Source organism: Dendrobates tinctorius, unplaced genomic scaffold (assembly GCF_039654945.1).
Source record: "Dendrobates tinctorius isolate UK_male_01 unplaced genomic scaffold, ASM3965494v1 ptg000083l, whole genome shotgun sequence".
Lineage (NCBI taxonomy): Eukaryota > Metazoa > Chordata > Amphibia > Anura > Dendrobatidae > Dendrobates > Dendrobates tinctorius.
Window position 1 is genome coordinate 11,847,193 of NW_027361751.1, and position 288,358 is coordinate 12,135,550.

The window sequence follows — 288,358 nt, forward strand, 5'->3', positions numbered from 1 at the left end:
CTGGAATGATAGTGCCTTGGCTGCTCTCTTTCGGAAGGGTTTGTCAGAAGCCGTAAAAGATACTATGGTGGGATTTCCCGTTCCCTCTGGTCTGGACGATTCTATGTCTTTAGCCATTCAGGTTGATCGGCGTTTACGTGAACGCAGGATTACACGAGAGGTGTTGCCACTGAACAGACGTCTGAACCTATGCAATGTGATAGAGTTTTGTCTAAGGCGCAATGTCAGGAAGGCGTAATAAGCTGTGTTTTTTCTGTGGAGATGCCTCACATGTTATTTCTCTTTGTCCTAAACGTGAGAAACGCTTTGCACACACGTTTTCTGTTGGTGGGGTTCAGCCTAAGTTTCTTTTGGCGATTACTCTGATCTGTTCCCTGTCCACATTTTCCGCCAAGGCTTTTGTGGATTCGGGAGCAGCGCTAAACCTAATGGACTTGGATTTTGCTAAACGTTGTGGATTTCCGTTGACACCTCTGCAGACGCCTATCCCTTTGAGGGGGATTGATGCTACCCCTCTGGCTAAAAATAGACCTCAGTTTTGGCCCAGTTGGTCATGCGGGTTGCCCCAGACCACCAAGAAAATTGCAGATTTTTGGTGTTGCATGGTCTGCATGATGCCGTTGTTCTGGGGTTTCCCTGGTTGTAGATTCATAATCCAGTTTTGGATTGGAAGTTTGTGTCTGTGGTGAGTTGGGGTTGCCGGTGTACCTTTAGTGAGGCTCCGTTTTTTTCCACCTCTCCTCAGTCGCATGAGGTTCCTGACTATTTGGCGGACTACTATGATGTATTTAGTGAGAATGAGTCTGCGTCCTTGCCTCCTCATAGGAGTTATGACTGTGCAATTGAACTAAACCCGGGGTGTAAATTTCCTAAGGGTCGGCTCTTCAATTTATCTGTACCCGAGCACGAGGCTATGCGGTCCTATATTAAGGAGGCGTTGGAGAAGGGTCATATTAGACCATCCTCGTCACCCTTAGGTGCCGGGTTTTTTTTGTGGCCAAGAAGGATGATTCTTTAAGACCTTGTATTGATTATCGTGCCCTCAATAAAATTACTATTAAATATCAGTATCCTTTACCCCTGATTTCGGATCTATTATCTAGAGTCAGAGGTGCTTGCTGGTTTACCAAGCTTGACCTCAGGGGGGCGTATAATCTTATCCGCATTAAGCAGGGGGATGAATGGAAGACGGCGTTTAATACTCCGGAGGGACATTTTGAGTACCTGGTGATGCCTTTTGGGCTCACTAATGCCCCTTCTGTCTTCCAGTGCTTCATGAACAATATTTTCCGAGACTTTGTCGATAAATTTTTGATTATCTATCTGGATGATATTTTGATCTTCTCCAAGGATTGGGATTCTCATGTGGAACATATTCGGACTGTGTTCCGGATCTTGAGAGAGAATTCTCTGTATGTTAAAGGATCAAAATGCCTTTTTGGAGTACAGAGAATTTCTTTTTTGGGATTTATTTTGTCTCCGTCAACTATTGAAATGGACCCGGCCAAGGTACAGGCCATTTATGATTGGGTTCAGCCCACTTCTTTGAAGGCCCTCCAGAAGTTTTTGGGTTTTGCTAATTTTTATCGGAAATTTATAGCAAAATTTTCTAGTATTGCCAAACCATTGACTGACCTGACCAGGAAGGGTGCGGATGTGTTGAATTGGTCTCCGGAGGCGGTTGCTTCCTTTCAGGAGCTGAAGCGTAGATTTACCTCCGCCCCGGTTCTGCGGCAACCTGATGTCTCACTCCCGTTCCAGGTAGAGGTGGATGCTTCTGAGATTGGTGCAGGAGCGGTGTTGTCCCAAAAGGATCCGGTAACATCTAAAATGAATCCCTGTGCTTTCTTTTCCCGTAAGTTCTCTTCATCTGAACGTAACTATGATGTGGGGAATCGGGAACTGTTAGCCATGAAATGGGCATTTGAGGAGTGGAGACATTGGTTGGAGGGAGCCAAACATCAAGTTGTGGTCCTCACTGACCACAAAAATTTGATTTACCTAGAGTCGGCTAAACGCTTGAACCCTAGACAGGCTAGGTGGGCCTTGTTTTTTACACGTTTTGATTTTGTGGTCTCTTTCCTTCCTGGAACTAAGAATGTCAAGGCTGACGCCCTCTCTAGGAGTTTCTTTGCTGATTCTCCTGTGGTGACCAAGCCTGCTACCATCTTAGGCGAAGGGGTAGTTCTTTCTGCCATCTCGCCCGATTTGAGACGTGTTCTGGAAGAGTTCCAGGAGGACAAACCTGAGCGTTGTCCCAGTGGGAAGTTGTATGTTCCTGACCAGTGGAAGAAGAGAGTGATGTCTGAAGTTCATTGCTCTGCTTTGGCTGGTCATCCAGGTATTTTTGGTACTAGAGATCTGGTGAGTCGGTCTTTTTGGTGGCTGTTGTGAGTTCATTTTCCCCTCCGTCACTGAGGCCTGGTGAACTCCCTATTCTAGTGAAGGAAGGTAGTGAGCCTGATTATCAGGCACCTGGGACTAATGAAGACGATTGGCTGAGTGGAGTCACTGACTGGATTTAAGGCAGCCTACGCCCTTTCTGCCCTGCGGGTGATTTCTCTGTGGACTCTTGGACAACAGTCTGATTCCTGCTCTCCTAAAGCTAAGTTTTCTGTTTTGCCTTTTTGCATCTAAGATTTGTTTTTGTTTTTCTTGCTTTTTGGATTCTGCCACTCCCTGCTGGAGTGTGCAGTGTTCCTAGAGCTCTGTCTTCTGAAAGTACCTGAGTGCTGATTTAGTTTTTGAAGCTTAGTTGCTTCAGGGCCATTTTTATATCAGCTTGTTGGCTTTTGTCTCTGATAGGGTTTTGGCAGATTGCAGACAGCAGCCTTCCTATCCGTTCCTATCTAGGTAGTTTTTGGGCCCCGTCTTTGCTCAGCCTGTCTTTCTGTCTGTGTAAGTGTTTTCATCTTGCTTCACCGTCATTATATGTGGGGGTTGCCTATTGCTTTGGGGTCTGCTCTGGGGCAGTTAGATTTCCCCTTTCCTTCTTTAGGCCTATGTATCTCTCCGGCTGTGATTGAGGGGTCTAGGTCATCGTAGGAACCCCCCACGGCTACTGCTAGTTGTGTTGATAGGTTCAGGGGTCTGCAATCTGATAGTTGCCAACTTCTCTGGTTTTCAGGACTAGCTAGCATTTCTGTTTTTGCCTCCTACGGTGACTCAATCATAACAGAATCACCCGCCAAACCGCAGATCCTGGGGTACTCAATAGCAGGAAAGAATTGTGTTTAAAAAAAAAAAAAAAGGTGTGTGTATATTCTTTCCTTTATATCTCTGAGGCCGTAGGGGGAATTTTTTTTTTCTCTCAATGGAAATAAAGCAAGTGTCTGATGGTGTGGAGCAGCTCGCTGCTGAAGTGCGAGGAATTTCTGCCTATCTTGCTCGTTCACATGCTGTTGAACCAAAGATCCCCACACCTGATGTATTTTTTGGGGATCGATCTAAATTTTTGAGTCTCAAAATTAATTGTAAATTATTTTTTGCTTTGAAGCCTAACTCGTCAGGGAGCCCCGCGCAGCAGCTTAAAATTGTCATCTCTTTGCTGCGCGGCGATCCCCAGGATTGCGCGTTTTCTTTGAATCCAGATGACCCTATTCTGACTAATGTGAACGCATTTTTTCAAGCCTTGGGGTTGCTGTACGACGAACCTAATGCTATTGATCAGGCTGAAAAGACCCTGTTAGCATTGAACCAGGGTCGAGAATCTGCAGAGTTGAACTGTCAAAAGTTCCGAAAGTGGGCGGTCCTTACTACCTGGAATGATAGTGCCTTGGCTGCTCTCTTTCGGAAGGGTTTGTCAGAAGCCGTAAAAGATACTATGGTGGGATTTCCCGTTCCCTCTGGTCTGGACGATTCTATGTCTTTAGCCATTCAGGTTGATCGGCGTTTACGTGAACGCAGGATTACACGAGAGGTGTTGCCACTGAACAGACGTCTGAACCTATGCAATGTGATAGAGTTTTGTCTAAGGCGCAATGTCAGGAAGGCGTAATAAGCTGTGTTTTTTCTGTGGAGATGCCTCACATGTTATTTCTCTTTGTCCTAAACGTGAGAAACGCTTTGCACACACGTTTTCTGTTGGTGGGGTTCAGCCTAAGTTTCTTTTGGCGATTACTCTGATCTGTTCCCTGTCCACATTTTCCGCCAAGGCTTTTGTGGATTCGGGAGCAGCGCTAAACCTAATGGACTTGGATTTTGCTAAACGTTGTGGATTTCCGTTGACACCTCTGCAGACGCCTATCCCTTTGAGGGGGATTGATGCTACCCCTCTGGCTAAAAATAGACCTCAGTTTTGGCCCAGTTGGTCATGCGGGTTGCCCCAGACCACCAAGAAAATTGCAGATTTTTGGTGTTGCATGGTCTGCATGATGCCGTTGTTCTGGGGTTTCCCTGGTTGTAGATTCATAATCCAGTTTTGGATTGGAAGTTTGTGTCTGTGGTGAGTTGGGGTTGCCGGTGTACCTTTAGTGAGGCTCCGTTTTTTTCCACCTCTCCTCAGTCGCATGAGGTTCCTGACTATTTGGCGGACTACTATGATGTATTTAGTGAGAATGAGTCTGCGTCCTTGCCTCCTCATAGGAGTTATGACTGTGCAATTGAACTAAACCCGGGGTGTAAATTTCCTAAGGGTCGGCTCTTCAATTTATCTGTACCCGAGCACGAGGCTATGCGGTCCTATATTAAGGAGGCGTTGGAGAAGGGTCATATTAGACCATCCTCGTCACCCTTAGGTGCCGGGTTTTTTTTGTGGCCAAGAAGGATGATTCTTTAAGACCTTGTATTGATTATCGTGCCCTCAATAAAATTACTATTAAATATCAGTATCCTTTACCCCTGATTTCGGATCTATTATCTAGAGTCAGAGGTGCTTGCTGGTTTACCAAGCTTGACCTCAGGGGGGCGTATAATCTTATCCGCATTAAGCAGGGGGATGAATGGAAGACGGCGTTTAATACTCCGGAGGGACATTTTGAGTACCTGGTGATGCCTTTTGGGCTCACTAATGCCCCTTCTGTCTTCCAGTGCTTCATGAACGATATTTTCCGAGACTTTGTCGATAAATTTTTGATTATCTATCTGGATGATATTTTGATCTTCTCCAAGGATTGGGATTCTCATGTGGAACATATTCGGACTGTGTTCCGGATCTTGAGAGAGAATTCTCTGTATGTTAAAGGATCAAAATGCCTTTTTGGAGTACAGAGAATTTCTTTTTTGGGATTTATTTTGTCTCCGTCAACTATTGAAATGGACCCGGCCAAGGTACAGGCCATTTATGATTGGGTTCAGCCCACTTCTTTGAAGGCCCTCCAGAAGTTTTTGGGTTTTGCTAATTTTTATCGGAAATTTATAGCAAAATTTTCTAGTATTGCCAAACCATTGACTGACCTGACCAGGAAGGGTGCGGATGTGTTGAATTGGTCTCCGGAGGCGGTTGCTTCCTTTCAGGAGCTGAAGCGTAGATTTACCTCCGCCCCGGTTCTGCGGCAACCTGATGTCTCACTCCCGTTCCAGGTAGAGGTGGATGCTTCTGAGATTGGTGCAGGAGCGGTGTTGTCCCAAAAGGATCCGGTAACATCTAAAATGAATCCCTGTGCTTTCTTTTCCCGTAAGTTCTCTTCATCTGAACGTAACTATGATGTGGGGAATCGGGAACTGTTAGCCATGAAATGGGCATTTGAGGAGTGGAGACATTGGTTGGAGGGAGCCAAACATCAAGTTGTGGTCCTCACTGACCACAAAAATTTGATTTACCTAGAGTCGGCTAAACGCTTGAACCCTAGACAGGCTAGGTGGGCCTTGTTTTTTACACGTTTTGATTTTGTGGTCTCTTTCCTTCCTGGAACTAAGAATGTCAAGGCTGACGCCCTCTCTAGGAGTTTCTTTGCTGATTCTCCTGTGGTGACCAAGCCTGCCACCATCTTAGGCGAAGGGGTAGTTCTTTCTGCCATCTCGCCCGATTTGAGACTTGCTCTGCAAGAGTTCCAGGAGGACAAACCTGAGCGTTGCCCCAGTGGAAAGTTGTATGTTCCTGACCAGTGGAAGAAGAGAGTGATGTCTGAAGTTCATTGCTCTGCATTGGCTGGTCATCCAGGTATTTTTGGTACTAGAGATCTGGTGAGTCGCTCTTTTTGGTGGCCCACCTTGTCTCATGATGTCAGGAATTTTGTGCAGTCCTGTGGGACTTGCTCCCGGTCTAAATCTTGTTCTCGCTCTAGTGGGTTGTTGATGCCTTTGCCGGTCCCCAGGAGGCCATGGACCCATATTTCAATGGATTTCATTTCTGATATGCCGGTCTCTCAAAGAATGACTGTTATTTGGGTGATTTGTGATAGGTTCTCTAAGATGGTTCACCTTGTACCACTCCCTAAGTTGCCATCTTCCTCTGAGTTGGTGCCTCTGTTTTTGCAACAGGTGGTTCGCTTGCACAGGATTCCTGAGAACATTGTATCTGACAGAGGAGTTCAATTTGTGTCTAAATTTTGGAGGACGTTCTGTTCCAAGTTGGGAATTCAGTTGTCCTTCTCCTCTGCTTTTCACCCTCAGACCAATGGGCAGACAGAGAGAACAAACCAGACCTTGGAGTCGTATTTGAGATGTTTTATTTCCGCTGATCAGGATGATTGGGTTTCATTTTTGCCCTTGGCCGAATTTGCTTTAAATAATAGAGCTAGTTCTGCCACTTTGATGTCACCTTTTTTTTGTAACTTTGGTTTTCACCCTCGATTTTCTTCAGGGCAGGTGGAGCCTTCTGCCTGCCCAGGTGTTGACACTGTGGTGGAGAGAATGCACCAGATCTGGGACCAAGTGGTGGATAAGTTATCTCTCTCCCAGGAAAAGGCCCAGCGGTTTTCCAATCGACATAGGACCATTGGTCCCCAGTTTAAGATTGGTGATATGGTGTGGTTATCATCAAAAAATATTGCTATGAAGGTGGCTTCTCCTAAGTTTAAGCCTAGATTTATTGGACCTTACAAGATTTTGGAGATTATTAATCCGGTCTCTTTTCGTTTGGCTCTTCCTGTCACATTTAAGATCCATAATGTGTTCCATAAGTCCTTGTTGAAGAGGTTTGTTGAGCCAGTTGTGCCTGAAGTGGCACCTCCGGACCCTGTATTGGTTGAAGGTAACTTGGAATATGAGGTATAGAAAATTCTGGATTCCCGTCTGGCTAGACGGAGACTCCAGTATTTGGTTAAGTGGAAGGGTTATGGTCAGGAGGATAATTCCTTTGTCTCTGCCTCTGATATTCATGCCAAAAGATTGGTGCGTGCCTTTCATCGGGCTCACCCTGATCGCTCTGGTAGCGTGCCGGGGGGCTGTGCAGGCTCCGGTGGTCTGTGCCGGCCTGCCGGGGGGCTGTGCCGGCCTGCCGGGGGGCTGTGGAGGCTCCGGTGGTCTGTGCAGGCTCCGGTGGTCTGTGCCGGCCTGCCGGGGGGGGCTGTGCCGGCCTGCCGGGGGGCTGTGCAGGCTCCGGTGGTCTGTGCAGGCTCCGGTGGTCTGTGCCGGCCTGCCGGGGGGCTGAGCCGGCCTGCCGGCGGGCTGTGCAGGCTCCGGTGGTCTGTGCAGGCTCCCACCGGAGTCCCATCGGGCGATGCCTGCTACCATGACAGTGATTGACACATTAGCCAATGATGGGACAGTAGTAGTCCCATCATCCGGCTAATGTGTTGAATGTAAAAAATAAAAAAAATAAAATGACATGCTACATACATGCTACATACATACAACATGCATACTACATATATACTACATGCAACATACATACTACATATATACTACATGTAACATACATACTACATATATACTACATGCATGCAACATACACATATATACTACATGCATGCAACATGCATACTACATATATACTATATATACTACATGTAACATACATACTACATATATACTACATGCTACATACATGCAACATACATACTACATACATGCTGCATACTACATGCATACTACATACATACTACATACAACATATATACTACATATACTACATGTAACATACATACACTCTACATGCTACATTCATGCAACATACTACATACATGCTACATACATGCAACATACATACTACATACATGCTACATACATACAACATATATACTACATATATACTATATATACTACATGCTACATACATACACACTACATGCTACATACATGCAACATACATACTACATACATACTACATGCATACAACATATATACTATATATACTACATGTAACATACATACTACATATATACTACATGCTACATACATACTACATACATACAACATACAAGCTACATACATACCACATGCATGCAAGATGCATACTACATATATACTGCATATATACTACATGCATACAACATACATATATACTACATACAATACATACATATAGACATACAGTACATATAACATAGAGTACATACTTACCGTCACTTGTCACTTTGATCCCCGAAGCCATTGTCACCTGAGGGTTAAATATCAAAATAAAAAAACACCAATATACTTACCCCGATCCGCAGAAGTCCACGAGGGTCCCACGTCGATCTTGCGTGGAGAACAGCAGCATCAGCTGATGCTACCATTCTCTACCAGCTCCAGGAATACAATGACGGAAGGTAGGTATCCTTCCGCACTGTATTCCTCCACCACTGAAAAAAAAAGTCCCTAGTCTCACTTTATGCCATTGCTGCGTGGGAAATTCCCATGCAGCAATGGCATAAAGTGAGACTAGGGACTTTTTTTTTACAGTGGTGGAGGAATACAGTGCGGAAGGATACCTACCTTCCGTCATTGTATTCCTGGAGCTGGTAGAGAACGGTAGCATCAGCTGATGCTGCTGTTCTCCATGCAAGATCGACGTGGGACCCTCGTGGACTTCTGCGAATCGGGGTAAGTATATTGGTGTTTTTTTATTTTGATATTTAACCCTCAGGTGACAATGGCTTCGGGGATCAAAGTGACAAGTGACGGTAAGTATGTACTCTATGTTATATGTACTGTATGTCTATATGTATGTATTGTATGTAGTATATATGTATGTTGCATGCATGTAGTATATATGTAGTATGCATGTTGCATGCATGTAGTGTATGTATGTAGTATGCATGTAGCATGTATGTAGTATGTATGTTGCATGTAGTATATATGTAGTATGTATGTTGCATGTAGTATATATGTAGTATGTATGTTACATGTAGTATATATAGTATATATGTAGTATATATGTTGTATGTATGTAGTATGTATGTAGTATGTAGCATGTATGTTGCATGTATGTAGCATGTAGTATATATGTTACATGTAGTATATGTAGTATGTATGTAGTATGCATGTAGTATGTATGTTGCATGTAGTATATATGTAGTATGCATGTTGTATGTATGTAGCATGTATGTAGCATGTAATTTTTTTTTTTTTTTTTTTTTACATTCAACACATTAGCCGGATGATGGGACTACTACTGTCCCATCATTGGCTAATGTGTCAATCACTGTCATGGTAGCAGGCATCGCCCGATGGGACTTGTAGTCCCATCGGACGATGCCTGCACAGACCACCGGAGCCTGCACAGCCCACCGGCAGGCCGGCACAGCCCCCCGGAGCCTGCACAGCCCACCGGCAGGCCGGCACAGCCCCCCGGCAGGCCGGCACAGACCACCGGAGCCTGCATAGACCACCGGCAGGCCGGCACAGCCCCCCGGCAGGCCGGCACAGACCACCGGAGCCTGCACAGACCACCGGCAGGCCGGCACAGACCACCGGCAGGCCGGTACAGACCCCCGGACAGTCGGCACAGCCCCCCCGAAGGCCCGAACTGACGGCGCATCATGATGCGCACAGACAGCGCATCATGATGACGTCATTTCGGCAGCCAATCGGAAATCTCAACACTAGTCAGCAGGGGGACACAAAATCGCTAAGACTCCTATTTTTTTTTTTTCAGAGTTTAATACAAGCAATCCTAGTTTATTAGCGATTTTGTGTCAGCAGGGGGACACAAAATCGCTAATAAACTAGGATTGCTTGAATTAAACTCTGAAAAAACTAGGATTGCCATTGATTTGTATTGGACTTGTTACTGTGCGAGTAATCGCTTGGAAACTCGCAGAGTACCGACTCCTGCGAGTCCCCTACTACTCGCAGAGTAACGAGTCCTAACGAGTAGATTCGCTCATCCCTAGTCACCAGTGATCACTGTATTACTTATACATTATATACAGAGCTCCTGTGTATAATGTCATTGATCACTGTATTACCTGTGCACAGACACTGCATACTAAGTACAGATCTCCTGTGTATAATGGCACTTATGGTGATAGTATTGTGTTTTTTTATTACTGATCATTATGGTAATATGTGGTCTGGACATGGTGTTGTGGTATTTGTCCCTTGTATGTGCTCACTTTGTGGTGGTAATATATGGTCTGGTCATGGTGTGGTGGTATTTGTTCCTTGTATGTGATATTATTCGGTCACTCTGGTGGTAATATGTGGTTTGGACATGGTGTTGCGGTATTTGTCCCTTGTATGTGCTATTGGTCACTTTGTGGTGGTAATATGTGGTCTGGTCATGGTGCGGTGGTATTTGTTCCTTGTATGTGATATTATTCGGTCACTGTGGTGGTAATAAGTGGTCTGGACATGGTGTGGTGGTATTTGTTCCTTGTATGTGATATTATTGGTCATTTTAAAAATTGAAAAATAAATAAAAATTTACATATCAAAATTGTGTGCATATTTTAACAAATATTTAATAGGATACAGTAGAGTAGAGCTCGGCCAAAAGTGTCTACCATGCTATGGTGCCGGCTTAAAAAATCTTTTGTCGAAAACAAAAGCTGCCGACTGTGGACAGTTCAAGGGGTGGAGGTGGGGCTGGGGTGGAACCTGGGCGGAGTCTCAAGAGGGCCCCGAAAATTTTGCCAGTATGGGACCCCGAAATTCCTATTGGCAGCTCTGCGTAGTTGGGTGGAAATCAAATTTTGCTCACAAGCTGTGTCCAAAATTTTGAAAAGTGAGTCACAATATGAAGAGAGAAGGTTAAATGTCAATTTTAACCCCTTCACTACCAAGGGTGGTTTGCACGTTAACTCCCGGGCCAATTTTTACAATTCTGACCACTGTCCATTTATAAGGTAATAACTCTGAAACGCTTCCATGGATCCCGGTGATTCTGACATTGTTTTCTCATGACATATTGTACTTCATGATAGTGGTAAATAAACTTGCGTTTATTTGTGGGAAAAAAAGGAAATTTTCCAACTTTGAATTTTTATGCCCTTAAATCACAGAGATACAGCACACAAAAAACTTGATAAGTAACATTTCCCACATGTTTACTTTACATCAGCACAATTTTGGAACCAACATTTCTTTTTGTTAGGAAGTTATAAGGGTTAAAAATTGACCAGCGATTTCTCATTTTTTCAACACCATTTTATTTTTACGGACCACATCACATTTGGAGCAACTTTACGGGGTCTATATGATAGAAAATACCCAAAAGTGACACCATTCTAAAAACTGCACCCCTTAAGGTGCTCAAAACCACATTCAAGAAGTTTATTAACCCTTTAGGTGCGTCACAGGAATTTTTGGATTATTTAAAAAAAATGAACATTTAACTTTTTTTCACAAAAAAAATACTTCAGGTTCATTTTTTTTTATTTTACCAAGGGTAACAGGAGAAATTGGACTGCAAAAGTTATTGTGCAATTTGTCCTGAGTACGCTGATACCTGATATGTGGGGGGGAACCACTGTTTCGGCGCATGGCAGAGCTTAGAAGGGAAGGTGCGCCGTTTGATTTTTTCAATGTAAAATTGTCTGGAAGTCAGATCGGACGCCATGTCGCGTTTGGAGAGCCCCTGATGTACCTAAACAGTGGAACCCCCCACAAGTGACCCCATTTTGGAAACTAGACCCCCCAAGGAACTTATCTAGATATGTGGTGAGAACTTTTAACCCATAAGGGCTTCACAGAAGTTTATTATGTACAGCAGTACAATTAAAAAATCATATTTTTTCCACATAAATGATCTTTTCACCCCCAATTCTTATTTTTCCAAGGGTAACAGGACCCTAAAAGTTATTGTGAAATTTGTCCTGAGTACGCTGATACCCCACATGTGAGGGTAAACCATTATTTGGGCGCATGGCATAGCTCGGAAGGGAAGCAGCGCCATTTGACATTTTTGGCTGGAATTGAGATTGGACACCATGTCGCGTTTGGAAAGCCCCTGATGTACCAAAACAGTGGAAACCCCCCACAAATGACACCATTTTGGAAACTAGACCCCCCAAGGAACTTATCTAGATGTGTTGTGAGAACTTTGAACCCCCCAGTGCTTCACAGAAGTTTATAATGCTTGGGCGTGAAAATAAAAAAAATCATATTTTTTCCACAAACATGATCTTTTAGTCACCAATTTTCTTATTTTCCCAATGGTACCAGGAGAAATTGGACCCCAAAAGTTGTTGTCTAATTTGTCCTGAGTACGCTGATACCTCATATGTGGGAGAAAACTACTGTATGGGCACACGTCGGGGCTCGGAAGGGAAGTAGTGACGTTTTGGAATGCAGACTTTGATGGAATGGTCTGCGGGTGTCATGTTGCTTTTGGAGAGCCCCTGATGTACCTAAACAGTGGAAACACCCCACAAGTGACACCATTTTGGAAACTAGACCCCCTAAGGAACTTATCTAGATGTGTGGTGAGCACTTTGAACCCCCAAGGGCTTCACAGAAGTTTATAATGCTCGGGCATGAAAATAAAAAAATCGTATTTTTTCCACAAACATGATCAATTAGTCCCCAATTTTTTTATTTTCCCAAGGGTACCAGGAGAAATTGGACCCCAAAAGTTGTTGTCTAATTTGTCCTGAGTACGCTGATACCTCATATGTGGGAGAAAACTACTGTATGGGCACACGTCGGGGCTCGGAAGGGAAGTAGTGACGTTTTGGAATGCAGACTTTGATGGAATGGTCTGCGGGTGTCATGTTGCTTTTGGAGAACCCCTGATGTACCTAAACCGTGGAAACCCCCCACAAGTGACCCCATTTTAGAAACTAGATATCCTAAGGAACTTATCTAGATGTATGGTGAGCACTTTGAACCCCCAAAGGCTTCACAGAAGTTTATAATGCCCGGGCATGAAAATAAAAAAATTGTATTTTTTCCACAAACATGATCAATTAGTCCCCAATTCTTTTATTTTCCCAAGGGTACCAGGAGAAATTGGACCCCAAAAGCTGTTGTCCAATTTGTCCTGAGTACGCTGATACCTCATATGTGGGAGAAAACTACTGTATGGGTACACGTCGGGGCTCGGAAGGGAAGTAGTGACGTTTTGGAATGCAGACTTTGATGGAATGGTCTGCGGGTGTCATGTTGCTTTTGGAGAGCCCCTGATGTACCTAAACAGTGGAAACCCCCCACAAGTGACCCCATTTTGGAAACTAGACCCCCTAAGGAACTTATCTAGATGTGTGGTGAGCACTTTGAACCCCCAAGGGCTTCACAGAAGTTTATAATGCCCGGACATGAAAATAAAAAAATCGTATTTTTTCCACAAACATGATCAATTAGTCCCCAATTTTTTTATTTTCCCAAGGGTACCAGGAGAAATTGGACCCCAAAAGTTGTTGTCCAATTTGTCCTGAGTACGCTGATACCACATATGTGGGAGAAAACTACTGTATGGGCACACGTCGGGGCTCGGAAGGGAAGTAGTGACGTTTTGGAATGCAGACTTTGATGGAATGGTCTGCGGGTGTCATGTGCGTTTGGAGAGCCCATGATGTACCTAAACTATTGAAACTCCTCACAAGTGACCCCATTTTGGAAACTAGACCCCCCCCCACAGAACTTATCTAGATGTGTGGTGAGCACTTTGAACCCCCAAGTGATTCACAGAAGTTTATAACGCCCGGGCGTGAAAATAAAAAAATAATTTTTTCCACAAAAATGATATTTTTACCCCCAATTTTTTATTTTCCTAAGGGTAACAGGAGAATTTGGACCCCAAACGTTGTTTTGCAATTTGTCCTGAGTAGGCTGATACCCTATATGTGGGGGTAAAACACTGTTTGGGCGCATGGCAGAGCTTGGAAGGGAAGGAGCACCATTTGACTTTTTCAACGCTGAATTGGCTGGAATTGAGATCAGACGCCATGTTGCATTTGGAGAGCCCCTGATGTGCCCAAACAGTGGAAACCCCCAATTATAACTCCAACCCTAACCCCAACACACCTCTAACCCTAATCTCAGCCCTAACCCTAGCCCTAACCCTAGCCCTAGCCCTAGCCCTAACCCTAGCCCTAGCCCTAACCCTAATGGGACAATGGAAATAAATACATTTTATCGGTCGTCCATGACAGCACCACCTGAGAGAGGGGATCCGCCCTTCAGGAACAGGAAACCTACAGATACAAAAGGGCGGCACCTCTCCCACGCATCAGTTGGTTTCCTGTTCCTAGAGGACGGGACTTCCTTCAGATCATCCATCATGGAGTCGTCGAGGGATTCCCAGGCCGGCTGACCGACTCAGGTAGCGGGGGGATCTCCTACCTCGGTCAAGCTCGGGGTACCTGGAAGCGCCACGGTGGGGCCGGGTAGGTCGCCACGGCAGTGGTTAGAGCAGGCGGAGCAAAGGGTCCGGTGGACAGCCGTCTCCAGAATGCGGGCACCAGGTATGTATGCAGGCCCCTCCTGATGCGTTTTCCCCCGGGGTCCGGTCTCAAACCCCCTCCGGCCGGGTCGGCGGTTGCGTCCGGTCGCCAAGCGCAGGCTGGCGCGCATGGGGGCGGCGGGCATACCGGAGCCGGGGGCGCCGTGCCGGCTCCTTTCCGCGCGCTCCCGCGGCCTCTGACGCGCGGCGGAAGTGACGCGGTGGAAGGGGCGGGGCCGGGAACGCCAAAACCGGAAGTCGGGTGCCGGCCGCCTTCCTAGTGTGCGCCGCGTGTGCGCGGCGATCCGGGGGGACGCGCGGTACCCGAGGCGGTGGGGGGGGAACGGTTCATGCGGGGGAAGGTCGCGGGAGGGTTCCTGGGGGAGGTGCCGCGCCAGTGCCCTGCTGACCGGATACTGGGAGGCCTTAAAGGGCAGGAGGTGATGCTGCCGGGGTGCTTCTGAAGGCCCAGCGATGGATGACAGAACCCCCATAGAGCAGCAGGATGTGCAGGAGCACCCACAGAAGGAGGCCTCGGTGAAGCCTCATACGAGTGGAAGCGGACGAGTGAGCAGAGCCGCAGAAGTTCCTCCAGTCTAAAGGATTCCCCCTGCCTCCCTCCGTGATCCGGTACCTGCCTCATCTGCATGGGTAAGAGATCTCCGTGAATGTACCCTGATGCAGTGTTCCCTTATGCTGGTTTCGCAGGGGAGGAAAGCTACGGTAAAACAGAAGCACAGGGAATGTGCGCTCTGTAGTTGCCCCTTACCAGACGGCCACCCCAAAAGACTATGTCAGCCATGTGTGCGACAGACGGTAGGGGTTGGAAGGGGACGGGGGCCCAGGCATAGACTGACAGGCCCTTGCACTCTCCCCCATCCTTACAGGGACAGAGATGAAAGCCCTATCTAAAAGGGACTCTTCTAGGGGGAGAGAATTTAGTTTCTCAGGGTCAGAGTCCTCAGCTGCCCCTAGGAACAATTACTCCTCGGATTCCCCGGCCTCCACTTCATCCTCTTCGGATGAAGACTCAAGCCGATTCTGCTTCCCATTAGACCAGATGGACAAGCTAGTTAAAGCAATAAGGTCCACCATGGCAGTAGCAGACTCAAAGCCAGAGCTTTCGGCACAGGTAATGTTCGGAGGTCTAGATCCCAGGAAACACAAAGCTTTTCCATTAAATGATAAGGTCCAGAGCCTGATAGAAAGGGAATGGAAGAGACCCGAAAAAAGGGGCTCCTTACCACCTGCCTTCAAACGGAGGTACCCATTTGATGACCCAGTGGTAAACAGATGGGATAAGGCCCCTAAGCTGGACGCGGCAGTAGCCAAAGCCTCCAAAAAGTCCTCCATACCGTTCGATGATATGGCCTCCTTAAAAGACCCGCTGGATAAAAAAGCGGATTCTTTTCTAAAGGGAACATGGGAGATGTCAGCAGGCGCCCTAAGACCAGCGATAGCTGCCACTTGTATAGCCAGATCCGTGATGGTCTGGCTAGATCAACTAGATTCCCATCTGAAGGACGGAGCCCCAAGAGCATCCAGTCGGAAAACTCTACCGATCATCCAGAGTGCTGCGGCTTTCTTGGCTGATGCCTCAGCAGACTCGGCAAGGATGGCGGCTAGATCAGCTGGGTTATCAAACGCAGCTCGAAGGGCCCTCTGGTTAAAATGCTGGCCAGGAGATATCCAGGCCAGGTCACGACTCTGCTCCATTCCATATGAGGGGAATATCTGTTTGGCCCCGTCCTGGACGAACTTTTAGAGAAAGCCGGGAACGATAAAAAGAAGTTCCCCAGCCTCCCGAATCCTTCTTATAGACGCCCCTTCACCAGGAAAGGATATTTCTATAGAAGGCCGTCCAGAGATCAGGGCAGATGGGACGACAAAAGAAGGAGAGGTACAGGTTTTATGTTCGGAGGAGGGGGGCGCCAGGAATGTCCATCACGTGACACTAAAAAACCGCCCCAATGACTAGATGCTGTGGGGGGAGACTAGCTGCCTTCTACCCAGCCTGGTCGCTGATCTCTAGCAGCAACTGGATACTGGGGGTGATAGCTGCGGGTTTACGACTAGAGTTCACCCGGGTTCCCCTAGATCGATTTAAGGTCACCCCTCTCAGGTCTTCCACATCAGAACAAGCTGTCCTGGAGGCCGAGGTTCATGAGCTTTGCCACAAGAAAGTCCGGACTATGGTTCCAGAGGGAGAAAGGGGGAAAGGTTTCTACTCCCCTCTGTTCCTGGTCCGCAAACCAGACGGCTCCTTTAGGACTATAATTAATCTCAAGTCCCTCAAACGATTTCTTGGTTATACGGCCGTTCAAAATGGAAACAATCAATTCAACAATAAAGTTGTTTCAAAACTGCTTTATGGTGGTGTTAGATTTAAAAGATGCATACTACCATATACCCATTCATACAGCCCATCAGCGCTTCCTCAGAGTAGCGGTTCAGTTAAATGGGTCAGTTGAACATTTCCAATATGTGGCCCTCCCCTTTGGGGTGGCAGTCGCTCCCCGGGTGTTTACTAAAGTGGTGGAAGGAAGTTATGGCCCATCTACGTGAATCTAACATTCTAGTAGTCCCCTACTTAGATGACTTCCTGATTATAGGGAAAACGGCAAAACATTGTAAGGAACAGCTACAGAGGGCAATGTCGGCCCTAGAGCGGTTAGGTTGGCTGCTTAATATCAAAAAATCTCGGTTACAGCCGATGAGAATTCAGCAATTTTTAGGCCTGATTCTAGATTGAGAAACAGGCTGCCTCCGGAGAAGCTTGTTCGCCTACACTATCAGATCCTAAACGCTGCCAATAACCCCACCATGTCCCTCAGGAAAGCCATGTCCCTTCTGGGTTCCCTTTCCTCCTGTATCCGGTGGTCCAGTGGGCCCAGTTTCATTTAAGAACACTACAGGGGAGGTCTTACTGCATCAAAAAATCCTTGGAGGTTACTTGGAGGGCCAGCTAACCTTGTCCCGAAGCACAAGGGAGTCCCTAGAGTGGTGGCTAGAAAAGGATAATTTGTCCAGAGGGGTTCCCTGGGAGTGTGACATATCCCCCATAGTCACTACGGATGCTAGCCCTTCCGGTTGGGGGGCTCATATGGGTGAAGTCCTAGTCCAGGGCCTATGGGACCATCACCAGATAAAAATGTCATCTAATTTGAAAAGAACTGACAGCAGTAGAGCAGGCAGCTAAGAAGTTACTTATGTATCTGCAGGGCCATCATGTGCGAGTGTTCTCCGACAATCAGGTCACAGTGGGTTATGTCAACCACCAAGGTGGGACTCGTTCCAAACCCCTGAGGAATGTGGCAGAACGGTTGTTCCAACTAGCAGAACAGCCATTCTAAGCTGAATGTGCATGCCCTCGTCAGAGCGCAGCCGTTAAGCAGCTTGAGGCCGGGCCAGTACCGGCATGGGAGTCTGGCTGGGAATCCCTTGTCCTGTTGACATAAATGCCGCAACCTACTAAAACAAGGAGAATGGTCCCTAAACAATTCGATCTTCGACCTGATTATACAAAAATGGAGACAGCCAGAGGTAGATCTCTTCGCCACCAAGGAAATTAAGACTATTCTGCTCCCAAAATCCCAGAGAGAACCCCCTGGCGGTAGATGCCTTTCTGATAAAGCGGGACTTCAGGCTAGCATACGCCTTCCCTCCCCTATCGCTACTACCCTTGGTGTTGAGAAAAATCAAGAGAGACAGAGCAAGGGTCATAGTCATTGCTCCATTTTTGCCCAGGAGGGCATGGTTCTCATGCCTCAGGACCATGTCGGTGTCCGATCCTTGGGTTCTTCCGGACATCCCGGATCTCCTATCCCACGGCCCAGTCTTCCACCCTCAGGTGGCTGGCCTACATCTGACGGCGTGGAGTTTGAGCGGGCACTCTTAAAAGAAAAAGACTTCTCCCCAGACTTGATTAACACCCTACTTAAGAATAGGAAGGCCATTACTACCAAGATCTATGCTAGAATTTGGAAGAAGTTCCTGCAGCGCTCTGAAATAGTTGCTGGGGGTTCAACTCCAATAAATCAGATCTTAGAGTTTCTTCAGAAAGGTCTGGATATGGGACTTTCCACTAGTACTCTTAAAGTACAAGTATCAGCTTTGGGGGCTCTCTTTAGCTGCAACATCGCAGGTAATTACTGGATCAGTAGGTTCATTAAGGCAGCAGGTAGGTCCAGGCCAGTAGTGAAGGATAGATTCATGCCATGGGACTTGAATCTAGTCCTTACGGCCATGACGGAAGCTCCATTTGAACCTATTTCATCAGCTTCCATTAAAAATCTGTCCCTCAAAGTAGCCTTCCTGGTAGCTCTAACCTCAGCTCGCAGAGTAAGCGACATCCAGGCATTATTTAGGCGTCCTCCTTATATACAGGTTAGGACGGGTAATACTCAGACCTGATCCGGCGTACTTACCTAAAGTGGTTTCTAACTTTCATAGGACTCAGGAAATAGTCCTTCCATCCTTCCTCCCTAATCCAGCTAATGAGAAGGAAGAAAAACTACATACCCTGGATGTTAGGAAATGCCTCATAGAATATCTGGCAGCTACCGATGCTTGGAAGAAAGATAAAGCCCTATTTATTTCCCACCAAGGCCCTAGGAAAGGTTGTAGAGTGTCAAAAAATACACTAGCCAGGTGGATTAGAGAAGCAATTTCTGTAGCATACACTTCAAAAGGCAGGTCTCCACCTGGGAAGCTGAGGGCGCATTCCACCAGAGCCATGGCGACCTCGTGAGCCGAGAGATCAGAAGTCTCCATCGACCAGATATGTAAGGCGGCTACTTGGTCCTCTCCGAGCACCTTTTATAGTCATTATAGGCTAGACCTGGGTGCTTCCACAGACCTCTCTTTTGGTATAAGGGTGCTGCAGGCTGTAGTCCCTCCCTAAATAGTTATTACTCTCTGTAATTCTCTCAGGTGGTGCTGTCATGGACAACCGATAAAGTCTTAGTTACTCACCGGTTAACGGTATTTTTCGGAGTCCATGACAGCACCCGTATATTCCCTCCCTTTTAGTCTATTTTGGGTGTGCACTCCTTCCTCTTATACGTACACGGGTAATTTAAATAGTCGTGTATAGTATTGTATATAAGTTATGCTATTAACCATTGTGGTCCTCTGTGCTCTGTAATCCAACTGATACGTGGGAGAGGTGCCGCCCTTTTGTATCTGTAGGTTTCCTGTTCCTGAAGGGCGGATCCCCTCTCTCAGGTGGTGCTGTCATGGACTCCGAAAAATACCGTTAACCGGTGAGTAACTAAGACTTTCTTTTAATTTTATTATTTTTCACTAACTAAGGGGGTGATAATGGGGGGTTTGATTTACTATTTATGGCGGTTTTTATATTTGGCAGCTGTCACACGCTAAAAGACGCTTTTTATTGTAAAAATAGTTTTTGCATCACCACATATTGAGAGCTATAATTTTTCCGTATTTTGACCTACTGAGTCATGTGAGGTTTTATTTTTTGCGGGACGAGTTGACGTTTTTATTGTTATCATTTTCGGGCACGTGACATTTTTTGATAGCTTTTTATTCCGATTTTTTGGGATGCAGAATGAACAAAAACCATCGTTTCATGAATTTCTTTTGGGGGGTGCGTTTACACCGTTCCGCGTGCGGTAAAATTGATAAAGCAGTTTTATTCTTCGGGTCGGTACGGTTACAGCGATACCTCATTTATGTCGTTTTTTATGTTTTGGCGGTTTTATGCAGTGAAAGCTATTTTATATAAAAAATAATTATTTTTGCATCGCTTTATTCTGTGAGCTATAACTTTTTTATTTTTTCGCTGATGACTCTGTTTGTCAGCTCGCTTTTTGCGGGACAAGATGACGTTTTCAGCGGTACCATGGATATTTATATGCGTCTTTTTGATTGCGCGTTATTGCACTTTTTGTTCGGCGGTATGATAATAAATCATTATTTTTTGCTTTTTTTTTATTTTTATTTTTTAAGGGGTTCGCTAAAGAGGTTAACTAATGGGACAATTTTATAGGGCAGGTTGTTACAGATGCGGCGATGCCAAATATGTGTACTTTTATTGTTTTTTTTTTATTTCCAAAAAATGAATTTATTTGGGAATATTTTTTTTCTCTAATTTATTTAGCGATTTTTTTAAACTTTTTTAAAAAATTTTTTTAACTTTATTAGGTTGTCTCAGGGGGGACAAACCTGTCATGTGACAGATCGGTGATTGATCGCGGTGTGCAAGGGGTTAACGTGTCGGGGCGGTCCGTGACCGCCCCTGACACATTGTGCTGGGTGTCAGCTGTGATAATCAGCTGACACCCGGCCGCGATCAGCGGCGCTTACCACGTGGGCGCCGCTGATCGCATTAGACGTAATATTCCGTCCATGGGACTTAGGGCCCAGGTCAAATGGACGGAATATTACGTCCAATGTAGGAAAGGGGTTAAATAGCTTTGGCCTTCCCATAATTGGCAACCAGCCTATGCCTCGTACATTTTCCATGGCCAGATCACAATGTTTCCACCCTTGTCCGCAGGCTCGATAATTATATCTTGAATTTTGTTCAATTTATTGATACTCGCACGTTCATCGGTAGTTAAGTTGTCTATATAAATCTCAGTAGGGATGTTTTATAATTCTTCTGAGACTTTTTGGACAAATAATTCAATGTTAGAATATGAGTTCTGCGATAGAGGTATGGTCGTATCATACCTATTTGTGTAACCTTCTGCTCTTTTAATAAATCTTCCAATGTCTGCAGAGCCAATAGTTCCATGGGGGTCGGGAACATCCTCTGTAACTTCTCATTATGAAACCATTTTTTAAATACTGTATTATTAATCTTGTGGAAATGTGGAGGGCCTTTACTGCTAAAAATGGATCAAAGCATGAGCTTGGTGAAAAGGTGAGGCCCCTGCAAAGCACAAACAAATCAGTATCAGATAAATAGTGAGCGGACAAATTGATTGCCTTGAAGGTACCAGATTGCGGTTCGTTATTTGTCTGTTTGCATCTGCTTCCTGACTGCTTGGTTTCCCAAATACGTTTATTATTTTTCTTACCTAGCCGGGTATTCATGGAAATGTATGATGAATGCGAAGTGTCTGAATAATCTCCGACTGAGGAAGCAGAGGAGATACAGTAGATTCTGATCTCAAATTCCTAATTTGTACCATCTGTATACCTTTTTTGTTGATAATCTGTCAGATTGTGTTGTAATTTTTTTTATTGAGTTTCATGGATATGTTTCTCCAATTCCTCAAAGCAAGATTCTACTTGTCTGTTAAAAGTGGTCATTGCTTCTGCAGAAATCATATCTTTTAGGTAGGCCTCATCTAATTCTTTCACCAAGATGGAAATCACTTACGACTAGTGTTGAGCATTCCGATACCGCAAGTATTGGGTATCGGCCGATACTTGCTGTATCGGAATTCCGATACCGACTTCCGATATTTTTTCAATATCGGAATTCGGCATCGGAATCGGAAGTTCAGTTGATTGACGGCCTGACGTCATCATGATGCGCGGTGTGTGCGCATCATGATGCGCCGTCATTTCGGGCCTTCCGGGGGTCTCTGCCGGCCTGCCGGGGGGCTGTGCCGGCCTGCCGGGGGGCTGTGTGGACTGCCCGGGGCCTGTACCGGCCTGCCGGGGGGCTGTGCCGGCCTGCCGGTGGTCTGTGCACCCTGTGGGGGTCTGTACCGGCCTGCCGGGGGGCTGTGCTGATGTCCGGGGGTCTGTGCAAGCATCGTCCGATGGGACTACAAGTCCCATCGGGCGATGCCTGCTACCATGACAGTGATTGACACATTAGCCAATGATGGGACAGTAGTAGTCCCATCATCCGGCTAATGTGTTAAATGTTAAAAAAAAAAAAAAAAAAAAAAAATACTACATACATACTACATGCATGCTACATACATGCTACATGCATGCTACATACATACTACATATATACTACATACATACTACATACATGCTACATACATACTGCATGCTACATACATACTACATACATACTACATGCATGCTACATACATACTACATGCATGCTACATACATACTACATACATACTACATACATACTGCATGCTACATACATACTACATACATACTACATACATACTACATGCATGCTACATACATACTACATATATACTACATGCATGCTACATACATACTACATGCTACATACATACTACATATATACTACATACATACTACATACATGCTACATACATACTGCATACTACATGCATGCTACATACATACTACATGCATGCTACATACATACTACATGCATGCTACATGCATGCTACATACATACTACATGCTACATACATACCACATATATACTACATACATACAAAAAAGTCCCTAGTCTCACTTTATGCCATTGCTGTGTGGGAATTTCCCACACAGCAATGGCATAAAGTGAGACTAGGGACTTTTTTTTTTTAAGTGGCGGAGGAATACAGTGCGGAAGGATACCTACCTTCCGTCATTGGATTCCTGCAGCCCGTAGAGAACGGCAGCATCATCTGATGCTGCAGTTCTCTACCCAAGATCGTCGTGGGACACACTCGTGGACTGCTTCGGATCGTGGGTGAGTATTTTTGTGGTTTGTTATGTTAATATTTATCCCGGAAAAGACAATGGCTTCGGGGAACAATGTGACAAGTATTGGTAAGTATGTTACTCTATGTTATATGTACTGTATGTCTATGTATGTATTGTATGAATGTATTGTATGTATGTAGTATATATGTGGTATGTATGTAGCATGTAGTATGTATGTAGCATGCATGTAGTATGTATGTAGCATGCATGTAGTATATATGTAGTATGTATGTAGTATGTAGCATGCATGTAGTATATATGTAGTATGTATGTAGCATGTAGTATGTATGTAGCATGCATGTAGTATATATGTAGTATGTATGTAGCATGTAGTATGTATGTAGCATGCATGTAGTATATATGTAGTATGTATGTAGCATGCAGTATGTATGTAGCATGCATGTAGTATGTATGTAGCATGCATGTAGCATGCAGTATGTATGTAGCATGCATGTAGTATATATGTAGTATGTATGTAGCATGTAGTATGTAGCATGCATGTAGTATATATGTAGTATGTAGCATGTAGTATGTATGTAGCATGCATGTAGTATATATGTGTTATGTATGTAGCATGTAGCATGCATGTAGCATGCATGTAGTATGTATGTAGTATATATGTGGTATGTATGTAGCATGCAGTATGTATGTAGCATGCATGTAGTATATATGTAGTATGTATGTTGCATGTAGTATTTATGTAGTATGAATGTAGCATGTATGTAGTATGTAGTATGAATGTAGCATGTATGTAGTATGCATGTTGTATGTATGTAGCATGTAATTTTTTTTTTTTTTTTTTACATTTAACACATTAGCCGGATGATGGGACTACTACTGTCCCATCATTGGCTAATGTGTCAATCACTGTCATGGTAGCAGGCATCACCCGATGGGACTTGTAGTCCCATCGGACGATGCCTGCACAGACCCCCGGAGCCTGCACAGACCACCGGCAGGCCGGCACAGCCCCCCGGCAGGCCGGCACAGCCCCCCGGAGCCTGCACAGCCCCCCGGCAGGCCGGCACAGCCCCCCGGCAGGCCGGCACAGCCCCCCGGCAGGCCGGCACAGCCCCCCGGAGCCTGCACAGACCACCGGCAGGCCGGCACAGACCACCGGAGCCTGCACAGACCCCCTGGCAGGCCGGCACAGCCCCCCGAAAGGCCCGTACAGACCCCAGAGAGGCTGTACAAGGGCAGGAAAGGGTTTTTCTTATTCCGATACCGGAAGTCCCATAGACTTGAATGGGACTTCCGGTATCGGAATCGGCGATACCGATACTTTTTTTAAAGATCGGCCGATACCATCCGATACGATACTTTGAAGTATCGGACGGTATCGCTCAACTCTACTTACGACTGATCAATAGTGCTATAAATGTTATGGAGGTACTAGTGCAAATTTCCTCCCATTTCGTAAAGAAATTTTCATCATCTATGGAAAAAGAGGGAAAAAATTGAATTCTAAGTCCCCGTGGGACCATTTTGTTTGCTCAAATAGTTTTCCAAAAACAGAAGTAGCCTAGGATGGGGGCAACATAAGGGCCCAGGACAAGGGGGCCATTGGGGCCTAAGAAGGGAACATTAAATAAAATGGCGCAGGATGGGGACATTATTAAATAAAGGGGCTCTGGATGGAGACTTTCTTAAACTTGACATAAGGGACCAGGACAGGGCGATATAGGGGCCTAAGACGGGGGCATTAAATAAAGGGGCTCATGATATTGACATTATTAAATAAAGGGATCCAGGATGGGAACATTATTAAATAAGGGGTCCCAGTATCGGGACATTATTACATAAAGGGGCCCAAGATGGGGACATTATTAAAGAAATGGGTCCAGTATGGGGAAATTATTAAATAAAGGGGCCCAGGATGGGGACCTAATTAATATGGACATAGGGTTCCAGGATGGGGGCAACATATGGGCCCAGGATGGAGGGACATAGGGACCTAGGATGGGGACATTAAATAAAGTGACCTAGGTTGGGGACATTAAATAAAGGGTCCCAGGATCTGGGACCTTATTAAAAAAAGGGGTGACATAATTACTGTATGGGGGCCAGGATGAGGAACATACATTATGTGATGGCAGTCTGCACTGGATGAAGAATGCAAATATGAATGACTTCAACTTCAGACATCACTGGTGAGTCGTTGTTACCTGTACACTGACACTATACACTGTATACTATGTTCAGAGCTCCTATGTATAATGTCACTGGTGATCACTTTATATTACCTGTACACTGACACAATAAACAGAACTCCTGTGTATAATGTCACTGGTGTTCACTGTATTATCTGTACACTATATACAGATCTCCTGTGTATAATGGCACTGGTGATCACTTTATTACCTGTATATTATACACAGTGGGTACGGAAAGTATTCAGACCCCTTTAAGTTTTTCACTCTTTGTTTCATTGCAGTTCATTTTTTTCTCATTAATGTACACTCTGCACCCCATCTTGATGGAAAAAAAACTGAAATATAGACATTTTTGCAAATTTATTAAAAAAGAAAAAACAAAATATCACACGGTCATAAGTATTTAGACCCTTTGCTCAGACACTCATATTTAAGTCACATGCTGTCCATTTCCTTGTGATCCTCCTTGAGATGGTTCTACTCGTTCATTGGAGTCCAGCTGTGTTTAATTAAACTGATAGGACTTGATTTGTAAAGTCACACACCTGTCTATATAAGACCTCACAGCTCACAGTGCATGTCAGACCAAATGAGAATCATGAGGTCAAAGAAACTGGCCAAGGAGCTCAGAGACAGAATTGTGGCAAGGCACAGATCTGGCAATGGTTACAAAAGAATTTCTACAGTACTCGAGTTGTTCCTAAGAGCACAGTGGCCTCCATAATCCTTAAATGAAAGAAGTTTGGGACCACCAGAAGTCTTCCTAGACCTTGGTGAGAGAGGTAAAGAAGAAGCCCAAGATCACTGTGGTTGAGCTCCAGAGATGCAGTAGGGAGATGGGAGAAAGTTCCACAAAGTCATCTACCACTGCAGCCGTCCACCAGTTGGGCCTTTATGGCAGAATGGCCTGATGGAAGCCTCTCCTCAGTGCCAGACATATGAAAGCCCGCATAGAGTTTGCTAAAAAACACACAAAGGACTCCCAGACTATGAGAAATAAGATTCTCTGGTCTGATGAGACGAAGATAGACCTACTATTTGCTTTTGATCCTGCTACCCACATCTGTGAGGTGCTGTAATGATCCATGCTGGATCAGGACTGATATAAAGCACAGGTAACCTTTTTTTCCCTAAGCTGTGCTTAAGGTGTTTTTGCCCCCGGTGGCCATTAGGATTATTGCACTGTGCTGTCGTTTTTTCTAAGTTTGCCCCCGGTGGTGGGGAGCGTCATTGCACTCTAGTTTCTTTTGTTTAGTGCACATGATTATAATGCAGGTGTGATTGCTGGCTCTGCTATAAAAGAGTCACAGGTGTTGCAATCAGAGTTGGTGATAGTGTTCATTTCAACCATCCTTGGTGGAGGAAGGATCTAGAGAGAGGTCCTGGCAGCTCAGTCAGAGCCCTGGTGTGAAAGGAGTCATAGGGGATTTCCTGGTAGCTCTGACAGAGCTTGGTGGCAGCGATTCAGGAGGAGAGCTGCATGCTGGTGGTGGACTCTGTTGCCAGGAGCAAGTGCAACAGAGTAAAGCTAAGCTGTGTTTCCCCGTTTGTGTTTTCTCCTTAGTGTGTATTAGTACAGCGGTGGGGCCAGTGCCTGCGCCACCCAGCTGCCAAGCAAGGGATAGGTGTAGGGTGTGCTAGGGCGACAGATTCGTGATCGGCGCCTGGTGCAGAACCGACATAGGGAACGTTAGGAGCGTTAAGGACACTGACTCAGGGGAGTGCAGGAGGTCTCCACGTCCCCTTTCCCTATCGCAGGGCCCACCGCTGTATATGTTTCCCTACCCCTTGTCTTGTTTTAGTTACTGGCCTGCGAGCCGTGTCACACAGGACAGTATCACGTGCCGCGTCCTGTTGTTTTAGTTACCGGCCTGCGAGCCGTGTCACACAGGACGGGTCCAATGAACATTATCACCAATCGCAACTTTTTTTCCTGCTGAGCCATGGACCCAGTTCAGACCTTTGCCTGTTATGAATGAGTCACCGTAGGAGGCAAAAACAGAAATACTAGCTAAGTCCAGAAAACCAGAGAAGTTGGCAGCTATCGGATTGCAGACCCCTGAACCTAACAACAACAACTAGCAGTAGCCGTGGGGGGTTCCTACGGTGCCCTAGACCCCTCAATCACAGCCGGAGAACTACATAGCCTAAAGTCAGAAAGGGAAATCTAAACTCTCCCAGAGCAGACCCCAAAGCAATAAGCAGCCCCCAACATATAATGACGGTGAAGCAAGATGAAAAAACACTCACACAGATAGAAAGATAGGCTGAGCAAATGATGGGGCCCAAGCTAACTAAATAGGACAGGAAAGAAAAACTGCTGTCTGCAATCCGCCAAAACCCTCTCAAAACAAGAGCCAACAGACTGATAGGGAAAAAAGCCCTGAAGACGCTAGGCTTTAAAAAGACTAAATCAGTACTCAGGTATTTTCTGAAGACAGAGCAAAAAGGAATTCAGCTCACCCAGACATCATCATTCTGCTCAGGTGCTTTGTAATCAGCCTCACTACCTTCCTTCACCAGAAGAGGGAGTTCATCAGACCTCAATGGTGAAGGGGAAAATGAACTCACAACACCAAATGCTGCAGACCCTTACTGATGAGATTAGGGGGCTGCACAGTGAGTTGGTGCAGCAACTGCAGCAGTTAGTGGGCTTTGGGGGCTTGGTTCAGAGACAGGCTCAACCAGAACCCAAGATATCCCTCCCTGACAGATTTTCTGGAGGGAGAGATCAATTCTTGGTTTTTCGACAAGCCTGTAAATTGTATTTCAGGCTGCGCCCTCGTTCATCAGGGAGTGAAGAGCAACGGGTGGGAATCATTATGTCCCTTCTTAAAGGGGATCCCCAATCCTGGGCCTTCTCCCTACTGGACGATTCTCCATCTTAAGAGTCCGTGGATGAGTTCTTTGCGACTTTGGCGCTTGTGTATGGGGATCCTAATGGCGTCGCCCTGGTGGAATCTGGAGTCGGACGGTGGCGGCCGCAGGTGGCAGCGGGCAGGCCGCAACCGCGGGCTGGAGTTGGGCTGTGGTGGCAGCGGAGAGGCCGCAGTAGCGGGCTGGAGTCGGACTGTGGCAGCCGCGGGAAGAGCAGTCGTGCAGTCGGGGTCCCTCTGCTGGACAGATGGGTGCCGTCTCTGTCCTGTCCGTGGTGAGTCTCTCTCCAGTCCCTCTAGTCGTCGCTCACTCCTTCTAGCTCTGGCTCTCTGGCGCCCTCCAATCTTCCTGCTCCTTCTCTCCCGCTCTGTCAAGTGCCCCCTGCTGGTGTCCTCAGCTCCTTTTATATAGGCTCCGCCCCCACTCCTATAACTCTCTCCGGTCCATCCCCTAATTATGTACCCTGTGAAAACACATGAAAAGAAGAAAGTATATGCACACAAATAGGGATCACCACAAAGATATGAAAAAAGTATCAATTTTATTAATGGACACAACAAACAGACACTTTGTGGTTAAAAACAATTAAAAAGTCTGAACAACCAGACATTAATAACAAAGCAAAGACAATGGGTCATTTTGATAAATAGTTAAATGCTATGGGTCAAGACCAAGACCCATAGCATTTAACTATTTATCAAAATGACCCATTGTCTTTGTTTTGTTATTAATGTCTGGTTGTTCAGACTTTTTAATTGTTTTTAACCACAAAGTGTCTGTTTGTTGTGTCCATTAATAAAATTGATACTTTTTTCATATCTTTGTGGTGATCCCTATTTGTGTGCATATACTTTCTTCTTTTCATGTGTTTTCATATCAATCCATTTATATGCACTAGGTGATCCCACCTAAATTGATATTGTGGTTGGTGCCCGTTTATTCTATATCTGGTCACTAATTATGTACCCTGGAAACAGTCTCCTTAGGAACCTTGGTGACAGTCCCCTTGTTTCCCGTCCGGTTACACAGCGGGGACTCTTCCTCCTACACCTGTTCCAAATTAAATTGTAACATTCAAATTTGTGCACAGAAGAGCCACTCTAACACATTAACCCCTTTCCTTCATTGGACGTAATATTCCGTCCATGTGCCCTGGGTCCTAATTACCATGGATGGAATATTACATCATAGCGATAAGCGGCGCCCACGTGGTGAGCGCTGCTTATCGTGGCCGGGTGTCAGCTAATTATCATAGCTGACACACGGCACAATGTGTCAGGGGCGGTCACGGACCACCCCGACACGTTAACCCCTTGTACACCGCGATCAAACACGATCGAGGTGTATCGGGGGTTAAAGGGAAGCATCGGCAGGGGGGGCTCCCTCCGTGCTTCTCTGAGCCCCCCACGGCAGCGCAATGTGCAGCGCTGCTGCGGGGGACTCCTTTCCTGCAGGTCCCCGGATCCAATATGGCGGCAGGGACCTCCGGGGGCCTGCAGGAAGCTGGCTTCCTCACTGCCCACAGAGCACAGGCATGAGGAAGCCTGCAGCAGTGCCTGTGACAGATCGCTGATGACATGACAGTTATGTCCCCCCTGGGACATTGTAATAAAGTAAAAAAAATGAAAAAAAGTGTAAAAATAATTTTAAAAAAATCGCTAAATAAATTAAAAAAAAAAAAAAATATTCCCCAATAAATTCATTTTCTGCAAATAAAAAAAAAACAATAAAAGTACACATATTTGGTATCGCCACATCTGTAACGACCCGCCCTATATAACTGTCCCATTAGTTAACCCCTTAAGCAAACCCCTTAAAAAATAAAATTAAAAAATGAAGCAAAAAAATAATGATTTATTATCATACCGCCGAACAAAAAGTGCAATAACGCGCAATCAAAGAGACGCATATAAATATCCATGGTACCACTGAAAACGTCATCTTGTCTCGCAAAAAACAAGCCATCATACAGCATCATCAGCGAAAAAATAAAAAAGTTATAGCTCGCAGAATAAAGCGATGTAAAAATAATTATTTTTTATATGAAATTGTTTTCATTGCATAAAAGTGCCAAAACATAAAAAAACAACATAAATGAGGTATCGCAGTAACCGTACTGACCCGAAGAAAAAAACTGCTTTATCAATTTTATCACACGCGGAACGGCGTAAACGCACCACCCAAAAGAAATTCATGAAACTCTGGTTTTTGTAAATTCTGCGTCCCAAAAAATGAAATAAAAAGCGATAAAAATGTCACATGCCCGAACATGGTACCAATAAAAACGTCAACTCATCCCGCAAAAAATAAGACCTCACATGACTCGGTGGGTCAAAATATGGAAAAATTATAGCTCTCAATATTTGGTGATGCAAAAACTATTTTTACAATAAAAAGCGTCTGTTAGCGTGTGACAGCTGCCAAATGTAAATACCGCCATAAATAGTAAATCAAACCCCTCGTTATCACCCCCTTAGTTAGGGAAAAATAAAATGTAAAAAATGTATTTATTTCCATTTTCCCATTAGGGTTAGGGTTAGGGCTAGGGCTAGGGCTGGGGTTAGGGCTAAGGTTAGGGTTAGGGCTAGGGTTAGGGCTGAGATTAAGGTTAGGGGTGTGTTGGGGTTAGGGTTGGAGTTAGAATTGGTGGTTTCCACTATTTGCGCACATCAGGTGCTCTCCAAATGCAACATGGCGTCTGATCTCAATTCCAGACAATTCTGCGTTGAAAAAGTCAAATGGTGCTCCTTCCCTTCTAAGCTTTGCCATGCACCCAAACAGTGTTTTAACCCCTCATATGGGGTATCAGCCTACACAGGACAATTTGCAAAACAACTTTTGGGGTCCTATTTCTCCTGTTGCCCTTAGGAAAATAAAAAATTGGGGGCAAAAATATCATTTTTGTGGAAAAAAAATATGATTTTTTTATTTTCACGCCTGGGCGTTATAAACTTCTGTGAAGCACTTGGGGTTTCAAAGTTCTCACCACACATCTAGATAAGTTCCTTGGGGGGTATAGTTTCCAAAATGGTGTCATTTGTGGGGGGATTCCACTGTTTTGGTACATCAGGGGCTTTCCAAACGCGACATGGTGTCCGATCTCAATTCCAGCCAAAAAAGTCAAATGGCGCTGCTTCCCTTCCGAGCTCTTCCATGCGCCCAAATAGTCATTTACACCCACACATGGGGTATCAGCATACTCAGGACAAATTGCACAATAACTTTTATGGTCCTGTTACCCTTGGGAAAATAAAAATTGGGGGTGAAAAGATCATTTTATGGAAAAAATATGATTTTTTAATTGTACCGCTGTACGTTATAAACTTCTGTGAAGCCCTTGTGGTTTCAAAGCTCTCACCACATATCTAGATAAGTTCCTTGGGGGGGTCTAGTTTCCAAAATGGGGTCACTTGTGGGGGATTTCCACTCTTTAGGTACATCAGGGGATCTCCAAACGTGACATGGCGTCCGATCTGAATTCCAGCCAATTTTGCATTGTAAAAGTCAAACGGCGCTCCTTCCCTTCTGAGCTCTGCCATGTGCCGAAACAGTGGTTCCCCCCCACATATCAGGTATCAGCGTACTCAGGACAAATTGCACAATAATTTTTGCTGTCCAATTTCTCCTGCTACCCTTGGTAAAATAACAAAAATTGAACCTGAAGTATTTTTTTTGTGAAATGTTCATTTTTTTTAAATATTCAAAAAATTCCTGTGAAGCACTTGAAGGGTTAATAAACTCCTTGAATGTGGTTTTGAGCACCTTGAGGGGTGCAGTTTTTAGAATGTTGTCACTTTTGGGTATTTTCTATCATATAGACCCCTCAAAGTGACTTCAAATGTGATGTGGTCCGTAAAAATAAAATGGTGTTGCAAAAATGAGAAATCGCTGGTCAACTTTTAACCCTTATAACTTCCTAACAAAAGAAAATCTTGGTTCCAAAATTATGCTGATGTAAAGTAAACATGTGGGAAATGTTACTTATTAAGTTTTTTGTGTGCCATATCTCTGTTATTTAAGGGCATAAAAATTCAAAGTTGGAAAATTGCAAAATTTTCTAAATTTTCACCAAATTTCCATTTTTTTCACAAATAAACGCAAGTTATATGAATGAAATTTTACCACTAACATGAAGTACAATATGTCACGAGAAAACAATGTCAGAATCACCGGGATCCATGGAAGCGTTCCAGAGTTATGGCCTCATAAAAGGACAGTGGTCAGAATTGTAAAAATTGGCCCGAGAGTTAACGTGCAAACCACCCTTGGTAGTGAAGGAGTTAAGAATCAGTTCAGATCTCTCTTTATTACATACCTTGGTGAGGGGTTTTATAGGTTACTAGTATTCATGCATTATAACAACATAACTGGCTTATCTTATCTCTAAATATGTGCTGGCATTAGCATACATACTTCTAATTGGCTAAGTTAACACTGTTAACACCCAGCTTGTGGTCTAGGGGTCGTACTTACCTCTAAGTTTTCGTTTCTCTCACTTTCCTATGTTTTTTTCTAAGTCTGTTACAAAAAAGACATTCCAGAGACCCCTTATCTGATCATGGACTCCATTTGGGAAGGAAAGAAATACATGTAGAAAGAAACCAAGATGAAGCCAGGATAGATAAAATATAAATCCTGCTCTCATACCATTTTCCTCATCATCTGCCCTCTTGGTTCTTTGGCTTCTGGTGTGTACTGCCTTGTTTGTTTGTCTGTCGTCGATGTCCATCATATCCTGTTGTCTGCGTCCTTATGTTTCCACATGGCTTCAAGCTTGCTGTGCTAACACTTTATGTCTGCGTGTCCACTCTAACCTGAAGCTTCGTTAATCCGCCTCACCAGGTGGATTTTTTTTTATTTTAATTTTTATATTACTTTTCCTGTACTTAGCAGATCACAGATTGGAACAAGTTGGATTAAAGGTTCAGTTTGGGCGATGTTTTTATCTATCTGTACTGCTGAGTTTACATCATCTCACGAATGGTTATGTGCTTTGATGCTTTCACATTACATTTCCAGTTATTTCTAAAAGTCAGCACTAGAGTTGAGCGATACCGTCCGATACTTCAAAGTATCGTATCGGATGGTATCGGCCGATCTTTAAAAAAAGTATCGGTATCGCCGATTCCGATACCGGAAGTCCCATTCAAGTCTATGGGACTTCCGGTATCGGAATAAGAAAAACCCTTTCCTGCCCTTGTACAGCCTCTCTGGGGTCTGTACAGGCCTTTCGGGGGGCTGTGCCGGCCTGCCAGGGGGTCTGTGCAGGCTCCGGTGGTCTGTGCCGGCCTGCCGGTGGTCTGTGCAGGCTCCGGGGGGCTGTGCCGGCCTGCCGGGGGGCTGTGCCGGCCTGCCGGGGGGCTGTGCCGGCCTGCCGGGGGGCTGTGCCGGCCTGCCGGTGGTCTGTGCAGGCTCCGGGGGTCTGTGCAGGCATCGTCCGATGGGACTACAAGTCCCATCGGGCGATGCCTGCTACCATGACAGTGATTGACACATTAGCCAATGATGGGACAGTAGTAGTCCCATCATCCGGCTAATGTGTTAAATGTAAAAAAAAAAAAAAAAATTACATGCTACATACATACAACATGCATACTACATACATGCTACATTCATACTACATACTACATACATGCTACATTCATACTACATAAATACTACATGCAACATACATACTACATATATACTACATGCATGCTACATACATACTGCATGCTACATACATACTGCATGCTACATACATACCACATATATACTACATACATACTACATGCATGCTACATGCATGCTACATGCTACATACATAACACATATATACTACATGCATGCTACATACATACTACATGCTACATACTACATATATACTACATGCATGCTACATACTACATGCTACATACATACTACATATATACTACATGCATGCTACATACATACTGCATGCTACATGCATGCTACATACATACTACATACATACTACATGCTACATACATACTACATATATACTACATACATACTACATACATACTACATGCATGCTACATGCATGCTACATACATAACACATATATACTACATGCATGCTACATACATACTACATGCTACATACATACCATATACATACTACATGCATGCTACATACATACTACATGCATGCTACATACATACTACATGCTACATACATACTACATATATACTACATGCATGCTACATACATACTACATGCTACATACATACTACATATATACTACATGCATGCTACATACTACATGCTACATACATACTACATACATACTTCATGCATGCTACATACATACTACATGCATGCTACATACATACTACATGCTACATACATACCACATACATACTACATATATACTACATGCATGCTACATACATACTGCATGCTACATGCATGCTACATACATAGTACATACATACTACATGCTACATACATACCACATATATACTACATACATACAATACATACATAGACATACAGTACATATAACATCGAGTAACATACTTACCAATACTTGTCACATTGTTCCCCGAAGCCATTGTCTTTTCCGGAATAAATATTAACATAACAAACCACAAAAATACTCACCCACGATCCGAAGCAGTCCACGAGTGTGTCCCACGACGATCTTGGGTAGAGAACTGCAGCATCAGATGATGCTGCCGTTCTCTACGGGCTGCAGGAATCCAATGACGGAAGGTTTCCTGCAGCCCGTAGAGAACGGCAGCATCATCTGATGCTGCAGTTCTCTACCCAAGATCGTCGTGGGACACACTCGTGGACTGCTTCGGATCGTGGGTGAGTATTTTTGTGGTTTGTTATGTTAATATTTATTCCGGAAAAGACAATGGCTTCGGGGAACAATGTGACAAGTATTGGTAAGTATGTTACTCTATGTTATATGTACTGTATGTCTATGTATGTATTGTATGAATGTATTGTATGTATGTAGTATATATGTGGTATGTATGTAGCATGTAGTATGTATGTAGTATGTATGTAGCATGCATGTAGCATGTAGTATGTATGTAGCATGCATGTAGTATATATGTAGTATGTATGTAGCATGCATGTAGTATATATGTAGCATGTATGTAGTATGTATGTGGTATGTATGTAGCATGTAGTATGTATGTAGCATGCATGTAGTATATATGTAGTATGTATGTAGCATGTAGTATGTATGTGGTATGTATGTAGCATGTAGTATGTATGTAGCATGCATGTAGTATATATGTAGTATGTAGTATGTATGTAGTATGTATGTGGTATGTATGTATGTATGTAGCATGTAGTATGTATGTAGCATGCATGTAGCATGCATGTAGTATGTATGTAGCATGCATGTAGCATGCATGTAGTATGTATGTAGCATGCATGTAGTATGTATGTAGCATGCATGTAGTATGTATGTAGTATGTATGTAGTATGTATGTAGCATGCAGTATGTATGTAGCATGTATGTAGTATGTATGTAGTATATATGTAGTATGTATGTAGCATGTAGTATGTATGTAGTATGTATGTAGCATGTAGTATGTATGTAGCATGCATGTAGTATGTATGTAGCATGTATGTAGTATGTATGTAGTATATATGTAGTATGTATGTAGCATGTAGTATGTATGTAGCATGCATGTAGTATGTATGTAGTATTTTTTTTTTTTTTTTTTTAACATTTAACACATTAGCCGGATGATGGGACTACTACTGTCCCATCATTGGCTAATGTGTCAATCACTGTCATGGTAGCAGGCATCGCCCGATGGGACTTGTAGTCCCATCGGACGATGCTTGCACAGACCCCCGGACATCAGCACAGCCCCCCGGCAGGCCGGCACAGCCCCCCGGCAGGCCGGTACAGACCCCCACAGGGTGCACAGACCACCGGCAGGCCGGCACAGCCCCCCGGCAGGCCGGTACAGACCCCCACAGGGTGCACAGACCACCGGCAGGCCGGCACAGCCCCCCGGCAGGCCGGTACAGACCCCCACAGGGTGCACAGACCACCGGCAGGCCGGCACAGCCCCCCGGCAGGCCGGTACAGACCCCCACAGGGTGCACAGACCACCGGCAGGCCGGCACAGCCCCCCGGCAGGCCGGTACAGACCCCGGGCAGTCCACACAGCCCCCCGGCAGGCCGGCACAGCCCCCCCGGCAGGCCGGCAGAGACCCCCGGAAGGCCCGAAATGACGGCGCATCATGATGCGCACACACCGCGCATCATGATGACGTCAGTCTGTCAATCAACTGAACTTCCGATTCCGATGCCGAATTCCGATATTGAAAAAATATCGGAAGTCGGTATCGGAATTCCGATACAGCAAGTATCGGCCGATACCCGATACTTGCGGTATCGGAATGCTCAACACTAGTCAGCACATGACAACGACATAAATTCTCACTGTAATTTTTCTTTTACTATATAAAATCACTGTGTATTTGCACACTTCAGAGCCCGTAAGCATTTACTCATTGTTATCCGTGTATATTGTAGAGAAGACATGAAGATACTGCAGCAGTAGACATAAAAACTTGGATCGAAAGATTCCCTCTCTGCAGAATGCTAAGGACCAATGTTCTGCTGTAGACAATACTTATCCATGATCCTTCAGATCCAGCTCTTGCTATCTGACCCTGCCTAAAGTACATATATAGGAAGACGGTGTCTAAAGTACATACATTTCAAGCTATATACAGGTGCTTCTCACATATTTAGAATATCATCAAAATGTTAATTTATTTTAGTTCTTCAATACAAAAAGTGAAACTCATATGTTACATAGAGCTATTACAGAGTGATCTATTTCAAGTGTTTATTTCTGTTAATGTTCATGATTATGGCTTACAGCCAATGAAAATTCAAGTCATTATCTCAGTTGGGGTGTAGTGACCACTGTGTCCGCTAGGGGGCGCTGTGTGGGTGTCCCAGGAGAAAGGAGGAGTGGCAAGATGCTGAATGATCATTATGTATCCCAAGGTATGTGGCCTTGGGATGGAAGCTTGAATATGTGTGTTGATCAGCAGAGGTACTGCTGAGCTTTTGCTACACTGTGTCAGGGAGAGCTTTCCAGGTAGCTGGTGAGACGGGTGTGACCAGCTACCTACAAACCCACCTAGGGGCAGTGTCTAGAATGTCATAGTAAAGCGTATGTGTGAGTGCTTGTAGGACCTGTGATGAGGTCATAGCCATGTGATCCGGTGGGCGTGGCTACGGACCATATAAGGTGGACAAGGTAGGTCACATGAGTGAATGCTTGGACCCGGTTGGTCCGTTTGGAAGGTCTCGCTGGAAGATGTGTCTGCCTTCCTGAGTGCCTGTGTGCATAATGGCTGCACATGTCTGAGAGTTCCCAGGAGAGGGAATGAACGTCTGCAGTGTGGAGAAGCAGCCATGAGGTAACTCCGACGGGGTGAGATAACTGTGAGGCTAGAGAGCCTGCGTATTGGACATTGCCTAACCTGTGTGCCTACAGGGTTAACAGAGTGGAGCTCTATCATGGACGCTATGCTGTTTTAATTTGAACTTTCTATTGCTGTGGGTTTATGATGCCCGAATAAACCGCATGGACTGTTATTGTTTTATGGAAAATCCGTGCCGGATCTATCTGATTTATCGGCTGCTAAGCGAGAATCCCCTACCTGAATAACAAGCGCTACCTTACAATTGGTGAAGAATGTGGGCAGTGTTGTAGCGTTGTTGCTAGGGGCAACGGACAAGGTCTGCAAAATTTGGTTGCTAAGGGCAACGGTTTCCAAAAGCACATGTTGCAGTGCTGGCAACGCTGAGCCAGGAGGGCGGACGGTCTTGAAAGCCATGTGATATACTGACCAGGGTCAGTGGAAGAGACTTATAGGACACCTCTGCGGTAGAGGGGTCCGCGAACCTGCGTGGCCGGCAGGTGACGGTAGTGAAAGCCGTATGATGTGCTGACCAGGGTCATAGAAAAGAGACTGTGGATTGCTATAGGTTGCCTCAGGTAACAGACAGGAGTCTGTGTTGTACTGACCGGGGTCAGTGAGAAAGACTGTGTACCTGGAGGGTTCAGTGTGCAATGGTCCTGGAGGGTCAATGTTGGGAGGTTCTGGGAGAAGAATCGGATCCCTGGAACACGTGCTGTGACCTTGGACCTGGTGAGGCGTGAGTGTTGGACAGTCTCAGGTGGAGATGGATGTCCTGAACAGCACCCGCTGAGTCCCTGGTCCTGGTGAGGCCGGTGTGTTGGGAAACCCTGGGAGGAGGGTCGGCTCCCTGAATAGCACCCGGTGCTCCCTGTGTGTTGGACGGTCTCAGGAGGAGACGGACGTCCTGAACAGCACACAGACAGGACACGTGAGTTTTGTGTTGTGTGTGCTTTTTTTTTTCTTCTTCTTAACTCAGCTTGCGGTGTCTCAGGAGAGTCAAGAAGGTGACAAGTGGCTTGCTGTAGCTCGGCGGGGTTACGAAGGTGACACCAGCAGCTGTGTGTGAGCGACAGCCGGAGGTGTCGGTGATCGGTGACAGCAGGAGCTGTGGTGGTGCCAGCAAGAACTTGTGTGGTATCGTACTTAAAGGGCCAGTATGGGCCCAAAAGAGACAAACTGTGTGAACTGTGGTCTAAGGAGACCTGTAGAAAGGATATGGGGAAATCCCAAAAGAGGATGGTGACCCAAATCGGGGTGGTAACCCAAAAAGGGTGGAGTCCCAGAGGGAGGCGGTGACCCAAATCGGGGTGGTAACCCAAAAAGAGGTGGAGTCCCAGAGGGGGGTGGTGGCCCAAGTTGGGATGGTGGTCCAGAAATGGGCCGAGTTTTCAAAAGGGGCAGCACTGGGTACCACAGTGGACATGTCTGGGGAACCGCAGTGTGTGTGTATGACTTTTTCGGAGTGCGGCATGTATTTTCCAGATAGCGATGGGCCACAGGTGTGTACCGTGATGCTGCACCGGGAAGGAGTCTCTAGTAGGCTGGACTCAAAGAGTCAGGTGACTCTGACAGGAACTCCTCTCGTTTTAATTCTGGCTGAGAAAAACGTCAGGATTCGCTGCGACCATGGGGTCATTGTGAACTATGCGGTGGCCAGAGTCATGATTGAGATGACAAAGGGGGTTAAGTGCCAAGGTGGTAGTATGCCACCAAGCTCAGTGCATCCCTTTGAGAGGGGCCAGGACTTTGTCTTGATTGATGATATATGGCAGGGGGATGGAGATGTTTCTACTGATGGGCTAACAGACGTTGAGATGGTGACGCCTCCTAAAGTGGACAAGTCAGATGTAGAAGTGACCGGAAGAAGGGGTACATCTGCCCAACTTACGGACCTAACGTCTCGTGACTTGACGGATGGTGACCTGACTGACGAGACAACTGGGGTAGAAACATGGCTAGACGGTAACGGAAGGGTTCACTCAGCTGACGGGACTGACCCAGTTGTACCCTTTGACGATATAATTAAAGAAGTAGTGGTGCGACACATGCTGGCCCAAAGGCAAAACGATCAGGAGATACAGTTGATAAAAGAGACAGTGGAAGAACATCTCGAACGTGAAAGGGTCCTGAGACAAATGGCCGAGCACAGGGTGGAAGGGCTCGAGAAAGAAGTCTTAGAGCTCAGAGGTCACCTGTCCACCTGGCAAAGCGTGAACAAGACCCTTAGGGAAGAGATGGAAGAACTCAGAGGAGTAGTAAAAGGTATTCTGCGGGAGAAGAGCTTGGACAAAGATTTACAGCGGCCAGGCCCAACTGATAACAAGACGGAACTGCCAGTACCCATCTTGGCAAAGGGTCACGAAGAGATAAAATCTCATGAAGTTTGTGAGCTAAGAACTAAAGAAGACAGTCACCCGGTCGGGAAAACTGTAGTGAGGGAAGTGTCCGTGGTAAAGCCAGAGCCTTCTGTCCAGGAAGAGAGCAAGACCACGACCTTCAAATCTGTGATCGAGGTACCCGAAGACATGCAAGAAGCCTGTGCTGAGGAAGGTGTGCATGAGGCTTTCAAAGAGGCGGTCAAGGTGTGTAAGGTGCACTGGGCACCTGAGACTCGACAGTTGGTGATAATATCAGCCAGGGATGAAACAGCAAACTGGGTAGCTGTCCTGAAAGAGATGCATTTGCAATGTCTCCACGCCAAACAGTTGGTCAGGTGGAGTAATATGAAAGCTGCTCAACGCCTAGAGTTAGCAAGGGAGGCTAAGGATCGGCTGGGTTTGCGGAAAGATGTAATTTCAGTACCCAAAGGTCTGATTGGGAAAATCATTGGAAGACTCGGGAAGGTAATGCAAGACCTTGTAAGTATCTCTGGCGTGGTGAGGGTGAGGATCCCTCCTGATGATGAAGACCAGGTATCCAGTGAAGAGGGTAGGTTTCCCATCATAGTGGTTGGCTCCATGGAAAGCCTGAGAAACTTTCGGTTGCTCTTGGAGTATCGAATGGGGTACCTGCAAGAGACTGAGCAGTTGAGGCTGGACCATCTGTGGATCAATAAAGAGGTACAGAACACCAGGTGGCAGCCGCCTTTAACCCAAGATGTAAGGTCCCGAAGGGTTCCTCCAAGTAGTGACATGGCAGATGGCCGAAGAATGTCAACAAGTGTCAGTGCGACGGGCAGTACAAGGCTAAGAGACCTTAGGCCCTGTGAAGCTAAACAGTGTCTGATGACGCAGACAGACCGTGACTGGAAGGTCAAAGACCAAGACCGATATTCTGACTGCTGGGCGAGGGGGAGGCCTAACGTAGGGATGAGGCCGTATGACAGACGGAGACGATTCTCTTGACCTGTTGAGCAAGGTGTAATGAGTGCGCAGTCTCGAGATCCTGGAGTAATGTTGTGTGTTCAACCCCACAAGTTTGAACAGAGGGGGGAGGTATGTGGTGTAGTGACCACTGTGTCCACTAGGGGGCGCTGTGTGGGTGTCCCAGGAGAGAGGAGGAGTGGCAAGATGCTGAATGATCGTTATGTATCCCCAGGTAGGTGGCCTTGGGATGGAAGCTTGAATATGTGTGTTGATGAGCAGAGGTACTGCTGAGCTTTTGCTACACTGTGTCAGGGAGAGCTTTCCAGGTAGCTGGTGAGATGGGCGTAACCAGCTGCCTACAAACCCACCTAGGGGCGGTGCCTAGAACGCCATAGTAAAGTGTATGCGTGAGTGCTTGTAGGACCTGTGATGAGGTCATAGCCATGTGATCTGGTGGGCGTGGCTATGGACCATATAAGGTCGCAAGGGTAGGTCACATGAGTGAATGCTTGGACCCGGTTGGTCCATTTGGAAGGTCTCGCTGGAAGATGTGTCTGCCTTCCTGAGTGCCTGTGTGCATAATGGCTGCACGTGTCTGAAAGTTCCCAGGAGAGGGAATGAACGTCTGCAGTGTGGAGAAGCAGCCATGAGGTAAACCTGACAGGGTGAGATAACTGTGAGGCTAGAGAGCCTGCATATTGGACATTGCCTAACCTGTGTGACTACATGGTTAACAGAGTGGAGCTCTATCATGGACGCTATTCTGTTTTGATATTAACTTTCTATTGCTGTGGGTTTATGATGCCTGAATAAACCGCATGGACTGTTATTGTTTTATGGAAAATCCATGCCGGATCTGATTTATCGGCTGCCAATCTAGTATCCCCTACCTGAATAACAAGCGCTACCTTACACAGTAAATTAGAATACTTTATAACACCAGCTTGAAAAATGATTTTAAAATCGGAAACGTTGACCTGCTGAAATGTATGTTCAGTAAATGCACTCAATACTTGGTCTGGGCTCCTTTTGCATCAATTACTGCATCAATGAGGCATGACATGGAGGCGATCAGCCTGTGGCATGATATAATCTAATACCAATAAGTGAATAGATCCATACATAATGTAAAGTATATAACTTTCAAGGCGGCATATATCACTGAGCAGAAGTACCCAAAGTAAAGTGCTAGCGCAAAAATCAATTAGAAAATAGTAGGGGATATACCTATTGCAATGTAAGAGGATCTAATTACATTCCACAGGAAAGAGATTTTTACTCAGTGACTCTGGAGATGGAAAATGACTGTGCAGTGCTAACGATCCTCTGCTGGGAACCGCTGATTTCTGATGTTCAAGGGTCAGATCACTACTCTTACTAGTATGATAATCTGCTAGATGTCATAGCTACAGGGCATTATGGGGAAGGCTGTGTTCATCTCTAGCCTTTAAAGGTTAGTCTGAAACACAAAAGTAAAGTTCAATGAATAAATCTACAACTTGGGGTTACCCACTTCCTATGATGATTTGTTTGAGAATCCCAGCGCATGATAGAATACTTAAATGAATCGTCATTTGCTGGTTGTAACTGTTGTCACTCGCTTTTCCTCCCTGAAACAAAGCGTCATGTGGGGGAACTGGGACAACCCCACACTCCCCTTGCTTCATTTGCCACCCTGAAATGAAGCGTTATCAGGGGATGGTAAAGCATTTATTCTCTTGACCCATGAATCGAGACAGTGTAGAAGGAGAGGCTTCCGCCGAGTACCAGGCCGGAACCGGGGGGACTGTCTTCTAGGTTCCTGGGGTATCTGTTTCCAGGGAACAGAGCTAGGGGATGGGAGTTGGGGCGAGGAGTCCAGAGAAGAGGGGCGGAGAGGGCGAGACTGTGTGAGTTAGCAGAACGAGGGAGAAGAAGGTGGAGACTTGATGAGGGCCAGAGAGTGGGAGCCTCGAGCAGTTACCAGAGACAAGGACAGCGACAGGAGGGAGACTCTCAGTGGACTGCAGGCACCGAGCTTACCAACAAAAGAAGACTGCTGCCTCACTCCAGCTCTCGGCTGCGGCCTACTTGCAGCCGTCCGCGGCTGACACCGCCTCACTCCAGCATGCGGCTGCGGCCTCCTCGTTGTTGCCCGCATCCACCGCTGCTTCACTCCTGACCACGGTGGTGCCTCCTCCTTTGCCGCCCGCGCCTGCCAACTCCCCGCTCCAGTCCGCGGTAGAGACTGGGCCTGTGCCCGCTGCGGGTTCTCCAGTGCGACCGCAGACTGCACCTGTGGCCTATCAACTGCCACTTATCACCGCCACTGCCAGTCCCTGTCAGGGAGTTGCAACCTCCACTCTCCCATCTCCAGGTGGTATCCCGCTGCCTTCGCTGGGGGACATCTCGCCAAAGAACTCTCCGCGGGCCTGTTGTGCCCCTGCTCCTCCTGGGCGTCGGAACGCCCGAAGACTATGCCAGATCTTCAGTGGCTGGGCCCAGTTGCTGCGACGCAGACACACCATGGAACAGAACGCCGAGGGACGTCAGGACGGATAAGTGATACATAGTGACTAAGGACCCGTAGTCGGCCATTCCACGGCTCTATAGTGACCGGTCTTTGCTGGATTAGTCGTGTTCTACCAATCCTTGTTTATGTGTATTGGCTCCCTGTGAGGACAAATACTGTTAATGTGTTGATTGTGTAACAATAGCCCTAACAACATTTATCTATAAAAGTTAACGTTTAAAGTCATATCTGTCTCGTGTCTCGTCACTGCATCCTGCGTGCCTGCAATTACCACAACGTCGTCACTAGAGTTGAGCGACTTTTGGTTTTTTAGGGTCGCGTTTCGTTTCGTGAAACCCGACTTTTCCAAAAGTCGGGTCGAGCAAGATCGTCCGATTATAGGGAAAAGTCGGGGTCGTCCCGAAACACGAAACCCAATGTAAGTCAATGGGGAATAAAAGTCAGCAGTGAGAGGAGGACAGGAAACACACCTACAGTGCCCATTTGAATGCCAAAAGCATCAATTCTTCTTACTTAAGCTTGTCAACCTTAATTAACTTCATAATATAAGTTACGCACTGAAAAATGGGGGTTATTTGGCTAAAGTTGTGGGGGGGGGAGGGCTGGCTGCAGGTTTTCATGTGCCCTGGGCGAAAGAGCGCCCCTTTAACACATACCACAACTCATCATGCTCCGATACGGCAGATAAATAGCGGTATAGTACAATGAAAAATACCTCACTTTTTACATCTCATGACGAGGCCCATCTATTTCTCCATACAGAATCATTGGTCCCATATAATGTTTGAAACAGTATATGATGAGCTCCACATAATGCTACAGTATATGTTGGTCCCCATGGATGAAGCTCCACTGTCTTATGGGCCCAAATAATGCTCCAAACATAATGGGCCCCGTTTCTAATGCTCTAGTGTATAATGGGCCCTGTAAATGCTGCTCCAGGGTCTGATGTCCACCTTTGGAATGTTCCAGTGTATGGTGGGCCCCATCTATCATTCTCCAGAGTATAGTGCTCCCCAAAAATTGCTGTCCCAACATTGAAAACAATCAAATAAGTCTCCTCGCTAGGGAATCCCTGTACTTGTCTGGACAGGTGCTGTAGCTTGCTTAACAGCTCGCCAGCCGTTCTCACGCCCAGTATGGATTGCACGTGATTGCACAAAGGTTAGAAAGGGTACCGTATCCCTGGATAACATGTATGGATAGCGTACACATTCAAAATATATGTCTCAGGAGGCAGGCTCAGACGGTGTCAGGCCCAGTATGGATTGCACGTGATTGCACAAAGGTTAGAAAGGGTACCGTATCCCTGGATAACATGTATGGATAGCGTACACATTCAAAATATATGTCTCAGGAGGCAGGCTCAGACGGTGTCAGGCACAGTATGGATTGCACGTGATTGCACAAAGGTTAGAAAGGGTACCGTATCCCCGGATAACATGTATGGATAGCGTACACATTCAAAATATATGTCTCAGGAGGCAGGCTCAGACGGTGTCAGGCACAGTATGGATTGCATGTGATTGCACAAAGGTTAGAAAGGGTACCGTATCCCTGGATAACATGTATGGATAGCGTACACATTCAAAATATATGTCTCAGGAGGCAGGCTCAGACGGTGTCAGGCACAGTATGGATTGCACGTGATTGCACAAAGGTTAGAAAGGGTACCGTATCCCCGGATAACATGTATGGATAGCGTACACATTCAAAATATATGTCTCAGGAGGCAGGCTCAGACGGTGTCAGGCACAGTATGGATTGCACGTGATTGCACAAAGGTTAGAAAGGGTACCGTATCCCTGGATAACATGTATGGATAGCGTACACATTCAAAATATATGTCTCAGGAGGCAGGCTCAGACGGTGTCAGGCACAGTATGGATTGCACGTGATTGCACAAAGGTTAGAAAGGGTACCGTTTCCCCGGATAACATGTATGGATAGCGTACACATTCAAAATATATGTCTCAGGAGGCAGGCTCAGATGGTGTTAGGCCCAGTATGGATTGCACGTGATTGCACAAAGGTTAGAAAGGGTACCGTATCCCCGGATAACATGTATGGATAGCGTACACATTCAAAATATATGTCTCAGGAGGCAGGCTCAGACGGTGTCAGGCACAGTATGGATTGCACGTGATTGCACAAAGGTTAGAAAGGGTACCGTATCCCCGGATAACATGTATGGATAGCGTACACATTCAAAATATATGTCTCAGGAGGCAGGCTCAGACGGTGTTAGGCCCAGTATGGATTGCACGTGATTGCACAAAGGTTAGAAAGGGTACCGTATCCCCGGATAACATGTATGGATAGTGTACACATTCAAAATATATGTCTCAGGAGGCAGGCTCAGACGGTGTTAGGCCCAGTATGGATTGCACGTGATTGCACAAAGGTTAGAAAGGGTACCGTATCCCCGGATAACATGTATGGATAGCGTACACATTCAAAATATATGTCTCAGGAGGCAGGCTCAGACGGTGTCAGGCACAGTATGGATTTGACGGCCCAGATTACACAGCGGAGGAGCAGGGAGAGGTAAAGATTGCAAATGCTGGGGCCCTGCCCAAGCAAGGGGGGCCCACTCGTGGGCATCGGTACTGGCACTGGGCCCCTCATAGTACAGCGGTGTGTCTGACGGCGGGTGTGCACCACCACCGTCAGAGACACTTGATTGCACTATGAGGGACCCTGTGCCAGTGCCCGCGCCCAAGAGTCGGCCTACCCACCTGTCCAGGGCAACGGCACTCGCACGGTGTCGTGCGCTAGGTGGTGACCCCGGCCATGGGGGGGGAGGCAGCACAGTTAGGGAGTTTTAGAAAGTGGCATATGTTGATGTTGGACATTCAGCTGATGCAAAAGGCGAAATAGGTGAAGTACCAGGAAGAGGTGGACCAAAGCAAGCCATTTTTCTGTCACCCTATGTGTCATCAGGGGAAGGTGGGACAAAATCCTTGGAAACCCATGCGTGGTTCATTTTAATGAAGGTTAGATCATCCACATTTTGGGTTGACAGACGGGTCCTTTTTTCTGTCAGGATTGATCCAGCTGCACTGAAGACTCTTTCCGATAGCACACTTGCAGCTGGGCAAGCGAGCTCCTGTAAGGCATATTGGGCCAATTCAGGCCAGGTGTCCAGTTTAGCGGCCCAATAGTCAAAGGGGAATGACCTGTGTGGGAGAACATCGATATGGGAGGAAAAGTAGTTTGTAACCATAGTTGACAACTGCTGTCTCCTGTCACTTTCCATCGATGCAGTATTACCAGTTGTGTGAGCGGTATTTGAAAAATCAGTCCACAACATTGTCATGAAACCCCTGTCTCCAACGCCACTTCTGCTGTGTGCACCACGAACACCTCTGCCAAGCTGCCCCCGGCCCGTACGGCTCGTGTGAGAACCATCACCGCTGCTGTGTGCTGGGAATGCCTCAAGCAACCGATTTACCAGAGTTGCTTGTTTATTAGCCAATATTAGGTCAAGGTTCTCCTGTGGCATGATGTTTTGTAATTTGCCTTTATAGCGTGGATCCAGGATGCTGGCCAACCAGTAGTCGTCATCGTTCATCATTTTGGCAATGCGGGGGTCCCTTTTTAGGATCCGCAAGGCATAATCTGACATGTGGGCCAATGTTCCCGGTGTCAATGATGCACTGCGAGTGCTGGGTGGAGGAGCACTTTCTGGCAAATCCACATCCCTCCAGTCAAGCACAAACCCTGTACCAGACCTTGCCATGCCAACATTTTCACTTGCCCCACGAGATGCATCCTCCTCCCCTAAGTAATCATCCCCATCATCCTCCTCCTCCTCCTCTTCTTCCTCCACCTCGTCCAGGAGAGGTCCCTGAGCAGACAATGGCTGAATGTCATCAAGGATTCCCTCCTCCTCTTCCTCCTCATCAACATTGGCTGCAGACGCCTGCTCCTTAAGGTGCGTCAAAGTTTGCATGAGCAGACGCATAAGTGGGATGCTCATGCTTAGGATGGCGTCGTCTGCGCTTACCAGCCGTGTGCATTCCTCAAAACACTGAAGGACTTTACAAAGGTCTTTCAGCTTCGACCACTGCACGCCTGTCAACTCCATGTCTGCTCTCAAAGTGCCTGGCCGTGTATCCTCCCACAAATGCATTATGGCCTGCCTCTGCTCGCACAGCCGCTCCACCATGTGCAGGGTGGAGTTCCACCTTGTTGCAATGTCGATAATGAGGCGGTGGTTGGGAAGGTGGAGCAATCGCTGCAGCTTCTGCATACGAACGGAGTGTACAGGCGACCGGCGGATGTGCGCGCACAGTCTTCGCACCTTCTGGAGCAGGGCTGTTAACTCCGGATAATTTTTGAGGAAGCACTGCACCACCAGGTTCAAGGTGTGAGCCAAGCAAGGTATGTGGCTGAGTTTTGAAAGGGCTATGGCTGCCACAAAATTACGGCCGTTATCACTAACTACCTTGCCTGCCTCAAGATGTACACTGCCCAGCCATGACTCAGTTTGTCGCTTCAAGTACTCGGCCAGCACCTCGGCGGTGTGTCTGTCGCCCAAACACATCATCTGCAACACAGCCTGCTGACGCTTTCCACTAGCTGCTCAATAGGGGGACACATCGTGTGCAACAGTGGCAGCTGCAGATGGAGTGCTCGTACGACTGCGCTCTGTGGACGAGCTTTCGCTTCTGGAGGAGGAGGAGGAGGAGGAGGGTCGAACGCCTACAGCCAACTGTTTCCTATACCGTGGGCTAGGCAGCACTGTCCCACCACCGCTGTCCCCTGTGGACCCTGCATCCACCACATTAACCCAGTGCGCAGTGATGGACACGTAACGGCCCTGGCCATGCCGACTGGACCATGCATCAGTTGTGAGGTGCACCTTTCCGCTCACTGACTGCTTGAGTGCATGGACAATGCGGTCTTTCACATGATGATGGAGGGCTGGGATGGCTTTGCGAGAGAAGAAGTGGCGACTGGGTAGGTCATAGCGTGGTACTGCATAGGCCATGAGTTCGCGGAAAGCTGTGCTTTCCACCAACCGAAAGGGCATCATCTCAAACGAGATTAGTTTGGCAATGTGGGCGTTCAAACCCAGTGTACGCGGATGAGAGACTGAGTACTTTCTTGACCTACTCATAGTTTCTGGGAGGGTGAGCTGGACTTGAGAGCTGCATATGGTGGAAGTAGCGGTGGACAGGGCGGACTGAGAGAGGGTTGATGATGGTGATGGAGTTGGTGTTCTTTCTGATGGCCTAGAATCAGTCTTTCGTTGATATAACAGTGGGATTCCCTGACTGCTGTGGCCTTGCAACGACACCTCAACATTTGCTGCTGTGCTAACCGGTGGGCTTACAGTGGGGGAAACAATGTAGCGTTGCTGACTACCTTCGTTGTGATCAGTTGCACATGTGGCACTTGAGGTTTGGTGTTGTGTCCACGCTTGCAAGTACATGCTGGTTAAATGTCTAAGCATGCAACTGGTATTCAAATTTTTCAGATTTTTCCCTCGGCTAAAGGTCTTTGCGCACTTCTTACAGATAACCTTGGCCTGATCATGAGGATTTTGTTCAAAAAAGTGCCACACTGCACTCTTCCTACTTTGGCAGACATTTTGCGGCCTAGCACGCTGTGATCTTTTGACCCTCTGGACAAGCTGTCCAGCAACTCTTTTGATGTTTGGAACCTGTCTTTGGAGTGCTCCGGGCCTGCCAGATAACAGCTGTTGCGATGTCGATGTCTGCTGTGGATGCTCCTCATCTGAGCTATTGGAAGCAGCACCCTCTTCCCCCAATGGATGCCAATCTGGGTCAACAACTGGGTCATCCATCACCTCCTCTTCTATGTCATGTGCACCTTTCTCTGTGTCACCGTGTACGGTGGTATAGTGTGCGGGAAGGGGCACCTGAGTCTCATCAGGGTCAAAATCTGGCTCTGTACACTGCGAGGACAATGTAGTGCTCTGAGTGAATGTACCAGCAGAATCATCCATCAGCGGCTGTGCATCAGTGCACTCCATGTCAGATTCATCTTGGCCTGGGTAATTCACCATTTGACTTGATAATCCAGGCATGGTATGTGAAAACAGCTCCATGGAGTAATCAGTAGTATGGCCTGCGTCATCCTTCAATCTTGGTTGGGGTGAAGGACACAAGGAAAGGTGTGGTTCATGAACATGAGCCTCCAATGACGACTCAGTGCTTTTACTTTTTACAACTGAAGAAGAGGAGGCGATAGAGCTGGAGGCTGAGTCAGCAATGTAAAACAAAACTTTTTCCTGATGCTCTGCCTTTAAAAGCGGTTTGCCAACTCCTAGAAAACTAAGCGTTCGAGGCCTTATGTAGACAGACGATGACGCAGGGTCAGCACCTCCTGCATTCGGTCCTATTTTGCTCTTGCCACTACCATCAGATCCACCACCAACACCATCATTACCAGCTGCCAACCCCCGCCCAATTCCACGGCCTCTTCCACCAGCCTTCCTCATTTTTGGTAGAAATGTAGACAAAATCCAACAAACTATATAGTAATGTAAAACAAGGTACAAGGTGTCTATAGGACAGGGGAGATTTAGAATTTCTGCACACACTTGTGGACAGTGGACACTTTTGGATTGTGTGAGGCCCACTGATATCTGAGCGCTATGTGACACGCTCGATGGCACAGCTGCCTGTGACCAAACTGACGAGAGGATAATGGAGATTTTGAATCTCTGCGCACACTTTTGGACACTGGACACTTGTGGATTGTGTGAGGCCCACTGATATCTGAGCGCTATGTGACACGCTCGATGGCACAGCTGCCTGTGACCAAAGTGACGAGAGGATAATGGAGATTTTGAATCTCTGCGCACACTTTTGGACACTGGACACTTGTGGATTGTGTGAGGCCCACTGATATCTGAGCGCTATGTGACACGCTCGATGGCACAGCTGCCTGTGACCAAAGTGACGAGAGGATAATGGAGATTTTGAATCTCTGCGCACACTTTTGGACACTGGACACTTGTGGATTGTGTGAGGCCCACTGATATCTGAGCGCTATGTGACACGCTCAATGGCACAGCTGCCTGTGACCAAAGTGACGAGAGGATAATGGAGATTTTGAATCTCTGCGCACACTTTTGGACACTGGACACTTGTGGATTGTGTGAGGCCCACTGATATCTGAGCGCTATGTGACACGCTCGATGGCACAGCTGCCTGTGACCAAAGTGACGAGAGGATAATGGAGATTTTGAATCTCTGCGCACACTTTTGGACACTGGACACTTGTGGATTGTGTGAGGCCCACTGATATCTGAGCGCTATGTGACACGCTCGATGGCACAGCTGCCTGTGACCAAAGTGACGAGAGGATAATGGAGATTTTGAATCTCTGCGCACACTTTTGGACACTGGACACTTGTGGATTGTGTGAGGCCCACTGATATCTGAGCGCTATGTGACACGCTCGATGGCACAGCTGCCTGTGACCAAACTGACGAGAGGATAATGGAGATTTTGAATCTCTGCGCACACTTTTGGACACTGGACACTTGTGGATTGTGTGAGGCCCACTGATATCTGAGTGCTATGTGACACGCTCGATGGCACAGCTGCCTGTGACCAAACTGACGAGAGGATAATGGAGATTTTGAATCTCTGCGCACACTTTTGGACACTGGACACTTGTGGATTGTGTGAGGCCCACTGATATCTGAGCGCTATGTGAAAGGCTCGATGGCACAGCTGCCTGTGACCAAAGTGACGAGAGGATAATGGAGATTTTGAATCTCTGCGCACACTTTTGGACACTGGACACTTGTGGATTGTGTGAGGCCCACTGATATCTGAGCGCTATGTGACACGCTCGATGGCACAGCTGTGACAAAAGTGACTAGAGGATAAGGGAGATTGGATTGCTTTTAAAAAAGCAGTTTGCGGAGCAGTGGGTAAACAGCAACGCCAGCGTGTCAGGAAGCCTTAAAAGGCAGCCCAACAACCAACACCACTGATACACCACTATATAGCCTCCCCTTGCACTGCACACACAGTGACTTGTGTGTTGTGCAGGCCAAATCGCTAGCAGCAGAAGCAGTTTTTTTGTCTTCTTCCCTGCCTAACGCTCTCCCTACAGAATCAGCAGCAACCTCTCCCTATACTAAGATCGGCAGAAGTAAGATGGCGGTCGGCGTGCACGCCCTTTTATACCCCCTGTGACGCCCACCAAAGCAAGCCAATCACTTCTGAAAGATGGTGGTGACCCGTGCCTAGGTCATCACGTTGCCCACAGTGTCCGTGGATCCTGATTGGCTGAAAAAGAGCGCAAAACAAACTTTTGAAACGCAACTTTGGCGCGTAAGTCGCCGACCTCGTGGCCAACCTCATCCTAGGGTCGGGTTTCGTTTCATGAAACCCGACTTTTCCAAAAGTCGGCGACTTTTGAATTTTTTCGACCCGTTTCGCTCAACTCTAGTCGTCACTTTTGTCCACTTCATTGGCCGGGCTCTGTATTTTCTACTGCGCATGCGTCAGTTGTAAAGCCTGACACATGCTCAGTATGCGATTCTTTTATCACTGACATTCAGAGAGGAAAAAGGTTTAAAAGTCTTTAGCCATCTTGGCTGTAGATGTCAGGGGAAGATCCAGGGAATTAGGCCTGGCTGTAAGTCTTGAGATGAAGAGAAAGATGAACCTCCAGGCTTGGAGCCTGGAGGGGGGTCAGGAGACCCCTCACCGGAGGTCTGCTCTGGGACACATCTTGAACCAGACTCCTGTCTTGTCTCCACAGAAACTGGTGGTAGCTCCTCTTGTTGAACCTTGGTGCCAGGGTCACTGACTAATAGGATAACTCTCAATTCTTGTGCCAGACTTCACATTGTGATATTAATATATAAAGCAACACAAAAAATGAAAAGTGCACTTAATAGAACACTGAAACACATACATGAGGAATATATGAGATTAGTGAGTTTTTGATTCATTTAAACCATATAACAGTAAGAAGATAACTTTGGAGTGAGTTGCAGTGTACAGAAGCTACTCACGGTCCAGGGTTACTTAAAGGGGCATACCCAGTCTGGACCAAGTCACTACACTTAGAGCTCATGAAATGAGACGTCATTGCTGACATCCGTTTCATTAGCTGGGCAGTAAAGTGACGAGCGCTCTGAATTTCAGTGCTGGCTGAACAAGGAGAGGAGTTTCTTAGAGCTGGACAATTTTTTTTAAGTTCGTAGCAACAGAGTCAAGGACATAGTAGGTGGCATCTTGAATCTTCTGGGCCATGATGCAAAGGATTCCCTATCTATCAGGGGTGAACATATCATTGGTGCAACATGTCCAGCTGAACGGAGGCCCCAAGGGGTAAGGGAGCGTGCTTCTACCTCCAAAGCAGGAGGAATTGTGCATGATTATGAGCTATTGGACTACAAATGGCCCACAAGGGCCTCTTCTGTCTGTCCACTCTTGCTACCTACCATGTCCCTCTGCTGTGCAGCACCTATGTTGATGTGCCGCTGGACATAGTACATTGTTGAAGCATTCTTACAGACATTGCCTACTATTTTATGCATATTTGTAATGAATTTGCACCAAGTAACAGGATATGCAAATAAAATTGTATGCCCACCATGCAATTAGGTTATTCATGGTGATAATGTGTCATATAATGATAATGAATAATCAATTTAAATTTTAATCCTGTTATGCAAAATTTGCCCTGAGTAATGAGAATATATTTACCGAACTCAAATGTATCGACTGTAAAGGTTACAGTTTTGTTTCCTAAACAAATCGAGGCGCCACTGCCTAGTAAAGCTACATTTTCCTAATTGGAAATTCTCTTTTCTCTTCATATCCATTTTTATACTGACTTTTGACCATGACGCGAAAGCTAACCTTTTACCCAATGTGGAGGACAAATCTTCATATAATGATATGTAAACTATAGTGCATGACTCAGGATCATGACAGCAAACACCATTTCTGCTAGCAAAAAATGGCACTCAGACCTGCATAATTTGACATATTTATACCCAGCCAATAACTATGTTTTCAGGAATGGTCAGCAAAGTGAATATATAGAATCCATTCTGATGTCCTTTGACCAGACATATAAAAGATTGCAATGTTTGCTATGGGAAAAACATGATTTTTGCTGATTTCAATAAAATAGCACATTTCTATTACCTACTCAGTACAAAGAGCTAAAATTATATGGTAATTGGTTAGCCCACGTAAAATAGAGAAGGTGACACAACAAAGATTATAATGGGTCACCAAGGACTTAAGGGGAATCGGTCAGCAGGATTTCACACAAACTAGACTTTAGAATGGAGCTGTTTGTTAAGAAAATGTATTTGATAGTCACAGAAAAAGTGAGGAAGAGAATATTACCATCTTGTTAAAGGGAATCAGTCAGCAGGATTTCACACCAAAACTATTTATTTGTGCATATACCTTTTTCAAAGACAAGTCCAGCAATGTCTTTACATGATCAGTCCGTTCATCCGTTACTGATAAATCAGTGTTTGAATTGTATGAAAAAGAAGCTGAAGAACAATTTGTAGTTCTGAAGCCTCTTTCACGCTAGTTTTATTCCCAACCCAGAGTCGCCTCCTCCTGCTTGAGTGACAGCCTCTGTGCTGTGTGACTTCGGCAAAGGAGCCATCAGTCATGCAGGTGGAATTGGCACTGGGCGGGGAATAGAGCTGGAGTTACAGAGGCTCCAGATCTACAAATTGTTTTTCAGCTTAACCCCTTCACCCCAAAGCCTGTTTTCACCTTCCTGACCAGGCCAATTTTTACAATTCTGACCAGTGTCACTTTATGAGGTTATAGCTCTGGAATGCTTCAACCTATCCCGGTGATTCTGAGATTACTTTCTCGTGACATATTGTACTTAATGATATTGGTAAAATTTATTTGATATGACTTGTGTTTATTTGTGAAAAAATGGAAATTTGGCTAAAATTTTGAAACTTTCGCAATTTTCAAACTTTTAATTTGTATGACCTTAAATTAGATAGACATATCACACAAAATTGTTAATAACATTTCCCACATGTCTACTTTGCATCAGCACAATTTTGGAAGCATCATTTTTTTTAGGAAGTTTTAACCCCTTAACCCCCAAGGGTGGTTTGCACGTTCATGACCGGGCCAATTTTTACAATTCTGACCACTGTCCCTTTATGAGGTAATAACTCTGAAACGCTTCTATGGATCCTGGTGATTCTGACATCGTTTTCTCGTGACATATTGTACTTCATGTTAGTGGTAAAATTTCATTCATATAACTTGCGTTTATTTGTGAAAAAAAACAGAAATTTGGCGAAAATTTTGAAAATTTCACAATTTTCCAACTTTGAATTTTTATGCCCTTAAATCACAGAGATATGGCACACAAAAAAACTTAATAAGTAACATTTCCCACATGTTTACTTTATATCAGAACAATTTTGGAACCAAAATTTTTTTTTTGTTAGGAAGTTATAAGGGTTAAAAGTTGACCAGCAATTTCTCATTTTTGCAACACCATTATATTTTTACGGACCACATCACATTTGAAGCCACTTTGAGGGGTCTATATGATAGAAAATATCCAAAAGTGACACCATTCTAAAAGCTGAACCCCTGAAGGTGCTCAAAACTACATTCAAGAAGTTTATTAACCCTTTAGGTGCGTCACAGGAATTTTTTGAATATTTAAAAAAAAATGAACATTTATCTTTTTTTCACAAAAAAAATACTTTTTACAGGTTCAATTTTTTTTATTTTACCAAGGGTAACAGGAGAAATTGGACTGCTAAAGTTATTGTGCAGTTTGTCCTGAGTACGCTGATACCTGATATGTGGGGAGGAACCACTGTTTCTGTGCATGGCAGAGCTCAGAAGGGAAGGAGCGCCGTTTCACTTTTTCAATGCAAAATTGGCTGGAATTCAGATCGGACGCCATGTCACGTTTGGAGAGGCCCTGATGTACCTAAACAGTGAAAACACCCCACAAGTGACCCCATTTTGGAAACTAGACCCCACAAGGAACTTATCTAGATATGTGGTGAGAACTTTGAACCCACAAGGGCTTTACAGAAGTTTATAACGTACAGCGGTACAATTAAAAAATCATATTTTTTCCACAAAATGATCTTTTCACCCTCAATTCTTATTTTTCCAAGGGTAACAGGACCCTAAAAGTTATTGTGCAATTTGTCCTGAGTATGCTGATACCCCACATGTGGGGGTAAACCACTATTTGGGCGCATGGCAGAGCTCGGAAGGGAAGCAGCGCCATTTGACGTTTTTGGCTGGAATTGAGATCGGACACCATGTCACATTTGGAGAGCCCCTGATGTACCAAAACAGTTAAAACCCCCAACAAATGACACCATTTTGGAAACTAGACCCCCCAGGAACTTATCTAGATGTGTGGTGAGCACTTTGAACCCCCCCTTGCTTCACAGAAGTTTATAACGCCCGGGCATGAAAATAAAAAAATCATATTTTTTCCACAAACATTATCTTTTAGTCACCAATTTTTTTATTTTCCCAATGGTACAAGGAGAAATTGGACCCCAAAAGTTGTTGTCCAATTTGTCCTGAGTACGCAGATACCCCATATGTGGGAGAAAACTACTGTATGGGCACACGTCGAGGCTCAGAAGGGAAGTAGTGACGTTTTGGAATGCAGACTTTAATGGAATAGTCTGCGGGTGTCATGTGCGTTTGGAGAGCCCCTGATGTACCTAAACTATTGAAACTCCCCACAAGTAACCCCATTGTGGAAACTAGACCCCCCACGGAACTTATCTAGATGTGTGGTGAGCACTTTGAACCCCCAAGTGCTTCACAGAAGTTTATAATGCTCGGGCGTGAAAATAAAAAAATCATTTTTTTCCACAAAAATGATATTTTTGCCCCCAATTTTTTATTTTCCTAAGGGTAACAGGAGAAATTGGACCCTAAAAGTTGTTGTCCAATTTGTCCTGAGTACGCTGATACCCCATATGTGGGAGAAAACTACTGTATGGGCACACGTCGGGGCTTGAAAGGGAAGTAGTGACGATTTGGAATTCAGACTTTGATGGAATGCTCTGCGGGTGTCATGTTGCATTTGGAGAGCCCCTAATGTACCTTAACAGTGGAAACCCCCCACAAATGATACCATTTTGGAAACTAGACCCTCTAAGGAACTTATCTAGGTGTGTGGTGAGCACTTTGAACACCAAAGGGCTTCACAGAAGTTTATAACGCCCGGGGGTGAAAATAAAAAAATTGTATTTTTTCCACAAACATGATCATTTAGTCCCCAATTTTTTTATTTTTCCAAGGGTAACAGGAGAAATTGGACCCCAAAAGTTGTTGTCCAATTTGTCTTGAGTACCCTGATACCTCATATGTGGGAGAAAACTACTGTATGGGCACATGTCGGGGCTCGGAAGGGAAGTAGTGATGTTTTGGAATGCAGACTTTAATGGAATGGTCTGCGGGTGTCAAGTTCGTTTGGAGAGCCCTTGATGTACCTAAACTATTGAAACTCCCCACAAGTGACCACATTTTGGAAACTAGACCCCGCACGGAACTTATAAAGATGTGTGGTGAGCACTTTGAATCCCCAAGTGCTTCACAGAAGTTTATAACGCCCGGGCGTGAAAATAAAAAAATCATTTTTTTCCACAAAAATGATATTTTTGCCCCCAATTTTTTATTTTCCTAAGGGTAACAGGAGAAATTGGACCCCAAAAGTTGTTTTGCAATTTGTCCTGAGTAGGCAGATACCCCATATGTGGGGGTAAAACACTGTTTGGGCGCATGGCAGAACTTGGAAGGGAAGGAGCACCATTTGACTTTTTCAACGCAGAATTGGCTGGAATTGAGATCAGACACCATGTTGCATTTGGAGAGCACCTGATGTGCCCAAACAATGGAAACCCCCCAATTATAACTCCAACCTTAACGCCAACACACCCCTAGCCCTAACCCTAGCCCTAGCCCTAACCCTAGCCCTAGCCCTAGCCCTAACCCTAGCCCTAACCCTAACCCTAGCCCTAACCCTAATGGGAAAATGGAAATAAATACATTTTCTTTTAATTTTATTATTTTTCCCTAACTAAGGGGGTGATAACGGGGGGTTTGATTTACTATTTATGGCTGGTTTTTATATTTGGCAGCTGTCACATGCTAAAAGATGCTTTTTATTGTAAAAATAGTTTTTGCATCATCACATATTGAGAGCTATAATTTTTCCATATTTTGACCCACCGAGTCATGTGAGGTCTTATTTTTTGCGGGACGAGTTGATGTTTTTATTGGTATCATTTTCGGGCACGTGACATCTTTTGAACGCTTTTTATTCTGATTTTTGTGACGCAGAATGAACAAAAACCAGCGATTCATGAATTTCTTTTGGGGGGTGCGTTTACACCGTTCCGCCTGTGGTAAAATTGATAAAGCGGTTTTATTCTTCGGGTCAGTACGGTTACAGCGATACCTCATTTAGGTCGTTTTTTATGCTTTGGCGCTTTTATGCAAAGAAAACAATTTTATATAAAAAATAATTATTTTTGCATCGCTTTATTCTGCGAGCTATAACTTTTTTTATTTTTTGCTGATGATGCTGTATGGCAGCTCGTTTTTTGCGGGACAAGATGACATTTTCAGCGGTACCATGGATATTTATATGCGTCTTTTTGATCGCGCGTTATTGCACTTTTTGTTTGGCGGTATAATTAATCATTATTTTTTGCTTAGTTTTTTATTTTTATTTTTTAAGGGGTTCGCTAAAGGGGTTAACTAGTAGGACAGTTTTATATGGCGGGTCGTTACGGACGTGGAGCTACCAAATATGTGTACTTTTATTGTTTTTTTTTTTATTTCCAAAAAATGAATTTATTAGGGAATATATATATATTTTTTTAATTTATTTAGCGATTTTTTTAAAATTATTTTTACACTTTTTTTTTTTAAACTTTATTACATTGTCCCAGGTGGGACATACCTGTCATGTGAGAGATCGCTGATCTGTCACATCACAGATCACTGTGACAGATCAGCGATCTGTCACAGGCACTGCACAGGCTTTACTCATGCCTGCGCTTTGCAGGCACTGAGGAAGCCAGCTCCCTGCAGGCCCTCAAAGGTCCCCGTCACCATCATGGATTCGGGGACCTGCAGGGATGGAGCCCCCCGCAGCAGTGCTGCACATTGCGCTGCTGTGGGGGGCTCAGGGAAGCACGGAGGGAGCCCCCTCCCTGCCGATGCTTCCCTTTAACTCCCGGTATACCGCGATCGTGTTTGATCGCGGTGTGCAATGGGTTAACATGTCGGGGGCGGTCCGTGACCACCCCTGACACATTGTGCCTGGTGTCAGCTGTGATAATCAGCTGACACCCGGCCGCAATCAGCGGCGCTCACGACGTGGGCGCCGCTGATCGCTGTGACGTACTATCCCATTCCTGGGAATTAAGTCCCAGGGCACATGGACGGGATAGTACGTCACATGACAGAAAGGGGTTAAAGGTTAACATTTGACCAGCGATTTCTCACTTTTACAAAATTTGCAAAACCATTTTTTTAGGGACCACCTCACATTTGAAGTGACTTTGAGGGCCCATATGACAGAAAATACCCCAAAATGACACCATTCTAAAAACTGCACCCCTCAAGGTACTCAACACCACATTCAAAAAGTTTATTAACTCTTCAGGTGCTTCACAGGAATTTTTGGAATGTGGAAAAAAAATAAACATTTACTTTTCTTTCACAAAAATTTTCTTTAAATTTATTTATTTTTTTTACCTTTGCAAGGGTAACAGGTGAAAATGGACCATGCATTTTGTTGTGCAATTTCTCGAGAGCATGCTGATACCCCATATGTGGGGGAAGTCTACTGTTTGGGCACACGGCAGGGCTCGGAAGGGAAGGAGCACCATTTCACTGTGACGACTCCTGGAGTGGACCCTCTGGGTCGTGGCACCAGCCCTCCCAGGGCGAGCTGACCTAGTGAAGACCACCCCCTATACAGGGAGTGTCAGAGGCAAGCCCCAGGGGGTGAGGTACCACGACTGCTGGCACCAGGCGGCCGGCTCACAGGAGACACGAGTGGGTGAGTGTGTCTGCAGGAACGTGTAAAGCGTGGACACGGGAACACGTGGTATACAGAGACTTCGTACGTCCGGGTGTGAGTGAAGCAGGATGCGTGCAAGGAGCACGTCAGAGCACTGAGTCAGGCAGCAGGTGTGCCAGGAGGTGTAATAGAGTACAGGAGCAGGGTGTGTGCCAGAGGGCACAACTGAGCATATGACATAGTGCAGGATTGGAACATGTGCCAGGAGGCACAACTGAGTAAGAGACAGAGTACAGGATTGGAACGTGTGCCAGGAGGCACAACTGAGTAAGAGACAGAGTACAGGATCAGAGCATGTGCCAGGAGGCACAACTGAGTATGAGACAAGGTACAGGGTCCGAGTGTGTGCCAGGAGGCACAACTGAGTATAAGACAGAGCACAGGATCAGAGTGTGTGCCAGGAGGCACAACTAAGTACAAGACAGAGCACAGGGTCAGAGCGTGTGCCAGGAGGCACAACCGAGTACAAGGCAGAGTGCAGGTTCAGAGCGTGTGCCAAGAGGCACAACAGAGTGTAAGGCAGGGGACCCAAATACAGCGCACAGCCAGGCAGGGACACGACAGACCAAGCCAGGAAGCACAACAATAATCAGGCACCACCCCTAGGAAGAGGTAGCCTGATATAGCACATGATCACGAGAGCTTCCGGGTCAAGTCCTCCAGTACCATAGAGAGGACTGACCTGGAGACCGAACTGAGAAAAGCGCGCAAGCGCAGACATAACATGAAGGAGACAGGGACCTAGGTACGAGAGGTGCGCGTGCGCACCCGGCGGGACCGCCGGAGTGACCGTGGCTCCGGAAGAGATGACGTCGGGGCCGAGGTCCCGCCCCCAGGTGAGCGCGGCGTGACATTCACTTTTAGAATGTAAAATTTGCTGGAATAATTAGCGGTTGCCATGTCGCGTTTGGAGAGCCCCTGATGTGCCTAAACAGTGGAAATCCCCCACAAGTGACACCATTTTGGAAACTAGACCCCTTAAGCAACTTATCTCGATATATATTGAGCACCTTGAACCCACAAGTGCTTCACAGAAGTTTATAACATTAAGCTGTGAAAATAAAAATAAAAAAATCACATTTTTGACATATAAATCATTTTTAGCTTCAAATGTTGCATTTTCATAAGGATAACAAGAGATATTGCTCCATACAATTTGTTGTGCAATTTCTCTTGAGTGCGCAGATGCCCAATATGTGGAGGTAAACATCTGTTTTTGTGCACGGCATGGCTTGGAAGGAAAGGAGCATCAAACAACTTTATCAATGGAGCGGATGGTAAAAATTGTCGATAATACCACGTCTCATTTTGAAACTAAATAAAAGTGATAATCAAAACTCATCTGGCTTACATGTTTCCTTCAGCTCCCCAGACCAGGAGCCTTTGGATAGCAGTTCGAGTGATATTAACTTTTAGGGTTCTTCCTGTGATGTTTTATATTATTGAAACCCAAAAAAGTGCATGTTTTAAAAAAATGTAAAAGACACGGCGGCCATAAAAACAACAAATACAATATGAATGAATACCTGCCACATAAAAAATCTGTGAAATCAGAGCTTTCCTTCAATGTTTTGAATTTATCCAAGTATACACCAACCACAGAACAAATGGAAGTAGTGTCCCTTGGTTTGAATTTTGTCCCAGATAAACAATTTGATATGTTTCAAACTTTACTGGACATTAATTTATTAATACGAAACTTGACAGTTAAATAACATTTTTTTCTATAGAGTCCATGGTAATTTACATTTTTTTTTTATCCCAGTCAATGAATTCCGCAAATTAAAATTCTCAGAACAAATAGACTTAAAGCCTTAAGAGATCTCCAAGAATTACATGCTATTAATTTTCCTGTGGAGAAAATTACTAATTCAGCTCTAAAATTGGAGACAAAGAACTCTTTCTTTTATCCCATTTACTCAAGGACAGATTGCATGAATCTCTTTCAAAATGTTATAGAAAGGGAATTGAGGCAATTGGATGTAGTTTCCAGGAACAACAAACAGCATTCTAATCTTAATCCTTCACAGACACAAGCAATTCAAGAGCTTAAAGATATCACTGAAATAGCAATTAAAATGGCTGAATGGCTGATAAAGGAGGTTTAGTTGTAATTATGGACACCAATGAATATAGAACACAAATTATTTCTTTATTGGAAGATCAAGCCACGTACAAGAAACTAACATAAGATCCAAGTCTCCAATTTCAAATGGATACCTTTCGCATAATTGATGAAGGTTTTGCATTGGGTGTACTTACCAAAACACAGATTTTGAAAGTGGAACACCCGTTACTTTCCCTCATGCATGCTCTGCCGAAGGTCCACAAAAATATAACTCCACGACCGATGAGACCAATTATTACTGGCATTGGATCTAATATAGAAAATTTGAGTGAGTGGTTAGATTTCCTGTTATAGCCACTTAGCTAAAAAATACCGGGCTTTCTTAAGGACTCTAGAGATGTTTTGGACCAGCTACCTGATGTTTTTTGGTCAGAAAACTTTTCATGGATGAGCTGTGATGTGATTGCCTTATATATGTCCATCCCCCAAGATATTGCCATCTTGGCATTGGAGTTTAATTTATTGAAATACAGCGATTATTCATCTGATCTTTGTTTCTTGATGACTCATAATTATTTTTGCTTTGAGACCCATTATTATTTAGAGTGTAATGAAATATCAATGGGAGGAAAACATTCACCATTTCTTGCAAATCTTGTGATGTCTTATTGGTAGGAGAAGTTTATATACATATGGTAACTCTTTTATGTCTCATAAACTCTGGTATGGCAGATACATTGATGACATACTGTTCATCTGGAGGGATGACGTATCTGCCATACCAGAATTCATTCAATACCTCAATAATAACCATTGTAATTTGTATTTCACGTGTACCACTAATCTTTCTTCTATATCATTATAGATCTACAGTTGGAGTGTACTCACGGTAATTTGATAACTACTTCCACTTTTGCCAAACCTTTATCAGGTAATAATATCTTACATGCTAGAAGTAGGCATCCCAGGCATACCATTAAATCCATACCGGTAGGTGAATTAACATGCACCATTAGGAACCGTAGTGACACTGTTAGATTAGATGAAGAAATAAAACATTTCAATACATTAAAAAAAGGGTTAAACACAATGGACCTTGGACAGGGCATTAGATATTGTACAAAAAAAAAATCAGTCGCATCTCATAACTTACAAACATTAAGTAAATTTTCCCATGAGAAATAGAACAGTCTTGTCCCGTCCATTCAGTCCCTAATTTAGTAAATTAAAATTGATTATTCAGAAGCACATTCCTAATCTATATGAGGAAGCGACTTTATCCACCATATTGGAATCAGGTTGTCATATTGTTGCTAAAAGAGCTGTTACAATAGGAAACATGATTTCTCCCAGCTTCATCAATCCCAACAAAAGATGTAAAACATGGCTTAATTATCCTGCTTTTTCAGATGTGAAGGCACTAGCTGTAGGACTTAGAAATATTCTAAAGTGATACGTTCTTTTTCTGACACAGAGAACACCAAACAACATGGAATCAATCAATATATTTATTGTAATTCTCACAATGTGCTATATATGATCAAATGTATTGACTGCAATTTAATCTACATCGGTTGCACAACGAGAAGTTTAAAAATCTGAATTTCGAAGCGCTTAACAGAAATTGACTCTTTTCCAGCTGTAACTGTGCTATTTCTTTCGCATCAAAGCATTTTATTACTTATCATGAAAGATGCTCAACATCGTTCAGACTATCCGGGATTGAAAGGTTAATGAACTTATCGAGGGGAAGAGACATCAGGAGTCTTTATGGATATTTTACTTGAAAACCTGTTTTCCCGCAGGTTTAAATGCCCGAAAATAAGTTATGTTTCCTTATTAATGTCTCGGACTTTGCATTAGTTCTAAATGATTGTGTATTTTTTATTCCCATTCTCTGTTTCTTTGTTTTTTCTTTTGTATATGTTTTTAAGGATTTGCTTGTCAGTCATGTGTTAGAGAAGAATTTTCCTACTGGTTGTATACTCTATAGGACCTTTCATGTTTAGGTTTGAGAAAGGACGCATTTGAGCGTTTGAAACGAGTTGCCGCATATCTTATTAAGGGAACAGAATTTTTTCTGTCATCATTGTTTTAAAGTAAATTTTCTAACAATCTTTTTGGATCTTATGAAGCTGGAACACCTTCCTCTTTTTTTTTTCTTTGATTAGACGTGTGGCCACACGTGTTCCATGCTTCAACAACGCCATATGCTGCTATAGGTGAGCTGGTTCATTATTTCTTTTTTCATGTATTTGAATACTAGTTGCATTATTTAACTGTATGTAAATATGGGTCATCAAAAACAAATGAAAAATTGATTTTTTTTTTTTTAGAAAAGTATTGTACATGTTCACTAAGGCTACGTCTCCATGGTCACTAATCAGCAGCGCTTTGGACGCAGCACATGTCTGCCGAGATCAGGCAATCAGTCCACTCGCTTGAATCTGGACACTCACAGTACCTTCAGCAGGGGCCCATCCGAAGTCCTGGGGCCTGTGTTGTGGTCCTTTCGTCCTTAGTCCGGAGCAGCAGATTTCCTCCCTCCTGGGAGTCTGGCAATGCTCCATTGTGTCCTTTGGCCCGGGGCAGCAGATTCTCTCCCTCCTGGGAGTCTGGCAAGTCCCCGGCTGCAGCCACACATCTGCTCAGGGCTAATCTGCCCGAGCTTCTGAACAGGAGCAGCAGCTTTCTGCCACCTTTTTTGAGCTGGCCCAGCCAACTCATTAACTCTTTGCTTTCCCTATTTCTAAAACAACATGGCAAACGTAGCACAGCAATAAAGATATAGAATATAGACAATTGAAAGAGAAACTTCCCACAATGAAAGGTTACACAGTAGTACATAAGGAGACAACATATTTATATATGATGGCACATAGTAAATACAACACATCAATATTAGGCAGTTCAGTGGAATTACATGGCATATACAGTAAGAACAATGTGAACACAGACGTTAACACAATACATTAAGAACATATTTATATCAAGTGCTCGGGGGCCACACAGGAAGGAGAGAGGGAGCATTGAGGTCCTCCGCCACCTCCTCACAAATGTACGCAGCGTCCAACCCGCAGCGTTTGCTGACCGTGGAAACATACCCTTATTGCTACATTCTGCACAAAAATAACTCACATGTGCTTTAATAATAATAATTAATAATAATTTTATTTCTATAGTGCCAACATATTCCACAGCACTTTATACTACTGTTCAAAAGTTTAGGATCACTTAGAAATTTCCTTATTTTTGAAAGAAAAGCACTGTGTTTTCCAATGAATCTTACATTAAATGATTCAGAAATACACTCTATACATTGTTAATGTGGTAAATGACTATTCTAGCTACAAACGTCTGGTTTGTAATGCAATATCTTCATAGCTGTATAGAGGCCCATTACCAACAACCATAACTCCAGTGTTCTTATGGTACTTTGTGTTTGCTAACTGTGTAAGAAGGCTAATGGATGGTTAGAATACCCTTGAAAACCCCTGTGCAAGTATGTTAGCACAGCTGAAAACATTTTGGCTGATTAGAGAAGCTATAAACCTGACCTTCCTTTGAGCTAGTTGAGAATCTGGAGCATTACATTTGTAGGTTCTATTAAACTCTCAAAATGGCCAGAAAAAAAGAGCTTTCATGTGAAACTCGACAGTCTATTCTTGTTCTTAGAAATGAAGGCTATTCCATGCGAGAATATGCCAAGAAACTGAAGATTTCCTACAACGGTGTGTACTACTCCCTTCAGAGGAGAGCACAAACAGGCTCTAACCAGAGTAGAAAGAGAAGTGGGAGGCCCCGCTGCACAACTGAGCAACAAGACAAGTACATTAGATTCTGTAGTTTGAGAAATCAATGCCTCACAGATCAGGCAGCATCATTAAATAATACATACAAAACGCCAGTGTCAACGTCTACAGTGAAGAGGTTATTCCAGGATGCTGGCCTTCAGGGCAGAGTGGCAAAGAAAAAGCCATATCTGAGACTGGCTAATAAAAGGAAAATATTAATATGGGCCAAAGAACACAGAAATTGGATAGAGAAAGATTTGTAAAAAGTGTTATGGACAGACGAATCCAAGTGTGAGGTGTTTGGATATCACAGAAGAACATTTGTGAGATGCAGAACAACTGAAAAGATGCTGGAAGAGTGCCTGACGCCATCTGTCAAGCATGGTGGACATAATGTGATGGTCTGAGGTTGCTTTGGTGCTGGTAAAGTGGGAGATTTGTACAAGGTAAAAGGGATTTTGAATAAGGAAGGCTGTAACTCCATTTTGAAATGACATGCCATACTCTGTGGACAGCACTTGATTGGAGCAAATTTCATCCTACAACAGAACAATGACCCAAAGCACACCTCCAAATTATGCAAGAACTATTTAGGGAAGAATCAGGCAGCTGGTATTCTATCTGTAATGGAGTGGCCAGCGCAGTCACCAGATGTCAACCCCATTGAGCTGTTGTGGGAGCAGCTTGACCGTATGGTACGCAAAAAGTGCCCATCAAGCCAAACCAACATGTGGGAGGGGCTTCTGGAACCATGGGGGGAAATTTCTCCAGATTACCTCAGCAAATTAACTGCTAGAATGCCAAAGGTCTGCAATGCTGTAATTGCTGCAAAGGGAGCATTCTTTGACGAAAGCAAAGTTTGATGGAGAAAATTATTATTTCAAATAAAAATCTTTTTTCGAACCTTGTCAATGTCTGGACTAGATTTTAAATTCATTTGGCAACTCATTTGATTAATAAAAGAATGAGTTTTCATGGTAAACACAAAATTGTCTGGTTGACCCCAAACTTTGGTACGGTAGTGTACATTATAGAGCTTTACATAAATCTTTACTACAACTAGAACATATAATAATTGTTTTATCACACGAAAATGGCTAAGTGCTGCATCTTTTCCTTTCTAGTCTTTTTCCGTTGCTGGTGGAAGCTGTGGGTTCCGGTTGTTGAGCACGCTGCTGGAAACAGTATGCTATGGCTGCCGCTTCTTCAATTTGGGGTTTTAATTTTCTTTCTAAAATAGATGGCATGACAAGTGACTTTCCTAATTGTTCCAGAAAGAATCTTCATTTATGCAGTTTATTGATGTTCCGATCAGGGTTTATTTCATGGCATAAAAAATGCATTGTAGGCAGATACATCAAGAATGTTATAAAATAAAACCGTTGGCCACCGATTGGTTTTCTGTTTGCTTCTGTACGCAGCTATTAGTTGATCTCACATATCAACTGCTCCTTTGGTAGCATTATTATCTAATATCATCTGTGACTTTTTGTCATCTCGACTACTTACTGCATTGTCATGGTGCATCATGCTCATCAGAATGACCTGTTTGTTTTTCTGGGGGGTATGTAAGAAACCACTGCCGTATCTCGAGTAAAGTAAAACGTTGAACTATGAACATCTCTTTTACCAAGGATACCTTGTGGAAGTTCAGGCTTGTTATTTCTTACATTGCCCACCATTGTAAGTTTTCGTTTTAACAACAGCTGCCCCAGTTGGTGCGATGTAAATAGTTGTCACGTGTCACATTTCATCCTCTTAGTCCATACGTCAATCAGAAACGACTTACATTTCCTGATTCTTTTCAGGTTTTTCTCCAGGCTTTATTGTGTATATACCTGAGCCTTTTGAACTCACAAAGTGTCCATATCATGATACTGTACTTTGCTGGCTTACAAGGTATACATTGTATGAACAGGCACCTACTTCCAAATGCCACTGATTATTCATCCACACTGACGTTTTCACCAGTATTGTATAATTGTATAACTAACTCAAAATTTTGCGTTTCTGTGCGGTAACCACACACGTCAAATCACCGCATGCAGATGCATCCGCATACAACGCATGTCCCTGCATACACAATATTAAAGATAGGTACGCAGGGAAATGCAGGATGCATACAGAAGTAACCGGAGCTTCAGGGAGGAAGAATGGAGGAAGTAGGCAGCCATCCGCATCCCTCCTCAACTCAAGTGGGAAACTAGCCTAACACTGTGCTATGAACTGGTCACCGAGGAGGATGGCAGGAATAGGCTAGGCCACCAGGAAACCAGAAATGTTGATAACTTAGCGGATTGCAGACCCCCAATCCTAGCAACACAACTAGCAGTAGCCGTGGGGCGTACCTACGATGCCCTAGACGCCTCGGCACAGCGGGAAAGCCAACTAAGCCCAAAGCAAGGAAGGTGAAATCTAAACTGCCCTGGAGTAGAACCCCAAAGGAATAGATAGCCCCCAAGCATATATTGTCGGTGAGACAAGATGAGACACAAACACAGGCAGAAAATAGACAGAGCAAATGATGGGGAGCCCAAACCATCTAGACAGGACAGGACAGGAAAGACACTATCTGCAATCATGCAAAAACCCTAAAAAATCAAACACGTCTGATGTACAAAAAACAGTAAGGTCTCACGACCTCTCCCCCACTATATCAGCATTCTGGTATGAACTGGAAGCAAAGCAAAAGAGACTAATATAACAGGGGACTGAACAAACTGACACAACCTGTAACATATGGAGCGGGGTCCAGCGCTGCCCCAGCAGGAAGCACGCTGAACCCCCAACAGCAAAGTAAAAAGCAGAAAAAGGCAAAACCAGATCAGATGCAAAGGATTAGCAAATGAATCACTTAACTGAAAAATGCAGGATCAGGCAGGAGACAGCAGACCTCAAAATGCACAGGAAGAAACAAATCACCAGCAGCAACTGAGGGAAGCCTGGTCACTTATATCCTGCCAGTCAGTAACCTCTGATTTCCAATCATCGTCGTCAGGTGGCAGACTTATATCAACCCAGCCAGCTCCACTACCCGCAGTAACCACCAGAGGGAGCCCCGACTCAGAAGTCAGATCCAGAGAATTCACAACACACTGTCTGTAAACATAGAGGGGATCTGTGCTCCTGCCTTACTTCCTGCTGGATGCAACGATAAATGAAGCCAAGTCAAATGGATTGATTTGTATTATGATGCAGTACGGAGAGGAGGAAGCATATCACCCCGATGAATGGAAACAAATGGCTGCAGAGAGAATATACCTTCATTTTCCCCCTCTAGCCGCTTTTCCAGCAAACCTGCATAATGTGACTTAAACAAGATTTACTTGCAGATCACCACTTTTTCTGCAGGTAAAAAGCATTTATGGATGTGACAGGTTCCCTTTAAATGTAATTACAAATTCTCTTTGTGCTTTAGGAAGAAAATACTTCTATTTTTAATAGTCAGACATTACCTTTGGTTATCATTCTCAAATAGACTTTTTTATTCTTTGTCATGTTTCCTAAAAACCTTCCTCGGTAATCCACTACTTAATAGCCTCAAGGTCTCAAAAGCCATTTAACCACCGGATAAAAGTAAACTATATCTTTATAGAAAAAAAATAGAATAGAAAGCAATTTTTGACATGAATCCAACCAGCAGTTTTGCCAAGGTCTGATATAGAGCAGCTCACAAAACCCAGGTCTTTATCTGATCATCCGATACCAGCCTCTGTGCAATTACATCTTTGAGACTTCATTGTTCCGACTCTCACATAGTGCAATGTAACGTGAGATAAATACAATGAAGGCTGCTGGGAATAACGTGGATGACGATAAACCAATTGTCTGGACCGATCAGAGGAGCATCTATATAAAAGGCTAAAAATAATTGCCCCTATCAATAGGGGTTTAATTTAGGTTTTCGGTTGTTTGGGAAAAAGAATGAAAGAAGGATTGTAGCCAACTCCAACCCAAGGTAAAATTGCTGTAATATATTACAGGTTATTATCAGTCAAAATTGTGCATTTACAGTGTATACAGTATATTTGTGAAATGTATGTATTTTATTTGCCATATTTTAAATATCCATTTTCTTGCATCTATGTGTATGGGCTGGAATAATGCATACTGCTTACTATACCTTTACCATATTAAGGCATGATCACACACTGCAGATTTATTGCAGAAATTTATACAACTATTCTATGCATCTGATTTGTGTAATTAGGGGATATTTGGGGTTTGTATAAATCTATGTCCATGCTGTGGCAACAACTTTATCCAAATTTCCAAACACAGACATTTCCTCAGCAAAAATACCATACAGAAACGTAGACTACCCACTTAATGTTTATCTGATTTAGTTTTTTCCTCCTTTTCTTCCAAGAACTATACAATTTTTATTTAATTTTATATTTAGTATTGCAGTATACAATAACAATCACAGTCTCCTATAATTATCAGCCCATGGCTGGTCTTCAAATGAGTACCAATAGGATGGCGATGGGGACCTCCATCATGCCCCCCAGCTGAGAAGGTGAGGCGATATGCGTCCAAAGGAACGCCCCAGCTAGATTGCATCACTTAAATGCCTCATCAGGAGTTGATAGCGGCTGTTAACTGATTGAAAAGCGCTAGCTCTGTTCACTGCTGATAGAGGCAGGTGGCGGCTGTGTAGCACAGCTGGCACTTGCCCTCTATGTAGCAGGCTCGGCTCCTCATACCCTCTTCATGACAGGTATATGTCATGGAGGGGGATTTGGCTAATATGCTTTAAATCACGTATGACTGGATCACAATGCACGTCTGTATCATATTTTCTCGGGGGGGTCTACCTTTGCCTGTTACTATATTTATAATAGCATTTTTGGGGAACTTTTTATAGTTCCTTTAGCTATGCTTTTAATTTTATTTTTGTGTAGGGACTCACATGGCAGTGAGGACCTTTGACGTGGATTGCGAGCTTACATATTTTGGCCAGAATATCAGCTCATGTTATATTTTTTTAACACTTTATAACATTTTTTTACAGGGTGCAGGCAGGCCCATCAATGGTGACCTTGTAAACTTGGGGCCTGTTCCTCTGTCAGGCACTTGTAGAGTTCTGCGCCTTACCTAATAGCATGGGCGCGTAATTGCCTATTATCCGGGCCCTGTGCTTTTCATGTGTGTGACTTGCACACTATTGCAAGTGCTATTGGGTGCTATTCTAAGGCCTGAGTCACACTAGCGTATCACATCCAATGTGAGAAAATTTTGTGCTGTATGCTAATAACATTGCATTTTACTGTATTTATAGATGTATCATATTATCATTGAAAATGTACTAATGTGAGCTAGGTGTTATTTCATCCCTAGCTGCTGAGCTCACATAAGCCTTTTCCACACTCATTTCCTTCAATGCTATGGATAAATGGGATCCATTCCCTTGTAGAGTTCTCATGAAAACAGCACCACGACCACGTCTAAAGGAAAAATATGTAAGAAAAATGCGGGAAACCTAAGACTTTAAAACATTTTTACTGCAGTATTATACTTTTTCCATAAAGCACTAGCATACGTCTTGTGACAAATTAAAATTATGTTCTCATTTCAGACTGAGATGCTTGTACTACTTCTAAGATACCCATCTGTTTAAGGCAGGGTTCAAATTGCGTTTGTGGGCAGCGTTTAACGCATCCGTTACATAGTGGCATTAACGCTATTTAACGGGTGCATTAAAACACCCATAGACTGCAATAGGCGAGCACATCGCCAACGCATGTCATAATCGGCATGCGTTCGCGATGTGCCGTCATTATGTGACGGACCCTCGGCAACGGGCTGCAGCGTTCGGGGGTCCGTCACCGCTAGCACTGGCAGGGAAGCTAGCCTTAGGCCAGGTGCACACGGTCAGTATTTGGTCAGTATTTTACCTCAGTCTTTGTAAGCCAAAACCAGGAGTGGGTGATAAATCCAGAAGAGGTGACGTGTCTCTATTATACTTTTCCTCTGATTGTTCCACTCCTGGATTTATCTTATAAATGCTGAGGTAAAAAACTCACCAAATACTGAATGTGTGAAAGTGGCTTAACAAAAAAGTTTCTGGAGGGAGCTGATCATGTGTGGCCATCACTTGAAGCCAGCTGGAGACAGGTGCAGGTAACTGAGATTAAAAAAACAAAAACACCTTAGGCTAATTTCACATTAGCGCTTTTTTGTGCAGCGCATCGTGCAAAAAAAGCATCATGCTTTTTTGTATGCGTTTGGGTTTTTTATGTGCATTCATTCTCTAGGGGTTAAAACCACTGTCTACACATTTTAACGCCAAAAATGCATGCGCACGAAAATGCATACGAACGTCCCATAGACTGTAATGCATTATTTTGTCGCATTCCATGCGCAAGCATGCGCATGCGTTTTTTACGCATTTCGGCGGACTAAAAAATGCAACAGGTTGCGCCTGGGCGTCCTTGAAAAAACGCTTGCACATGAAAACGCATACGAATGCATGCAAATGCAAGACCATGCGCCCCCTATGTTAACCCCTTCACCCCCAAGGGTGGTTTGCACGTTCATGACTGGGCCAATTTTTACAATTCTGACCACTGTACCTTTATGAGGTCATAACTCTGGAACGCTTCTATGGATCCCGGTGATTCTGACATTGTTTTCTCGTGACATATTGTACTTCATGGTAATGGTAAAATTTAATTCAAATAACTTGCGTTTATTTGTGAGAAAAACGGAAATTTGGCGAAAATTTTGAAAATTTCGCAATTTTCCAAATTTGAATTTTTATGCCCTTAAATCACAGAGATACAGCACACAAAAAACTTGATAACTAACATTTCCCACATGTTTACTTTACATCAGCACAATTTTGGAACCAAAATTTTTTTTTGTTAGGAAGTTATAAGAGTTAAAAGTTGACCAGCGATTTCTCATTTTTACAACACCATTTTATTTTTAGGACCACATCACATTTGAGGTCACTTTGAGGGGTCTATATGATAGAAAATACCCAAAAGTGACACCATTCTAAAAACTGCACCCATTAAGGTGCTCAAAACCACATTCAAGAAGTTTATTAACCCTTTAGGTGCGTCACAGGAATTTTTTTGAATATTTAAAAAAAAATGAACATCTAACTTTTTTTCACAAAAAAAATACTTCAGGTTCAATTTTTTTTATTTTACCAAGGGTAACAGGAGAAATTGGACTGCAAAAGTTATTGTGCAATTTGTCCTGAGTACGCTGATACCTGATATGTGGGGGGGAACGACTGTTTCGGCGCATGGCAGAGCTCAGAATGGAAGGAGTGCCGTTTGACTTTTTCAATGCAAAATTGGCTGGAAATCAGATCGGACGCCATGTCACGTTTGGAGAGTCCCTGATGTACCTAAACAGTGGAAACCCCCTACAAGTGACCCCATTTTGGAAACTAGACCCCCCAAGGAACTTATCTAGATATGTGGTGAGAACTTTGAACCCACAAGGGCTTCACAGAAGTTTATAACATACAGCCGTACAATTAAAAAATCATATTTTTTCCACAAAAATGATCTTTTCACCCTCAATTCTTATTTTCCCAAGGGTAACAGGACCCTAAAAGTTATTGTGCAATTTGTCCTGAGTACGCTGATACCCCACATGTGGGGGTAAACCACTATTTGGGCGCATGGCAGAGCTCGGAAGGGAAGCAGCGCCATTTGACGTTTTTGGCTGGAATTGAGATTGGACACCATGTCGCGATTGGAAAACCCCTGATGTACCAAAACAGTGGAAACCCCCCACAAATGACACCATTTTGGAAACTAGACCCCCCAAGGAACTTATCTAGATGTGTGGTGAGAACTTTGAACCCCCAAGGGCTTCACAGAAGTTTATAACATAAAGCTGTACAATTAAAAAATCATATTTTTTCCACAAAAATGATCTTTTCACCCTTAATTCTTATTTTTCCAAGGGTAACAGGACCCTAAAAGTTATTGTGCAATTTGTCCTGAGTACGCTGATACCCCACATGTGGGGGTAAACCACTATTTGGGCGCATGGCAGAGCTCGGAAGGGAAGCAGCCCCATTTGACGTTTTTGGCTGGAATTGAGATCGGACACCATGTCGCGATTGGAAAACCCCTGATGTACCTAAACAGTGGAAACCCCCCACAAATTACACCATTTTGTAAACTAGACCCCCCAAGGAACTTATCTAGATGTGTGGTGAGCACTTTGAACCCCCCAGTGCTGCACAGAAGTTTATAACGCCCGGGCGTGAAAATAAAAAATTCGTATTTTTTCCACAAACATGATCTTTTAGTCACCATTTTTTTATTTTCCCAATGGTACCAGGAGAAATTGGACCCCAAAAGTTGTTGTCCAATTTGTCCTGAGTATGCTGATACCCCATATGTGGGAGAAAACTACTGTATGGGCACACGTCGGGGTTCGGAAGGGAAGTAGTGACGTTTTGGAATGCAGACTTTGATGGAATGGTCTGCGGGTGTCATGTTGCCTTTGGAGAGCCCATAATGTACCTAAACAGTGGAAACCCCCCACAAATGACCCCATTTTGAAAACTAGACCCCCTAAGGAACTTATCTAGATGTGAGGTGAGCACTTTGAACCCCCAAAGGCTTCACAGAAGTTTATAATGCCAGGGCATGAAAATAAAAAAATCGTATTTTTTCCACAAACATGATCAATTAGTCGCCAATTTTTTTATTTTCCCCAGGGTAACAGGAGAAATTGAACCCCAAAAGTTGTTGTCCAATTTGTCCTGAGTACGCTGACGCCCCATATGTGGGAGAAAACTACTGTATGGACACACGTCGGGGCTCGGAAGGGAAGAAGTGTTGTTTTGGAATGCAGACTTTGAGGGAATGTTCTGCGGGTGTCATGTTGCCTTTGGAGAGCCCCTAATGTACCTAAACAGTGGAAACCCCCCACAAATGACCCCATTTTGGAAACTAGACCCCCTAAGGAACATATCTAGATGTGTGGTGAGCACTTTGAACCCCCAAGGGCTTCACAGAAGTTTATAATGCCCGGGCATGAAAATAAAAAAATCATATTTTTTCCACAAACATGATCAATTAGTCCCCAATTTTTTCATTTTCCCAAGGGTAACAGGAGAAATTGGACCCCAAAAGTTGTTGTCCAATTTGTCATGAGTACGCTGACACCCCATATGTGGGAGAAAACTACTGTATGGACACACGTCAGGGCTCGGAAGGGAGGTAGTGACGTTTTGGAATGCAGACTTTGATGGAATGGTCTGCGGGTGTCATGCTGCCTTTGGAGAGCCCCTAATGTACCTAAACAGTGGAATCCCCCACAAATGACCCCATTTTGGAAGCGAGACCCCCTAAGGAACTTATCTAGATGTGTGGTGAGCACTTTGAACCCCCAAGGGCTTCACAGAAGTTTATAATGCCCGGGCATGAAAATAAAAAAATCGTATTTTTTCCACAAACATGATCAATCGGTCCCCAATTGTTTTATTTTCCCAAGGGTAACAGGAGAAATTGGACCCCAAAAGTTGTTGTCCAATTTGTCATGAGTACGCTGACACCCCATATGTGGGAGAAAACTACTGTATGGACACACGTCGGGGCTTGGAAGGGAAGCAGTGACATTTTGGAATGCAGACTTTGATGGAATGGTCTGCGGGTGTCATGTGCGTTTGGAGAGCCCCTGATGTACCTAAACTATTGAAACTCCCCACAAGTGACCCCATTTTCGACACTAGGCCCCCCACGGAACTTATCTAGATGTGTGGTGAGCACTTTGAACCCCCAAGTGCTTCACAGAAGTTTATAACGCTCGGGCGTGAAAATAAAAAAATCATTTTTTTCCACAAAAATGATATTTTTGCCCCCAATTTTTTATTTTTCTAAGGGTAACAGGAGAAATTGGACCCCATAAATTGTTTTGCAATTTGACCTGAGTAGGCTGATACCCTACATGTGGGGGTAAAACACTGTTTGGGCGCATGGCAGAGCTTGGAAGGGAAGGAGCACCATTTGACTTTTTCAACTCAGAATTGGCTGGAATTGAGATCAGACGCCATGTTGCATTTGGATAGCCCTTGATGTGCCCAAACAGTGGAAAACCCCAATTCTAACTCCAACCCGAACCCCAACACACCCCTAACCCTAATCTCAGCCCTAACCCTAACTCTAACCCTAACCCTAACCCTAACCCTAGCCCTAACCCTAACCCTAATGGAAAAATGGAAATAAATACATTTTTTTAATTTTATTATTATTCCCTAACTAAAGGGGTGGAAACGGGGGGTTTGATTTACTATTTATGGCGGTTTTTATGTTTGGCGGCTGTCACACGCTAAAAGATGCTTTTTATTGTAAAAATAGTTTTTGCATCACCACATATTGAGAGTTCTAATTTTTCCGTATTTTGACCCACCGAGTCATGTGAGGTCTTATTTTTTGCGGGACGAATTGACATTTTTATTGGTACCATTTTCGGGCACGTGACATCTTTTGATCACTTTTTATTCCGATTTTTGGGACGCAGAATGAACAAAAACCAGCGTTTCATGAATTTCTTTTGGGGGAGTGCGTTTTCACCGTTCCGTGTGCGATAAAATTGATAAAGCGGTTTTATTCTTCGGGTCAGTACGGTTACAGCGATACCTCATTTATGTCTTTTTTTATGTTTTGTCGGTTTTATGCAATGAAAACAATTTTATATAAAAAATAATTATTTTTGCATCGCTTTATTCTGCGAGCTATAACTTTTTTATTTTTTGCGGATGATGCTGTGTGGCGGCTCGTTTTTTGCGGTACAAGATGACGTTTTCAGCGGTACCATGGATATTTATATGCGTCTTTTTGATCGCGCGTTATTACACTTTTTGTTTGGCGGTATGATAATAAATCATTACTTTTTGCTTCGTTTTTTATTTTTATTTTTTAAGGGGTTCGCTAAAGGGGTTAACTAATTGGACAGTTTTATAGGGCGGGTCGTTACGGATGCGGCGATACCTAATATGTGTACTTTTATTGTTTTGTTTTTTTTATTTCTAAAAAATGGATTTATTTGGGGGAATATTTTTTTTTTTCTAATTTATTTGGTGATTTTTTTAAATTTATTTTAACACTTTTTTTTAACTTTATTAAATAGTCCCAGGTGGGACATCACTGTCCTGTGACAGATCGCTGATCTGTCACATCACCGATCACTGTGACAGATCAGCAATCTGTCACAGGCAGTGCAGAAGGCTTCCTCATGCCTGCGCTTTGCAGGCACTGAGGAAGCCAGCTTCCTGCAGGCCCCCGAAGGCCCCCGTCGCCATCTTGGATTCGGGGGCCAGCAGGAAAGGAGCCCCCGGCATCAGCGCTGCACATTGCGCTGCCGTGGGGGGCTCAGGGAAGCACGGAGGGAGCCCCCTCCCTGCCTATGCTTCCCTTTAACTCCCGGTACACCGCAATCGTGTTTGATCGCGGTGTACAAGGGGTTAACATGTCGGGGGCGGTCCGTGACCGCCCCTGACACATTGTGCCGGGTGTCAGCTGTGATAATCAGCTGACACCCGGCCGCGATCAGCGGCGCTCACCACGTGGGCGCAGCTGATCGCGGTAGACGTACTATCCCGTCCATGGGCATAGGGGCCCGGGTCCCATGGACGGGATAGTATGTCTCATGTCAGGAAGGGGTTAAACATAGGTACGAATGATGCATGCGCATGGACGCGCACGATGCGCTGTGCAAAACAACGCTAATGTAAAACCAGTCTGATGTTAACGTCTGCAGCAAAACTTGCAAAAACACTTTGTGTGCACCTACTGTTAGTCATGAATAGATGTTTGAGAGTGGTATTAAATGTTTGATAGTATTTTAGTTGTGTATTTATTTGCTACTGAGTTTATTTGCTACCACTGCAGTGTGTATGGTCAATCTCTTAAGCAAGGAGCACAGTGCTTACAAGCTCTTTTCTATTGAGCTTGTAGTTAATGCGCTGAGTCTGGCTGGATCAGTGGAGCACGCTAATGACTCTGGATCCAGAAGGATTATTGACATTGAACTACTCCAGTGCTGCAAAGATAAAGCAGCCTGCGCTTTCAGTATCGGTGAGCGCACAGTTTGCATAAGCAGCACATTGATGCTGCTGGTCTGAACTGTCCATCAATCAGTATGCTCACTGCCCTTGGCAATATAAGAAAATGCCTTTAATTGCTTAGAGATCATATCATCGAGGCTGGCCTTAAGGGTGTGCAATGCGCACAGCTTTTCAGAGAATAAAGCCCCCTCCCTCCCTGCAATATGAAAGAGGCATTTCTTGCACTCCCCAGCTCACTATACACCACAGTTGGATAATTTTGACCTTTGCCCTAGCTTATAAAGAGGTATTCCAATAACAAAACATTGTGGCATATTACATCTCCAATACAGAATGAAACTGAAAGGGAGAAGATGCAGACTAAATATTAGAAAAATCTTTTTGACAGTGAGGGTGATCAATGAGTGGAACAGGCTGCCATGAGAGGTGGTGAGTTCTCCTTCAATGGAAGTCTTCAAACAGAGGCTGGACAGACATCTGTCTGAGATGGTTTAGTGAATCCTGCACTGTGCAGGGGGTTGGACAGGATGACCCTGGAGGCCCCTTCCAACTCTAACATTCTATGATTCTCTATCAGTAGATCATAACATTTTAGTCAGTGATTGCAATGTCTAGAACCCCCATTGATCACGAGAGCAAAGAAACAAAGGTCTCCTGCACATCAGCTCTCCTTTCAAGTAAATGGAGCAGTGGCCATGGCCGTTGGTGTGCTGTGAAACACTATGAAAGAGCCACAACACTTTGTACTAGTGATTGGGGAGGGTCCGGATAGATGGATTCCTAATGGATTTATAAATGACATATTCTCTAATTATATGCCATCTAGAGTTGAGCGAAACAGGTCGGTCAGATTCAAAAATCGCCGACTTTCGCCTAGCGTGAGGTCGGCCATGAGGTCGCTTATCAGCGCGCCAAAGTCGCGTTTCAAATGATGCTTTCAGTGCCTTTTCTCACCCAATGATGGAGAACGCACACTGTGGGCAACGCGATGACATGCGCAGCGGCCAGCACCATCTTAGAGAAGGGCATTGAAGTGATTGGCTGGCTTTGTGTGGTGTCACAGTGGCTATAAAAGGCCGCGACCGCCGACCGCCATCTTACTTCTGCCGATCTTACAATAGGGAGAGGTGCTGCTGCTGATTCTAAACAGGGAGAGCGTTAGGCAGGGAAGAAGAAAAAAAAAACTGCTTCTGCTGATAGCACTTTTCACTGTACAGTTAGTGTGCAGCGAAAGGGGAGGATTTTTGTTGTGTGCAGCAGCGCTGGTGGTGATTAGGCTGCCTTTTAAGGGTACCTGCTAGCTGCATTGCTGTGTGCACACTGCTGTTCAAACTGCTTTTTTCAAAGCAATCCAAATTTTATTATTTTGTCCTGGTGAGTTACTGAGCGTTCATTTTTTCACACACCGTCTAGCGGTGTACGCTCCTCACACACTACCGTGTACCGGCTGGTATCACGGACAAATAGAAGCTATCTGGGTGTGACTTTTGACATTATACCTGAGGAAGACTCTTGGCAGTCGAAACCGGTTGTATTCTATTTTGAATTAAAAATAAAAATCATCCTTGAATCTAAATATCAAGTTCCATCATCATCCTTCAGGAGCGCATATTGCTGGGAAAAACATTCACCAAGTAAATACACATACGGAGATTGTCAGTTGCACAAAAATCGTATACAGCTGTACACTTCTGATACAGTTCCGTATATCTGCTTGTTGGATTATGGATACTGTGAGAGCGTCTGTGACTAACATAATATATACATTGATTTAATTTGTTTAATACACATTACACAGCTGGACGCTCCTCATACAGTACCATCTCTTGGCGTTCCAAGGTCAGGTACAGTGTTTGTGCATGACTGTAGGGATGTGGATTTTCCAGAAACTGCTCCTTCACCCACCACGGGCAGTGCACCATTGACACCTGGAACATTGACCCACATGTGCGATTATGCCTTGTGGATCCTAAAAAGGGACCCCCGCATTGCCAAAATGTTGAGGGATGACGACTACTGGCTGGCCAGCATCCTCGATCCATGCTACAAAGGCAAATTACACATCATCATGCCACAGGAGAACCTAGAGATATTAATGGTAAACAAACAAGCAACTCTGGTAAACCGTTCGTTTGAGGCTTTCTCAGCACACAGCAGCGGTGCTGGTTCTCCCACGAGCCATAGTGGGCACAATGGAAGAGGTGTTTGTGGTGCACACAGCAGAAGTGGCGTTGGAGACAGGGGTTTAATGACCATGTTGTGGAATGATTTCTCAAGTACCGCTCACACTACTGCTAATACTGCATCAACTAAAAGTGACAGGAGGCAGCAGTTGTCAACTATGGTTACAAATTACTTTTCCTCCCATATCGATGTTCTCCCTCACAGGTCATTCCCTTTGACTATTGGCCCTCTAAACTGGACGCCTGGCCTGAATTGGCACAATATGCCTTACAGGAGCTCGCTTGCCCTGCTGCTAGTGCGTTATTTGAAAGAGTCTTCAGTGCTGCTGGATCAATCCTAACAGAAAAAAGGACCCGTCTGTCGACCCAAAATCTTGATGATCTAACCTTCATTAAAATGAACCATGCATGGGTTTCAAAGGATTTTGTCCCACCTTCCCCTGATGACACATAGGTTACCAGAAAAGTGCTTTGTTTTTTTCCTCCTCTTCCTCGGCCTTGCCCAATTAAGCCCTTTGCAGCAGCTGAATGTCCAGCCAACACATCTACATATGCCAATTTTTAAACCTCCCTAACTGTTCTGCCCACCCCTCCCCCAACAGCTGGGGTCAAGACCTGGTGCACCCAGGCAAGTGCCGTTGCTCTGAACAGGTGGATGGGCCCACTGATGGCTGACGGCAATGGCACAGGGCCCCTCATAGTCCAACACAATGTCTCAGATGGTGGGAGGGCCCACTCGGCGTCAGACACACTAGCGAACTATGAGGGGCCCTGTGCCAGTACCATCAACCACGATTGTGCCCCCCTGCTTGGTCATGGCAACAGAACTTGCAAGTTGCAATACTTACCTCTCCCTGCTCCACCGCTGTGTAGTTTGTGCAGTTAAATCCTTCACAGGGACAGCCACTAGAAATTTGGTGTATTGATCAATGATGGTTAAGATGTAGCTATGGCGTGTCCTGCTGGCCTCTACCTTCAGATGATCAATGGCTACCATTTGAAATGGACGTCAACTTACAAGCAGATGTAGTGGTGGTTTATGATCATCTTTCACAGTTGTGATAGTCACAGACATGTGACATTCCTGCCATTTTTCAATGTCTCCTCTCATGCCAATCCAATAGAATCGCCTACGGCCTGTGGCTTCTGTCTTTTGCACTCCAAAATGACCACACACATCATGATAGTGTCATGATCCATGTGGGGTCAGGACAGATAAAAGCACAGGTAACCTTTTTTTTTTCCTTAAGCTGTGCTTAAGTGTGGTTTTTGCCCCGTGGCCATTTAGATTATTGCACTGTGGTGTCGTTTGTTCTAAGTTTGTCCCCTGTGGTGGTGAGCATCATTGCACTCTTTTTCTTTAGTTAAGTGCACATGTTTATAATGCAGGTCTGATTGCTGGCTCTGCTATAAAAGAGTCACAGGTGTTGCAATCAGCGTTGGTGATAGTATTCATTTCAACCATCCTTGGTGGAGGAAGGAGCTGGAGAACGTTCCTTGCAGCACTGTCTTAGCCCTGGTGTGGAAGGAGTCATAGGGGATTTCCTTGTAGCTCTGACAGAGCTTGGTGCCAGCGATTCAGGAGGAAAGCTGCATTCTGGTGGTGGACTCTGTTGCCAGGTGCAAGAGCAACAGAGTAAAGGTAAGTGGTGTTTCCCTGTTTGTTTTTCCTTAGTGTGTATTAGTACAGCGGTGGGGCCAGTGCCTGCTCCAGCCAGTTCCCTAGTAAGGGATAGGTGTAGGGTGTGCTAGGGCGACAGGTTCCTGATCGGCGCCCGGTGCGGAACTGGCATAGGGAACGTTAGGAGCGTTAGGGACACTGACTCAGGGGAGTGCAGGAGGTCTCCATGTCCCCTTTCCCTATCGCAGGGCACACTGTTGTAACTGTTTCCCCTTTCCCCGTGGCTTGTTGTTTTAGTTACCGGCCTGCGGGCCATGTCACACAGGACAGTATCACGTGCCGCGTCTTGTTGTTTTAGTTACCGACCTGCTGGTCGTGTCCCACAGGACGGGTCATCGTGACAGATAGGCAGTGAGGACCATGGGTACATCTCTCCCTTTGATCACAATTTAATGGAGACAAGTAACGGTGATGTGATCCACGCTACTGCGATAAAGCAATCCTTTCTTCACAAAGAAACTTTTTTGCTTTCTCCACAGACACAGTAATTGAGGGTCTGCATCGCCTCTGCAACATCTACCGGGAGGTTTCCCCGCGATGAGTAATTCCAAAATTTCTGCTAACACTCGACTTTGCGTCTATACTTGTATCCATGTAGTTTCCAGTAGTGGAGATTCTTGACTGGCTTACTGAGTTTGAAATATATACGAAGATTTAAAAGTACCACAACACTGTATACTGGTGTACGCTATGAATACCTTTCCCTTTTTCTACTTTTTTAATTCTGGTGTAATACATAGTGACCCTGTGAGTGTCTGTGTCTGACTCCGGAAGTATAGACGGAAATTTAACCCTAGATTGGACACACCTGGTATGTGCTGATACAGTACCTTGTTTCAAAAATTTGTGTTAAAGTATCATCTGTAGGATAACCAACTGTGGGGGGGACCTCTTCTTGCTGCAGACAAACATGAGACTGATACAGAGTTTGTATTGAACAGGTCCGTTTTTAGTGCCCATCCTTCTGTCGACAACAGCAATTCACCACAGGCCCCGGTACCTTCACTTCCTTTGTAACTATAATTGTGGCATCCTCTGTGGCTCTTCCACTGTGGCTGGCCTAGGCCCAACCACCACAGGGCTGCACCAGTCTGAGCACACCATCCGTATGATAGCCCCAGGCCATCTTCGTCTGTGGCTACCGTCCTCTGGGCCACCCCCCATGAGTGCCTCAACTGTCAGTCCTCTCTGGAGCCTTTCCACTGTCTCTATTTCCTCAGCAGAACTTCCTCTTTACTTTGCTCCCTTCGCTGACTGACTCTTCCAGAACCTTCCCTCAGCCTTTTATACTTCGAGTTCTGGTAACTCCGCCCACCATCACCTAAGTTTCTCTGACCAATGGTAGTTATTCAGTCCCACTCCTACACTGCCCTCCAATGGGCAAGCTAAAACACTGCACCCTTTCTCTTTATCTTAGCGGTTTCACACCTACACTGCGCTACACCTCTGCTTCTCACTACAGGCTGGTTTGTCTGTCAGTCCACCTTCCCTACATCATCCATAGTGAGTGAGCATGTGTGGGTTACGCCTTCTATATATACGTTGAATCGGAGAAACAAATTTTTACACTATACTCGATACAGCTTGAATCTTGTTATACAATACCTTTGTTCGACTTTTAGCATTATATTCAAATCCATACTGTGTAAGCATCTCAGAGTGACTACGGGACTATTTATACGGAGATTTCAGTTGTACCCTAAAAAATATATATTTGCTCTCTTGTTATCCAGGACCTTTTTTACAACATTTTTTATTATGGTCAAAACCAAACTGAGTGAGCGTCTGAGGGTGACTACGGAAATATATACCGATATTTTCAATTTGGCCAACACTGTATACAGCAGAACGCTTCTGAAATAGTAACCTTTTTAGCTATTTAGATTCTGATGTAATCCATAATGAGCCTGTAAAACGTCTGTCTGTTACTCCGGCAATATATTTGGAACTTTAAGATTACCCCAACACTGTATACAGCTGTATGCTTGTGTTACATAACCCATTTACAGCTTTTCATATTCTTGTGTAATCCATACTGGGCCTGAGAGCGTTTGTGTCTGCCTCCTGAAATGTATACGGAGAATCAGAATGTTTACACTATACTATATATACCTTGTATCTGGTGATACTGTACCCTTTTTCAACTTGTTATTTTATTGGGTAATCCATACTGAGCCTGTGAGCGTATGTGTATGCTTCATGAAATATATACGGAGATTTACTGTTATCCATAGACTGTATAGAGCTGTACGCTTCTGATACAGTACCATATATCTGCTGGTATTTTGGGTCCATTTTCAAAAACATGAAGACGTATGGTGGAAGAGGACGCGGATGTGGGCGTGGAGGGCCACCTGGTACTGATGGTGGCGGTGATGCATCTGCTGGTAGTGCCAAAAATGCAATAGCAGCTAAGGCAGGAGGTGTTGAGCCAGCGTCATGGTGTAGCTCTGGAAGGCCTGTAAGGCTCCCTTTTCTGGGAGTAGGTAGACTGCTTTTAAAGCCAGAGTATCAGGAACTGTGTATGGCTTACATTGCTGAAACAGCCTCCAGCTCTATCGCCTCCTCTACTGAAGTTGTTAAAAATGCAAGCACTGAGTCGTAACTGCAGGCTTCTGGTCAGGAGCAACCCTTTTCCTTGTGTGCTTCACTCACACCAAAAGAGAAGGATGTGGAAGCACACACCTCAGATTACTCCATGGAGCTCTTTTCACATACCATGCCTGGGTTAATTAAAAATAGGGCCCATCATGTATTGGAGCAATGTAAATGGGGCAGATCAGACACTGGTGCAGCATCTAAGGGGCCCGTTATACACTGGAGCATTACAAATGGGGCCCATTATATATGGAGCATTATTAGGGCCCATGATACACTGGAGCATCATCCATGAGGCCCATCATGTACTGGAGCATTGTAAATGGGGCAAATCAGACACTGAAGCAGCATCTAAGGGGCCCATTATACACTGGAGCATTACAAATGGGGCCCATTATATATGGAGCATTATGTGGAGCTCATCAGATACTGTATGGGACATTATATGTGACTAATTATTTGGTATGGAGAAATATATGGGGCTCATTATTCTGTATGTCGCACAATGTGGTGGCCATAACACTGTATGGAGTAATATACTGTCCTGTTTTTGAGCTATTGTACAATTTAAAATAGATCAGTCATGTCATGTAAGCAGTGAAGTATGTGTCATTGTACTATACCTATATTTCTGTGGCGTATCGGAGCATCAAGAGTTGTGGTATGTGTTAAAGGGGTGCACTGACACTCTTTGGCCCAGGGCACACGAAATCCTGGGCCAGCCCTACCCCCCCACAACTTTAGCCAAATAAGCCCCAGTTTTCAATGCGTAACTATTATTAGGAAGTAAATTAAGGTTGACAAGCTTCAGTTATAAGAATTGATGTTTTTGGCATTGAAATGGGCACTGTGGGTGTGTTTACTGTCTTCCACTCCCTGCCGAGTTTGCTTCCCCATTGACTTGCATTGAGTTTCGTGTTTCAGTCAGCCTCCGACTTTTCCCTATAGTCAGACGATTTCGTTCGACCCGACTTTTGCGAAAGTCGGATTTCATGAAACCCGACTCAACCCGAAAAAAAGGCAAAGTCGCTCATCTCTAATGCCATCAATTACTGTAGTGGAGAAATCCAGTATATTTAACATAGTATTAAATTTCGGGTGCAAGATGCCATCAGACAGCCTCTTTCCTAAAAATGGCAAAAATGAAAGAATAATGGTGGAGGTACAAACCAGGCGAAGAATGGTGGCACTTCCTTGCAGCTCTTCCTGTGGGAATGGTTTTAGAGGTCCCAGTCCGTGCATTTAATACTTGGTTTGATTTTGGTGGTGGACTAGGGAATTTGACCCCTTACTGCAATGTTCCCCCATAAATTACAGCTGATCACTGAGGGTACGAGTAGAACATCCTGTGATCTGATATCAGATATGTAGGTCATTTTTGGGATAAAATTGGGTTTTAAAAAAGTAGAGGATCCCTTTAGCAATTGTATTTTTCTTACTGTGCAGTTTTTTTTCAGAAAACGTGCAAGTTGGCAGAAATCAGAGAAATGAACCCACTTAGATGCTACATTTCTGTGTATATTTATTAATGTTTGAATTATTTTTATTACAAACATAATTGCAAATAAATAACTTATTATCTATACTATTATTTATTAACGTAACATATTTTACATTGATAAAGGATTTTATCAACAGAATACATAGAATGTCCACCTCTGGCTTTTCTGTTGGACAGTTGAATTTTCTATAGACATCGAGATTAGGTACAGCGAGAACAATCAGCAGTGTTATCCTTAATGATTCATGATCTTGCGGAAAGTTTTTATAAATATATTGCAACTGAAAGTAAGTGATGATTAATTTTTTTCCAATTTAATTCAAGTTTTGCTAATTTGGTGACTATTAGGATTCTTTGAAGGAAATTGCAGGTTTTTGCTATGTAATATGAGAGCAGCAGGATGCTAGGGGCTGAGAGCCTGCTTTCAGTGATGTGTCACTTAGTAGGCAGTGTGCTGTTGTCTCATGAAAGTCAGTGTTTTATCAGCAGGAAATTATCACTACAGGACTATATATATATATATATATATATATATATATATATATCGTACCTCCTAGTCAATTTATTTGTGGAAACCTGCCCACAACACTGATTAGCTGCTTTCAGACTATGCACAGTGTACACAGACGGCTGCCAATCACTAGTGTGGGTGGGTTTATTCAAAGCTCAGCATTTAGAGAACTGCAGCAGAGAAAACTGTGATTTTATTAAAATGATAGCATGCAGACCAGCAAGTGACACATCACTGGAATCAGGGTCTCAGCCCCTAACCATGGTGCTTTCAGATGAGGTAGCAAAACTTGGCGACAGATTCTCTTTAAGAAAGGCATTTGCCAGATTTTAAAGATTTTTAAGATAAATGTTGACAGGCAAATCAATTTGCGCCTGGCTTTGTAATTGTGGCCATAGACATAGTGGACCTGAATGTATAGACACATCCTTGCTACAGTATATTTTTACAGTGCCTACTTCTTTTTAGAATCTTAATTATTTGATTCCGTCTTTGAGAGTAGTCCACACAGTATACTTGACCTCATAAAGTTCCTTTGTGACAGTCCCTTCACTTACAGTGCTGTGCAAATTAATTAACAGGCACTCACACCTGTTCCAAGCAGTTAAAACTGGTTTGAATCACTGACTGGTAACCAACTTACAATTTTACGTAAAAAATGCTTTGTCCCAAATAATTTGCACAGCACTGTAGAGATCAGTGTCATCGTATACATAAAACAATTATAAGGCCTGTTTCACACTTCCGTTTTTGACCATCAGTCAAAATCCGCCGTTTTTAAAAAAAAACGGATCCGCCATTTTTTTTTGGCGGATCCATTTTTCTCCCCATTGAGATGCATTCCCGGCGGATCTTGACGGATGGCCATCCGTTGGATCCGTTTTTGGGCGGATCCGCCAATTTTTTTTGCATCCGCCGACATGCCCGGACGGACCATGCAACTTTTTTTGCTGCAGGATCCGCATTTTAGAGTGCGCATGCCCGGAGGAATGAAGTCAGGCGGAAATTTAACCCTAAAATCATTTCTGCCAAACAGAAAAAATTCTCTCTCTCTCTCTCTCTCTCTCCCTCCCCCCGGGCTACGGTTCCTTTAAAATTCGTCATTCATCGGATCCGTCAAAAAAATGGTCCGGTGGCATCTGTTCACATCACTTTAGCAACAGATCCGCTTTCCGCCATTTTGGCTGATTTTGACTGACACAAAAAACTGATGTGTGAAACAGGCCTAACCTAATGGGAATCTTCCTGGAAAGGGAAACTGTCAGGTCCCTTGGCTGTCCCCAAAAGCAGGGGGTGCAAATTTCTTTGATCTGATCATGTCTTTTATGTAACTGATTAAAATTTAATTCACCAAACATTACAGTTAATCTACAGTGCCATGTATACTAGTGAAGCTGAGTTAGTCCAGCCCCTCCGTGATTGACAGCCTGCATGCAATACTGGTTATGGTAGCAGCACTGTGCAGGCCGAAATTCTAAGGCAGGACTAGTTCTGGGAAAGAGACGCCCACCTGACTAGTCTTGCTTCATTAGGGTATGCAGGGCTGCACGATAAAAGTTATATAAAAGGCATGATCAAATTAAAGAAATCTGTACCCGTTCCACTACTGGTATCAGTTAGGGACAATCTGAGAACCTAACAGGTTCCCTTTTAAATTACAGAAGTGAAGATCATTGTATAAAAATAATCTATACAATTATACGTATTATATTTGTACCCTGGTTTGGAAACGCAGAAAGAGAAATAATATATTATAAATGAACCGTTGATTAATTCCTTTATTGCAAAAAAATTCTCTCACTTAAAAAAGCCACTGGATCAATCAAGAGGTGAGCAGACGTCTTCCACAGTATTGCCTTGCTGTCTTTCCAGTTGCCTGTCAAGCTGACTATACTCGAATGTTACTCTGTTAATAAATTTACCGCTTGACACCATCCGTAAAACACTGTTGTCACAGCCAATCTTCATTTGTGCTGCAGATATAAGAAATAGAAGTTAGCAATGGAACCATATTGATTTTAAATGGGTCAAATTGTCAAGTCATTACAAAGCAAGAACTTTTGTGTTATTGTTCGGTTTGTGTATTTGATCCAGTGACCTGTTGCTTTGTAGTCAATTTTTCTGTCTGCTGTGCTATTGCTCTTTTGCTTCCCTCGCCAAATGCTGATTGTTCTATTGTCTTTATTCTTCCTTCTTGGTTTGCTCCTTTCCTGATGTTTTTCATTTTGGTTTGCCCTATCACGTTCTGAGTGGGGCTTTCTATATTATCCCTTCACTGTACTTCCTTGCTGGCTATACTTCAAGGTAGATTTGTGCTAAGGAGTTCCAGCTCTGTAGCCAAGGGACTTACCACTGGACTTACACTGCTTCTATTCTTGCTTTGTGTCTGTTTGCCTACCTTCCCAGCATCCTTTTTCCTGTTATCACTTTTAGATTTCTGGGAGTTTATTGTAGCTGCATTTATGTTTTCGTACTCCTTACTATTCTCTCTCATCTTTTCTGAATGTGCTTTAAGTTTCTCACCCTGGGTCTTCGTGTCCACCTGCATACCTTCCTCTCCCCATGCTGGTAGTGTGCTGGGGCCTCCTCTCTGATTCCTCAGGAGGCAATAGAAACCCCTAGACAGCTTTTTAAGGAGTCAGGTCCAAGGTGATGGTTGTAGTTGTGTGGCAAGGGATTGACTAGACTGTACAGGGATCAGTTGGATGTAGGTGCGGCTTCCCCTTTTCCCCTTGTCTGTATGGAATGTGCGTAGCATTTTGCAATTTACCTTTCATTAAAAATCCATTTCATTCTCAAGAAAGGAAGGATTTCTAATTTTATAGGTTACACCTATTTTATAGTTTGCATATTATAATTTAGAGCTCTTTGCAGTGGTGGACACAAACGGAAGAGGGCCTTTGTGCAAGAGGGCCCCTCTTTGTGTCTGTGGTAGGACCTGCTTGTGGATCTGAAGGTGAAAGTGGCCCCGTTTCCTCGAGTCCCCTGCATAGCTGCAGACGGTGCACCAATGTTAAGTCCAAACTTACACTTTGCTATACACCTTGCTAGCACTGCTATGAAGCTGGCATAGATTGCTGGATTTTGCCATATTCTGTGATCATGTGTTCCTCCAAACACTGCAGAGGCAAAACTGCTTTTGCTTGCAAAATCTGAGAGGGAAAGTTTGAACCAACAGTGCAGCCATTCGGCTGGTTCGAACTGTCAATGATCAGGTGCACACCACCCCCTTACAGGCAAACAGGAAGCTAAAAGGCTCGGGAACACACATAATGAGACAACCATTTTATTACTTACTCATTGGTTTGGCTTTGATGATCGTCGCTATAACAGAGACTAATGCACTATTAAAGCGCACTTGCATCTTTGCATTTTAAGCTCCAATTCATATGTTTTGCAATTCTGGTGAGGAATAATAAGAAGCCCTAATATTTTAGGGCTGGAAGTAGGGGTCCCAGTAGTATGTTGTGAAAGTGATCAGTAAATGAGAAAGTCCTAGTGGGGTGACCTTTAATAACATATGTAAAATGTAGGATGAATACTGTATATTTCTACAGAAGAGGGAGCATTCTTTTCTGCTGTTGGGTCCTATAAAGCATGATCCAGGCTACTCGAGGGTGCTAAATACAATGGGGTGTGCCATTAAGCCACTCTTCTTTTTAACATGATATTGGGTTACAGGGCTAAGAATACATGGAGGATTCAACTTGGGCATCGCTACAGTTTGACTAAGCAATGCCATAAAGTGTTTACAGTCCATACTTTAATATACACACGTGGTCAAAATTGTTGGTACCCCTTGTTTAATGACAAAACAAACCACAATGGTCACAGAAATAACTTGAATCTGGCAAAAGTAATAATAAATCAAAAATCTATGAAAATGAAGAAATTAAAGTCAGACATTTCTTTTCAACCATGTTTCCACAGAATTTAAAAAAAAAAAATTTAACTCATAAAATAGGCCTGTACAGAAATGATGGTACCCCTGAAAATAATGTGACAAAAGGGACATGTTAAATCAAGGTGTGTCCACTAATTAGCATCACAGGTGTCTACAATCTTGGAATTGGGTCGCCCCCGCGGGCTTCACCCAGGGCAGCGGGGTACTCGGTACCAGGCCGGTGTCGAAGCGGGAATGTGTCACAGCAGCGGTGACCCGGTCCGTGGCCCTGGGCACCCAATATCAATGGCGTTGATGTTAATGGTGTTAAAGTTTATTAGGTAGTTCGTGACACCACCCGTGGTGTTTGGAAAGTAAGATGGTAAGCCAACGCTGCATACAGATCCGCTGGGACTGATGGTGTGGTGCAGCAGGGATGGTATAGCTCCCCACAGGTGGAGCTGTAGTCCCAGGGCAGTGTAGGTGCAATGGATGAGGCGCAGAATGGTATGGATGATGTTACCCAGATGTAGCGGGGCTGGAATAACTGGAGGACACCAGAGCATGCCGTTCCAAAGCTTTACTCACTGTTTGCAGTTGACACAACTGCCTGCCTCCGTACTGTGTTCTTCAGGTCAGGGCTCCAGCCAACCTCCAGGCAGGATAGGATTCTCCCTTCCACACTCCGCCAACATGTACCTTACTGAACGACTCCTCCAATGCGCCTTTAGGTGCGAAGCACTCCAGTACTGAGTTACCCTGGAATGCCTCTCTCTAGGTGTTCCTAGTCTTTACTTGTATGACAGACAGCTGTAGTCTGCTTCGGGGACTCTACTCTGCGTCCCGGCTCTCTATCCGTGTTGCTGTTGTGTCCCAAGTCTATGATGGGAGCAAGGCGTTAGCGGCTCACTACTCCTCCGGTGTCTGTTGCCGGACATAAAGATCCAATCAACTTCAGGGTCCGGGCCCCGGCCTTTGCGCTCTCTGGACTGGAAGGGTTCTCTCTCTTTCTCAACCTGCTTCCCACCATCCTTCTATTCTCCTTCGTTCCGATCTGTTCTCTCTCTCTCTTATGGAATCTGTAGTCTTCAGTCTACGTCTCTTTCTCCTTCTCTTTCTTTCCCTGAGGAGCTCGTTCCACTAAAACCAGTCCTCAGCCTCTCCTGACTGACTGCCTTCCACCACCTTGAGGTCCTCTCAGGCTGACCTGCTGTCAACCTGCTCTCTCTCTGGGACTCACCCCAGACTGACCTTCTGTCAGACTGCCCTGAAATCCTACACCTTCCCTCTCTTTTATATATAAATCCACCCGCCTCCCCAGCACCTCTCGTGTTACAAAGCCAGGGACCACAAAAGGTACCCTATGACCTTTCCAGCATAAAGCATGGATGGGTCCCTGCTGAACTATCCTGTGTGTGGGGTGCAGGTGTGGAGCATGGTCAGGAGATCCCACCTTACCTGGATGGTGGGGCACTACACCTTAGGAGAAGGTGCAGTGCCTCTGTGGCAACTGAAGCCTCAGGGGCGCCACATACCCCCCCGTTAAACACAGCATGTCCGCGGGCTGCAAGACAACAAAAGGTACAATACAGGAACACACAAAATTTTTTTAAATGCTACTCAACAATACTTATCTAATCTTCCTAATGTAGGAGGTACATTTCTTAAACGTTACAAACAGGTTAACTTCCTATCTTAATATCAAAAATTTACTTAAGTGCAATTCTCAATTCGAAGTGCTATACTCAACACATTTTCTTTATTACATTTTCTATCAATTATTCTTTTTCTTTCTTTCTTCTACTGGACGCAAGACACTGACCATCTACTCTTGGCCTGTCACCTGTCACTTTCAATTCTGTATTCTTTATTCAATTCTCGCATTCTATCTCAAAACTTTTCTAATTCTCTGTATCAAATATTCTATAAAAGACATTTAACATTATCAAATATGTTATCATAAAACATTCAAAATTCTTGTAAGGTGCTGAACACTGCTCCCAGCCGGGCTTTCTTGCAGTGTCCCTTGAGGTAGACATCATTCTTTGAAAAGTGTCCATGCAGAAACATTATCTTTGCAAAGAGTCTTTCTATATGTAAAACCAAGAGAGAGCACCCAAAGGGGTGCAAACTATTTACAAGAAAGTTTTGGATCACACAGTGTTCATGATCTCCACAGTTCCATTTGTAGAAAAACAGGCAACAAAAGTGCTACCGGAAAAACATGATAGCAAAACAAGGCACAACTGGTGCAACAAACCCTCCTGGGTAACGAGATTTAGTAACTCTAATTTTCAATTGTGGTCCCCTCCTGGGGTTCTGGAAGCTGAACCATCACCATATTCGAGATAATCATTGACTATTTTTAGGTAGTCCTCTTCCCACGGTGTCAAGCCAGGGATCTTTGATTTGGGCTGCCGAACTGGAGGTGTTTCAAGAGCAGCTTGGTTCCTAGGATCAGGTACCAGAGTAGTCTGAGTGGTACCGGTGGATGGAGGGGCATTGACTGGTTTCGATGGCAGGTACCTCTCGATGAACTCTGCAGGGATATGTCGTACATTCAGGGCGTACCAACTCCGGAGTCCTTCTTGCCGGGTGAAGGTCACATACTCCCCAGGCTGCAGGTCTCTACCTGGATGTCCTCTCCTCAGATGGGACTCTACATCCCGCCGGTTGAAGAACAGGTCACCAATGCGCTTGGGGTCCGCGATGAATCCAAAACCCCTCTGATTATTCACATTCAGCACCTGCCCCCATCCGGCTGCATCCCGGGTGCCATGATGACCTGCATGGGCCCTTTCCTTCCGGGCCAGATCCGGGCCCAACACAGCCTGCTTCCTCTGCTCCCTATCCCAGTACTCCGCTGCTAGCTTTGTAATGGTGGCTTGGCAATAGGCCTCATTCTGCTCCTCCCGGGACCTGCTTTCACCCACAGCACCAGCATCCCGGTCCCAGACCAGATCCAGGACGACCTGGCCAGCCGCTGCGACTGCGGTACACCCCAGGGCCTTCCCAGGAGTAGGAACATCCAAAATACCTGGGGTCTTCTGGCGGTGCGGCCTCTGCTCCGGTGCAGGCGGTGACGGAGCAGATGGTAGCTGTGGGTCCACGGAGGCTTCGGTTGGTACCTGCACAGCCGCAACAGGTCCAGACGGGAGCACGGTCTCAGCTCCAGGGTCCTCCGGTGACTTCTTTGGGCGAGCGGGACTCAGCCGCACGGACAGCGTGGAGGTGAAAGTTAACGCTGCCGGGGAGCAGTCTGGTGCGGCAGTGGCAGGTACCGATGGAGAGGGTACCGCTGATGTAGGCCCCGCCGGGGCGCTCTGCCATCTCAGCCTCTCCAGCGCTTCTCTTCTTAGCTGCAGACGGGTAGTCAGTTCGGTGATTTCATCTTGTAGCTGCGGGCAAATCATGCCAGCTTCAGGGTTGGAGCCGTCAGCCATGCCGCCGGGGGTTTGCACTTCCCCGCGCTCCGCAGGCCTCCTTCCCTCATTCTCCAAAATGGCGTTCTGGCTTTCTTCTTGCTCTGCCCTTCTGCTCGCCACTGGCTTTCTCTGCCCCTCCTTCCGGGGGCGGCGTCTTCTTCCCGCGCCTCCATACCAAGCCAGTATACGAACCCCTCGGGGGGTGGGCCATGCATCGGTCACATAGTAATACAGGCAGGGACGGCCCAAGACTCGTCGCGGTCTTTTCTTAGGACCTCCCATCTCTTCACGCCCTTCTTCTCTGCGCCAGCGGCCATTTCTAACGTCCATTTTACAGTCTATTAAATTTGGTCTTCTGCACATTTTCAAAAGTTGTAAATCCAAGGCACACAGAACCCGATGGCATCGGGTCCGTCATCCTGTTCGTGACGCCAAAATTGGGTCGCCCCTGCTGGCTTCACCCAGGGTAGTGGGGTACTCGGTACTGGGTCGGTGTCGAGGCGGGAATGTGTCACAGCAACGGTGACCCAGTCCGTGGCCCTGGGCGCCCAATATCAATGGCGTTGATGTTAATGATGTTAAAGTTTATTAGGTAGTTTGTGACGCCACCCATGGTGTTTGGAAAGTAAGATGGTAAGCCAACGCTGCATACAGATCCGCTGGGACTGATGGTGTGGTGCAGCAGAGATGGTATAGCTCCCCACAGGTGGAGCTGTAGTCCCAGGGCAGTGTAGGTGCAATGGATGAGGAGAGGCGCAGAATGGTATGGATGATGTTACCCAGATGTAGCGGTGCTGGAATAACTGGAGGACACCAGAGCATGCGGTTCCAAAGCTTTACTCACTGTTTGCAGTTCACACAACTGCCTGCCTCCGTACTGTGTTCTTCAGGTCAGGGCTCCCACCAACCTCCAGGCAGGATAGGATTCTCCCTTCCACACTCCGCCAACATGTACCTTACTGAATGACTCCTCCAATGCGCCTTTAGGTGCGAAGCACTCCAGTACTGAGTTACCCTGGAATGCCTCTCTCTAGGTGTTCCTAGTCTTTACTTGTATGACAGACAGCTGTAGCCTGCTTCGGGGACTTTACTCTGCGTCCCGGCTCTCTATCCGTGTTGCTGTTGTGTCCCAAGTCTATGATGGGAGCAAGGCGTTAGCGGCTCACTACTCCTCCGGTGTCTGCTGCCGAACATAAAGATCCAATCAACCTCGGGGACCGGGCCCCGGCCTTTGCGCTCTCTGGACTGGAAGGGTTCTCTCTCTTTCTCAACCTGCTTCCCACCGTCCTTCTATTCTCCTTCATTCCGATCTGTTCTCTCTCTCTCTTATGGAATCTGTAGTCTTCAGCCTATGTCTCTTTCTCCTTCTCTTTCTTTCCCTGAGGAGCTCGTTCCACTAAGACCAGTCCTCAGCCTCTCCTGACTGACTGCCTTCCACCGCCTTGAGCTCCTCTCAGGCTGACCTGCTGTCAGCCTGCTCTCTCTCTGGGACTCACCCCAGACTGACCTTCTGTCAGACTGTCCTGAAATCCTACACCTTCCCTCTCTTTTATATATAACTCCACCCGCCTCCCCAGCACCTCTCGTGTTACGAAGCCAGGGACCACAAAAGGTACCCAATGACCTTTCCAGCATAAAGCATGGATGGGTCCCTGCTGAACTATCCTGTGTGTGGGGTGCAGGTGTGGAGCGTGGTCAGGAGTTCCCACCTTACCTGGATGGTGGGGCACTACACCTTAGGAGAAGGTGCAGTACCTCTTTGGCGACTGAAGCCTCAGGGGCGCCACAGAATCAGTGAGTGGGCCTGTATAGAGGGCTACAGATATTCACTGTGCTGTTTGGTGACATGGTGTGTATCACACTCTACATGGACCAGAGGAAACGAAGGAAAGAGTTGTCTCAGGAGATTAGAAAGAACATTATAGACAAACATGTTAAAGGTAAAAGTTATAAGACTATCTCCAAGCAGCTTGATGTTCCTGTGACTACAGTTGCACATATTATTCAGAAATTTAAGTTCATTGAGACTTCTGGGAGAATGTCCTATGGACAGATGAGACAAAAATGGAACACTTTGGCAAGGCACATCAGCTCTATGTTCACAGATGGAAAAATGAGGCCTATCAAGAAAAGAACACTGACCCTACTGTGAAACATGGAGGAGGCTCTGTTATGTTCTGGGGCTGCTTTGATGCATCTGGCACAGGGTGTCTAAAATCTGTGCAGGGTACAATGAAATCTCAAGACTATAAAGGGATTCTAGAGAGAAATGTGCTGCCCAGTGTCAGAAAGCTTGGTCTCAGTTGCAGGTCATGGGTCTTGCAACATGATAATGACCCAAAACACAGCTAAAAACACCCAAGAATTGCTAAGAGGAAATCATTGGACTATTCTGAAGTGGCCTTCTTTGAGCCCTGACATAGATCTAATTGAGCATCTTTGGAAGGAGCTGAAACATGCCGTCTGGAAAAGGCAACCTTCAGACATGAGACAACTGAAGCACAGAGGTGCAGAAGTCTCCTTGACAGTTACAGGAATCGTTTGATTGCAGTGATTGCCTTAAAATGTTGTGAAACAAAATATTAAGTTAAGGGTACCAACATTTCTGTACAGGCCTATTTCATGAGTTTTACTTTTTTTTTTATTCTGTGGAAGCATGATTGAAAAGCAATGTCTGACTTTCACTTGTTCATTTTCATAGATTTTTTATTTATTAGTTCTTTTTAGTGTTAAGCATTCTGATACAGCAAATATCGGGTATCGGCCGATATTCACTGTATCGGAATTCTGATACCAAGTACCGATATATTTTCAATATCGGATACCGATATCAGAAGTCCCCATAATGCAATGAGCCACTGTTGTGGCTGTGATTGGCTGCTGAAATGATGTCATCATGATGCGCGGTCTGTGCGCATCATGATGTACAGGCCTCTCGGGGGCCTGTGCCGGCTGTCGGTGGTCTGTGCCGGCTGCCGGGGGCCTGTGCCGGCTGCCGGTGGTCTGTGCGGGCCTGCCGGGGGTCTTGTGCTACATATATACTACATTCATACAACATACATACATACTACATACATGCTACATATATACTACATACATACTACATACTACATACATGCTACATATATACTACATTCATATAACATACATGTATACTACATACACTCACTGGCCACTTTATTAGGTACACCTGTCCAACTGTGTGTTAAGACTTAATTTCTAATCAGCCAATCTCATGGCGGCAACTCAGTGCATTTAGGCATGTAGACATGGTCAAGACAATCTCCTGCAGTTCAAACCGAGCATCAGTATGGGGAAGAAAGGTGATTTGAGTGCCTTTGAACGTGGCATGATTGTTGGTGCCAGAAGGGCTGGTCTGAGTATTTCAGAAACTGCTGATCTACTGGGATTTTCACGCACAACCATCTCTAGGGTTTACAGAGAATGGTCCGAAAAAGAAAAAAAATCCAGTGAGCGGCAGTTCTGTGGCCGGAAATGCCTTGTTGATGCCAGAGGTCAGAGGAGAATGGGCATACTGGTTCGAGCTGATAGAAAGGCAACAGTGACTCAAATTACCACCCGTTACAACCAAGGTAGGCAGAAGAGCATCTCTGAACGCACAGTGCGTCGAACTTTGAGGCAGATGGGCTACAGCAGCAGAAGACCACACTGGGTACCACTCCTCTCAGCTAAGAACAGGCATCTGATGGCTACTTTCAGCAGGATAATGCGCCATGTCATAAAGCTCGAATCATCTCAGATTGGTTTCTTGAACATGACAATGAGTTCACTGTACTCAAATGGCCTCCTCAGTCACCAGATCTCAATCCAATAGAGCATCTTTGGGATGTGGTGGAACGGGAGATTCGCATCAGGGATGTGCAGCCGACAAATCTGCGCCAACTGTGTGATGCCATCATGTCAATATGGTCCAAAATCTCTGAGGAATGCTTCCAGCACCTTGTTGAATCTCTGCCACGAAGAATTGAGGCAGTTCTGAAGGCAAAAGGGGGTCCAACCCGTTACTAGCATGGTGTACCTAATAAAGTGGCCAGTGAGTGTACATACTTCATATATACTACATTCATACAACATACATACATACTACATATTACATACATGCTACATATATACTACATTCATACAACATACATACATACTACATACATGCTACATATATACTACATTCATACAACATACATATATACTACATACTACATACATGCTTCATATATACTACATTCATACAACATACATACATAGTACATACTACATACATACTACATACAACATGCTACAGACATACAACATACATACATAAATACTACATACTGCATACAATACATTCAAACATTCATACAATACATACATATAGACATACAGTACATACTCACCATCACTTGTCACTTTGATCCCCGAAGCCAGTGTCATCTATAAAAAATTAGAAAATAACAAACAAGCGATATACTCCCTGATCCGCAGAAATCCACGAGGGTCCCACGCCGATTTCCCGTGGAGAACAGCAGCATCAACTGATGCGACCGATCTCTAGGGGCTTCAATAATCCAATGATTGGAGGTAGGTATTCCTCCGCCACTGTAAAAAAATAGTCCCTAGTCTCACTTTATGGCAAAAGCTGCGTGGGAACTTTCTCACACAGCAATGCCAAAAGTGAGACTAGGGACTATTTTTGTAGTATTATGTATGCAGTATGTAGTATGTATGTATGTTGTATGTCTGTAGCATGTTGTATGTATGTAGTATGTATGTAGTATGTACTATGTATGTATGTTGTATGAATGTAGTATATATGAAGCATGTTTGTAGTATGTAGTATGTATGTATGTTGTATGAATGTAGTATATACTGTATGTAGTATGTATGTAGTATGTATGTATGTTGTATGAATGTAGTATATATGTAGCATGTATGTAGTATGTATGTATGTTGTATGAATGTAGTATACATGTAGTATGTATGTAGTATATATGTATGTTGTATAGAATCATAGAATCATAGAATCGTAGAGTTGGAAGGGACCTCCTGGGCCATCTGGTCCAACCCCCTGCTCAAAGCAGGATGAATAGTAGTATATATGTAGCATGTATGTAGTATATATGTATGTTGTATGAATGTAGTATATATGTGGCATGTATATAGTATGTAGTATGTATGTATGTTGTATGACTGTAGTATATATGTAGCATGTATGTAGTATGTATGTTGTATGAATGTAGTATATATGTAGCATGTAGTATGCATGTATGTTGTATGAATGTAGTATATATGTAGCATGTATGTAGTATGTATGTATGTTGTATGAATGTAGTATATATGTAGCATGTATGTAGTATGTAGTATGTATGTAAGTTGTATGAATGTAGTATATACACTCACTGGCCACTTTATTAGGTACACCTGTCCAACTGTGTGTTAAGACTTAATTTCTAATCAGCCAATCACATGGCGGCAACTCAGTGCATTTAGGCATGTAGACATGGTCAAGACAATCTCCTGCAGTTCAAACCGAGCATCAGTATGGGGAAGAAAGGTGATTTGAGTGCCTTTGAACGTGGCATGATTGTTGGTGCCAGAAGGGCTGGTCTGAGAATTTCAGAAACTGCTGATCTACTGGGATTTTCATGCACAACCATCTCTAGGGTTTACAGAGAATGGTCCGAAAAAGAAAAAAAATCCAGTGAGCGGCAGTTCTGTGGCCGGAAATGCCATGTTGATGCCAGAGGTCAGAGGAGAATGGGCAGACTGGTTCGAGCTGATAGAAAGGCAACAGTGACTCAAATTGCCACCCGTTACAACCAAGGTAGGCAGAAGAGCATCTCTGAACGCACAGTGCGTCGAACTTTGAGGCAGATGGGCTACAGCAGCAGAAGACCACACTGGGTACCACTCCTCTCAGCTAAGAACAGGAAACTGAGGCTACAATTAGCACAAGCTCATCGAAATTGGACAGTAGAAGATTGGAAAAACGTTGCCTGGTCTGATGAGTCTCGATTTCTGCTGCGACATTCGGATGGTAGGGTCAGAATTTGGCGTAAACAACATGAAAGCATGGATCCATCCTGCCTTGTATCAACGGTTCAGGCTGGTGGTGGTGGTGTCATGGTGTGGGGAATTTTTTCTGGGCACTCTTTGGGCCCCTTGGTACCAATTGAGCATCGTTGCAACGCCACAGCCTACCTGAGTATTGTTGCTGACCATGTCCATCCCTTTATGACCACAATGTACCCAACATCTGATGGCTACTTTCAGCAGGATAATGCGCCATGTCATAAAGCTCGAATCATCTCAGATTGGTTTCTTGAACATGACAATGAGTTTACTGTACTCAAATGGCCTCCTCAGTCACCAGATCTCAATCCAATAGAGCATCTTTGGGATGTGGTGGAACGGGAGATTCGCATCAGGGATGTGCAGCCGACAAATCTGCGCCAACTGTGTGATGCCATCATGTCAATATGGTCCAAAATCTCTGAGGAATGCTTCCAGCACCTTGTTGAATCTCTGCCACGAAGAATTGAGGCAGTTCTGAAGGCAAAAGGGGGTCCAACCCCTTACTAGCATGGTGTACCTAATAAAGTGGCCAGTGAGTGTATGTAGTATGTATGTAGTATATATGTATGTTGTATGAATGTAGTATATATGTAGCATGTATGTAGTATATATGTATGTTGTATGAATGTAGTATATATGTAGCATGTATGTAGTATGTAGCATGTATGTTGTATGAATGTAGTATATATGTAGCATGTATGTAGTATGTATGTATGTTGTATGAATGTAGTATATATGTAGTATGTATGTTGTATGAATGTAGTATATATGTAGCATGTATGTAGTATATATGTATGTTGTATGAATGTAGTATATATGTAGCATGTATGTAGTATGTAGCATGTATGTTGTATGAATGTAGTATATATGTAGCATGTATGTAGTATGTATGTATGTTGTATGAATGTAGTATATATGTAGTATGTATGTAGTATGTTTTTTTTTTTTTTTACATTCAACACATTAGCCGGATGATGGGACTACTACTGTCCCATCATTGGCTAATGTGTCAATCACTGTCATTGTAGCAGGCATCGCCCGATGGGACTTGTAGTCCCATCGGACGATGCCTGTACACACACAAGACCCTCAGCAGGCCCGTACAGACCACTGGCAGCCGGCACAGGCCCCCGGCAGCTGGCACAGACCACCGACAGCCGGCACAGGCCCCCGAGAGGCCTGTACAGACCACCGGCAGCCGGCACAGGCCCTCGGCAGCCGGCACAGACCACCAACAGCCGACACAGGCCCCCGAGAGGCCCGTACAGACCACCGGCAGCCGGCACAGGCCCCCGACAGGCCTGTACAGACCCCCGAGAGGCCCATACAGACCACCGGCAGCCGGCACAGTCCCCCGACAGTCGGCACAGACCCCCGAGAGGCCCGTACAGACCACCGGCAGCCGGCACAGGCCCCCGACAGTCGGCACAGACCCCCGAGAGGCCCGCACAGACCCCACACACACACACAGACACGCACAGTGTCCGCCCACGCACCGCCCACACTCTTCGCCTCTCCTGAACAGGATGTACAAGGCAAGAAAGGGGTTTTTTTAATTCCGATATTTCTGTCCCATTGACTTGAATGGGACTTCCGGTATTGGAATCGGTGATACCGATACTTTTTGGGGTATCGGGCCGATCCAATCCGATCCGATATTTCTGAATATCGGATGGTATCACTCAACACAAGTTCTTTTGTCAGATTCAAAGTTATTTCTGTGACCAATGTAGATTTTTCTGTCATTAAACGAGGGTTACTAACGATTTTGACGGCGTGTGTAGATGTAATGAATATCTCTGTTCAGCAACAGACTTGGACAGATTATCAAATTTACCTCTTAAAATATTTTACAAAATCACCTTAAACATTTCTAGCAAATATACGGTAACATTTAAAAAGATCCTAAAATATAAAGTACTAATATAAAGCATTTCTAAAATATTGTGCAAATTATCTCTTACCAGAGCCATGAAATGAGTGACAGAGGTCAGCCAAAGGAAACATATTGGATGGATCTAATCCAGTGCCTCCTAACAGCTCCACAAAATCTCCAGCTCCTCCACATCCTTTTGGCGGTGGTTTCTGTAGACAAGATGGGAAACAGCTGAGTACAACATGGTAAATTTGTTGCTCCCAAACACCTCTCACCACATCTATCAGTAGAGTTGTCATCACTTGGAAGTTGGTCAAAAAGGGGCCTCTCCTAAACTGTTAACACTTATAGGACCCAAATACTCCTTTTCAATAATGGGTAAAAATGGGACTAAATTCATGCACCTAATTCTGCACAATCTTGATTAATCTTTCATTATTCTCTTCCCCAGTGACCCACCAATTATGAGGTTTAGGTCTCACAGATCCATACAAGGTATTTGTATGGTTTATTGCTTGCATGTGCGAGGAAAATCATCAGGACTATGTTACCACCCCAGATGTCCACTAAGTGATCATAAAATAATTACTCCATGGAGTTCAAGATGGAGGAAATGAAAAGAGACATATGGGAACTGAACATCTGAATTGTGCCCAGACACATGTGATGGCAGCGTCACCTCTCAATGAGCGGTACTGAAAGGATTTATACACAGAGCAAAAGTTTAATAACTCAAGACTGCGATATTTTGGGGTTTGTTAGTGTTGGGGGTGACTGAAGGATATATGTACAACAGATAAATGGGTGGAATTTACATGTTCTTGCTATCATCGGAGACATACAATATCCAGCATACCTTTAACTGTAGCTCATTGAAGTGGCCAAGCGTTAGGTCGGATATTTTGATGACAACTGGGTATATTATAGAAAAACTGCAGTTTCTATGTTGATGGGGAATGATCATAGTAAATTTTCCACTGGGTGACTGTGAAATTATATTGCAGGCTGTAGGGAAAGGCAATGAAATAAGAAATATGTTACTTTGACTATTTCATGGATTACTAGTAGTGATGGGCGAGTAGCTTCGTTACTTGGGTCTCCCCGAGCATGCTTGGGTGATCTCCAAGTATTTTGGCGTGCTCGGAGATTTAGTTTTCATCTTCTCAGCTGCATGATTTGCGACTTGTAGACAGGCTGAATACATGTGGGAATTGCCTAACAAACAGGCATTCCACACATGTATTCAAGCTGTCTAGCAGTCGCAAATTATGTAGCTAAGGCATCGAAAACTAAATCTCCGAGAATGCCAAAATACACGGCGACCACCCGAGCATGCTCGGGAAGACACGAGCAATGAGTATACTCGCTCATCACTAATTTCTAGATATCATGTTAGTATTTACATTAGGAGTCCAAACTAAGAGGGAGGTAATCAGTAATATCTGAGGAGAAGCTAAAATTTGGCATGAAGATCCTTACAGCGAATCTGTCACCCCATTTTAGCTCTATCAGTTGTGGCCACCGCCATCAGGGGCTTATCTATGTCATTCTGTAATGCTGTAGATAAGCCCCCGATGAAACCTGAAAGATAAGAAAAACACGTTCGATTATACTCACTGGGGGGCGGAGTCAGGTGCGGTGGGTGTCGCGGTCTGGTCCGGCGCCTCCCATCTTCATACGATGATGTCCTCCTCCTTGCTTCTCCCTTGGCTCCTGCGCAGGCATATTTTATCTGCCCTGTTGAGGGCAGAGTAAAGTACTGCAGTGCGCAGGTGCCGGGAAAGGTCAGAGAGGTCCCACGCCTGCGCACTGCAGTACTTTACTCTGCCCTCAACAGGGCAGAGCAGTGCGCCTGCGCTGGAGCCGAGGGAGAAGCATGGAGGATGACATCATCGTATGAAGATGGCATGCGCCGGATGGGACGGCGACACCCATCGGACCGGACCGAACGCCGGGGTGAGTATAATCTAACTCTTTTTTCTTATCTTTCAGGTTACATCGGGGGCTTATCGACAGCATTAGAGAATGACATAGATAAGCCCCTGATGGCAGTGGCTGCAGCTGATAGGGCTAAAATAAAGTGACAGATTCCCTTTAAAAACTCACTTTTTGTGAGACCATGTTAAAATTCATGTAGAAAAAAATCCGTCCAACATAATAGGAAAAGCAGATGTGTTTCAGACACCATCTTTAGTCATTGCCTTTACTAATAACAAAGACAACACACTGTGTTTGCTTTTCATATGGTATTGGATGGATTCTTTTTATATAAATTTTAACATGTTTTAAGAACAGTGTTTTTAAAGCTCCTCTTGCTGGATTTTTGTTTCTCCTCGGATGTTACAGCACAACATATCTCCATGATCTTGAACTTCTCAATTCTTCAGGTGAGCTGACCTTCCGTTTCGCTCCAGATGGCATCCAGTACTCCTGATAAAAATCTTCTTTATAAAATCATCAAATAGCCATAAAGTTAATCAAAATATGGTGTACAAATACACGACCAACACATTTCCAAAGCACATTGCACCCTTAAATGTGGTTATGATTTAGGCAAATGGGCCTTTGGTTGGCAGATGGTAGCAAATGAAACAACTGGAAGAGTACGAGCAACGGTCAAGGTGGATTGACCGGTCAGGGTTCAGTACAAGAGTACGACCTATTATATAGCTTTAAGTAATATCACTGTAGAGGCCAACAAATCCATGAGTGCCATTCCACCCCTGATCTGTTTATCAAGGGTGACCCTCCGGTAAAGAAAATATTGTCCAAGATGGTGAAACCTCTTTACCTGGCAGCTTTGTTTAGCCAAGAGAGGCAAAGCCAGAGTGCCAAATGAAATTTTTATTAAATTTGGCTGCAGTTTGCAAATTGATTTAGGTGTAATTGTGCAGCTGCACCAATATGCCTGGACCAGTTTTACCCCTCTCATTCAATCCTTTGGAGAATGAAAGCATTTTTATGATCACCTCTTGTTTTAATTCACATTTCGCGGCCCTGAAATCAAACCTGATGTTGATTAACTGGCAAACCAGTCACTAACAAATCTGGCCTTAGAAACAGATGTAATACAATGATTTAATATGCTTGGGGATCCAGTCTACCCAATGCACCAAACTCTATTCTGTCCTGATCATTATTGACAATGTATCAATGAAGGTTAAATTTGTCAGTGAAGTATTTGCTTAACTATTCTCTAAAACTAAACAGATCTTTGAGGTGATGAAAAATTATTTTTAGCATATTAAAAAGTTTCTGAACTTACAATGATTAGGCCCTAATTAACAGTCATGATGCAACCACTATAGATGCAGTATACTTGTTGACTATTATTCTTGAAAGCCTATGTAGGCCTTTACACAGAATTACAGAATTTTAAATAGTTTTTAGTAAAGTCAAATCAGTTTCTACATAGTTTTCATTAAAAATAATTAACGATCTTGATGCTGCCGGGTATCTACAGTGTCAAAAATGTTAAAAATCCATCAGAGCTAGTCTGCGTCTTCCTTTTTAGCACAAATGACGTTTCAGGACATCTCATTACCATCACATACAATGAAGTATAACACCTATATATACAGTAGATAACACAGGATTCGCCATTCACAATATGGGATGGCACAGCACACTTCCTTTCCCTTCTTGCACAATGATCTTTATGGAGATAACAGAACATGCTCAGGCTACTTTCACACTTGTGTTTTTATGCGCTGCGTGCGCAGTGCAAACACACATAAAAAAACCCGCATCATGCGTTTTCTTGTTTATTGCGCATGGTTTTTGCAAAAAAAGCATGCTTTTTTTGCGCTGACGTGCGCATGACCCTGCGCATGTCAGCGCTCCCATAGACTGTGTGCACATGTGTTTTTTTAAAATAGGTCGGATGCACAAAATATGCAACAGGATGCATTTTGTGCACCCGGGCGCACACTAGAAAAAAACGCATGCGCATAAAAACGCGTACAAACGCATGACAATGCGCACCCATGTTAAGTATAGGGAAAAAAACGCATGCGCATTTATGCGCAAAAACGCAGCGCCAAAAAACGCAAGTGTGAAAGTAGCCTTAAAAAGCTCTTATGTAGAAGTCAAGGAACACCTCCAGTCTATTGCTTCTAATGTCCATGTAGCTTCTGTAAAGCATACTGTACAGTAGGTATAAATTGTATTAACAGCAGTCTAGGCAAGAGGGGCTGCTGCACCATAATCATGTGCAAAACACAATAAAAAAAATTTATAATCAGAAAATAAGATACAGTTTAGAAAAAAATATGGATCAATATTTGGTTTTAGCCATTAGAAAACTTTTACATCCACTTTGAGGATCACTAAGATTGTCTAGAAAGATATCTTATTCTGGTTCATCTGTTATAAACCTTAATAAATATATACTAGCTTGGCCTGAGAAAAATTTTCACACATTGGTCTTTGGGGGCGCAGGCAATTTCAGAAAAAGCAAACTGGTCAAATGTAAATGTATTTCATGAGCTGATGAACACAAACAGGTATTTATATATGTAGATTGGTAATACAATAAATTGCTTTGATAAGCAGAGGCCAAAAAATGTTATCTGGTTGAGGTTCCACCTGCAGGTCATTGTGTCTTTCTGCAGGTTTATGAAAATGAATGTTTAAACTGTATTTTGAGATCAAATCGTGGATGTGTTGTTTGTTTGGCTGTTTTCTTGCTGAAGGGGGCAAGTTTACCTTTCAAATGGTGTATCATGTGTGTGTGGGGCAAAGTAATTAGTGAAAAAGGCAGTGCATATTTACAAATGTGTTGGTAGTGTGCTTTGGGGTATTGTGGTGCCACCTGCAGGTCATTTTTCTTACTGCAGGTTTATGAAAATTAATGTTTAAACTGTATTTTGTGATAAAATCGTGGATGTGTGGTTTGTTTAGCTATTTTCTTGCTGAAGGGGGCAAGTTTACCTTTCAAATGGTGTATCATATGTGTGTGTGGGTGCAGTATGAACGGGGATACAAAGGAATCACCAAAAAACAGTGTTTAGAAATAATAGAATAGATATATATCCCATTTAGCTAATGTATGACAATGTATCTAAGGTGCTATTGGAGTAGTTCTTCATGTCTATCTTTCTTTTTTCGCACCACTATTACTTTGGCAAAAACTAAATAATGACAACCAATAAAGATTGTTTACCCTGCATTATAAAATCCATTAAGTCATCCACCAGTGCACCATATATTTTACAGCATATTTTATTTGAGTCTGAAAAATCAATATCAATTTCTGTCTGGACATTTATCCGATTGCCCTAAGATCCATTTCATTATTTCGTTCTCTCGGAGAGATATATGAATTCCTTAGCTCCGATAAATTATTGCTGTTAGAAAAAGATCCAACTTACGGAAGAGATTAGGAGTCTTGCGGACGGTCAGCGTGAAGCCATTGCCCGGTTTGTGAACTCTGAAGAATATCATTGCTACGTTTTGAGACGACCGTGTGATACTTTGCATATTACCGTCTTCACAAATGTCAATGTACCGTTCACTAGTGGAGAGGGGATGATCGAAAGAACTTGGAAACTTCTCTCCTTTAATTATCCAGCCATCAAAAACCTAAGATCAGAAAAGAAATGTCAGTCATCACAAGAGAAAATTTCAGGATAAATTTTGATTTCCTGCAAAGGATCAGCAATTTATGTCCTTGTAGTATAAGGTTAAACCAGAAGTGTAACTTGGGGTGAAGGTAAGGCAGGTAATACAGAAGCTAGGTGTCAAGGGTCCAACAAACCACTTTGCTTTTGCTGGTATATCAATACAGGACTAGGGCAGCAAAATTAGTCTTTGACCAAATTGAAAGAAAACCTAGCAAAAGTCTGACTTAAACCACACATAGCTGTAATAATAACAAAAGCTGTCAGCTGCCGTAGTCCCCATGTTTCATTGGTGGTATTTGGGGGCGGTGAAACGTCAGCGGCTAACTGAATCCAGTGTCATTACTGCCTACCGGGGCAAGCGCAGTGCGCCTGTGAAACTGGGGAGCATCGCCAATGACATCACTCTTGCAAATCAAGTCCCTTATGCCTACAGGAGTGTGATAGCATGATTAGGGGGGGATTAGTATTTGGAAATCAAACCTTCCATGACTAGTCACCCACTGATTAGCATACCGTGAGAGCAGCTTTAAAATCAACAATCATTTGCAAAAAGGGCTAGTAAAAAGGTAGATGTATAGTTAAAAGATGGTACGGTGGCTATTTTGTAAGGTTAGGTCAGCTGACAGAAGTTCCCTTTAAAGAGAATATGTAAATAAAATCAAACCACATATATGGACATGCAGGTCTTTGACATGTAAATTCATCAACCCCTTTATATCTTCTATCTGTTGCTGCATTCCAAAGAAAGTAAGATTTCAATTCACATGCATATGACACATTTTAAGTGCTCTGGGCATGGCAGAGCACCTATCCAGTCTCTGCTGCCCAAGGTTGTCTCCCCACCCATCACCAGCCTCTTTAGTTTGTTTGATAGCTCGCTGTCTGATTTCCTTGCCTGGCACCTGACCTCACACAGATAGATCAGTCAAGCAAAAGTGGCTGATGCTAGGCTTGGTAGGCAGAAGCTTGCAAAGTGCTCTGTCACGTTCAGAGCACTTAATGCATAATTTGCAGACAAATTAAAGCGCTGAATTCTCGAGAAGGTGGTAACAGAGTGAAAATATAAATGTGTTGACTAATTTACATTTTAAAGACCTGCATATCCATACTGTAAGAGCAGTTTGGGCAAGGTTGATCTCCCTTTAAAGGGGTTTTTTGGCACAACACAGATCCACATCGGAATTGAGAGTTGCAATTACTACAGAGTCCCACACACCTTTCAAGCTGCTTGCAGGATCAACCGGTTGTAATGTATATGTCTCAGTTTGTGTGGGAGTTTGTAGTGTTGTTGGCGCCGCTCACTTGTGATGTGCAGGTGAGTGACACCAGACAGTGCTAGATATACACCCTTTATGGACTTACTGTATATGTGAATACAAAAGTATGGCTTATATTAACAAAATGCATAACATGCAATCCTCATATTCATCCTTGGGTTGTCACAGCAGCCGGGGGCATGCAGAAGGCCGCCATAGCTGCTTTCTTAGTCTCTGTTTGAGACCCACCCTGTGGCTAGGCTTCATCGGAGAATGTAATTTTCTCTATATACTGCAATACATCGATGAAACGATTGCAGGCTAAGTGGATTAAACAGTAATGTAAAAACTTTTGAGAAAAAGTAAAAAAAAAATATATATAAAAATTTATAAAACAATCAAATTTAAGGCGAATCTGTTACCTCATTTTTGGTCTATAAGATTCGGCCACCGCCATCAGGAGCTTATCTACAGCATTCTATAATGCTGTAGATCAGCCCCCGATGTAACCTGAAAGATAAGAAAAACGAGTTTGATTATACTCACCGGGAAGCATGGTCCGGTGCTGTGGGTGTCGCGGTCCAGTCCGGCGCCTCCCATTCCCATCTTCTAGCAATGACGTCCTCCTTCTTACTTCTGCTGCGGCTCCTGTGCAGGCGCACTGCTCTGCCCTGTTGAGGGCAGAGTAAAGTACTGCAGTGCGCAGGCACCGGACCTCTCTGACCTTTCCCGGCACCTGTGCACTGCAGTACTTTGCTCTGCCCTCAACAGGGCAGAGCAGTGCGCCTGCACAGGAGGCGCAGCAGAAGTAAGGAGGAGGACGTCATCACCTGAAGATGGGAGGTGGCGGACCGGACTGCAACACCCATCGGACCGGACCCTGGGGTGAGTATAATCGAACTCGTTTTTCTTATCCTTCAGGTTACATCGGGGGCTTAACTACAGCATTGCAGAATGCTGTAGTTGGCGGTGGCCGCAACTTATAGGCCAAAAATGAGGTGACAGATTCCGTTTAACACCTTTCCCATTAAAGATAGAGAAACAAAAGCATATTTTGTAAAAAGCATATTTGGTATACTGTAGCTGCATCAATAGAAGTCCAGTCTATCAAAATATAAAGTTAATTTTACCTGCATGGCAAACTTAGCAAAGAGAAAAAAAATGTAAACAGCAGAATTGTGATTTTATGGTCAACTCATTTACTAAATAAATGAAATAATCAGTGATTATGCTGTACCATAACCTGGTATAAATGAAAAAATCAGCTACAAACAAAAACAACCCTACATTATCCGGTCATTTTTATCACACAATGAAGACGAACAGATTGATATAAAATTTTGTGGTAAAAGATGTAAAATATTTTTTTTTTTTCAGCTGAATTTTTATTAAAGTTTTTATAAAACAATAAAAAAACAACATAATTAATATTAACAGTGCACAGGAGGAATGGGAGAAGGTGGGGTAAGGAAGGTGGAGACGGTTAGGAAGGGGAAGAACTGGGAACTACGAGGAAAATGGGGAAACTAACTACTAAGGTCCTACTGGTAAATTTGCACTCTATAACCAATTTAATTTCAAACAGAAAGTCAAGTACTGCATGTATTTTAGGGATCATATGTCTAACCAGTATATTGAACTTAGATTCCGAAGAAGTCCTTTAATAGTTAAGTTTGTCGAGGAATATGAAACTTGGCTTGTCTTGTCCTGTTCTAGGTTAATCAACATACATACTGTACACACACACATATACAGCTCTGGCAAAAATTAAGAGACCACTGCAAAATTTTCAGTTTGTCTGATTTTTTTCTTTATAGGTATATTTCTGAGTAAAATGTAAATTGTTCTTTTAATCTATAAACTACTGACAATATGTCTCCGAATTTACAAGCAATAAATTTTGGATTTATTTTCAGAAAAAGAGAAATGGTCAAAATAACAAAAAAATTGCAGTGTTTGCAGACCTCAAATAATGCTAAGAAAACAAGTTCATAATCATTTAGAAGCAAAAATACTAATGTTTTAACTCAGGAAGAGTTCAGAAATCAATATTTTGTGGAATAACCATGATTTTTAAAAATACCGTAGCTTTCATGTGTCTTGGCATGCTTTCCACCAGTCTTTTACACTGCTTCTGGTGCAAAAATTGAAGCAGTTCTTCTTTGTTTGATGGCTTGTGACTATCCATCATCCTCTTGATTTCACAAGAAAAACAATGATGTGCTTGGTTTTAACATAACTTTATTCTTTCATGAGTTATTTACAAATTTCTCTTTGTTTACAGCCATCGACATGTCGCAGAGGTTAACACATGAGGAGCGGATAGAAATTGTGTTGATGTCTGGTGAACGCAGTACCCGGGTCATTGCAGCAGATTTCAATGCAAGACATCCTACGCAAGAAAACTGTCACCATTCCCATTTTATTTAGGTGTAACCATATAAATGACCCACAAAAAAAAAGTTTTCCTCAACACTGAACATAATGTTCTGTGTAAACTGAGGGTCCAGTTCCAATTCTTGTATTGCCCATTCTGCTAATTCAGCGCTCCGATCTGGGTCACCAACCATTACCATTTTATTTAGGTGTATCCATATAAATGGCCCACCCTGTGTGTATATATATATATGTGGCGCCCCTGAGGTTCAGTCGCCACAGAGGTACTGCACCTTCTCCTAAGGTGTAGTGCCCCACCACCTAGGTAAGTTGGGAACTCCTTTCCACACTCCAACACTCACACCCCACACAACAAAGTAATTCTGCGCAACCACATTGAGGTGTCTCTCTCCTCCTAGACATTAGGAGTGCCTTGGTGGTTCCCTGCATGGAACACTGGATGTGCTGGGAGGTGGGTGGAGTTGAGATCCATATAAAAGGTTGGGAAGGTTTAGAATTACAGATCAGTCTGGAGGACAGTCTGAGGGGAGTCTGGACAGTCAGTCAGGAGAGTCTGAGGACGGGTCCGAGAGGAAGGAGATCCCTAGAAGAGGGAGAGAAGAAGAAGTGCCGCAGCTGCCTCAGTGATCTGAGCCAGCTGGCACGGGAGAGGAACAGAAGGAGAAAGACGTAGAACTGCAACCTAAGCTTCCATAGGAAAGAGGAGTAGAGAGAACAGAGAGGAGTTGTGGGTCGGAAGAGGAACCCTGCCTAGAGGTTCTCAGCGCAAGGCCGGGGCCCGGTCCCCGAGGTTGTATGGATGCTTATGGTTCTGCAGCAGACACCGGTGGAGTAGTTGGCTGTAAATGCACTACTCCCATCTAAGACTTGGGGCACAACAGCAACTGAATAGAGAGCCAGGACTCCGGAGAAGGGAGTCCCCGAGAGAGGCTACAGCTGTCTGCCATACAAGTAGAGTTGTTAGGAACATCTGACAGGAGGAACTCCAGAGTACTACGGTACTGGAGCTCTTCACACCTTAAGGCGCAATAGAGGAGTCATTCAGGAGAGGTACATGTTGGCGGAGTGTTGGAGAGGAGAATCCTGACTTGCCCGGGAGATTGATTGAGTCTCTGCCCCGGAGGACACGGCACGGAGGCAGGCACCAGTGTGTACCACGGACTGTGAGTAAAGCTTTGGAACTGCAAGCCCTGGTGTCTTCCATTCATTTGTGCGCTAACACCACCAGCACCATTACATCTGGGTACCAGCATACCTCACACCGCCTGCGCCTATTCTCATCTATTGCCATTACACTGCACTGGGTTAACGGCTTCACCTGTGGGGAGCTACACCATCTATGCTGCAACACACCATCACCCACAGCGTTGGCTTAACATCTTGCTTGCCAAACACCACAGGTGGTGTCATGAACTATCACATAAACTATATCACAAACCACCATTGATTTGGGCGCCCAGGGCCACGGACTGGGTCACTGCAGCCGCGACACCTTTCCCCCCCGACACCGGCCCGGTACCGAGTACCCCACAGCCCTGGGAGGGCGACCCATATATATATATATATATATATATATATATATATATATAGACACACATACACAAGCCAAGCCCTCAAATAATTTGTATTTTAAACACTGAACTCTGTGCTTTTTCTTGGTCTAGGAGTCAGTTGGAAGGTCCTAATCAGTGACTTATATATGGAAGACTGTCAATCACTGATCAAGAACTGCCCCCTTGACTGCTAAACCCAGAAAAGCAGGGATTGCAATGTATAAGGGTAGTGACCCAGTCCAGAGTGTGTCTGTCCCTATAAGTAATCCTGAATTGTGAGTAGCTTCTGTACACTACTGCTCACTCTCTAACTGCCCCTCTACATTATTCCCTGCATTTGTGAGCTGTAATTCTTTATCACCTCCATTTTAGATGCAATGCATTTCTCATTTGCTGTGTTCTGGCGTCATCTAATGGTGAAAGTGTACAATGACTCATAATTATTGTTTTGTAAGGATCTGAGATGTGAATTCGGTCTCCTATTGGCCAGCTCCTAGTCTCATGGTCAATAGGAGGTGCTGTTTTCCAGGAAAGTCTAGAATGTTCTTTAATCTGAGGGATGCCTTCAGGGAGAGCAGAACACACGTGGAGGATGTTTTTACCTCAAGATCTCCTGCAGGCCTAAAAGCCTGAGTTCCCTCTCTAACCTGTACAGACATCATTCTAAAGTTTTTCTGACTGGATTCACCACAGTTTTACATTCACCTATAAGTACTTGTGCACGAGCCGTGACTCACTGTGGAGTTAACCCCAAGTACAGGTCTGTAACCTCTAATTGCTGCGTCTACCTCCTTCTGTAAAATACCAAAAGACACTGTCCAGTGCTCTTAAAGCTCCAGACCCCAATCACATCTCAGCGTCTAACTGTGAACTGTAATTGCCGTGGACTACCCATGAGAGACTGTTCCTTATTTGTTCCAAGTTATAATTCCTGTTCCTGCTGAAGTAAAAGCAACTGTTATCCCCGAGACCGGTGTGTGTCATAATTCCTTCGGCTGCAGACACCGTGTGGGGGTGGATAGCAGGGAACGTTCGGCCTGGTCATTATATAAGCAGTTCGTGTTCTCAGTAAAAGGCCTGACTCCGGTCTCCTGACCTGAAATAACAGCCTCAAATACAAATTCAGCCATCTAAAAAAAATCTTTTCCTACAATCCTATACAGTACATGAATCTTTCCAGCTTTTGCTCTATTATAGGACAGATTAGAACACAGGTACATTAGAGAAATCGGTATTACTTTAGGCGATGAAGACCTTGCACATGGGCCCTAGAGCCTGAGGACACTCAACGGCCTCAAACCAGCCCACCATATCCGCTATAAATAATGCCCGATTGGGGGCAAAAGCGCTTCTAGCTACGTCTGATGTTGTGTAGATGTGTAATATATGTTTATCATGAAGTATTGCTTTCCTATTTTATATACAGAAATGCTTTTATGTCCATGAAATACTAAACCTTTCTCTTTGATGCTATTCTATTTATATCATTCCTCTTTCGGCAGAGAGGACTTGTCTCTTGCCTTACCCGGGGCAAGAACATCTTCATCTTACTGCCATGTGTGTCCATCCAGCTCCTGAGGAACTACATATTCCAGTAAGCCAGTACACCCCTTTTGGTAGCCAAGTACCTTATTACACTCTAGGCTGATTGTATAAGTAACGCACGCCCAGGGGTGGATTAAGGGTAGCCAGGGCCCCGGGCTATTCAGACTCTGTGGGCCCCCGGTCATGTGACAGGGTCGGGAAGTCACTAGTTTTCATTACGCACACGGTGCATCAAGGGGTGGGAAGGGGTTAAATACTAAGGTGAAAAACTCAGCAAATACAAAACGTGTGCACGAGGCCTCACAAATACTGAGGTAAAAAACACCAAATACTCAGCGTGTCCATGAGGCCTTACAAATACTGAGGTAAAAACGCACCAAATACTCAGCGTGTGCACGAGGCCTTATAAATACTGAGGTAAAAACTCACCAAATACTCAGCGTGTGCACGAGGCCTTATAAATACTGAGGTAAAAACTCACCAAATACTCAGCGTGTGCACGAAGCCTTACAAATACTGGAAGGCTTCCACCCAACATCTAGTCCTGACTCACCTGTACCTAACATCAAAACCAGCTAATAGTCTGCAATCACCTGCTGACCTGGACCCATGACCTGTCAGACAAGTTACTTCACTTGGGTCACACAGAGACTTCTGCTTCAAGAACTTCCCCAGATAGAAAAAGCAGCCTCCGATGTGCAGCCTGTGGCCGGATACACTGGAATAGACACTCCTCGTCACAGACTGTTCCCAACATGGCAGCAGAGGGGTTAACGCCACAGACAAGTTGCCATCTCCTCACACACTGGACACGACGCTGCACTGGTGACGAACTAGCGCACATTGCGCAATGTTAGTCATGTCCCAGATGTTCAGCATGTGGAGGACCAAGGGGGGCCTAAAAGACCCCAGGATTGGAACAGGAGCATGGGAAAGTGGACGTCAGTGGGAGGGGCAGGGTTTATATAGGGGTCGGAGTAAGTACATATATATATATATATATATATATATTTATACACACATATACACATACACACACACATATTATTAAATGCGGGCAGCGCACACATGCACAATCCTCTGGTTGTGTAACTTTCAACTGGTCAAAACATTTCTCTCAGTAGGCCAAGAAAGAAATGTGGCAGGAATAAAGTACACCTCATAGTAACTTATGTGTGAGGCAGAGGTGACAAGACTCGCCATCTCATGCCTACCTTACTAGAAGTGCCCACTGCTCACATATAGCAAAGTTGATGGAAACAGACGATTTCCACTATGATGATTGGTTACCGGCTGTCCGACCACACCCATTTCACAACTAGACGCACCCATGTCCACGCCCCAACCACACCCATTTAGCACTGCTGATCACACTGACTGGTACTGAGGGCACAGTGGCTAGCATTATGGATACAGTGGCTGGTATTGTGGGCACAGTGGCTGGTACTGAGGAAAAGAAAGAACAGAGAGAGAAAAAAGAAAACAGAGAGAGAGAAAGAAAGGAGAGAGAAAGAAAGGTGAGAGATAAAGAAAGAACAGAGAGAAAGAAAGAGGGGACAGAAAAAAGAACAGCAAGAGAGAAAAAAAGAAAGAGGGGAAAGAAAGAAAGAGCAGAGAGGGAGAGAGAAATAAAGAGGGGAAAGAAAGAAAGAAAGAAAGAAAGAAAGAAAGAAAGAAAGAAAAAGTGGAAAGAAAGAACAGAGAGAGAAAAAAGAAAGAAAGAAAGAACAGAGAGGGAGAGAGAAAGATAAAGGGGAAAGAAAGAACAGAGAGAGAGAGAAAGAAACAGAGAAAGAAAGATTCTCTAAAGATACTATACCAGTCCGGCTCACATTGTAGTGCCCACCTGAGCCTCCTGGTGCAGGACATATCATGATCCACTCACATGGCCGACATCCCCAAGTCCAAGGCGATCCCGCTGTCCGCACTGTCGGAGGAGGACAAGGTGATGATCTGAAGCATTCCCTGAAGTGCCTCCATGGTTCCGTCACAATCTCCTCCCGAAATTACCTCATTTCCGGTCAGCTTCCAGCACGTCACTTGCGATGGAATGTCACGTTCGAGTTTTCACGTGCTTCTCGGGGCTCCGCCATGTACTCCTGTGTCCACGGGAAAAGTAAGCTCCCGTCGGGGCAGACTCTCAAAGTCTCGGACGGTTGGGAGGTATGAATGCTCCCCATCATACACCTTGTACATGCATGGCTCCGCACACCTCATACACACACGGCTCCATTTTGTATGCCTCATACACACACAGCTCCGCTCAGTACACACATGGCTCCATGCTGTAAACCTCGTACAAATGCGGCTCTGCTCCGTACACCTTGTACACACGTGGCCACACTCTGTATACCTTTTATACACATGGCTCCGCTCCGTAAACCTTGTACACATATGGCTTTGCTCCATACACCTCGTACACACGCGGCTCTGCTCCGAACACCTTGTACACACAGGCGGCTTCCCTCTGTACACCTCGCACACACATGCGTCTCCGCTCTGTACACATCTCCGCTCCGTACGTACGTGGCACCGCTCCGTACACCTCATACACGCGTGGCTCCGCTCCGTACACCTCATACACGCACCGTTCCGCACACCTTGTACACGCGCAGCTCCGCTCTGCACACCTCGCACACACGCGGCTCCGCACCGTACACCTCGCATACGTGCGACTCCGCTCCGTACACCTCTCACACACACGCAGCTACATCCACCCTGTAAACCCCTCCTGACCCCACACATACTTCCCTCATCCAGCAGGATGACAACCAGCACAGCAGAGTCCTGCATACATTGAGGGCTGTGCGCACAGGACCTGTGATAAGGTCACAGGAGGGGAGGAGTCAGGGGTCACATGATCAGGGGCCTCGGACGGAAGCCTCTGATCATGTGACCCCCTGACTCCTCCCCTCCTGTGACCTCATTACATGTCCTGTGTGCACAGAGCAGGGATCTATCAGTAAGGAGCTGCGGTGGACGGTGGGTCTGTCTGGGAGGGCGAGGATGGGGTTGGTACATGGGGGGGTGGCGGATTATAATGGGGCAATTTACCCTGGGCTGGTGAGTCCCACCACACCACTGGGCCCTGGGCTACCGCCCAGATTGACCTCGTTATAATCTGCCACTGCGCACGCCTCAAAGGGATGTTCCAGGGAGATAAAAACTGATCATGGTTGCACAGCGGGTAGCATTTCTGCCTTACAGTAATATGCCTGCAGGTTGGGGATCACCTACATAGATTGTAATCCCCAGATCCCAGCAACGATCCACCAGTAACCAGTGAATTGCTTTATAATCCCCTGCCATCCCATAATTATATCACCAGAAGAACATTTTCTCCTTGTACAAGAATGGAAAATATTATGGTTCAGAGTGGGGTCAATTGTTTACAGCAGAAGTCCATAAACTTTTGAAGCTCATACAAAAAAATAAGAATGGGCATGTTAAAGATATGTTTACTGCCAGGAATATGGCTTTGACCATAGCCCCAAGATCTGGTAATGCAGTGATAACCCTGTGTGCAGCTACTGGGGAGCCACATTCCCAGTGCCCTGGAGCCAATGGTTGGGAAACACGGGAATAGGGTGTGCTAAAGAAATATGTGCTTTACATTTGTGAAAAATATGAACCATTAAGTTCAGAAATGAAATCAATAGAAGAAATAGAAATATAGGCTCAGTGGGTAGCACTGCAGCTTTGCAGCACTGGGGTCCTGGGTTCAAATCCCACCTAGGACAACATCTGCAAGGAGACTGTATGTTCCTGTGTTTGCGTGGGTTTCCACCGGATTCTTTGCTTTTCTCCCACACTCCAGAGACATACTGTTAAGGAATTTAGATAGTGAGCCCCAATGGGGACAATGCCAATGATGTCGGTAAAGCGCTGCAGGATAAGTTAGCGCTATATAAGCAATGTACAATTAATAAATAATAGAAATAGTATGGACGTAAAACCCCTATAACTTTACACCACGTCATAGATAGAGGTTTCATGTGCTACTGCGTAATGCTCTGCACATTTCCACATTAGATGGTTATGTCTTTCTAATTGAGGGTCCAGTTGTGTATGCTACAATTATTTGTGGGCTTTATACTGAATCATAAAAAACTGAATATGCATCTGTATAAAGTATGCAGAGTTAGAGTAAAAGCCTATATTAGTCTAAGGGTACCATAATTCTGGTTATTGGCCCCCATAACTCTGAAAACGCCAGAGTATTTGCAAAATATGTTGGGGCGTATTTACAATATGTTCAATAGTAGATCCACTGACCATGGCATGCACATACTGGGTGACTGCAGTGGGTCAGAAAATATGAGGAACTGTGCAACCATACAGACAGCTGCACAGTTCTCTCTATCCTTTCCCTGCACTGATGTCTATGATCACTGCAGGGGGATAACAGTGTAAATTGCTTCTTCAGAAAGGAAGAAGACTTGAACTCTCGTGCCACCTATTGGAAGTAGCAATCCTAAAAGGCAATGAAAGGCAAATGTAGGGTAAAAGCTAAACTTTTATCCTAAGTCATGTGACAAGGTTGGTTAAAGGGAATGTGTCACCTATTTTTTCGACTATCAGCTGTCGGCACCGCCATCAGGGGCTTATCTACAGCATTCTGTAATGCTGTAGATAAGCCCCCGATGTAACCTAAAAGAGAAGAAAAACAAGTTATACTATACTCACCAAGGGGCGGTCCGGATCCGGTTTTGGTCCAATGGGTGTCGCTGTCCGGTCCGGCGCCTCCCATCTTCTAACGACACCGTCCTCTTCTTTGCTTCCCGTCGTGGCTCCTGTGCAGGCGCACTGCTCTGCCCTGTTGAGGGCAGAGCAGAGTCCTGCAGTGCGCAGGCGCCGGACCTCTCTGATCTATCCGGGTGCCTGCGCAATGCAGTACTCTGCTCTCAACAGGGCAGAGCAGTGCACCTGAGCAGGAGCCGCGACGGAAAGCAAAGAAGAGGACGTCATTGTTAAAAAATAGGAAGGCACCGGACCGGACTGCGACATTGGACCAAAATCGGACCCGGACCGCCCCTGGGTGAGTATAATATAACTCATTTTTCTCCATTTCAGGTTACATCGGGGGCTTATCTACAGCATTACAGAATGCTGTAGATAAGCCCCTGATGGTGGTGCCAGCAGCTGATAGTCGAAAAAATAGGTGACAGATTCCCTTTAAAGGGTTGATATTGACTTTTAGAATTTTTAATTCCAATTGGTGGCCCTAGAACTCTAGTCCTCTTCCTCTCTTTAGAGGCAATTTGTATATTTATTTTCGCAGAAGAGCATTACATGGTCTATGGGTCTCATAACACTGCCATATCAGGTATATCACATCCTTCTCCACAAGGCGAGAGCTTAACCCTTAGATCCCAGGGAGATAACAGAAAGCTGAAGTCTCAGAGGTCAGTCCTATGTTACAAGAGAAGAGAGGGGTACAACCCACTGGTGCCCAGTAACAAGCATTATCCCTTAACACTGCCCTCAACTAGGTATCCTAAAATAACCATTTGCATTCCCTAGACCACCAGGATTCTTAAAGTGATCTCTTCACTGCCCTGGACCAACAGTTTGGCTCACATTAACCTCTTCACTAACCTAGAACAATAGGAATACCCCTGCGCTGTTCCAGACCTCCACATATACATAGTAACATTAACCATTTCCGCACACAAGCAGAAATATTATCCCCTTCATTTCCCAGTAACTAATAAGTTTTACAGCCATAGACCACCAAAGATGCTGGCATTAGCCGTCACTGCAGTATACCGGGATACTGTTTATTACTATCTACCCTTATGATGCATGGCCCTGTATACCTGGCTGCTTTATATTAGGGTGTTGTACCATGATATTTCTTTGATACAGTTCTGCATTATCCAACTTAAAGGAAGCCAACTACAAAGGCTTAAAGGGGACATTACTCCTGCACTGAGGATCACCCATTTCTTTTCTTTACGTTTATGTTTTATGTCCCCTAGTTATGCTTTCTTTTAACTTTTTTAGAGATCAAACTATTAATCATATTCGCCCTAAAGCCTCTTCCCAATCCTTTATCAGCCATGAACGCAAGAATCACTTCTGAAAACTTCAGATTGTGTCCGCTAACATAGAAAAAAAGCTATTATAGAACAAATAAATAACCATTGCACAACATAAAAACAACAGTCACAGTCCTATTAATTTTGAAGAGCAATTTTCATGAAATTAAAGAGCTATTCCAGAAGGATGCACCAGCAATGCTTTCTGTATGGTACAGGCTGAATATTCATTTTATTCTCTAATTACATGTTATACATTCATACTTTCTTTCCCTCCTATAATTTCCTGTACTGGATTGCTCATCCAAAGCTCATTTATTCATGAATATAATACTAGAATTGCAGTGGATTATGCCTCATGTATCTGCAGAGCATTGTAGTAGTATATTTGCCATTCTGGGTGTGTTGAAGCTCTATAGACCCTGCAGCTGTATTGCCCAACTGAAGTCTTCACACTAGATCTTTTACCAGAAAAATCTATTAATTCCACATAACTAATATTTTGTCTTATCATTAGCAATGTAATGTGAAATATAGATGAAAACTTGATTCTGTAATACTGCAGTTTCCATGTATATAAATTATATATAAATATTATATATACCGTAAATATAAATTATGTGAGTAAATCAGATAAGAAGGCGAATTATATAAAAGTTTTACAAAAATTTGCTACAACTTTATTGTGTTTAGTACAGTTTTAGAACATCGTCTCTTTCACAGTGACGGTTCGCTCATACTGGGGTATAAATCGGGCGAGTGCGATGCACTCGAACCAATGTTATTCAATGAGGCAATGCAGATCGGCATTTTCCCCAGCTGTATTCTGCATTTTTTTTTTCACTCCGAAATTGGACGGAGCGAAAAAAAAAAGCATGCCATACGACAATATACAATACAATATAGCATCTGATTTTTATGGATACATTACAATTCTGTAGAATAGGAAACTGTCAATGGTCCTGTAAGAGATTAATGGCTGCTGAGTAGAAAATGAACAGCACAGATGAAAAGTGAGAAAAAAATCGTCCAATTCTTCTTCTTATTATTTTATACGCAAGTGCGAGCGAACTCTAATACAAACTGCTCACCAATAGTTAGGAGAGCAAGAAGTTCTGCAGCAGCTTGAGACTAAACAGACAATCTAGACCAATGATTTTTCAGTTCCACTTTACAAAATGGGAAACATATCAGACATGGTAAAATGTAACCCTACCTTTAGGATGTCGCCTCCCAGGCAGTCTATATTCACAAAGTTATATTCAATGGTAATAAACTCCTCCGGGTCTCCAATAAGGAACAGAGCGCAGTGTAACTGAGGTTGTTCCGCTTTGAAGGTGAATTGTCCGTCTATACTGAGCATATCAATGCATCCTGATGAAAGATAAGAAATAGAATTCATTTTTCCTAGATCGCATAGCGTGAACATACCCCGCAGCGCAGTACAGAGATTGCCAGCAACTGCTAGTTATTAACTACTGAATGACATGCATAATAAGAGACTTCATGGAAATGTCTAATGCAATGCATGTTGCAATTTTTAACCTTATATTGATTCTAATGATTATATTCAAAAAAAATAAATAAATCTAATTATATTCATAAGAAATATAACCAATTAATTTAAATCTGCATAAAATATGTGCTGCAAAGTTATATATTAAATATATATAAATATAATGAAATATATGATTTATGCTTTCAAAATTATATTTTACCAAACTTGCAATAATCTACTGATACAATGTGTGTATATATATATACTTGTACTTGTACTTGTTTTTATTATGTATACCCCTCCTTACATGTAAAGCGCCATGGAATAAATGGCGCTATAACTATAAATAATAATAATAATATATACATACATACACAGTACAATAATACTATATCTATTCAATCTATTATAGCAAAGTAATTGATATTACAGGATTATAGTCTATCGATGTGACATGCACTTACTGAGTGACCTCCTATACATCTGATCTTGAGTTAACTCCCTCTTAATATCCGTGTTCAGTAGCACCACGGCATCTTCTTCTCCATCTCTCACCTGTAAAAAAAAAAAAAAACATCACATTATTATTAAGTTTTTCATCCACTTTGGGCACTTTCACGTCCTTAATAATATTCTAGTTGTGAAGAATGAAACACATAAAGTTCTCCTTTAAGTGTCTTGAGCAGGGGGGTCTCCTCACCTGTATGTACCTGCAATGTCCCCTTAGAGCTGCCAAGAAGATGAGCAGCACATGCCAATGAAGCCTGGAAAGTGGAGCCATCCTGTAGACACACACTGGCTATTTGGCTGTCTGTGTATTTGCTTCAGTCCTTTCCTATCTGTGTTGATTCTAGGAGGAGCTTGAGGGGTTTCTTTGACAGACCCCTTTATATAGAAAATTGAAGGGGAAGGAACATTAGTCCTCTGACTGACTGAAACTCAGTAACCATGGGTTACTCTACCTGGAAAAAAATTGTCTTTGACAAGATGCAAAAACACAAAATCCATGAAAAATCTGTTTTTTTTTCTTGTCTGATCTGGTGGAAAAGTCATGTTAGAAAAGGAAAGAAACTGCCATTCATGTGGGTTCCTCCGACTATTACTGACAGCATGAGAAAAGTACAATATGCTTTGCACAACGTGTAAGATAATCAGCTGGAAAATATCACGAAAGCACAGGACACGATCCTGATAAAAAGGAACAGCACCTAGGAAAAAGAGAAATCAAAGGACTGGATCCTCTAATAGCAAGTTATTATGTTTATTGATGTTACTTATTATTTTTAATTATTAGAATATTTGAGCAGAAATAGAACAAAACTAAATCTAAAAAGTAAATCTTCAAAAACTCCACAAATCTAAGATCTGAAAAGTCAAAGAGCAAAGTAGCAAAATTATATAAAACAATGAAAAAAATATATTTCCTACATATTAAGTAGTTCTCTTGTTGAGTTGGATTCTGGAATATATATAGCTAGTAGGGATTCATTTTTGTAAATTTAGTATTAAATAGAGTTGAGCGAAACGGGTCGGTCAAATTCATAAGTCGCCGACTTTCGCTGAAGTCGGGTTTCATGAAACGAAACCCGACCATAGCGTGAAGTCAGCCATGAGGTCGGCGACCAGAGCGCCAAAGTCGCGTTTCAAATTATGCTTCCAGCGCCCTTTTTCAGCCAATGATGGAGGACGCACACTGTGGGCAACACGATGACATGGGCATCGGTCACCACCATCTTTGAGAAGGGCATGCAAGTGATTGGCTTGCTTTGTGTGGCGTCACAGGGGCTATAACAGGGCGGGGACGCCGACCGCCATCTTACTTCTGCCGATCTTAGCATAGGGAGAGCTGCTGCTGCTGATTCTGAATAAGGGAGACCGTTAGGCAGGGAAGAAGAGCCAAAAAACTGCTTCTGCTGGTAGTGATTTCCACTGTACAACACAACAGTTTGTGTGCAGTGACAGGGGAGGATATATTTTTGTGCATCAGCTCTGTTGGTTATTAGGCTGCCTTATAAGGCTCCTTGATAGCTGCATTGCTGTTTGCACAAACTGCTTTTTTAAAAGCAAAAACACTTTTCTTCCTCTTTTCTGCACAGTTACCAAGCGTTCATTTTTCCACACTTTTGTGTGCAGCAGTCCTGCTTATTAGGCTACCTGCTGCCATACTTGGACTGAGAGCATCATTGTCAGCATCCTAAAATCTCTAGGGAGATTCAAATTCTCCCCAATACTATATACACCTTGTACCTGGTCATACACCAACCAATTTCAGCCTGTTAAATTGAGGTGTAATCTATAGTGGGCCTGAGATAATAGTTCAGCCTCCTAAAATCTCTAGGGAGATTTCAATTCTCCCCAATACTATATACACCTTGTACCTTGTCATACACCAGCCAATTTCAGCCTGTTAAATTGAGGTGTAATCTATAGTGGGCCTGAGATAATAGTTCAGTCTCCTAAAATCTCTAGGGAGATTCAAATTCTCCCCAATACTACACTGTGTTCCAAATTATTATGCAAAAAATATTTCCTCCTATTTTCTCTAAATTACCTATATGAATTGCAGTCATTGTTATTTTCCAGTCATCTAATATTCTAGTATAATTGCAATGTTTTTGAACAAATTGCCTATGAAAACAATATATTTTTAAAAATAAGAAACACTCAAAATGCATGTTCCAAATTATTGTGCACAGCAGAGTTTTCAACCTTTTTATTTTTATTTTGATCCAAAAAATGGTCAATTGTGAAATTATAAGCATTATCAGCTTATTACAAAATGAAATCAAACAGTTTTCAAGTCAAATCTTTATTCTTGGTGATGTTACATTTGCACATAGGACCCCTTGTTCGAAAGAAGCTTCTGAACTCTCTCGTCCATTGAGTTTGTCAGTTTTTGGATGGTTTGTGCTTCAATTGTTTTGCATGTGGACAGAATACCCTCCCAGAGCTGTTGCTTAGATGTGAACTGCCTCCCACCATCATAGACACTCCTTTTGATGATGCTCCAGAGGTTCTCAATAGGGTTGAGGTCAGGGGAAGATGGTGGCCACACCAAAAGTTTGTCCTCTTTTATGCCCATAGCAGCCAGAGATGCAGATGTGTTATTTGCAGCATGAGATGGTGCATTATCATGCATGAAAATGATCTTGCTGCGGAAAGCACGGTTCTTCCTCTTGAACAATGGCAGGAAGTGCTGTTTTAGAAACTCCACATAGATTATGGAGTTCATCTTTACCCCTTCAGGGATCCTAAAGGGGCCGACAATCTCTCTCCCCATGATTCCAGCCCAAAACATTACTCCACCTCCTCCTTGTTGGCGCCTTAGCCATGTTTTCATGGGGTGTCCATCAACCAGCCATCCTCCACTCCATTCATCTGGACCATCGAGCGTTGCATGGCACTCATCGGTGAACAAAACAGTTTGGAAGTCAGTCTTCATGTATCGTTTGGCCCACTGGAGCCGTTTCTGTTTGTGTGCAGTGGATAGAGGTGGTCGACAGGATGGCTTACGCACAGCTGCAAACCTCTGAAGGACCCTGCATCTTGTTGTTCGGGGGACGTTGGAGGCACCAGCAGCTTCAAAAACTTGTCTACTGCTATGACAAGGCATTTTTGCAGCTGCTCTTTTTACCTGACGCAATTGCCTGTTGGAAAGAGTCCTCAATGTTTCCTTATCAGCATGCACACGTGTGTGCTGGGAATCAGCTACATACTTCTTGATTGTGCGATGATCACGATGAAGTGTCTTGGTAATGTTGATTGTAATCAGGCCTTGACCTAAATACTCCACAATTTGTTGCTTCTCAGTAGCCGACACATTCTTTTTCTTTCCCATTTTGTCAAAAAATGTAGGATGCTTAATAATGTGGAACAGCCTTCTTAAGTAGTCTTGCCTTTATTTGGACACACCTGCCAAACTAATTTGCACAAGTATCTGCAATTGCTTTCAGTGATATAAAGAGCCCTGACACACATCACCATCAATGAGTTTAAATGACAAACAAAAAAATTCTAACCTTATCACTCCTAAACTCTTTTTGCATAATAATTTGGAACACAGTGTATATACACTTGTACCTTGTCATACACCTGTGGCGCCCCTGAGGCTCAGTCGCCACAGAGGTGCTGCACCTTCTCCTAAGGTGTAGTGCCCCACCAACTAGGTAAGTTGAGATCTCCTTTCCTCACTCCAACACCTGCATCCCACACACAGGATAGTTCAGCACTGATCACATTGCAGCTCATGCTTAGAGGGTAGCAGAGCACCTCTGGTGATTCTTTGCTTCGTAACACGAGATGTGCTGGGAGGCGGGTGGAGTGGAGATCCATATAAAAGAGTGGGAAGGTTTAGGATTACAGGTCAGTCTGACAGGAGGTCAGGCGAGAAGAGTTCAGTTCTGAAGTTAGTTTTGAGTTCAGTTTGAGTTCAGTTTAGAAAGAGTGCTGCAGCTGCCTCAGTGATCCGAGCGAGCTGGCACGGGAAAGAGAAGAGAAGGAGAAAGACGTAGAACTGCAACCTAAGCTTCCATAAGAGAGCGAAGGAACAGCGTGGAACGAAGGAGTAGGAGAACAGAGAGGAGTTGTGGGTTGGAAGAGGAACCCTACCTATAGGTTCTCAGCGCAAGGCCGGGGCCCGGTCCCCGAGGTTGTATGCACACTTAAGGTTCTGCAGCAGACACCGGTGGAGTAGTTGGCTGTAAATGCACTACTCCCATCTAAGACTTGGGACACAACAGCAACACGGATAGAGAGCCGGGATCCAGGAGTTCCCTGATCGGGCTACAGCTGTCTGTCATACAAGTAAGGTTCTAGGAAGATCTGACAGGAGGAACTTCAGGGAACCACGGTACTGGAGTTCTTCACACTAAAAGGCGCAATAGAGGAGTCGTTCAGGAAAGGCACATGTTGGCGGAGTGTTGGGAAGGAGAACCCTGACTTGCCCGGGAGGTTGATTGAGTCTCTACCCCGGAGGACACGGCACGGAGGCAGGCACCAGTGGTTACCAAGAACTGTGAGTAAAGCGTTGAAACTACAAGCCCTGGTGTCCTCCATTCATTTGTCGCTAACCCCTCCAGCACCGCTACATCTGGGTAACAGCATCTATACCATTCTGCACCTCTCCTCGTCCATTGCACCTACACTGCCCTGGGACTACAGCTTCACCTGTGGGGAACTTTTGCATCTTTGTTGCACCATACCATCAGTCCCAGTGGATTTGCACGCAGTGTCAGCTTAACATCTCACTTGCCGAACACCACAGGTGGCGTCACAAACTATTCAATAAACTATAACACTATTAACATCACCGCCATTGATATTGGGCGCCCAGGGCCACGGACCGGGTCACTGCTGCTGTGCCACATCCCCCTGACATCGGCCCGGTACCGGGTCCCCGCTGCCCTGGGTGTGAGGGCGACCCACACCAGGCTATTTCAGCCTGTTAAATTGAGGTTTAATCTATAGTGGGCCTGAGATAATAGTTCAGCCTCCTAAAATCTCTAGTGAGATTCAAATTCTCCCCAATACTATATACACCTTGTACCTTGTCATACACCAGCCAATTTCAGCCTGTTAAATTGAGGTGTAATCTATAGTGGGCCTGAGATAATTGTTCAGCCTCCTAAAATCTCTAGGGAGATTCAAATTCTCCCCAATACTATATACACCTTGTACCTTGTCATACACCAGCCAATTTCAGCCTGTTAAATTGAGGTGTAATCTATAGTGGGCCTGAGATAATTGTTCAGCCTCCTAAAATCTCTAGGGAGATTCAAATTCTCCCCAATACTATATACACCTTGTACCTTGTCATACACCAGCCAATTTCAGCCTGTTAAATTGAGGTGTAATCTATAGTGGGCCTGAGATAATTGTTCAGCCTCCTAAAATCTCTAGGGAGATTCAAATTCTCCCCAATACTATATGCACCTTGTACCTTGTCATACACCAGTCAATTTCAGCCTGTTAAATTGAGGTGTAATCTATAGTGGGCCTGAGATAATTGTTCAGCCTCCTAAAATCTCTAGGGAGATTCAAATTCTCCCCAATACTATATACACCTTGTACCTTGTTTTACAGTGATGTAGAAATTTATATGGGTAGATTTACCCCTGTGCGTACTGTGGCCTGCCAAAATTAGACAGAGTCTTATTGAGCGCTCAACTGGAAGAAAAGAACTGTACACAGAGACAGCAATCAATTCTTTCAATGCTCTGTAGCTTTATTAAGCATACCTATATTTATGGATACATGTAGGAAGGGGAGGTTACCTGATTAACATAAAGGCTGAACTTCTAGTTTAATTGGTCAGTTTGAATACATGAACATATATGGAAGAGTTTACCCAAAAAAGCTGATTATAGCAGTATAATTTATAGCCTATTGTTCTGTAGTGTCAGCATGTTCTGGTATCGACTGGCACATCTGGCCTTACTTCCTCATTCCCTATGTCTGCTAGATATTTCACAAGTCACAAGACAATGCTATCACGTTGATTGTCCAGACAGACTTCATGGGGTTAGGTCAGCTCCAGTAACTAGTTACAAAGTTCAAGAAAGCTATGATTATATCTCTAAGTGCGCATATATGAATATATAGAGTGTATATGAGAGTACATAAGTATATAGCCTATAGCAGGCAAGTGAGATCTAGATGAAATACATATACATATATATTTCCATAACAATCCCCCCTTAGATATCACTTGCCCTAAAATCCTGCTCCTGGCCCAAAGCGCTGCAACTCTTTTGTGCTGTCAGTGAACTGACATACGCCTAACGCATACATCCTCCTCTGTACAGACTTTCGCAAATGGGCGGTCAGGAGATCTGTCCCTAACGGGGGTTTGGTGCAATGTAATCAAAGTCTCTTAGTTAGCAGTCTATGCAGTCAGTGCATGTGTATTATCTGTCAGGTAGGTAATTTATTCAATCAGGTAGGTCATACGCAGCATCATTCCAGCTCAGGTGTATCTTCTGGCATGAAGGCCTTTTCCCGCAATGCGGTGCGTGGATCTAGGTGGAGGTTTTCCTTCCAGGTTGGTGGCGTCAGCACTTGGAGAAGGGCCATCGGATCTGGGATTGAGTGCTTCTCCTGACTTCAGGGCGTGCATACCAGGCACCAAATCAGGACCTGGCAATGAAGGAAAACTCGAGAATGGACATTAGCAAGATTCTTGATAAATTCAATAACACATGCAGACAAAGTATCATTTTGCATAGTCAACTGCTAAGTATCGAATACCCCTAAACTGGGTTTTGACTTAAATAAAGTTTCATATTGGTGACAGCTTTTTCTGAGCCTATGGGAGCATCTAATGCCAGGGTTTGTCTGTCTCTTGGGCAAATTTTTTTTTTTTTTGTAGCATGCTGCTCTTAAGTGTCCCACCTAGTCTATGATGCGGGATGGTGGATAGTGTGTGTAGGCCTAAGTCTGACCCTACTGCTGATCAGATCTCTTGTGTCAGGTTTGCTGTGTATGTGGGTCCCTGATCACTTGCTATTGCTTCTGGAACCCCCATATCTGCTCACTATTTTTTGAGAGTAGCTTCTTTGCAGTAGTCTTCGCCAATCGGTTCCTTACTGGGAAGTCTTCAGGTCGGATGGCGTGGGTGAGCTTTTCCCGCTTGTCCGATGTTGAATTCGTCGGAGGCCAGACAGCTGCTAGGAATTGGGCTGTTAAGGTGGGAGTCCAGTCTAATCAGGTCATTCATCTGTGTCTTCAATTCTGTGCAGGGGCCATGTGCCCATTGAACCACTGTAGGGTACACTCTTTGAGGTCGACTGGGTCTGTCTTGAGGTAGACGTTTTGAGGTAGGTAGACGTTTTGAGGTAGACCGGTTTCTTGGAGCCCAGTGCTTTTGCCCTACAGCATCCTGCTTTCCTTCTCCTCCTTCCGAGTCTGATCCTGCTACTTCTTGTACAGGTTTCGGGAAGTCATTTTGTCAGGTTTTCTTGTCTTCAGTCGTCATGTAGTAGCCGTCCGGCTCTACGACCTCTCCCATTTTCCATATTGTCTTCCTCTGGCTGCTTCTTTGGCTGCCACGTCTGCAATGTTGATGCCCCGTGTCTCTACTGTGCTCAATTTTCCGTGTGCCTTGACCTTCAACACTGCCACCACTTTTAGTAGTTGAAGAGCTTCTAGCAAGTCTCTGATGGCTCCATGATGCTTCATGGTCGACCAGCTTGCTGTGATGAAGTTTCTTGCAGTCCTGATGGGTCCGAAGTCGGGTGCCATGCCATGCGAGTACCTGGAAGTTTTGTTCTTCGCAATCTGGCAGGCCTTTCATCAGCTCTATCAGTTCCGCTTCTTGGGCTCTTGGCTGACAAACTTCTGGACCATAGGATGTCTTGATTGCTGGTCACTGCACAGCCTGTGTGGAACCTTCCTTCATCATTTGCAAAACTGTAGCCATCTACGGTATCCTGGAGATTTTTCATCTGAGGGTCGGTATCCGCATCCCCCCTTGGGAGTGGGAGTAGAGACAGGTAACGGCTGGGAGCACTGAAGAGTGGTGGAGAGCAGCCTTGTCAGGAGGGCGTGTGCTGCAGATATTGTTTTCATGCAGGAGGGCCCCCCTTGAAACTGGATCCAGGCCGGCTGAGAGGTAGTCTAGAGGCCTCTGGTTTTCCTCGGCGGGGTCTGTTTTAGGACTGACCAGTAGCATGACCTTCTCCATCTTTGTCCTTCCTTTTCCGTTCGGCCAAGACTGGATGGCTTCTCGTAGTCAGTGAGGCCTAGAGCTGGCGCATAGACCATGAAGTCTTTCAATTTCCTGCACGAGACGAAGGCTGTATTAAGCCTGGAGCACCAGAGATTCAAGTTCTGCAGTACGAGGCTAGACCACCAGGGAGGCCTGCATCTTCGGAGTTGTTGAGGGAGCCATCTTCTCCTCTGCGGTCCTCCGGTCATCTGTCAAGTGTTTCGTCTAATGAGCGATACAGTGTCTTCAGGAACTTGCTTTTGACACCACTGGACTCTGTTTTTTGCAGAACTTACGTTGCTGCTCTGCCAGGCAGAGTAGAGGAGACATGGAAAGCGCTGTGCAGGTAGCGATGTCGATGACTTCTGCATGCTCCGCAATCCAGTTGACGGGGATGGAGGGCAATGCTCTGGCGAGCTGTGAAAGGCTGTTCCGGGCCCTCTTGGGCATCACTGTCCATTTGTTCTGCACCCCCCTTGTGCGTTTTCAGGAACTGGTCGTCCAGGTGAGAGGGAACATTGAGGGGAGCTTCGGGCAGATCCATTGAAGTGAGCACCGTTGCTATGGCTGGCACGTTTGTCAGTTCAAACACGGTTGCTTCGCTCACAGCCCTCAGGTTATGCATCCAGTCTGGTTCTCCTGTCACAGTCTTCCTCTTGATCGAGAAAAGCTGGGACTGCATGATGATTCCCGTGGGTGAGGCGTCTCAATCTGGCCTTACTCTTCACAGTGCCGTGAGGGACTCCCATCTTCTGGCACAGGGCCAGCAGGGAAGAAAGCCGTTTGCTGTGGTCTTCCTCATCAGAGATGACGTCCAGCTGAGCTTTCTTGCTCTCACAGGGGGTCTTTTTGCTGGGGCGTCTTCTTTACCAGTCAGCAGCAGTTCCTTTCACCCAGCTTGATCTCAGGTCAGCATCTTGTTAACCAATTTGAGGAGCTGAGTGGCTGTCTTCTGGTCCAGGGCCTGGATTAACTTCAGGGAGCATCTTCAGAATCTTGTCCAAGATGATCCTCTGGCACTGGAACCGGAAGCAGTGCAGCCATTTCACGAAGCGGGTGTGGTCCCTCTGGGTTGAGAGTTTTCCTGGCCCATGCCAAAGTTCTTAGGCCATTTTTTGAACCGCAGTTCCACTTAGACTTCCAGTTGGTAAGAGGCAGTTTGGCTCTGGGTGATGAGCAGCGGATGCGGGGCCTTCTGAGTGTCCGGGGTTCCAGACGTGAGTGACACCCGCACTGGCACAACTTGAAGTCTCCCTTGGACCATAGGCTTCCGGGTGCTATGTCCAGCACCTCCTTGGGTAGGCTTGCACCGGTTGTTCAAGCGAGGCTCTTGTAGGGCCACCAGCATGGGCATGATTGATTCTTCTTGGGTCTGGGGTGGAGAAGAGGTCAAGGTCACATTTTCATGGGACACCAGTTCCTGCAGTAGGTCTGCTCTCATCAGGTGTGGTGGGCAGGTCTCCACCATAAACTGGAACAGGATGGAGTGTCCTGGCTGTGTCCACATGCTCAGGGGCTTGCAAGTTGGGGGACGTCTGTCTTGACCTTTAATCCCCATATGAGACACACAGTGCTCTGATAGACTGGTGGGGTCGGGGATTTTCACTTCTGACTGCACCAGTGTCCATCAGGAAAGATATGACAGCCCCCAGTGATTTGAGGTATTGGGTCCACTGATGGGGTTCACATGTCAGGGGCGTGACGTCTGGCGGACCTGGTTTGCCTCTGTCTTATGGACAGGGTTCTTCATTGTCTTCTGTGTTTCTTTGTTGGCCTATTCCTCTGCGGGATGACCTGGGTTGCCGGGGTGCTGTGCACTGGTTCCGGAAATGGCCAAGGTTGCCACAGTTGAAACACCTGCCAGCTCTCCTAACTCTGTGTGATAGTTGCTCCTCCATATCAGTGGCCACCATAGGAGGGCCTGTCCTCCGCACCCCTGAAGGGGCACAATTCTTCTGGCTACTGCAAGAAGGACATCTACTGCTATTGTCTTATACTCAGGCCTGGCCACTATCAATAGTTTCTTGATTGGTTCTCTTAGTCCATGCACAAAGTCCTGTCCGTGTATCTGATCATGAATAGTGAAGCCTAAAACTTGGAATGCTTGCCTCACTGTGCCATGAAACTCATCTACAGACGCTGTCTCGGCTTGGCTCATGTTAAGCAGACTGAGTGCTTGTCTGGCGTTGGCCCACTCTCTAAGCTGTTCAATTAGCTTTGATCCTGATTCCCAGGAATGCACATCTAATTCTGAAGGAAGCTTGAAGTGTTCCTTCTTGATTGGCCAGAGTGTTTCACCTGCTCTTATCTCCATTATGGACCAGAGATCACTCCAGGTTGCAGCATGTCTGCTGGCTCTGCTGCATTCTTCGGTAAAATGGCATGGGGTCCATATCTGGGTCTGGCAGATTTCTTAGAATACTGAACACCTGACTAGGGGTGAAAGGCACATAGTGTAAGAGTTCTGGCTCTATCTGCCCCTGCCTACTTGGTGTCTGTGAGTTTCTCCTAGTACTATGCAGCATTTCTGTCCCTCCTTCATTTTCATCAGAGGAAGAACTGTGCCATTGTGTGATTGTCTTTCTGTGTGTGGGTACTTCCCCCCCTGAGACTGCAGCTCCATGTGGCACATAGGATCTTCAGTCTCAGACTGTCACGGGGGCTTAGTTCAACTAAGGCTGAAAGACCCGGGGCCCCTGTGGTGTCCCTTTACTAGGGGAAACCCTGTCTGACCCTCAACCCAGGGTTTTTGCTGAAGGTGCAAATGCCTGAGCCTCCGACCTTTCCTTATCTCCTGCTCAGCCCTGCACTTAACCCTCCACCCTCCACCCAGTGAGAAGTCACCACCAAAGCTCCCACACAAATAATGACAGACAGGGAGAACTTAAACTGCACTGCGCCGCACACACACAGGAATAAACAGTAATGTGAACAGGGCACAACTAAACACAAATATGGGAAGGAGAAAGGATAACGACGGATCATACGACACCAGATATGAATCTCTCTCTCTTGAACACCTCCACTCCAGACCGGAACCACTTGGTATGAAACACAAGCTATAATCGGCGACGCCCATAGGCCAGCATGACTATTTAAAGACCGTGGGCGTGACTAACCATCCAACCTGGTCTCCAGCAGGATTAACCCCCGAGAGCCTGAAGATCAGGCCGGCGCCACTGAGGCTATAGTGGCTGGAGGTGGAACTACCTCTGCCTGCCGGATGCTGTGGTGTGAACAGCGTCCGACATGACAGTACCCCGTCTTCTACGAGGGACCCCAGGGCCCTCAAGACTCATAGGACCCGGCTTGTCCGGATGACGACGGTGAAAAGAACTGACCAGCCGATCCGCATGTATGTCTGAGGCTGGAACCCAAGACCTCTCCTCTGGACCATACCCCCGCCAGTGCACCAAATACTGAAGAGTACGGCGTACTACTCGAGAGTCCACTACCTTGGCGACCTCGAACTCTAACTCGCCATCCACCATGACTGGAGGTGGCATCGGCGTTGTGTCCACAGAGCCTACCACCTTTTTCAATAAAGCCCTGTGAAACACGTTGTGTATCTTGTACACTGCGGGAAGTTCCAACCGATAAGCCACTGGGTTAATGATGGCAGAAATCCTAAAAGGCCCAATAAACCTTGGACCCAGTTTTAAAGAAGGGATTTTGAGTTTTATGTTCTTCGTAGCTAACCACACCCATTCACCCACACACAGGTCCGGACCTGGCACGCGTCTACTGTCAGCCACCCGTTTGTACCTGGCACTCATGCTCAACAAACGCTGTTTCACCCGCCTCCAGACTGATGACAATTGGGCTCCTAGCTGATCCTCCTCCGGGACACCCCCGGAGTCACCCTGACGTAAGGTACAAAACTGAGGATGTTGACCGTACACACAAAAGAATGGAGACTCTCCTGATGACTCTTGGCGGTGATTATTTAATGCGAATTCGGCCAGAGGAAGGAAAGTAGACCACTCCTCCTGGTTGTCGGACACAAAGCATCGTAAATACTGTTCAAGATTTTGGTTCATGCGCTCAGTTTGTCCATTAGACTGTGGATGAAACGCCGATGAATGTGACAACTTGATCCCCAACCTTGAGCAAAAAGCTTTCCAAAACCTCGCCACAAATTGCGTACCCCTATCAGATACTATGTCAGACGGTACTCCGTGGAGTCTGACCACCTCCTTCACAAATACCTGAGCCAACGTCTTAGCATTGGGCAAAGAGGACAACGCCACAAAATGCGCCATCTTTGAAAAACGGTCAACCACCACCAGGATGACCGTGTTCCCTGCCGAGGCTGGCAAGTCAGTGATAAAATCCATGGAGATTTCTGTCCATGGCCTATTGGGTACCCCCAGAGGCTGTAGCGTGCCAGCAGGACGGGTTCGGGGTGACTTAGCCCTAGCGCACGTGATGCAAGCTGCCACGTACGAGACCACGTCCTGCCGGATTTTGGGCCACCAGAAACGACGCGATACCAGCTCTAAGGTGCCCTTCACCCCTGGGTGACCAGCCAGTACCGAATCGTGGTGTTCCTTCAACACCTTAGGCCGAAGATGCAGGGGTACAAATGATTTGTTGGCGGGAAGTCCTGGTGGTACCTCCTCTTGGGCCTCGGCAATCTCCGCCTCTACCTCAGTCGTGAGAGCCGAGACCACTACCCCTTTCTGGAGGATGGGTACCGGCTCTTCCCGAGGTTCTCCCCCCGGAAAACACCTAGACAAAGCATCCGCCTTGGTGTTTTTAGCCCCGGGACGGTACGTCACAAGAAAATTGAAACGAGTAAAAAACAATGCCCAGCGAGCCTGCCTAGGAGACAGACGCTTGGCCGACTCCAGGTAGAGCAGATTCTTATGGTCGGTGATAACTGTGACCTGGTGAGCCGCCCCCTCCAAGAAGTGTCGCCATTCCTCAAAAGCCAGTTTGATGGCCAACAACTCCCTGTTGCCGATATCATAATTCCGTTCGGCCGGCGACAACTTCTTGGAGAAGTAGGCGCATGGATGCATCTCGCTCAAGGACGAGCCTTGAGACAGTACTGCCCCCACTCCCACCTCCGACGCATCAACCTCTACCACAAAAGGTTTAGACACGTCTGGCTGCACCAGAATGGGGGCTGAAGCAAAACTATTCTTCAGACGCTCAAATGCACGTATAGCCACCTCAGGCCAGTTCGCCAGATCGGCACCCTTTTTTGTCATGTCCGTGAGCGGTTTGGCGACAGTCGAAAAGTGTTTTATAAATTTCCTATAATAATTCGCAAACCCCAGGAACCGCTGGAGTGCTTTCAGACTCTCCGGCCTCTCCCATTGCAACACCGCTTGCACCTTAGCGGTGTCCATTTTAAAACCAGCTGCGGACACAATATATCCCAAAAAGGGCAACTCCTGGACAAAAAATAAACATTTTTCCAGCTTAGCATAGAGCTGGTTCTCCCGGAGCAACTGTAACACCTGCCTAACATGCTGCAAATGAGTGTCCCGATCGCTAGAATAAATGAGGATATCATCCAGGTATACAATCACAAATCTCCCCAGGACATGAGCAAAGACATCATTAATAAAATGTTGGAAAACGGCAGGCGCGGTGGTCAACCCAAACGGCATAACCAGACTCTCAAAATGACCCTCAGGAGTGTTAAACGCCGTCTTCCACTCATCCCCCTGACGGACCCTTATGAGGTTATACGCCCCCCTGAGGTCCAGCTTGGAAAACCATTTTGCCCCCGCTACCTGGTTGAACAAATCCGGGATCAACGGCATTGGGTAGGGATCACGGATAGTAATCTGGTTTAACTCTCGGAAATCCAGACACGGGCGTAACCCCCCATCTTTCTTCTTAATGAAGAAAAACCCCGCGGCTACAGGCGAGGACGAAGGCCGGATGTGACCTTTGCTCAGACTCTCCGCGATGTAGTCTTTCAGAGCTTGTCTCTCAGGACCAGAAATATTAAACATCCTGGCCTTAGGTAATTTGGCCCCGGGTTTTAGCCTAATAGCACAGTCATAGGCTCTATGTGGAGGCAGTTCTGAGCAACCCTTCTCAGAGAAAACATCCGCGAAATCCTGCAAAGCCTCCGGCAGGCTGGGCGTCACGGCGGACACACATGTGGCCAAGCAATTGTCTTGGCAGAAACCACTCCATTGTACTATGTCCTGAGTTTTCCAATCAATTACCGGGTTGTGCCTGGACAGCCATGGAAAACCCAGGACCATTTGAGCTGGGAGATTACGGAGGACCCTACATGTAACCGACTCAGAATGTAGGACCCCAATGTGGAGTTTCACCTCTGCCACAAACTCAGTAATCTCCCCTTGAGGGAGGGGAACAGCATTAATGGTCACCACCTGTATGGGGTGAGGAAGTTTTTCAATCTTAAACCCGGCGGTGTGTGCAAACTCCTCATCTATGAGATTGGTGGCGGAACCGCTATCCACAAACACTGATATAGGTAGCTCTCTGCCGGCGACAATAACCTTGGCAGGGAGCATACATTGAGATACCATCATGGAGGATATGCATACGCTCAGTTGGGTCTCCTCCATACCCTCTGAGCTTAACAGTTTTCCGCCGGTGTGACCCTCTTAGGTAGTACCGGGCAAACGTTAACATAATGACCACCTTTACCACAGTAGAAACATGCTCCGGACTTCCGGACTCCCGGAGCGCGAGGCCGAACCTGTGCCACGCCAGCAATCTGCATAGGTTCAGGGGACTCATCTACTTCAACCACACCTGCACCTCTGTTTTCCCCCAGAGGTAGCGTCTCCTGTGCCCCCTGACGAAAACGGCGATCAATACGTATCACCAAACTCATGGCAGACTCCAATGATGCCGGAGTCTCATACATCAGGAGGGCTTGTTTCACCCTCCCTGATACCCCATGAATAAACTGGCTCCGCAGTGCTGGGTCATTCCACTGTGTGTCTACAGCCCAGCGGCGAAATTCCGAACAATAGTCTTCTGCCAAGCGCTCCCCCTGGCGGAGGGCGCGGATTTTAGATTCCGCTAGAGCCAGTCGGTCAGGGTCATCGTAAATGAGCCCGAGGGCAGAAAAAACGTTATCGACCGAATGAAATGTAGCAGAGTCAGGTGGTAAGGAAAATGCCCATGCTTGGGGGTCACCACTCAGTAATGACAACACCAGCCCTACTCGCTGGGCCTCATTACCTGAGGATATTGGCCGCATGCGGAAGTATAATTTGCAGGCCTCCCGAAATACGACAAATTTGCTGCGATCGCCTGAAAATCGTTCTGGCAGCGGAAACTTCGGCTCTGCACCGATACCTGCAGATGCCGTTTGCACCTTTGCTACTACCAGGCCCTGCTGCTGAACTGCCCCATTCAACTCGGAGACCTGTATGGACAGCGCCGCCAACTGGCGGGTTATGGAATCTAATGGATCCATGGACTCCTGAAAAAATGTGGGCCGATTATAATGTCACGGGGGCTTAGTTCAACTAAGGCTGAAAGACCCGGGGCCCCTGTGGTGTCCCTTTACTAGGGGAAACCCTGTCTGACCCTCAACCCAGGGTTTTTGCTGAAGGTGCAAATGCCTGAGCCTCCGACCTTTCCTTATCTCCTGCTCAGCCCTGCACTTAACCCTCCACCCTCCACCCAGTGAGAAGTCACCACCAAAGCTCCCACACAAATAATGACAGACAGGGAGAACTTAAACTGCACTGCGCCGCACACACACAGGAATAAACAGTAATGTGAACAGGGCACAACTAAACACAAATATGGGAAGGAGAAAGGATAACGACGGATCATACGACACCAGATATGAATCTCTCTCTCTTGAACACCTCCACTCCAGACCGGAACCACTTGGTATGAAACACAAGCTATAATCGGCGACGCCCATAGGCCAGCATGACTATTTAAAGACCGTGGGCGTGACTAACCATCCAACCTGGTCTCCAGCAGGATTAACCCCCGAGAGCCTGAAGATCAGGCCGGCGCCACTGAGGCTATAGTGGCTGGAGGTGGAACTACCTCTGCCTGCCGGATGCTGTGGTGTGAACAGCGTCCGACATGACACAGACTTAGCAGGTGCAGTGTCTGATGGCACCCACCTCCGTTCTGCTAGCTGTTGTATCGGGAGGGCACCTGTGTTGTTATGTGTGGGGAGTGATTCACTTTCTTCTCCCGGTGTCATAGCTGTCTCTTTAGAGAGGGTGCCCTGTGGAAATAGGGACACCTCATTGTCTGGATCTGGCACTGGGCCAGCGGGTGACGATGAACTGAGAGGTGGGTGAGGAAAAGAAAGAGAGGGAAGGGTGGAGGAAAGATTTGGAATAGGAGGAGAAGTGAGAGATAGTGGAGGAGAGTGGGGAGGAGACAGAAGAGGGGAAGAGAGTGAAGACGAGGGCGATGACAAGGGAGGAGAAATGTGAGAGAGTGAAGGTGGAGAGATGGGTGTTGGAGAGGGAGGAGAGATGAGAGAGAGAGAAGGGGGAGAAATGGGCGGAGGTGAAGAAGGTAGAGGAGGGAGAGATGGTGAGGGAGAATGAGGTATAGAAGGAGAAATAGATGAGAGGGGAGGTGGAAGTGAGAATAGCGGAGATAGAGGGAGGAGAGAGGTGAGAGGGATGGGAGGAGGGAAGAGTGGGGAGAGAGAAAATGGTGGGGGGAGTGGACTGCTTCCCCCTTTCTGTCATCACAGAAGGCATTCTTAGACCTGTGGTCCTTCTCAGACAGCACAAATTAGAATGCCGCTGAAAACACTTTTTACACTTAAAAAAACAAGCAATCCTTTCCTGTTCACACTATCTGTTAGCACCTTCTACGCTGTAAAATCCTCTGTCACTTTAAGAAATGCAGACGGCAATTACTAGCTACTTCCTTTTTCTTTTCAATACATCATGTCATGCTACAGCTTAAAGAAAAAAACTGTTCTTGCAAAACGACATACTATGTCTGTTCTAAAGACTGGAGAAAAGTGATTAAAACTTTAAAAACTTTGCAACCACTTTTAACCTGCTTAAAAGGGAGGGAAAAACAAAACAAGAATATTTAGTGAAAAAAAACCCAAAAGTAGTGGAAACAAAGAAGGAAAATCAAAATTGACAAGAGAACACAGGAATAACCCAACACAGGTAAAAATTCTCTTTTTAACAAAAAACTGAAAGAAAGAAGTGAAAACTAAAACCTAAAAAAACTGAAAAAATGTCACAAAAAGTGGAAGCAAACTAAAAGAGATAAAAAGGGAAAAATGATTTTTCTTTCTCTTTATAACAAAATAAAAGAAAAAAACAAGAAAAATGATCAGGGAATAAAATATTTTTAAAAGGAAAACAAATCAAAACGTTGATGAAACTTACAAAAGCACCACTCAGAGAAATCAAAAAATTAGTAGATTCAGGAAAAAATGGAGGAAAAAGGAAAGAAAACAAAAAAAATACTCATGAAGTTGGTAGACCTTGGAAAAACACTCCAAAATATTTATAAGAATCTAAAAGTCAGTACAACTTCCAACAATAAAAGGGTTAATGCAGAAATGATGCAGGATACACACACTTCCCTTTTTTCTGCCTGTGTCTTTCAGTGACATGAAGAGGAAAAAAAAACAAACATTGATATGCTCAAAAAGACCCAGCTTTCCCGAAAATTCTCACACTACAGTAACAAGAATAAAAATCTCCACCAAAAATGCAAGATAAAATATAAAATAGGGAAAAGCAGAGTACAAAATATAACAATATGAAAAAAAAAAAAATAAAAAAAAAAAAATATATATATATATATATATATATATATATATATATATATATATAGCAGGGGCACACCATGCAGGCATAGAAAGAGGAGGTGTGCAAGAAGGAGGAAAAAACTTTTTCTGCCTCAAATCTTCGTGGAAAACTGCAATGAATTCACATATAGACGTCCGGGGAGAGATCGAAGCCCTTGTTTGTGACACGTATGTCAAACAGCTGCTGACAACCGGTAACTGCCAATCACCCGTGGCGCTTTGGTTAGCACCGGGATGTATCACCCTCCGTCTGCTGGGAGACGGGCGCTGTGATATCCCACTAGATTATCACCCCTCCGTGTGCACCCGGGGACCGTGGTAATCTCTCCAGTGATCAGTCTGTGATATCTCTCCAGTCTGCCTGCATCCGATTGTGTGCGGGGACTGTGGCAGCCGAGGGATTCACCTGTGATACCTCCTTGAAGCTGACACCTCCGTGTATGTGTGCGGGGACCATGATAGCTTTTTCAGAGGAATTCACATGTGATATCCCGACTAAGTCAAAACCTCCGCGTGGCGCGGGGACGTGATTTAACTTAGTCAGAGAGATTCAATGTCTTGCTATCGGTTTCTCCAGCAGCCAAAAACCACAAGTCTGTCACAATTTTCCACCAACTCTCTCACCCGGATCTTAGACACACAGGACCACAGCAGACACTTAGCTTATCCCAGGGTTTGGATAAGAGCGTGGACTTTTTTCACACTACCTGGGTTTGGTGACCACACTGACCGGCTAGAGTTGCTGACCCGGACTGGGCACAGGGAACATTCAGGTAAGATAACTAGATTTTCTTACCTTACTTATGGAGTTGCGCAAATCTCCGCTCCCATGAGCCAAGGCCTTGGCCGGGCACCTCTGTCCTCTCCGGTCAGCAGGATTCCCGTGCGTATTCGTCCACAGCCCCACGTTGGGCGCCACTTGATGTAGAAATTTATATGGGTAGATTTACCCCTTTGCATACTGTGGCCTGCCCAAATTAGACAGAGTCTTATTGAGTGCTCAACTGGAAGAAAAGAACTGTACACAGAGACAGCAATCGATTCTTTCAATGCTCTGTAGCTTTATTAAGCATACCTATATTTATGGATACATGTAGGAAGGGGAGGTTATCTGATTAACATAAAGGCTGAACTTCTAGTTTAATTGGTCAGTTTGAATACAGGAACATATATGGAAGAGTTTACCCAAAAAAGCTGATTCTAGTAGTATAATTTACGGCCTATTGTTCTGTAGTGTCAACATGTTCTGGTATCGACTGGCACATCTGGCCTTACTTCCTCATTCCCTATGTCTGCTAGATATTTCACAAGTCACTGATGGTGGTGGTGGTGGTGGTGCATCTGCTGGTAGTGGCAAAAGCACAATAGCACCTAAGACAGGAGATGTTGAGCCTGCGTCATCGTCTGCCTCCACAAGGCTTCGAAGGCTCCCTTTTAGGGGAGTAGGTAAACCGCTTTTAAAGCCGGAGCTTCAGGAACAAGTTTTGGCTTACATTGCTGATGCAGCCTCCAGCTCTATCGCCTCCTCTTCTGAAGTTTCAAAAAATAAAAGCACTGAGTCGTCAGTGGAGGCTCCTGGTCAGGAACAACACCTTTCCTTGTGTCCTTCACCCCTACCAAAAGTGAAGGATGCGGCAGGCCACACTACAGATTACTCCATGGAGCTCTTTTCACATACCATGCCTGGGTTATCAAGTCAAATCGTGAATTCTCCAGTCCAAGATGAATCTGACATGGAGTGCACTGATGCACAGCCACTGCTAGATTTTTCTGCTGGTATATTCACTCAGAGCACTACATTGTCCTCGCAGTGTACTGAGCCAGAATCTGACCCTGATGAAACTCAGGTGCCCCTTCCCGCATACTATACCACCTTACACGGTAACACAGAGGAAGGTACAAATGAAATTGAAGAGGAGGTGATGGATGACCCAGTTGTTGACCCAGATTGGCATCCATTGGGGGAAGAGGGGGCCGCTGCCAATAGCTCAGAAGAGGAGGAGGAGGATCCGCAGCAGGCATCGACATCGCAACAGCTGTTATCTGGCAGGCCCATAGCAGTCCAAAAACGGTTTACAAAAACCCAAAGAGTTGCAGGACAGCTTGGCCAGACGGTCAAATTAGCACAGCGTGCAAGGCCTCAAAATGTCTTCCAAAGTAGGAAGAGTGCAGTGTGGCACTTTTTTGAACAAAATCCTTATGATCAGGCAAAGGTTATCTGTAAGAAGTGCGCAAAGACCTTTAGATGAGGGAAAAATCTGAGAAATTTGAATACCAGTTGCATGCTTAGACATTGCACTTGCAAGCGTGGCCAGACGACCAAACCTCACGTACCACATGTGCACCTGCTCCGAATGAAGGTAGTCAGCAGCGCTACATCGCTTCCCCCACTGTAATCCCACCGGTTAGCACACCACCAGCAGCAAATGTTGAGGTGTCGTCGCAAGGGCAAAGCAGTCAGGGAATTACAATGTTATTGCTACGAAAGACTGAATCTAGGCCATCAGCAAGACCACCAACACCATCACCATCACCAACCCTCTCTCAGTCCGCCATGTCCACCACTAGTTCCACCATATGCAGGTCTCAAGTCCAGCTCGCCCTACCAGAGACTCTGAGTAGGACAAGAAAGTACTCATCCTCTCATCCGCGTACACTGTGTTTGAACACCCACATTGCCAAACTAATCTCGTTAGAGATGATGCCCTACCGGTTGGTTGAAAGCGAAGCTTTCCGCGAGCTCATGGCCTATGCAGTACCATGCCATGACCTACCCAGTCGGCACTTCTTTTCTCAAAAAGCCATCCCAGCCCTCCACCTGCATGTGAAAGACCGCATTGTCCATGCACTCAAGCAATCAGTGAGTGGAAAGGTGCACCTCACAACAGATGCATGGTCCAGTAGGCATGACCAGGGCCATTACTTGTCCATAACTGCGCACTGGGTTAATGTGGTGGACGCAGGGTCCACAGGGGACAGCGGTGGTGGGACAGTGCTGCCTAGCCCACGGTATAGAAAACAGTTGGCTGTAGGCGTTCGACCCTCCTCCTCTTCCTCCTCCTCCAGAAGTGAAAGCTCGTCCACAGAGCGCAGTCGCACGAGCACTCCATCCGCAGCTGCCAGTGTTGCACACAAGGTGTCCCACTATCAAACAGCTAGTGGTAAGTGTCAGCAGGCTGTGTTGAAGATGATGTGTTTGGGCGACAACAGACACACCGCGGAGGTACTGGCCGACTACTTGCAGCGACAAACTGAGTCATGGCTGGGCAGTCTACATCTTGAGGTAGGCAAGGTAGCTAGTAATAACGGCTGGAATTTTGTGGCAGCCATACCCCTTTCAAAACTCAGACACATACCATCCCTGGCTCACACCTTGAACCTGGTGGTGCAGTGCTTCCTCAATAATTATCCGGAGTTAACAGCCCTGCTCCATAAGGTGCGAAGACTGTGCTCGCACATCCGCTGGTCGCCCGTACACTCCAGTCGTATGCAGAAGCTGCAGCGATTGCTCCACCTTCCCAAGCACCGCCTAATTATCAACGTTGCAACAAGGTGGAACTCCACCCTGCACGTGGTTGAAAGGCTGTGCGAATAGAGGCAGGCTGTAATGCATTTGTGGGAGGATACACGGGCAGGCAGTTTGAGGGCAGACATGGAGTTGTCAGGTGTGCAGTGGTCGAAGCTGAAAGACCTCTGTAAAGTCCTTCAGCGTTTTGAGGAATGCACACGGCTGGTAAGCGCAGACGACGCCATCATAAGCATGAGCATCTCACTTATGCGTCTGCTCATGCAAACTTTGACGCACATTAAGGAGCAGGCGTCTGCAGCCGAGGAGGAAGAGGAAGAGGAGGAGGGAAGTCTTGATGACAGTCAGCCATTGTCTGCTCAGGGAACTCTGATGGATGAGGTGGCGGAAGAGGAAGAGGAGGAGGAGGAGGATGATAATTTAGGGGAGAAGGATGCTTCTCAGGGGGCAAGAGAAAATGTTGGCGTGGCAAGGTCAGGTACAGGGTTTGTGCGTGACTGGAGGGATGTGGATTTGCCAGAAAGTGCTCCTCCACCCAGCACTCGCAGTGCATCATTGACACCTGGAACATTGGCCCACATGTGTGATTATGCCTTGCAGATCCTAAAAAGGGACCCCCGAATTGCCAAAATGATGAACGATGACGACTACTGGTTGGCCAGCATCCTGGATCAACGCTATAAAGGCAAATTCCAAAACATTATGCCACAGGAGAGGCTAGAGCTAATATTGGCTAACAAACAAGCAACTCTGGTAAACCGTTTGTTTGAGGAATTCCCAGCACACAGCAGCGGTGATGGTTCTCCCACGAGCCGTAGGGGGCAACATGGAAGAGGTGTTTGTGGTGCACACATCTGAAGTGGCGTTGGAGACAGGGGTTTCATGAGCATGTTGTGGACTGATTTTTCAAGTACCGCTCACACGACTGGTAATACTGCATCAATTGAAAGTGACAGGAGACAGCAGTTGTCAACTATGGTTACAAACTACTTCTCCTCCCATATCGATGTTCTCCCTCACAGGTCATTCCCCTTTGACTATTGGGCCTGTAAACTGGACACCTGGCCTGAATTGGCACAATATTCCTTACAGGAGCTCTCTTGCCCTGCTACTAGCGTGCTATCCGAAAGAGTTTTCAGTGCTGCTGGATCAATCCTGACAGAAAAAAGGACCCGTCTGTCGACCCAAAATGTTGATGATCTAACCTTCATTAAAATGAACCATGCATGGGTTTCAAAGGATTTTGTCCCACCTTCCCCTGCTGACACATAGGTTGCCAGAAAAATGGCTCGCTTTTGTCCTCCTCTTTCTCGGACTTCTCCAATTCCTCCATTTGCAGCTGCTGAATGTCCAACATCAACATATGCCATTTTTTCAACCTCCCTATCTGGGCTGCCTCCCCTCCAGGGCCGGGGTCACCACCTGGCGCACGCACCCGTGCGAGTGCCATTGACCTGGACAGGTGGGTGGGCCCACTCTTGGGCGAAGGCACTGGCACAGGGTCCCTCACAGTACAATCAAGTGTCTCTAATGGTGGGGGTGCATACCCGCCCCGCCGTCAGACACACCAGCATACTATGAGGGGCCCTGTGCCAGTGCCATCGCCAACGAGTGGGCCCCACCTGCTTTCTCAGGATCACAGCACTTGCAAAGTTGAAATACTTACCTCTCCCTGCTCCACCGCCGTGACGTCTTCCACATTTCCTGACAGTGACATTCTGGTCAGAGAGCGCGATGACATCATGTCTGTATGCCCTCTGCCTAAACAGTCCAAGTGCAGAGAGATGGAAGATGGGGACGACGAGGAGTCCAGAGAACAGGGATTTCCTAGCGAGGAGACTTATTTAATTGTTATAAAGGTTTGGAGCAATTTTTGGGGAGCACTATACTCTGGAGAATGATATATGGGGCCCACCATACACTGGAGCAATCCAAAGGTGGACATCAGACACTGGAGCAGCATTTACAGGGCCCATTATACACTGGAGCATTAGAAATGGGGCCCATTATATAAGGAGCATTATTTGGGCCCATAAGACAGTGGAGCTTCATCCATGGGGACCAACATATACTGTAGCATTATGTGGAGCTCATCTTATACTGTATCGAACATTATATGGGACCAATGATTCTGTATGGAGAAATATATGGGCCTCATTACTCTGTATGGCGCACTATGCGGTGGCCATAATACTGTATGGAGTAATATACTGTCCGTTTTTGGAGCTATTGGAGAATTTAAAATGGATATCAATCATGTGATGTAAGAAGTGAAGTATTTTTCATTGTACTATACCGCTATTTCTCTGCCGTATCAGAGGATCATGAATTGTGGCATGTGTTAAAGGAGCCCAGTGACACTCTTTGGCCCTGGGCCCACGAAAATCTGAAGCCAAACCTACCCCCCCTACAACTTTAGCCAAATAACCCCCAGTTTTCAATGCCTAACTATTATTATTAAGTAAATTAAGGTTGACAAGCTTAAGTAATAAGAATTGAAGTTTTTGGAATTAAAATGGGCACTGTAGGTGTGTTTCCTGTCCTCCACTCACTGCCGACTTTTCTTCCCCATTGACTTGCATTGGGTTTCGTGTTTCAGTCGGCCTTCGACTTTTCACGATAAACGGCCGATTGCATTCGACTCGACTTTTGCGAAAGTCGGGTGGTCCGAACCCGACTCGATCCGAAAAAAGGGAAAGACGCTCATCTCCAGTATTAAATTATGGGGCTGTTCCTATTCTCTGAACCATGTCCTCTAAAGATCTCTGACCTTCCATCTCCAACTTCTAAAAATGAAAGATTGCCTCACACCAGGGTATTTTGGTTCTTCATTATAGTACTATAATTACATCATTGTGTGAATACCACAGTTATAGAATTATATTGGACTGTAATGCAATTATATATACACTGCTCAAAAAAATAAAGGGAACACTTAAACAACAGAATGTAACTCCAAGTAAATCAAACTTCTGTGAAATCAAACTGTCCACTTACGAAGCAACACTGAATGACAATCAATTTCACATGCTGTTGTGCAAATGGAATAGACAACAGATGGAAATAATTGGCAATTATCAAGACACACTCAATAAAGGAGTGGTTCTGCAGATGGGGACCACATCTCAGTACCAATGCTTTCTGGCTGATGTTTTGGTCACTTTTGAATGTTGGTTGTGCTTTCACACTCGTGGTAGCATGAGACGGACTCTACAACCCACAGAAGTGGCTCAGGTAGTGCAGCTCATCCAGGATGGCACATCAACGAGAGCTGTGGCAAGAAGGATTGCTGTGTCTGTCAGCGTAGTGTCCAGAGGCTGGAAGCGCTACCAGGAGACAGACCAGTACACCAGGAGACGTGGAGGGGGCCGTAGGAGGGCAACAACCCAGCAGCAGGAGCGCTACCTCCGCCTTTGTGCAAGGAGAAACAGGAGGAGCACTGCCAGAGCCCTGCTAATGACCTCTAGCAGGCCACAAATGTGCATGTGTCTGCACAAACAGTTACAGTAGAAACCAACTCCATGAGGATGATACAGTATGAGGGCCCGACGTCCAGAGATGGGGGTTGTCCTCACAGCCCAACACCGTACAGAACTCTTGGGATTTGCCACAGAACATCAGGATTGGCAAATTCGCCACTGGCGCCCTGTGCTCTTCATAGATGAAAGTAGGTTCACACTAAGCACATGTGACAGACGTGACAGCATCTGGAGACGCCGTGGAGAGCGATCTGCTGCCTGCAACATCCTTCAGCAAGAACGGTTTGGCAGTGGGTCAGTAATGGTGTGTTGTGGCATTTCTTTGGAGGGCTGCACAGCCCTCCATGTGCTCGCCAGAGGTAGCCTGACTGCCATTAGGTACCGAGATGAGATCCTCAGACCCCTTGTGAGACCATATGCTGGTGCAGTTGGCCCTGGGTTCCTCCTATTGCAAGACAATGCTAGACCTCATGTGGCTGGAGTGTGTCAGCAGTTCCTGCAAGATGAAGGCATTGAAGCTATGGACTGGCCCACCTGTTCCACAGACCTGAATCCGATTGAGCACATCTGCAACATCATGTCTCGCGCCATCCACCAAAGTCACGTTGCACCACAGACTGTTCAGGAGTTGGCAGATGCTTTAGTCCAGGTCTGGGAGGAGATCCCTCAGGAGACCATCCACCGCCTCATCAGGAGCCTGCCCAGGCGTTGTACAGTAGGAAGGTCATACAGGCACATGGAGGCCACACACAATACTGAGCCTCATTTTGACTTGTTTTAAGGACATTACATTCCACTTTAATTTTGTGTGTGACTCCAATTCCAGGCCTCCATTGGTTAATAAATTTGATTTCCATTAATGATTTTTGTGTGATTTTGTTGTCAGCACATTCTACTTTGTACAGAACAAAGTATTCAATGAGAATATTTCATTCATTCAGATCTAGGCTGAGTTATTTGAGTGTTCCCTTTATTTTTTTGAGTAGTGTATAATATATATTGTGACAAAGTCACTGGTAAAGTGCTGGAGGGGAGATATGTTTCACTAGGCATAATGGCGTCAGTGATATAAAACCCAGAGTTTCTCCTCCTGCACACTAAGTGTTGTGAGAGTTTAGCTAAGTTGCATAATGGGCTGACTTTTATGTGGACATCCATAGAGTGGGTGGGAGGATGTCCACCTTATCTCCCCCTGCAAAACCGTTACCACGGCGTGCTGACAGGATCTGTGTGGCGTTACAATCATGTGATCAGTCACATGGAGGTAGGAGTCACATGATCTTGGGCTTAAGTAGCTGGCTTCCAAAGGCAGCGGAGTCAGTGTCTGGAGAGGAAGCACTCCAGGAAAGTGTTTGTGCAGGTGTTAAAGGACCTGAACCGTGGACATTGCAGACCTTGAGCGAGCTGATCACCACTAGAAGGACTGTGTTTTCTTTTGCTGTTTTGCCCAGAGGGACGTGTTTATTTTCCCAGCTTGGTTTATGCTGCCTTTTATAAACCAAGCACGTTCTTAAAAAGACAGTGTTCCATTTCTACCTCTCTGTCCAGCCGAGTGAGCCGCTCTTCCACAGGTGGTGTTAGAAGTGCAGGCAGCGCTCACAGCGAACACGTGATGGCCACAATCCACCATACGACGTCAGGCAAGATGGAGGAACTGCTCAAGTAACTGCTACAGGCACAGCAGCAGCACCAACAGCACCATCAGCAATTACAGCAGCAACAAATGGCGTAGCAGGAGACCAGTAAGCTGCTTATACAGCAGATGCAGTAGCACCAGCAGCAGATTAACTTGCCAAGGGATGCAGACTGGAGCCAGCTTAACCCTGATGGAACCCCATTGCAGTCGGAGATGGATGATTTCCCTTTGTGTGTGTCCTGGCTGGTGATGAAGATGAGATGGTGACCAGTGAGGCCAAAATTCCTGAACTGGGGGTTTCTAGTGAGAATTTTGATTCTGCCCAAATGCAGAATTTAACTTTGAAAAATGGACTTGACTGTGAAATGGGGTTGCCCAAGAGCTGGGGGCCAACACCAGGTTCCCGTACTTTGCAGTCAATGAGGAGTTGCTATATTGGGTCACTAAACAGCGATGGGATGTATTAGAGCAGCTGTTAGTCCCGGGACCCGATAGAGTAGGGTACTAGATCTGGCCCATGCTCATGTCTTGGTGGGGCATATAGGTGTAGATAAAATCCATGAGTGAGTCCGTTGGAGGTTTTACTGGCCTGGGTGTCACAGGCACATTGTTAATTTCTGCCTGCCCTGCCATACCTGTCAGCTAACTGTCCCCGTATGCCACTTCCGCAGTTCCTTAGTTCCATTACCCATGATGGAAGTCCCATTTGACCACATTGCCATGGATCTAGTCGGGCCCTTAGTTAAGTCCGCCGCCAGGGGTCATCAATACATCCTGGTGATAATGGACTATGCTACGCGGTACCCGGAGGCGGTACCTCTGAGAAACTTCTCCGCCCTGAGTATAGCACAGGAGCTAGTTCATATTTTCTCCTGGAAGGGCTTGCAGAAGGAGATCCTGACAAACCAAGTGACACCATTCATGTCCAAAATAACGAGGAAGTTGTGTAAGGCCCTCCAGATTACCTAACTTAGAACATTGGTGTACCGTCCGCAGACAAACGGCCTGGTGGAGAAGTTCAATAAGACCTTGAAATTCGTGTTGAAGACGGTCATGTAGAAGGATGGCAGAGATTGGGATTGCCTCCTGCCATACTTACTGTTCTCCATTAGACAAGTCCCATAGGCCTCTATGGGGTTCTCGCCGTTTGAGTTGTTATGCGGACAACACCCTCGAGGTCTTCTGGACATGGCAAAGAAGACCTGGGAATCGGAGGTAACACCCCACCAAAGCGTTATCAAACATATGGCCCAGATGCAAGATAGGATCGCGAGTGTGATGCTGATTGTGAGGGAGAGTCTCCTCCAACCACAAGAGGCCCAAGTGTTGTAGCTGTTTGCATTCTGACCCAAAGTCAGATATACCAGATCACCAGTGAGGCCAAATTAAGAGGTTACACCCTCAAGATTTACAAGCGCTTGGAGAAAGGAATGCACACACAGGTTGTGAGCAAATAACTTGGAACAAGAGGCAGTATTTTATACCATTTACAGCAACGTAACTCAATGTAGCCCATGTAGCCCTCCCCTTACCAAGGGTCATGCTTTATTTACCATGTACCCAGAACATGTTCTTGCTGACTATTGAAAACATATACATAGGGATGAGCGAGTATACTCGTTAGGATTCGGTACTCGGTGAGGAATGCGGTACTCGAATCCTAGAGAGTAAATTTAACTAGTCGCCTCGCAATATTCGGACCTACCACACGGCATGTGTTAGCCAATCACAGTTAAGCCATATCCTATGAGTCATAGGTTATGACTATGTATGTGCGGAGAATGTGTGCGGGGGTCTGTCTGAGGGGCTGTGTACGTCTGTCTGTGGGGCTGTGTGTATGTGCGGGGCTGTGTATGTGTGCAGTGTCTGTGCCGTGGCTCAGCCGGGCGTGTGTGGGGCTGTGCCGGCCTCTGCCGGTGCTGAGTGGGGCTGTGTCGGCCTCTGTCAGGGCTGTGCGGGGCTGTACCGGCCTCTGCCAGGCTGTGCTGGCCTCTGCAGGTGCTGTGTGGGGCTGTACCGGCCTCTGCCAGGGCTGTGCGGGGCAGTGCCGGCCTCTGCCAGGGCTGTTCGGACTGTGCCGGCCTCTGCCAGGGCTGTGCGGGGCTGTGAGGGCTGTGCAGGGCCTGTGCCAGCTGTGAGGGCTGTGCAGGGCCTGTGCTGGCTATGTGGGGCCGGTGCCGGGCTGTGCAGGCTGTGCCAGGCTTTGCGGGGCCTGTGCCAGGCTGTGTGGGACTGTGCCGGCCTCTGCCAGGGCTGTTCGGTCTGTGCCGGCCTCTGCCAGGACTGTGCCGGCCTCTGCGGGGCTGTGCAGGGCCTGTTCTGGCTGTGAGGGCCGTGCGGGTCCTGTGCCGGGCTGTACTGACCTCTGCTGGGGCTGTGCCGGCCTCTGCCAGGGCTGTTTGGGCTGTGCTGGCCTCTGCCAGGGCTGTGCGGGGCTGTGCCGGCCTCTGCCAGGGCTGTGCTGGCTGTGCCAGGCTGTGCGGGGCCTGTGCTGGCTGTGCGGGACCTGTGCTGGGCTGTGCAGGCTGTGCCAGGCTGTGCGGGGCCTGTGCCAGGCTGTGCGGGGCTGTGCCGGCCTCTGTCGGGGCTGTGTGGGGCCTGTGCCGGCTGTGAGGGCTGTGCGGACCCTGTGCCAGCTATGCGGGGCCTGTCCCGGGCTGTGCAGGCTGTGCCGGCCTGTGCCGGGCTGTGTGGCGCTTGTGCCGGGCTGTGCAGGCTGTGTCGGCATTGTCCGATACTTGTCCCATCCAGCTATGCCTGCTACAGTGACAGCATTAGCAGATGATGGGAAAGTAATAAATAACATTAAAATAATAAACCAACCTATACTCACTTTTCCGCCGTAATCCATTAATAACGAGGGTCCCATGTCGATCTCCCATGGAGAGCTGCCACATTAGCTGATGCGACCACTCTCCAGGGGCTCCAGCAATACAGTGACGGAGATAACCCTCCACACTGTATCACTCTGCCGGAAGGTCACAGGAGTTCACCTGTGACTTACGGCAGCACTACAGCGTGGGAATTTTCGCACGCAGCAGTGCTTCCATAAAGTGAACTCCAATGATACACTGCGGAAGGATTATTTACGGTCATTGTAGGCCTTGTAGAGCGGGCACATCTGCTGATGTGACTGCTTTATAGGGGAGATCGTCGTGGGACACTAGTTTTTAAAGAGGGACTGCGTCGGAAAGGTAAGTATAGGTTGGTTTGTTTTTTTTAATTTTTTGCAAGTGATCAATGGCTTCACTAGGATCTGGGTGTACAATAAAAATTATGAAAAACAGTGTCATGTTTTATTTCATTAAAATTCTTTTTTCTGGCTGTATCTTTTTTTTTTACCCTTTCCTACTATAGGCTTAATAAAGAAAAGGCATCTTATTGACGCCTCTCCTTTATTAACCGGGCTTAATGTCACCTTCCAATAGCAAGGTGACAATAAGCCCTTATTACACCATATTCCACCACTACACAGCAGTGGGAAGAGAGGGGCTAAGTGCTGGAATTGGCACATCTTAGTGATGCACCATTTCTGGGGCAGCTGAGAGCTGGTATTTGTAGCCGGGGGAGATCAATATCCATGGCCCCTTCCTAGGCTATGAAGGCCCCGCACAGCCCGGGACAGGCCCCGCACAGCTTGGCACAGGCCGGCACAGCCCCACCCAGCCCGGCACAGGCCCCACACAGACCGGCAAAGTCTGGCACAGGCCCTGCACAGCACCGGCAGAGCCCGGCACAGCCCCGCACAGCACCGGCAGAGGCCGACACAGCCCCGTACAGCATCGGCAGAGGCCGGCACAGCCGCACACACACACAGCCTCACAGACCCCCGCACACATAGTCTCCGCCCACACACATTCTCCACCCACACACATTCTCTTCCCATTACTTGTATTTCCCATAGACTTACATTGGACTCGCTACTCATTACGAATACCCGAGTATTAGGAGCTACTCGTAACGAATACAGCGAGTCTGAGTATTTCACTACTCGCTCATTCCTACATATAAGATAAGTATGAAATCCTTAAATCAGAGACTATAAGGCTATTTCATTATAAGAACAAATTCTAGCAAATTCTAGCAATAGAAGGAAAAACATTAACCCTTCTATATCACAGGCGAGGATCGACAATCGGTCAGCAAGACAGAGAGTTTAGCCCTGGAGACCGGGTGTTGGTGTTGATCCCCACCATTTAAAGTAAATTCCTGGCCAAGTGGCAAGGGCCATACGAGGTGGTCAAAAAGTTGAGTTACGTTAACTACAAGGTCCACCAACCATGGAGATGAAAACCATACCAGCTGTACCACATTAACCTACTGCAACGCTTTATTAATTGGTCTCCCCAATACTAGACTTTCTCCTCTCCAGTCCATACTTAATGCAGCAGCTAGGGTCATCCATCTGGCTAATCGGTACTCGGACTCATCCACTCTTCACCAATCGTTACATTGGCTGCCCATTCATTATAGGATCCATTTCCAAGTACTTGTTCTCACCCACAAAGCTCTCCACAGTGCGGTACCCCCTTACATCTCCTCCCTTATTTCTGTCTATTGGCCTAACCGACCGCTGCGCTCTGCAAACGACCTTTGACTAACCTCCACACTAATCTGTACCTCCCACTCCCGACTCCAAAACTTCTCCCGCGCTGCGCCAATCCTCTGGAATGCTCTACCCCAAGAAATTAGGACTATCCACAATTTGTATAGTTTTAGGCACTCCCTCAAAGCACATTTGATCAAAGCAGCCTATCATGTTCACTAATCAAAGTCATTTTATGTGAAAGTGTGCATGTGGAGCCCATTCACTATCCCCATCTATCCCCCACTCCCTCAAGATGGCTGGACCATCATTGTAAATGCACACCTGTACTTTGTATCTCCCCCCACCTCATTGTAGATTGTAACCCTCATGAGCAGGGTTGCGTAATTTTGCTTTAATTATTGTATTGTTAACGTTGTAACTTATGACTTGTGTTTTGAAACTGTTAAACTGTAAAGCGATGTGGAATATGTTGGCGTTATGTAAATAAAGATTATTATTGTTATTATTATTAACCTGCTGAAACCGTGGCGAGACTGATAGTAGCAACGTGCCTAGAGGCCCATCCTGATGCCAAGGTCAAGTGGCAGAGACATTGTCGCCGGTCCAGAAACAACAGTGCCGTGAGTTGCTTCAGCAGAACTGAGACTTGTTTTTGGAGTTACCAGGATGTTCGCAGGCTGTGGAGCACAAAATCCTGACTGAACCGCATTTGAGGGTGAATCAAAGGCCATATCAGATTCCTGAAGCTGCAGGTGATTTCCAAGTAGGTGAAGAGAATGTTGAGCCTGGGTGTCATCAAGGAGTCAAAGAGCGGCTGGTCCAGCCCTACTGTCCTTGTACCGAAGCTGGATGGTGAGTGGTGCTTCTGTACTGATTACAGGAAGCTCAATGAGGTGTCCAAATTCTATGCATATCCAATGCCCCGGATCGATGAGCTTATTGAGTGGTTAGGGTTAGCCAGATATATCACCACCCTGGACCTAATGAAAGGGAACTGGCAAACTCTCCTGTCTCCAAGTGCCAAGGAGAAGACGTCCTTCTATACACCTGATGAATGCTTTCAGTGTACCCAGATGCCGTTCAGACTTCAAGGAACCCCAGCTACCTTCCAGAGGGCTAAGGACCAGATACTAGTCCCTGACAAAAAGTATGCCGCCGCTTACTTGGACGACATTGTGATCTTCAGCCTTGATTGGGGAAGTCACCTGCAGAAGGTCCAGGTGATACTGGATGCACTGAATTAGACATGGTTTACCATAAACCCAAAGAAGTGCACCCTTGGGAAATAAGAGGCAAAGTAATTGGGCTACATCGTTGGAAGGAGCTAGATAAAGCCATAAATAGACAAAAGTGGCCTCAGCTAGTCTCCAAAAAGCAGGTTAAAGCATTTCTGGGAATTGTGGGATATTATCGGCAATTTATCCCAAATTTCGCCATAATATCCACCCCTTCTTGATGGATCATCTCAAGGACACAAAATCAGCAATGGTCAAATGACCCTCTGAAGCAGAGATGGCATTCCAGAAGTTGAAGCTTGTCCTGTGCAAAAAGCCGGTTTTAGTCGCACCAGACTTCACTAAAGAGTTTGTGCTCCAGATGATCACCTCCGAGGTTGGTTTGGGGGCTGTGCTGTCCCAGGAAATAGATGGGGACAAACATTCAGTCTGTTGCGATCGCGGGCGCAGTGTGGCTTACCCAGCCAATGCTCCCTTGTCGTCGAACTATAACGACAACGGGGTATGCGTCCCAGGTGATCATGGAATGTGGACCCACTGGACCACAGGGGGAACCCGGACAAGAGAAAGGTAGCAACCGGGGTCTGTGGCAGCTGAGCTTGTGGAATTCTCCGAGAATTCCGTAACGCGTAGGATTTCTGCCTGTTTTTGGCTCTCACGGCGCTCCTTAGCTAGTCTCTGCCTGTCACGTGACACATCACGTGACTGTGACGTCACGCAAGGTCCTGCAGCGTTTTTGGACCTTGCAGGCTTGCCCCTTATGCAGCGTCTGTAAGCTGCATAGGTCGGCGCTTCATATCTCCAGCCGCACGCTAGTTTCCGGCCGGGACAGCGGCGTGCAGGGAGATTAGACCCCCTTGTTTGCATCAGAGACAGCTGTTATCTCAGATCGACTGATTATCAGTGGAAAGGACCTTTTTCCTTGGATTCACTCCTGAAGATTCTCTTCCTCGGTATAATTCCTCCCTTGCCAACTAAAGTTTATTCAAGATAATTCGCCCTCTCATGGGGTCATTATACTTGTTTTAGCTGGATATTTTGCATATAACCTGTGTACACTTTAGCGCAAGTTAACCCTATATAAATTTACAAAATTATTTTTTAGGGATCTATCCAGGTTTGAAGTGACATTGGGGGTCCTATATATTGTAAAATCACCGAAAGTGATACCATTTTAAAAACGGCACCCCCTCCCACATACTGAAAACTGCTATCAGGTAGTTTATTAACCCTTCAGGTGCTTTTCAGGAATTAATACAAAATGGCATGACAGGAATGAAAAAGTTGATTTTTGCCACCTAAATATCACTGACTTTTCAACAAGTCAGTGTAGCCGGCAGACTCTAAGACCGCCATTTGGCTGTGAACTGCCATGGCAAACATCAGGACCACACAATCATGATATCAGGGTGCCGATGGGGATAAAGAGGAAGAAGCCACCCTCTTTTAAACATTTATATGATATAGTCATTATTGACAGCAGCATATAAGGGGTTAAACAAATATGGAGAGTGACAACACTGATCGTGTCTGATGCAGCAAGTTGTCAGCTATAGTGTATAGCCGACAGCTTCTGGATTGTCACCTGTATGGCGATGGTATTCTCTTATATCTCAGGTCAGTTAAAAGACATATTGACGGTCGTTAAGAGGTTAAGAAGCCTTCCTACTCTGCACTCATTACCTGTATTAATTTCACCTGTTTGAACTCGTTACCTGTATAAAAGACACCTGTCCACACACTCAGTCAATAACACATAAACCTCTCCCACATGGTTAAGACCAAAGAACTGTCTAAAGACACCAGGGACAAAATTGTAGACCTGCACAAGGCTGGGATGGACTACAGGACAACAGGCAAGCAGCTTGCTGTGAAGGCAACAACTGTTGGTTTCAATTATCCCTCTTGAGAAAGCGGCTTGAGACACCGCGAAACGCTCGTCGGGGGTGCCACAGCCTGGTTCCCTCTTTCCTCCTCGTCCCGGTAAGCTCTCCGGTGGTCCTTTTTTCTCCATGCCACCTTGTTACAATTTGCGGTAGGCTATTATATAATACTGACGCCCTCCCTCACTGCAATGTTATGATACTTCTATCTGGGATTTTTAGTCTGGGCGATTCCTTTACCTCACTACAGTGGAGCATGGATCCTCATGGGGATACGCTCTGGGGCTAAGTTTTCCATCTTATGGAGGAATAGGGTATTTTGGGTAGATACGGTCTGTCCTTGTCTGTATGAGCACACTGTTATATATTTGTTACCTGTAGTACTTTACTCTAATAAAATTTGATAATTTTATATGCTATTTATCGCATGCTTGTATTTTTCTCCTGCTTTCTGTTGGTTCAATTATTAGAAAATGGAAGAAACACAAGATGACTTTCAATCTTTCTCAGTCTGTGGCTCCATGCAAGATCTCGTCTCATGCAGTATGGATGATTCTGAGAAAGGTCAGGAATCGGCTCCGAACTACATGCGAGGACCTGGTCAATGATCTGAAAAGAGCTGAGACCACAGTCTCAAACATTAACATTAGTAACACACTACACCGTCATGGATAAAAATCTTGCAGGGCACACAAGGTCTGCCTGCTCATTCCAGCACATGTCCTGGCCCATTTGAAGTTCATCAATGACCATCTGGATGATCTAGAGGAGGCAAGGGAGAAGGTTGTGTGGTCAAATAAGACCAAAATATAAGTTTTTGGTATCAAATCCACTTGTGTTTTTTTAGGAGGAAAAAGGATGGGTACAATCCGAAGAACACCATACCAACCATGAAGCATGATGGGGATACATCATACTTTGGGGGTGCTTTTCTGTAAAGTGGACAGGACGACTGCACTGTATTGAAGGGAGGATGGATGGGGTCTTGTATTGTGAGATTTTTGTCAGCAACCTCCTTTCCTCGGTAAGAGAATTGAATACGGGTCAAGGCTGAGTGTTCCAGACAGAGCAACTAAGGAGTGGCTCCTTAAGAAGCATTTCAAGGCCCTTGAGTGACCTATCTAGTCTCCAGGCCTGAACTGAATAGAAAGTCTTTGGAAGGAGCTGAAACTTAATGTTGCCCAGCAACAGTCCCAAAACCTGAAAGGTCTGGAGAATATCTGTATGGAGGAGTGGGTCAAAATCTATGCTGCAGTGTGTGCAAACTTGGTCAAGAACTACAGGAAACGTTTGACCTCTATAATTTCAACCATAGGTTTCTGTACCAAATATTAAGTTCTGTTTTTCTATTGTATCAAATACTTATTTCATGCAATAAAATGCAAATTAATTATGTAAAACTGATACAATGCTATTTTCTGGATTTTTTTAAGACTTTGTCTCTCACTGTTGAAGTGTAGCTATGATATACAGTTGCTACACACAAAAATTCGAATATCATCAAAAAGTTAATTTATTTTAGTTCTTCAATACAAAATGTGAAACTCATATATTATATAGAAACATTACAAACAGAGTGATCTGTTTCATTGGCTGTAAGCCATAATCATCGACATTATCTCAGTAAATTAGAATACTTTAACACCAGCTTCAAAAATAATTTTAAAATCCGAAATGTTGGCCTATTGAAATGTATGTTCAGTAAATGCACTCAGTACTTGGTTGGGGTTCCTTTAGCATTAATTACTGCATCAATGCGGTGTGGTATGGAGGCGATCAGCCTGTGCCATTGCTGAGGTGTTATGGAAGCCCAGGTTGCTTTGATAGCTGCCTTCAGCTCGTCTGCATTGCTGAGTCTAGTGTCTCATCTTCCTCTTGACAATACCCTATAGATTCTCTATGGGGTTAAGGTTAGGCAAGTTTGCTGGCCAATCAAGCATGGTGATATTGTTGTTTTTAAACCTGGTACTTTTGACAGTATGGACAAGTGCCAAGTCCTGCTTGAGAATGAAATTTCCATCTCCAAAAAGCTTGTCGGCAGAGGGAAGCATGAAGTGCTCTAAAATTTCCTGGTAGAGGCTGCGCTGACTTTGGTCTTGATAAAACACAGTAGACCTTTACTCTTCCTCCAGACTCTGGGACCTTGATTTCCAAATGAAGTGCAAAATTTACTTTCATCTGAAAACAACATTTTGGACCACTGAGCAACAGTCCAGTTCTTTTTCTCCTTGGCTCAGGTAAGACGCTTCTGGCGTTGTCTATTGGTCATGAGTGGCTTGACACAAGGAATTCGACACTTGTAGCTCATGTCCTAGATACATTTGTATGTGGTGGCTCTTAAAGCAATGACTCCAGCAGCAGTCCACTCCTTGTGAATCTCCCCCAAATTTTGGAATAGCCTTTTCTTAACAATCCTTTCAAGGCTGTGGAAATCCCGATTGCTTGTCCATCTTTTTCTACCTCACTTTTTCCTTCCACTCAACTTTCCATTAATATGCTTGGATACAGCACTCTGTGAACAGCCAGCTTCTTTAGCAATGACCTTTTGTGGCTTACCCTCCTTGTCGAGTGTGTCAATTACTGCCTTCTGGACATCTGTCAAGTCAGCAGTCTTCCCCATGATTGTGGAGCCTATTGAAGCAGACTAAGGGACCTTTTTAAACACTTAGGAAGCCTTTGCACGTGTTTCTTGTTAATTATTCTAATTTACTGAAATAATGATTTTTGGATTTTCATTAGCTGTAAGCCGTAATAATCAAAACTAGCAGAAATAAACACTTGAAATAGATCACTCTATTTGTAATGACTCTATATAATACATGAGTTTCACATTTTGTATTGAAGAATTGAAATAAATTAACTTTTTGGTGATATCTAAATTTTGTGAGAAGCACTTGTGTTAGGAACAGCGGAACGCACTAAATAAATAAATAATAAAGTGCATTCGCCGCTCGGGGTCCACCGTGCAGAAGGTGTTAACACTGCTGCTGAATAATGGCAGACGCGCTATATGGCGGTATAACACGCACGGGTTAAACGCCACCCGATGTGCGCTGAGCAGACTGTTAGCTCACAGAGGTTCTGTAACATAAACATAAACGCCGAGCTTGTTAGACTCACAGGTCTCAGCGAAATTGCACGCGCGGTATCCGGTCACAGGACACGGGCCCAAGGCTGAGGTCGGTGTCCGTCTAGACCTACCGTGCATGCAGCGTCGCTACCGCGGATGTCGGTAAGTGCTGCTGACTGCAGCGCGGTGGCAAACACAGCCGCTATACGATAGTGCCGTGAGACGTGACGCAATCGGACGCTAGTGTAGAGGTGCAGTGTGCACAGTGGCCTTTGGCTTGCCACTGACTGGCGCTGACTCTGTCTCTAGTTCCCTATCCACATGCGTAATATCAGAGGGAGGGGAATCATAATAAGTCAGTCACCAGAATCATACATCCATCACCATTCACACAACTTGCAAGTAAAGTCTATACTAGCGCAATGCGGGTGGAAATGGCAATCAGCTCTTCCAGACTTACGGGAACCTCTCTGGTAGATAGAGCATCCATAACATGCTCCGCCAAACCTCTCTAGAACACAGGGATGAGGGTTTTATCAGACCATTCCAGCACGGAAGCCAGTGTCCGGAAACGGACGGCGTACTGGCTGACCGAGAGGGATCCCTGAGTCAACCCTAGTAGCTGGAGAGAGGTGCTGTGGGTGACCCGTGGCCCTAGGAAGACCTGCTTCAGGGATGTTAAGAACTGAGCAGCGGTCCGAACCTCTGGGTCACCACGCTCCCACAGTGGCATGGCCCACTCCAGCGCCCTGCCCAACAGAAGGGAAACGATAAACCCCACCTTAGCCCATTCTGTAGGGAATCGCACGGCCAGTAACTCAAGCTGGATAGAGCACTGGCTCACGAAAACCCTGCAGGAGGCACTGTCGCCAGAAAATGTATCGGGTAACGGGATGCGGGAAACTGTCGGCCCTGGCGTGGACGTGGACACATGCTAGACAGCCTCTGCGACTGCCTGGACAGCAGCCTCAGTAAACTTTGCAGCTGAGGTGACACTCTCGAGAGTAGCCAGCCTGCTCTCTAGCTGCCAAATGTACTGCAGTAGCTGCTGCTGGTCCGCCATTACTAGCCAGACCCTGGCGCTAGTATAATATTAGGAACGGCGGAACGCACTAAATAAATAAATAATAAAGTGCGTTCGCCGCTTGGGGTCCACCGTGCAGAAGGTGTTAACACTGCTGCTGAATAATGGCAGATGCGCTATATGTCATTATAACACGCACGGGTTAAACGCCACCCGATGTGCGCTGAGCAGACTCTGTTAGCTCACAGAGGCACTGTAACATAAACATAAACGCCAAGCCTGTTAGACTCACAGGTCTCAGTGAAATTGCACGTGCGGTATCCGGTCACAGGACACGGGCCCAAGGCTGAGGTCGGTGTCCGTCTAGACCTACCGTGCATGCAGCATCGCTACCACGGACGCCGGTAAGTGCTGTTGACTGCAGCGCGGCGGCAAACACAGCCGCTATACGATAGTGCCGTGAGACATGACACAATCGGACGCTAGTGTAGAGGTGCGGTGTGCACAGTGGCCTATGGCTTGCCACTGACTGGCGCTGACTCTGTCTCTAGTTCCCTATCCACATGCGTAATATCAGAGGGAGGGGAATCATAATAAGTCAGTCACCAGAATCATACATCCATCACCATTCACACATTTAGCAAGTAAAGTCTATACTAGCGCATGGCTGAGCGGCCATGCGGGCCTTTTATAGCCATGCGCTGCCGGGACCTTCCAGATCTCTGAGATGGACCAATCAGATCTGAAGAAGGACCTGAGCACGTGACTCCCGACCTCCAATGGGAGATCATCTCGTGAGCATGCTCAATGGAGCGGCAGAGAGACTTAGCCTCAGGAATGGCTTGCTGCAGAGCAGCATGTGAGGCTCTGGATTCCTGTTATGTCGCTGCAGGAATCCGACGCCTAACAACTTGTAAATTAGACCTCTCCATTCTTTGTAGGTGGGAAAACTTGCAAAGTCCGCAGTGCATCAAATATTTATTTTCCCCAATGTGACAGGTGTACCTCAGCTGTTTCCCTATGTGAATTGTTATGCAGGTTGCGTGAGAAATGAATAACATCCAATCTGGGGAATCCTACAGCTGTCAGTCAGTTGCGTAGATTCAAGGATTCAGAACGTGAAGTTGTAACCTAAGGGGAGCTAAAACTTGGGAGTCCTCAGTCATAGAACCTGCGTCACTATCCACATAGATATTTCATCAGCTTTCCTTGTCAGCTTTATAGCTTTGTCAGCAATTTTTTTCATTCACTTAATGACTATTTTTCAATGTAGTGGATGGCTGGGATACCTTTTAACCACCAGAGGAAATCATTCTTGAAACTAATCATTCAGTTACATAAAAATAGAACAAGACCACCAGTTATCTCGTAAAATGTATTAATATCAATGTATAATTTAAAGCACAATGTATTTTTAACCAATAAATAACTAATTTAACTAAATTAATAAGAGTAAGGCCAGTCAGTGTGAATGCGGTGCAGCTGCAATGTGGCTGAAAAATACAGCTGCTAAATTGGAAACTCGCATTAACATTTTCTTTTTATTGTAGAAAAATCTTTTGATTGAAGTTTTGACTTGGACAGGAGTTCAGTGACCAAGTTGAACAGCAGGGATGAAAGAGGATATCCCTGTTTGGTATCCTTCTCCAAAGAAAACAGCTGAGATAGAATTCCTGGTGTATATATTCTAGCTTGTTATTGCATAAGGCAATCAGATAATTCTTAAATAATCCTGTTATGCAAAATTTCACCTGAACAGAAAGGTGCACAAATTCCCACCATTGGTTAACACCAAGCAAGGCTGCGTCCAGCATTGCCTGGCAACCGAGTGACTCAGTGTCCGATGTCTCCCCGGCCTCAAAACAAGTAGGAACATCCCGAGGTTCCGCCAGAAAGGTTATATTTAGCAATTCACTGCCCCAAGTATTAGGCCCACGTTGTCCCTAGCAGCCAATGCATGAGACTGCTGCAGTCACTTCACACTACTGTTCTGCACTGCACGCTACTTCCTGTTTCTTGAACTAACCAGACATTCCCAAGCCTCCTCCCCTTGAGTTAGCACTGCAGCCTCCAAGGCATTTAACAATTATTATCACATTGAAACATATCAGGAAAAAAACATTCACATTCTATACAACAGCATTGATGTCTTCAGGGGGAACATGGCAGCTGGTCCATCTGCTTACATTCCCACAACGCTCACCACTTCCACACACAAGGCATCACTGTGTGTATTGGCACCACCCAAGTGCGCTCTAACTCCTCACCCAGAGCGGTCAGAATGGTGGAGCATTCTAGAAACCAGAGGAACATGATTGCATCCACACAAGTATTCCTAACATTTTGACTGCTAAAACTGTACGTTTGTTCTTGACTGCTGCTCTATTTTTTTACAAAACCCACTTGATGCGATCCTATTAAATTAGGTAATATAAGTGCTAAATGATCAGTCAGAATTTTGGACATTAGTTTAAATTCTTGATTAATTAAAGAGATAGGTCTATATGATCCTGGATTGGCTGGATCTCTACCTTGTTTGTAGAAGACTTTAACCCTCCGTCAGGAACAATATCTTTACTAACGACTTAGGGAATAATGTGCCTGTCAGGCGCAGGCTAGAAAAATACCTATAATATCTAATTTTTGCAATTTCAGTGTTCTAAAAGTGATCAGTGACCTTCATAGGGATGTAATAAAAGAGACTACACATAATCAGGTGCAAAAAAAGACAATTTACTTAACAGAAAAGTAATAACTCTGAAATACAAACATTTCCAAACTCCCGCCAAATAGCCCCCAGTTTGACGTTGACAAATAACTCTATAAAGAAAATTTAGGGAAACAAACTTAATTTTAAGGTACCTAAAGTAATATTACACACATTTTCATTCAGAATTAGATCCTGAAGTTTCCCCAGAAAAAAACACATTTGCAGAGTAAAGAGCAAGAATTACACATCATTTTTGCATGTGTCACACAGATTGCATTATGACATTTGCGACATTCAGAATTAGAAAGCCTTCTGTTTCCACTTTCCGTGGTGCAGGTGGTGCATCTCCTTCTTTTGGGAGGTGGTGCAAGTGGTGGATTTTCACTATCATCTTCTGGGCGGAATCTTTTGAGCTGAACTTGAAGGCGATAGGGGATACCGATAGTTTTCACACTTCTGCGTATCTCTCCAAGCACTAGTTCAAGGGCCAATTTTTTCAGATAGACTCGTCTTCGGAGTGGTTCAAGCTGGTTTTCAAGGTAAATGACTTGTGAATTTATACCACCCAAATTCAACATAGTGAAAAATATGACCATTGGCCAGCGGTTGGTGTTTCTACTGACGCTGAAAGTTGAACACATCTGATCTGCTGTATCAACACCCCCTTTGGATGCATTATAAAATGTAATTATCTCCGTTTTTTTTGTGCCTCAGACCCAGGATCGATGGCACCATCATTATGAAGTGTTGAGAGAAGAAGTACATTTTTTTTTCGAGTGGTACAAAAGAAACCAAAACCTTTCCATTATGGAAAGCTTCTGCATTTTCAGATAATCAATCAGATCACAATTTGAAAACCAATTGTCAGCTGTTATATTGCGACCCGATCCAAATAAGGGCTCAGCCATTCTTTTTACAACATCACTGGGTTTGTTGCTGACACAGTAAGGACTTTCTGGTTGTTTTCCTGCATAAATTTCAAGGTTGTGTGTGTAGGTCTTACTGGCATCAACAAGGGCAAAAATTTTTATTCCGTATTTGCTAGGTTTTGATGGAATGTATTGACGAAATGCACATATACCACGAAAACCAGGGAGCATTTCGTCAATAGTGAGATTCGCCCCAGGGCAATAGCTTTTCTTACAGCTTTCCACAAATTTTTGTAATAAATCGCGAATTGGAGCAAGTCGGTCATATGTTTTACTTTTGGGTCGGGTAGTTCTGTCGTCAAACCGAAGGCAATGAATTAGAACCTTGAATCTTTTTAGAGACATAACAAGGCCAAATTTTTCAGTTCCATCACCATCTTTACTCCAAAGTTTCTCCAAACTTTGTTGATTTGCCCTATAAGCTCCTGCAAGGTACAACAATCCAAAAAAAGCATGCAGTTCTATATCATCTGTGGCCTTGATGATTCTGTTGCAGATGAACTTGTCCTTTATAATGTCTATATATTGGTTTGTGTATGTGACAAGAGTCCAGAATGTCATCTGTGAGAAAACTAGTCCAGCATTCAGCTGCAGTTTTTGCATTACTTGCTGTTCCTAATATTATTATTATTATTAGTTATTTATATAGCACCATTGATTCCATGGTGCTGTACATGAGAAGGGGTTACATACAAATTACAGATATCACTTACAGTAAACAAACTAACAATGACAGACTGATACAGAGGGGAGAGAGGACCCTGCCCTTTCGGGCTTACATGCTACAGGATGGTGGGGAAGGAGACAGTAGGTTGGTGGGTTGCAGCAGTTCCGGTGTTGGTTGAGGTTCCTATAACTGCAGGAAGGTGACTGATAATGTTTTGAGGTTCCCTACGTTTTTTCATGGGTGGCTTCTGGTTCCATTTGTTTTTTTTAATCTTTTCCCATATAATATGATTCTACATCTTCTTCATCCTCATCACTGTCACCATCTTGCTCTGTTTCCGAATCAATTTCACATACTTCCCCCTCATCATGATAATCAATCTCACTTTCTTCTCCTAAATCCTCATTCAGTGTGGGATCTGCAGCATCATCATCATCTAACAGCATGTTTCTCACTTCCTCAACATGAAGGGGTTCTGATAAATAATACATTTTCCTCTCCATTTCAGCAGATAACCCAAAGCATGAGAAAGAATATGTGTTAGGGAACAATGTGCCTGAGAAGCACACTTTCATTTGTAATCTGCCTTATTTCTATGAAATATCCACACTTTGCACTATCCATTCATAAAACAAGCTAAATAAACAATTGTGATGACTAAAAACATAAAGTACCAACCTTATAAAGTGTGACGTGTTCAGGAACAATGAGCCTGAGAAGCCAGCACAGTTGAAGCTCTGCAATCCAACTGTGGGATCAGGTTTCACACAGCAGCTAGAGCCAGGAAGCTACCTGGAGGGAGGGGATTTCATAACAATCTGATGAGGAGGGAGAAATGAAAGTAAAAGAGAAGCTCCGGTCAGGCACATTAGTCCCGTCCGAGGGTTTTAAAGAATAATGTATTCACTGTTTGCAGGTATATTTTTTTCTTTTAGGATATGATTTAAAATTTCTACTAGTGGGGTAGATATTCTACCAATTTTTGTTAAATTTCCCAGGCAGCCCATCTGGTCAGGGGGCCTTGCTGTTTTTCAAGGATTTTATTGTTGCCACTATTTCCTCAATTCTTATTAGGGAATTTAAACCCTTTCTTTCTAATTCTGAAACTGTTGGGAGGGATAGTGTATCTATTTTTTCCCTCTTCTCCCCTTGCTGAGTCTTGTCCATATAGTGTAGTAGAACATTTGTGTAGGATCTCTTACTATTTTTGGGAGTTTTTGTGAGGTTCCCGTATTGTCTTTTAGCCTACCAATAAATGTAGCAGGATATCCTTTAATCTGATATTTTCTAGTAGTAGCTCAAATAAATAATAGACATCAGCCATCTTGTTGCCATTTGTAGGCCTAAAAAATAATTTTTCAGTACCGCTGTGCATTTTCTAGTAGTCTCTGAAATAACTAATTGGCATCAGCCGTCTTGTTGCCATTTGTAGGCCAAAGAAATAACTTTTCAGGACCGCTGTGTGTTTTCTAGTAATCTGATAAATAAATAAGTGGCATCAGCCATCTTGTTGCCATTTGTAGGCCAAAGAAATAACTTTTGAGGACTGCTGAGTGTTTTCTATTTTGGATGAAGATTTTAAAAATTATCTTTTAATAATTAGATAAAAATATGTATATTTAAAAGACGAAACAGCTTAAGTTCAGAGGAGATTAATTATCCACAAAAAACAGTTGACAACAGAAAACCCACACCAATGACACAGTTGGGTGTAGATTGTGTTGTTATCTCTCCCTATAATGTCTCTAAAGTAATATTGCTACCTGGCAACAGAGGTTGGCACCTTATTGATAAACGCAAATGGCTCCCCCGCTCAACATCAACTTACCATATCTGATCTTGTAGATCACTGATCTAATATGATATTGGTAAACAAAACCAAATTAAACCAATCCAGAACCAGATCCCATAGGTACATCAAATATCAAAGTCAGCCAGTCAGGATAGTAGCCAAAAGTTGACCACGGGCTGAGCTAAATACACAAATTCCTAAAAATCCCCCACTATATGTGGTTTATGGGGCCGAAACATGCAAAATAGAGTATATGTAAATGCCCTTAAATTGCCTCCCAAAATAATGGCTGTGACTTATTTTTTCAGACTACTAGAAAAGATACAAAGCTCCATAAAAAATATTTATTTGGCATACAAATGGCAAAGAGATGGCTGATGCCAGAAACACATTTGGAGACCTACAATGAGGCCACAGCCCGTCATGGATGACAGTGTTTTCCCAAAAACCTCCTGATCAACCAAATGATGGAAAGGAAATGCGCCAAGGCTACTTAGACAGCACAAGATGCAATTAAGTGCACTTTTTAACATGCACTGTGGTGTTTTTTGTTGTTCCCTATGAACGGCAGGCAATTAAAGTTATTGGCTAACTGATGACACACTTTGCAGTTCTCGTTCTTTCTCCTTTGATCTCTATATCTAGTTCCATACCTTTTCTGGTCAAGTAACTATCAGGGTGTGACTTATGTATATATACTTTTTTAATATCGGCCTAAATATCCTTTGATTAGATCAGTGACTAATAGGACCTATTAGGGTCAGCCGACGGTGATCGGGGGCAACATTTGTGTATATCTTAAGGTGCCAAAAGCCGCAGCCAGGTAAGGCTTTCACTATAGGGACAAATAGTGAGAGTTACCTCTGTGAGGATCTGAGGTTGAGGGTTGTAATAATCACCTAGGCAGTTAACAATGGAATTATTTTTTATTCCTTATGTCCATGGTTTTACAGCAAATCCTGGTTTATGGCCAAAATACATTGCCCCAGTCCACAAGCTTCCCTCCCCAAGGAGGGTAGTTCCACTGCCCTCGTACCAGGCGATACTCATTGTCTCCCAACTTTTGGTTGGCCCACAGATTTTGAATCTCCCGCCAGTATATTCTGTAGTCACAGTCCATGCTCCTCCAGATGACAGATAACACAACGGACGCCCGTGTATCCAGGAGCAATAGTCAATAAGAAAGTTCCTGAAATCCAGATGACAGATCCCTCAACTGTAGCAGGGAGATCCAGCCAGCAACTGATCTCCAAAACTCCATAGGCGATCCATCCATGGCTCTAGGACCTCAGCCTAGATCCTCTCCCTTCAACGTCACTCTACCAACTCCTTGACTAAACATGTGGCTTCTTTTCCTCTCTCCCCCTTCAACATTTGCCTTTAGCTCAAAGAATGAAGAATATTCCAGAATCCCATCACCTGGGACTGCCTGTGAGACCCCCTTTAGTGATAACTCCATTGAGTCTGCAATCCCCATCAACACAAGGGATTAGTGGCTGGAGAAATAAATTGAATGATTGAGTTCCTTGATTACTAATCTTGAGTCTGGTCTTCCACGTCTTCCACTACTTACTGTCACTGAATGGAAACATTGATTCCTGAGGCTGAACTGATGAGCAATAAAATCTCTGATAAAACACAGTAAGCAAATCACTAATAAAACAAAACAATAATATTGAGGTAACCGGTGCTCCATGCTGGAAAAAGTCTGCATCCCTTAGAGCCATATACTCCGCTCTACATGCATTGGTCCAACAGTCTTTAGTAAGTTGCCAGCTCCTCACAAGCGCCATCATTTATCTTATTTTTGGGCACAAAAAATAATTGTCACCAGCTAACTCTTTGCCATTTGTTGTTGAAACAAATACATTTTTGGACTGCTGTGTGATTTCTAGTGGTGTCACTAATAAATTTGACTGACCCGTCGAAGTGCTAGTAAGCACAAAACAGCCGTCGTCAGACATTGCTCACTCCTCCCTCCAGCTTCCCGGCCATGAAGTTTTAATGTGGATTGCTATATAAAGCGGACTTTTTCACTTGGATCGGTGAGTGCTATTCTATTCTTTCTTTTTATTGGATCCATACATTGTGTTTTCTGCACTAGCACCCGAGATCTCAGGGTTCAGCCTCCACGAGCAGTATGGACATGACAGTCGCATATCGGCAGTAGTATTGGCAGTGCCGACTGGCTTTTTCTTTACACGTTTATCACTAATAAATAAATCTCTTTGCGAGTAGTGTGCAAAATAACAACTTCCAAAAATGAGGAGAGCATCAAATAGGGGATGTGGACATGGCTGTAGTGGTCCGGGTGTAGCTGCTGATGGTGGTGGTATAGCTGCTGCAGGGAGAGGATGTGGTCGTTCTGTACCTGCTACATGCCCAAATACTACACCTTCCTTTGGTGCACGCAGGCGGCGGGATGTTATGAGTTCATTCGTAGGTCCGAATACCGGTGCATGAATAGTGAAGCTACAAGATATTGAAAAGGTGTTAGATTGGATGTCTGAGAGTGACTCCAGTTCCTTTGCATTATCTTCCACCAGATCCATTGCAGAAAGTGCACAGTTGGCACCTGAGTACCATGGTCATCCAACTCTCACCTGGACAGATAAACGTCCAGCAATCATAGGTGGTAGGACATGAGCTAGAACACCTTCCGCCTCTGTCCCAGCCACCACGACATTTACCCAGTGAGCAGTTAGGGAGATATAAAGTCTCTGGCCATCCTTACTGGTCCACATATTGATAGTTATGTGGACCTTGCCACTGACGGCGCTGTGCAGTGCACACCTGATATGGTCTGCAACATGTGTGTGCAGAGCAGGGATGGCCACCTGGAAAAGTAATGGCGGCTCGGAACAACTTACTGCGGGACAGCCACTGCCATCAGTTTTTTAAAATGGTCCATCTCCATCAGCTGGAATGGCAGCATTTCAATGGCCAGTAATTTGGAAATGCTGTCATTCAGGACCATGGCTCATGGGTGACTAGGAGAGGTATCTCCTCTTTTTCTCAAGTGACTGGGGGATGGAAAGCTTAACACATCCACGGGAGATGCTCTGTGACACTGGTGGTGGTGCTGTTACAACTTCTCTTTGCTAAGAGGCATGTGGCCCTGTTGATTGTGAGCAGGAGGAAGAGGCTGAGACCGGAGCAGAAGAGGGAGCAGGAGGAGGCTCCGATCTGTCATGCTTTTTAAGTTGTGTACTCCACTACACCTCGTGCTTGGAATTCAAATGACTTGTCATGCACGTGGTGCTCAGGTTCAGAAGATTTATGCCTTGTTTCAGGGTCTGACGGCACAGTGTGCAAACCACCTGTCATTTGTCATCAGCACATTCCTTGAAGAAATGACATTCGAGGGAGCTCTTTGGAGCTGTCTTTGGCATGCTGACTTCAGAGAGGTGGACAGTAGCAGCCGACGTACTGGCTAGAGGCCGCCCGCTGTGTATTTGCAACCTGCTCACTCTTTTGTTGCTGTGTTGCTGGGGCAGCATGGCCACTTGCACTTTCTCTGAACTGCGCACGTCTGTAGATGATCTCCACTGCATGTGGAGTCTAGGACCTCATTATCCCCTGCATCATCTTCCACCAACTCGTCAACCCTGCCTGCCTTGCCGGCATGCACACTGCATAAAAACGCTGCAGTTGGCGACTGAGTTTTGTTGTCATCTGACATGTGCTGCTGTGGTCAAAGATGAAATTTTTGAAATTTTTTTGAACAAATTATTAAACAAGACATATGTAAGTACCTGGATAAGAATTAAGTGATTAACCAGAGTCAGCATGGGTTTGTAACTTATAAGTCATGTCAGACTAACTTAGTTTCCTTCTATGACAGAATCACTGACTGGGTGGATCAGGGAAATGCTGTTAATATAGTATATCTTGACTTCAGCAAAGCATTTGACAAAGTATCTCACACCATCCTTATTGAAAAAATGGCTAAGTATGGAATGGACAAGGCAACTGTTAGGTGGATTCATACCTGGCTTAGTGATCGGACCCGAAGAGTGGTCGTAAATGGCTGCACATCCAGTTGGAAAACTGTCTCAAGTGGGATACGACAGGGTTCTATCCTGGGCCCTGTATTCATCATCTTTATCAATGATATTGATGAAGGAATTGAGGGTACACTGATTAAATTTGCTGATGATACAAAGCTAGGAGGGGTAGCTAATACTAGAGAAGAGAAAGGATTAAAAAAGATATAAATAAACTGGAGCAGTGGGCAGCAACTAACAGAATGGTTTTTAACAGGGAAAAATGCAAAGTAATACATCTGGGCAATAAAAATGAAAAAAGAATATACAGAATGGGAGCAATAGGGCTAAGCAACAGCACATGTGAAAAAGACTTGGGTATACTAATAGATCAAAAACTGAACATCAGTCAACCATGTGATGTAGCAGCAAAAAACGCAAATGTATTAACAGAAGCATACAGTCTAGATCATTTGAAGTCATTATTGCCCTCTACTCCTCTTTGGTCAGATCTCATCTGGAATACTGTGCCCAGTTTTGGGTGCCACATTTTAAAAATTACATCAACAAACTGGAGCAAGTTCAGAGAAGAGCGACATGAATGGTGATTGGCCTGCAAACAATGTCTTATGAGGAACGGTTACAGGATTTGGGAATGTTTAGCTTGCAAAAAAGAAGACTGATAGGAGACTTAATAGCTGTCTACAAATATCTCAAGGGCTGTCACATTGCAGAAGGGTCATCTTTATTCACAAGGAAATTTGATGAAACTGAATGGGAGGAGACACAGATTAGATATCAGAAAACACTTTTTGACAGTTAGGGTGATCAATGAGTGGAACAGGCTGCCATGATAGGTGGTGAGTTCTCCTTCCACGGAAGTCTTCAAACAGAGGCTGGACAGACATCTGTTTGGGATGATTTAGTGAATCTTGCTTTGAGCAGGGGATTGGACCAGATGACCCAGGAGGTCCCTTCCAACTCTACCATTCCATGATTCTATGGTCAACCGAACGCATACCCTAGCCCTCACACATACTCATCCGCCAACCTAACAAGAGGTTGCGCATCAGTGCACTCAGTTCTTTTCACGTCTAGGGCAGGGTCAAGTGGATGGGCCATGGAGTCCCAGCCAGTGGAGTCATCAAAAAGCAGAAGAGACTGCTGCATGACTTGGGGCTAAGACTGCTTGCCTGATTTTCGAGGGGGTGAGGTCGAAGATAGATGTCCATGAGCCGCAGGTGCCAAATCTGCGCTTTCAGCAGGGGACCAGGTGGAAGGAAAACCAAAGGGACTGAAAGTACTCTCAGCCAACCAATCTAAAACCACCTATACTTGTTCTAGCTTCACAATTCATAAAACGGTACTCTGGCCTATGAAATTATACAGAACGTCCTATAGCCTGCTTGCAAACGAGGAAGGTATTTTCATTTGGGCGCTTAGCAGAAACACATCGACCATCCCCTCTCTCTCTGCATTTCCTGCAACAATGCTACATCTACTTTAAGCTTCTTTAAAGGAAATCTGTCACCCCTTGAATGATTTAAAGCTAGAGTTGAGCGACTTTTGGTTTTTTAGGGTCGAGTTTCGTTTCGTGAAACCCGACTTTTCCAAAAGTCGGGTCGAGCAAGATCGGCCGATTATAGGGAAAAGTCGGGGTCGTCCCGAAACACGAAACCCAATGTAAGTCAATGGGGTATAAAAGTCGGCCTTGAGAGGAGGACAGGAAACACACCTACAGTGCTCATTTGAATGCCAAAAGCATCAATTCTTCTTACTTAAGCTTGTCAACCTTAATTAACTTCATAATACAAGTTACGCACTGAAAAATGGGGGTTATTTGGCTAAAGTTGTGGGGGGGTAGGGCTGGCTCCAGGATTTTCATGTGCCATGGGCGAAAGAGTGCCCCTTTAACACATACCACAACTCATCATGCTCCGATACGGCAGAGAAATAGCGGTATAGTACAATGAAAAATACTTCACTTTTTACATCTCTTGACGAGGCCCATCTATTTCTCCATACAGAATCATTGGTCCCATATAATGTTTGAAACAGTATATGATGAGCTCCACATAATGCTACAGTATATGTTGGTCCCCATGGATGAAGCTCCACTGTCTTATGGGCCCAAATAATGCTCCAAACATAATGGGCCCCATTTCTAATGCTCTAGTGTATAATGGGCCCTGTAAATGCTGCTCCAGTGTCTGATGTCCACCTTTGGAATGTTCCAGTGTATGGTGGGCCCCATCTATCATTCTCCAGAGTATAGTGCTCCCCAAAAATTGCTGTCCCAACATTGAAAACAATCAAATAAGTCTCCTCGCTAGGGAATCCCTGTACTAGTCTGGACTCCTCGTCGTCCCCATCTTCCATCTCACTGCACCGTATTTCAACCTTGCAAGTGCTGTGATCCTGAGCAAGCAGGGGGGGCCCACTCGTTGGTGACGGCACTGGCACAGGGCCCTGATAGTACGGTGGTGTGTCTGATGGCGGGTGGGCCGAACCTGCACTTTCATCTGCAGCTTCCTCTTTGTCACCATGTAAGATGGAACTGTATATGGGAAGGGTAACCTGAGTTTCATCAGGGTCAGATTCAGGCCGTGTAGCGTGCGAGGGGAATGTAGTGGTCTGGGTCAATGTACCAGCAGATTCATCGAGCAGTGGCTGGGCATCAGTGCACTTGTGTCGCCCCCAGGAGTACGGTCGCCACAGTGGCATTACCTTCCTCCTAGGGAGTGTGATGTCATGCTTGGGAGCAACGAAGGATCTCTCTAGCAGGTTAACTGATAGGGCGACGTTATTCCTACGAGTCATGACCCTCCAAACAGCGTTCATGAAGGCAAAGTGTTTGTTTTACGTGGGCAGTATGGTCGCAAAGCTGAACCTTAAAGGAATGTCCAGAAGGGCACCACCAGGAGTGGAGCCTACGGTTAAATTCGACTCCGCCTGGGAAACCTCAACCATGCCAGCTACAGAACAGATGCACACATTGCAAGCTTAATTCCATTAATGAACGAGACTCCGTCATGCCCCGCGGTCCGAGTCCGGCTTACTAGAGGGACACGTGAGGCTCTGGCACATGAGATTGGCCAATAACTGGTGTGTCATGCCCTTACATGTCCGTGGCTGCATGTGCGCTACACTGAAAAAGCCAGCGTTTGTCGCTTACAGGTGCAGATAACCCGCTGAACAACGTTAGTGATGGGGATCACTGATTACAATTATTACCCGCGAACGATGATTTCCCAGTAAGTGCAGGTCAACCGCAGTTCCGGAATTAGGCCTAACCGTCATTCCTGAAAAAATGAAAAACTTACGTGTGCAAACCACAGGTGCTGTAGCTTGCTTAACAGCTCGCCAGCCGTTCTCACGCCCAGTATGGATTACACGTGATTGCACAAAGGTGAGAAAGGGTACCGTATCCCCGGATAACATGTATGGATAGCGTACACATTCAAAATATATGTCTATACATCAGGAGGCAGGCTCAGACGGTGTCAGGCCCAGTATGGATTGCACGTGATTGCACAAAGGTGAGAAAGGGTACCGTATCCCCGGATAACATGTATGGATAGCGTACACATTCAAAAGATATGTCTATACATCAGGAGGCAGGCTCAGACGGTGTTAGGCCCGGTATGGCTTGCACGTGATTGCACAAAGGTGAGAAAGGGTACCGTATCCCCGGATAACATGTATGGATAGCGTACACATTCAAAATATATGTCTATACATCAGGAGGCAGGCTCAGACGGTGTCAGGCCCAGTATGGATTGCACGTGATTGCACAAAGGTGAGAAAAGGTACCGTATCCCCGGATAACATGTATGGATAGCGTACACATTCAAAATATATGTCTATACATCAGGAGGCAGGCTCAGACGGTGTCAGGCACAGTATGGATTTGACGGCCCAGACTACACAGCGGAGGAGCAGGGAGAGGTAAAGATTGCAAATGCTGGGGCCCTGCCCAAGCAAGGGGGGCCCACTCGTGGGCGTCGGTACTGGCACTGGGCCCCTCATAGTACGGCGGTGTGTCTGACGGCAGGTGTGCACCACCACCGTCAGAGACACTTGATTGCACTATGAGGGACCCTGTGCAGTGCCCGCTCCCAAGAGTCGGCCTACCCACCTGTCCAGGGCAACGGCACTCGCACGGTGTCATGCGCTAGGTGGTGACCCCGGCCATTGGGGGGGAGGCAGCACAGTTAGGGAGTTTTAGAAAGTGGCATATGTTGATGTTGGACATTCAGCTGATGCAAAAGGCGAAATAGGTCAAGTCCCAGGAAGAGGTGGACCAAAGCAAGCCATTTTTCTGTCACCCTATGTGTCATCAGGGGAAGGTGGGACAAAATCCTTGGAAACCCATGCATGGTTCATTTTAATGAAGGTTAGATCATACACATTTTGGGTTGACAGACGGGTCCTTTTTTCTGTCAGGATTGATCCAGCTGCACTGAAGACTCTTTCCAATAGCACACTTGCAGCTGGGCAAGCGAGCTCCTGTAAGGCATATTGTGCCAATTCAGGCCAGGTGTCCAGTTTAGCGGCCCAATAGTCAAAGGGGAATGACCTGTGTGGGAGAACATCGATATGGGAGGAAAAGTAGTTTGTAACCATAGTTGACAACTGCTGTCTCCTGTCACTTTCCATCGATGCTGTATTACCAGTTGTGTGAGCGGTACTTGAAAAATCAGTCCACAACATTGTCATGAAACCCCTGTCTCCAACGCCACTTCTGCTGTGTGCACCATGAACACCTCTGCCAAGCTGCCCCCGGCCCGTACGGCTCGTGTGAGAACCATCACCGCTGCTGTGTGCTGGGAATGCCTCAAGCAACCGATTTACCAGAGTTGCTTGTTTATTAGCCAATATTAGGTCAAGGCTCTCCTGTGGCATGATGTTTTGTAATTTGCCTTTATAGCGTGGATCCAGGATGCTGGCCAACCAGTAGTCATCATCGTTCATCATTTTGGCAATGCGGGGGTCCCTTTTTAGGATCCGCAAGGCATAATCTGACATGTGGGCCAATGTTCCCGGTGTCAATGATGCACTGCGAGTGCTGGTTGGAGGAACACTTTCTGGCAAATCCACATCCCTCCAGTCACGCACAAACCCTGTACCAGACCTTGCCACGCCAACATTTTCACTTGCCCCACGAGATGCATCCTCCTCCCCTAAGTAATCATCCCCATCATCATCCTCCTCCTCCTCTTCTTCCTCCAACTTGTCCAGGAGAGGTCCCTGAGCAGACAATGGCTGAATGTCATCAAGGATTCCCTCCACCTCTTCCTCCTCGTCAACATTGGCTGCAGACTCCTGCTCCTTAAGGTGCGTCAAAGTTTGCATGAGCAGACGCATAAGTGGGATGCTCATGCTTAGGATGGTGTCGTCTGCGCTTACCAGCCATGTGCATTCCTCAAAACACTGAAGGACTTTACAGAGGTCTTTCAGCTTCGACCACTGCACACCTGTCAACTCCATGTCTGCTCTCAAAATGCCTGGCCGTGTATCCTCCCACAAATGCATTATGGCCTGCCTCTGCTCGCACAGCCGCTCCACCATGTGCAGGGTGGAGTTCCACCTTGTTGCAATGTCGATAATGAGGCGGTGGTTGGGAAGGTGGAGCAATCGCTGCAGCTTCTGCATACGAACGGAGTGTACAGGCGACCGGCGGATGTGCGCGCACAGTCTTCGCACCTTATGAAGCAGGGCTGTTAACTCCGGATAATTTTTGAGGAAGCACTGCACCAGCAGGTTCAAGGTGTGAGCCAAGCAAGGTATGTGGCTGAGTTTTGAAAGGGCTATGGCTGCCACAAAATTACGGCCGTTATCACTAACTACCTTGCCTGCCTCAAGATGTACACTGCCCAGCCATGACTCAGTTTGTCGCTTCAAGTACTCGGCCAGCACCTCGGCGGTGTGTCTGTCGCCCAAACACATCATCTGCAACACAACCTGCTGATGCTTTCCACTAGCTGCTCGATAGGGGGACACCTCGTGTGCAACAGTGGCAGCTGCAGATGGAGTGCTCGTACGACTGCGCTCTGTGGACGAGCTTTCGCTTCTGGAGGAGGAGGAGGAGGGTCGAACGCCTACAGCCAACTGTTTCCTATACAGTGGGCTAGGCAGCACTGTCCCACCACCGCTGTCCCCTGTGGACCCTGCATCCACCACATTAACCCAGTGCGCAGTGATGGACACGTAACGGCCCTGGCCATGCCGACTGGACCATGCATCAGTTGTGAGGTGCACCTTTCCACTCACTGACTGCTTGAGTGCATGGACAATGCGGTCTTTTACATGATGGTGGAGGGCTGGGATGGCTTTGCGAGAGAAGAAGTGGCGACTGGGTAGGTCATAGCGTGGTACTGCATAGGCCATGAGTTCGCGGAAAGCTGCGCTTTCCACCAACCGATAGGGCATCATCTCAAACGAGATTAGTTTGGCAATGTGGGCGTTCAAACCCAGTGTACGCGGATGAGGGACTGAGTACTTTCTTGACCTACTCATAGTGTCTGGGAGGGTGAGCTGGACTTGAGAGCTGCATATGGTGGAAGTAACGGTGGACAGGGCGGACTGAGAGAGGGTTGATGATGGTGATGGAGTTGGTGTTCTTTCTGATGGCCTAGATTCAGTATTTCGTTGATATAACAGTGGGATTCCCTGACTGCTGTGGCCTTGCAACGACACCTCAACATTTGCTGCTGTACTAACCGGTGGGCTTACAGTGGGGGAAACAATGTAGCGTTGCTGACTACCTTCTTTGTGATCAGTTGCACATGTGGCACTTGAGGTTTGGTGTTGTGTCCACGCTTGCAAGTGCATGCTGGTTAAATGTCTAAGCATGCAACTGGTATTCAAATTTTTCAGATTTTTCCCTCGGCTAAACGTCTTTGCGCACTTCTTACAGATAACCTTGGCCTGATCATGAGGATTTTGTTCAAAAAAGTGCCACACTGCACTCTTCCTACTTTGGCAGACATTTTGCGGCCTAGCACGCTGTGATCTTTTGACCCTCTGGACAAGCTGTCCAGCAACTCTTTTGATTTTTGGAACCTGTCTTTGGAGTGCTCCGGGCCTGCCAGATAACAGCTGTTGCAATGTCGATGTCTGCTGTGGATGCTCCTCATCTGAGCTATTGGAAGCAGCACCCTCTTCCCCCAATGGATGCCAATCTGGGTCAACAACTGGGTCATCCATCACCTCCTCTTCAATGTCATGTGCACCTTCCTCTGTGTCACCGTGTATGGTGGTATAGTGTGCGGGAAGGGGCACCTGAGTCTCATCAGGGTCAGAATCTGGCTCTGTACACTGCGAGGACAATGTAGTGCTCTGAGTGAATGTACCAGCAGAATCATCTATCAGCGGCTGTGCATCAGTGCACTCCATGTCAGATTCATCTTGGCCTGGGTAATTCACCATTTCACTCGATAATCCAGGCATGGTATGTGAAAACAGCTCCATGGAGTAATCAGTAGTATGGCCTGCGTTATCCTTCAATCTTGGTTGGGGTGAAGGACACAAGGAAAGGTGTGGTTCATGAACATGAGCCTCCAATGACGACTCAGTGCTTTTACTTTTTACAGCTTCAGAAGAGGAGGCGATAGAGCTGGAGGCTGAGTCAGCAATGTAAGACAAAACTTTTTCCTGATGCTCTGGCTTTAAAAGCGGTTTGCCAACTCCTAGAAAACTAAGCCTTCGAAGCCTTATGGAGCCATTCGGTCCTATTTTGCTTTTGCCACTACCATCAGATCCACCACCAACACCATCATTACCAGCTGCCAACCCCCGCCCAATTCTACGGCCTCTTCCACCAGCCTTCCTCATTTTTGGTAGAAATGTAGACAAAATCCAACAAACTATATAGTAATGTAAAACAAGGTACAAGGTGTCTATAAGACAGGGGAGATTTAGATTTTCTGCACACACTAGTGGACACTGGACACTTTTGGATTGTGTGAGGCCCACTGAATATCAGAGCGCTATGTCACAGGCTCGATGGCACAGGTGTGAAAAAAGTGACTACAGGATAAGGGAGATTTTGAATTTCTGCAGACACTTGTGGACACTGGACACTTTTGGATTGTGTGAGGCCCACTGAATATCAGAGCGATATGTCACAGGCAGAAATTGGCTAGTGTATCACAAACTACAAGATGTATGTAGAATTGGGCAGAATAGGAATCTCCCTAGAGTGTAGGTCTGTAAGAACGGAACAAGTCCTCCACTTATCCTTCCACATTGACACACAGATAGCTTCACTGTGGCTGTGATAACAGCCGTTACACGGTACTGTGTGAGGAGCGTACACCGCTGTATGGTGTGAAAAAATGCACGCTCAGTACCTCAGCAGGACAAAAAAAAAAATTGGGATTGCTTTTAAAAAAGCAGTTTGCAGAGCAGTGGGGAACAGCAATGCAGCTGTCAGGAAGCCTTAGAAGGCAGCCTAACAACCAACACCGCTGATCCACCACAATATAGCCTCCCCTTGCACTGCACACACAGTGACTGGTGTGTTGCACAGGCAAAATCGCTAGCAGCAGAAGTTTTTTTTTCTTCTTCCCTGCCTAACGCTCTCCCTACAGAATCAGCAACCTCTCCCTATGCTAAGATCGGCAGAAGTAAGATGGCGGTCGGCGTGCACGCCCTTTTATAACCCCTGTGACGCCCACCAAAGCAAGCCAATCACTTGCATGCCCTTCTGAAAGATGGTGGTGACCCCTGCCTATGTCATCACGTTGCCCACAGTGTCCGTGGATCCTGATTGGCTGAAAAAGAGCACAAAACAAACTTTTGAAACGCGACTTTGGCGCGTAAGTCGCCGACCTCGTGGCCGACCTCATCCTAGGGTCGGGTTTCGTTTCATGAAACCCGACTTTACCAAAAGTCGGCGACTTTTGAAATTTTTCGACCCGTTTCGCTCAACTCTATTTAAAGCTATTACTCTGGGCATACAAGTAATAGAATGGTTAAACCAGTCTTACCTGTATGCCTCATGGTCTGGATGTTGAGAAAAGCAGTTTTAATGTTATATGTTAATGATTTCTTCCAGGCTCCAGGGCATGCGGTGTCTGGAAGAAAACCCTGCCTCCTCTCTTTATTGTAATAGCACCCCTGTCCCATGCATGTCACACTGACCTGTGTCGTGTAATTGTGGCGCTCTGATTCCACATGTGTGTCGTCCACTCGCGCGGTTATGTGAACCTTATCCGTCTTTCTGGGCAGAGACTTCATCGATCTTCTGCACAGGTGCCAGGTGGTTTTAGGGGACCTATTCTGTGAGCCCGCTTCTCTTTCAAAGGTATGATGATGTCCAATGCCTTCAGTAAATCCTCTGTGCAGATCAGTGTAAGCTGAAAGGGGGTAATGGATTCTGTAGGGCCAATAATCCTCAAATTGCTTTTCCAGGACCTATTTTCCAGGGAACCAAGTTTCTCAGTCAATTGGTGAGCAAGCTTAGTTGGTTTTTGAAGATCTTAAGGGGCACTTTTGAGCTCATCCTTTACATTGCTGATTCTGTCTTCACCTGCTTTGTCTAGCCTTTCATTTTGGTGCAATATATCATTCTGCATCTGTTGCAATGTAATGACAACTGTGGCTTCCAGAGATTGATTTATCTCAGGAGCAAGCAGTTTGAGAACATTAGCAGCTAGGGTTTTGCAGGATGCATTTAAATTAGTTATACATAGCTCTCCCTCACCTTCACCTTCTCTTCCTGTTCTTAGGTATTTCCAGCACCATCTTGCCTCACAGTGAGTTAGGGTAGTTTCACATTTGCGTTTAAGGCCGCAGCGACGGCCTGCACATGGCCGCCGCTACGGCCTGCACATGGCCGCCACTAAGCCCCGCCCCCTGCCACGCCTCCTCCGGTAGCTCAGCCTACGGGCGCAAGACGCTGCATGCGTCCTGCATCCCCTATCTTTAGCACTGTGGACAAAGGCCGTGCGCAGGTATGCGTTTGGCAGCGCATGCGTCCTTTTGACGCTGCGCCGACTGCACCAAATCGCAACAGGTTGCGTCATGCACCCGTAGGCGGAGCTACCAGAGGAGGCGTGGCAGGGGCGGGGCTTAGCGGCGGCCGTGCGCAGGCCGACACTGCGGCCTTAAACGCAAATGTGATACTACCCTTAGACTATCTCTGAGGTAATGGAGATCGACATGCAGGATTCCAGCTTCGGATGAGGAACCTCTCTATACAATCAAGGATGACCTCTGGTAAGTGTTACTCAAGTTCTTACCCTGTTCTGCCTGGTATGGATTGGGTAACCCTGAGATAAATTGAAGGTTCTGAACTGTAATCACATTTAGGGAATAAGGAGTATTTTATCATATAAAGGTTTATACACAATAAATTGAGTTCTGATAAATGTGCCTCCTATGAATCCATCTGCCTCGCCAACAGTTGGGTGTGCAATGCCACTGAGGCATACTTTACAGTTTGAGAATTCATGACTTAGGGAAGGTGGTTTGTACGTGAATGATCAGGCCAATTTTTACAATTCTAATCACTGTCACTTTATGAGGTAATGACTCTGGAATGATTGCACAGATCCAACTGATTCTCAGAATATTTTTTGTGACACATTGTACTTCATGAGAGTGGTAAAATTTCTTAGATATAACTTGCATTTATTTGTGAAAAAACAGATATTTGGCGAAAATTTGGAAAATTTAGCTATTTTCAAACTTTGAATTCTTATGCTCTTAATTCAGAGAGCTACCGTATGTCACACAAAATAGTTGAATAGTTGATAAATAACATTTCCCACATTTCCCACATATATACTGTACATTAGCACCATTTTTTAAATATTTTTTTTTGTTAGTAAGTTATTAGGGTTAAAAGTTGACCAGCGATTTCTCATTTTTCCAGCAAAATTTACAAAACCATTTTTTTAGGGACCACCTCACATTTAAAGGGGTCTATATGACACAAAATACCCAAAATTGACACCATTCTAAAAACTGCACCCCTAAAGGTGCTCAAAACCACATTCAAGAAGTTTATTAACCCTTCAGGTGATTCATAGAAAATTTTGGAATGTAGAAAAAATGAACATTTAACTTTTATTTACAACAAATTTACTTTGGACCAATTTTTCATTTATTTCACAAAGGTAACAGTAAAAAATAGACCCAAAATCTGTTGTGCAATTTCTTTTGAGCATGTCGATACCTCATTTGTGTGGGAAAACCACTGGGCGCATGGCAGAGCTTGGAAAGAAAGGACCTGCATTTGACTTTCTGAATGCAAAATTTGCTGGGACAATTAGCGGACACCATGTCACGTTTTGAGAGCCCTAGATGTATGTTGAGCACATTAAACCCCCGGGTGCTTCACAGAAGTTCATAATATTGAGCCGTGAAAATAATAATGTCCTTACAAAAATGTTTTTAGCCCCAAATTTTGCATTTTCATAAGGGTAACATGAGAAATTGCACCAAACAATTTGTTGTGCAATTTCTACTGAGCACATCGATACCTCATATGTTGGAGAAAACTACTGTTTGGGCCCACGGCAGGGCTTGGAAGGGAAGAAGCGTCATTTGACTTTTTGAATGTAAAATTAGCTGGAATCATTAGCAGATGCCATGTCCCATTTGGAGAGCCCTTGTTGTTCCTAAACAATGGAAACCCCCCACAAGTGACCCCATTTTTTAAACTAAGGCTGAGAAAGACTCTATGCCGAAATGCCTAGGATTGTCTATGCTACATGCAGCTAACTAATGTTAGTTCTGGCCGTCTGCACACTAGAATTTTTAATACGTATTCAGTAAAAAACTTTTTTTTTAAATTTTAAAATAAACAAATATTTGCTTCTTCAAGCACCAGATCCACCATTTTTGTTTCCATATTCCTGCCTGGGCCTCGGCAGCTCCGTGCGCTTGGTGTGGACCCATAGGTTTTCCTCAGAACAAGGCAAGTAATGAGCAAAGCTGGATGAAGTTGCATGGAGCATTTCCTTACATCTCTCAGGAATAAGGTAATCCCAACTAAGCTACGCAAGATTACAGTCTAATATGGAACAAGCAGCCAGGAGACCATCTCTACACTGAGGGGACAACTCCAGGGTCTGCAGCATAAGGCCGGGTTCGCATAGCGTTAACCAGCCCTATCAACGCGTAGCGTTGACGGGCTGTGTTAACGCTATAGCATAACGCGATATGCGTTATGCTATACCGCTAGCGCTGATGATTCATCAGCTCTAGCGGTGACAGAGCCTCAGACGCTGCAGGCCGCGTCCGAGGCTCCGTCAGTGCTTAATGGCACATTGCGAACTTGTGCCGCTTTACGGCATACGTCGCGATGCGTTAGTTAATGGGAGGCTATGGCAACGTTAATGGACTGCGTTACACCGCGTTATGCCGTGGTGTAACGCAGTCCGTTAAACGGACTGTCATAGTGCAGTTTGAACCCAGCCTAACTGGTTTCCCTACCGAGGATTGCACAGAAGAGAGTTTTACAAGGATCACATTTCCCCCACAAAAATGTTATTTTAACCCCAATTTTTTTTAATATTTTCAAGGGTAACAGGAGAAACTGCACCATACAATTTGTTGTACAATTTCTCCTGTGGGGGAATACTACTCTTGAGGCAGCCTGATATTTGATCACAGGTGACCACAGCGGAGAGGATCTGCCATGTAAATATGGATGAATACTATTCAATATGGACTTTTCAGCTCTCCCATAGGTGTTTTCCTTTGGACACACGTATTGGTATCCGTATGATCCGTTTATATCCCTGATGTCCAGTTATATGTATATTTATATTATGAATTATGAAAATATCTTTAAATGAATAAAAAATAAAATGTATAGATTGGTGGATGCATATATTCTATATTCTGGATTTTTGTTGTAATTATATAGTATATGCATGATCCATGATGTGACAAAGAGGGAATATACATGAGATATGCATATGGTATTATGGGTCTAATGGGATGTGCCTAAAGAGGGGATTGATATGGTTCACTGTATGGTGGTATTTTATCTGGAGTGGGGATGAACAACTGCTATGTATTCTCTGCACACCTGGTTTTGATATGTCAGGAACATGTGGCTCTGTTGTATATGTTATAATGTATATGGGTCACATTGGTGCCCTTAAGTTTGCCCCATGTTAATATGGCCGCTGAGGCATTACAGTCCCGCGCATGCGCACCTTGCCGTCTCCCTCGGCGTGTGCAGCCCAGCCCCTGTCGGATGCCGGATCACGTGGGCCCGCGTGTGTCCGGTGATGTCATGGGGGGTGGCACCGCTTTGAGTCGGGCGGGCAGGTGTCGTGTCCGTGGCACTTCCGGTGGGCACATATAAATATGTGCTTTATGTGCCATCACATATGCCCCCTGAGAAAGGAGCTTTATGCTCCGAAACGCGCGTCGGGGTACGTGCGGACGGTCCAGTCATTAGAAGGCATCAGTTGAGGTATGTAATCTCGGGGTATTAACCCCTTCTGGGTGGGCGGTACCATTGCTCCACTGTGGGAGAGATCATAGGTCCCTTAAGAGAACGGGTGTTCTTATTGCTTTATGGTAACAACATATGAACAGTCATGTGGGCAGCGTAACCTAATTTACATACATGGTGTAAATATGGATAACATCCGATAGGCATAGACCTCTTTTGTGTGGTGACTATTATCATTTGCTGCCATAGGCATTTTTTTGTAATATAAACACCCTCTGTATAGTGTATGCCTCCTGAATTATTTAAAATGGATCTGTATATTAAGCTAATAGTTTGTTCCTTCTTCCCTTGACCATGACTGCCCTGCGCGTTTTTGCACTGCTGCACTTTATGTTTTGCTTCTTTGCACATGTACCCCATTTGTCAAGTCCTGTCCTCTTTTTTCAATAAATATATGAATTAATATATAATGGTTTGGGATCCTTGATCGCATTTTTTGTGGTTTCCACATTCTCCTTTTGTGTTTAGCAGCGATTGATCCCTGATGGTCAAGTAATAAAAGCATCTAGGTAGTTGGACATAGGATACAGGATGCTGGTTTATTCCTTTGCTATTGTGATCTGTCATTATTGTTCTGTGTTTTGCACAGGGTTTGGCTTGGGTAAAACGGACTACAGGGCCAAGGAAAAATCCTGGCTGGGGCAAGCCGATGAAGTCTTTGGACACGACGGGATAAGTGGTATGCGGGTTGGCAATCATGGGAATGATGCAATATTTGAATCAATGAAGAAATTACTCATTAAGCGAACAAAAATTTGGTGAAACAGGATGTTTTTGGAAAAATACATTGCCAAGAACATGATACCGAGAGGCCTGCAGGTTCGGATTCTGCCCACCTTCCCTATTGATGATGCGGAATTTGTGTCCTGGTGGGAGGATGCATGTGGAACGTGTTCTGTTGCCTTTATGAAATTACTTATAGGGCACAATACGAAATCGATTAATGGTCTAGACAAGGAGATCGACCAGTCTTTGATAGAACTACGTACCAAGTGTTCCGTGGAACAACTAAAATCATATGAGGATGTTTTAGAAAAGTCAGTTGATCTGGTGGTGAAGAAAATTAATGAGACACAGGCCTCTAAATTGAATAGAGATTTAAAAGACTACCAAGAAAAAGTTGTGTATCAGTGGAAGAGATATATGGGTAACCTGTCATCAATGCATCGCAGTGCTTCCAATACCTTGGTGTCGTCTCTCAGTACCCAGTCAGAGGCTTCCACCTCTTCCATTATCACTCGATCAAGGGTTAACTATGGGCGGATGAGAAACTATAATTTTCATCCATATAAAAGGAAGAAAAACCGCTCACCAGAGGGCCCAAGTAGGGACAATAAGGTAATTAATCTCAGTAACCATATCCTTACTGAAGCGGATTGCGCATTATTACACAAAGGCCTGTCGTTATCACCGGTGGCTGTTTTCGATAGATTCACGGCCATAAAAGATCTACACATTTTTGCTAGGTCTTTGTTATTTAAGCGTTTTTTCTTTGATGATAATTCCAGTAAATTGTTCCCTACAGAAAAAGAACAATCAGCCCTGAAGACCCTTGAGGAATTGGTGTTGGAGGTAAGATACCGCCGTCCTTGAGGATACGCTCCAAGAAGTTCCCCCTGCTTTCGAACTGTAGTGTCATTGACCTGTTTGTGAAAGTGGTTAGCAATGATTTTCTGTACCACAGTACATACAGAGGGACAATCTAACTGGGGAGGAGAGGAAACGTTTGAGGTATTTAAAGAATCTCCCTGATATTGTGGTCAAACCAGCGGACAAGGGGGGGAACATCATATTATGGCCCAAACACATGTATGAGAAGGAAGCCATGCATCAACTCTCTAACACTACGTGTTATAAGAGATTGACATTCAACCCCTTGTCCGCTTTTTGTACACAGCTGAAGGGAATTCTTATAAGAGCCAGGGAGGCTGATGTTATCTCTGGGGAGCTTATGACGGCTCTAATAGTAGTTGAACCCACAATACCAACTTTCTATCTCCTCCCCAAAACCCATAAGGACATCCAGACCCCTCCGGGTAGACCTATTGTTTCGGGGCGGGGGGGGCTACTTGGAGTGTGTCAACAAGTGGCTGGATTCGTTACTCCAGCCACTTGTGGAGGATCTACCTTCCTTCCTCAAGGACACGAACCAGCTGTTATGTAAGACTGATGGTCTTACTTTGGATGGGGATACGATTCTATCACTATGGACGTAGAATCGTTGTATACGAGTATTCGCCATAGTGACGGATTACGAGCGATTGAATTTTTCCTGTCTACATCTAATCTCCCTCTGCCTTTGAGGGCTTTCGTGATGGAAGTTCTCGAATTCACCCTCACACATAATTTTTTCAAGTTCAGGGGGTCTTTCTTACTGCAGGTCCAGGGAACAACCATGGGGGCGGCATTCGCGCCTGCTTACGCCAACCTATTCCTGGGACTGTGGGAGAGAAACCTCCTGATGTCAGACCGACTGTCATCCATGGAGCGTGTCCCCTTTTGGACGCGCTACATAGATGACATTCTATTGATCTGCCAGGGGGATACTCCATCTTTGGAGAGCTTCATTTTAGAACTAAATGACAATGACTTGAATATTCGCCTCACCGCCAGGTCCGATAAAGATAAAATAGAATTTCTAGATGTTTCATTGAGCAGGGGTCGTGAGGGGGTTATCCAAACCACCATCTACAGGAAACCCATGGCCAAGAATATGCTCCTACATGCATCCTCCTCACATCCCATACATATGGTGCGTTCTTTACCGGTAGGCCAATTTCTGCGTCTTCTATGCCTCTGTTCGACCGAGGAAGAATTTGAAATTCAGGCCAAGGATTTGAGGGGTCGGTTTGCTGAGAGGGGCTATAGCAATCGATCAATTAAAAGGGCCTATTTACGGGCCAAGCATAGCAATAGAAACGCCCTCTTGTATAAGACCAATGACGAGCCAAGAAAATCAGAGAAAGTGAGATTTTTTTACCAATTTCAATGCTCGGTCTGAACAGGTACGCGGTATCCTAAATAAATCGTGGGATATTTTGAAGACAGATCCCATTCTGGCCAAAATTATTCCTGAGCAACCTAAAATCACTTATAGGAGGGCCAAGAATCTACGTGACCATCTAGTACGTAGTCATTACATTGGGGATCCTCCTAGGACCTTTTTTAGATGATATTGCCCGGAATAGGAGGGGTGGTAGTGCGGCCTGCGGCCATTGTGTGGCGTGTGTTAATATGGTCAAAAAGGACACCTTTACGGACTCTTCGGGACAGAAACAGTTTAGGATTGTTAAGTCTATTAATTGTACGTCCCGCAATGTTGTATATTATGCTACATGCCCCTGCCCATTGATCTATGTCGGGCTCACTACCAGACAATTAAAAGTTAGGATCAGGGAGCATGTGTTAGGCATACAGGCCGCAGCTAGCGAGAAAGAGATGCATTTACTTAAAACGCTACCCAGGCACTTTAAGACACATCATTAATGTGACAGTAGTGGCCTGAAGGTTAGGGGCATTGATTCAGTGGACATGGGGATTCGGGATGGGAGAATATCCCAACGCCTAGCCCAAAAAGAGGTGCGATGGATTTGGACCTTAAATACGGTCCACCCAAATGGGTTAAATGAGAACCTGTCATACGTTCCATTCCTGTGATTACAATCGCCCCCTTGGGTCTGTGCTAGAGCGCACATGAATGTGACGGTTTTTATGTGGTTTTAACAGTTTTTAATTATATGTTTGTTTTCGTTTGTTGTAGTGTTTATCGATCCGGAGTCGTTCTTGGACATGCATGTCTATCTTCCGTGATGTTCGGTGGAAGAATCGTATGTTGTCCCTTACCACATTATGCGGGAAACTGACTGGAATGGAGAAAGCCTGATATTCAATCACAGGTGACCACAGCGGAGAGGATCTGCCATGTAAATATGGATGAATACTATTCAATATGGACTTTTCAGCTCTCCCCTAGATGCTTTCCTTTGGGCACACGTATTGGTATCCGTATGATCCGTTTAAATCCCTTATGTCCAGTTATATGTATATTTATATTATGAATTATGAAAATATCTTTCAATGAATAAAAAATAAAATGTATAGATTGGTGGATGCATATATTTTATATTCTGGATTTTTGTTGTAATTATATAGTATATGCATGATCCATGATGTGACAAAGAGGGAATATACATGAGATATGCATATGGTATTATGGGTCTAATGGGATGTGCCTAAAGAGAGGGGATTGATATGTTTCACTGTATGGTGGTATTTTATCTGGCGTGGGATGAACAACTGCTATGTATTCTCTGCACACCTGGTTTTGATATGTCAGGAACATGTGGCTCTGTTGTATATGTTATAATGTATATGTCCGCGGCACTTCCGGTGGGCACATATATAAATGCGCTTTATGTGCCATCACATATGCCCCTGAGGAAGGAGCTTTATGCTCCGAAACACGCGTCGGGGTACTTGCGGATGGTCCGGTCATTAGAAGGCATCAGTTGAGGCATGTAATCTCGGGGTATTAACCCCTTCTGGGTGGGCGGTACCATTGCTTCATTGTGGGAGAGATCATAGGTCCCTTAAGAGAACGGGTGTTCTTATTGCTTTATGGTAACAACATATGAACAGTCATGTGGGCAGCGTAACCTAATTTACATACATGGTGTAAATATGGATAACGTCCGATAGGCATAGACCTCTTTTGTGTGGTGACTATTATCATTTGCTGCCATAGGCATTTTTTTGTAATATAAACACCCTCTGTATTGTGTATGCCTCCTGAATTATTTAAAATGGATCTGTATATTAAGCTAATAGTTTGTTCCTTCTTCCCTTGACCGTGACTGCCCTGCGCGTTTTTGCACTGCTGCACTTTATGTTTTGTTTCTTTGCACATGTCCCCCATTTGTCAAGTCCTGTCTTCTTTTTTCAATAAAGATATGAATTAATATATAATGGTTTGGGATCCTTGATTGCATTTTTGTGGTTTCAACATTCTCCTTTTGTCTTGAGGCACAGTGCAAAGCTCAGAATGGAAAAAGCACCATATTGGAGTTCAGAGTAGTGACTAGTACGTTGTAATGGCAAGTACCTTATAGTGACCAATACGTTATGCCTACCTAGAGTCACCAACTCAAATACAATCAAATAAATAAGGCAGCACTCTGTAGCGCCATAGCTTGGAAACATATCTTTCTGGATGTGATGGTCAGTTTTTTGAAATTTGTATTCACTAGCCTTCTGACTGAGCACTCCACCTTTTAGCCTCAGGCATCTTTAATCACAGCAGGACCCTACCCCTCCAGAAAGATATAGATTTCAGTCCAAGAGATGATTCACAGGTTCTCATACACATGAAGACTTTAGTCTAAGAGAGGTTTGGCAGTGTTAAGTCCTGGAAAACGAGAATGGCCTTAACGTGGCTTCCAAATACACATGAATTGGCCAATTTATGCGCTAAGCATTCTCAATTTTTCATATTTCTAAAGCAGTAATGCAGTTCAACTTTCATATTGCATGTTTGCAAGCTATGGCGCTACAGAGTGCTTCCTTATTTATTTGATTTCATTTTTTGTACGCTGATCGCTTGTATAGTATAGAGATGTGGAAGCATCCCTATGCTATGCAAACTGACATTGCTGCACTGACAGGAAAACTTGATGATCATGCTCTGAGCATGATCAAGCAACTTTGCTAGCTCGGGGACCTGGATATCATCATAAGAACATTGGGTTACCATGGCAATGATCGGGACCTCGCGATGCTGTTGCAGGGTCTCCAATCCAAGGGCAGAGGGGCTTTCTTCCCTCTTACTGCTCCCAAAATGGGGATAAAGTGCTGAGAGTGGTGTAGGACCGAGTGCTGGGTGTCAGCTGTTAGATGTTAGAATCAGCTGTCATCTCGTGGTGACCGCAGCATTTGTGCGTGCAAAATTGCCGGAACTGTTGTGAGTTCATTTTCCCCTTCACCGTTGAGGTCTGATGAACTCCCTCCTTTGGTGAAGGAAGGTGGTGAGGCTGATTACCAAACACCTGGGCAGCTAGATGATGACTGGGTGGCTGGAATTGAGGACTGGATATAAGGCAGCCGACGCCCTTCTGCCTTGCTGGTGATCCTGCTGGATTCTTGGAGACCAGTCTGATTCCTGTGTCTCAAAGCTAAGTTTTTCTGCTCTGCTTTGTACACTTCAGTTTTGTTTTTGTTTTGCCTTGTTTTTTGTGAGTTCTGCCATCCCCAGTCGGGGGTGAGCTGAATTCCATTTTTGTCTCTGATCTGTTGATCTTTTGCTCTGTCTTCAGAATATACCTGAGTGCTGATTTAGTCTTTTGAAGCCTAGCGACTTCAGGGCCTGTTTTTCCTATCAGTCGGTTGGCACATTTTGGATAGGGTTTTTGCGGATGGCAGACAGCAGCTTTCCTATCCTGTCCTATTTTAGTTAGCTTGGGCCCCATCATTTGCTCAACCTATCTTTCTATCTGTGTTAGTGTTTTCATCTTGCATCACCGTCATTATATGTTGGGGGCTGCCTATTGCTTTGGGGTCTGCTCTGGGGCAGTTTAGTTTTTCCCCTTTCTGTCTTTAGGCTATGTAGTTCTCCAGCTGTGATCGAGGGGTCTAGGGCACCGTAGGAACCCCCCACGGCTATTGCTAGTTGTTGTGGATAGGTTCAGGGGTCTGCAATCCGATAGCTGCCAACCTCTCTGGTTTTTCTGGACTTAGCTAGTATTTTGTTTTTTCCTCCTTCGGTGACTCATCATAACAGAATCACCAGCCATACCGCAGATCCTGGGTACTCAATAGCAGGAGAGAATTGTAAAAAAAAAAAAAAAAAAAAAAGTGTGTCAGAATTTTTTTTTTTGTGCATATTTTTTCCTCTATATCTCTGAGGCCGTAGGGGGAATTTTTCTCTCAATGGAGATGAAGTAATTGTCTGATCATGTGAGCAGCTCGCTGTTGAAGTGCGGGGAATTTCCGCCTATCTTGCTCATTCACATGCTGCTGAATCAAAGATTCCTACTCCTGATGTGTTTTTTGGGGATCGGTCTAAATTCTTGAATTTCAAGAATAATTGTAAATTATTTTTTGCCTTGAAGCCTAACTCATCGGGGAACTCCGCGCAGCAGGTTAAAATTGTCATCTCTTTGCTGCGTGGCGATCCCCAGGATTGGGCGTTGTCTTTGAAACCTGATGATCCTATTCTGAATAATGTGAACGCATTTTTTCAAGCCTTGGGGTTGTTGTATGATGAACCTAATGCTATTGATCAGGCTGAAAAGACCCTGTTGGCATTAAGCCAGGGTCGGGATTCGGCAGAGTTGTACTGTCAAAAATTCCGAAAGTGGGCGGTCCTTACTACCTGGAATGATGGTGCCTTGGCAGCCCTCTTTCGGAAGGGTTTGTCAGAAACTGTAAAGGATACTATGGTGGGATTTCCTGTTCCCTCTGGTCTTGATGATTCTATGTCATTAGCCATTCAGGTGGATCGGCGTTTACGTGAACGCAAAACTACACGAGAGATGTTGCCACCTGTTGAACAAATGTCTGAACCTATGCAATGTGATAGAGTTTTGTCTAGGGCGCAACGTCAGGAGTTCAGAAGGCGTAATAAGCTGTGTTTTTTTTGTGGAGATGCCTCGCATATTATTTCTGTCTGCCCTAAACGAGAGAAACATTGTGCACACACGTTTTCTGTGGGTGGTGTTCAACCTAAGTTTCTTCTGGCAATTACTCTGATCTGCTCCCTGTCCACATTTTCCGCCAAGGCTTTTGTGGATTCGGGAGCAGCTCTGAACCTGATGGACTTGGATTTTGCTAAACGTTGTGGATTTCCTGTGACACCTCTGCGGACGCCTATCCCTTTGAGGGGTGTTGATGCTACTCCTTTGGCGAAGAATAAACCTCAGTTTTTGGCCCAGGTGGTAATGCGGGTCGCCCCAGACCATCAAGAAAATTGCAGATTTTTGGTGTTGCATAATTTGCATGATACCATTGTTCTGGGGTTTCCCTGGTTGCAAATCCATAATCCAGTTCTAGATTGGAAATCTTTGTCTGTGGTGAGTTGGGGTTGTCGGTGTGCCCTTAGTGATGCTCCTGTTTTCTCCACCTCTCCCCAGTCGCATGATGTTCCTGACTATTTGGCTGACTTTTATGATGTATTTAGTGAGAATGAGTCTGCGTCTTTGCCTCCTCATAGGAGTTATGACTGTGCAATTGAGCTGAACCCGGGGTGTAAATTCCCCAAGGGTCGGCTTTTCAATTTATCTGTACCCGAGCACGAGGCTATGCGATCCTATATTAAGGAGTCGTTGGAGAAGGGTCATATTAGACCATCCTCTTCACCCTTAGGTGCTGGTTTTTTTTTCTGGCTAAAAAGGATGGTTCATTAAGGCCTTGTATTGACTATCGTGCCCTCAACAAAATTACTGTTAAATATCAGTATCCGTTACCCCTGATTTCTGATCTATTCTCCAGAATTAAAGGTGCTTGCTGGTTTACCAAGCTTGACCTCAGGGGGGCGTATAATCTTATTCGCATTAAGCATGGGGATGAATGGAAGACGGCGTTTAATACTCCGGAGGGACATTTTGAGTACCTGGTGATGCCTTTTGGGCTCACTAATGCCCCTTCTGTCTTCCAGTGCTTCATGAACGATATATTCCGAGACTTTGTGGATAAATTTTTGATTATCTATCTGGATGATATTTTGATCTTCTCCAAGAATTGGGACTCTCATGTGGAACATGTTCGGACTGTGTTCCGGATTTAGAGGGAGAATTCCCTGTATGTCAAGGGATCGAAAAGCCTTTTTGGGGTACAGAGGATTTAATTTTTGGGATTTATTTTGTCTCCGTCAACTATTGAAATGGACCCGGCCAAGGTACAGGCCATATATGATTGGGTTCAGCCCACTTCTTTGAAGGCCCTCCAGAAGTTTTTGGGATTTTGCTAATTTTTATCGGAAATTTATAGCTAATTTTTCTGGTATTGCCAAGCCATTGACTGATTTGACTAGGAAGAGTGCTGATGTGCTGAATTGGTCTCCGGAGGCTGTTTCTTCCTTTCAGGAGATGAAGCGAAGATTCACTTCTGCTCCGGTTTTGCGGCAATCTGATGTCTCACTCCCGTTTCAGGTGGAGGTGGACGCTTCTGAGATTGGTGCAGGAGCGGTGTTGTCCCAAAAAGATCCTGTGACATCTAAAATGAATCCTTGTGCTTTCTTTTCCCGTAAGTTCTCCCCATCCGAACATAACTATGATGTGGGGAATCGGGAGCTGTTGGCCATGAAATGGGCATTTGAGGAGTGGAGACATTGGTTGGAGAGAGCCAAACACCAAGTCATGGTCCTTACTGACCACAAGAATTTGATTTACCTGGAGTCGGCCAAGCGCTTGAACCCTAGACAGGCTAGGTGGGCCTTGTTTTTCACACGTTTTGATTTTGTGGTCTCTTTTCTTCCGGGCACTAAGAATGTCAAGGCAGACGCCCTCTCTAGGAGTTTCCTTGCTGATTCTCCTGTTGTGACTAAGCCTGCTACCATCTTAGGTGAGGGGGTAGTTCTTTCTGCCATCTCGCCCGATTTGAGACGTGCTCTGGAAGAGTTTCAGGAGGACAAACCTGAGCGTTGTCCCAGTGGAAAGTTGTATGTTCCTGACCAGTGGAGGAAGAGAGTGATGTCTGAAGTTCATTGCTCTGCATTGGCTGGTCATCCAGGTATTTTTGGTACTAGAGATCTGGTGAGTCGGTCTTTTTGGTGGCCCGCCTTGTCTCATGAAGTCAGGAATTTTGTGCAGTCCTGTGGGACTTGCTCCCGGTCTAAACCTTGTTCTCGCTTTAGTGGCTTGTTGATGCCTTTGCCGGTGCCCAGGAGGCCATGGACCCATATTTCAATGGATTTTATCTCTGATATGCCTGTCTCTCAGAGAATGACTGTTATTTGGGTGATTTGTGATAGATTCTCTAAGATGGTCCATCTTGTACCACTCCCTAAGTTGCCATCTTCCTCTGAGTTGGTGCCCTTGTTTTTGCAACAGGTGGTTCGCTTGCACAGGATTCCTGAGAACATTGTATCTGACAGAGGAGTTCAGTTTGTGTCTAGATTTTGGAGGACTTTCTGTTCCAAGCTGGGAATTCAGTTGTCCTTCTCCTCTGCATTTCACCCTCAGACCAATGGGCAGACGGAGAGAACAAACCAGACTTTGGAGTCGTATTTGAGATGTTTTATTTCTGCCGATCAGGATGATTGGGTTTCATTTTTGCACTTGGCCGAATTTGCTTTAAATAATAGAGCTAGTTCTGCCACTTTGATGTCACCTTTTTTTTGTAACTTTGGTTTTCACCCTCGATTTTCTTCAGGGCAGGTGGAGCCTTCTGCCTGCCCAGGTGTTGACACTGTGGTGGAGAGAATGCACCAGATCTGGGACCAAGTAGTGGATAAGTTGTCTCTCTCCCAGGAAAAGGCCCAGCGGTTTTCCAACCAGCGTAGGACCGTTGGTCCCCAGTTTAAGTTGGGTGATATGGTTTGGTTGTCATCAAAAAATATCACTATGAAGGTGGCTTCTCCTAAGTTTAAGCCTAGATTTATTGGACCTTACAAGATTTTGGAGATTATTAATCCGGTCTCTTTTCGGTTGGCTCTTCCTGTCACATTTAAAATTCATAATGTGTTTCATAAGTCCTTGTTGAAGAGGTTTGTTGAACCAGTAGTTCCTGTGGTGGCACCTCCTGACCCTGTATTGGTTGAAGGTAACATGGAATATGAGGTATAGAAGATACTGGATTCCCGTCTGGCTAGACGGAGACTCCAGTATTTGGTTAAGTGGAAGGGTTATGGTCAGGAGGATAATTCCTGGGTCTCTGCCTCTGATATTCATGCCGAAAGATTGGTGCGTGCCTTTCATCGGGCTCACCCGGATCGCCCTGGTGGCATGGATGAAGGTTCGGTGACCCCTCCTCAAGGGGGAGGTACTGTTGTGAGTTCATTTTCCCCTTCACCGTTGAGGTCTGATGAACTCCCTCCTCTGGTGAAGGAAGGTAGTGAGGCTGATTACCAAACACCTGGGCAGCTAGATGATGACTGGGTGGCTGGAATTGAGGACTGGATATAAGGCAGCCGACGCCCTTCTGCCTTGTTGGTGATCCTGCTGGATTCTTGGAGACCAGTCTGATTCCTGTGTCTCAAAGCTAAGTTTTTTGCTCTGCTTTGTACACTTCAGTTTTGCTTTTGTTTTGCCTTGTTTTTTGTGAGTTCTGCCATCCCCGGTCGGGGGTGAGCTGAATTCCATTTTTGTCGCGCAGCCAGGGGTGACTCAGCCAATGAGCGGTGCCGTGGGCCTTGGTGGGGGATTTCAATCATGTGCCGCTCATTGGCTGAGCCGGCGGGCAGCTCAGCCAATGAGCGTGCGGTGGCTATGGCGGGGGATTTGAATCCCGCATGGCACCGCTCATCGGCTCAGCCAATGAGCGGTGCACGCGTGGCTTGGCGGGGGATATGAATCAGAATACCTATAACTTGGGTGTTCCAATACGGCGGTCGGTGTACTTCCGATTGCGGTGCATTGTGGAAGTGACACAAGTGCCGTAAGTGTGTGACAGAGTTTATTGGTAATTATATATTAGACTAGCTGAAGAGCCCGGCGTTGCCTGTGCATAGTTACCAACTGTGGTTAGTTATAACAAATTATAGTGATTATATTGCACAGAAAAACTGTATCCTGTGTGATACTGTCTGCTGAGCCGTGTATCTAATACTATTCTGTGTGATACTATGTGCTGAGCTGCGTATCTAATCCTATCCTGTGTGATACTGTCTGCTGAGCCGTGTATCTATTCCTATCCTGTGTGATACTAACTGCTGAGCTGTGTATCTAATCCTATCCTGTGTGATACTTATTGCTGAGCTGTGTATCTAATCCTATCCTGTGTGATACTGCCTGCTGAGCCATGTGTCGAATCCTCGCCTGTGTGATACTGACTGCTGAGCTGTGTATCTAATCCTATCCTGTGTGATACTGACTGCTGAGCTGTGTATCTAATCCTATCCTGTGTGATACTGCCTGCTAAGCCATGTGTCTAATCCTCTCCTGTGTGATACTGACTGCTGAGCTGTGTATCTAATCCTATCCTGTGTAATACTGACTGCTGAGCTGTGTATCTAATCCTATGCTGTGTGATACTGGGCTCCCCCTGCAGTCTGTGTCAGAGGGTGGTCTGTGTTGGCACGGTAATAGATTGTGTTATCTCCAGGTTTACAGAAGGACGATAACACCATAGAAATGATAAGAATAATAGGCCTCAGTTACCACAACTGTCTACAAAGAAAACTTTTGCTGATAGCAACCAATCACAGCTCATTTTTCATCTTTTAAACAGCTCTGGGACAGCGTGACGAGTTCTGAGTGGCGACTTTTGTGTTTCAACTTTTATGTGGCGAGGTTGGTGTATGTGTGGTGAAATGTGTGCTGAGGGTGGTATATGTGTTGAAGCACGTGGTAGTGTGTGGCGCATTTTGTGTGTGTGTTCATATCCCCGTGTGTGCTGAGTATCCCATGTCAGGGCCCCACCTTAGCAACTGTACGGTATATACTCTTTGGTGCCATCGCTCTCATTCTTTCAGTCCCCCTTGTTCACATCTGGCAGCTGTCAATTTGCCTCCAATACTTTTCCTTTCACTTTTTCCCCATTATGTAGATAGGGGCAAAATTGTTTGGTGAATTGGAACGCGCGGGATTAAAATTTCGCCTCACAACATAGCCTATGACGCTCTTGGGGTCCAGACGTGTGACTGTGCCAAATTTTGTGGCTGTAGCTGCGACGGTGCGGATGCCAATCCCGGACATACATACATACATACATACACACCCACATTGAGCTTTATATATTAGATTATTCAGTTAGCCTAAATAAACCCCACAACCATTATTGTTCCATACATTGGTGACTTGTGTATTTATTTTATGACTTGTGTATTTATTTTATTTATTAGTGGGTTTTGTGTTACCATGTAGCAGAATTACTAAGAGCAGCAAGCTGGCAAGTGTCCTAAAATGAACATCTCCTTATTACATACCACTCTTAGTTGACTGGCCATGCAGAACTTTGTAGTCACATCCATATCACCTTAGAAAACTTTGCTATGGTGATTTGAAGCTGTTTTAGAGACCCATTTTCCCTTTATCTTATCAAAGAGTTAAATATTATACTTAGTAACTGAGGTTTAGTAACCTAAATAACTATCATAAAGGTGCCAATAATGAGAATTTTTGATGGACAGATTGTCCAAGAGTATGTCGGCAAGAATGTAATTCCAGTTCAGTTTAGTGATTATGTGGCGCCCCTGAGGCTCAGTCACCACAGAGGTACTGCACCTTCTCCTAAGGTGTAGTGCCCCACCGCCTAGGTAAGTTGGGAACTCCTTTCCACACTCCAACATCTGCATCCCACACACAGGATAGTTCAGTAGGTCCACCTAGCAGCTTCAGGCTGGGGGTAGCAGAGCACCCTTCGTGGAACCCTGCTTCGTAACACGAGATGTGCTGGTAGGTGGGTGGAGTTAGTATAAAAGAGAGGGAAAGTTTACAGTTGTAGGTCAGTCCGACAGGAGGTCAGGCGAGAGGAGTTCAGTTCTGAAGTTATTTTTGAGTTCAGTTTCAGTTCAGTTTAGAAATAGTGCTGCAGCTGCCTCAGTGATCTGAGCCAGCTGGCACGGGAAAGGAACAGAAGGAGAAAGACGTAGAACTGCAAGCTAAGCTTCCATAAGAGAGAGAAGGAGCAGCACAGAATGAAGGAGTAGGAGCACAGAGAGGAGTTGTGGGTTAGAAGCGGAACCCTGCCTATAGGTTCTCAGCGCAAGGCCGGGGCCCGGTCCTCGAGGTTGTATGGACACTTATGGTTCTGCAGCAGACACCGGTGGAGTAGTTGGCTGTAAATGCATTACTCCCATCAAAGACTTGGGACACAACAGCAACTGGATAGAGAGCCAGGACTTCTGAGAAGGGAGACCCCGATAGAGGCTATAGCTGTCTGTCATACAAGTAGAGTTGTTAGGAACATCTAACAGGAGGAACTTCAGAGTACCACGGTACTGGAGCTCTTCACACCAAAGGCGCAATAGAGGAGTCGTTCAAGAAAGGTACATGTTGGCGGAGTGTTGTAGAGGAGAACTCTGACTTGCCCGGGAGGTTGATTGAGTCTCTACCCCGGAGTACACGGCACGGAGGCAGGCACCAGTCGGTATCACGAACTGTGAGTAAAGCTTTGAAACTGCAAGCCCTGGTGTCCTCCATTTATTCGCCGCTAACACCTTCAGCACCGCTACATCTGGGTACCAGCATCTACACCATTCTGCGCCTCTCCTCATCCATTGCACCCACACTGCCCTGGGACTACAGCTCCACCTGTGGGGAGCTACACCATCTTTGCTGCACCACACCATCAGTCCCAGTGGATCTGCATGCAGCGTTGGCTCAACATCTTACTTGCCATACACCACGGGTGGCGTCACGAACCATCTAAATACACTATTAACATCACCGCCATTGATACTGGGCGCCCAGGGCCACGAACCGGGTCACTGCTGCTGTGACACATTCCCCCTGACACCGGCCCGGTACCAGGTACCCCGCTGCCCTGGGTGTGAGGGCGACCCAATTTTGGCGTCACGAACAGGATGACGAGATCCAATGCCATCGGGTTCTGTGCGCCTGAAATTTGTGAGACTTTGTGCTTTTGAAAATGTGCAGAAGACCAAATTTAATAGACTGTAAAATGGACATTAGAAATGGCTGCTGGCATGGAGATGAAGGGCGTGAAGAGATGGGAGGTCCTCAGAAAAGACCGCGAAGAGTATTGGGCCTTCCCTGCCTGAATTACTATGTGACAGATACATGGCCCACCCCCCGAGGGGTACGCATCCTGGCTTGGTATGGAGGCGCTGGAAGACGCCGCCCCCGGAAGGAGGGGCCGAAGACATCAGTGACTATAAAGGGGCCGAGGCAGGAAGAAGAACGCCAGAACGCCATTTTGGAGAGTGAAGGAAGAAGGCCAGCGGAACGCGGGGAAACGGATCTCCCTGGCGCCATGGCTGACGGCTCTAACCCGAACTCCGGAATGAACCGCCAGCAACTAGAAGCTGAAATAGCTGAATTGACAGCCAGTCTGCAGCTGAGGAAGGATGCCTTAGAGAAGCTGAGACGGCAGCGTGCCCCGGAGGGGCCTACACCAGCGGTACCCTCTCCATCGGTACCTGCCGCTACCACACCGGACTGTCCACAGGAAGCGCTGATCTACACTTCTACCCTGACTGTGCGGCTAGGTGTCGCCTGCCCGAAGGAGTTACCGGAGGACCCGGGAGTGGAAGCGGCGCTTCTGCCCGGACCTGATGCAGCTGCGCAGGTCCCCGCAAAGACCCCTGCGGATCCGGAGCCATCGTCCGCTCCATCACCTCCTGCCCTGGAGCCGAGGCCGCACCGCCCGGATGCCCCAGGTATGTCGGATGTTCCCCCACCTGGGGAGGCCCTGGGGTGTACCGCAGTTGCAGCGGCTGGCCAGGTCGTCCTGGATCTGGTCTGGGACCGGGATGCTAGTGCCGTGGGTGAGAACAGGTCCCGGGAAGAGCGGGAGGAAGAAGAGAGTTGGTCAGGATGTCGTGACACCATTCGACAGCTGGCAGCGGAATACCGGGAGAGAGAGGAGAGAAAGAGGGCTGTGCTGGGCCCGGATCTGGCCTGGAAGGAGCGGGCCCGGGCTGGGCATCATGGTCCCCGGGATGCAGCTGGATGGGGGCAGGTGCTGAATGTAAACCGAGAGAGGGTTCGGATTTATTGCGGACCCCAAAAGAATCAGCGACCTGTTCTTTAACTGGCGGGATGTGGAGCCCCATCTGAGGAGGGGGCATCCTGATAGAGACCTGCAGCCTGGGGAGTATGTGACCTTCACCCGGCATGAGGGACTATGGGGGTGGTACGCCCTGAATATCCGCCGTATTCCGGAGGAGTTTATTGAAAGGTACAAGCCAAAGAGACCTGTTGCTTCCCCTCCAACCACCGTTGCCACTCAGACTGCTCAGGTACCTGCTTCCAAGAATCAGGCTGCTCTTGCATCACCTCCAGTTTGGCAGCCCAAACCAAAGATCCCTGGCTTGACACCGTGGGAAGAGGAGTACTTACGGATTACCAATGACTACCTTGAATCTGGTAGCCGCTAAAAATTTCAAATCTCGTTACCCAGGAGGGTTTGCACCAGCTGTGCCTTGTTTTTGCTATGGCAGCGTTTTTCCCAATTTGAACTAGCGATCATGATCTTGGAGTGATCCAAAAACTTTTATTGTAAATAGTTTGCACCTTTTTAGGTGCCCTTTTTTGGTTTTACATAAAAAGACACTTTGCGAAGAAAATGTCAAGTTTTACATATAGAGACACTTTGTGAAGATAATGTTTTTGCATGGACACTTTTCGAAGATGATGTCTACCTCAAAGGACACTGCAAGAGATCCCGGCTGGGAGCGGTGTCCAGCACTTACAAGGATAACTGTTGAATGCTTTACTGTGAAGTATTTGATAATGTGTTTTACAAGAGTATTAGTAACTTAGAAATGGCTTTTATAGAAGAATTAGGAATGTCTGATCTAGAGATGAGTGATGTGAATAAAGAATTGAAAGTAGGCAGGTGACGGACCAGGTACTTGCGGTCAGCGTCTTGCGTCTAGAAGAGACAGTGAAAGTAGAGAAATAAATGTGTACTAGACTAGAGAAAAATGGAAGGAAAATGTGTTACAGAGAATAGCACTTTGAATTGAGAATTGCACTTAGAATTAAAAATTTTAGAAAGGATTTAAGATAGAATTATTTGTAACGTTCAAGATGAGTACCTCCTATACTAGGAAGATTAGTATAAGAAAAGTTTGTTATGCATTACAAAATTTTTGTATGTTTCTTTGCTGTCTGCTTTGTTATCTTACAGCCCGCGGATGCGCTGTGTTTAACGGGGGGTATGTGGTGCCCCTGAGGCTCAGTCGCCACAGAGGTACTGCACCTTCTCCTAAGGTGTAGTGCCCCACCGCCTAGGTAAGTTGGGAACTCCTTTCCACACTCCAACATCTGCATCCCACACACAGGATAGTTCAGTAGGTCCACCTAGCAGCTTCTGGCTGGGGGTAGCAGAGAACCCTTTGTGGAACCCTGCTTCGTAAGACGAGATGTGCTGGGAGGTGGGAGGAGTTAGTATAAAAGAGAGGGAAAGTTTATAGTTGTAGGTCAGTCCGACAGGAGGTCAGGCGAGAGGAGTTCAGTTCTGAAGTTAGTTTTGAGTTCAGTTTGAGTTCAGTTTAGAAAGAGTGCTGCAGCTGCCTCAGTGATCTGAGCCAGCTGGCACGGGAAAGGAACAGAAGGAGAAAGACGTAGAACTGCAAGCTAAGCTTCCATAAGAGAGAGAAGGAACAGCACGGAATGAAGGAGTAGGAGAACAGAGAGGAGTTGTGGGTTGGAAGAGGAACCCTGCCTATAGGTTCTCAGCGCAAGGCCGGGGCCCGGTCCCCGAGGTTGTATGGACACTTATGGTTCTGCAGCAGACACAGGTGGAGTAGTTGGCTGTAAATGCACTACTCCCATCAAAGACTTGGGACACAACAGCAACTGGATAGAGAGCCAGGACTTCTGAGAAGGGAGTCCCTGATAGAGGCTACAGCTGTCTGTCATACAAGTAGAGTTGTTAGGAACATCTAACAGGAGGAACTTCAGAGTACCACGGTACTGGAGCTCTTCACAGCAAAGGCGCAATAGAGGTGTCATTCAAGAAAGGTACATGTTAGCGGAGTGTTGGAGAGGAGAACCCTAACTTGCCCGGGAGGTTCATTGAGTCTCTACCCCGGAGGACTCGGCACGGAGGCAGGCACCAGTGGGTACCATGAACTGTGAGTAAAGCTTTGAAACTGCAAGCCCTGGTGTCCTCCATTTATTCGCCGCTAACACCTTCAGCACCGCTACATCTGGGTACCAGCATCTACACCATTCTGCGCCTCTCCTCATCCATTGCACCCACACTGCCCTGGGACTACAGCTCCACTTGTGGGGAGCTACACCATCTTTGCTGCACCACACCATCAGTCCCAGTGGATCTGCATGCAGCGTTGACTCAACATCTTACTTGCCAAGCACCACGGGTGGCATCACAAACCATCTAAATACACTATTAACATCAGCGCCATTGATATTGGGTGCCCAGGGCCACGGACCGGGTCACTGCTGCTGTGACACATTCCCCCTGACACTGGCCCGGTACCGGGTACCCCGCTGCCCTGGGTGTGAGGGCGACCCATTTATGAACACAGAGTACAGCATCCCATAGTTTCTATGACTTTGAAATTCAAGGCAATTGGTATTCAATGTGCCTCTATGGCATTGTAATAAAAAGTAGACTCTTGCCTTGAAGCTAGGCTGTAAGAGGGATTTCCTCCATAATATAGCATCTAATATGACAAATAAAACATACAGGTATCCTGCACTGTCTGTGCATCTTTGGGTCATAGGATTTGTGTGTTGACACTCCATGATACGCAGTGCTGCCACCATATCCTGTGAAAAGCTACTGTAAGAGTTATGAGCTAAATTTACTGTTACTAACACACAGTAGGATCTGCCAGCATAATCACTGGCCCTGTAAAAACCAGACGCTGATGTAGGTGTGCATTGTGGCTTTGAATTGCGGAAATAGTGTTAGGAGGGGGCAAAGAAAAGTGTGAACAGAAGTGTTTTGGTGATAGGAGGTAACCTGCGGCCTTGAGAACCTGTTATTGTTGGCGTATGTAGGTTAAGCTTGGGTTTTATTTGTTGTGAGTTGGTGGGCTGGAAGCCTAAATGAGTCACAAGGTCCTCAGGAAATCACAAGATCCTCAGGAAATGCTGATCATTGGGATTACCTGGAGTTCATTAAGGACTTAAAATTCCAGTGTGGTTTTGCGTAGCAAGGCAGTGGTTGGCTCTGTCAGTATTGGCTGTATTATAGCATCACCCCTTTGTGAAGTCACCTCTTACTGGATGGGTTATGAAGAATCCTTAAGCCCCCGTCACACACAGTGAGATCGCTAGCGAGATCGCTGCTGAGTCACAAGTTTTGTGACGCAACAGCGATCTCACCAGCGAGATCGCTGTGTGTGACACTTATCAGCAACTGGCCCCCCTGCCGGGTATTGCTGATCATGCTCGAATGGCCAGGACATTTTTTTGGATAGTTGGTCTCCCGCTGGCCAGCATGCATCGCTGCGTGTGGCAGGCGGGAGACACCAGCTCCAGTTCGCAGATCGAGAAGCCGCGGTGCTTAGAAACCCAATGTTTACCTTGGTTACCAGCTCCCTGCACCAGCGCGCTGGTATCTAACGTACACTGTGTGCAGAATTATTAGGCATTTGAGTATTTTGATCACATCATCCTTTTTATACATGTTGTCCTACTCCAAGCTGTATAGGCTTGAAAGCCAACTGCCAATTATGTAAATCGGGTGATTTGCATCTCTGTAATGAGGAGGGGTGTGGTCTAATGACATCAACACCTTATATAAGGTGTGCTTAATTATTAGGCAACTTCCTTTCCTTTGTCAAAATGGGTCTGAAGAAAGATTTGACTGACTCTGAAAAGTCAAAAATTGTGAGATGTCTTGCAGAGGGATGCAGCAGTCTTGAAATTGCCAAACTTTTGAAGCGTGATCACCGAACAATCAAGCGTTTCATGGCAAATAGCCAACAGGGTCGCAAGAAGCATGTTGATAAAAAATGCGCAAAATAACTGCCCATGAATTGAGGAAAATCAAGCGTCAAGCTGCCAAGATGCCATTTGCCACCAGTTTTGCCATATTTCAGAGCTACATTACTGGAGTATCAAAAAGCACAAGGTGTGCCATACTCAGGGACATGGCCAATGTAAGGAAGGCTGAAATATGACCACCTTTGAACAAGAAACATAAGATAAAACATCAAGACAGGGCCAAGAAATATCTTAAGACTGATTTTTCTAAGGTTTTATGGACTGATGAAATGAAAGCGACTCTTGATGGGCCAGATGGATGGGCTCGAGGCTGGATCAGAAAAGGGTAGAGAGCTCCACTCTGACAGACGCCAGCAAGGTGGAAGTGGGGTACTGGTTTGGGCTAGTAGCATCAAAGATGAACTTGTGGGACCTTTTCGGGTTGAGGATGGAGTGAAGCTCAACTCCCAGACCTACTGCCAGTTTCTGGAAGACACCTTCTTCAAGCAGTGGTACAGGAAGAAGTCGGTATCATTCAAGAAAAACATGATTTTCATGCAGGACAATGCTCTATCACATGCATCCAAATACTCCACAGCGTGGCTGCCCAGTAAAGGTCTAAAAGAAGAAAAAATAATGACATGGCCCCCTTGTTCACGTGATCTGAACCCCATAGAGAAACAGTGGTCCCTCATAAAATGTGAGATCTACAAGGAAGGAAAACAGTACACCTCTCGGAACATTGTCTGGGAGGCTGTGGTGGCTGCGGCACGCAATGTAGATCGTAAACAGATCAAGCAACTGACAGAATCTATGGATGGAAGGCTTTTGAATGTCATCGTAAAGAAAGGTGGCTATATTGGTCACTGATTTTTTTAGTTTGTTTTTGAATGTCAGAAATGTTTATTTCTAAATTTTGTGTTGTTATATTGGTTTACCTGGTGAAAATAAACAAGTGAGATGGGTATATATTTGGTTTTTATTAAGTTGCCTAATAGTTCTGCACAGTAATAGTTACCTGAAAAAACAGATACCCTCCTAAGATAGCCAAATCTAAAAAAAACCCACTCCAACTTCCAAAAATATTAAGCATTGATATTTATGATTCTTTTGGGTTAATTGAGAACATGGTTGTTGTTCAATAATAAAAAGAATCCTCTCAAATACAACTTGCCTAATAATTCTGTACGCAGTGTACACTGCGGGTAACTAAGGCTGGTTTCACATTAGCGCTTTTTAAGCGCACGCACGGCCGGGGGTAGCTCCGCCCCCGAGCCGGCTCTCTGCCCGGCGTGCCCGCCCCTTGCTTGTAGCGCCGCCTACTAGCGGACAGCGGCGCCTGCGATCGGCGCACCCTATCTTTAGCGTAGGGTGCGCAGATCGTGCGCAGGCCGTGCGCTAGTTGCGCTTTGACCTGCGCTGCGCACTTTTGACGGTGCGCCGTGCGCGCCAAAATCCAAAAAGTTTGATTTTGGCGCGCACGGCGCACCGTCAAAAGTGCGCAGCGCAGGTCAAAGCGCAACTAGCGCACGGCCTGCGCACGATCTGCGCACCCTATGCTAAAGATAGGGTGCGCCGATCGCAGGCGCCGCTGTCCGCTAGTAGGCGGCGCTACAAGCAAGGGGCGGGCACGCCGGGCAGAGAGCCGGCTCGGGGGCGGAGCTACCCCCGGCCGTGCGTGCGCTTAAAAAGCGCTAATGTGAAACCAGCCTAAGCGACGTGCGTCGCTTGTTACCTGCGTCGTTGCTGTCCTGATCGCTGCTGAGAACTGCCTGTTTGGCAGCTCACCAGCGATCATGTAGCGACACACCAGCGATCCTGACAAGTTCATGTCGTTGTTGGGATCGCTGGTGAGTCGCTTTGTGTGATGGGGACCTTAGTCCTAGGGAGTAGAATTGTTGATGAGTCAAGTATGGTTGTGGAAGATGTAAGGCTGGAAGGAACCTTAGACAATTGTGAAAGCCAATAAATTACATGTGACCTGTTAGTGGATTCTTTTTCCAGTCCTGTGAAAAACATGGACTGGGTGTGGTGTAGTGAGATAGTCCAACTGGTTCTTGGGAGGTACAGGCAAGAATTTAGAGATGGTCTCTGCTCCTTCGAGAATAAGGGTATGTTTACACGGTCAGTATTGGCAGCGCTGTGGACGCAGCTCCGTCCAAAGTGCTGCCGGCTTTTGTATGCGCGGTGATTCCGCATGTGTTTATTGAACCATGCGGAACCACCACATCCTATACATAGATGGTGATATTTATCTTGCAGAGACTGAGCGCAAGATAAATAGACATGCTGCGGTCTAGCAAGACGCGCCGCATGTCTGGTTACGCAGGGAAGCCATAGGAGTCCCTGCACGCATAGTGGAGATGGGATTTCATAAAGTCCCATCCACTATGCTGTAAGAGCTGCGGCTGTATTCTGCGTCCAATCCGCAGCATTTACTGACCGTGGAAACATAACCTAAGAGGTTCAAATGTTGCTAGTTTTATTACAAGCAGTAGGTGTTTGTTACAAATTGGCTTGGTTTGTGTGAATGGTAACACTGATCTTTGGACTCTGTGACTTTAACACTGACTGAAGTGGAAACTTGCTTTGTATAAAGAAAAACGTGCCATATTTGAGTAATCCATACCACAGTCACCTGCAACCGTGAAGCTTATCTGTAGCATCTAGAGTGTATTGAAACAACAAAGCTTAAGGCCCAGTCACACATAGCGATCTCGCTAGCGAGATCGCTGCTGAGTCACAAGTTTTGTGACACAACAGCGATCTCACCAGCGAGATCGCTGTGTGTGACAGCGATCAGCGACCGGCCCCCTTGCCGGTATCGCTGATCACTGCAGGAAAGCCCAGGACATTTCTTTGGTCGCTAGGCTCCCGCTGGCCAGCACGCATCGCTGCGTGTGACCGGCGGGAGCCCAGCGATCAGCTGGTAACTAATGTACACATCGGGTATCCAAGGGACTTGCATCCCTTGGATACCCGATGTGTACATTAGTTACCAAGTGCGCTGATGCAGGCCTGGCGGGCAGGCTGTGACTTCTGCTCCCTCGGGTGTATAGCACCAGCCTGTGCTATACACCCCCACCCCCGGGAATAGACGCCTGCACCGGGCCGCGCGGCTGGCCCCTGGGGGCCCCGGTTGTGCTGGTAGTTGCCATGGTACCAGGCTCAGCGGCGCAAACGGGCCTCTGAATTTCCCCGGGATCTTCTGGTTACGCCCCCTGCAGTGCGCGGAGGATTGTGGGAGGATCGTTCAGTTAGTTACCAAGTGCGCTGATGCAGGTACCTGGTAACTAACGTACACATCGGGTATCCAAGGGACGCACGTCCCTTGGATACCCGATGTGTACGTTAGTTACCAGCTGCCTGCATCAGCGCGCTGGTAACTAAGAACACAGCGATGGCGCTCGCTCGGCATCGCTGTGCTAATTGCTGGTGAAGCTGCCTGTCTGACAGCTCACCAGCGATCACATAGCGACTTACCAGCGATCCTGACACGTTGATATCTTTGTCGGGATCGCTGGTAAATCATCATGTGTGACGGGGCATTTACTGTGGCTTGGCTTGTGAGCTGTAACTATCAAGCTTTTTTTGCATTCTCACCTTCCAAGAGCTTTATCTTTTCTTGTATTCAGAAATGAAAAATAAAATCTATAGGACGAAATAGATAAAAAGTAACAAGTCGGCCATTTATGGGTTTTCTTTTTACAGTGTAGAAAAATTACATATTAACCTTACTATGTGAGAGACTATTGTAGGGTCAGTGGCCGAGCTGGGGGGGTGGTCCCTCTTCTTACCACGCAGGGACGAAACAGAGACAAGATGGAGACAGGTTCTGGGTGCAACAGGTCCAAGCTTTATTCACTCGCTGTCTGCCTGACAGCCTCACAGCACTCCGCAATTTTTCCTCAAGGCTCTCTGGTTACAATACGACTCTTGTTGACGCTTTTGACAGGTCCGTCACTGTGGCCGCCTTAGGCCCGTAAACCAGCAGTAATTTCACTGAACACAATGTCTTTCTTAACACGGTATCCGTAACCTCTGTGCCTCGTCGATATAACCTCTGTGTCTCGTCTATTTTGCGGTATTCCTGTCAGGACCACCCCCCTGACGTTCTCTCTCCTCAGTCCCCCTGGTTTGGATTCTCTTCACAGCGCACAGACTGTCACAGTCCTCCTGTCACTGGAGCTCCCCCTGGGGACTGGAACCTTCTGGAACCCTCCCTCAGTATTTATAGCACTCCTGGTCCCCTGTCACTGTAACTCCGCCCCCCATGACCAACGGTTTCTAAAGCCCTAAGCTGATGTCAAGTCCTTTGCTCACACTCCTCCCTGCCATCTAATGGTCAACCCAAGGTACTGCACGTCCACTACACTTTCCTAGCTGTTTCCCCACTGTAGTAACTGACACCTGTCTAAACTGTGCAAACCTATCTTTCTCTATACTGACACGTCCGTCCGTCCATCAGGTCACCTTCCCTACACTATAACTGTGGCAATATAAAGCTTATATAGTTTTTTATACTTTACTAAGTTAAAAAAAACAAAAAACTTGTGTCTCCATATTCTGAGTCCTGTGGTATTTCTGTTTTTCAGTCAATGCAGATGTGTGCTGGCTTGTGTTTTTTTTTTATTGCAGGGTGAGCTCTAGTTTTTATTGGTACCATTAAAGGGTGCATACAACTTTTGATCACTTTTACAGCGGGTATGGAAAGTATTCAGACCCCTTTACATTTTTCACTCTTTGTTTCATTGCAGCCATTTGGTAAATTAAAAAAAGTTCGTTTTTTTCTCATTAATGTACACTCTGCACCCCTTCTTGATTAAAAAAACAGAAATGTAGAAATGTTTGCAAATTTATTAAAAAAGAAAAGCCGAAATATCTCTTGGTCAAAAGTATTCAGAACTTCAGTATTGAGTAGAAGCTCCCTTTTGAGCTAGTACAGCCATGAGTCTTCTTGGGAATGATGCAACAAGTTTTTCACACCTGGATTTGGGGATCCTCTGCCATTCTTCCTTCCAGATCCTCTCCCGTTCCGTCAGGATGGATGGTGAATGTTGATGGACAGCCATTTTCAGGTCTCTCCAGAGATGCTCGATTGGGTTTAGGTCAGGGCTCTGGCTGGGCCAGTCAAGAATGGTCACATAGTTGTTAATACTCCTTTGTTATTTTAGCTGTGTACATAGAGTCATTGTCTTATTGGAAGGTGAAAGTTCGGTCAAGTCGGTATGAGGAATTACAGCAAGCATGATTTGCCTTCGATAATCAGATGGAACTCACCCATTCAAGTCTATGAGTCTGAGTAAAACATTGGATCTACTGGGATGAGTGCAGTCTGATTTTCACAGACACACTGAATGGAGAAGATGGTGAATTTGAGTTTGATTCTCCACATCCGAGAAAATCAGATCACACTCTGATCAGAGGCTGATCAAAGTGTGATTAGCATAATCGGACCAAATTTCTCTTAGAGAGAAAATCGGTCGTGTTACCCTAGGCTAAGGGGCTGCATGGGCACTTTGGCCATGACACAGGTTGCATGGGCAAAGATCTATGTGTGGCTGCTACATAGATTTCTTGTGAATTGCTCGTCGCGGACCCTAGGGGTCATTTTACATTGCGCTGTGCTATAACAGCGGCACATAATGGTAGTACTGTTTTGTCCTTACGACACATTAGCTTTTGGAGATCGCCCCATATGAGGCAATGTACTGTATGTTCTCTGTTTGTAAAAAAAATGAAACTATTCATTGCGTTAATGTTTATGGGATGCTAGGAAATTACAAGTACTAAATCACTGACTTGTATTAATTATGATGTACCCATTACACTAATTTACATTGTACTCTGTCATTACATCACCAACAGCTAGTAAATATCCGTCCCTGGAATCATGAGTATTGACTGGTGTTTTTATTAGAGTGGAAGGATGTAATGCATTCTAGAAAATCTTCAGCGAAAGCCCCAAAGGATTTCAGTGTTTGTGTATGGTCCTCTTGTTCAGGATCAGGTATTTGTGTCTGGACACTTTCCATGTATTTGACATTACTTAAATTGTCGTATAGCACCGTGCTTTTCTTATATTTCCAATCTATATATATCATATTGTGCAATCTGCTTTGTGATTCACTTTTTAAAGGTGGAATTAACCCTTTGTTAAGTTTATCTTGGTTAAAGATATAGGAATGGAGATCAATATGCCAAATGTGCATCATACGAGCAGGCTGAGACTCCCAGAGCGATCGCCATTCCTGTTCTATTACATGGATGTGTTATAATAGGGCATATGGGAAGAAGCTGTAACTGAACACTCCTATTATCAATTTAATGTACAATGCCATTAAATCCTTCAACGTTGTAAAACTCACGTCAGTTCCTTCTCCTTAGAGGGCTCGCAATTTAATGTTCTAAGTCTATGGTTTTCAAATTCCATGTAGATTTTGCAATGGTCAGAGTTGAACCAAAGATCACAGTGCTGCACAGCCATAGTTACCAATCCCAAGACAGATAACTAGAACTTCATAATGTTATTGCTATATTAAGATGATATTAATAATGTGATAAAAAGATTGAAATCCAAAATCCAGGGCTCATGCAGATGTTATTGGATTTCGGCCCAATTTCAGACCACAATGCATGGACTGGCCGTCGGTCTCCTAGTCTGATCGTGACAGCTTCATATACCGTATTTTGCTGACTTTAAGGCGCACCGCACCATAAGACGCACCCCAAATTTTGAGTCGGAAAATAGGAAAACAAAACGCTTAATGTGTCAAGTGGGAGTCTATCTTATAGTCTGAATTTAGCTTACCGGGAACACGGCGCTGACGGTGGAGCAGGGGTCACAGGAAGTAGGGTCACCACTGTAGGAGGTGGGGGTGTCCCTTTCGGTGCGAGGAAGGAGTCATTGATCTCCCGATGATGTGCTACAAGAAAATGTCAGCGGTACAGGCAGTAGCGGAGTTCCCACTCTGCACATTGATTTCCCAGCTGTGAGTTTCAGTATAATGACCAACAGAGGTGGGGCATGTGCAGATTAAGATCTCGGCTTGTCACTGGGCCAAGATCTAAATCTGCACATGCGCCTCCTCCGGCGGTGATTTTCCTGAAGCCCACAGCCGGGAGATCAATGTACAAAGTGGGAACTCCACACCTGCCTTGCACCTCTGATATTTTCTTGAAGTCCACAGCTGGGATTCTCCCTCCTCACAGTCCAGGGCCTGCAGCATCGCCACATTCCTGCTGCCGCCAGCTTCCTGCAGAAGCACACTACCTCCTGCTCCACCTCCATAAGACGCACCCCCATTGTACTCCCAAATTTGGGAGGTAAAAAGTGTGTCCTATAGTCTGCAAAATATGGTATTTCTATAAGGCTGTCATGCTCGGGTTGGGAGACCCATGGCCAGTCCCAGCATTAGCGGTCTGTGCTCAGACCAATTTGCATAGACAATAAACAGAGTGAAGGAACTGAAAACCTAAAGGCATGTGGAGATGCTTCAAATAGGTTTTATTGACACACACTGCAGGATTTGATAGTTGGATTCTGCCTAATGAAGGGCTTCTCACCTGAAATGTTACCTATTTGTTTGATTACTACAATATTCACAGAAATCTGAATGAGCCCTGAATGGTTATGTGAACACACTGTTTTTTTCAGATGGATTCCGCCTGGAACTTGCCTCAAAAGAGCTAATAAATAGCAAAAAATAATTTACATATTTACATCAATGTGAAAAAGACTTGCTGTGCATATGCTACAGCTTTTATAACTTTTTTTTAACTTCTGCATAATACATCTAGACCCCAGAAAAGACGTTTATTGGAAATCATCGGTGGAGTTTTCCTGAAGTATCTTTTCTTCTTTACATATGCCCAAAAAGTAAGCACAGGTCCTTATAGGAGACCTTGCAATAAAATGAGCCATACTGTTAGTTTAAACATCGACTGGATTGTTTTGCCAAAAACATTCTTAATGTTGATATGCCAAAGAGCCCTGTGGGACAGAATGTGTCACCCAGAGCACCCTTTTTCCCACTGTTCTGAGCTAACTGGTGTGATGACACAGCATTTAATCTTAACTATGCCAGACATCTATTTTCAGTAGGCCAGGAGACATAGGCTAACTGAACGCTGACTATTGAGTTTATGTATTTCTCTTTGATTGGTGAAGAAACATAGACTATTGTTCGTATGACTTGATTCTTGATTTGATGTTTGTGAATTGTTGAATGGCTGCTGTTTAACTCTTATATCAGCATGTACAGGTTATTTTCTGCTATCTTTGGAAGACAAGGACACAGGGTCATTGAACAATTGATGTTTGCTAATATGTTGATTACTCATTGTACCACGCTATGCAGTTGGTTGAACCCTCAAACAATGAGAGATGAGCTGCTGCAACCTTCCCCCTGACCTGTGGAAAAATGCCTTTGAACTGTAAAAGGAATCTGCCTCTGTTTCCAGAAAGACTCCACAGAACAGCAGCCAGAATACCAAGGCTCCATTAAGAGGGACTCTGCATAACAGCAGCCATGACACCATGGCTCCATCAAGAGAGACTCTACAAAATAACAGCCAGGACACCATGGCTCCATCAAGAGGATTACAGATTTGACATTCTACAGGATGCCTGCTTGAGGACCCCAGCCCTAGCTGGAAGAAAACAGACCTGCTCCATTGACCATCATTGAACCCATGGAGATGTTTGGAGAAGCCAGGGTGGGACCCTCCGGTCACCTGAACCCATGGATATGTGGCGCCCCTGAGGGTCCGGTCGCCACAGAGGTACTGCACCTCATCCAGAGGTGTGGTATCCCACCCTCAGGTAAGGAGGGATCACCACCCAGGACTACTAACACTGCACTCAACACACACACTAGCTAGTCAGGGCACCTGGGCATACCCTTAGGGAGGATGGCCTCATCCCAGACTGGCTAGGAAAGGGTGTGGGGGGTTAGTGTAGAAGGTTGGTAGAGTGGGAGGAGCTTAGGTAGTGGAGTGATAGTTAGGCATCCAATCAGAGTGAGAAAGGTGACAGTTGGTGGGAGGAGCTAGTTCTGAGGTAAAGAGATCCTTCCAGAAACTAGTCAGTCTGTGACAGAACCAGCGAGAGAGCAGAATTGCTGTAGAGGACTGTGGGTGGAAAAGAGAGAAACATCTTAACCACGCTCCTGGACTGGGAAGAAGGGGTCCTAGGGGCACAGGTAGTGCGACTGGCCACCCGTGGTGCCCGCATCCTAGAAGGGAAGGACCAGACCAGAGCGAGGGAGCCGGCCCCTGAAGCTAGTGGAGGACTACAGGACTCAGCTTGGAAGCCGGAGGCTGAGGTAACTTTAAGTGCCTCAGCCACAGCCACAAGCACCCTCCAAAAGGCAGCGGTATGAGTAACGGACCTCGGGGCCTGACCCACGTCGCCTGAGAAGATCCGTGGCTACCAGCTGGGGGCACTACTTGTGAAAGTGCAGGGCAGAGAAAGTAAGGAGAATTCAGCGCAGAGACGTGGCCTTGAGAGAAGACACAAGGAGGAGTCCTGAAAGGTGTACCCAATCTGCCTGGGAGTTTGCCGGACCCTTCCCTCGGAGGACGCAGCACTAAGTGGACCAACATGTACACGAAACTTGTGAGTAAAAACCCCGAAACTGCACCCAACTGTGTCCTTTGAGTTATTTTACAACTGCCTGCCTCACACCGCAAACACCATCACCATCACCGGCTCAACTGCCCTGGGACGCAGCTCTACCCTTGGAGAGCTTCACCATCTTAGGTGCTAAATCATCATCCCAGAGGGTCTGCATAGCAGCGTCGGCTTAACACCTGTATTGCCGAATACCACAGGTGGCGTCACGAATCCCCTTTTCCCCTGCAACTATCCTACAATCTTCCCCTTCATCTGCACTTCCATCATCTACATCTGGACACCCAGGGCCACGGACCGGGTCACCAGCACCACCGTGACACACTTCCCCCTTAAAAGAGCCTGACTGGCCCGGTACAGAGTACCCCTGGCCCTGCTGGGCATTCCAGATACATTTGGTGAAGCCAGGTTTGGGACGTACCGGGCACCTGGCCTCATGGAGACGTGTTAAGAAGGTTGTGACCCTCTGTTCACCTGGCCACATGCCTCAATGGACTGTCAGCTTCTTTAGCTTGTCATTACCTCCTCTCTGTGGGTGCTCACCAGAAGCAAAGTGACACTGGTAGAGGTAGTCGGCCCTGGTAGCCCCAAAGTTGTAGATGCTATAACCCCGGTGAGTCAGCGGAAGGTTGGGACTGTAATTTTTTACCATCTTGATTATTTTGCTGGGACTGTTCTATATGTTATTGTCTGTTTGGTGGTTCAATAAAGCATTGACAAGCTGTTTTACCCTCACCCTGCGTTCTCTGAGTAATATTATGCCCACAGGAAAGGAGAGTGGGCATAAGCACCCAATGACCCCTGCGTCTCCACAACTCGTTATACTATGGAAGGGATCTCCTAATGCATGGTGATCCCAGCACCTCATTTGCAAAGAAAGCAAAAAAATGTTCTCCCCTAAACTGTATGACAGAAAAAAATATTCACATAGAGAGAGAAAAAAATCATGTAGCCAGCACTACTCCACTAAAGCAAGGGTATTTTTGTATGTAGTGTGAGAAGCAATAAAGGAGGTTGAAGTGCCTGGTGAGAAGCACTTCATTCTTCTCCATTGATTGTTTGTAAACTAATAATATAGCTCTTCTTTTTGGCACTATGTCACCTACAAGTACTTGTACTGACCTTTATATGGATATTGGAGCCAGGGCCGGTTTTAGACAAAGTGGGGTCCTAGGCAAAAGTTTAAAGTGGGGCCCCAAATGCTAACATTGTAAAATCACACGTTTAGGTTAAATTACATGAGCAGGATGTGGATACAGGTGGCAGAGGGCCCTGTGCTGGCACTGTGGCCCCCATATTCAGGGACCTTATATCAGCCAGCGGGTCTGCCACTATTAGCATTACACAGGAGCGTTGCTAGGGTCAGAAAAGATTGGGGGGCCCAAGCCCCAAGACAAAGAGTTGTCCCCTAACCCCCTCTTAACTTTTTTAACACTGCAGATAACACAGCAGGGCTCCCAACCATCCTGGATCCAGCGAGTCAGTCACAGTGGGATTGTAGTTTTCCCCGCACTGCAAATCAGCCGCCACACCCACCTGTCATTTCAGAAGGGACTGTGTACCGATCGCCATACAATTCCCTCTATGCACAGCACACTGCAGAACAGAAGCCCTCCCGCCTCACGTGACCAGTCACATGACTGTGACCTCATCCTATGTAACACCAGAGAGAGCAGTGATAACTCTCTGAGAACAGATAATGTAGTAGATGTCACCTGCAGTCCTATGTAACACCACAGATAGTCTTACTCTGAAATGCTATGGCTATGTTCACAAGCATTTTTTTCCGTAGCCAAAACCTGTTCTATTGGCAGTAAAAATGTTGCGTTCAAAACACCTGCTTTTCAGCTTGTTTCTGGTGTTCTTTACACTTTTTTCAGCTATTTTTTAAAGTGAGGATGTTTGCTTTGTCTACAGTATGTTTAAGGCCACGTTCACACGTTGAGTATTCGGTCAGTATTTCACATCAGTATGTGCAAGTCAAAACCAGGAGGGTGAGAAATCCAGAAGTGGTGACGGGTTTCTACTATACTTTTCCTCTGATTGTTCCACTGCTGTTTCTGCATTACAAATCCTGATGTGACATCCTGACCAAATACTGTACGTGTGAACGAGACTTAATAGTTTAATTAACCAAAAACACTTACAAAATTGTTTAAATAAAGAATTTATAAAAAAAAAAAAATTGCAGCGAAAAATGCCGTTGCAATATCTGCAGCTTTCTTTTTTTTATTCTTTCATTGCTTTCTACGGGTGAAAGCACACTGAAAGAAGTGACACGCTGCAGATTTAAAAAGCGCTACAGTTCTGAAATTCAGTCAGAAAAAAAACAAGCGCGTGCAGGAGATTTCGGAAATCTCTTATGTTTTGCTGGCGCTTTAAAAAGCCGCTCTTGGCCATGTTCATATGCAGAATTTTTGCAGCTTTTTCTTCTGCAAATAAGAAGTTTACAGCATTTTATAGCACAAGCAAAAGCTGAGATTTTCAGAAATCTCCTGCACATCCTTTTATTTTCTCCTGACTGAATTTCACAACTATAGTGTTTTTGAAATCCGCAGCGTGTCACTTCTTTCAGCAATTTTTTCACCCGTAGAAAGGAATGAAAAAGTTTTAGAAAAGCTGCAAATGTAACAACGTTGTATTTCGCTGCATTTTTGGAGAATAAAAGTAACTTTATTAAACATGTACTGTAGACAAAATGAATACTATACACAAAAAAAAGCAAAAGCTCTAAGGGTATGTGTGTCCACAATCAGTAAACTCTGGATGCTGCGTACATCCGCACTATCCAACCCACAGCGGCCAGGTGTTACAGCACAGTGGAGGGGATTTCTAGAAATTCCATGTTCACTATGCGTGCACATACGCCTGCACTTCACCCGCAGAGACGGACATGCAGCACGACTCTCCAGACCGCAGCATGTCAATTTATCTTACATAGATGCGAGTCTCCGCAAGAGAAATGTCACCCGTACAATGTATTGGACGTGGTGATTCTGCACGGTTCAATGAGCACATGCGGAATCACCTGCGTAAAATGGCAGCACTTTAGACGGGGCACAGGTCCGCTGCGTCCAAAGTGCTGCCATTTCCGAATCGTCTGCACATACCCAGTGTTTTTACTGCCAAGAGAGCAGGCTTTGGCAGCAAAAAAAAAAAATTTCACCAAAAACGCTGATTCCTATGCACACCTATACTATATATATATGTGAATGGGTTTACCGTTATTATTTCACATGGGAAATCATTTATTTCTATATCATAAATCCCCTGATTCAGCAGACAATATCCCTGTCTTGTGTCATCCAGACAGTAGTGACAGGAGGTCGCCCTGTCACATTACAAGCAGTGATTAGTGCCTGTGGTCAGAGCTGATGCTGATCGCTGCTGTATGTGGCTGTGAATCTTGATCCTACAGTGATCAGCACAGAGCTCTGGGACCACAGTGAGTAAATCACTGCACTCTAATGTGTTATTGCTGCTCTTACCAGGTTCTGTGGCTTCACTTAGGCATATCCATTCCCAGGCATGCACTGTAGCAGTGCTGTAATCGGCCCCTCCCCCTCACTCTCAACTTTTAACCTGACTGCAAAGAGAAAGAGACAGGGGGGCTCAAGGGGCTTTGTGAGACAGACACTCCAAGACTTCAGAGCAATGCACAGCATTATTCACTGCTGTACACCCTCTGGACACTTGATAAATGGGCTGCAGATGCAGGGGGCCCCCTTTGTAGGTGGGGGCTTCGGGCATCTGCCTGGTCTTCCTGGTCCAAACCCTGGCCCTGATTGGAGCTGTCAGACTCCTTTAAGGGATCTACTTATTTGAACAAATTTTAAAGAACTGTGGACTGATGCACGGAAATAAAACCCATCAAATAAGATTTCACCATATGATATTTGTACATATCTGGAGATAGTGTTCCTACCTCATATTGTACCCAATGGTACACAATGCTCCCAAATGTTCTGCAATTTCTGGATCTGATTATTGTAGTCCTATCATATCTTTTCTCTTTAACTTTCTTGAATTTATGCTACCATGGAGATGTTCCTGATGACATCAGCCATGTTTTTCATCGTATAATTGACGCACTTCTGCCTTGTGGTAAGCAATAACAACTGTGGGGGGCATAATGGCACTAGTGGGAGGCTTTGCTTAGTTGGAGACATACTAATGAGTCCTATGCACAACATAATTACAGATGAGAGATTATTTATTGGGAAGACGTAGGGCACATTTATATCTTATTATTACTTATTACTTGACCCTACATGCTGAAAACTTAGAAAATAGCAACAGAGGTCATCACAGGTCAGGAAAATGGGGAAGGTTTGTGTCCTCTCTTGAAAGGTAACTACAGAAATTATATTGATTTTTTTTGTTGATTTCAGTTATATACAAAATTAAAACTATGAACAAGTGAGTATTTTGAGGAATTGCAATATCACCCACTCTTTGCATGTAGGATGCGGTGATCATGCATAGACGGGACTCTACCAGATACTGTAATTGTAACCCCCTTATTCTCTAGATTTGTGGAGGTCTCAGACAGCCAAAAATGACACTTTTATGCTTTTATAGCAGTCAGTAAATCCTATGACCCAGGTATATTATCCATCTACTGTTCAGTATTCACATGCATAGATTTAGTAACTATACAGTATCTTGTGCACCTTTTTGGGTACCATAAAAAGAAAAGGGAAAAGATACATACCTCTATTTCCCTGATGAGAAAGATGTCAGCTGAGTCGCACAATGAGGTCAACATGGTGGGTCTCAGGACAGGAAGAGGACAAGGACTGATGGATCATACAACCAAGGGAACATCACTAGAAAGAGATTATGTCTTAATCCGTATGCTGCAGACACATGTAAATGAATTGCACAGTAAAATTGAACCTGTTAACCCAGACCCAAGGTGTTCTGTCTAGTTTGCAGCCTGCACCACTCCCATGGACAGGGAGGTAACGAGGACTTCTGAAGCAAAAGCGAGTAAGACGCGTACTCTACCACACCACACACTCCAACCAGACATCTATATATATAATTGCCTTAAATTTTCTGTCATCCACTTCCGTCTGGATGTCCCTGAATCCCACAATCCACTGCGCCGCACCAGAAGTACACTGACGGCCATTTTGGAACACCCAAGTGATGCTGCTCGGATCCAGGACGCAGCTGTGATCCCAAACGCTACTGTGATCCCGACCGCCGCTCGGATCCAGGTCGCTACTTGGATCCCAGCCGTCGCTCAGATCCCAGCTGTCGCTCAGATCCAGGCCACCGCTGCGATCACAAGGCTGTGAAAGGGGTGTAACAAGGGGATATAACGAGAGGGGTGTAATGAAGGGGGTATAATGAGAGGGTGTAATGAGGAGGGAGTAATGAGAGGGATGCCGCCACCGGACCCCGCCAGGACCCACCGCCTGAATACATGCGCCGGATCCCACCACTGCCTGCCCACCCACCTCCGCACAGTCACAGCCGGGAGGAAAGACCGCAGTTTGAGGCCTGTACTGGATATTGCAGCCACCCTCTTGTGGCACCGCACACCATCTACAGCACAGGCTGCAAAACACCGTCTTTCCTGCCAGTTATGAGTGCACATAAGTGGGTGGGCCGCCACCCCCAGCGCCACAAAGCTGCCCCCATCGTGATGTTACTGCCCTCCTGATGAGGTAGCATCGGGCACACATCTAGTTCATTTATAAGAGGGGTTGCGGGGCAATCAGAACTCAATTCCAGCCCACAGCAAAGGCAAAATTATGCGCCCCATCCCCGCTTCAAGTGGTGCTACGAGCAGGGTCAGGCCCTTGAAGATGAAGAAAATAAGGAATGCGGGGGCACCAAATAAAGCAAGGAAAAAGAAGAAACAAGAAAATAAAGGGTAAATTACCTTAAAGGCAAACAAAATGTTGGACAGTGACTTAAACTCCAAAATGACGGATGGGGGCACAATTCCCAAGATGGCAGACCGCAATGTGAGTCTTAAGATGGTGACTATGGGGGGTCTGAAGAAGGGAGATCCGGACCATCGTGGGAGTGGTCAGCATCCGATGGCACCAAAAACCTGTGCCGGCCCACTGAAGAAATGGTCTACAAGAGGTGTCCAGGATCCAAGATTGTTCCCAGAAAATGTGGAGTGGCACAGAAGAGGAAAGCATCAACCAGGAAGAGAGACGCCTCACCTAGTAAGAGATGCTGTGATCAGAAGGTATGTCTAGAGGCGGAATTGAAAGCAGTGACAGCGCAGGTATCGGCTGCATCATTGGTGCGACCACTGGAAAGGCGGAGCCTATCGGTGAAAAATGCATCGGAAGCGACTCGCTGGCGATATTTTTCTTCCAGCATTTGTTCAGACCGGATGTGTGGCAAGTGGTGCTGAAGAAAATGAACCATATCGTTCATTTAACCTGAGGGGCCGAAGAATGGACTGTCTTCTGAAGAAGAGGTGATACAGATCACCTCCCCGGGGGCCACTGTGGGAAAGATCCTCCATGAGCCGGAGGAGATATCCATGGTGGATGCGGCTCACTAGGAGGCCACTCCACATCCAGAGTTGGGCCTTGTCCAATACACCTAGTGAACTGGGACCACCCGATCGCTGAGAGGCCATCCTCCAATGGCTCCGCTGTCCACGAGAGCTCTCTGATGTTGCGTAGCTGTGCATGCAGACCGACACTCTTGCCTCGGAATGGTTGGCGGGTCTGAAGCGGGTCTATTTTGAGGAGCAATGCACGGAGGGGAGGGTCGTGGACTTTAATCACAAGTGGGGCTGCGGGTTTATAAATGAACGGGACCGGAGATGACGTATACGTAAATCGATCTATGGTGAAGTGAGACTCTCTCGTCTGCCGGTTCCACAGTCTTTATATGGGGGAGAAGATCTCTTTATCCAAGATTTGGTGCAAGAAGGGGTGGTATGCAGTAGGTGACACGTGCCCATTCATGATGATGAAGATGTCAGCCAGGTCACAGAGTGAGATGAAGATGGTGGATCTCATCACAGGATGGGGACAAGGACTACTGGATCACACAACCAAGTGAACATCACTAGAAAGAGATTATGTCTTAGTCTGAATGCTGCAACCATGTGTAAATGAATTGCACAGTAAAGTCTAATGTGTTAACCCTAGGTCTTCTGTCTCATTTATAGCCGACACCGATCCCATGGACGGAGAGGAAACGAAGGCTCCCAAAGCAAAAGTGAGGAAAAAATATACTCCATGACACCACACACTCCACCCAGACATCCATTTAGTAGAGGGATTGCGAGGCAATCAGAAGTCAGTTACGGCCCACAGTAAGCAAAAAATTCTGTACCCCAGCCCCGCTTCAAACATATGCAGGCAGGTGCCCTGACTTCAAGGTCCATCGTAGTAGTGGCTGCTGAATTCATGTGTTCCATTTTTATCTTTTGAGTATGGAGGACAACTCTGATGTGAGGTCCAGCAGAGTCTGTCAGTGGGGTCTGAGGATTCCCCAATCGAATCTGCTGGAGCATCTGTGTCATAGAATCATAGAATCATAGAATCGTAGAGTTGGAAGGGACCTCCTGGGCCATCTGGTCCAACCCCCTGCTCAAAGCAGGATTCGCTAAATCATCCCAGTCAGATGTTTGTCCAGCCTCTGTTTGAAGACTTCCATTGAAGAAGAACTCACCACTTCTCGTGGCAGCCTGTTCCACTCATTGATCACTCTAACTGTCAAAAAGTTTTTTCTAATATCTAATCTGTGTTTCCTCCCATTCAGTTTCATCCCATTGCTTCTAGTCTTTCCTTGTGCAAATGAGAATAAAGTTGATCCTTCTACAATGTGACAGCCCTTTAGATATTTGTAGACAGCTATTAAGTCTCCTCTCAGTCTTCTCTTTTGCAAACTAAACATTCCCAAATCCTGCAACCTTTCCTCATAAGACAGGGTTTGCAGACCGGTCACCATTCTGGTCGCTCTTTTCTGAACTTGCTCCAGTTTGTTGATGTCTTTTTTAAAATGTGGTGCCCAAAACTGGACACAATATTCCAGATGAGGTCTGACCAAAGAGGAGTAGAGGGAAATAATGACTTCACGTGATCTAGACTGTATGCTTCTGTTAATACATCCTAGAATTGCATTTGCCTTTTTTGCTGCTGCATCACACTGTTGACTCATATTTAGTCTGTGATCTATTAGTATACCCAAGTCTTTTTCACATGTGCTGTCACTTAGCCCTATTCCTCCCATTCTATATATGCTTTTTTCATTTTTATTGCCCAGATGTAGTACTTTGCATTTCTCCCTGTTAAAAACCATTCTGTTAGTTGCTGCCCACTTCTCCAGTTTATTTAAATCTTTTTGAATCCTCTCTCTCTCTTCTCTAGTATTAGCTATCCCTCCTAGCTTTGTGTCATCAGCAAATTTAATCAGTTTACCCTCAATTCCTTCATCTAAATCGTTGATAAAGATGTTGAACAATACAGGGCCCAGGACAGAGCCCTGTGGTACCCCACTTGAGACATTCTTCCAACTGGATGTGCAGCCATTTACGACCACTCTTTGGGTCCGATCACTAAGCCAGTTATGAATCCACCTAACAGTTGTCTTGTCCATTCCATACTTATTTTTTCAATAAGGATTGTATGAGAGACTTTGTCAAATGCTTTGCTGAAGTCAAGATATACTATATCTACAGCATTTCCTTGATCCACCCAATCAGTGATACCGTCATAGAAGGAAATTAAGTTAGTCTGACATGACTTATTAGTTACAAACCCATGCTGACTCTGTTTAATCACTTCATTCTTATCCAGGTATTGACATACATGTTGTTTAATAATTTGTTCAAAGATCTTTCCTGGTATAGAAGTCAGACTCACCGGCCTATAGTTGCCTGGGTCCACCTTCTTCCCTTTTTTGAAGATAGGAACAACATTTGCTCTTCTCCAGTCTTCTGGCACTTCTCCTGTTCTCCAAGAATTTTCAAAGATTATGGAGAGGGGTTCAAAAATTTCTTCTGCTATCTCCTTCAGTACTCTGGGGTGTAATTCATCTGGACCTGGAGACTTGAATTCATTTAGGTTGGCTAAGTGTTTCCTCACTATCTTTCTGTTTATAGATATCCTGGATTCTTCTATTCCCTTAATAGGACAGTGAATAACAGTTGATGTTACATTTCCTTTCTGAGAGAAAACAGATGCAAAATAGGAATTTAAAAGTTCAGCCTTCTCAACATCCTGTCTTACCACTTCATCATTTTCATCCTGTAAAAATCCTATAGCATCTTTGACTTTTCTTTTACTTTTGACATATCCCCAAAATCCTTTTTTATTGCTTTTGACATCTCTTGCAAGCCTCAATTCATTTTCAGCTTTAGATAATCTGATTTGTGCCCTGCAGGTTCTGCAGACAGCATTATATTCTTCTTTAGATATGCCTCCCTCTTTCCATTTTATAAACATTTTTTTCTTCCTTTTTAGCATGTGCTTAAGTTCTGTGTTCATCCATCCTGGTTTCCTTAAATGCTTCCTATTCTTCCCTCTTTTTGGAATTGTTAACAACTGTGCTTTGAGAATTTCATTTTTCAAGATTTCCCATCCTTCCTGGACATTTTTGTCTTTAAGGATATCCAGCCATTGGATCCCTCCAATTCTCTTTCTGAATCCCTTAAAATCTGCCTTTCTGAAATCTAACCTTGACGTCTGAGTCTTCACAGGTCTTCCGCCTCTAATTATCCAAAATTCTAAAATAGCATGGTCGCTACCTCCTAGGGTCCCAGCCACTTTTACCTCCTCAACCATTTCCTCCCTGTTTATAAGAATTAGATCCAAGGTAGCAGTTCCCCTTGTTTTCTCCCTTACCTTTTGGAAGATAAAGTTGTCAGCAAGAGAGGATAAGAATTTCCTTGACCTGTTAGTTTTGCCTGAGAGAGATTCCCAACAAATGTCTGGATAGTTGAAATCTCCCATGACAACTATGTCATATTTTTTGGAGAACTTGGCCATTTGATGCATAAAGAGTTCATCCATATCTTCAGCTTGCACAGGCGGCCTGTAGTAAATGCCTACAATGGTGTCCTTTCCATTGTTCTGTCCTTGTATTCTTACCCAAACAGTTTCCACAGAACTCCCAGTCTCTGAAGCTTCAATCTCTGTGCAGATATATGCGTTTCTAACATACAATGCGACACCCCCTCCTCGTTTATCAAGTCTGTTTCTTGCAAATAAGTTGTATCCTTCTAGCCTTGTATTCCAATCATGTGTATTGTCCCACCAAGTTTCAGTGATTCCAATGACATCATATTTCTTTTCCTGTGTTAGGCTAGTTTCACACTTGCTTTTTTTTGCAGCGCGTTTTTCCCGCAAAAAAACGCATTGAAAAAACGCATACATAAGCATACAACTGCTGCGTTTTTTTCAAGCATTTTTATGAGCATGCATGAAAAAAACGCAGCGTTTTTATGCGTTTGTATGCGTTTTTAGCGCGTTTTTACCGCGTTTGCGTTTTTTTCCAACATTTTTAGGTGGCCCCTCACACTACCCAAACCATGACTTTACTAACCCTAACCCTGACCCTAACCCTAACCCTAACCCTGACCCTAACCCTAACCCTAACCCTTAACCAAATCATACTTAACCCTAACCCAAACCCTAAACCCTAACTAACCCTAACCCTAACCCTAACCCTGACCCTAACCCTAACCCTAACCCTGACCCTAACCCTAACCCTAACCCAAACCCTGACCCTAACCCTAACCCTAACCCTGACCCTAACCCTTAACAAAACCATACTTAACCCTAACCCTGACCCTAACCCTAACCCTAACCCTAACCCTAATCCTGACCCTAACCCTGACCCTAACCCTAACCCTAACCCTGACCCTAACCCTTAACAAAACCATACTTAACCCTAATCCTGACCCTAACCCTGACCCTAATCCTTAACAAAACCATACTTAACCCTAATCCTGACCCTAACCCTGACCCTAACCCTAACCCTAACCCTGACCCTAACCCTAACCCTAACCCTGACCCTAATCCTTAACAAAACCATACTTAACCCTAATCCTGACCCTAACCCTGACCCTAATCCTTAACAAAACCATACTTAACCCTAATCCTGACCCTAACCCTGACCCTAACCCTAACCCTAACCCTAACCCTGACCCTAACCCTAACCCTAACCCTGACCCTAACCCTTAACAAAACCATACTTAACCCTAATCCTGACCCTAACCATGACCCTAATCCTTAACAAAACCATACTTAACCCTAACCCTGACCCTAACCCTAACCCTAACCCTGACCCTGACCATAACCCTAACCCTAAACCCCCTTAACTAACCCTAACTCTAACCCAAACCCCTAAATTCCATGGTTTAAAAAAAAAAACGCATATGCAAAAAAACGCATACATGAGCATGCCAGTGCGCACATATGCGCATCCATAGGCTATAATGGCCATTTTTAGCGCAAAACGTGCGCATATGTGCGCATGCGCTTTTTTGCAGGGCCAAAAAATGCAACATGCTGCGTCTGGAAAATCCAATCGCACACCCCAAAAAAACGCAGCGCATGAAAATCGCATACATGCGCTGACCAGTGCGCAGGTATGCGCACCCATGTTAAATATAGGGGAAAAAACGCATGCGCAGGTGTGCGTTTTTTTCCAGCGCTAAAAAACGCAAATGTGAAACCAGCCTTAGTAGTTCCAATTCTCCTTGTTTGTTGCCCATGCTTTGTGCATTAGTATAGAAACACTTTAGTTTGTGATTGGTTTTTCTTTCTCCAATATTTTTATTAATTAGATTCTTTTGTCTTTGTTCTTCCTTTCCACTTCTAATAGCAGAGTTCTCAATAGCATTTGTCAGGTGTATGGCTTTTTCTGGTCTTTTGCTTCCCTTCCCATGTCCCGACCTTCCCTCACAGAAAACTGTATTACTCTTCTCAGCGTATCTGCATGTCCAAGTTCAGGATCCACCGAGCACTTCCCAGGCGGCGACAGTCCCTCTTCCAGGCGACCCCCAGTAATGGAGCCACAGTCCATGATAACTTAAACATTCTCTTTACTTAATACTTCACATGCTACATCCACAGTTGGCACATCATGGAATTATCTTGTTTCTTCATCTTTCCTTGCTTTGCTGTCGCTTCTGTGCAGCACACGTCCAGACCGGACCATTCTGGACCACTCCTGAGTTCCTTCCTGGCTTAATCTCACCATGATGACAATTCCTTCTGCCTGTTTAGCCCCAGACTTGAAAACATCAGTCACCAGGCTTGGTTGCCTCTGGTAAAGCAACTGGTCCGTCTGTACCGTTCTGAGCGAAACTCCAACTTCCTTCATTTCCTCAGTCCAACTGACTTCTGCCTTAAAGGTGTCTGCCCAGGCGAGGAGTCGCCACATCTTGTGGATATGGTGGGCTGCAGTGATTTGATGTTATGTGGCTGCAAAGCTACCCAGGCCTATAGCCTGGCACCCTGGCCCTGTCTGACCTAACTTCCTAGAAACTCGTGTCTTACCACCTGGCAGCCCCTCCTACACTTAACCCTCTACACATTAACCATAATCTCTTCTAACCGTGCACATTAGTATGCCCCATCTAGTGGCCCACAAAAAAAACTACACCTACCCTTATCTATAAGAACTATAATACTAAGGTGCCCTCCTCTAATGACCCAAAAGGATGCACGTTACTTTCCCTTAAACTGTACATGAGCATTAGTAAACATCATTACCTTATATTATATACAGTATTACACTATAGGAACACAACATAATATAATATAGTTCTACAAAGAATGGTAACACATGTATGAATGTGGCAGTACCATAAATGTGAGCGGTAATACATATTACTATGTAGCAGTACCACAAATATTAACCCCTTAGTGACAGAGCCATTTTGCAGGCCAATTTTTACAATTCTGACCACTGTCACTTTATGAGGTTATAACTCTGGAATGCTTTAACGGATCCTGCTGATAAAGTTTTTTCATGACATATTTTACTTCATGTTAGTGGTAAAATTTCTTCTGTATGACTTGTGTTCATTTATGAAAAAAATGGAAATATGGCAAAAATGTTGAAAATTTTGCAATTTTCAAACTTTTAATTTTTATGCCCTTAAATCAGAGAGATATGTCACACAAATTTCTAAATAAATAACATTTCCCACATGTCTACTTTATATCAGCACAATTTTGGAAACAACCTTTTTTATTGTTATTATTTAAAGTCATTTTGAGGGGTGTACATGACAGAAAATAACCAAAAGTGACACCATTTTAAAAACTGGACCCCTCAAGTTGCTCAAAACCACATTTAAGAAGTTTATTAACCCTTTACGTGCTTCACAGGAACTGAAGCAATGTGGAAGGAAAAAATTAAACTTTAACTTTTTTTTGTGTTAAAAGAGAAAATGAGCCACAAAATTTGTTGTGCAATTTCTCCTGAATACACCGATACCCCATATGTGGGGGTAAACCACTTTTTGGGAGCACGGCAGAGCTTGCAAGGGAAGGAGCGCCGTTTGACTTTTTCAACGCAGAATTGGCTGGATTTGAGATCGGTCGCCATGTTGCGCTTGGAGAGCCCATGATGTGCATAAACAGTGGAAACCTCACAGATTGTAAGCTTGCGAGCAGGGCCCTCATTCCTCTTGGTATCTGTTATGATCTACGTGATTATTGCTATGCTGTAATGTCTATTGTCTGTACAAGTCCCCTCTGAAATGTAAAGTGCTGCGGAATATGTTGGCACTATACAAATAAAATTATTATTATTATCATTAGCCCCCAACAAATGACCCCATTTTGGAAACTAGACCCATTAAGGTAATTATCTAGATGTATGGTGACCACTTTGAACCTCCAAGTGCTTCACAGAAGTTTATAACGTTGAGCTGTGAAAATAAAAAATCATTTTTTTTTCACAAAAATAATCTTTTCGCCCCCAAGTTTTTATTTTTACAAGGGTAACAGGAGAAATTAGGCCTTTAAAGTTATTGTGCAAATTGTCCTAAGTACGCCGATACCCATATGTGGGGGTAAACCAATGTTTGGGCGCACAGCAGAGCTCAGAAGGGAAGGAGCAAGGTTTGACTTTTTCAATGCAGAATTGGCTGGAATTAGATTGGACGCCATGTCGCGTTTGGAGAGCCCCTGATGTGCCTAAACAGTGAAAAAAAACCACAAGTGACACCATTTTGGAAACTAGACTCCTTAAGGAACTTATCTAGATGTGTGGTGAGCACTTTGAACCCCCAAGTGCTTCACAGAAGTTTATAACGCAGAGCAGTGAAAATAAAAAAATCATTTTTTTTCCTCAAAAATGATTTTTTAGCCCACTATTTTTGATTTTCACAAGGCTAACAGGAGAAATTGGACCACAAAAGTTGTTGTGCAATTTGTCCTAAGTATATCGATACCCCATATATGGGGGGAACCACTGTTTGGGCGCATGGGAGAGCTCGGAATGGAAGGAGCGCCATTTTGGAATGCAGACTTTGATGGATGTTCTGCCGGTGTCATGTTGCATTTGCAGAGCCCCTGATGTGCCTAAACAGTAGAAACCCCACACAAGTGACCCGATTTTGGAAACTAGACCCCCCAAGGAACTTATCTAGATGTGTGGTGAGCACTTTGAACCCCCAAGTGCTTTACAGAAGTTTATAATGCAGAGCCGTGAAAATAAAAAAATTTTTTTTCTTCACAAAAGTGATTTATTTTAGCCCCCAATTTTTTTTATTTTACCAAGGGTAACAGGAGAAATTAGACCCCCAAAGTTGGTGTGTAATTTGTCCTGAGTACGCTGATGCCTCATATGTTGGTGTAAACCACTGTTTGGGCACACGTCTGGGCTCGGAAGGGAGGGAGCACTGTTGTGGACTCATTTTCTGGTCTGCCTCTGGTTTCTGGTGAGGGAGCTGGTTGTGCTGACAGAGGAGTGGTTTGTTGAGCCAGTAGTTCCTGTGGCGGTGCCTCCTGACCCTGTATTGGTTGAAGGCAATGTGGAATATGAGGTAGAGAAAATATTGGATTCTCGTTTGGCTAGACGAAGACTCCAGTATTTGGTCAAATGGAAGGGTTATGGCCAGGAGGATAATTCTTGGATCTCTGCCTCTGACATTCGTGCCAATAGTTTGGTTTGTGCATTTCACCGGGCCCATCCTGATCGGCCTGGTGGTGTGGATGAGGGTTCGATGACCCCTCCTCAAACGGGGGGTACTGTTGTGAACTCATTTTCTGGTCTGCCTCTGGTTTCTGGTGAGGAAGCTGGTTGTGCTAACAGAGGAGTTGTGAGTTCTCTTTCCGGGCTCCCTCTGGTGGTGGCAGGAGGTAGTGAAGCTGATCTAATTAACAGAGACCTGCCACCTGATAATGAGGAAGAGGATTGGACATCTGGAGTCTCAGACTGGATTTAAGACAGCTGACTCCCTATTCCCATGCTGGAAATTTTTTCCTGCCTCCTGAGGTCTTAGTTTCCATCTCAGTTCCTGCCTTCTCAAGCTAAGTTGGCTTTGCTAATGTTCACATTTGATTTGGTTTGGTCTATTCAGTTTTTTGTGTGCTCAGCCAGCCCCGACTGGGGCTGTGCTGAATTTCCACTCTTATGTCACTGTATGTGCCAGTTTGCTTTTTGTCCCTTATTAGATTGACCTCTTTTTGCTCTGTTCTCAGAATATGCCAGAGTGCTGATATAGTGGGAGAAGTCTAGTGACTTCAGGGTATTTTTTGCTATCAGAAGTGTTGGACATTTTTGCAGGGTTTTGTGGCGTGATTGCAGACAGTATGAGCTCATCCAGTTGAAAGTTCTCCTTCCGTTCTCCCTCTGGTGGTGACAGGAGATAGTGAGGTTGGTTTAAGTGGTAGTGATCTGCCACCTGATGAGAAGGATAACGATTGGATCTCTGGAGTATCAGACTGGATATAAGACAGCCGATGCCCTATCCTGCTGCTGGTGATTCAGTCTGCTTCTCAGGTCTTGGACTTCAGCTCTCCTCCAGTCTTTTTATGTTAAGTTTGTTTATTGCTAATGTTCACTCTTGTGCTTGTTGGTTAAATCAGTTTCTTGTGTGGTCAGCTTGCCCCTGCTGGGGCTATGCTGAACTTCCACTCCTATTTATCTGTATTTGCCAATTTGCCTTTTTGTCCCTTATTAGATTGGCCTCTTTTTGCTCTGTTTCAGAATATTTCAGATTGCTGATATAGTGGGAGAAGTCTAGTGACTTCAGGGTTAATTTTGCTATCAGACGTGTTGGACATTATTTTTGGTAGGTTTTTTGGCAGATTGCAGACAGTGACTTTCCTTTCCTGTCCTTTCTAGTTAGTCGGGCCCCATCGTTTGCGCAGCCTATTTTCCTGCCTGTGTTTGTGTTTTCATCTTGCTTCACCATCAATACATGTGTGGGGGCTGTCTTTTCCTTTGGGGTCTGCTCTGGGGCAGTTTTCCCTTTTCTTGCTTTAGGTTTATGTAGTCCTCTGGCGGTGACGAGGCGCTTAGGAACAACATAGGAGCGCTCCACTGCTACTGTTAGTTGTGTGGTTAAGATCAAGGATCTGCAATCTGCATAGTGATCAACCTCTCTGGTGTTCTGGGACTGAGCTTTTTGTTGTTCCTCCTCGGTGACCCATTCATAACAGAATCACCAGCCATACCACAGATTCTAGGGTACTCAAAAGCAGGGAAAGATTGTTTAAGGGAAAAGAAAAAAAAAAAAAAAGTGGCAGAATTTTTTTTTTTTTTGGTATATTTTTTCCTCTTTTTTTTTTCTGGGGCCGTAGGAGGATTTTTTTTTCCTAATGGAGATTAAGCAATTGTCTGATCGTGTAGAGCAACTTGCTGCTGAAGTGCAGGGAATTTCCACCTACCTCATTCAGTCACATGCTGCTGAACCTAAGATTCCTACTGCTGATGTGTTTTCTGGGGATCGATCTAAATTTCTGAATTTTAAGAATAGTTGTAAATTATCTCTTGCCTTGAAGCCTAATTCATCGGGGAGCTCTGTGCAGCAGGTTAAAATTGTCATCTCCTTGCTGCGCGGCGATCCCCAGGATTGGGCTTTTTCTCTGACACCTGAAAATCCTATTTTGACTATTGTGGATGCATTTTTTCAAGCCTTGGGGTTGTTGTATGATGAACCTAATGCTGTTGATCAAGCTGAGAGAACCCTGTTGGCATTAGACCAGGGTCAGGATCCTGCAGAGTTGTACTGTCAAAAATTCCAAAAGTGGGTGGTCCTTACTACATGGAATGATGGTGCATTGGCAGCTCTCTTTCGGAAGGGTTTATCAGAGATCGTAAAAGATATGAAGGTGGGATTTCCTGTTCCCTCTGGTCTTGATGATTCTATGTCATTAGCCATTCAAGTTAATCGGCGTTTACGTGAAAATAAAACTACACGAGAGGCGTTGCCACCTTTTGAACAAACGTCTGAACCTATGCAATGTGATAGGGTTTTGTCTAGGGCGCAACGTCAGGAGTTTAGAAGGCGTAATAAGCTGTGTTTTTCCTGTGGAGATGCCTCTCATACTATTTATGTCTGCCCTAAATGAGAGAAATGATTTGCTCACACATTTGCTGTGGGCAGTGTACAACCTAAATTTCTTTTGGCAATTACTCTGATCTGCTCCTTATCCACATTTTCCGCTAAGGCTTTTGTTGATTCAGGAGCAGCTTTGAATCTGATGGATTTGGACTTTGCTAAACGTTGTGGTTTTCCTATGATACCTCTGCGGATGCCTATTCCTGTGAGGGTTATTGATGCTACTTCTTTGGCGGAGAATAAACCTCAGTTTTGGACCCAGGTGATAATGCGAGTTGCCCCAGACCACCAAGAAAATTGTAAATTTTTGGTGCTGCATAATTTGCATGATACTATTGTTCTGGGTTTTCCCTGGTTGCAAACTCATAATCCAGTTTTGGATTGGAAATCTGTGTCTGTGGTGAGTTGGGGTTGTCAGTGTGTTCTTAGGGATGCTCCTGTTTTCTCCACCTCTCCTCAGTCTCATGATATTTGTGGTGCCCCTGAGGCTCAGTCGCCACAGAGGTCCTGCACCTTCTCCTAAGGTGTGGTGCCCCACCATCCAGGTAAGGTGGGAACTCCTCACCACGCTTCAACACTCGCACCCCACACAACAGGGTAGTTCAGCAAAGCCACATTGCGGCTCCTTGCTTAGAGTGTAGCAGAGCACCTTTGATGGCTCCCTGCTTGGAACACGAAACGTGCTGGGAGGTGGGTGGAGTTAGAATACATAAAAGAGTGGGAAGGTTTAGGATTTAGGTCAGTCGGAGGGTGGAAGTCACTCAGAGAGGAGTGAGGAAAGGAGATCCCTGAGAAAGGGATGGAGGAAGGAGTGCTGCAGCAGACCTGAGTGACCCGGGTCTGCTGGCACGGGAAAGGAAAGAAGGAGAAAGACATTGAACTGAAGCCGGAGCTTCCATAGGAAAGAAAGACAAGTACGGAATGTAGGAGAATAAGAGAACACATAGGACGTGGGTTAGAGGAAGAACCCTGCCTAGAAGTTCTAAGTGCAAGGTCGGGGCTAGAGTTGAGCGAAACGGGTCGAAAAATTTCAAAAGTCGCCGACTTTTGGCAAAGTCGGGTTTCATGAAACGAAACCCGACCCTAGGATGAGGTCGGCCACGAGGTCGGCGACTTAAGCGCCAAAGTCGCGTTTCAAAAGTTTGTTTTGCGCTCTTTTTCAGCCAATCAGGATCCACGGACACTGTGGGCAACGTGATGACATAGGCAGGGGTCACCACCATCTTTCAGAAGGGCATGCAACTGATTGGCTTGCTTTGGTGGGCATCACAGGGGGTATAAAAGGGCGTGCACGCCAACCGCCATGTTACTCATGGTGATCTCAGAATAGGGAGAGCTGCTGCTGATGATGATTTTGCAGGGAGAGTGTTAGGCAGGGAAGAAGACACCAGTAACTGCTTCTGCTGCTAGCGATTTTGCCTGTACAACACACCAGTCACTGTGTGTGCAGTGCAAGTGGAGGCTATATTTTGCTGGATCAGCGGTGTTGGTTGTTAGGCTGCCTTCTAAGGCTTCCTGACGGCTGCATTGCTGTTTAGCCACTGCTCTGCAAACTGCTTTTTTAAAAGCAATCCCAATTTTCTTTTTTTGTCCTGGTGAGGTACTGAGCGTGCATTTTTTCACACCATACAGCGGTGCACACTCCTCACACAGTACCGTGTAACAGCTGTTATCACAGCCACAGTGAAGCTATCTGTGTGTCACTCTGTAAGGATAAGTCGAGGACATGTTCCGTTCTTACAGACCTGCACCTTCTAGTTTTGTCTAGCTTTCAAACAGTTAAATATATTTGCTGTTTGATCACATTCAAAACTATAGAGAGACAGCGTGTGTCAGTCCATATATTTAAAAAACACTGAGCTTGACAATTTTACGTACACCGGACAGCCGTGTACGTGCATGCTCCTCTCTCAGTACCGTGTAACGGCTGTTATCACGGCCACAGTGAAGCTATCTGTGTGTCGCTCTGTAAGGATAAGTCGAGGACATGTTCCGTTCTTACAGACCTGCACCTTCTAGTTTTGTCTAGTTTTCAAACAGTTAAATATATTTGCTGTTTGATCACATTCAAAACTATAGAGAGACAGCGTGTGTCAGTTCGTATACTTAAAAAACACGGAGCTTGACAATTTTACGTACATCGGACAGCTGTGTACGTGCACGCTCCTCTCTCAGTACCGTGTAACGGCTGTTATCACGGCCACAGTGAAGCTATCTGTGTGTCGCTCTGTAAGGATAAGTCGAGGACTTGTTCCGTTCTTACAGACCTACACTCTAGGGAGATTCCTATTCTGCCCAATTCTATATACACCTTGTAGTTTGTCATACACTACCCAATTTCTGCCTGTGACATAGCGCTGTGATATTCACTGGGCCTCACACAATCCAAAAGTGTCCAGTGTCCACAAGTGTGTGCTGAAATTCAAAATCTCTGTTATCCTCTAGTCACATTTTTCACACCTGCGACATCAAGCCTGTGACATAGCACTGTGATATTCAGTGGGCCTCACACAATCCAAAAGTGTCCAGTGTCCAGAAGTGTGTGCAGAAATTCAAAATCTCCGTTATCCTCTAGTGACATTTTTCACACCTGCGACATCGAGCCTGTGACATAGCGCTGTGATATTCAGTGGGCCTCACACAATCCAAAAGTGTCCAGTGTCCACAAGTGTGTGCAGAAATTCAAAATCTCCGTTATCCTCTAGTGACATTTTTCACACCTGCGACATCGAGCCTGTGACATAGCGCTGTGATATTCAGTGGGCCTCACACAATCCAAAAGTGTCTAGTGTCCACAAGTGTGTGCAGAAATTCAAAATCTCCCCTGTCCTATAGACACCTTGTACCTTGTTTTACATTACTATATAGTTTGTTGGATTTTGTCTACATTTCTACCAAAAATGAGGAAGGCTGGTGGAAGAGGCCGTGGAATTGGGCGGGGGTTGGCAACTGGTAATGATGGTGTTGGTGGTGGATCTGATGGTAGTGGCAAAAGCAAAATAGGACCGAATGCAGGAGGTGTTGAGCCTGCATCATCTTCTGGCTCCACAAGGCCTCGAAGGCTTAGTTTTCTAGGAGTTGGCAAACCGCTTTTAAAGCCAGAGCTTCAGGAAAAAGTTTTGTCTTACATTGCTGACTCAGCCTCCAGCTCTATCGCCTCCTCTTCTGAAGTTGTAAAAAATAAAACCACTGAGTCATCATTGGAGGCTCATGTTCATGAACCACACCTTTCCTTGTGTCCTTCACCCCAACCAAGATTGAAGGATGATGCAGGCCATACTAATGATTACTCCATGGAGCTGTTTTCACATACCATGCCTGGATTATCAAGTGAAATGGTGAATTACCCAGGCCAAGATGAATCTGACATGGAGTACACTGATGCACAGCCACTGATAGATGATTCTGCTGGTACATTCACTCAGAGCACTACATTGTCCTCGCAGTGTACAGAGCCAGATTCTGACCCTGATGAGACTCAGGTGCCCCTTCCCGCACACTATACCACCATACACGGTGACACAGAGGAAGGTGCACATGACATTGAAGAGGAGGTGATGGATGACCCAGTTGTTGACCCAGATTGGCATCCATTGGGGGAAGAGGGTGCTGCTTCCAATAGCTCAGATGAGGAGGAGGAGCATCCACAGCAGACATCGACATCGCAACAGCTGTTATCTGGCAGGCCCGGAGCACTCCAAAGACAGGTTCCAAAAATCAAAAGAGTTGCTGGACAGCTTGTCCAGAGGGTCAAAATATCACAGCGTGCTAGGCCGCAGAAACAGTTGGCTGTAGGCGTTCGACCCTCCTCCTCCTCCTCCAGAAGCGAAAGCTCGTCCACAAAGCGCAGTCGTACGAGCACTCCATCTGCAGCTGCCACTGTTGCACACGAGGTGTCCCCCTATCGAGCAGCTAGTGGAAAGCGTCAGCAGGCTGTGTTGCAGATGATGTGTTTGGGCGACAGACACATTGCCGAGGTGCTGGCCGAGTACTTTCAGCGACACACTGAGTCATGGCTGGGCAGTGTACATCTTGAGGCAGGCAAGGTAGTTAGTGATAACGGCCGTAATTTTGTGGCAGCCATAGCCCTTTCAAAACTCAGCCACATACCTTGATCACACCTTGAACCTGGTGGTGCAGTGCTTCCTCAATAATTATCCGGAGTTAACAGCCCTGCTCCAGAAGGTGCGAAGACTGTGCGCGCACATCCGCCGGTCGCCTGTACACTCCATTCGTATGCAGAAGCTGCAGCGATTGCTCCACCTTCCCAACCACCGCCTCATTATCGACATTGCAACAAGGTGGAACTCCACCCTGCACATGGTTGAGCGGCTGTGCGAGCAGAGGCAGGCCATAATGCATTTGTGGGAGGATACACGGCCAGACACTTTGAGAGCAGACATGGAGTTGACAGGTGTGTGTGGTCGAAGCTGAAAGACCTCTGTAAAGTCCTTCAGTGTTTTGAGGAATGCACATGGCTGGTAAGCGCAGACGACGCCATCCTAAGCATGAGCATCCCACTTATGCGTCTGCTCATGCAAACTTTGACGCACCATAAGGAGCAGGCGTCTGCAGCCAATGTTGACGAAGAGAAAGAGGTGGAGGGAATCCTTGATGACATTCAGCCATTGTCTGCTCAGGGACCTCTCCTGGACGAGGTGGAGGAAAAAGAGGAGGAGGAGGATGATGATGGGGATGATTACTTAGGGGAGGAGGATGCATCTCGTGGGGCAAGTGAAAATGTTGGCGTGGCAAGGTCTGGTACAGGGTTTGTGCGTGACTGGAGGGATGTGGATTTGCCAGAAAGTGCTCCTCCACCCAGCACTTGCAGTGCATCATTGACAGCGGGAACATTGGCCCACATGTCAGATTATGCCTTGCAGATCCTAAAAAGGGACCCACACATTGCCAAAATGATGAACGATGACGACTACTGGCTGGCCAGCATCCTGGATCCTCGCTATAAAGGCAAATTACAAAACATCATGCCACAGGAGAACCTTGACCTAATATTGGCTACTAAACAAGCAACTCTGGTTAACCGGTTGGTTGAGGTATTCCCAGCACACAGCAGCGGTGATGGTTCTCACACGAGCCGTACGGGCCAGGGGCAGCTTGGCAGAGGTGTTCGTAGTGCACACAGCAGAAGTGGCATTGGAGACAGGGGTTTCATGACAATGTTGTGGACTGATTTTTCACGGACCGCTCACACATCTGGTAATACTGCATCGATGGAAAGTGACAGGAGACAGCAGTTGTCAACTATGGTTAACAACTACTTTTCCTCCCATATAAATGTTCTCCCGCACAGGTCATTCCCCTTTGACTACTGGGCCGCTAAACTGGACACCTGGCCTGAATTGGCACAATATGCCTTACAGGAGCTCGCTTGCCCAGCTGCAAGTGTGCTATCGGAAAGAGTCTTCAGTGCAGCTGGATCAATCCTGACAGAAAAAAGGACCCATCTGTCAACCCAAAATGTGGATGATCTAACCTTCATTAAAATGAACCATGCATGGGTTTCCAAGGATTTTGTCCCACCTTCCCTTGATGACACATAGGTTGCCAGAAAAATGGCTTGCTTTGGTCCTCCTCCTATTCCACGAACTTGACCTATTTCGCTTTTTGCAGCAGCTGAATGACCCACATCTACATATGCCACTTTGTAAACCTCCCTAAGTGGGCGGCCCCCCCCATGGCCGGGGTCACCACCTAGCGCACAAAACCGTGCGAGTGCCATTGCCCTGGACAGGTGGGTAGGCCGACTCTTGGGCGCGGGTACTGGCATAGGGTCCCTCATAGTGCAATCAAGTGTCTCTGACAGTGGTGGTGCACACCCGCCGTCAGACACACCGCCGTACTATGAGGGGCACAGTGCCAGTACTGATGCCCATGAGTGTGCCCCCCTTGCTTGGGCAGGGCCCCAGCATTTGCAATGTTTACCTCTCCCTGCTCCTCCGCTGTGTAGTCTGGGCTGTCAAATCCTTCACTGGGACTGCCACTACAAATTGATTGAACTGAAAGATGATGGTTAAGATGTAGCTACGCCCTGTCCTGCTGGCCGGGCTCTAGCTCCAGATGATCAGTGGCTTCCATTTCTTATGGACGTCGACTCACAATTACATGCAGTGGTGGTTTATCATCAGCTTTCACAGTTTTCCTACTCACAAACGTGTGACATTCCGGTGCACATTTCAAAATGTGCCCTCTCATGCCAATCAAATAGAATCGCCTACGGCCTGTGGCTTCTGTCTTTTGCACTCCAAAGTTATGTGACAGATCATGATAGCCAGTGAGCACCATGTTTACATCGCTCCCTGTGATAAAAATTGGATTGAGATGAGTAACAGTGATGGAATCAACGGAAGTGCGATACAGCAAGACTTTATTCACAAAATAAATGTTTTCACTGTCTCAACACACAAATTAATTGAGGGTCAGCATCGCCTATGAGAATTGTGACGGAAGTTTTTCCCGTGAATAATAATTCCTAGATTTCTGCAATCAATAGTCTTTATGCCACTAATTGTATGCATCTCATTTCCTATTGCGGAGAGGCTGGACTGTATTACTGAGACAGAAATATATATGAAGATTTAAAAATAACACCAAAAGTATATAGTTGTGTACGCCTCTAATGCATTTCCTTTTTTCCACTTTTTAGATTGATGTGTAATCCATACTGAGAACATGGAGATTTTACATGTTTAAACTATGCTATACAGTATATACCTGCTATCCAGTGATAAAGTACCCTTTCTCAACTTTGTACAATCTGGTCAAATCCATACTAGGCCTGAGAACATCTGAGTCTGCCTCCTGATCTATAGACATATATTTTTAATGTGTAAACTAGGCTACATATATACGTGTTATCTGGTGAAACTGTACCCTTTATCAACTTTCTACAATGTTGTTGAATCCATACTGGGCCTGAGAACGGCTGCCGAGCTGTTAAGCAAGCTACAGCACCTGTGGTTTGGACACGTAATTTTTTCAGGAATGACGGTTAGGCCTAACTCCGGAATTGCGGTTGACCTGAACTTACTGGGAAATCATCGTTCGCGGGGAATTATCTGAATCCCAGATCCCCATCACTAATGGAGTTCAGCAGGTTATCTGCACCTGTAAGCGACAAAAGCTGGTCCTTTCAGTGTAGCGTGCATGCAGCCCCGGACATGTACTGGAATGCTAGACCTGTTATTGCTCAATCGCATGTGCCACAGCCTCGCGTATCCCTCTAGTAAGCTTGACGCGTACCGCGGGGCCATGACGGAGTCTCGGTCGTTAACGGAATAAAGATGAGAAATCGCTAGCACAACTACAAACGGACATACCACACCACACACAGAATCGACAAAGCTTGCAATCTGTCCATCTTTTCTGTAGCTTGTATGGTAGTGGTTTCCCGGGTGCAGTCCAATTAAGCCACAGGCTCCACTCCTGGTGGTGCCCTTTTGGACATTCCTTTAAGGTTCAGCTTTGCAATCATACTGCCCCCGGAAACCAAAAACTTTGCCTTCAGGGACGCTGTTTGGAGGTTCGTGGGAATAACTCCGCCCGATCAGCAGTCGGCATATGGGTGCAGTGAGATGGAAGATGGGGACGACAAGGAGTTCAGAGTAGTGCAGGGATTCCCTAGCAAGGAGACTTATGTAATTGTTTTCAATGTTGGGACAGCAATTTTTGGGGAGCACTATACTCTGGTGAATGATATATGGGGCCCACCATACACTGGAGCATTCCAATGGTGGACATCAGACACAGGAGCAGCATTTACAGGGCCCATTATACACTAGAGCAGTAGAAATGGGGCCCATTATATATGGAGCATTATTTGGGCCCATAAGACAGTGGAGCTTCATCCATTGGGACCAACATATACTGTAGCATTATGTGGAGCTCATCATATACGGTTTGAAACATTATATGGGAATAATGATTCCGTGTGGAGAAATATATGGGCCTCATTACTCTGTATAGCGCACTAAGCGCTGGCCATAATACTGTATGGAGCTATATACTGTCCGTTTTTGGAGGTATTGGAGAATTTAAAATGGATATCAGTCATGAGATGAAAGAAGTGAAGTATTTTTCATTGTACTATAATGCTATTTCTCTGCCGTATCGGAGCATCATGAGTTGTGGTATGTGTTAAAGGGGCGCTCTTTGGCCCTGGGCCCACGAAAACCTGGAGCCAGCCCCCCCCCACAACTGTAGCCAAATAACCCCCATTTTTCAGTGCGTAACTAGTGTTATGATGTTAATTAAGGTTGACAAGCTTCAGTAACAAGAATTTATGCTTTTGGCATTCAAATGGGCACTGTTGGTGTGTTTCCTCTCCTCCTCTCACTGCCGACTTTAATTCTCCATTGACTTACATTGGGTTTCGTGTTTCGGGACGATCCCGACTTTTGACGCGGAGGACACAGCACGGAGGCAGGCATCTGTGTAACCTGCAGACTGTGAGTAAAGCTTTGGAACTACACGCTCTGGTGTCCTACAGTTATTCCAGCACCGCTACATCTGGGTACCAGCACCTACACCGCCTGTGCCTTTCCCCCATCACTACATCTACACTTCCCTGGGACTCCAGCTCCACCTGTGGGGAGCTTCACCATCTTTGCTGCACAACACCATCAGTCCCAGAGGATCTGCATGCAGCGTCGGCCTAACATCTATGTTGCCGAACACCACAGGTGGCGTCAAACTATCTATATAAACTCTTTACCATTATACCACGCCATTTACATGGGCACCCAGGGCCACCGTCCGGGTCACTGCTGCTGTGACAAATCCCACTGATACCGGCCCAGTACCGAGTACCCCACGGCCCTGGGAGGGCGACCCATATTCCTGATTATTTGGTTGATTTTTCTGATGTATTTAGTGAGAGTAAGTCTGCATCTTTGCCTCCTCATAGGAGTTATGACTGTGCAATTGAGTTGATGCCTGGGTGTAAATTTCCCAAGGGTCGGCTTTTCAACTTATCAGTACCCGAACATGATGCTTTGCGATCCTATAATAAGGAGTCATTGGAGAAGGGTCATATTAGACCATCCTCTTCACCCTTAGGTGCTGTTTTTTTTGTGGCCAAGAAAGATGGTTCATTAAGACCTTGTATTGACTATCGTTCCCTTAACAAGATGACGGTTAAATATCAGTACCCGTTACCCCTGATGTCTGATTTATTCTCCAGAGATAAAAGTGCCTGCTGGTTTACTAAGCTTGACCTCAGGGGGGCGTATAATCTTATTCGCATCAAGCACGGGGATGAATGGAAGACGGCGTTTAATACTCCGGAGGGACATTTTGAGTACCTGGTGATACCTTTTGGGCTCACTAATGCCCCTTCTGTCTTCCAATCCTTTATGTATGATATTTTCCGGGACTTTGTGGATAAGTTTTTGATCATCTATCTGGATGATATTTTGATCTTTTCCAGTGATTGGGATTCTCATGTGGAACATGTCCGGACCGTGCTCCGGATTTTGAGGGAGAATTCCCTGTTTGTTAAGGGATCGAAATGCCTCTTTGGTGTACAGAGGATTTAATTTTTGAGATTTATTTAGTCTCCGTTGACTATTGAAATGGGCCCAGCCAAGGTACAGGCCACTTCTTTGAAGGCTCTCCAGAAGTTTTTGGGTTTTGCTAATTTCTATCGTAAATTTATTGGTAATTTTTCTGGTATTGTCAAACCACTGACTGATCTGACCAAGAAGGGCGCTGATGTGCTGAATTGGTCTCCAGAGGCTGTCTTGGCATTTCAGGAGCTTAAGTGGAGATTCTCTTCTGCTCCGGTTTTACGGCAACCTTATGTCTCATTTCCATTTCAGGTGGAGGTAGATGCTTCTGAGATTGGTGCGGGAGCTGTTTTGTCCCAAAAAGATCCTGTGACTTCTAAAATGAATCCCTGTGCCTTCTTTTCTCGAAAGTTCTCCCCATCTGAATGCAACTATGAAGTGGGGAATCGGGAATTGTTGGCCATGAAATGGGCATTTGAAGAGTGGAGACATTGGTTGGAGGGAGCTAGACATCAAGTTGTGGTCCTCACTGACCACAAGAATTTGATTTATCTGGAGTCAGCCAAACGCTTGAATCCTAGACAGGCTAGGTGGGCCTTGTTTTTCACGTGTTTTAATTTTGTGGTCTCTTTTCTTCCTGGCAAGAATTTTAAGGCAGATGCCCTTTCTAGGAGTTTCTTTGCTGATTCTCTTAATGTGACCGAGCCTACTACCATCCTAGGTGAGGGTGTAGTTCTTTCTGCCATTTCGCCCTATTTGAGACGCGCCCTGGAGGAATTTCAGGAGGATAAACCTGAGCGTTGTCCTATGGGAAAATTGTATGTTCCTGACCAGTGGAGGAAGAGAGTGATGTCTGAAGTTCATTGCTCCGCATTGGCTGGTCATCCAGGTATTTTTGGTACCAGAGATTTGGTGAGTCGGTCTTTTGGTGGCCTGCCTTATCTCGTGATGTCAGGAATTTTGTGCAGTCCTGCGGGACTTGTTCTCGGTCTAAACCCTGTTCTCGTTCTAGTGGGTTGTTGATGCCCCTGCCTGTGCCCAAGAGGCCATGGACCCATATCTCAATGGATTTTATTTCTGATCTTCCTGTCTCTCAGAGAATGACTTATCTGGGTGATTTGTGATAGATTTTCTAAGATGGTCCAACTTGTACCACTCCCAAAGTTGCCATCTTCCTCAGAGTTGGTGCCCTTGTTTTTATAACAGATGGCTCGGTTGCATGGGATTCCTGAGAACATTGTGTCGGACAGAGGAGTCCAGTTTGTTTCCAGATTCTGGAAAACCTTTTGTTCCAATCCGGAAATTCAGTTATCTTTCTCCTCTGCGTTTCATCCTCAGACCAATGGGCAAACTGAGAGAACAAACCAGACTTTGGAGTCTTATTTGAGATGTTTTATATCAGCTGATCAGGATGACTGGGTCTCATTTTTGCCCTTGGCCGAATTCACGCTAAACAATAGAGCTAGTTCTGCCACTTTGATGTCGCCCTTTTTCTGTAACTTTAGGTTTCATCCTCAATTTTCTTCAGGGCAAGTGGAATCTTCAGCCTGCCCAGGTGTGGACACTGTGGTAGAGAGAATGCAGCAGATTTGGGACCAAGTGGTGGATAAGTTGTCACTCTCTCAGGAAAAGGCCCAGCGGTTTGCCAACCGGCATAGGACCATTGGTCCCCGGTTTAAAGTGGGTGATATGGTTTGCTTGTCGTCAAAGAATATCTCTATGAAGATTGCGTCTCCAAAGTTCAAGCCAAGATTTATTGGACCTTATAAGATTTTGGAGATTCTTAATCCTGTTTATTTTCGGATGGCTCTTCCAGTTACGTTTAAGATCCATATTTATTTCTCAAATCTCTGTTGAAGAGGTTTGTTGAGCCAGTAGTTCCTGTGGCGGCGCCTCCTGACCCTGTATTGGTTGAAGACAATGTGGAATATGAGGTAGAGAAAATATTGGATTCTCGTTTGGCTAAACGGAGACTCCAGTATTTGGTCAAATGGAAGGGTTATGGCCAGGAGGATAATTCTTGGGTCTCTGCCTCTGACATTCATGCCAATAGATTGGTTCGTGCTTTTCACCGGGCCCATCCTGATCGGCCTGGTGGCATGGATGAGGGTTCGGTGAGTCCTCCTCAAACGGGGGGTACTGTTGTGAACTCATTTTATGGTCTGCCTCTGGTTTCTAGTAAGAAAGCTGGTTGTGCTGACAAAGAAGTTATGAGTTCTCTTTCCGGGCTCCCTCTGGTGGTGGCAGGAGGTAGTGAAGCTGATCTAATTAACAGAGACCTGCCACCTGATAATGAGGAAGAGGATTGGACATCTGGAGTCTCAGACTGGATTTAAGACAGCCGACTCCCTATTCCCATGCTGGTGATTTTTTCCTGCCTCCTGAGGTCTTAGTTTCCATCTCAGTTCCTGCCTTCTCAAGCAAAGTTGGCTTTGCTAATGTTCACATTTGATTTGGTTTGGTCTGTTCAGTTTTTTGTGTGGTCAGCCAGCCCCGGCTGGGGCTGTGCTGAATTTCCACTCTTATGTCACTGTATGTGCCAGTTTGCTTTTTGTCCCTTATTAGATTGACCTATTTTTGCTCTGTTCTCAGAATATGCCAGAGTGCTGATATAGTGGGAGAAGTCTAGTGACTTCAGGGTATTTTTTGCTATCAGAAGTGTTGGACATTTTTGCAGGGTTTTGTGGCATGTTTGCAGACAGTATCTTTCCTTTCCTGTCCTTTCTAGCTAGTGTGGATTTAAGACAGCCGACGCCCTATTCTGGTGCTGGTGATTCCTTCTTGCTTTTCAGGTCTCGGTTTTCAGCTCTGTTCCAGTCATCTCAAGCTAAGTGTTTCTGCTAATGTTCACATTTGATTTTGTTGGTCTATTCAGTTTCTTGTGTGGTCAGCCAGCCCCGGCTGGGGCTGTGCTGAATTTCCACTCTTGTTTATCTGTATTTGCCAATTTGCTTTTGTCCCTTATTAGATTGGCCTCTTTTTTGCGCTGTCTCAGAATATTTCAGAGTGCTGATATAGTTGGAGAAGTCTAGTGACTTCAGGGTTAATTTTGTTATCAGAAGTGTTGGACATTATTTTTGTAGGGTTTTTTGGGCAGATTGCAGACAGTGTCTTTCCTTTCCTGTCCTTTCTAGTTAGTTTGGGCCCCATCGTTTGCTCAGCCTATTTTCCTACCTGTGTTAGTGTTTTCATCTTGTCTCACCGTCAATACATGTGTGGGGGCTGTCTATTCCTTTGGGGTCTGCTCTGGGGCAGTTTTAGATTTCCACTTTTCTTGCTTCAGGTTTATTTAGTCCTCTGGCTGTGACAAGGCGACTAGAATCATCGTAGGTACGCTCCATGGCTGCTGTTTGTTGTGTGGTTAGGATCAGGGGTCTGCAATCCACGTAGTTACCAACCTCTCTGGGTTTCTGTGACTTGGCTTGGTCTTGTTTTCCTCCTCGGTGACCCATTCATAACAGAGCATCATTTGACTTTTTGAACACAAAAATTGGCTGTAATCAATGGTGGCGCCATGTCACGCTTGGAGACCCCCTGATGTGCCTAAATAGTGGAAACCCCTCAATTCTAGCTCCAACCCTAACCCCACCACACCCCTAACCCTAATCCAAACCCTAACCCTAATCCCTATCCCTAATTCCAACTCTTACCTTACGGTTAATAACGGCGATCGCAAAAGCGGGGTCGGTAAAACCTGACCCGAATCATGTCCTCTGGGGTGTCGGCTACCCCCGGCAGCCGAGACCCCGGAGAAAATCTGACTCTGGGGGGCGCTATACATTTTCTCCACAGTGCCGTGAATTAACGGCGCTGTTATGATTGAGTCACCGAGGAGGAAAAAACAAAACACAAGCTCAGCCCAGAAAATCAGAGAGTTTGGAAACTAGTGGATTGCAGACCTATAATCCTATCACACAACTAGCAGTAGCCATGGAGAGTTCCTACGGTGATCCTAGACACCTCGTCACAGCCGGAGATCTACATAAGCCTAAAGAGAGAAAAGGGAAAAACTGACTGCCCCAGAGCAGACCCCAAAGCAATAGGCAGCCCCCAACATATAATGACGGTGAAGCAAGATGAAAACACTAATACAGATAGAAAGATAGGTTGAGCAAACGATGGGGCCCAAGCTAACTAAAAAGGACAGGATAGAAAAGCTGCTGTCTGCAATCCGAGAAAACCCTGCTAAAAAATATTACCAACACAACTGATAAGCAAAAAGGACCCTGAAGTCACTAGACTTCAAACCCTATATCAGCACTCAGAATATTCTGGAAGCAGAGCAAAAGAGAACACTGATCAAGGAAAAAGAATCCAGCACACCCCCGGCCGGGGATGGCTGAACTCCAAAAAACAAGGTAAACAAAACCAAAACTAATAAGTTCAATAGCAGAGCAAAAACTTATCTTTGGGAAGCAGGAATCAGACTGGTCTCCAAGATTCCAGCAGAGAAATCACCAGCGATTCAGAAGGGCATTGGCTGCCTTATATCCAGTCAGAAGTTCCCGTTACCAAGTCACCATCCACCTGATCAGGTGTTTGGTAATCAGCCTCACTACCTTCCTTCACCAGAAGAGGGAGATCCTCGGACACAAAAGATGAATGAACAGATGAGCTCACAACAGGCGCTGTGATTTAAGTACCCTTAACTACCGCCGTTAAAAGGCATATCGGCGGTCGCTAAAGGATTAACATAGACATTACCAACATTAGCATATGTTAACATCAACACATGGAAAACAATTAGAGGAAGGGAAGCAAGGAGGTAATTCTATCTCACCCCCTGACATAGAGATGACACTGAGGTACTACCTACTAAACTGAGCAGCACTGAGATTGCAGCAGGATTTTGAGTGACAAGACAGTGAGACAATACAGATATTTCCATGATATATTGCTAAAATAAGCTACTACTTTCTGATGCATGGAGGTCCAAATCCTGTGACTGAGAAAGCTGGAGTGCTGTTTTAAAGTTGCATCCCCTTTAAAGTTTGTCACTACTGCTCTCTAAGCTACCGTCTATGCAGGGTACTTTAATCTCATGTGTTATACCAGTTTAAGACGTTATTCAAACAGTTATTGAATTTAACTGTCTTTTTTTCATATGTAAATCCAGACCCTGTGGTGCTGTAATTATGTTGGGAGTACAGGTGTTACACTTGGAATACGGTGGATAAATGGGGGTACAATACAAACCTCTAGATGAAGTTTTATGAAGTTGCAAAGCATTGTTTCATTAAATGAATAAATTCATTTACAATCGTATCCAATTAAATTACCATAAAATAAATATTTATAAAAACAAACAATCAATCACAGATTACAAAATAGGCTCCACTTTCTGATAACGAGGAACTAAGAGTCCACTTTTTCTATACAATATAATTATCTCAAGACTTAATGAATGTTTCATAGCATCAGATGAAACTCACAAATTATTGCAAAAAAGATCATCAAGAATGGACGCTTTAAGAATTGTAATAATACATACTGATAAAGAATATTTTTATTTATTTCACACTTTTATTCAAATGTAATAAAATGTTGGCATCCCCTGGAGTATGAATCGGCTTTTACAATTATGCTGATTGTTAGCCCGCACTCTTTAGCATCTATTTACATTTTATTTACACTCTATGTAATGAGCGCCCCATTGTTATGCCGCATTTTACTCTGAAACTTTGTGCTTGCAATTATCGTAATAGAGCGCAAATAATAAATCTTTGATCTGCCATAAACAAGGAGAAGAAGATTGCCGTTGATTAATATCCCAGTTAGATCAATAATTTCAGTTATGTCCCCTGCAGCATGGTTGTTATTGAACAATTAGATTTATGGTGAGGGAGTATAGGAAATGGTGAATCACATATTAACGTCATTCAATGTCTTCCAACAGTAAGGTCAGAACTAACTGTGCTCAATTGTCCTTGTAAAACAACAGTGAAGGTATTTTATAATTGAGTCCTAATTTCTTGACTATACACACATATATATTTAAATTGTCACTAGTGTGTCACGCCAACCTGGAAGTTCTGGGGCATATATTATATATTACAGTTCTTCCTTTTAGCCTGGAAAGATGTATATCTTTGTACCGTGTTAGCCAGTAGATAGAAAAATATTCAGGATTGAGAGTCCTCAGTAGTTGATACCTTTTAATGGCTAACTGAAAAGATGGTAATACATTGCAAGCTTTCGAGACTACTCAGGTCTCTTCATCAGGCTAGACTAATACAAAATCTGAAGTCACATATTTATGCACAATACAGCCTAGAAAAAATGCAATAGATAAGACAAGTGACGTGAAGCAGAACTATCAATATGGGAGAGGGAGAAACATAAATATAAACATTGGACCAGTTCATAGATAAGGAGTCTGGATGTTTTATGGTCCTCTGACTGGGGTCTAGTTCTGTGTTGCCCCGCAAGGTTTTAAAAGGAAATTCCTTAATTGATGTAAAAAGACATAAATCCATGCGACACATTCATTCCAGCACTGAGAGTGTCAAAGTTCATCATAAATTTGTACTCCCAAACTCGTCTCTCTCTCTGAGATGTGAAGTTACCTTTCAATACCAGTAATTTCATATCCACGCTGCTGTGATCAGGGATACAGAAATGTTTTGCCACAGGTAGATCCATTCTTTTTTCTCTTATAGTGTGACGATGAGCATTCATCCTTGTTCTAAGCTTTTGCCCTGTCTCCCCCACATACAGACCCCCAGTTGGACATTTAGTACAAATAATTAAGTACACCACATTAGATGTAATGCAGGTGAAAGTACCTGGGATCTTGTAGTCCTGATGTGAGTTGGGGATCTTTATCTTGTCCGTGGTCATTATAAATGGACAGGTTTTACATTTTTTCTGGTTGCAAGGAAAGGTTCCTGCAGCTGTTGGAGAGGACAGGGAACTTCTGACAATGATGCTTCTTAAATTTGGGGGCTGCCTAAAACACAGTAGTGGGGGGTCTGGAAAAATGGATTTTAATCGGGCATCTTTTTGTAGTAAAGGTTGTAATTTCCGTGCAGCTCCCCTTAGCACCTCCAGATTTGGATTGTAGGTGACCACTAGAGGCACTCGGTTATTTTCTTCTTTAGCTTTGTAATGTAGCAGGTGATTCCTTGACAATCTGGTGGCTCTTGTAATTTGGTTTTCAATTGTTCTTGGATGGTAACCCTGATTCAAAAAGGTCTTTTTGAGGCGACCAAGGTGTTTGTCTCTATCCATGGGGTTGGAACATATACGATTGTATCTGATGGCTTGGCTATAGATAATAGAGTTCTTTATGTGTTTTGGATGGAAACTGTCCCATTTAAGGTATGTTGGACTGTCGATTGGCTTCTGATACAGGGATGTCTCTATTTCATTGTTTTTTAGCTTAATGATGGTGTCCAAAAAATTAATCTCGGTACTGGAGTAGTTGAGTGTTAAATTGATGGTGGGATGAAATTGATTAAACTGTTCGTGGAACGTCTTTAGCTGTTGCTCAGACTCCGTCCAGATGATTAAAATATCATCAATGAAGCGGTAGTAGCCCAGGGGCCTGATGGGGCATGAGGACAAAAAATCGCTTTCAAGCTTGGCCATGAAAAGATTTGCATACTGTGGAGCCATTTTACTTCCCATAGCTGTGCCAGTCTCCTGTAGATAGATCCTGTTGTCAAATTCAAAGTAATTGTGGGTGAGGATGAATTTTATAAGTTTCACCACAGCATCAGCATCAGTCCCTGTGTTTTCCATGAAGAATTTGCAGGCATGTAAACCATCTTGGTGTGGGATATTAGAGTACAAAGATTCCACATCCATGGTGGCCAGGATGGTTCCTTCTGGTAGAGGACCTATTGCTGCTAGTTTATTCAATAGGTCAGTTGTGTCCTGAATGTAGCTGGATGTATCCTTCACCAGTGGTTTAAGAATACCCTCTACCCATCCAGATACCTGCTCAGTGAGGGTGCCCACACATGAAATAATTGGTCTTCCTGGATTTCCAGATTTGTGGATTTTGGGAAGCATGTAGAATGTCCATATTCTTGGAGTCTCTGGTATCAGGTCATCGCCAGCTCTTATGGACTGGTCAGGCAGACAAGAAACCAACTTGTTTAGTGCCTTGTAATAGTCCTGTGTAGGATCCGACTCCAATTTTCTATAGTAGCATGTGTCCATAAGTTGCCTGTTTGCTTCCTTCATGTAGTCTGATGTATTCATCATGACTATTGCACCTCCCTTGTCAGCAGGTTTAATGATGATTTCTTTGTTGGTTTTTAAAGACTATATGGCCTTTCTCTCCTGGGCACTGATGTTGGATGCTTGTCTCCTGTTAGTGTCTATGATTGTGGATTTTATCAAATGTCTGAAGGAGTCTATATATTTATCCAAATGAGGGTTGCGTCCAGGTGGAGGTGTCCAGTCTGACCATTAAGCTAAAAAACAATGAAATAGAGACATCCCTGTATCAGAAGCCAATCGACAGTCCAACATACCTTAAATGGGACAGTTTCCATCCAAAACACATAAAGAACTCTATTATCTATAGCCAAGCCATCAGATACAATCGTATATGTTCCAACCCCATGGATAGAGACAAACACCTTGGTCGCCTCAAAAAGACCTTTTTGAATCAGGGTTACCATCCAAGAACAATTGAAAACCAAATTACAAGAGCCACCAGATTGTCAAGGAATCACCTGCTACATTACAAAGCTAAAGAAGAAAATAACCGAGTGCCTCTAGTGGTCACCTACAATCCAAATCTGGAGGTGCTAAGGGGAGCTGCACGGAAATTACAACCTTTACTACAAAAAGATGCCCGATTAAAATCCATTTTTCCAGACCCCCCACTACTGTGTTTTAGGCAGCCCCCAAATTTAAGAAGCATCATTGTCAGAAGTTCCCTGTCCTCTCCAACAGCTGCAGGAACCTTTCCTTGCAACCAGAAAAAATGTAAAACCTGTCCATTTATAATGACCACGGACAAGATAAAGATCCCCAACTCACATCAGGACTACAAGATCCCAGGTACTTTCACCTGCATTACATCTAATGTGGTGTACTTAATTATTTGTACTAAATGTCCAACTGGGGGTCTGTATGTGGGGGAGACAGGGCAAAAGCTTAGAACAAGGATGAATGCTCATCGTCACACTATAAGAGAAAAAAGAATGGATCTACCTGTGGCAAAACATTTCTATATCCCTGATCACAGCAGCGTGGATATGAAATTACTGGTATTGAAAGGTAACTTCACATCTCAGAGAGAGAGACGAGTTTGGGAGTACAAATTTATGACGAACTTTGACACTCTCAGTGCTGGAATGAATGTGTCGCATGGATTTATGTCTTTTTACATCAATTAAGGAATTTCCTTTTAAAACCTTGCGGGGCAACACAGAACTAGACCCCAATCAGAGGACCATAAAACATCCAGACTCCTTATCTATGAACTGGTCCAATGTTTATATTTATGTTTCTCCCTCTCCCATATTGATAGTTCTGCTTCACGTCACTTGTCTTATCTATTGCATTTTTTCTAGGCTGTATTGTGCATAAATATGTGACTTCAGATTTTGTATTAGTCTAGCCTGATGAAGAGACCTGAGTAGTCTCGAAAGCTTGCAATGTATTACCATCTTTTCAGTTAGCCATTAAAAGGTATCAACTACTGAGGACTCTCAATCCTGAATATTTTTCCTTTTAGCCTGTGTTTGTGTTAGGAACGGCGGAACGCACTAAATAAAAATAATAATAAAGTGCGTTTGCCGCTCGGGGTCCACCGTGCAGTAGATGATATGACTGCTGCTAAGTGTTGGCAGGCAAGCAATATGGCGGATATGCGCACGTGGTTAAACCTACCGTGTGTGCGACGTCGCAACTGTGGATGCCAAGGAGGGCTGCAACTGCAGCGTGGCGTAGGACACTGCCGCTAGACGACAAAGCTAGTACGCAAGCGCAATGTCGGACGCTAGCAACTGTGGCTGATGTAGTAGTGGCGCGCTGGCGCTGACTCTAAGCTTAGTCCCTGTCCACATACGTAATATCAGAGGGAAAGGGTTTCAAATGAGTCATTCACCAGAATCATACATCCATCATCTTTCACACAGCAGCAACTAGAGACTATACTAGCGCATGGCGGAACGGCCATGCGCGCTTTTTATAGCAGCCGGGACCTTCCGGAAGCTTCCAAATCTCCGAGATGGACCAATGAGATCTGGAGTAGGACCTGAGCACATGACTCCCGACCTCCAATGGGAAATCGTCTCATGAGTATGCTCAGTAGGAGGACAGAGGGACTTAGCCCCTGGAGAGATTTGCTGCAAGGCAATCTCCTCTGCGGTAGATAAACAGCAAGAGACCGCAGAATGTAAGGGTCTGGATTCCTGCAGAGCAAACGCAGAAACCGGACGCCTAACAGTTTGGATCCCATATTAAATGAATTTCTCTTCCTTTGGCACTGAAGAGGTTAATGACCCTTTCTATACTGGCCAGAAACATGCAGCTCCATTTCAGCTGCTTCTGATTGGGGTTGTCACCTCTTCCTATAAAATCTGCCCAGACCCTCTCTGTCTTGCCAGTGAAAGCTCTGCTTTTCCTTGCTCTTAGGAGACACTGTGCTGAATAGGATTTTTTTTGTTGCTGTTGGAGATTCAGCTTCTGGTGCTGTGTGCTTAAGCTATGTGCTTCGGAGAGAAGTTATTGTAGAGGTTCTGGGCTCTGTATGGCTCAACATCTTTATCAATGATTTAGATGAAGGAATTGAGGGTACACTGATTAAATTTTCTGATGACACAATGTTAGGAGGGATAGCTAATACAAGAGAAGAGAGAGTGAGGATTCAAAATATAAATAGGCTGTGGAGTCGTAGTCGTAGTCGGTGCTCATTTTGGTGGAGTCGGAATAAAATGGACCGACTCCGACTCCTAAAATATATAATAAATTGGATACAATAGTTCAATGCAGAATGTGCTGAATATTTTTTCATAGGAATTTGGGAAAGTTATGAAATATCCTATAAATGGCTGTTCTATTCCTGATCTAAGGCTACATTCACACAAGAACAGGTTCTTGCTATTGTAATGGACAATGCTTCAAACATGCTAAGTACAATTAAACTGATGAATGAGAGTAATGAACAACAGCTAGAAGAAAATTTAGGATTCAGTATGTTTGAGATGAAAGGCCACAGTGCTGTTCATGTAACTGAGGAACAAACAGATATTACAACAGAAGAACAACAAAATTATACTGTAGAAATAGATGATCTTGTTGAAGCTGCTTCACACCTCTTTCCTATTCATCACATGCGCTGTGTTGTGCACACGCTGCAGCTGGCAATAAGAGATAGTCTGCAAGAGGGACATGCTGGAAATTTGATTGGAAAAGTGAGGAAATTGGTTATTGCCACCAGAACCCCTAAAATTGATTCCATCTTCAAGAGACATGCTGGGAAAGGGGCAATTGTCAATCAAGCCACTCGGTGGGGCAGCACTTATTTAGTGATTGAGCGATTGAACTAAAACCGTTTCTTATAGATATGACGAACCCTCAGGTAACCCTAAATGAAGGTCAATGGACACAGGTGGCTGAATTGAAGGAACTGTTTAGTCACTCATTTACAGTGACTAAAACATTGCAAGCTGAAGATTTAAGTCCTGGCATTTTCATAAGGGAGTGGAAGAACTTGCTATTTTGCCTGTCCCAAAGAGGAGGTTTAATCACAGATGGCATTTCTGCTTCAATGAAACGGAGAGAGACACAGCTATTGGAAAATAAAATTTTTCTGGCAGCTGTTTATGTGGACCCAAGTCATCGTATACTGCTTGATGATCAACAGCTTACTAAAGGAAAAGAAGCTCTGACTGAGGTAGCAGTTAGGATGAGTGGCCTACAGGATGACTGCCAGGCGCAAGAGGACTTGGGTCCTGACAGTGCTACTGCTGCCATATCTTCATGCTCATCAGATGAGGCGCTTGACTTTGACAAGTATTTAGATGACATGGAGCAGGCAAAGTGTTGCCGCAAGGAAAAAGATTTCACTCCGTCTCCTATAGCAAGCAGATTGACCATATTTCAGCAAAATGTTTCACTTGCTCTCAAAGAAATAGAAAAATTCAACTGTTCATCAAAACTGACTGTGCATGAGGCAATTCCTTTATACCCGGATATTGTTAGAGATGTTGCCCATGTGGTTACAGCTTTGCCTCCAACCCAAGTTAGTGTAGAGAGGTTGTTCTCAAGCCTTAAAATTATTAGGTCAGATTTGAGGTCATCGATGAAGGAGGGTCTGATGGAGGCAATTCTATTTCTTAGAACAAATTTATAGACTGCCAAATGTTATTTAGCATGTTTTTGTTGAAAACTGTTTTTTTGCCACTTACATAGTTTATTACATAGTGTTGAGCGAAACAGGTCGGTCAGATTCAAAAATCGCCGAAGTTCGCCAAAGTCGGGTTTCGCCGATCGAAACCCGACCCTAGCGTGAGGTCGGCCATGAGGTCGCCGATCAGCGCGCCAAAGTCATGTTTCAAATTATGCTTTCAGCACCTTTTCTCACCCAATGATGTAGGACGCACACTGTAGGCAACGCGATGACATGCGCAGCGGCCAGCACCATCTTAGAGAAGGGCATTGAAGTGATTGGCTGGCTTTCTGTGGCATCACAGTGGGTATAAAAGGCTGTGAACGCTGACCGCCATCTTACTTCTGCTGATCTTACAATAGGGAGAGGTGCTGCTGCTGATTCTGAACAGGGAGAGCGTTAGGCAGGGAAGAAGAAAAAAAAACTGCTTCTGCTGATAGCGCTTTTCACTGTACAGTTAGTGTGCAATGAAAGGGGAGGATTTTTGTTGTGTGCAGCAGCGCTGGTGGTGATTAGGCTGCCTTTTAAGGCTACCTGCTAGCTGCATTGCTGTGTGCACACTGCTGTTAAAACTGCTTTTTTCAAAGCACTCCAAATTTTTTTATTTTGTCCTGGTGAGTTACTGAGCGTTCATTTTTTCACACACCGTCTAGCGGTGTACGCTCCTCACACACTACCATGTACCGGCTGGTATCACGGACAAATAGAAGCTATCTGGGTGTGACTCTGGAAGAAAAGCTGAGGCGTTTGTCCGTTTTTCCAGACCTACAGTTTAGGGTTGTGTCCTTTTTTTAAACAGTTTCGTTTATCTGCTGTTTGATTACAGTCAAAACTAGACAGAGACAGCGTGTGTCAGTCCGTATACAAATACATGGAGCTTGACAATTTTCTATACAGACACCGTCTAGCGGTGTACGCTTCTCACACACTATCGTGTACCGGCTGGTATCATGAACAAATAGAAGCTATCTGGGTGTGACTCTGGAAGAAAAAGCAGAGGAGTTTGTCCATTTTTCCAGACCTACACCTTAGAGTTGTGTCCGTTTTTCAAACAGTTTCGTATATCTGTTGTTTGATTACCGTCTAAACTAGACAGAGACAGCGTGTGTCAGTCCGTATACAAATATGTGGCGCCCTTGAGGGTTCAGTCGCCACAGAGGTACTACACCTCCTCCTGAGGTGTGGTACCCCACCATTCAGGTAAGGTGGAGACCCCTGACCACGCTCCAACACCTGCATCCAACACAACACAGTAGTGTAGCAAAGCACCCTTTGGTGGCTCCCTGCTTGGAACACGAAGCGTGCTGGGAGGCGGGTGGAGTTTAGTTTGCACTAAAGAGCGGGAAGAGGATAGGATATAGAGAGTTAGTCACAGGAGTCTAAAGAGGTCAGACCTGTGTAAGGAGATCCCCTGAGAGGGATGAAGGAGGGAAAGTGCTGCAGCCGACCTCAGTGATCTGGGTCCGCTGGCACAGGAAAGAAACACTGAAAGAAAGCCTGACTCTCCATAAGAAGGAAAGGATTAGTACGGAACATGAGGAGAGGAAGAGAACAGAGGATTGAGGGTTAGAGGAGAACCCCTCTCAAGTTCTAGGCGCAAGGCCGGGGTCCGGTTCCCGAGGTTGTTTGGATACTTATGGTCCCGCAGCAGACACCGGAGGAATAGAAGTTTGTCATCACTTTATTCCCGCACAAGACTTGGGGGCACAACAGCAATGAGATAGAGAGCCGGGACTTAGAAGCAGAGAGTCCCCGAAGCAGGCTACAGCTGTCTGCCGTGCAAGTAGAGTTCATAGGAACATCGGACAGGAGGAACTCCAGTGTAACTCAGTACTAGGAGTACTTCACTTAAAGGCGCTAAGAGGGAGACGTTCTGAAAAGGCACATAAGTTGGAGGAGTGTTGGAAAGGTGTGCTTCACCTTGCCTGGAGGTTGACTGGGCTCCTGACCCGGAGGACACGGCACCGATGCGGGCTCTTGAGCCACCACAGGCTGTGAGTAAAGCTTTGGAACTACATGCCCTGGTGTTCTCCACTTATTCCTGCGTCAACCTGCCCAGCACTGCTACATCCCTTGCGCCCGACATTTTCTTCCCTGGGACTACAGCCCTGCCTGTGGAGGACTATACCATCACTGCTGCACCACACCATCTGTCCCAGAGGAACTGTCTGCAGCATCGGCTTAACATCTACATTGCCAAACACCACAGGTGGCGTCACGACTTACACATTCACACTGAACATTTGCAATGGGCGCCCAGGGCCACGGACCGGGTCACCGCTACTGTGACACTTCCCTGTGAAATATCGGCCCGGTACCGAGTACCCCACAGCCCTGGGTGTGAGGGCGACCCAAATACACAGAGGTTGACAATTTTACATACACACACCGTACAGCGGTGTACGCTCCTCACACACTACCGTGTACCGCCTTCTAGCACGGACAAATAGAAGCTACCTGTGTGTGACTCTGGAAAAAAAAGCTGAGGAGTTTTTCCGTTTTTCCAGACCTACACCTTAGAGTCGTGTCCTTTTTTCAAACAGTTTCGTATATCTGCTGTTTGATAACGGTTTAAACTAGACAGAGACAGCATGTGTCAGTTCGTATACAAATACATGGAGTTTGACAATTTTACATACACACACCGTACAGCGGTGTACGCTCCTCACACACTATCGTGTACCGCCTTCTAGCACGGACAAATAGAAGCTACCTGTGTGTGACTCTGGAAAAAAAAGCCGAGGAGTTTTTCCGTTTTTCCAGACCTACACCTTAGAGTCGTGTCCGTTTTTCAAACAGTTTCGTATATCTGCTGTTTGAATATGGTCTGAACTAGACAGAGACAGCGTGTGTCAGTCCGTATTCAAATACACGGAGCTTGACAACTTTCCTTACACACATCGTATAGAGCTGTCCGATTCTCCAACAGTATTGTATATTTGCCATTCGCATTACAGTCACTTTTAAACATAGTCAACATGTGTGTGTGTGATACTCCGTAAATACATATACGGAGATTGTTAGTTGCACAAAAATCGTATACAGCTGTACACTTCTGATACAGTTCCGTATATCTGCTTGTTGGATTACAGATCAATACATACTGTGAGAGCGTCTGTGACTAACATAATATATACGTTGATTTAATTTGTTTAATACACCTTACACAGCTGGACGCTCCTCATACAGTACCATCTCTTGGCATTCCAAGGTCAGGGACAGTGTTTGTGCATGATTGTAGGGATGTGGATTTTCCAGAATCTGCTCCTCCACCCACCACGGGCAGTGCATCATTGACACCTGGAACATTGGCCCACATGTGCGATTATGCCTTGCGGATCCTAAAAAGGGACACCCGCATTGCCAAAATGATAAGGGATGACAACTACTGGCTGGCCAGCATCCTTGATCCACGCTGCAAAGGCAAATTACACAACATCATGCCACAAACAAACAAGCAACTCTGGTAAACCATTTGTTTGAGGCTTTCCCAGCACATAGCAGCGGTGCTGGTTCTCCCATGAGCCGTATTGGGCACAATGGAAGAGGTGTTCGTGGTGCACACAGCAGAAGTGGTGTCGGAGACAGGGGTTTAATGACCATGTTGTGGAATGATTTCTCAAGTACCGCTCACATGACTGCTAATACTGCATCGATTAAAACAGGAGACAGCAGTTGTCAACTCTGGTTACAATCTACTTTTCCTCCCATATCGATGTTCTCCCTCACAGGTCATTCCCTTTTGACTATTGGCCCTCTAAACTGGACGCCTGGCCTGAATTGGCACAATATGCCTTACAGGAACTCGCTTGCCCTGCTGCTAGTGTGTTATCTGAAAGAGTCTTCAGTGCTGCTGGATCAATCCTGACAGAAAAAAGGACCCGTCTGTCGACCCAAAATGTTGATGATCTAACCTTCATTAAAATGAACCATGCATAGGTTTCAAAGGATTTTGTCCCACCTTCACCTGATGACACATAGGTTACCAGAAAAGTGCCTCAGTTTTTTCCTCCTCTTCCTCGGACTTGTCCAATTACGCCCTTTGCAGCAGCTGAATGTCCAGCTAACACATCTACATATGCCAATTTTTAAACCTCCCTGACTGGGCTGCCCACCCCTCACCCAATGGCTGGGGTCAAGACCTGGTGCACCCGGGCAAGTGCCGTTGCTCTGAACAGGTGGATGGGCCCACTGATGGCCGACGGCAATGGCACAGGGCCCCTCATAGTACAATACAGTGTCTCAGACGGTGGGAGGGCCCACTCGCCGTCAGACACATCAGCGTACTATGAGGGGCCCTGTGCCAGTACCGTCGACCACGATTGTGCCCCCCTGCTTCCCTGCTTGGTCATGGCCACAGCACTTGCAAGTTGCAATACTTACCTCTCCCTCCTCCACCGCTGTGTAGTCTTAGCAGTTAAATCCTTCACAGGGACGGCCACTAGAAATTTGGTGTATTGATCAATGATGGTTAAGATGTAGCTATGGCCTGTCCTGCTGGCCTCAACCTTCAGATGATCAATGGCTACCTTTTGAAATGGACGTCAACTTACAAGCGGATGCAGTGGTGGTTTATGATCTCCTTTCACAGTTGTGATACTCACAGACGTGTGACATTCCTGCCACTATTTTTCAATGTCTCCTCTCATGCCAATCCAATAGAATTGCCTACGGCCTGTGGCTTCTGTCTTTTGCACTCCAAAATGACTAGACACATCATGATAGGCAATGAGGACCATGGGTACATCTCTCCCTGTGATCACAATTTGATGGAGACGAGAAACGGTGATGTGATCCACGCTACTGCGATAAAGCAATCCTTTCTTCACAAAGAACCTATTTTGCTTTCTCCACAGACACAGTAATTGAGGGTCTGCATCGCCTCTGCAACATCTACCGGGAGGTTTTCCCGCGACGAGTAATTCCAAAATTTCTGCTAACACTTGACTTTGCGTCTATACTTGTATCCAGGTAGTTTCCAGTAGCGGAGATTCTTGACTGGCTTAATGAGATTGAAATATATATGAAGATTTAAAAGTACCACAACACTGTATACTGGTGTACGCTATGAATACCTTTCCCTTTTTCTACTTTTTTAATTCTGGTGTAATACATAGTGAGCCTGTGAGTGTCTGTGTCTGACTCCGGAAGTATAGACGGAAATTTAACCCTAGACTGGACACACCTGGTATGTGCTGATACAGTACCTTGTTTCAAAAATTTGTATTAAGGTATCATCTGTAGGATAACCAACTGTGGGGAGGGACCCTCTTCTTGCCGCAGACAAACATGAGACTGAGACAGAGTTTGAATTGAACAGGTCTGTTTTTAGTGCCCATCCTTCTGTCGACAACAGCAATTCACCACAGCCGTTTCACATTTCTCTGTACACTGGCCCCGGTACCTTCATTTCCTTTGTAACTATAATCGTGGTGTCCTCTGTGGCTCTTCCACTGTGGCTGGCCTAGGCCCAACCACCACAGTGCTGCACCAGTCTGAGCACACCGTCCGTATGATAGCCCCAGACCGTCTTCGTCTGCGGCTACCGTCCTCTGGGCCAACCCCCCATGACCGCCTCAACTGTCAGTCCTCTCTGGAGCCTTTCCACTGTCTCTATTTCCTCAGCAGAACTTCCTCTTTACTGTGCTCCCTTCGCTGACTGACTCTTCCAGAACCTTCCCTTAGCCTTTTATACTTCCAGTTCTGGTAACTCCGCCCACCATCACCTAACAGTTTCTCTGACCAATGGCAGTTATTCAGTCCCACTCCTACACTCTCCACTGCCCTCCAATGGGCAAGCTAAAACACTGCACCCTTTCTCTTTATCTTAGCGGTTTCACACCTACACTGCGCTACACCTCTGCTTCTCACTACAGGCTGGTTTGTCTGTCAGTCCACCTTCCCTACATCATCCATAATGAGTGAGCGTGTGTGGGTTATGCCTTCTATATACTGTATATGGTGTATCGGAGAATCAAATTTTTACACTATACTCGATACATCTTGTATCTTGTTATACAGTACCTTTGTTCGACATTTAGCATAACGTAAAGTGCTGCGGAATATGTCGGCGCTATAAAAATAAAATTTATTATATTATATTATATTATAACGGTCAATTCCATACTGTGTAAGCGTCTCAGAGTGACTAAGGGACTATTTATATGGAGATATCAATTGTACCCTAAAAAATATATACTTGCTGTCTTGTTATCCAGGACCTTTTTTACAACATTTTTTATTTTGGTCAAAACCAAACTGAGTGAGCGTCTGAGGATGACTACGGAAATATATACCGATATTTTCAATTTGGCCAACACTGTATACAACAGAACGCTTCTGATATAGTAACCTTTTTAGCTATTTAGATTCTGGTGTAATCCATAATGAGCCTGTAAACATCTGTCTGTTACTCCGGCAATATATTTGGAACTTTAAGATTACCCCAACACTGTATACAGCTGTACGCTTGTGTTACATAACCCATTTACAGCTTTTCATATTCTTGTGTAATCCATACTGGGCCGGAGAGCGTTTGTGTCTGCCTCCTGAAATGTATACGGAGAATCAGAATGTTTACACTATACTCTATATACGTACCACCCTTTTTCAACTTGTTATTTTATTGGGTAATCCATACTGAGCCTGTGAGCGTCTGTGTATGCCTCATGAAATATATACGGAGATTTACTGTTATCCATAGACTGTATAGAGCTGTACGCTTCTGATACAGTACCATATATCTGCTGGTATTTTGGGTCCATTTTCCAAAACATGAGGAAGTATGGTGGAAGAGGATGCGGATGTGGGCGTGGAGGGCCACCTGGTACTGATGGTGGTGGTGGTGCATCTGCTGGTAGTGCCAAAAACACAATAGCAGCTAAGGCAGGAGGTGTTGAGTCAGAGTCATGGTGTAGCTCTGGAAGGCCTGTAAGGCTCCCTTTTCTGGGAGTAGGTAGACTGCTTTATAAGCCGGAGTATCAGGAACTGTTTGTGACTTACATTGCTGAAATAGCCTCCAGCTCTATCGCCTCCTCTTCTGAAGTTGTAAAAAATGCAAGCACTGAGTCGTAACTGCAGGCTTCTGGTCAGGAGCAACCCCTTTCCTTGTGTGCTTCACCCACACCAAAAGTGAAGGATGTGGAAGCACACACCTCAGATTACTCCATGGAGCTCTTTTCACATACCATGCCTGGGTTAATTAATTAAAAATAGGGCCCATCATGTACTGGAGCAATGTAAATGGGGCAGATCAGACACTGGAGCAGCATCTAAGGGGCACATTATACACTGGAGCATTACAAATGGGGCCCATTATATATGGAGCATTATAGGAGCCCATCATACACTGGAGCATCATCCATGAGGCCCATCATGTACTGGAGCATTGTAAATGGGGCAGATCAGACACTGGAGCAGCATCTAAGGGGCACATTATACACCGGAGCATTACAAATGGGGCCTATTATATATGGAGCACTATTGGAGCCCATCATACACTGGAGCATCATCCATGAATCCATGAGGCCCATCATGTACTGGAGCAATGTAAATAGGGCAGATCAGACACTGGAGCAGCATCTAAGGGGCACATTATACACTGGAGCATTACAAATGGGGCCCATTATATATGGAGCATTATGTGGAGCTCATCAGATACTGTATGGAACATTATATGTGACTAATTATTTGGTATGGAGAAATATATGGGGCTCATTATTCTGTATGGCGCACAATGTGGTTGCCATAACACTGTATGGAGTAATATACCGTCCTGTTTTTGAGCTACTGTACAATGTAAAATAGATCAGTCATGTCATGTAAGCAGTGAAGTATGTGTCATTGTACTATACCTGTATTTCTGTGGTGTATCGTAGCATCATGAGTTGTGGTATGTGTTAAAGGGGTGCACTGACACTCTTTGGCCCAGGGCACACAAAAACCTGGAGCCAGCCCTACCCCCACACAACTTTAGCCTAATAACCCCCAGCTTTCAATGCGTAACTATTATTAGGACGTAAATTAAGGTTGACAAGCTTCAGTTATAAGAATTGATGTTTTTGGCATTGAAATGGGCACTGTAGGTGTGTTTACTGTCTTCCACTCCCTGCCGACTTTGCTTCCCCATTAACTTGCATTGGGTTTCGTGTTTCAGTCAGCCTCCGACTTTTCCCTATAGTCGGCCGATTTCGTTCGACCCAACTTTTGCGTAAGTCGGGTTTCATGAAACCTGACTCGACCCGAAAAAAGGCAAAGTCGCTCATCTCTAATATACAGTATATATATATACACAATATATATATGTAATCGATATTACATAGTGTATTACATATTTACAATATATTACAGTTTTTGTGTTCTAAAGTTGTATTCCAATAAATACAGTACAGACCAAAAGTTTGGACACACATTCTCATTCAAAGAGTTTTCTTTATTTTCATTTAATAATTTTTATGATACAATAATCAAGATATTTAGATAGAACATAATATATACATACAGTACAGACCACAAACCTCAACAAGTTCAACAAGAGAATGCCAAGAGTGTGCAAAGCAGTAATCAAAGCAAAAGGTGGCTACTTTGAAGAACCTAGAATATAAGACATATTTTCAGTTGTTTCACACTTTTTTGTTAATTATATAATTCCACATGTGTTAATTCATAGTTTTGATGCTTTCAGAGTGAATCTACAATTTTCAGTCATGAAAATAAAGAAAACTCTTTGAATGAGAAGGTGTGTCCAAACTTTTGGTCTGTACTGTATATATTATGCTCTATCTAAATATCTTGATTATTGTATCATAAAAATTATTAAATGTCTTATGTTCACATTGTACTACAATAAATTTTTCACTTAAATATAAGCAATATATGTGGGAGTCGGAGTCAGAGTCGTGGAGTCGGAGTCGGTGTTGGAGTCGGAGTCGGTGCAAGGGAAATTGAGGAGTCGGAGTCGCAGGTTTGGCTTACCGACTCCACAGCCCAACTGAAGCAGTGGGAAGCAACTTACAGAATGGTTTTTAACAGGGAAAAATGCAAAGTACTACATCTGGGCAATAAAAATGAAAAAAGCAAATACAGAATGGGAGGAATGCTAAGCAACAGCATATATGAAATTGAGTTGGGTATACTAATAGATCACAGACTGACCATGAGTCAACAGTGTGATGCAGCAGTAAAAAAGTCAAATACAATTCTGGTATGTATTAACAGAAGCATACAGTTTAGATCACGTGAAGTCATTATTGCCCTCTACTCCTCTTTGGTCAGACCTCATCTGGAATACTGTGTCCAGTTTTGGGCACCACATTTTATAAAAGACATCAACAAACTGGAGCAAGTTCAGAGAAGAGCGACCAGAATGGTGACCGGTCTGCAAACCCTGTCTTATGAGGAACGGTTACAGGATTTGGGAATGTTTAGCTTGCAAAAAAGAAGACTTAATAGCTGTCTACAAATTTCTCAAGGGCTGTTACATTGTAGAAGGATCATCTTTATTCTCATTTGCACAAGGAAAGACTAGAAGCAATGGGATGAAACTGAATGGGAGGAGACACAGATTAGATATAAGAAAAAACTTGTGAAATAGTCTGCCACGAGAGGTAGTGAGTTCTCCTTCCATGGAAGTCTTCAAACAGAGGCTGGACAGACATCTGTCTGGGATGATTTAGTGAATCCTGCTTTGAGCAGCGGGTTGGACCAAATGACCCAGAAGGTCCCTTCCAACTCTACCATTCTATGATTCTATAGGTGTTCTGTTGTACGTATATGTTCATCTCCTGGTCCCTGTTATTCCTCCTTGTCCCTATCCTCCTTCCTATTGTTGTTTGGTGCTTTTGTATGATAGAGGGTTTCTGTTATCCCTGTTTTGTCTTGTTGACAATACATTTCTGTCCCATGCTCCATGGGGTGGGGGAGGGAACAGACCAGGGTTTAACAGGAGCATAGTGAGGTTGGAGACTCGGGCCTCTCTACCATCAAAAGTACCCCCGGGATAGGGATAGTTAGTGTCCCAGTTCCAGGGACAGTTTGAGGTCCCCCTCAGAGTGACAGAAATGAGAACAACAGACTTGTTAATTGTTTAGCAGATTCAAACCAGAGCGGTCTTCATTTCCTTATCATTATTTATTTTCTGCTGTTTATATAGTGCTATCATATTCTAAAGAGTTGTACATGGATTATCATTACTGACATTAGTCTGTGTCTTCATTTTGGCTCACAATTAGTGTTGAATATCATTTTAAAACTGTGAAACACATTCGCTCCCAGTTTTATAGGAAACCAATTATAATCAGCAGAGATTATTGGATCGATCCACGGAGTGTCACACTGAATTTCCTGAAACTTGTAGTTTTCACATGAACATTTTGACACTTTTGATTTGCAAAATTGAAATTTGAATTGCACCATTTCCCACAGTGCTGAAGCATCGGAGAGTGGGCTAACATCATTTTGCGTGGTTGCACAGGCCTACTTGTAATAACCTGCATCTATGACATTTAGCGGATTATCATACCTTGTACAGTGGTGGCCAGTGTCTGGACCATCACAGATCAGTGGTTCTCACTGGAGCACAGTTCATATGCCATTTTCTATCCTGTTGAATTTAAGCTCTTGTGATCAGATGGATCTGCGCTCTCTTTTTCTCTCCTGTTGAATGTAAGCTCTTATGATCTGTGGGGTTCTTTTCTTCAGTTGTAGCTTGTAAACTTTAGCCCTTATGATCAGTGGGGTCCGCTCTCTCCTCTCACCCTAAGTAAATATTCTGAGTAATTACAAGTTTTCCAGTATTGAGATAAGTGCAAGTTTATTTGCCACAAATCAAATTTTATCTGAAAATTCGGTGAAGTTGGTGAATTTAAATGTCAAAAGATCCATTAATCTTTAATAATCAGTACATTTTTGAAATGTGGGTGAAAACCATAGTACACAAACACATGGAAAACATACAAACTCCATGAGATTAACCTCAGAATTGCATTGCTGCAAGGCTACAGCGCTAGCTCCTGAGCTCCATACTGCTCCACTGTGCTGGACTCTCCCATTACTGAGATAGAGGACAGTTGGTGCTTCTAAAATGCTATTTAGAAGGGAGGAGCTAGAGACAATACAAACATTCAGGTGCAAGTTCTCCTGAAACGACAGTTAGGCTGGAGTCACACTAACCTGCGCAAAATACGCTCCGTATTTTACATGCGTAATACGGATCAATGACCACTAAATAGTGGTCCGTAGGTCATCCGTAAGCAAGGTGAGGTCGCGTATTTTGCGCATGTGTGTCTCCGTATGCAATCCGTATGCAATCCGTATGGCGAGATTTTCTCGCAGCCTTGCAAAATGGACATTTAACGGTTTTGAGGCCTGCAAACAATTTAAATCATTAGCCTGCACCCTATTTAGACACTCAGAAACAGGTGGCTGCCTACATTCTGTACATTTCTCACCTTGCTTTCACGAGGTGTGTTGGTGTTCTTTGTGCAGCATGTCAGAGGGTCTGACATTCAATACAACCGAGCAGGTTCTCTTTACCTGGCTTTTGTCACGGAGCTTTGGCCAACCATATCCTGTGATAGTGGATCTGCGGAGGAGGAGACGCATGTGGGTACATCCACTTTTGAGGCAACGACTCACAAGAGGGCATTTTCACCGCCTTTATTCGTCTCTGCGGGAGCATCCGGACAAATTTTACCAGTACTGTCGAATGAGCATTTCCACATTTGATCGCCTCTTGGAGACAGTGCGCCCTGGGATCACATTTCAGGACACTAGGATGCGCCAAGCCATATCTGCAGAGGAGCGACTTCTACTCACAATACGGTATGTACTCCACAACCACATTCTCTATGTTCATAATGTGTGTGTTAATTTATGTTTTTTGGCCTTCTTGGACAATGTTTAATACCCTCATCTTACTCAAAATATGTTTCACCTGACACAGCACAATGTTACATCTAATATGTACTGCATATCACTTAGTCATTGTGCCACCAAATATGTGTGTGTTGTTCTCTCTCATTTCCTACCAAGTTTGGTCGGCATGTAACTGATTTTTTTTTACTTTAGCCATTCTAACCTGGACTATTTCTGTTGTTCTACAGCTTCCTGTCCACTGGCCTGTCTTATGCCGCCCTCCACCATGAGTTTCTCATTGGAAAGTCCACCATTTCTGGCATAGTGAGGTCTACATGTGCACAAATCTGGACAAGACTCCATCAGGTGTTCCTACCCGAGCCCAGGATGGAAGACTGGTTAAGGATTTCAAGGGACTTTGAGGAGGACTGCCAGTTTCCAAATTGTATTGGGGCCCTGGATGGCAAACATATCAGGGTGCGTAAGCCGCCGAACTCAGGGTCCCAATTCTTCAATTATAAGCAATACTTTTCTGTTGTATTGTTGGCTCTGGTAGACCCTCAATACAAGTTTATAATTGTTGACATTGGGGCCTATGGAAGGACGGGAGACTCTAGAGTCTTCAATACTTCCATAATGGGTCGGCGGCTACGCACCAACCAGTTGGATCTGCCACCACCACGCCAGCTACCAGGCTCCCCCGAACAATCAGTCCCTTATGTCCTTGTGGCAGATGAGGCCTTTCAGTTATCACGTAATGTCATGAGGCCATATCCACGGCGCAAACTTGACCACAGGCGCAGAATTTTTAACTTGCGCCTATCACGTGCTAGGCGACTGGTGGAGTGTTCCTTTGGGATTCTTTGTGCCAAATGGCGGGTACTCCAGTCTGCCATTCAGTTGAGTGAGCAAAATGTGAATGAAGTTGTGAAAGCCTGTGTTGTTCTGCATAACTTCACCAGGATACATGATTGCTCCTCCTCTGATGGTGTTGTGCGTAGGCCGGACAATGTGCGCAGGGTGAGACCACCTATCATCCCTCAACGTAGACCGCTCTCTGGCCTCAAAGTGCGTGATATATTCACTAATTACTTTATCTCACCTGAGGGGGCTACTTCTTGGCAAGAGAATGCTGTGTCTATGTTCTAATTATTTTTGGTTCAAAGTGTGTCTAAATATATATTACTCAAGCCTTGTTATGATTCTATGAATGTTTCTTTGCATTGGTTGGTGTCTGTTAGTATGTTGTGAGGGATAGTGAGAAATCACACAGAGACGTTAACTAGAGTAGACAAATTTTTAGTTTTGCCTTTTTGTTTTTTGGTTTTTGCTTAAAGGCAAACATAATTTTGCCATCACACAAATTTGGCAATGGCCAAAATGACCCTTTGGGCCTTCGTTAACTTGATGTAACATTAACATAACAGAAAATAACTGCAACAAACATTATGCAATAACAACATTGCTGCATGCCTACATTAACCTGGATTAGGCAACAAAGGGTGAGCTCCATCACCAAAATAAAGTCAATAAGATAACACTCACATTTCCTCATAATGTTTTCCAAACATAGAAAGATTCCACCATGACAGGCAAGGCTACCTCACATCTTTCACACAGATATTACCTGTCTGTAGAACAGACAATATTTAAGCATGCTATACTGGAAAGGATGAAAATACAAAACTCACTTGTTAAGACATAGAGAGAGCGTGATATTGTGAATGCTGTTCGCCTCAAATTGGTTTACTAGAATGCTAATAACAAAGTTGACTACTTAACTAAAGGCAAGCACACCTTTCCTATGCATTAACAAGTGATTAGTGTATTTTCATCCTTTCAGGTAACAGTATAGCGCATTTAAATATTCTCTTTTATACACACATGTAATATCTGTGTGAAAGGCGTGAGGTAGCGTTGCCTGTCATGATGGATTGTTTCATATGTTTGGAAAACATTGTTTACAAATGTGAGTGTTAAATTATGTTCTAAATGTTGGTGATGGAGAACACCTGTTTTTTTCTCTAGATTAGAAGCACCAGTTACATGTCACTGGACATCTCCAAAGTTTGGATTCATAAATCCTCATATGTAGGGGAAGGGGAACGGGGAGGAACAGCCTGGGGGTGCTGCTGGACATTGTGGCCAACATCGCCCTGTGTGGGGCCATACTGTTGCCCATGATGCTGTTGTTGTCCAGCCTCCTGGGCCTGTTGGTGATACTGCCCAGAGTAATAATGATGATGGTGAGGGGCTTCTTGTTGGCTATGGTAGGCCCGTGGATCATACCCACCAAGATAGCCAGATCGTCCCCAACCAGGTTGGGACCAGCCTCCAACACTGGGTGGGTACAAGTGGCCATATTGGTGGGGTTGGCTTGCTGAAGACATTTGGGGCTGCGGAATAGAAGGATGGGTAGGGGGAGGAAGGGGTTGAGGTGTTGGCCCACGTATTAGGGGCTGTTCAGACCCTGCTTGAGCAAGCATCTGTGTGGATGGTCTCATGCGCATTAAATTTCTTGGTGAGAGCTGCCACCTCTCCAGAAATTCAAACACCTCATATGGGGTATTGGGGGGGGGTGCTTGCATCAAGCAGGATCTGAATACACCCCCTAATACGGAGCCTGACCTCACGGGTAAGGGCACGGAGATAAAGGGTGAGGCTACGTGCATAGGCCTCCTCACCATCATCTGTAGTGACTCTGGACAGGTAATTCAGCACCCCAGTGTCCACATTGGTCCTGCTCTCTTGAATGGCGACCTGGCGCCTTCTTCTTATTCGCCGTGTTGCTAGAGCAGCCTGTGGGGAGGGCCTGATCTGGGCAGTTGGGCTGCTACTCAAGTTGCCCATCTCTTCCAGGATGGGTGAGGTTGCAGCTGCAGACCGTCCTGGTGGTGTGTTTTGCCGGGCAGCCATTGTGTGCTCTTGTGATGCCTCCTCTTCAGACATCCTTCTTGTAGGGGGAGAAGATGGGCCAGCCACCTCATCCCCTACAGGATCAATAACGGGCTCTGCCTCTGAGGCCGTTCCTCGATCCGTAAGGTTGGATTGAGTTCTGTTATGAAATAGAACAGAGGCAAAAATACATCAATATTTTTGTCCCGGTAAAGTATTTGTGTAATGTTTTTGTGTCATGTGGTGTGAGGTATGTACTTACGGTCTCAGAGCCAGAATTGGGGCGAGGAAGTTCAGCCGGTCATAATATATATATTTCCGCTTTACATGGCCAGCATCCCCACTCCTGGACCGCTGCTGGCGTTCCCGGCTGTATTGGTCCCGGATGCTTCTCCACCGTTTCATCACATCTTCCACTGCAATGTGACAGGAAAGATTGTCAAAATCACATATTTGAGTGTCACATTTTCAAACAGTAGTCTAGGCATGGGGCCTTATGGGGTGTGCGTTCTACCCATGGTGGCATATGTAATTGGGCCGATACCGAGGGTCTCATTAGCTCCCCTGAAAATAATTTTTGTGGCTAGGAGGATGAGGAGCTTGTGGCCTAACCCCTAATTATGGCTGTGTGAAGCCACGTGTCACATCCTAATGTAACGGCCTCATGAGGCTAAAATTACATGCCCAGGAAGGGGGGGGGGGCTGATTGTAGAGTCATTTTATAGCGCGCGCTAACGTTAATTATATTTTTATGGTTGCACTTACGAATTTTCTGCTGCTCCTCACGTGGTCTGTCACCGAAGTCATGGTACATCTGGCGACAGATGCGCCTCCATGACGCCTCCTTTCGTGTGCGGTTCGCATAGTTTGCGTCGCGTGGGTCCCATATTTCTGGACGCTCCTGCACCAGCACAATTAGCATCTCCACATTTATGTAAGTGGACGCCATGCTGCTGCTGTACTCCGTGGAGGCTGACTTCCTGGATGTCTGGAGCGCTTTTTGAGCTCATTTGCATGTCTAGGCTTCCTGATGATGGATTGGCCCATTTCCTGTTCACCAGCCAAAAGACCTGCGTATTGCTCGCAGGTCACACGTGTGGTCAGTGTGTAATCCGTATTTTTTGCGCACCCATTGACTTGCATTGGCGTGCTACGGGCGTAGTACGCTGACAATCGCAGCATGCTGCGAGTGGCACGGAGCGTAGGATACGGAGGAGAAATATACGCCTGGTGCGAGTGACCCCATAGAGAATCATTGGTCCGTGTCTAATGCGTGCTTTTTGCACCTCTCACGCACCCGTATTCCTCGCCAGTGTGACTCCGGCCTTACAGTTCTCCACAAAACTTTATGAGCAGCAATTGTCATTCCTTCAGTAATGGTAAAATCTGTGTTCAATGAAGAATGATTTTATCCATGTAGTGAGCATTTTGGGAATGAATGATCAGTCCAGGAAGATAAACAAATGATGGAACTGGAGAGAATCTGCAAGGAAGAATGACAGAGGATCCCCAAATCCAGGTGTAAAAAACTTGTTGCATCATTCCCAAGAAGACTTATGGCTGTACTAGCTCAAAAGGGTGCTTCTACTCAATACTGAGCAAAGGGTCTGAATACTTATGACCATGTGATATTTCAGTTTTTCTTTTTTAATAAATTTGCAAAAATTTCTACATTTGTTTTTTCAATCAAGATGGGGTGCAGAGTGTACATTAATGAGAAAAAAATGAACTTTTTTGAATTTACCAAATGGCTGCAATGAAACAAAGAGTGAAAAATTTAAAAGGGTCTGAATACTTTCTGGAAACACTGTATGCATCTGCAGATATTTGCACCTTGCCTTTCTCCAAAAAGCAGTAACTTTGACTAAATCATGGAGTGAGAAGGCAATTTATATAGTACAAGAGCACTCCAACACCGAAAAGGCAAAAGTTATAGACTACATCTGAAGGTTAAACCACAAAACCAGGTTTACTTATCGAGCCAGTGAAAGAAGTGAAGGTCTAAATTGTATAAAATATAATTTTTTATTAAATCAATTTTAAGTTCCAATTAAAACAGAAAGGTGATGACTAGTGTTGAGTGATACCATCCGATACCCTAAAATATCAGATCGGATGGTATCGGCCCGATGCGAAAAAAGTATCGGGTATCGCCGATTCCGATACCGGAAGTCCCATTCAAGTCTATGGGACTTCCGGTATCGGAATAAGAAAAACCCTTTTCTGTCCTTGTACAGCCTCTCAGGGGTGTGTACGGACCTTCCAGGGGTCTGTGCCGACTGCCCGGGGGTCTGTGCGGACTGCCGGGGGTCTGTACCGGCCTGCCGGGGGGATGTGCCGACTGTCCGGGGGTCTGTGCCCGCCTGCCGGGGGGCTGTGCCGACTGTCCGGGGGTCTGTGCGGACTGCCGGGGGTCTGTATCGGCCTGCCGGGGGTCTGTGCCGACTGTCCAGGGTCTGTGCAGGCTGCGGGGGTCTGTACCGGCCTGCCGGGGGTCTGTGCGGACTGCCGGGGGTCTGTACCGGCATGCCGGGGGGCTGTGCCGGCCTGCCGGTGGTCTGTGCCGACTGTCCGGGGGGTCTGTGCAGGCTGCGGGGGTCTGTGCAGGCATCGTCCGATGGGACTACAAGTCCCATCGGGTGATGCCTGCTACCATGACAGTGATTAACACATTAGCCAATGATGGGACAGTAGTAGTCCCATCATCCGGCTAATGTGTTGAATGTTAAAAAAAAAAATACATACTACATGCTACATACATGCAATATACATACTACATACATGCTACATACATACTACATATATACTACATGCATGCAACATACATACATACAACATATATACTACATGCATGCAACATGCATACTACATATATACCACATATATACTACATGCATGCAACATACATATATACTACATATATACTACATGCAACATGCATACTACATATATACTACATGCATGCAACATACATACTACATATATACCACATGCATGCAACATACATATATACAACATATATACTACAAGCATGCAACATACATATATACAGCATATATACTACATGCATGCAACATGCATACCACATATATACCACATATATACTACATGCATGCAACATACATATATACTACATATATACTACATGCAACATACATACTACATATATACTACATGCATGAAACATACATACATACTACATGCATGCAACATACATATATACTACATATATACTACATGCAACATACATACTACATATATACTACATGCATGCAACATACATACATACTACATATATACTACATGCATAATACATATATACCACATGCATGCAACATACATATTTACAACATATATACTACATGCATGCAACATGCATACTACATGTATACCACATATATACTACATGCATGCAACATACATATATACTACATGCAGCATACATATATACTACATATATACTACATGCATGCAACATGCATACTACATATATACTACATATATATTACATGCATGCAACATACATACTACATATATACCACATATATACTACATGCATGCAACATACATATATACTACATATATACTACAAGCAACATACATACTACATACATACTACATATATACCACATGCATGCAACATGAATACTACATATATACCACATGCATGCAACATACATATATACAACATATATACTACATGCATGCAACATGCATACTACATGTATACCACATATATACTACATATATACCACATATATACTACATGCATGCAACATACATATATACTACATATATACTACAAGCAACATACATATTACATACATACTACATATTTACCACATGCATGCAACATGAATGCTACATATATACTACATGCATGCAACATACATACTACATATATACCACATGCATGCAACATGCATACTACATATATACTACATATATACTACATGCATGCAACATACATACTACATATATACTACATGCATGCAACATACATACATACTACATATATACTACATGCATGCAACATGCATACTACATATATACTACATGCAACATACATACTACATACATACTACATATATACCACATGCATGCAACATGCATACTACATATATACTACATGCATCATACATACATACTACATATATACCACATGCATGCAGCATGCATACTACATATATACTACATGCATGCAACATACATACATACTACATATATACTACATGCATGCAACATGCATACTACATATATACTACATATATACTACATGCATGCAACATACATATATACTACATACAATACATTCATACAATACATATATATAGACATACAGTACATATAACATAGAGTACATACTCACCATCACTTGTCACTTTGATCCCCGAAGCCAGTGTCATCTGTGGAATAAATATTAAAATAACAAACCACCAATAAACTTACCCCTGATCCGTAGAACTCCACGAGTGTCCCACGACGATCTTGCGTGGAGAACAGCAGCATCAGCTGATGCTACCGTTCTCTACGGACTCCAGGAATTCAATGACGGGAGGTAGGTATCCTTCCGCACTGTATTCCTCCGCCACTGTAAAAAAAAAAAAGTCCCTAGTCTCACTTTATGGCATTGCTGTGTGAGAAATTTCCCACGCAGCTTTTGCCATAAAGTGAGACTAGGGACTTTTTTTACATATGTAGTATGTTGCATGTAGTATATATGTATGTTGCATGCATATAGCATATATGTATGTTGCATGCATGTGCTATATATGTAGTATGCATGTAGTATATATGTGGCATATATGTAGTATGCATGTTGCATGCATGTGGTATATATGTAGTATGTATGTTGCATGCATGTAGTATGCATGTTGCATGTAGTATATATGTGGTATGTATGTAGTATGCATTTAGTATTTATGTTGTATGTATGTTGCATGCATGTAGTATATATGTGGTATATATGTAGTATGCATGTTGCATGCATGTGGTATATATGTAGTATGTATGTATGTTGCATGCATGTAGTATATATGTAGTATGTATGTTGCATGTAGTATATATGTATGTTGCATGCATGTAGTATATATGTGGTATATATGTAGTATGCATGTTGCATGCATGTAGTATATATGTTGTATATATGTATGTTGCATGCATGTAGTATATATGTTGTATATATGTATGTTGCATGCATGTGGTATATATGTAGTAAGCATGTAGTATATGTGGTATATATGTAGTATGCATGTAGTATATATTTATCCCTGAGGAAAAAGACAGTTAGTCTTTGAAACATGTTGGAAAGTCCATTGGTCCCCGTCGCAACCACCAGCAAGTGAAACTGACGTGGTCATGTGTTGACTCACATCACGAAGGTCCTGTATACCTGGAGCAGCTCACAGACGCCGGGAGCACGAGAGGCCGCTCACGTCTGCTCCACAGCTGGAGGTACACTGACAGGAGGCTGCCACCGGCCGGGGCAGGCCCTGTAACTCGTCTATACCCCAGTGTACAACCCCCCCCCCCTCTTTTTCCAAGCGCTGGAGCAAAAAGCGCTATTTTAACCTGCACCGCTTACTGGAGTGAGGACTTCGCATCGCATTATCTTTACAGGTACCGCTCTCTGACTTGTGCATTTACTATTGCGGCTACTCTGCACAGCCGTTCACAGGCTGCAATTTGACTTTGACTTTTTTTTTTTTTTTTAAGCTACTATCAGGGCCTGCAGTATATAACCTGCTCAGTGATTTCAGGTTTTTACCCTCACTCATGCCTTTTTAGTTTGTGATTGTTCAGGTTGGAACTAAGATTGCCACCAGCATCTACACTCACTGGCCACTTTATTAGGTACACCATGCTAGTAACGGGTTGGACCCCCTTTTGCCTTCAGAACTGCCTCAATTCTTCGTGGCAGAGATTCAACAAGGTGCTGGAAGCATTCCTCAGAGATTTTGGACCATATTGACATGATGGCATCACACAGTTGGCGCAGATTTGTCGGCTGCACATCCCTGATGCGAATCTCCCGTTCCACCACATCCCAAAGATGCTCTATTGGATTGAGATCTGGTGACTGAGGAGGCCATTTGAGTACAGTAAACTCATTGTCATGTTCAAGAAACCAATCTGAGATGATTCGAGCTTTATGACATGGCGCATTATCCTGCTGAAAGTAGCCATCAGATGCCTGTTCTTAGCTGAGAGGAGTGGTACCCAGTGTGGTCTTCTGCTGCTGTAGCCCATCTGCCTCAAAGTTCGACGCACTGTGCGTTCAGAGATGCTCTTCTGCCTACCTTGGTTGTAACGGGTGGCAATTTGAGTCACTGTTGCCTTTCTCTCAGCTCGAACCAGTATGCCCATTCTCCTCTGACCTCTGGCATCAACAAGGCATTTCCGGCCACAGAACTGCCGCTCACTGGATTTTTTTTCTTTTTCGGACCATTCTCTGTAAACCCTAGAGATGGTTGTGCGTGAAAATCCCAGTAGATCAGCAGTTTCTGAAATACTCAGACCAGCCCTTCTGGCACCAACAATCTTGCCACGTTCAAAGGCACTCAAATCACCTTTCTTCCCCATACTGATGCTCGGTTTGAACTGCAGGAGATTGTCTTGACCATGTCTACATGCCTAAATGCACTGAGTTGCCGCCATGTGATTGGCTGATTAGAAATTAAGTCTTAACACACAGTTGGACAGGTGTACCTAATAAAGCGGCCAGTGAGTGTATATATATTCTTTTTCCCTTAAGCACTTCTTCTGAGGTCTTACAATTGACTATTACTAATTGCTATTTTCTCGCTATTATCCAGCTACATAAAGAGCACTTATAAGAGGTTTTTTTTTTGTTTTTTTTTTCTATAACCACCCAATTTAGATTTCCCTCTTCTTTGAGTGTTCCAAGCGCACACTAATATTATTAGTTATTTTACCTTATTTCTTTGACACCCTTGTGACAGGTGTCTTAGTGTTTGCTGCTGGAATTACACTCATACACAAGCGCCACTGAATCTCCATTAGTATATATTTATGTTGCATGCATGTAGTATATATGTTGTATGTATGTTGCATGCATGTAGAATATATGTTGTATATATGTATGTTGCATGCATGTGATATATATGTAGCATGTACAGTGCCTACAAGTAGTATTCAACCCCCTGCAGATTTAGCAGGTTTACACATTCGGAATTAACTTGGCATTGTGACATTTGGACTGTAGATCAGCCTGGAAGTGTGAAATGCACTGCAGCAAAAAAGAATGTTATTTCTTTGTTTAATTTTTTTTTAAATTGTGAAAAGTTTATTCAGAGGGTCATTTATTATTCAACCCCTCAAACCACCAGAATTCTGTTTGGTTCCCCTAAAGTATTAAGAAGTATTTCAGGCACAAAGAACAATGAGCTTCACATGTTTGGATTAATTATCTCTTTTTTCCAGCCTTTTCTGACTATTTAAGACCCTCCCCAAACTTGTGAACAGCACTCATACATGGTCAACATGGGAAAGACAAAGGAGCATTCCAAGGCCATCAGAGACAAGATCGTGGAGGGTCACAAGGCTGGCAAGGGGTACAAAACCCTTTCCAAGGAGTTGAGCCTACCTGTCTCCACTGTTGGGAGCATCATCCGGAAGTGGAAGGCTTATGGAACTACTGTTAGCCTTCCACGGCCTGGACAGCCTTTGAAAGTTTCCTCCCGTGCCGAGGCCAGGCTTGTCCGAAGAGTCAAGGCGAACCCAAGGACAACAAGGAAGGAGCTCCGGGAAGATCTCATGGCAGTGGGGACATTGGTTTCAGTCAATACCATAATTAACGTATTCCACCGCAATGGTCTCCGTTCCAGACGAGCCCGTAGGGTACCTTTACTTTCAAAGCGTCATGTCAAGGCTCGTCTACAGTTTGCTCATGATCACTTGGAGGACTCTGAGACAGACTGGTTCAAGGTTCTCTGGTCTGATGAGACCAAGATCGAGATCTTTGGTGCCAACCACACACGTGACGTTTGGAGACTGGATGGCACTGCATACGACCCCAAGAATACCATCCCTACAGTCAAGCATGGTGGTGGCAGCATCATGCTGTGGGGCTGTTTCTCAGCCAAGGGGCCTGGCCATCTGGTCCGCATCCATGGGAAGATGGATAGCACGGCCTACCTGGAGATTTTGGCCAAGAACCTCCACTCCTCCATCAAGGATCTTAAGATGGGTCGTCATTTCATCTTCCAACAAGACAACGACCCAAAGCACACAGCCAAGAAAACCAAGGCCTGGTTCAAGAGGCAAAAAATCAAGGTGTTGGAGTGGCCTAGTCAGTCTCCTGACCTTAACCCAATTGAAAACTTGTGGAAGGAGCTCAAGATTAATGTCCACATGAGACACCCAAAGAACCTAGATAACTTGGAGAAGATCTGCATGGAGGAGTGGGCCAAGATAACTCCAGAGACCTGTGCCGGCATGATCAGGTCTTATAAAAGACGATTATTAGCTGTAATTGCAAGCAAGGGTTATTCCACAAAATATTAAACCTAGGGGTTGAATAATAATTGACCCACACTTGTATGTTTTAAAATTTATTAAAATTTAACTGAGCAACATAACTTTTTGGTTTGTAAGATTTATGCATCTGTTAATAAATCCTGCTCTTGTGTGAAGTTTGAAGGCTCTAACTTATTTGCATCTTATCAAACCTGCTAAATCTGCAGGGGGTTGAATACTACTTGTAGGCACTGTATGTAGTATGTATGTTGCATGCATGTAGTATATATGTAGTATGTTGCATGTAGTATATATGTATGTTGCATGCATGTGGTATATATGTAGTATGCATGTAGTATATATGTGGTATATATGTAGTATGCATGTTGCATGCATGTAGTATATATATATATATGTAGTATGCATGTTGCATGCATGTAGTATATATGTAGTATGCATGTTGCATGTAGTATATATGTATGTTGCATGCATGTAGTATATATGTGGTATGTATGTAGTATGCATGTAGTATTTATGTTGTATGTTGCATGCATGTAGTATAAATGTGGTATATATGTAGTATGCATGTATGTGGTATATATGTAGTATGTTGCATGCATGTAGTATATATGTAGTATGCATGTTGCATGCATGTGGTATATATGTAGTATGTATGTTGCATGCATGTAGTATATATGAGGTATATATGTAGTATGCATGTTGCATGCATGTGGTATATATGTAGTATGTATGTTGCATGTAGTATATATGTATGTTGCATGCATGTGGTATATATGTAGTATGCATGTAGTATATATATGGTATATATGTAGTATGCATGTTGCATGCATGTAGTATATATGTAGTATGTATGTTGCATGCATGTAGTATATATGTAGTATGCATGTTGCATGTAGTATATATGTAGTATATATGCATGTTGCATGCATGCAGTATATATGTGGTATATGTAGTATGCATGTTGCATGCATGTGGTATATATGTAGTATGTATGTATGTTGCATGCATGTAGTATATATGTAGTATGCATGTTGCATACATGTAGTATATATGTTGTATGTATGTTGCATGCATGTAGTATATATGTAGTATGCATGTTGCATGCATGTGGTATATATGTAGTATGTATGTTGCATGCATGTAGTATATATGTGGTATATATGTAGTATGCATGTTGCATGCATGTGGTATATATGTAGTATGTATGTTGCATGTAGTATATATGTATGTTGCATGCATGTGGTATATATGTAGTATGCATGTAGTATATATCGTATATATGTAGTATGCATGTTGCATGCATGTGGTATATATTTAGTATGTATGTATGTTGCATGCATGTAGTATATATGTAGTATGTATGTATGTTGCATGCAGTATATATGTAGTATGTATGTTGCATGCATGTAGTATATATGTAGTATGCATGTTGCATGTAGTATATATGTAGTATATATGTATGTTACATGCATGTAGTATATATGTAGTATGCATGTAGTATATATGTTGTATGTTGCATGCATGTAGTATATATGTGGTATATATGTAGTATGCATGTTGCATGCAAGTGGTATATATGTAGTATGTATGTTGCATGCATGTAGTATATATGTAGTATGCATGTTGCATGTAGTATATATGTAGTATATATGTATGTTGCATGCATGTAGTATATATGTGGTATATATATGTAGTATGCATGTTGCATGCATGTGGTATATATGTAGTATGTATGTATGTTGCATGCATGTAGTATATATGTAGTATGCATGTTGCATGCATGTAGTATATATGTAGTATGTATGTTGCATGTATGTAGCATGTCTGTAGTATGTATTTTTTTTTGCATTCAACACATTAGCCGGATGATGGGACTACTACTGTCCCATCATTGGCTAATGTGTCAATCACCGTCATGGTAGAAGGCATCGCCCGATGGGACTTGTGGTCCCATCGGACGATGCCTGCACAGACCCCCGCAGCCTGCACAGACCCCCGGACAGTCGGCACAGACCACCGGCAGGCCGGTACAGACCCCCGGCAGGCCGGTACAGACCCCCGGACAGTCGGCACAGACCACCGGCAGGCCGGCACAGACCCCCGCAGCCTGCACAGACCCCCGGACAGTCGGCACAGCCCCCCGGTAGGCTGGTACAGACCCCGGGCAGTCGGCACAGACCCCCAGCAGACCGGTACAGACCCCCGGGCAGTCGGCACAGACCCCCCAGAAGGCCCGAACTGACACAGACCACGCATCATGATGATGTCATTTCGGCAGCCAATCAGAGCCACAACAGTGGCTTATTGCATTATGGGAACTTCCGATTCCGATATCCGATATTGAAAAAATATCGGTACTCGGTATCGGAATTCCGATACAGCGAATATCGGCTGATACCCGATATTTGCAGTATCGGAATGCTCAACACTAGTGATGACATATAAGGGATACAAATTCTGAATATGCTGGATATTGGCCCCTTCCCTGTCTAATAAAACCAGTTTTGAGAAACCCCAGAAATGGCTCATCCATATGATGTGCCAATTCTGGTGCTTAGCCTTGAATCTTCCCAATTGCCTCAGTGCAGTGGCAATCAGGGAAATGGGATTGTGGGGTTGATGTCAGCAGCTGACGCTGACATAAAGCCTGGGGGTTAGTAATGGAGAGGCGCCTGCCAGACACCCCCATTACTAACCCAGTAGTCAAAAGAAATAAACACCAAACAAAAGCCTTTATTTGAAAAAATCTCTCCCCAACATTGTTCCTCTTTTACCCATTTATTAAAAATATAATGACAATCTACACCAGTCTGCTTTTCATCCAAATGGAGGTCCCACGACGATGCCCGTCTTCTTCGTCCAGTGTAAGGAGCATCATTCAGAGAACAAAGCTTCACAGATGTGAAGAGTTGAGGCTAAGCGCCAGAAATGGCTCTTTAATGGATGCTTCATTTCTGGGGTAGCTGAAGGCTGTTCTTATTATGTTAGGAAGGGGCCACTATCCATGGTCCTTCTCAGCCTACTAATATCAGCCCCCAGTTGTCTACTTTGCCTTATCTGGTTATTAAAAATAGGGAGGACTCCACGTTATTCTGGTCCCCCCATTTTTTAATAACCAGCAAAGGCAAAGCAGACAGTTTTGAGGTGATATTAATAGGCTGGGAAGGTCTATGGATATTTGGTCCTTCCCAGAATAATAAGATCAGTTCACAGTAGTCAGCTTTCCCTTGGCCAGTTGTTAAAATAGGGGTACATCACATCATTTTTTTTACAATTATTTGTTTATTTTACACTGCCAGGCCAGGTCAAGTGGTCCACCGGCCAATCACTGCTATACTATTACTTGGCATGGCTCTGATGGGGCCGAAAGTGCTCACAGCCTGAAGCTTGTTGATTGGCTGCGCTGCAGTCTTTCAACAAGCTATATTAGGCTGCTGAACCTGAACAGTAACATGGACTTACAGCAAGAAGTCCATGTTTGGGGTTTGGCAGCGGACATTAGGTGTCTGGTACAAACCCCGAACTTTACTGTTCGGGTTCGCTCATCCCTAGTTATAGGTTTGGAGAGTTGCTCCATTATTTCAGCCCCCTAGAATTCACTAGGTGGATTGATGTAAAAGGTGTGCTAGATATTTTTATAGGAGATATATTTTCGGTGAACAGATAGACATAACATAATCACTAATGCCATAATAAGGCCGGCACAACCCCTCCAACTTAATAATGGTCAGATACATGATGTTAAACAAGTCATATCTCATCTCTGTTGAAAGGTAAAATCACAGCTTATGATACTTTAAATAAAGCTGAAGTTGAGATATTCCGTTCGCTCCTTTCAGAACAAGACACCCAAGATATGGAAATAATAAGAATTCATAGAGCACTGCGCCCCAAGCCTAAACAAGGAGACCCACCGCGCGATGTATTATGCAGATTCTTAGACTTCCGCACTAAAGATCTGGTGTTAAAACGCGCCCGAGAAGCGCAGGACATTAAGTATAAAGGAACGCAACTCAGGCTTTTTCAGGATCTCTCAGCAATCACCCTGAGAAAACAAGCACTGCTTAATCCGTTCACAGAAAAAACTACAATACCGCTAGCTTTTCCCATTTGGGATCCAGATAATTTCTGAGGGTAAAAGATTGCAAGCCAGGTCTTCAGCAGAAATTCGAGACTTATGCAGTGCTCTAAATATCTCTCTGGACCAATACCCAGATATTGAGTCTTTTCATGCGGCCTCAACTCTACAGCCTCTCCCGATCCCTTGGCACCTGGTTTCCACACCTAAATCACAAAAGATAAAGCGTAAATCTTCAAGAACAACCCCTACTAAAGATCCAGACACCTGAGGAAGATTCCTATTTCGGGGACTAATTTATTCATCCTGGCAGATGGAACCCCAGATAACTCTCCTAACATCTGGGCCAAATTTTGAATTCTCCTATGTGACTGTTTAGCGGAACAGTTCTCCGCAAACCATTAATGTGAACTTTATTTGCTGGTTTAAAATTGTTATTCTAGTTACTTAATACCGTGAGAACCGGAGGTTAAAATTACCCTCCCTGCTGGCTGGTAGCAATAAGCTCCTTCCAGTCCAAGAATTATTAATATGTTATACATAGTTTTGTATAATTTTGAGCTGACTTATAAAATGTTGTTTTGTTCTTTTTTTAACCTTTTCCCACTTGCTACCCCCTCCCTTGCTCCTTTTCCCCCTCTCTCTCTTCTCCTCCCTCAGGCACCTTGGAATACTCCCTATGGATGGACAAAACTGACAAAAACCACACTTCCAGATGGTTAACAACTGAAAGGTATTTAAACTAATCACGCTAAACATGAATGGATTTAATTCCCCATCCCCCAGAGGCCAAACGTTCTCACACTTTAATAAAAAAGGTATAGACCTGTTACTTCTTCAAGAAACACATTTCATTGCGGAGAAAATCCCCTCTTTTAGCAAAGCATATTATGACAGGTGGTTCCACGCCACCTCCCCTCATGCAAAGTCAAGGGGAGTATCGATAGCCAAAGCTAGGGGTATTCCATTTCTTCTCCATGATCTGTTGGCAGACCCAGAGGGCCGCTTCTTGATGATTAAGGGAATAATGGCTGGTGTCGTGGTTACCATCTGTAATTTTTATGCGCCAAATAAAAAACATTTAAAATGGCTCCTTGCTGTGTTTAAAAAAAATAGAGACTTTAGAGAAGGCACACTGATTATAGGAGGGGACCTTAATCTAGCTCTCGAACCGACCATAGACACAAAAAGAAAAAAAAAGCGCGATCTCGCTAAAAGATCTGTCAAGGATAAAAACAGCACTTCATTCTTTAAATTTAGTGCATCTGTGGCGATACATGCACCCATCCGAGCAAGATTACACATACTTTTCACACCCACACGGTTCGTATCATCAAATTGATTACCCATTTGTCCCCAAGTCACTACTTCATAATATTCAACAATCGGATATTGCCCCTTCCCTCTTCTCCGACCACTCTTATGTGACAACGGACCTATTCCTTTCTAAACAATATTCCCCCTGCAGATCATGGCAGCTAAATGAGTCTCTACTAGATAACCCCACAATTAAATCACTTGTCAGTAAGGCCATCTTATCATACTTTGAACTTAACGATAGTGAGGATGTCTCACGTTCAATAATATGAGAGGCACATAAAACCGTGATAAGGGGGGAACTTATCTCTATCGCGTCCCATTTAAATAGATCAAAAAATCAGGAAATAGACACTTTGCATCGAGACTAGTGTTGAGCGATACCATTCGATACCCAAAAACATCGTATCGGATGGTATCGCCCGATACGAAAAAAATATCGGGTATCGCCGATTCCGATACCGGAAGTCCCATTCAAGTCAATGGGACTTCCGGTATCGGAATTAAAAAAAGCCCTTTATTTCCTTGTTGGCTAATTCTACATAATTGAAAACAAATAAGAATCATGTAGAATGTATTGTGGGAGGTGGAGGAGACATTAAAGGCATAGAGGTTTATTCAAATCACATGGCATAGCATTAATTCCAAATTTATTTTCAAGACGTTCGGAGTTAAAAAGATATTGACTATGTTAACCTTTTTTATATTTTGTCAGATATGTATGTTTCACAACTTCTATGCTCTTCACCTTCTTTTGTACTACTCCCACACTTTCTCCTTCATGATCCGCAGCAGTAGCATTTTTTTCATCAACTTTTTCTTCACCTTATTCATCTTCTTCTTCTTCACCTTCTTCCCATAATTTTTTTTTCCATTCTTCATATTCTTCAGCTATTATTAATTTTCATATGCTATTTCTTCATCTTCTTCCTATTCTTCTTCTTCTTCATTTTCTTATGGTGACAGGCATTCCTGTAGTGCTTAGCTATAAAAGTTATAAGATTACACCTTACGTTCTGCCTGTCACAAAAGATTTACAACAGGATTTGTCCGCGTTCAGTTTGGCCTGCAGCAGCAGGCATTATCCAGGGGCACCACGAGGAGGAACGGACTCACCCCCTTTTACTGCTTAGTCTTCTTCTGCTTATAATTCTTGATATCTTCTATGCTGATTTTTAGTCTTATGCTTAATGTTCTTCTGCTTTCTGTTCTTCTGCTTTTGCTTCTTTTGCTTCTTGTTATTCTGTCTTTTGTTCTGTATCTTGGTGGTTGTCTTCATGTTCTTTGTCCTGTTCGTCATATTATTTTAGGTCATATTTCTGGTCTTCTTTGGTGTGGTCTTCAGGGTCGTCGTCATGGAGATCAATAAGGATTACCAAAGACAATTTCAAAAAGCTTGATCTTGGAAATGTAGCAGAAGGTACAAGAAGGCTGAGAAACTGGCGAGAACTAGCTGACAGTATTGGAACCTGGATGGGTAGCAGAAGGAACAAGAGCCAATGGCACTACCGAGGACCAACTGACGGTGCTGGACCACGGTTACTAAGCAGAAGGTACCTGTGCGAAAAAGCACTACCAAGGACCAGCTGACGTTGTTGGACCTCGGATACCGAGATGGAGGCACCTAGGCCAAAGGCTCTGGCGAGAACCAGCTGACAGTGCTGGAACCCGGATGGGTAGCAGAAGGAACAAAAGCCAATGGCACTACCGAGGACCAACTGACGGTGCTGGACCACGGTTACTAAGCAGAAGGTACCTGTGCTAAAAAGCACTACCAAGGACCAGCTGACGTTGCTGGACCTCGGATACCGAGATGGAGGCACCTAGGCCAAAGGCTCTGGTGAGAACCAGCTGACAGTGCTGGAACCTGGGTGGGTAGCAGAAGGTACCCATCCAAAGCAAAGTAGCCAGGCCGCAAGCCGGCCGCAGTTACCGAAACCCACAGTCCTACAGGGGGTCCATGTCCGATTGGCACTATGGATCCAGCCTTCAGTGCAAGTTCCCGCAGCCCACATAGGAGTCACCTAAACTGCAGGCACCGTAGAGTCGGCTATCCCGGCCGCAAGACGACAGGACAACGGATTGGTGGCATAGTGACCTTGACACTACCCGGAAACAGCAGGCGTGCTGAAAACAGGCTGGGCAACAGGGAGTACCCATGCCAAAGACACTGCCGAGAACCAGCTGACGGTGCTGGAACCCAGATGGGTAGCAAAAGCTACAAGAGCCAATGGCACTACCGAGGAACAGCTGACGGTGCTGGACCACGGTTACTAAGCAGAAGGTACCTGTGCTAAAGAGCACTACCAAGGACCAGCTGACGTTGCTGGACCTCGGATACCGAGATGGAGGCACCTAGGCCAAAGGCTCTGGCGAGAACCAGCTGACAATGCTGGAACCCGGATGGGTAGCAGAAGGAACAAGAGCCAATGGCACTACCGAGGACCAACTGACGGTGCTGGTCCACGGTTACTAAGCAGAAGGTACCTGTGCTAAAAAGCACTACCAAGGACCAGCTGACGTTGCTGGACCTCGGATACCGAGATGGAGGCACCTAGGCCAAAGGCTCTGGCGAGAACCAGCTGACAGTGCTGGAACCCGGATGGGTAGCAAAAGGAACAAGAGCCAATGGCACTACCGAGGACCAACTGACGGTGCTGGACCACGGTTACTAAGCAGAAGGTACTTGTGCTAAAAAGCACTACCAAGGACCAGCTGATGTTGCTGGACCTCGGATACCGAGATGGAGGCACCTAGACCAAAGGCTCTGGCTAGAACCAGCTGACAGTGCTGGAATCTGGGTGGGTAGCAGAAGGTACCCATCCAAAGCAAAGTAGCCAGGCCGCAAGCCGGCCGCAGTTACCGAAACCCACAGTCCTACAGGGGGTCCATGTCCGATTGGCACTACGGATCCAGCCTTCAGTGCAAGTTCCCGCAGCCCACATAGGAGTCACCTAAACTGCAGGCACCGTAGAGTCGGCTATCCCGGCAGCAAGACGACAGGATAACAGATTGGTGGCATAGTGACCTTAACACTACCCGGAAACAGCAGGCGTGCTGAAAACAGGCTGGGCAACAGGGAGTACCCATGCCAAAGACACTGCCGAGAACCAGCTGACGGTGCTGGAACCCAGATAGGTAGCAAAAGCTACAAGAGCTAATGGCACTACCGAGGAACAGCTGACGGTGCTGGACCACGGTTACTAAGCAGAAGGTACCTGTGCTAAAAAGCACTACCAAGGACCAGCTGACGTTGCTGGACCTCGGATACCGAGATGGAGGCACCTAGGCCAAAGGCTCTGGCGAGAACCAGCTGACAATGCTGGAACCCGGATGGGTAGCAGAAGAAACAAGAGCCAATGGCACTACCGAGGACCAACTGATGGTGCTGGACCACGGTTACTAAGCAGAAGGTACCTGTGCTAAAAAGCACTACCAAGGACCAGCTGACGTTGCTGGACCTCGGATACCGAGATGGAGGCACCTAGGCCAAAGGCTCTGGCGGGAACCAGCTGACAGTGCTGGAACCCGGATGGGTAGCAGAAGGAACAAGAGCCAATGGCACTACCGAGGACCAACTGACGGTGCTGGACCACGGTTACTAAGCAGAAGGTACCTGTTCTAAAAAGCACTACCAAGGACCAGCTGATGTTGCTGGACCTCGGATACCGAGATGGAGGCACCTAGGCCAAAGGCTCTGGCGAGAACCAGCTGACAGTGCTGGAACCCGGATGGGTAGCAGAAGGAACAAGAGCCAATGGCACTACTGAGGACCAACTGACGGTGCTGGACCACGGTTACTAAGCAGAAGGTACCTGTGCTAAAAAGCACTACCAAGGACCAGCTGACGTTGCTGGACCTCGGATACCGAGATGGAGGCACCTAGACCAAAGGCTCTGGCGAGAACCAGCTGACAGTGCTGAAATCCGGGTGGGCAGCAGAAGGTACCCATCCAAAGCAAAGTAGCCAGGCCGCAAGCCGGCCGCAGTTACCGAAACCCACAGTCCTACAGGGGGTCCATGTCCGATTGGCACTACGGATCCAGCCTTCAGTGCAAGTTCCCGCAGCCCACATAGGAGTCACCTAAACTGCAGGCACCGTAGAGTCGGCTATCCCGGCCGCAAGACGACAGGACAACGGATTGGTGGCATAGTGACCTTGACACTACCCGGAAACAGCAGGCGTGCTGAAAACAGGCTGGGCAACAGGGAGTACCCATGCCAAAGACACTGCCGAGAACCAGCTGACGGTGCTGGAACCCAGATGGGTAGCAAAAGCTACAAGAGCCAATGGCACTACCGAGGAACAGCTGACGGTGCTGGACCACGGTTACTAAGCAGAAGGTACCTGTGCTAAAAAGCACTACCAAGGACCAGCTGACGTTGCTGGACCTCGGATACCGAGATGGAGGCACCTAGGCCAAAGGCTCTGGCGAGAACCAGCTGACAATGCTGGAACCCGGATGGGTAGCAGAAGGAACAAGAGCCAATGGCACTACCGAGGACCAACTGACGGTGCTGGACCACGGTTACTAAGCAGAAGGTACCTGTGCTAAAAAGCACTACCAAGGACCAGCTGACGTTGCTGGACCTCGGATACCGAGATGGAGGCACCTAGGCCAAAGGCTCTGGCGTGAACCAGCTGACAGTGCTGGAACCCGGATGGGTAGCAGAAGGAACAAGAGCCAATGGCACTACCGAGGACCAACTGACGGTGCTGGACCACGGTTACTAAGCAGAAGGTACCTGTGCTAAAAAGCACTACCAAGGACCAGCTGACGTTGCTGGACCTCGGATACCAAGATGGAGGCACCTAGGCCAAAGGCTCTGGCGAGAACCAGCTGACGGTGCTGGAACCCGGATGGGTAGCAGAAGGAACAAGAGCCAATGGCACTACCGAGGACCAACTGACGGTGCTGGACCACGGTTAGTAAGCAGAAGGTACCTGTGCTAAAAAGCACTACCAAGGACCAGCTGATGTTGCTGGACCTCGGATACTGAGATGGAGGCACCTAGGCCAAAGGCTCTGGCGAGAACCAGCTGACAGTGCTGGAACCTGGATGGGTAGCAGAAGGAACAAGAGCCAATGGCACTACTGAGGACCAACTGACGGTGCTGGACCACGGTTACTAAGCAGAAGGTACCTGTGCTAAAAAGCACTACCAAGGACCAGCTGACGTTGCTGGACCTCGGATACCTAGATGGAGGTACCTAGAACAAAGGCTCTGGCGAGAACCAGCTGACAGTGCTGGAACCTGGATGGGTAGCAGAAGGAACAAGAGCCAATGGCACTACCGAGGACCAACTGACGGTGCTGGACCACGGTTACTAAGCAGAAGGTACCTGTGCTAAAAAGCACTACCAAGGACCAGCTGACGTTGCTGGACCTCGGATACCGAGATGGAGGCACCTAGGCCAAAGGCTCTGGTGAGAACCAGCTGACAGTGCTGGAACCCGGGTGGGTAGCAGAAGGTACCCATCCAAAGCAAAGTAGCCAGGCCGCAAGCCGGCCGCAGTTACCGAAACCCACAGTCCTACAGGGGGTCCATGTCCGATTGGCACTACGGATCCAGCCTTCAGTGCAAGTTCCCGCAGCCCACATAGGAGTCACCTAAACTGCAGGCACCGTAGAGTCGGCTAATCCGGCCGCAAGACGACAGGACAACGGATTGGTGGCAGAGTGACCTTGACACTACCCAGAAACAGCAGGCGTGCTGAAAACAGGCTGGGCAACAGGGAGTACCCATGCCAAAGACACTGCCGAGAGCCAGCTGACGGTGCTAGAACCCAGATGGGTAGCAAAAGCTACAAGAGCCAATGGCACTACCGAGGAACAGCTGATGGTGCTGGACCACGGTTACTAGGCAGGAGGTACCTGTACTAGAAAGCACTACCAAGGACCAGCTGATGGTGCTGGACCTTCGGATACCGAGATGGAGGCACCTAGGCCAAAGGCTCTGGCGAGAACCAGCTGACAGTGCTGGAACCCGGGTGGGTAGCAGAAGGTACCCATCCAAAGCAAAGTAGCCAGGCCGCAAGCCGGCCGCAGTTACCGAAACCCACAGTCCTACAGGGGGTCCATGTCCGATTGGCACTACGGATCCAGCCTTCAGTGCCAGTTCCCGCAGCCCACATAGGAGTCACCTAAACTGCAGGCACCGTAGAGTCGGCTAACCCGGCCGCAAGACGACAGGACAACAGATTGGTAGCATAGTGACCTTGACACTACCCAGGAACAGCAGGCGTGCTGAAAACAGGCTGGGCAACAGGGAGAACCCGTGCCAAAGACACTGCCGAGAACCAGCTGGCGTTGTTGGAGCCCAGGGACAATCATGGTGTAGGCCGAGGCCTACTTGGTGGTAGTTTTATATCGGTTCTGGACTACAGCTGACTGTCAACGTGCTCCAATTAGGCATCTGTCTCCACTCTGTTTCCAGGATTTAACCTGACCACCAACACCGCCAGTTTATGCGCACAGTAGCCGTCAGCCCAATCCACACGTGTTCCTGTGTTACTGGGGTTCTGTAATGTCAGCAGATCCCCTGATGTGTGTCTGGCAATGTCTCCTGCTCTGTTCACATTCCCACCACTTGTAGTGGGAAGGTGGACAGTGGAGGAGACAGTGCCGGACACACAGTGGGGGATCAGCTCACGTAACAGAACACCAGGAACACAGGAACAAGTGTGGAATGTGTGGACGGCAACTGTGAGCAGGAACTGGCGGTGTAGGAGGTCAGGGGAAATACTCGAGACAGAGTGGAGACAGAGGCCAAATCAGAGAATGTTTAAATCAGAAGTAGTTAGAATTTGGAGGCAGCAGCAGTTTGCCGTCCACACAGCAGGGGATCAGCTGACGTTACCGAACCCCACTTACACATGAACAAGTGTTTTTTCTGTGCGGACAGCACTTCCGAGCATCAACTGGTGTTGTTGGAGCCCAGGGACAATCATGGCGTAGGCCGAGCCCTACTTGGAGCCAGGTGTAAATCGGAGGTAGTTTGACTTTGGAGGGAGCAGGACACTTTGCCGTCCACACAGCAGGGGATCAGCTGACGTTACCGAACCCCACTTACACATGAACAAGTGTTTTTTCTGAGCGGATAGCACTTCCGAGCACCAACTGGCGTTGTTGGAGCCCAGGGACCATCATGGTGTAGGCCGAGGCCTACAAGGAGCCAGGTGTAAATCGGAGGTAGTTTGACTTTGGAGGGAGCAGAACACTTTGCCGTCCACACAGCAGGGGATCAGCTGACGTTACCGAACCCCACTTACACATGAACAAGTGTTTTTTCTGA

General features: G+C 45.1%; 1 protein-coding gene across 2 annotated transcripts; it reads right to left on the reverse strand.

Moving 5' to 3' along the window:
- Positions 1-85,522: 85,522 nt before the first annotated feature.
- Positions 85,523-214,581, reverse strand: CRHBP (corticotropin releasing hormone binding protein). 2 transcript variants are annotated; one of them, XM_073584121.1, is made up of 7 exons: positions 214,559-214,581; positions 121,672-121,762; positions 120,926-121,083; positions 106,666-106,876; positions 102,150-102,298; positions 101,382-101,502; positions 85,523-88,010 (listed from the first exon to the last, which is right to left on the reverse strand). In XM_073584121.1, the coding sequence occupies exons 2-7, from the start codon at positions 121,688-121,690 to the stop codon at positions 87,856-87,858; spliced, it is 813 nt and encodes a 270-aa protein (XP_073440222.1). In that variant the 5' UTR covers positions 121,691-121,762; positions 214,559-214,581; the 3' UTR covers positions 85,523-87,855. The 2 variants fall into 2 exon arrangements, with proteins under 2 accessions (XP_073440222.1, XP_073440221.1); XM_073584120.1 differs by lacking the exon at positions 214,559-214,581 and adding an exon at positions 121,908-122,064.
- Positions 214,582-288,358: the final 73,777 nt, after the last annotated feature.

What these genes read in the sequence shown, in the direction of transcription:
- CRHBP (XM_073584120.1), bottom strand. Translation starts at nt 121,988, where the DNA reads ATGGCTCCACTTTCCAGGCTTCATTGGCATGTGCTGCTCATCTTCTTG. An exon ending in TGGGAGGCGACATCCTAAAG is followed by an intron (nt 106,877 to 120,925) that starts GTAGGGTTACAT and finishes TTCTGATCTTAG; the next exon opens with GTTTTTGATGGCTGGATAAT. An exon ending in TCACTCATTTCATGGCTCTG is followed by an intron (nt 88,011 to 101,381) that starts GTAAGAGATAAT and finishes TTATATCTGCAG; the next exon opens with CACAAATGAAGATTGGCTGT.